This window comes from Neopsephotus bourkii, unplaced genomic scaffold, assembly GCF_033783945.1.
Source record: "Neopsephotus bourkii isolate Nb327-2 ecotype Australia unplaced genomic scaffold, CSIRO-AGI_Nbou_v1 NB_107, whole genome shotgun sequence".
Classification (NCBI taxonomy): domain Eukaryota; kingdom Metazoa; phylum Chordata; class Aves; order Psittaciformes; family Psittacidae; genus Neopsephotus; species Neopsephotus bourkii.
In genome coordinates, this window is record NW_026900624.1 from 1,458,076 (window position 1) to 1,698,428 (window position 240,353).

General features: G+C 42.8%; 9 protein-coding genes and 1 long non-coding RNA gene across 34 annotated transcripts; 5 read left to right on the forward strand and 5 right to left on the reverse strand.

Moving 5' to 3' along the window:
• Window positions 1-10,018: 10,018 nt before the first annotated feature.
• Window positions 10,019-90,527, forward strand: CNOT4 (CCR4-NOT transcription complex subunit 4). Of its 10 annotated transcripts, XM_061357496.1 has the most exons (14): window positions 10,179-10,436; window positions 37,312-37,408; window positions 45,269-45,512; window positions 52,594-52,791; window positions 55,508-55,594; window positions 56,140-56,241; window positions 57,075-57,200; window positions 62,321-62,454; window positions 66,184-66,339; window positions 68,952-69,009; window positions 69,290-69,539; window positions 71,419-71,916; window positions 88,141-88,353; window positions 89,105-90,527. In XM_061357496.1, the coding sequence occupies exons 3-14, from the start codon at window positions 45,339-45,341 to the stop codon at window positions 89,404-89,406; spliced, it is 2,298 nt and encodes a 765-aa protein (XP_061213480.1). In that variant the 5' UTR covers window positions 10,179-10,436; window positions 37,312-37,408; window positions 45,269-45,338; the 3' UTR covers window positions 89,407-90,527. The 10 variants fall into 10 exon arrangements, with proteins under 10 accessions (XP_061213435.1, XP_061213488.1, XP_061213463.1 ...); XM_061357451.1 differs by lacking the exon at window positions 37,312-37,408 and having other exon boundaries at window positions 10,019-10,432; XM_061357470.1 differs by lacking the exon at window positions 37,312-37,408 and having other exon boundaries at window positions 10,021-10,432; window positions 62,321-62,445.
• Window positions 90,528-97,687: 7,160 nt separating this feature from the next.
• On the reverse strand, window positions 97,688-104,875 carry LOC133213864 (uncharacterized). The gene is given in 7 exon segments (XM_061356437.1): window positions 97,688-97,742; window positions 98,125-98,294; window positions 98,392-98,489; window positions 98,555-98,825; window positions 100,165-100,304; window positions 102,785-102,973; window positions 104,698-104,875. Coding segments are annotated over 7 exon segments (1,101 nt in total).
• Window positions 104,876-109,774: 4,899 nt separating this feature from the next.
• LOC133214564 (solute carrier family 23 member 1-like) lies at window positions 109,775-133,312 on the forward strand. The gene is made up of 12 exons (XM_061357529.1): window positions 109,775-112,182; window positions 115,761-115,910; window positions 116,723-116,880; window positions 120,178-120,337; window positions 121,563-121,744; window positions 124,867-124,987; window positions 125,307-125,463; window positions 125,647-125,900; window positions 129,287-129,451; window positions 129,793-129,901; window positions 130,920-131,015; window positions 132,061-133,312. The coding sequence occupies exons 1-12, from the start codon at window positions 112,129-112,131 to the stop codon at window positions 132,327-132,329; spliced, it is 1,875 nt and encodes a 624-aa protein (XP_061213513.1). The 5' UTR covers window positions 109,775-112,128; the 3' UTR covers window positions 132,330-133,312.
• Window positions 133,313-136,358: 3,046 nt separating this feature from the next.
• STRA8 (stimulated by retinoic acid 8) lies at window positions 136,359-151,998 on the reverse strand. 6 transcript variants are annotated; one of them, XM_061357539.1, is made up of 9 exons: window positions 151,861-151,998; window positions 151,113-151,310; window positions 149,311-149,386; window positions 147,601-147,688; window positions 147,046-147,198; window positions 143,737-144,019; window positions 142,410-142,486; window positions 140,569-140,680; window positions 136,359-136,632 (listed from the first exon to the last, which is right to left on the reverse strand). In XM_061357539.1, the coding sequence occupies exons 2-9, from the start codon at window positions 151,302-151,304 to the stop codon at window positions 136,399-136,401; spliced, it is 1,215 nt and encodes a 404-aa protein (XP_061213523.1). In that variant the 5' UTR covers window positions 151,305-151,310; window positions 151,861-151,998; the 3' UTR covers window positions 136,359-136,398. The 6 variants fall into 6 exon arrangements, with proteins under 6 accessions (XP_061213523.1, XP_061213532.1, XP_061213574.1 ...); XM_061357548.1 differs by lacking the exon at window positions 151,861-151,998 and having other exon boundaries at window positions 147,601-147,685; window positions 151,113-151,588; XM_061357569.1 differs by lacking the exons at window positions 136,359-136,632; window positions 151,861-151,998 and adding an exon at window positions 136,844-137,142 and having other exon boundaries at window positions 147,601-147,685; window positions 151,113-151,588.
• A 315-nt stretch (window positions 151,999-152,313) lies between these two features.
• Window positions 152,314-172,561, forward strand: WDR91 (WD repeat domain 91). 3 transcript variants are annotated; one of them, XM_061357606.1, is made up of 15 exons: window positions 152,314-152,476; window positions 154,283-154,462; window positions 155,987-156,193; window positions 157,544-157,627; window positions 160,144-160,268; window positions 162,154-162,331; window positions 162,612-162,767; window positions 164,866-165,065; window positions 165,493-165,643; window positions 167,070-167,164; window positions 167,486-167,654; window positions 168,530-168,638; window positions 170,152-170,264; window positions 171,016-171,213; window positions 172,107-172,561. In XM_061357606.1, exons 1-15 carry the CDS (start codon window positions 152,354-152,356, stop codon window positions 172,269-172,271), a joined length of 2,253 nt encoding a protein of 750 aa, XP_061213590.1. In that variant the 5' UTR covers window positions 152,314-152,353; the 3' UTR covers window positions 172,272-172,561. The 3 variants fall into 3 exon arrangements, with proteins under 3 accessions (XP_061213590.1, XP_061213600.1, XP_061213606.1); XM_061357616.1 differs by lacking the exons at window positions 155,987-156,193; window positions 157,544-157,627; XM_061357622.1 differs by lacking the exons at window positions 152,314-152,476; window positions 154,283-154,462; window positions 155,987-156,193; window positions 157,544-157,627 and adding an exon at window positions 157,651-157,671.
• A 3,420-nt stretch (window positions 172,562-175,981) lies between these two features.
• Window positions 175,982-177,826, reverse strand: LOC133213973 (uncharacterized). The gene is made up of 3 exons (XR_009725942.1): window positions 177,090-177,826; window positions 176,678-176,847; window positions 175,982-176,589 (listed from the first exon to the last, which is right to left on the reverse strand). It is a non-coding gene; the product is annotated as an uncharacterized LOC133213973 (long non-coding RNA).
• Window positions 177,827-177,834: 8 nt separating this feature from the next.
• Window positions 177,835-179,171, forward strand: CYREN (cell cycle regulator of NHEJ). Its single transcript, XM_061356449.1, has 4 exons — window positions 177,835-177,903; window positions 177,994-178,232; window positions 178,323-178,389; window positions 178,745-179,171. Exons 1-4 carry the CDS (start codon window positions 177,835-177,837, stop codon window positions 178,973-178,975), a joined length of 606 nt encoding a protein of 201 aa, XP_061212433.1. The 3' UTR covers window positions 178,976-179,171.
• A 5,979-nt stretch (window positions 179,172-185,150) lies between these two features.
• On the reverse strand, window positions 185,151-207,665 carry AGBL3 (AGBL carboxypeptidase 3). Of its 4 annotated transcripts, none has more exons than XM_061357646.1 (15): window positions 207,556-207,665; window positions 205,041-205,190; window positions 203,415-203,519; window positions 200,894-201,032; window positions 199,585-200,364; window positions 197,918-198,080; window positions 196,327-196,453; window positions 195,768-195,865; window positions 195,531-195,610; window positions 194,382-194,448; window positions 192,094-192,162; window positions 190,727-190,784; window positions 187,620-187,668; window positions 186,294-186,502; window positions 185,151-185,648 (listed from the first exon to the last, which is right to left on the reverse strand). In XM_061357646.1, exons 2-15 carry the CDS (start codon window positions 205,156-205,158, stop codon window positions 185,392-185,394), a joined length of 2,319 nt encoding a protein of 772 aa, XP_061213630.1. In that variant the 5' UTR covers window positions 205,159-205,190; window positions 207,556-207,665; the 3' UTR covers window positions 185,151-185,391. The 4 variants fall into 4 exon arrangements, with proteins under 4 accessions (XP_061213630.1, XP_061213639.1, XP_061213620.1 ...); XM_061357655.1 differs by lacking the exon at window positions 207,556-207,665 and adding an exon at window positions 206,469-206,516; XM_061357636.1 differs by lacking the exon at window positions 207,556-207,665 and having other exon boundaries at window positions 187,620-187,665; window positions 205,041-205,247.
• A 5,577-nt stretch (window positions 207,666-213,242) lies between these two features.
• On the forward strand, window positions 213,243-225,972 carry LOC133214614 (killer cell lectin-like receptor subfamily F member 1). Of its 4 annotated transcripts, none has more exons than XM_061357669.1 (8): window positions 213,243-213,473; window positions 214,670-214,870; window positions 220,881-220,958; window positions 222,102-222,200; window positions 222,941-223,081; window positions 224,061-224,212; window positions 224,890-225,002; window positions 225,653-225,971. In XM_061357669.1, exons 2-8 carry the CDS (start codon window positions 214,789-214,791, stop codon window positions 225,783-225,785), a joined length of 798 nt encoding a protein of 265 aa, XP_061213653.1. In that variant the 5' UTR covers window positions 213,243-213,473; window positions 214,670-214,788; the 3' UTR covers window positions 225,786-225,971. The 4 variants fall into 4 exon arrangements, with proteins under 4 accessions (XP_061213653.1, XP_061213674.1, XP_061213659.1 ...); XM_061357675.1 differs by lacking the exon at window positions 213,243-213,473 and adding an exon at window positions 214,371-214,463; XM_061357690.1 differs by lacking the exon at window positions 220,881-220,958.
• Window positions 225,973-228,307: 2,335 nt separating this feature from the next.
• LOC133214632 (C-type lectin domain family 2 member L-like) lies at window positions 228,308-235,790 on the reverse strand. Of its 3 annotated transcripts, XM_061357716.1 has the most exons (6): window positions 235,552-235,790; window positions 234,344-234,427; window positions 233,714-233,892; window positions 231,836-231,936; window positions 230,164-230,248; window positions 228,308-229,086 (listed from the first exon to the last, which is right to left on the reverse strand). In XM_061357716.1, the coding sequence occupies exons 1-6, from the start codon at window positions 235,601-235,603 to the stop codon at window positions 229,078-229,080; spliced, it is 510 nt and encodes a 169-aa protein (XP_061213700.1). In that variant the 5' UTR covers window positions 235,604-235,790; the 3' UTR covers window positions 228,308-229,077. The 3 variants fall into 3 exon arrangements, with proteins under 3 accessions (XP_061213700.1, XP_061213689.1, XP_061213708.1); XM_061357705.1 differs by having other exon boundaries at window positions 228,308-230,248; window positions 235,552-235,784; XM_061357724.1 differs by lacking the exon at window positions 235,552-235,790 and adding an exon at window positions 234,920-235,406 and having other exon boundaries at window positions 228,308-230,248.
• Window positions 235,791-240,353: the final 4,563 nt, after the last annotated feature.

Sequence of the window (240,353 nt, forward strand, 5' to 3'; positions counted from 1 at the left end):
GCTCAAAATATTAGCCAAGCACCTTTTACAGTTTTGATTGTTCAGTCACATCACCAATTAGAAAGCAATGCCTAATAAAACTCAATTAGGCCATCATGTTCTGCTTTGCATAGAAGTACAACAGAACTATTGTTATTCTTTCAGCAGTTTTACTTCACAATTTGAGACCTGTGCTCTTTGTTTCTGCTCTTTTACTTTTCATTAAAATAGTTATACCTCAATAAATAGATACTGTACCTATTTACCTATTTTTAAATAAAATCCACAGAGGTATTTTCACTTACATTACAAAATTGAGGTAAGCTTGAATTTTAACTAGATCTTGAAGATGAAAAAATAACTCCCTTGTTTTTAATTGAGATCCCCGCTGAGGCAACTTACTGCTTACCTGTCTCACCTGAGGTGAGAACATAAGACTTCACTCTAGTGAGAAAAGGTCTAAGTGTTTCTTCTGATTCCTGTGCCTTTGAAGTAGGCCTGCAATGAGTCAAGGTATATACTGCTCAGAAGAATGAGGAAAGGTATGTACTACTCAGAGGGAAGAAAGTCCAGTGTCTAGATTCCTATCTGCAAAGAGGAGGAGCAAAAACACAAGCAACCAGCAACTTGCTTCCCTCTCATCCTTGATTTTGGCAAAGGCTTTTTACCCAAGTGGGAAGTAGCTTGCTGTCCACCTAATCCTTATGCTCCTACTCTGCCGCTTCTGTGCTTGCGAGTGAAGAAAACGATGGCCCATCACATCAGCTGAATGAATGACTTGCCTTTGAAGGACAATGAAGCTGTCCACATGCTTATGGTTGAACCTACTGTTAGGCATCAACCCTGTGCATCTTACTCCATGGTACATTCCTTACTCTCTTCTCTCAGGAGATTCTTTACTACCTGTTATTCTCCTTAGTCATAGCTGAAGTCTTTTCCAAATTTATTCTGACATAATACAACCAAGAGATGAAACGTGGAAGATTCTGGATACAGCTGGTAGACTATGCTGGGTCCCCACTTTTTTCATAGAATCATAGAATAGTTATGGTTGAAAAGGACCTTAAGATCATCTAGTTCCAAGCCCCCTGCCGTGGGCAGAGACACCTCACACTAAATCAAGTCACCCAAAGCTCTGTCCAACCTGGCCTTGAACACCATCAGGGATGAAGCATTCACAACTTCCATGGGCAGCTCATTTTTGGTTTGGTTTTGTTTTGTTTTTTTGTATCATAAGACTATACCCAGTGTTTTCGACATGGAAATCCTGTGTGGAAAACTTGCAGAATGGAGCTGTCTTACAGAGAAGATGAGTTTTCATTGACCTCAGGAGAAGTTGCAAATGCTCACCTGTTCTGGAAATCAGGCTTCTTTAATAGGATCTCATGTAAATATAAACACCTAAAAATATAAACACCTAAACGTTTTGAAAGTTGTGGCTTTTAGACATTGCACTGTTTTATTTACTAGTTAGGAGAAATAACTGCTAAGCATGGAATAAAACCACAAAAAAACTCAGCATATCCTTCCTTCTCCCCATGTCAATCCAACAACTGTGCAGTACATTTTAAGGCCCAGTATACAGTGATTTTGCATAAAACAAATTACAAGCACTTCAGGCAAGCATGACACAATACAGTATCAGCAGAAGTGCTGATGGCACATCTGTTCTGAAGCTTTCCATGTAAAAATTCATTTTGGTTTCCAATGTATGATACCAATACAAAGAGAATAAGGAGAAGAAAACCAAGTGAAAGTAAGTTAAACGCAGCCTATGGTTTACATTGTTTAGCAAAATATGGCTGCTATCAGAGGAAGAGTTTAAAATAACCTGTTTCAGAATCAGAGGCAATTTATAACTCCTTAAAAAAAGAAAGTGCTAGATTACTAGGGGTAAAATAAACTAGGTCTACCCAGGGATTTAATTCTACTCCTGGCCTGCCAGCTGGAAATTCTGCTATTCATGCAGTAATGTGTCATGATTTCAAACTGTTGCAGGGGAAAACACAGCAAAATTTTAAAATGCAAATGAAAGAATAAAAAAATATATATTAAAATATTAAAATATCTACCATCCTTTAGGTGTCTTGGTTAACCTATAGAATATGGTTGGGATACCAGCCAGGTCTCTCTTCCCCCTGGATATGATCTCTGCCCTCGGTGGTTCTTAGCCCGGCCCTGTCATGGTGGAGGGCACTGGAGGGAAGATGGAGCAGAAGGGGAAAGAACAACACAAGGCACACAGCAGAACCTTCACACTGTAAGCGTCTCAAGCGCAGGCTGTTAAGAAGAGGAAATGTTCTCTATCAGAATATAAGGGCCCAATTTCTCTGTACAACAGCACATCTATGTCATATAGAGTCTCAGTTACGGTGCTGCCTGTATGCAAGACTGATCTTATTATTCTGCGATCTCTCATTTGTCATCATTACAGTTGGGTTCCCACAGCTCCTTGAGGAACATACTCATATTTCTGATTAACAAATGCTTTGACTTTCCTAGTTAACCTATTATTCTCCCTATCTAACCTATAATTTCAAGTTTGTTTCTCTATCAGCATTATTTATAGAGCATAAAATTAGCTGTGGTAGCTCACATTCCTTTGGCAAAAGGAAGTAGATCTGCCTGGAAAACTACAGGATTGCAGCTGGAGCTTGTCTGGTGCAATATATTTACAAGCATCAAAGTTCACCCCAGCACTTAAATGCAGTGTCATACTTTCTTGACAGGTGAGCTCATGTCACACCTGGCCTATGCAGAACACAAGCTCCAATGCCAATAAAGTCAGTGGAAATTCTTGTAATAGTTCCTGTTTATATGGCAGCCATGGAATCAATACGCAGGATGAAGTATTGCAGTTTCTCAAGCCGTGCACTTTTTATTCTGTCTCAGCAAATCCCATATGGCTGAGGCGTTTTTATAAGAATGCGAGCAATTTTGAGCTCTGTGGAAAATGCTGAGTGCTGTCAGATGCAGGCAGAGAAGGGCAGAAGAGGAAAAATACATTCCTTTGAACACACTAACATAGACGGCAATTAAGGGACACAACAACAATGAGCAATCATTCTCTCACATAATGTATGTTGTGCTTTAAAGAGCAGGTGAGGACTCTGAAAACAATAACAAGTAACCTAATGAAGTCCTGTCTACACAGGGATTGTTACTTCAGATATTTCAGGTAAGTTGACTGGAGTGTGTTCACAAAGATTGTTTTAAAGTGGCTGGGCTTTCTTTTTGCATGAATGAAACTCAGGTTTAGCAGCTCACAGCTGTAAGCTACATCAAGCTCATGAGAGGATTCTCTCAATTTTTCAATGATTTTCCCTCACTGTATAACGTGATAAGGTTTATTTGCTGTCTGGCCCGAGTGCCCTCTTCTGTTACAAGATCATCCAGATTAGATATGTTATCACTCTCACTGAATGCTGATGGCTTCCTTTGTAATTCCAGTGTGTGTGTTTCCAGACTCATACATCTAGAGCAGCGCCTCTTTTCCTCCCTTGATATTGTCTCATGGGTTCTGTGTAACTCGTCAAGCCCCAACTCTATGACAGTGCCTCAAATATTAGGATTTGTGAGTATTGGCCAAACTGAATGCAACAGAGAGACATTCCTGAGAAATGAACCACTGCCACCATAAAGCAAAATAACGTTGGCTGGTCTACAAGAGGACAAGGGACATGAATAGAATCTCCAACATTTCTAAATGTCCAGAATAGGATGTGCTGTGAAAGATTTCTCCATGGGAAGTCACTGCTGAACACCATTGTTGTAATCTAGCCAGGTGATTTACCACAGCTGTCAAATGATGTCACTTCAAATAGGGAATTGTAGAGCTGGTTTGAAATGCAAACACTAAGGTTACAAAAATGCTGTTTGAAATCCAGATAGACAGTCAGCTTGAAAATGCTGCAAGGGGAAATATTCCTGTATAATACATGTACTGTAGCTCTGCATCTCTAAACAAGGTAATATCTGGTTGCCAACTCTGGTGGTGGACACAAGCTATATGAACCATAAGCCTCTTTCCACCTATTTGGCACTGCCTTCCCTAGTGCGGTCATTGTGGTGCTCCACAAACAAGAACTCAAATCTTTTGTCCCCACCTCACCCTACTTGACTATGTATCTGCGCTCAGTGCTACTCTTCCTGCCACTCAAATAATGTGGCAGTACTGCATGCGTTAAAAGAGAATACACACTGCAGGGCAGGCATATTTATTGCAACAGCAGATGCAGAAGAAAAGCAGTAGCAAATGTACTTTGGCTCATAGTTTGTTCAGCACTCTTTAGCTCCTTTCACATTTTATGGTATGTATTACCAAAATTAAACATTTCAAAATGCTGAGATTATACGACACTTATAATAAAATTTTTAGCAGTACAAAATTCTTGGATTCAGGCCAATTGCTTTAAAGTCTGTTCCCTTCTGGTGCACGTGACGCTGACCTGTGTGTGTTATAGGAGATCTTAAGGTGAGGACTGTGCTCCATTTTACTATGCAGAGAGCAAAGCAATGCAGCCTTCTTGGTTGCTTATCTGCATGGTGCCTCTTTCATTTCTGCAACTGAATATATTTCAGTACCCTTCTAAGCAATGCTGCATATCGTTCTGATTTATCCATTGCCTTTCTTTGGTAAGACTCTTTCTCATCTTGTGGAAACACACTTCAAGGTTAACATTACTATAGAGGCACACATAGAAGTGCAAATTTGAATCCTGTTACTGTTCACCTTTCATAAGCCCAGGATCTTCTTCCCTCCTTTCCATTCCAGTACCAGCACAGGATTTCTATGGAGAGGAGATGTAGAATAGGACACATCTTATTTTGTTACACACTACTGAGTTCCCTGGGAACATCCACTGCTTAGGGGAGCCCAGACTAGAAAAACATATGGGAATGACATTTCAAAATTGAGGAAAAAACCCCCAACCTATTATCGTTGGTGCTGAATTCAGTGTAGAAATGACAAATACTTGCAAGTTGTCTCTGACAACTGAGGCACCATTATGATGAGGAACATGAGTCTTGCAAACTTCTTGATGCATAAAAGATGTTACAAAAAAAAAAAAAAAAGAAAAAAAGAAAAAGGAGGATAAGAAGAAGCCCAAGGATTCTATGAATGGATTTCAGCACAGGAGCCAGAATGCAAAAAAAGAGCTGGAAGAATGCTTGTGACAACTTGTGTTAACTTTCACTTGAGTGTCTAGATTCAGAGGAGTTTGGGACAAGGAAAACAATGTACAGGAAAATTTGCTATAAATTGTGCATAAGGAACCAGACCTCTGAAGAACATTAGAAGTAGTGGTGGCTTCCTGGAGGTCCCCACTGCATCCTTTCCAGAAAACAGGAGTGATTTTCTGTCTTCATTTGCAAAGATAGGTGCATTTAGCAGATATGGTGCGCTGTGACAGAGTTATGCTGAATAAGTAAAAATTATCATGCAAAAATTGGCAGAGGCATCCCACTAAAATTTTTGTTTTCCCTTAACAACACAAAAACATTAACAAAGATGCAGCTCTTTCATATCTTTAGCTATAATACATGAATTTTTCAGCACTGTATTCTCTCATTTAAGAAAGAGCAGGACAAATCCCTCCTCCTGTTTCTCTGAGCAGTATAGACACCTCCTCATCATGGATTTTGAACAAGACATGATGAACATCTGCCACTTGCAGCAAATATTGATCAGAGTGTTTGTAAGGCTCCTCCACCTGCTGTTCAATTTCCTAACAAAGCCTTTCATTATTATTCTACAGTTACTCAGAACAGTCTTATAGTTCCTTTCTCCAACACATTTGCCCAGAAAAAGGCATCATTAGCCAGAGGAGCAAAAAGATGTCTGGATTTCCCAGAGTGACAAAAGGAATGGATGCATCATTAACATCCATTGCAGTCTGGGGAGCAATTCTTATTTTTGTTGCAGTAAATAAGGCTGAATTTCTAAAAAACCTGTCATCAACTATTATATATCATTCTGCATTAATATCTGTGAACTTCCCATAGTAATCAATGAGGCTTTGCAGAAGCTTGAAAAAATACCTTTTTTTCCTGTTTATGAAACCTGACTTTGAACTGAAATATAGGCACATGTGTCCAGCCACTGCTTCCAGCACAAATCAGGGTCAAGAAGTTTCCAAATCTTGAAGTATTTTCAAAGTGCTTGCTGTACTGGTTGTTTGTTGCTGAATATTCAAACTGCAGTCCGTACAGATGCTTTGCAAAAATTACCATCCTAAAAGTCCCAGCATAATTAATCTTCATCCCAACTAGCCACAGGAATTACTCAATCTCCACCTCCTCTTTTTCTGCCAGTATTGTTACACCACCATTGTGTATCTTTCTAATCCCTTCTCAGAACACTCCACTGTTGATCTCTGTTGTGTTTCCTTCATAAGCTTGCCAGCCGTTTGAGATAGTGGTAGCTTAACACCAGTGGAGTCCTGAAAATAGCTACAGGATAACAGCAGAATCGCAGTAGGTTCCTACATCCCGCACCTGGGTTGGGGCAATCCCAAACACGGGAGAATGGATTCAAAGCAGCCCTGAGGAGAAGGACTTGAGGGTGTTGGCTGATGAAAAGCTCAACATGAATGGCAGTATGTGCTTGCAGCCCAGAAAGCAAACTGTATACTGGGCTGCATCAATAGAAGCATGGCCAGCAGGTTGAGGGAGGTGATTCTCCCCCTCTACTCTGTTCTCATTAAGACCCCACCTGGAGTACTGTGTGCAGTTCTGGTATCTTCAACGCAAGAGGGATGTGGACTTGTTAGAGTGAGTCCAGAGGAAGGTCACAAAGATGGTCACAGGGTTGGAGCACCTCTCTCATGAAGACAGGCCAAGAGAGTTGGGATTGTTCAGCCTGGAGAAGAAAAAGCTGCGAGGAGCCTTTAAGCAGCCTTTCAGTACCTAAAGGGGGTCAACAAGAAATCTGGAGAGGGACATTTTACAAGAGAATGTAGTGACAGCACAAGGGGAAATGGATTTAAACTGAAAGAGGGTAAATTTAGATTACATATTTGGAAGAAGGGTGGTGAGACACTGGCACAGGAGCAACCTGGTCTAGTGGAAGGTGTCACTGCCCATGGCAGGGGGGTTGGAACTAGATGATCTTTGTGGTCCCATCCAACTCAAACCATTCTGTGATTTGTTCCAAGAGGCAGTGGCCATGGAGAATTGCCAGAAAGCACACCTTCCAAGCACACGGTGGTAATCAATGCACAACAGTGAGTATGCAACAAGTCACAGGGAAACAATGATGAATAGATAGTACAGATACACATTTTTGCTCTAGCTAGCACACATTGGTTATTCCCAAGAAAGCGTATTCTAAAAGCTTTTCCTTGTAGATATGGAAACAATTTCTTAGAAACAGTCCTGCTCAGTTATCAGACCTGTTCAAAACAAATGAAAAGCACACATTTCCAGAAGCAAATAAGGTATCAAAATGTGGCTATGTAAGACTAATCTAATGAAAACAATTACAATTATTTAAAGGCAAGAAAATAATTAAATTTAGAGACATATTGAATCTTACGATGTCCAAATGATGGCCTACTGAATTATTCCTACCAGATTAAAGCAAAGGTGGTAGCAGGGCTATGGGTAACCTTCAGTAACACCATCCAATCTTCAGCCATGTAGATTTTTTTCTACTGCTGAAATTTGTGTCCATGCAGGACTCAGCAAAGGGATATGGACAGACTCTTACTAAGGGAAAGACTCCTCAGTACTGGATTAAAAGAAATCACAGAATTCACTTAATAAACAGATTCAACTCTGTCTAAGAATTGCACCTTTTAGATTTATTAATTTTAATCTTTCTTTCCAAGTCAGACTACTTGCTTTTATTCAACAGGAAACATTCCTGGGTATTAGGTGTGTCAACAATTACATTACATATATAAGTTACTAACATAATGGGTACTTCTCAAACCTAATGCTTCATACATAGGTTGATGTGAAAATGTGAAAGGTATTAACTTTTGAAGAAATACATTATTTTATATGTATACATAGTCACCTGAATTTGATTAATATGTAGCTATATATATGAAGTATATGTTACAGTTGAATACATATGCAGAGAACCATGGAATTTCTCACATTTATAGGTGTTTATATTCCCTTGTATGTTTTGTTTTCAAAAGAACGTTGCGTTTGTGTTCATATCTCAAGACTACAGCTGAAAACAGAAGTTATGTTTATGCAGACCTGGGTCTTGCCTACAGTCAGAAGTGGTAAAGTTAATTCACAGAGCTTTCCTGTTGTGGATATATGTATATCAATATAAAATTTAATATGCATAAGGTAGTGTTAACTTGTTTTAGGAAGAAGAATGAACTATGCCAAGACAAGGCACTTTACTGTTAGTAGGATGAGCGTATTGCACTTGGCTGTACTAGTATTACACTTCAATCTAAGACACATAAGTGAAGAAAAAAAACATCATGCCACTAAACAAAGTAATTATGCCAGTGCATTCTGTGATGAAAACCTCTCTTTCCTATCCATTGCTGAAATAAGTAAAATTCTCAGGTGGTTAATTTCCTGGCAAAAGTAGGAATAGCTTGTGCACTGGAGATAAGTGATAATGAAACACCAAGGCTGCCTGTTCGGAGAGCTGAGGATGCCATTGCAAGGAGAGACACTGGACAGCAGTACAGGCAGTGAGTAAAAGTGCTCTTTGTGTTTGTTAGGTGAGACGATGAGGTCCTTTGTGTGGCACTGGGATTACAGGAAAAAGGAAGGGAAAGTTATGGGTTCAGTTTTAACAGGCCCCTGTCCCAGGCTGTCTGCAGTAGAAACAGAAGACAGAAACAATGCGGTTTGTGCAAGTTTCTGACAACACAAAGGCAAAAGAAGAACCAAAAAAAAAAAAAAAAAAAAGCTTTTTGGGCAGGTGAAAGATCTCTACTTCTCTACTTAACAAGGAGGGCAAGAAGTTGCTGCTGTCAAAATTACTTACAACCCCTATGCATGAAAACAGAATTTGCCTGGATTTTGCAAAGGAAGAGAGAAAAAACAGGGAAACACCTCTTTCTGTACCGTTGGGCTCTGTTCCAAATGGGTCATGGACTTGGAAAATTCCAATAATAGTAACAGCAACTTGTTAATCGAAGGAGAAGCACCTCCATGGGAAAGCCATACCTGGGCACAGGGAAGTGCTGGCCAGGTCAGGGGACGTTTTGGCCACCCGAAGCTGGGTCTGGCAGGACAGCAGCACAGTGTCCCAGGAACCAGGGGGACACGGAAGTGGCTTCCAAGCTTTGCACCTTCAGAAACAGATGTCCTCATTAGAGAAGCGATCCTGTCACTTCAAGTCCTCCTGTTTGCAGCCTGTGAGGGTGGAAAAAAATACGGGGGGAAAAAGGGAAGGATAAGTGGGGAGATAGCGTGGGGGTGCCTCCTCGGGGAGCGAGGCTGGCAAAGTTGGGGCCCTGGTAGGAGCGTGACAGCAGACGGCGACCCGGGAAGGGCAGGGCGCAGTCACGCTGTCCCGGCGTGTGAGGGGAAGGAGGCGCTGTGAGAAACTGCTGCCTGTGTTGAGTTTCGTGGGAGCCGAATCCAGCCCTGAGCTAAACGCCGAGGCAGCTGTCCTGGCTGACAGCCGCTTTGCGTGAGGACATTCCCTCTCCGGACGTTATAGCCCATAGCCAAAACGGGCTGAGGGTGGCGCGGGGGAAGACAGACGGGATCGCTTGGACCTGGCGGGGGAAAACAACCCAAAGGAGCATCAGTGAGAGTGGAACATAATAATAACAAAAAAATCTGCCCAGTACTTCAGACCTGCGGAGCTTTAATGGCCAGCAACAGGTGGCTGGCAGTGCGGCGGGTTTAGGGCGCGCTGGGCAGTGCGGCGGCCCTGCCTGGAGAGAGGGGCTGGAGTCCGCGGCCGCATCCGGGCGACGGCGGCAGCAGGAGACCGAACTCCGGCTCGGGACCATACACAGCAGGCACCAACTCCCCCGCGCAACCGGTGCCGGTGCCGCCGCCTACAAGTTCCGTCATGCCGAGCGCCGTCGCGGTCGTTCCTGTCGCGGCTCGCGTTCCATCCTGCCGTTGCTGCCCGCCCACTGTCGGCGGCGCAAGCGCAAGGGGAGGCGGCGTCCGGGGCAAGTCTCCCTAATGTAAGATGGTGGCCGGGCCGGCAGCAGAGCGCCCCGAGCTTGGAGATTACTCGTCTCTCGCGTAAAGGTCGTTGGAGCAGCCACCCAAGCGCCCGGCCGGCCGCCGCCGCAGGTCCCGCCCCAGGAACGTCGCTTCGGTTTTCTCCCCCCCGCTTCTCTCTTTTCTCGCCGCCTCTCTCCTTCCCTCCCCACCCTTCTCCTCCTTTCCCCTAGCCTCCTTTCCCGCACGCTCACCCACCCACCCGCCCGCCCCCGCCGTGCCGGGCAGCGTGAGAGAGAGCCGCGCACACGCACCGCGGGCCGGGCAGGGAGGAGGAAGGCGGGTGAGTGCGAGCTGAAGGCTGGGCTGGGGAAGGAAGGAGGGAGGGAAGAGAGGCGAGGGGGGGGGAAGCCGGGCCGCTGTGACTACGAGAGCGCCGAGGCTTCGCTGGGACGGCGAAGGCCTCAGCCCACCCCCCGGTGCCAGCCCCGGCGGCGGGGGGGACGCGCCGGTCCGCTGCCGTGCGCGGAGGACACCGGGCTGTGTGGGGAGGGCGAGCAGGCGGCTCCTCCCCGGGGGGCGCCGGGGCCGGGGGCTCTCTCCATGCAGCTTCCCGGGGGAGGCTGCGTTTATTTTCTCCCTGCGAGGCGCGGGAAGCCGCTGGGCCGGGCCGGGGGCGCGGGGTGTCGGTGCCCCCGAAGCCGCCCGCTTGTGTCGGGAGAGGCCGGAGCGACTGGGAGCGGGGATCGCGGCGTGATTCACTTAGGATTTGCGTGGAAATTTCCTCTCTCCACTTCTTCCTCCTCCCCGGAGCCAGGCTCCATTTGTTCTTGTGATCTGCACTTGTTTTTTTTTTTACTGAGAGAGGCAAACAGATGGTAAATGGCAGCCTCTTATATTTAGTGTCATTTTGGACAGTCCGTGTAACCTCCCGAGATTTGTGTGTCAGTAAAATAACCGGTACGTAACTTTCCGTCTCCTACTTGCAAAATCCTAGAGGCTCCTTGCATTTTGTGCGTTAGCAGGAGCAAATGACAAGGCTGCATTCAGGCACTCATCCTATTTCCAGTGACGGTCGTACAGCTCTACCTGCCAGTCTGAAAGTAAGCTGCTGCTGCCTTCATCAGCACAGTAAAAGGGGAGGGAAAATACACTAGATAGTTATCTTAAAATGCTTCGTTATTGTACCTGAAAGGATTTAATTGTCCATAGTTTATGTATTTGTGTCAGTATGGTGATATCAAGTACGTAGTTCATAGGGAAACCAATTCTCTTTAGAGCATATGTTAATGCAAGCAATGCCCATCATCTAGTTAAAGCTGTGGAAACTCAAGGCCTGCAGATGTTAGCTTACTTCTGCCCAGAAGTTCTAGAAGTTAATGCTGGCCAATCACATGTTTACTGAGCCTGTACAGATTTTTAACTTGCCGTGTTTTATTTGTGTGTATTTTGTTTTGGCTTTAAAATGCCTTGACTCCAGCATCCTTTTATTTTGACTCCAAGTTCTTGTAAACATGGTGACTGGCAGTAACAGAAGAGAAGCTCAGACCAAATACAAATACGTAGAAGAATAAAATTCCTTCTAGATCTTTTTGCTCCTTAAAAAAAAAAAAAAGGGAAAAGAAGAAAATAAAGTACATATTTGTGAAAAGCAGAGAATAAAATAGCAGTTTGTCTTGAGAGCGTGAATTAGTTTCAGGTGGCCTACAAATACTCCAATATGCTTCTAGTTTCTTAGCATCTAATAATGTAGCAACCTAGTGCATGATCTAAGATCTCTTATACCTTATGCTTTTGGGATTCTGTGATAGAGTTTCCATTTCATAAGCAAGTTGAACACATGCAAGCATTTAGAAATGCTTAGCAGTTGAACTTGGCTGAATTGAAACAAAGTTCATTCTAGGGGAAGGTATTATTTTTGAAAGGGGGAATGCAATGATAAAATCATCTTGGCTTTTAACTTGCATGTTTCTTCAGGTGCCTCTTAATTAGCTTTTTAAATGGATGAGTCTTGGGGGATCCTAACAGCTTGTCCCTTTATAGAAAAAAGGTGGTTAGTGCCTATCAGGAATAGTGCTCTATTAATTTCTTGATACCTTTTCTTCAGAAAGTTTAAGAACAGCTATACGGTACACACTAAATAAAATGCTTGGATTAGTGAAGCTGATGAGAGAATATACACAAGTGCGTGGCTTTTTTGTTTAGTTAGAAGTATTCATTATAAACGGGTATGTGATGTCCTTCATGGCTGTTGTTCAGGAAAGTCAGGATATTCTTTGTGAATGAAATGTTTTGAAATCACTGTCCATGATCTTAAGTGTGGGCCCTGAAGGCTTAACTCTGACAACTATTTCTCAAAATTTTGCTTAACTCTGAAGTAAATGAGATTGTTTCAAACAGACAGTCTTTTGTAAGCACAGGTAACTGCTAAGTGAATGATTGTAGATTGCATCTTAGGCATTAGATGAGTAAATTTGTTGTTCTGTTAAGATGAGGCTGATCTATAGGCCTTACCACATGTTGGAAGGAAATTAATTGCTCAGCAAGACAGCTAGGATCAAGAGTTCTTCAACTTCCACATGGTGAATGGTGTCTCAGGTTGTACAAACCACCTTTTGTCCTTGCTTGCAGCTATGTAGTATTGCTGAAAACTTGAGTAAGTGCATGTGAAAGACTGCATAACTTACCTTTCTTTAATGTCCTGAGTGGTTCAGCTCTTTAAAGATGTTGATGCTTTCTTTGCTTTCCAGTGTAACTTTCTTCTTGCATTGTCCCATTTCTGTTGGATAGAAACAGGGTGAGGAGTCAGAGATCTGTGAATAAACAGGCCCCCATCTCTCTGTGTCCCCCTCTTCTGGTTCTTGGAGATTAGTCCAGGAATTTCTTCATTTCAGGAGACTGGTTAACATTTGTTAACATTTCAGCAACTGTAAACACTTGACAGGCTTGGAAAATGCAGTATAGCAGCAAATAGTGTGGCATGGCTTGAGATGCCCATGGCAGAGGGGTTGGAACTAGATGATCTTGAGGTCCTTTTCAACCCTAACTATTCTATGATTGTATTCTATGATTCTATGCTGCTCAGACCTTGTGGGTCTTCCTATAAGCAAATTGGGAGGGCAGTATAAGTATCTATCAGGAAATATGAATGTAACCTCTGTAAGTAAAAACATGTATGTATTTTTGCGTAAACTATTTAGGTCAGTTAGGTGCATGTTTATATCAAAATGGGTTTTATTATGTTATACCATAAACTTTGCGCTTGGTTTTGTCAGGTGCTATTTTTCTTGCGTGAGTCTGAAAAGGGAATCCTTATAGTTTTCTTAAGAATTGTATCAAAGATTCTGCTAACAGTGAACATTCAGAATACATATTTTTGATTGACTTACTAGACTGGCTACACCAGCTTAATGGAAATAATTATTTTTTAAACTAGTGTTTTTCACATAGTATTAAGATGAAGTAGCTTTTGTGGTGGTATGTGTAGTTTTGGTTTGGTTCTTTTTTTTTCCTTCCCCTTCACTCTTCTGTGAACATGACAACTCCAAGGTATTTCTTGTAAGAATCTATCATTTTAATGGGGCTTACAAGTGTTTCCTAAACACATATGTACAAAATAACACATTCATAAGCTGTCATGCGTGTGCTTTGACAAATTGAGAAAGCCTGAATCCAAAGCCATCAGGAGAATGCAGGCAAAGAGAGTGGCACTCCTCCTCATCACTTTCTGTGTATCCTGAAAGCTATGTACTGTGGTTTTATTCTGGAGCCGAACATGTTAGTGTTAAGTTCATAATGATTAATCAATCGGTTTTGTATTTTATTAGGAACATCAACTGTGGCTGGTTTTCAAACTGGAGAAAGAAAGGGCTGTTGGGGTCAGCATAAGGGTTTGTTTTGTTTTTCTTTTAGTCACCAAGTTAAAAATCAAGGTGGATGTAGACATCAAGCATATGTGCTACTGAACTTGATGGAAATGGAGCTTAGGTCTTGACTGAGGCTTGTGCCCTGAGCAGTGCCGTCTGCTTTTGATCAGGTTCTGGGGTTGGTTTTTTTTTTGCAAGGGAAGAAGGAAAAACTTCAGCTATCTGTGAGTGGTCTTACAATATGCTGTGATCCCAGCATCAGTTTATTCTGTCTTGCAGCTATCTCAAGAAGAATAGAGGCATAATAGGAAATGGGTTCTATTTGACTGCAATACCTGATACAAAGTAACTGTACTTCTAAGTGTCTTGGTTATGGGACTGAGGGTCCCCTACTTCAGCACTGTTCCTTGAACTGTCCCTTCTGGGCTATGGGTGTTTTGCTCATCACAGATTATCAGTCCTCGATTGCTGGAAGGTAACATTGCAATATCTTCTGTTTGGCTGTAAGCATTTATTATTAGCACTAGGAATTTGGGTGGTGATTTTGTTTTTTTTCAGAAGAGATGAAGTGGATAGAGAGAAACTGAAAATGACAGCACGCTTCCCTTTCTTGACATTAAATTTCTTCTAATGAATTTTTCAGATTCTGAACAGAATCTCAGGATCTTTGTAGAAATGACCTAAAAATGTGGTGGGAGTGAGTGTTCTCTGTGGTCTTCAAGCAGTGTTTCATCCCTGGTTTTACTTTGGCACATTTTTAGGCCTTGTTTGTGGTGGACTGCAACTTAATCTTATGTTTCGGACTGCTGAGCTCTAATCTGTTCCTTGCTTCACAGAAGGGGCATTTAGTTTTCCCAATGTGTGTTCTTAAATGGTTTCTTCCATGCAAGATTTGATACAGAGAAGTAGTAACTTAAAGGGTAGCAATCTCTCTCATTGTAGGACAAAATACACTCCATAGGAAGACTCACTACCAGTTTCGCAATTTAATGCAGTGGAAAAGTGAGAAGATGGGCAATTTGTTTCAGGAACACTGAATTCAACAGATGAGCTTTATTTGAAAGGAGGCTACATGTTGTGTTTTGGTTTCAAGTTTCTATGACCAATGTAGATATGATGTGAATCCTGTTTGAACCATGTATGTTAATTTTAAATTGCAAGATCCCCAAGATATTTTTAATTTTTAATCACAAGATTGGTGTATATTAATTTTAAACTGCAAGTGTGAAATATTGCACTTGAAGGTGCAGTAATATTGTTACTTCTAAGCCGATCTATTACATGTTACAATAATACCATTTTTTTAAAAAATGAACAAAATTTGTGTGCAAGAACGGGAGGAAGTAATTCAGTTATGTGTGCTTCAGAGCTGCCTACCTGATGGAGTTTGTTATAGAAGTTTTGATGAAGGTAATGTCCCAGATAGGGCAATGTGTGATAGCTCTGTTCAGAGTTCCCGTTTTGCAATACAGCCTAGAAATTTAGAAAATAGGATGAGGAAAGAAGTACATGGCACAAATCATTAGATGTGTGAAGAAAGTGTTCACCTATCTTTTTCTTCTTTCTCTCCAAATATAATGAGTGATGATAGGTATATGTAGCTACAGCTGTGCCTGTCAAAGACCTAAAACTTCTACATGATCTGTAGAAGTTACCTTGGACTGCTGGATGTTGCAAAAATAGAAGCTACTATCTTTGAATAGCTACTGCTCCATTACGTGTGACTTCTTCCTTTTTTTTTTTTTTTATTATTGAATGAAATCTAGAATTAGTCTTCAGTATCTCATTCATAAAAAAGAAGCGTCCTCTGAGATCTCCTAAATGAGCATACAGTGAAAAGCCTGAGCTTGCTTGGTCAAAATTAGTGTTTATAGGTCAAGTTGAGTGACAGTTAATTTGAATGCATTTCCCCCAATCAGTGTGAACTGTAGGGGCCCCTAAACTCTTGGAGTCATGTTAAAAGCACTGGTCTGAATGAGAGAGGCCCAGCAGCATTAATCCAATTTGTCTTAGTGACTTAATCTTACTGCCATTTATCATATAACTGCTGCTGCTACTCTGAAGGAGCCTGCTTGCATGCACTTCTGTTGGTTGTTTAGTAAGTTGAATCCCTTTGCCTAAGAAGGTAAGCTTTCATTTTACGAAACTTCATCCTAGGTTAAGGGTCAAGGAAGTTGTAACTGAGGATCCACATTTGATAAATTAATTATAGCTTCTTCCCATCTTTGAAAGTTTCTTTGCTAATACTTTCATTTAATAAAACATGTATTTAACATTAATGCTATGGTTTCAGAGTTAGTGGCAGACTGGTTCTGGAACATCAGGTGGTAAGTCTGAACCAAGGATGAACACTGGTTTTCTTTTACATAACTGTTACTGTACGTTGAAAATATGGAGGAACAGCTGGAGAGTTTAAGCAAATACCAGCTTTTATACTCATCAGGCTGTCTTCTGCACATGGGTAGTGTCACCTTCTGTCTGGATTGCAGTTTCATTTTTGTCTTGAATAGTAGTTATACTTGTAAACATGCTTCAAGGTAGGTCTGTTCTCGTGTTCTCACTAGTGTAGTGGCTTTCTACCCTAATTGAGCCCTTTCAGAGCCATTAATTTCTCAATTATTTTGCTCATGGTCTCATTCTGATTTAACCTTGAGGCTCGTGATTCCCTGGGGGTGGAGCAGTGTCATACCTTGTATGAGAACTATTGCTTTGGTTACTACTATATAAATACATAGCACAGTGAAACTTGGTAAGAACCAGCTGTGTTGTGTGACCATATGACTTTCTGACAGTGTTAAGAGAATACGATACCTTAGGCAAAAACTGCTTAGAATTGGTTCTGTAGACAAGAGTACCTTTTTTTTGGAAACCAGTTAAATGCTTTTGAGTTTGGGGATCAAAAAGAGAACTCCATGCAGCCATCTTTCTAAGGAGGCCTTCAGTGGTATGGCTTTTATTTTTTTGAGCTTAGTTATAAAGAAAAAAATCAGGAAAATCAGAAAACAGGCGCTTAGAAGTCAAAAGCTTGTTCTGTCTCTAGTTATTAATACCAGTTACCACAAGTCTTTTAAAATTCTTTGCATGTATGTATATTAAACTATTGAGTAGAGTCAAAGCAAAATTTGTTTTCAAACAAATGTAATTTGGTAGGACAAGGCAAGACAGGCAGGTTCCTTTTGTCACTTGCAGTGCTGTAGTCATCCATGCTTAATAAATAAGCCACTTGCTGGTTGAGAGGAGCAACCAGCTGCTGTTTTCTGCTGTGTTCAGTGTGTGCCAACTCTGAAAGTGTGGTGAAGGTAACTTCCATAGAGGTGCTGTGCAACATCTTTTGACAGTACCATTTTTTTCTGAGACTTACAGGCTCAGGAAAGACCCTAGTGTATGGAAGTACAAGAAAGGAGAAGGATTTGGTGTCACTGGTTTGGTGGTGGTATTTATGTTTGGTTGTTGGCGTTTTTTACTAGCTATAAAGCCAGATATTAGAGCATCCCCTCAAACAGCTGACATCAGCTAGAGCAACTTTAAATCTAATAGCCAGTTCTTCATTTTCTTAAGGCAGTTATTTGAATTTCTTACAGGTTCTGGTTAGTTTGCCTCTCATGTGGGCTTATGCTTCTGTAAAGGATCTGTATTCAGCTGCTCTTGATCAGCAGAAACTTGGAACTGTCCCTGTTAGTACTGAAAAGTCACAGCATTTAAATAATATTCTGGGCAAGTGCATTTGTTGTCAACTTGAATTTCTGTGCTTTTTATAGCATATATTTGTCATAGTCTGACAGATTATTTGTTTGGGGTTTAATTCAGCGCTCCGTACATATCAAATGACTTCATAACATTACCTGCCTGAGTTAATGCAGCTCCATATAGTTGAGGTAGCAGTAGAAGGAATTTATATAAAGCCAGTACTACACATCCTACTGAAGTTTAAAAACTGATGCTCTGCTTTTGAGTATTTTACTAGATTGCTTCTTTTAGAATACTAAATTAGTTTTCCATTTCTGCCCAGCCTTTTTAGAAGATGACCTGGAAAGCTGTTTCCCCAGGATACTTCTTAGTGTTCTCCGTTTCCGTTTCTTCTTTTTTTCCTTGTAAGACAATTGCTTTGTATGCAGCTATCTCTAGAATTTGTTTATGACAGCATATGTTATCTTCAAGCAGTTATACATTCTATTCCCCACTGGGATAAAGGTGCGTCCCTGAATGTGGGTCCTGATCTTTCTCAGCTTTTGCTGTTTAGTAACAGATATATATTTCCCTGAAAAGTAGAAGCAGAAGATTGTAGCTTGTGTACAAGATATGTTGGAATGGGAATTTATGGTGTGAGTGAATATTGCATAAAACAGCTACTTTTCTGGATTTCTGGCAGGCGTGTGGAGGGAATGATAGATCAGTTCTCACATCTTCTGAAGTGTTTCTAGGTTAAGTGTTTGAACTCTGGTTTACTTTTCAAATAAAACAAATTTTTTTTGTAAATACAAAATGGATATCTGCTGTAATACTGCAACATGTTTTGGCCAGTTTTAGACTGGACTATGTGTAAGTGATTATATCTTCTTCTTCTTTAATCTGTGGGTTCTTAAATTTCATGGGTTTTAACCCATTGTTGGACACAACCTTCATTTGAAAGCAGTGATGCAATATTCTTATCTGGAGTCCTTACACTTCTGTATTTAGTTACAATAAACATAAACTTTTGAATAAGCGAAGGTCATCCCTTATTTCTGCCCCAAAGCAATAGAGTTTAGTTCCTTCTAATATAACTTCCACCCTTGGGACAGTCTTGTGATTGTAGTTTCCATGTTCATCTTAGTTTGTGCAGATTTCAGAATTTCTTATCTTTATTTGTCTAATAAAAGTGAAACGTAATCAATAATTTCTGAAATTTGTTGTGTAAAATACTTAGGCTTGTAATTCTGAGCTCTGCTTTGTACTGATTTTTATGATTACAATCTTAATGGCTAAAGAATGCAGAATTAAGTGTAATCTGCCTTATCAGAGGTATGTTTTATAGAAAACTATGCTGTATGCTGAAGTAGTAGAAAGGTTGGGAATGGAGTGGCTACTTCAGAAGTGAATTTCACCCTGTGATTCCTAATATTTCTCCTTTTTGTCCCAGCAGTGTCTTCAAGAAAAAATGTGAGCATGCGGGAGAGATTATGTTCTGTTGTTTTGTTTTCGAGTTCTACATTTATGGGGTGGTGTTTCTCTCTGGCTTGTGGTGTCTCCCCAACTCAAAGTAAAACTCTGAAGTATTCTCTTTAGAAGCAAACAGTAATCCATCACATAGTGTGATTGAATGTGGCTGTGACATGATAGACATTTGTACTATTTTCTGGTGATACAGATGTCTGAATCTTCTTGAAGTGGCATACAGATGTCTGTGAATCTTCTTGAAGTGGCATCCTGTTCTTGTCTGTCACAAGCAGACAATGTCCTAAGCACAGTATTCTTATTTTATGTACTTGCACTGAACTTTGAGTGTTTTTCTTCAGCCAATAGAAGTGGTAGGTCATTGGATTTATTTGGTAGCGCATTTTAATTAGATATACTTTGTGGTTTATCCAGCAGTTTCCTGTTAAAAATATAAATTGCTAAAAGAGATACTTTTATTGTCTTGAATTATGTTACAAAATTCTAGATTTTTGAGAAGGTTCAGCCTTTGCCTTTTTCAGCATAAAACAAGAGATAAACCAGAAGCCCAACTTCCATCTAATTCCTGATAGTGCCACAAATTTGAACGCAGGATGTGTGCTGTATTTGCAATCAACTTTACCTTCCAGGTATACATCAAGAAAGATGAAATGCTTCAGTTGTGCATTTTAATTTTTTTTTCTGTCAGTCTTTGCAGTTACTAGCTAAAGGGATAACGCTTTAGTTGCTTGTGCACTCTTGAAAAATTCTAAGTGTCAGTACCTCATGTAGGTCTTATGTCCCTTTAATGTAGAAATGTATTAGATTTCTATTGCAACTTTACAGTTCCACTGCACCATGTGGAATTACCCACAATACAGCACACTTTTGTATTGTGCAATGGCAGTCTTTAAATTTTAATAAAACTTAAATTTTTGCACCTGATATTTCAAATGTAGGGTTTTTTTTCTGAAGGGGGAAAAAAGGCTGGCACACATCTTGATTACTGCTACAAGGTCTGAATTAAATCTTTGGATACATCTCTTCTTCAGTCCTTCCTCTCTTGTCTCTGGGATTCATTGACTGATAAGTCATGGCATGGATTTTCCAGTAGTTAGGAGTTCCTAATGTTACTTGATTCATCGAAGAGTGCATGTCTCTGTCTGAAGAGCTGATGCTGTCCTGAAGTGTCTTGCCATTAGCCTGATAAATAACTTTGCAGGACTGGATGGAGGATTGGGAAAACTGATGTAGGAACTTTTGCTGTAATTATCAGTAAGGCACTATACCTTACCCGAAATCTACTTCAGATGCTGGAGTTCTTGTGGCTTCTTTGTTAATGTCTTTCACTTTTTAATGGCAACTTAATGATTTAGGCAGCAGCCTTAGTAATGTACTGTTATTCTCCTTCCAGATATATTTCTGATCTATGTATATGCCCTTCCGTTTTGGGCATCTTTCTCCTATGTATCCAAGTGTATGTGTGTTTATATAAGCCTGTAAAACTTCTGCTCTTCTGCACAGGAGATGCTGTCTCTTCAGGGCTGAGGAACTGTAGTGAGCCTAGAAAGGCTATGTACAATTCAGTCAGCTTGTACTAGAACAGGCTTTAGTATGAGATCTTAGTTCCTGCAGTTGAATCTGGGGAAGTGCAGGGATGAAGGTCAAAAGCCACTCTGAATCAAAACTTAACATTATAATAGAAGACCTAAGTCTAGCATACGTGTATGATAAGTGTTTGCTAAAATTGTACTGGTTGTTAGGAAAACGAGTTTTCATCCTGCAGAAGAGAAGGCTTTGGGAAGCAGAGGGAACTAATAATAACCTTCCAGTACCTATGGGCAGGCTATTGAGAGTACTGAGCCGGGATCTTTATAGCAGTGTTTGTGGAAGGCAGGCAAGAGACAGCAGGAGTACATTAAAATAACTGCATTTAAGGTGAATGTGTTTCACCTTGGAGTGGAACAATCACTGGGACAGGAGAAAAGTTAGTCAGTCTCCATCCTTGGATGTTTTGATGCCCAGCTGGATACAGCCCTGAGTAATTTAGACTGATCTTGCTAACCTTGCTTTGAGTAGAAGGTTGACTAGAGAATCCTGGAGATCTTTTCCAACTGGAATTATTCTGTGATTCTGTAGCACACACAAAAAAAACACCTTTATAAAGTTTTCCATGTTGGGGCTTGAAAGTAAGCATCAGTAATGAGTCTGTATTAAAAGCCTTAATGTAGATAATAGGCCTTCAGTGCAAATGCAAGAAAGCTTTTGAACTTAAAGGTGTTCCTTGATGTAAACACCAAAGCTTAGGGGTGCAATACAGAAGATCACTGAATCTCTTGCACTGTCAAAGGATGTTTGTTGTATTCCTGCAGCAGCAGGAATAAAGTTGGGTAAAATTTTCGAAGTGGGAACTTTGCGGTACACTGTCCATGGTACTGCAGGTGCAGGCATTGCCCTTCTGCAGTCTGAGAATGTTCTGGAATCAAAACAGTTCAGTACTGATGTTGCGGTGGGTTGTGTGTGTAGTGGGGTTTTATGGGTGTTTTTCTTCCTTGCTTTCCTGTAAGGTTTTACTTTTTTCCTTTGCGCAAGGTACTTCTGTTCAAAGCTTCAGGAATGGGGACAGCACTGTATGTGACTAAATGCTTGTTCCTGTAGTTGTGTGTCTGCAAAAGGTAGAGATACAGTCTTTACATTTGTTGGCTAAAAAGCACTATTTTACAGGAGGTAATCCAAAATAATTTCTGCAACTTGTAATTGCAACTGTGCTATAATTTGTCTTATGGCAGAACTTGGTCTCAATTTTCTGCTTAAACTAAGACTTGCAGGTAGCTTCCTCGTGGCAGGATTATGAATACTCACAAATGAAAGATAAATTTAGATGTTGAACACTGTTACAGTGGTACACAAGAAATCCGGTCCTAGCATCCTAAACTTATTTTCTTAATCTCTGCACTGTATCTATGGATAGTGTCCTTTGTGCTAGTTATTCTAGATTTTGCTCATATTTTTTCTCAAGATCGTGAATTTTGTTTTGGTAACTAGAAAAGTGTGTCTAAACTCTTTATGTTGGTATTGCTGTTAGAGGAAAGCTGAAGTATGCGTAATTTTTCAGTACCTTTAAAAACAAGATACTGATCAGTAATTCTCATTCTTTGGACTCTTTTATACTGACTTGTGATGGTTTAATGGCATGTTCAAATTAAAATTAATTAGGGATTGATGATCTAATATAGGTGTTTGTAATCTATCCGATAACTTTATAGAATGCTCTAAAGAAAGAGAGTGTGTTTGAGAGAGCTTTTTGTGTGTCCAGTAGTAGTCTTCAGCTCTTTGTCAGTCAAACAAGTTCAGTGTACCTTAAATTTGGCGTGTTGGAACATGAAGGTAGCTCATTCTTCAGGACTCTTTTTTGGCTTCTCCCCACAACTGGTAAGTTAGTGTGGTACAGTGAGGTACTGTGGGTACTGGAGACCCGGTCTCTGACAGGTATAAGAAGGAGTTTACATGTTGTGGTCCTGACCCTGAACTAGATCTAGGTGTCAGCCAAAAGATCAACGTTCAAAAATATTCAGTGACTACTGGAGAAGGAGTGTTCTGCAAACAACATAATTTTGGCATTGTTTTTGAAGAAGAGCAGAGATTATGGACAGGTTCTTCACCTAAATGTGTCAAGTTTTTTCCTTTTCTTGGAAATGTTTAACAGAACAATATCTTTTGTTGTTGCTGTGAGTTGCTGCAGTTTACTTTCTATATCATTTATCAGTGAATTACGTTTGGTACTTTGGCTGTTGCTAGATAAATTGAAAATAACATTTAAATAATAATGCCTTTCTCCACCTAGAAACACAAGTGTAAAGTTTATTTGGAGTAAGGTTTTAGAGGAAGAAATCTACTTACACCATAAACAGTTCTGCATCATAGTCCTTTTATAGACAATTAGTATGAGAGCCATTCTGGAAACTAAAATACCTTTTAAAGGTTGAAAAATGTGCAGAAACAGACCCTGTCTGTTTTGTGGAGAGGAATAAATTCCCAAGCATTTTTCAGTTCATGCATGTCAGGTATTTTTTTTTTCTGTGGAAAGTGTGGTATGATAACAAATTCTAGCAGAACATGACTGTAGCTTCACCTAAATATTTGGCATTATTTACATACCTGTGTAATCGATTTTGCCACCTACACCCCAAATTTGTGTTGAACTGTGAGAAAAGACTAAATGCAAGACTTGTAAATGCCTTTAAATAGGAAACAAATCCTAAAGTTGGAATGTTCAGCAACCATAATGCTGCCTGTTATGGATACCATGTGATGACTTATAATAGATAGTTCAGGGATATTTTTTTTGATCCCTTTCAAACTGATGCAAGATTCTTATTTTACTGCTCAGATACAGTATGCTAAACGCTTTCTTTTTCTCCTATTTGCCTGAAAAGACTCAGATAGTAGGTAACTTATGATGTGTTTTATTCAAAGAGTACCTTAAAGACCTCTTCTACCCCTCCTGGCCCCCCAAGTGTAGCTATTGGTTTCCTCTGTTATACCATAGTTGATCTTAGTCAGTTTACTTTCAAAATGACTACACTTATTCTCTTGCTGGTCACTGAGAAAGCAAGGGAAATGACCATTAATTTTAATACTTATGCATAGCCTGAGGACAATTTTTATATTAATTTCACAAACTTCTCTAATTCTGATGAAAGTTTGGAACACCAGAACATGGGATTGATTGCTAAGTATACTGAAGAGCTTATTTATAACTTACATCAATCAATAATTACTGAATTTTGGAAGTGTCAGATTTTATCATCCTGTCCCCCTGTGGGGGATGCAGAGGTAGTATCTTGTTGGCTGGAGAGATATTATCTTGTGTTAAACCAGTATGCCAGTTTGTTATATGTGTTGGTCTAATAAAAGATACAATCTCAGCCTACAAACCTTGTGGCTGATTTGGAGTGGGATGAATGCAGGAGTGTATGTGAGGCACAAGGATGTGTGTGGCTTTTTCGTCATTGGCAGCCTCAGGACTCCACAGAGGTGTGCAGTGCTAGCAGGAAGACGAGTCTGCTTTCCCTTCATGCTCACTCTAATCTTCTTTTGTGGCTGTTCTTGATCTATGTCCTGCTGTGTAAGAAAAGCTGCTGTGGGCACATGCTTTTGATATCAACACCTCTGTGTTCAGGTGTAACAAAGTGACCTACGACTTGATGTCACAAACCTTAATTCTCCGTAGTGGTATCTTACGCTGTTTTGTCTGAATCTTAATCTGGGGAGAATACTCTATGTGCTCTAGCTTTCTTAGTCTTATGCGTAGCTGTGTGTGTGTCGGGGAATTAAAAGCCCCGGTGGCTATAAATGTCCCTTTGAAAGTATTTAGAACAGTTTTCCTTGAAACTATTTTCATATGAAAGTTATAAAACCAAAATGAATCGAAAGGTGCAGGGGAGAAACAATGTGGATTTTGCACATGGTCAGTTTGGAGCTCTTGCCTTGCAGAGAAGGCAGCTAACCTGGCAGCTGCTGTACTCTCTAACCCTATGGAATGGGGCAGCGGAAAACACGTCAGGCTTTCTTCCTCCTGGGAAAGGATGTTTCTTTTCTGTTATTCTGACTTCGGATTTCTTCGCTGCAGTACTTACTCCACCCAATGAGCATTTCCTTCCAGAGGGTCTGGGAATTGAGTTGCTGACGTTCCAGCAGCAGCAGGAATACTTCATCCTTTTCCAAAGTTTTGTTGTTTGTATGAGAGCAGGGAATTTATCTGACTGATGTTGTAGTGTATATTTGGGAACAGTGACATAGTGCATAGGTTTTAGTAAGCAGACTGGAAGAAAACCAAGGGGGTGTGTGTGTGCAGGTAGTGACCCACAAAACCAAATGTGCCATTTATTCACCCTAACTATTACTTTTTAGCTATTTCTGTTAATGCCTTATGGGCAGTCTGAACTACCTGTGCCTTCCTACGTCCATTATGTTATGAACTAAAACTGTTGATAACGATTTGCCTATCTGATGCACATTACTGATCGCAAGTCTTCTCTATTACAGAAGCTAACAAAAAACACTAACGTGCTTTATGAAGAAAAATGTCCCTTCTTACAAAGCAGATAAAATCTTGTCTGTTGTCTGTTGAGTCAGAGTAGCAAAGGTATTTGTGTGTTCTGTCTGTACGCTACTGTGTGGCTCTGACCCTTGTGCAGATGGGGATTGAAAGAGCTTGTAGTGTGTAGCCCATTCCCTGTGAGGTGGGTACAGTGCTTGTCGGGAAGCAGATAACCTGGGTGCCATGTCCCTGAATAATATGATACCCTACTCCCTCTCCAAGTCTCCAGGAAAGATGCTTCTCTAATTATGCTGTTTACTAGATAAATCTTGAGTTTTTTATTATCTTTTTTTAAAGCCAGGAAGTCAGTGTGGTAACTTAGCATTATTTTGAAAATGGACATTTCTATTAGAGGCAGCGAAACCACTCCACTCTTATGTAGGAACACTAATAGGGGTTTTCTGGTTGCTCTTTAAAACACTTAATTACTATTCAACACCTTGCACATGAAGACTAAACCACACTGTAAAGTTTCTATTATAGGTTCGTAATCATGCACAAGCCCACGCAAAAGTGGCAGTGCAATATGACCCATTGTTTTATTTCTGTGCACACATTTCAAATGGAACTTCTGTGGTTTTAAGGCTAATTTTGGAAGATTCTTTTTCTTATCAAAGTAAGCTTTGTCCATAACTGTTCTCCCAAATATAGCACGTTAGGTACCAGCTAGTGCTGTCTGTCCTGTACTTAATACATACAGTAGCATAAATGTAGCAAGCACATATTTGTATTTCACTCTGGTTCATTACATGGCCTCCTGCTGCCAAGACCCTAGAATTTCTGAACACTGAAACAACAGACTGAGTAGATTATTATTCTTGTTGAACGCAACTGCTGAACTGATTTAGCTTTATTTGCATATTGTAGATACCTTTATTAGTGGGGGTATGTGACTTTTTAGAATAGCCACGTATTTAGCCATTTTCCTGTGTACAATTGGATTTGAGTGATTTCTCTCTAAACTAGAGGCGTCAAATTTTTTGAGAATCAGTTTTGGAATATGTGCAAGTAACACTAGTTATGTCTCAGACCCAAATATCACAAAGTATATGAAGTGGAAAGTCCTAATAAAAAAAGACTGATGTTGTCAGAAGATAGTCGTAAATGGTTGCACTTTGAAAACCGAAGGGCAAGAGTCATTAACAAGACATCCTAAATACATGATCATTGCAGGGGGAAATTATGTTCTGATGCATGCTGGATTCTGGTATCAGGTGTCTCATATGCAAGTCTGGACATGTTGAACAGCTCTGTACAAGGAGCTGCTGTACTTGGCTTGGGCCACTAAAAGAAAGGAAAAGCAAGGGTACAGTTGCCTCTTGATTCTCTCACCTGAATTTGGTTACAGTTGAGATGTGTGTGATAGATACGCTGCTTTTAATATGGGGCTTGTTTGGAATATTTTGCTTATTCAGTTTGCTGTTAGGTGCTAATGACTTTCAGAATAAAATACATGATACTTTTTTAATAAATCCCTGCACCTTGTAATTTTACTTCTTGATGGCCTGCTTTGATACGTTTCTGTATGGGTTCAGCTTCTCTGGAAGGAATGCTAGGAGAGCCTCCCTGAGCCAGTGTTTTGAAAGGGAAAGGACTGCTCTACTAAAAGGCCTATGGTGGATTGCCATCTTAAGAAACTAAGTTGTTCTTTCTGCATTTAATCTTCTAGACCTACTACTTTGAGATTTCTTTTGAATCTCTGTTCCTGACTTTTTATCAAGAGAGGGGCATGATGCTTCTGGCACCGTTTTGTACTTAGGACCTTGGTGATTATCACTGTGCTGGCCGTGAAGAGTCTGACACTGGAACACATCACAATAAACAAAAGTGCTTTAGTTGTCTCTGAGAGTGGAGAAACTTGAAGACAATGAAAGGGTGCAGTAAGAAAATTGTTTCCTAGTTTGCGACGTTAACATCTCTGGCCCCAAATAAAAAACCCTTGCACTGTGACTAGTGGAAGACAGCTTATGCTTCTTCCCAGAGAGTGAGAAAGGGAGGTGATAATCAAGGCAAGGATTTTCAGAGTGAGCTTTTCAGAGAAGTCATGATGGTATACTAGGTTTTTTGCTTGTGACTGTGTTTTGTTTTGGTTTTTTTTTTTTGGTTGTTTTTTTTGGGGGGGGGGGTGGTTTTTTTGTTTGTTTTTTTGTTTTGTTTTGTTTTCCCTAGTTGGTGTTTTGATGCTCCTACAATCCTTTAATCATCCTAGCTTGAATGGTATGAAACCCTAATGCAGTAAGCTACCTTTGCAAATGCAGGGACCTTAACTTTTAGGGAAGGCTGCAAGACTTAACTCATTCAGCTTAATTTGTAGAAAGGTAAGAAATATTTTACAAGTGCACTCAGATTTTACTGAGGTCTAAACATTCATCCTCTTAAGCCTATTTGTGTCACTCTAATACAATTAAGGGATGAGTTGCAAAATTTCTAGGAATGGAACATTCTTGCTAATGTACTGACAGTTGACTGGATATAAGGGCTGTGGCACCTGACACTGGTATGAGATTTCTAATGTAGTTTCAAACATTAGTTGCTTCAACAGCAGCGTAGTCATTCAGTGACCACAGATAATAGGTTCTCATTACAGGCACATATTTTTCCTCCTTTTCTCTTGAAACCTTAGCTCTGTCTTGGGGAGAACCCATGGTGTTTTCATGTGAGGTTGAGTGTTAACTAGTCATTGCAAGCTTCTTGTTAACACCAGCCCTCTGAATTCCCCTTCTGCAAGACAGGCTCTGCAGACATAATGTATGATGCCTGCTTTATGTCTAATGCAGTGGTTGAGCACAGTGGACCTTGTTTAAAAGCAACTGATTCTTCTGTAAAACCAAATGTACAAACAGCCTACAGTTGAGGATTGCCTGACTTGCAAGGTTTAATATTGCTATTTCACAGTATATGTGCATTGTGGGAAGGCAAGGAAAAGACCTCACCTTGATGCCAGGTGCCATTTAGCTGGTGGGGCTAACTGCAGCTTCTTAAAATTAAACCAAAATTCTTGTGTACTGACTTCCCTTGTTGGAGAAATTCTGTGATAGTTCTCTGCAGGGTTTTCTTGTAAATGAAAAGTTTTAAAACACATTAAATTAGTTCTTAGTCATGGTTCTGGTCTCTGATTGGTGGTTTTTCTTCCCAAGGAACTGATTTAAGCTTTTCTCAAATTCCTGTGATTTGACTAGGTTTGTAAAAATGATCAGATGCTTGTGTGCTGGCTGTGTTGATATCATTCTGGAGACTTACTTCAAGCCCCTAGTTGTTACTGTTGTACGTGTGATCATCACCAGAAGAAATGAAGAATTTCTTCATGTGTCTTTACTGTGGTACTGATCTTGCTGGGATGCTTGCACTTGCTGAGGAAATAAGGGCTTTCTCTGGACCTGCTCAGGCTGAACATAATGACTGTTTATGCTTACTGATGGAGGTTAGAGGATGTACTGTGGCTTTTTGATCCATTGTGGAGTCTTCTCTGTGCCTTGGTTCCTAATGATCCGGGTAGTATATTGGCAGCCTTGTTCTTCTCTTCTGCCCACCTATGGGGACAGAATACAGTGAGGACAAGCTTATTCTGGCAGTTAACCATAGGCATCACTGAGATACTTGGCTGTGATTCACTTCACTTTAAGTACAGCATTACTATGAAGTCCAGCCCTAAATTATTGGCAGAAGTGGGTTTGAACTCTTAATCTGGGCAGATACGGGATTAGCTGATTTCCTTCCCAGAAACCTTATCCAAGGCAAAGTGAAAATGTGTGGATTTGAACTCTTTATATTGTCCAGCTAAGAGGGTACAAGCAGAAAATGTTTGAGGGTGATCTTTCTCCACCTAGTGGAAGTCTTGATGTGTTAAGGCTTGTTACCAGGTGATAAACGGGGACCCCTGTGGGGGCTGCTCAGACTGGGTTTATGTAGCCTCCCTTGGTTGTCCCTTTTCATTTCCCACATACCTGTAACTCTGTGCATCTGTGAGCTCTGTGTATTTTGATGCTACTCTTTTTCAGGATTTACTTCAGTCTTTCTTTAGATCAAAACTGTACTCTTGGCTATTGAAAGCCATTTGCTAATGAGAAGGAACAGGATCAGTGTGAAAAACAGTGGAATAGAGTCCTTCTAACCAGAGAATATAAGGCCATGAAATTTACTGACCCTACATGTTTTGCTGTTTTGTTTTTTTTTTTCTTCAGATGGTTAAGATGTCAGTTGTTGCTGCCACTACAGATTACGTATTAAGTTGTAGTACTTTAGGTACTCTGAGCTGCTTGGATACGGTTATTTGAGAGATTGCTGTGTCAAGCAACAGCTTTGTTTATAATATCAAGTAAACAAAAAAAAAATAGTATGGTTGCAAACAGCTTGCTCCAAGTAATATTAGCAGTAGGTAAGTTAGTCTCTTGTGTGAATGCTGATGCTTTGGAGCTGGGTTATAGCTTTTGTGTAGTACTGTTCAAATAATACTACAGAAGCCGCTTTGTACTCTCACTTTACAAATAGAGTAAGCCAATCTCAATATATTTTCTTCCTCTAATTTTTATCACTTGAGAGTCTAGAAAAGCCTTATGGACAGTATCTCAGTGCTATGACTAAGTATTTCTCCGTCATGATATCTGTTATTGGTGGACACAGAAATGATTTTCACCATAGATTTGCTCATTGTGCTTTTTAAAGGCTTGTAACTGAAAGTGTCACTACACAGCAGTGGATTCTGGGAACTTCAGGTAGTACCAATGGTGTGAAAATCAGAGTGATGCAGCTGTGATTCTTCTCATGCAGTATATGCAGATGCAGAGTTGTAACATTAAATTAGCTGCTGACAGCTTTTGTTGATCAAAAGTGGGAATATTTTTCAACAGTTCAACATAATTTCCTGATATACTTCTGCAAAGAGCTGTGAAATTTCATGGTGTAGGTATCTCTTGCCTGGCTAACTGCTGATAACCAGCTTGAGGACTTCTAATGAAGCTAATTCCTTGGCAGTGTATTTTCTGCTTAGTGGTGTTTGAGCTACTCACTTTACACTGTGTCTGCCACCCTGGTCAACTTGGCTGATAATTTTTAAGGTGTTTAAATTCTCTTCTCTGCAACTTTTAGATAGCAAGGAGTTTCACAGTTTGACCTAGCGCACTATTAATTTTGTATGTATATATAAATGATGTAACATATATAAAAGAGTGATTATATTCATATTCTTTGTTTCTTCCGTTCTTGTGTACCCAAAGTACCTTTTTCCCAGTGGGTCAGTTTTGTTCCTTATGATACATTTGGTAAGTCTTGTTATTCCTTCTGTACTTGCTAGTTCTTTCTGCATGTGGGAGAGGGAAACAGAGCTGTTCTGGGTACAGGATGCACGTGCCCTGTAGGCTTCTGCAGTGATGGGTTTTGGTGTTTTGTTTTTTTGTTTTTTTTTTTTTATTGGGGCATCACTGTGCTCACTTAGAAGTCATTTTTTCCTGGCTTGCATCATTTGGTTATTTAGAAACAATATATTTCATACAATTTTATTTCTCTTTAGTCTCATGAGATTTAGATTTTTGTGCCAGTCTTAAATGGCAAGTCCTTTGATATAGTAATTTTTACCCAGTTCATCCTTACTTTCTTTTTGGGATCACTAATAAATAGAATGGCTTATGTCTGTGATATTAGAGAATTGTGTGCAGCTACCATGGTTGACTTCCCTTTTTTCTTCTTTTCAAATTTTTAAAACCAATTTTAACATCTCAACATAGAAGCATAGAATGGTTTGGGCTGGAAGGGACCTTAAAGATGATGAAGTCACAACCCCCTGCTATGGGTAGGAACACCTTCCGCTGGACCAGATTGCTCAAAGCTCTATCCAACTGAACACTGCCAGGATTGGGGCACTTGCAGCTTCTTTGTGCAGCCTGTTCCAATGTCTTACCACCCTTGTAGTGAAGAATTTCTTCCTAATATCTTATCTAAATCTACCTGCTATGTTTCTATGATCTGTGAGAGGATAGATGCTTCTTGGTGGCACCTCAGTTTTTAGAGCTCAGCAGAGCCCTATTAAAAGCCTTTTTGAAATTTAAGGAGAAAACAAGATTGTTCTAGTCCTCATGATCTGAGAGTTTCCTCAAAAAATTATCTGGGAAAGGGGGGAAAGGGATATAACTGTCTCTCCATGAACAGTTGAATATTTTTTTCTTTTTGCTTTCACTGCATGCTAACTCTGTCTCTAACTAGTGTGGTCATTGTATATCATTATGGGCTAAATGTTTAAAGTTACAGGCTTTGCAGTATTTGTTCACACCTGGAGAATCTGATGTGTTTGTATTTATGAATGGATCCTCCTTTGGATGGTTAATATCTGACTAGAAACTGTTACTTTTGGTAGGGCACATTGTATCAATGTACCTCTGATTCTGTAAACCCAATGGGAGGTGAGGCAAAGAAATTCAATATACTTATTTTCAGTGAAATATCCTAATGCTTTTCTTAGCAAAACATTTCCTTCCCATAAAGGACAAGTATGCTAAGTCCCTTTAAAAATGTTTTTATTATCAATTCCCATTCTTAAAAATCTGGTACTGCAGCTACCTGTTATAGGTCAGCTCTGTAAACTCATGAGCAGAAGTTTTGAAGTACGGGCTCAGTAGGCAGGAACTGTGCTCCTCCCCGGCTGCTTGATCAATGTGTATGACTGACCAGACTCTGTAAAAGTAAACCTGCAGATAACTTCTAAACTAATCCTGTAGACATAAGCCCAGTTAACTTAGACAAAATAGCTTTAAAAAGAAATATGCTTTGGAATGTATAGCTCTTTTATATAAAATGTTGAAGAGATCCTGTATCCCACTGAAACTTGGTTAAAAACTGCCTGATCAAGCACTAAGGACACTTTATTTTTATAAATCTGAACTTCTCGTTTGTAGCAAGTAAAGCTTGTATTGACAGAAGTTGTCACATAACAAATTTACAGGTATTGAGGGGAAAACTTTTTTCCAGTTTTTAAGGCCCTGTATTTTAACACATTGGGGCTTTCACAATTCTAATAAATGGAGGCAGGAAATCTTAGTTCTAAACTAGTGCTTAATATATTCAAGATTTTTGTAATATTTGACTGGGAATTGCAATTCATGTGTCAGCATTCTGTGACTGCTGGTTGTCACTGTCTTTCCTAAACTGTGTTTTTTCTTGAAAATGCAACTTCATTAACTTTGGCTTGATGCTCCTAAAGAAAACTCTGGCTGTGTTCTTCCTGTGTTGTGTCAGGAACATTTAAAACCAGGGGATTTGTTTTGATTCCTACCAGCTCCTCTGCTCCAAGCCCCATTTCAAGAAATGACAAAATGTAGTGGCTTATTTTCACATCAGACCTGCATCTGGAAATTCATGTTGTCATGTATTGCAGTTGTCTGCATTACGTCTGCTCTCTGTACAAGTGACCTCTAGACCACAGCATTTTCAAAAAAAGTGATGTACATGAAGAAAAACTACTGCTGAGATATGTTATTTAAAAATAAAGGAAAAAAAATAAAAGAAAAAAAAGAAAAAAGGCTCTTCATCTTGGTTTGACCGTTTGCAACCAGGGACATTAAAAGGCAAAGTACTTGATTCCGATGTGGGAATATTTTAAATGGTATAGTGCAAGAAAAGCTGATAAACCACAAACTCTGTTGGAAGCTGTCACTGCTCCAGCAGTTTTCCCTGCAATCTCTGCTGTAGAGGAATGGCAGCAGCTGTGCTACTGCTCCTACAATGTATCCCTGGGTCCAGAAATACAAAGTGATTTAATAGTTTTAAATTTTAACTTTTACTGTCTCTGTTCCATCCTGACCTTTACAAGAATGCCTTGTGTGGTGATCAGCAGTTGGGTTTTGATCATGTAATCGTTTCTTTCTTACTCTGTTGCTGTTGTCTTTAGTTAAAGCCAAGTATACTTTAGTAGCCGCTGCTGGGGTCCTGCTTATAGGGCTGACCTTGGTGTGGAAATTTCTGTCTTGAGAAGGGAGAGGTAAAGTGTGGTTTCTGCTAGCTTTCCAGGGAAGCAGTTTCAGCTCTGGAGAAGAGGTATCTCTGGAATTCTTTCCATCATTTTCTGACTCTCTTAAATACACAGTGGGCTGCTTTTCCCTTACTAGGTGTGGTTTTTTTGGTTTTTATTTTGTTTTGTTTTTTGTTGGGGTTTTTTTGTTTGTTTGTATTTTGAGACCTATATAAACTTTCAGGAGGGAGGCATGCTTCATGCTGATACTGAATCTGTACCATTCAGACTATTCCAGTTATCACAGTTCAATTTAAATAAGTCCTGTGAAGGCTTCCTTGCTTTGTGGCATCCAGTAGGACACTTAGAATTGTTGGGAATAAAGCTACAACCAGGAAAATCGGAAAATGATATGAGACTTTTGTAAAGCATCCACGTAATTCCAGAGTGAAATGAAGATCAGGAATTATCGTGTCTTTTTTTTTTTTCCCCATAATGTTAGACTTAAAGTACAAGCTACTACTAGAACCTAGGGGAGTCATTAACATAGGTGCTTCACAGTTCCTGAGCAGGGAAGGGATAAAGTAGTAGTTTGTGTTTGACTTGAACAAGAATAAGCAGGCACGTTCAGTCTAGTGCCATATGTGGCTGTTGATTTGTAAATCAATGTGTCATGCTGCATACATCATGCCAGTCCTCTAATCTCTGGCATCAGCTGGCAGTGAGATTTGAGATAGAGTTGTGAGCACTGAGGAGCGTGTGGACTTTGACAAAGCATTTCTGTTCTTCTGAACTCAATGCTTTGCATTATCACTCGATTAACAGAAGCACTCAGGCTGGAATTGCTGCTCATCCAGAACCTATAGATGAGCTGTATAAGACGTTCTCTGTGCAGATTTCTCAGGCTTATTTTGGCACTTCTCTCCCCTCCAATCCAACTCAAAAGTCTTTATTCTTTTATGGGTTGTGGAAGAACCTGGAAGACCTAATACCATTGTTGCTAAGAAAACAATAATTAGGCTGGTATTATGTTCATGTTTGTGTTTAAAATGACTTGAAAAGTGTATAATAGGCCTGTTGCTCTGTAATACTTGGAGGTCAAGTTCTTCTTTTGTTCTCTTTTGAAAATGTTGAACAACTGCAGGAGTTGAAGCCTAGAATAAATACACCTTAATTGAGAAGGTGGGGAGAAAACAAATCAATGTTTAATTTATCATCCATTTTTATGAAGGTTGTTTTAAACATAAACACCTACATAAAGAGCTTTGAGACGTAAGTAAAATGTATTCTTCTCTCAGATATTCTGGTGTCTTAGTTTTATGCTTTCCTAATTTCAAGGATGGAAATGGAGGGTCATTGCTAACATTTAGCTTGATCTCCCATTCCCTAGTCCTGAAGTATATTCAGCTGTGTTATTAAGCTTCAGAATGAATCATTCTTGATTTTATTAATGTGCTGGTAACACAGAAAAAGGGTCACCTCATATATTCACTTACACTCTTTCTGTTAAAAAAGAGCATTTGAAGCAGTTTGTGGAATTAAGAACAATATTCGAGGGGGCTCTTGGCTGGAGGCAAGGCAGATACAGTGTTCAATCCCCCCTGCTTATAGAATCATAGAATAGTTAGGGTTGGAAAGGACCTTAAGATCATCAAGTTCCAACCCCCCTGCCATGGGCAGGAACACCTCACCCTAAACCATATTACCCAAGGCTCTGTCCAGCCCAGCTTTGAACAGTACCAGGGATGGAGCATTCACAGTTTCCCTGGGCAACCCATTCCAGTGCCTCACCACCCTAACAGTAAAGAACTTCCTCCTTATATCCAGTCTAAACTTCCCCTGTTTAAGTTTTAACCCGTTACCCCTTGTCCTATCACTACAGTCCGTAATGAAGAGTCCCTCCTCAGCATCCTTATAGCCCCCCTTCAGATACTGGAAGGCTGCTTTTCTTCTCCAGGCTGAACAGCCCCAACTTATTCAGCCTGTCTTCATACAGGAGGTGCTCCAGCCCCCTCATCATCCTCATGTCTCTCCTCTGGACTTGTTCCAACAGTTCCATGTCCTTTTTATGTTAAGGACACCAGAACTGTACAAAGTACTTCAAGTTAGGTCTCACTCTCACAAGTGAGGTCTCCATTTATACATAAATGAAAAGTGTACTACTTGCCATGTGTGGTTTTTAATACTAGTACGTGGGTAAGATGCTTTTCTGGTTTATCACTGCCATGACAACTTGGCAGTTCATAAGGAAGGGTTAAGGAATTTGAAATGTTCCTGAAATACTCTGCAGGTAGAGACAAGAACCCCTGACCTGTGATCGTCCAGTTTTCCATTTTGTATCTAGTTTTCTATGAGTCACTTTGAGAACTGTTACGGGGTAAAGAAATATGTTCCCTTAAAAACAAAAGCTAATGATGAATTTTTAACAATCAAAGATCCTTGAATTAAAAAATCTGAAGAGAAAAATTTCATCTGGAATGTGCCTTGGCTCCAATGGCATTTTCCTTCGTTACGGTTTCTGTGGAAGATGCAGTTTCTTTAACTACTTCTTCAGGGGCAAATAACAGATAATCCTTTTGCTGTACAGGAAGTTGTTTATCTAGTGGATAATAATTAAATCTCTAGATATCTGTTTGCAGAAGGTTTAACTGATGATTCTTTTTCCTTCATTTTGGTAACAGACATATCCAGCAATTAATAGGAAAACTGGTTACGGGATTTATGCACTGGATAGTGCAGCCTGTGATTACCTGAGTACAGCTGGACAGGTAGGCTAGGACTTCTAAAGATGCTACAGTGGTCTTGTTTGTGCTGTGTCGTGAAAATGCAATTGAGAGGTCTTTTTAATGTAAAAGCTGAGCTGTCTTTTAATGCAAGTTTAAAATATTTATATTCCTCTTTCTGAGCATACTGCATTGATGGTGCTCTGTGCTAGACTGCTTCATTGATGGTAAGACTCCTGTTCTTCAAGCATCTTTTCAGATCAGACCAGTTGTAATAGTAAGTGTTTGTGAACTAATGCAGCTGGAGCAGCAGGTCAAAAATAAGTCCTTCTGGCAAATTATCCATGAGGCCATGGCTGCCAGCAGTATGTTGCAAACTGGGTTATATTCACATATTCAAACAGTCTTTCAACCTCAGTGAGGTGACTTTTACATGTGAGAGTTTCTGCATTGTCTATGGAGCTCTTCAGAATTGAGCTTTTCTTCCTAATTGGATCTGGGAATACTGGCCATTATTAATAAGTATGAAGTCTAGCACAAGTTAGGACAAGAAGTGTGTTATAGAATGGCATGTTCTTACCTCTCTTCAGTGAAGAAACAGCCTGATAAAAATTCCTGTAGCCAGAATGGCTAATGCTGGAGTAAATGCTGGTTTTCACCTCTTCTGGATGAAGGCATCCTAGGAAAATGTAAATAGCTTGAATGGTACCGGGGAGATTGATGAAAAGTGGGAGATGGTGAGAGGGCTGCCTAGGAGAGAGGCAGACAGCTGAGCTGTGTTGTGGGAGAGGGAGGACAACACCCCAACTGCTGTGCAAAGGGAAAGGGTGCCACTGGTGTGGTGACAAGCAGCATGTTGTGGGTTTTGGGTTGTGGTTTGGTTGGGGATTTTTAAAGCTTAAAATTGGTTTGTAGATCATGTCTCTTAAAATAAGTTTTTGTTCAACTCCCACATCAACAATCAGTAACAAGTGTTATAATGTAATTCTTCTACTTAGTGATCTTTGTCACTTAAATTAGCGTTTCCTCTAGTAGTTGTCATATTCAAACTATGAATAAATGATACTAGTACTGACTTTCTAGCATTCATTATACTAGTAGAGCTCACTAGCTGAAGAACTGAAATCTGCTTACTTGCTGACCAACTTTTAAAGGCACAGGCAGGTCATGTCACTTTAATTTGCTAAATGATGTCTTCACTTTCACTAGAGGAACCAATTCTTTTAAAGCAAAAAAAGTTTTTCCCTTTTTGCCCTTGGGAAAGTAAAATGAGAACGTGCCATACTAGTTCTGAAATCTTGAAGGATTTGGAAATACAACCTACCATTAACATTGCTACTTTTAGATAATTGATTTCAAGTTTTGTGAATGTACTGTCTTACATTACAAGCACATCAAAGAGTTTGTATGACTTCTGTATGCTATGCTGGTTTAAAATTCCCTGTAGATTTTTTTCAAAAGATGTTATTAAATACACCATTGATACTAGATTAAGAAACCAGCCCTCAGAAATCAGAGAAACACACTACATACTGAAACACCAACAGCTCAAGTGTGAGTGATACAGACTTTCTGCTGGGTTACTTGGTTTTGTTCTTTTTAAAGCTTTATTTAGTTGAAAATTAGCATACTTAGTAGTTACTGATAGGAAAAAAAGGTAGTTGAAAAGTTAAAATCAGTTGAGGGGAGGGTTAACTTGCAACTTGTCTTAAAATTGATGATTTTAAGTAATTGTAAGTAAAAGGCAGCAGAAGATAAGAAATGCATAGATAAGGTGCTCCAGTGGCACAAAGTCATTGTTCTGGGGGTTGCAACATGGGGTATGCTGAAGCCTAGAGCTGTTCTAACCAGTGTCTCCAAACTTATTCACGATAGCACCAGTGGAACACCTGTGTGTAGGATTTTTAATCTTCAGAGGTAAAAACACTAGATGTTAGAAACATCTGTGAAATACACAGAAGGGGACAGGTCAGTGAGGTCAATCTGCTATTACTCAGCTTCTGTGGCTTGCTGTAGGGAGTTTGAGTAGCTGAACAGTGTTAGTCTGTTATGTTATCATTAAAGAAACTGCTGGGGGACTCTGCACTGGTCCTGAATTGCTTTATTATGTTAGTGACTGCCTTTACAATTAAATATTGTCATATCAAAAAATACTGGAAGCTTTTAATCTCTTAAATCACATGTCTTTTACAAAACACTTTTTACAAAGTACTGTTTCAGCTGTCTGATAGTGCTGCTGTGCTAGAATGTGAGTCTTCTACAATGAAATCAATATGCTAGTCTTCAAATACAGAGGTAACTGGTGTGCCAGGATGTGGAAAGGAGTTTTTAGTGCTAGCAGTGATTTACAGGTTTGCAAGGAAGACAAGTGTGTGTTTGAGTATGTATCACCTTACTAAGGACTAAGCAGAACACAGCATTATGGAAAAATTGAACTCTGCTATGCTAATGTGTAGGTAGCCCAACTGCAGGATCAATATTTTGTAGTGGTGTGCTGTGTGAACTGAATAAAGACTCTCCATTCCCCAGATAGCCTATTTAATAGATGTTGGTGGTTGCTGCATGATTGGCAAGCTGATTTATCTAGATCATCTTTCTGACAGTGACTGGTAACAGATGCTTTCAAGAAAAAGTGCAAGGAATGGAATAGTACCCTTTTTCCTAATAGAGAGAGATTTAGGGAATTCAGGATAGTTCCGATGGAATATATTTCATGTTAAACAGGAGCTGTTCTGGTCTCTGCAACGTTGTTTGACAACAGTGATGTAATTTGCTATATACAGGTCTGTATAGGTGTGGCTGTTTTGTTTCACCTGTTGCTTGAGCATCTCATGTTTGTGTCTCAAGGAGTGGGAATTAATCATGCTGGAATATGTGTATCAGTACCAGACAGTCACTGTCTGTGACTTAGGCTTTTAAAATATTTAAGCTAATAATTGTATAGCCTACTTCTAATTCATTATCCCCATGCCTTTGGCATATCATGTCTATATATAGTGGTGCTGTAGGCACAAAAATGAAATGAGGGCATGCAGAAAGAAAATAAGGAATACTAGCATTCAAGTTCTAATGTGAATTAATGTCAGAAATTAATTTGGACAGTTACAGAGCAATATTATGCTTTTAATTTCATTGAATGAATTGACCTAGATGCTAGGTTAGTGTCATTGTCTTGGATAATTGTAGCCACAGTTTTATGTGCTTGAGGATGACTCTTACTCAGCCTGTTTTGTTTGTAAATAAACTTTAGCACCTTGATCCTGTTCATGATTTGTAAGAAAGTAATTTAGTAAATAATCTCTTACTTGGCATTTATGTGTCACTGATAGTATGTAGCCCTTTATGCATAAAAGCTGAGTGCTGTAACAATAAGCCTACAGTAACTGATTCCTCATTCAGTTTAAATGAGAAAAAAAGCATCTTTTTGTGGTACGTAACTTTTTTTTTTTTCTGCTGCATAACTGTCTTGAAATAGTTTGTGTTCACAGTGAGTTTATAAAGAATTAGTAGCTCCCTTTTCAGTTAGCTGGTGGCATCTCACTTTTTTGGTTTTGTTACTAAGGTGCCTTTAGGGCATTAGGCTGAAGCTTACCTAGTAAATCCTTTAGCTGATTTTTGCACTGTTGCTGAATCTGCTGCCTGAGCAGACACTACTTCTAGGTGCTCATTTCTGTATCTTTACCATGCTGGTGCAAGCTTCTGCTTGGCTGTGTGATGAGCTGGATAGAGGATTGATTTAAGCTAAATATGACCCAGTAAAAATAGTTATGTTTTGGTCTTGTTGGTTCGTTAGTACAGCTGCTTATGCTGGCAGAATTCAAAGTCTGCAGCCATGGGAGCAAGCCTCCTAAGTACCTGCAGGGAGGCTTAGAACAGAGGAATCTCTAGAGACTTCAGTTTTGATGTCTTTCAGCTAAATAACTTGGGGATAACCCTAGTCAGTGTAACACTATTTTTAGAAATACTGAGATGGCTAATTGATTCTTCCTCATATTTCTACATTCGGGACTTTGACTACCTCTCTTGCATTGTTTGTAGTGTGCAGAACGCAGAGTAATAATTATTTCAGAGAGAAGACATGAGAGAAAACAGACTGTGCAGTTACTGGGCATGATTTTTCAATGAGTGCAGTTTGCTTTAAATGTTTAGCACGGTCAGGAAAAAGAAGTAGGAAGTGAACTTTCCCTCTGTCTCAAATGAAAATCAGCTTGGATGAATTCAAGAGCCTGCTTGCTTGCCACTGAAGTGTCTTTGTTCTCAGTAATAGCACCATAAAACTTAAAAAAGCATATCCTGTTTTCAGTACTCCTGCTGTCTCCTGTGTCAGTGTTGCTAACTAGGTGATTGTAAAATAGCACTGTGTTTTGATGTGAGTGAAGGGCTGGTGGGGAAAAAGGGATGACCTTCCTTGTGTAGTGCTCTGAAAAGTGACAGGCAAGTAGACAGGCAAGCAGACAGGTGGCCTGGGGAAGTTCCCTGGGTTTCTAATTTGTGTGGATGACTTAATTAAGACACATCATGCTGTAATGACTAGAACATCCATGATTTGAGACCTGCATGTCTGAACTCCCTTCTGTATGGGTTCTCTGTGGGGCCCCGAATGACAAATATGCTGGATCCCCCTCATTTCTGCATGCTTAAAGTAAAAATGAGCTTTCCTCTGCAGCCTACCTGAGAAGGGTTTTGATACAAACCTTCCAGTGGTAACTGCAGTGCAGTGAAGTGAATACCCTTTCTAACTATCAGAAGCCAAAGGGGATCAAGGTTGCTTTTCTTTCAGCCGCCACTAGCAGGAGGAGGTAATGCAACTGTAGGCCTCAGGCTGCTGTGTGCCTGCCTGGAGGATAGCGCTGTGCTGACACACCTGCTGCTTGCTCCCCTGATTCAAGGAAGGGATAACCTGTTATAGCTGCTGCTTACTGTCTCCTTGTCTTTCTGCTTCCAGCTTGTGTGTGGTATCACCACAGTGGTGAAGTAGGGAAAGAGAAGTGATCCTTCTGCAGGGTGGGAGCAGGTGTTTCAGGGATGGGAGAAGGTGTGGTGTGGCTGCCTGCCCTGTGGCATTAGGGGCAGCATCCTCAGTGTGCTTGTGAGACTTTTTAGGGCTGATGAGTTTCAAAGATACGAGGCCACAAAAAAAAAAAAAAAAAGTAGGAGTTTCTGTTTGCAAAAGTTTAATGAGCCTTTACTAAAGGTCTGGTGCATAGACTCTGACCTGTTTCACTTCAAGTGTCAGGTATGCTTGAACTCTAAGTGAAACATTAGCTAATGTATGTCTGCATTTTTTTTTCCTCCAAGAGGCCATACGTCTCCAAATATTTTCTGGGATGAAAGTCCTTTAATTTTCATGGCTAGATTTTTGACAACTTTTTGGGGAGTTGTTGCAAGTGGAGATGTTCTGGTGTCTGCTCTGGGGAGATGAAGGGGAGTGTGTATTGAATCAAATTGGTACACTTGAAAATAAATGGATAACAAGCTAGTGTTTCCCCTGACCCCCCTATTTTGGTGGCATCTTTTAAAATTAAATAGGGAAAATAAATTACTGGAAGCTAAAACTTGCTCACGTTAATGAAAAGGGAAAGACAACGTCTCCATCTTCAGTGGACTGAAATCACTAGCTATATTAAAAGTAAAATTGTGTTTAGTAGAGAAAGAAAGAGATCGTACAATTCGTGTACCCTTAAATAGTAGGCTTTCTTTCCCAACTGCAAAATTTGGAGGATTTCATCAAGAGAAACAATTGTACAGTGAAGCTGATTAGACACAGCTGTGAAATCCACTAAGTAAGCACTTTTAGAAGTTAATGAAAAATTATCTTTTCATTCTGCATGTGTGTTTGGAAATGAACTTCTTAGTTGGTATGGTGGAAAGGGTAAGACACAAAACTTTATTTCTGTATTTTAGTTATTACCTGTTACAAATACACCACATCTAAAAGATGCTGCTGGACATTTTCCACCTCTGCTCCATCCCTTTGTGCATGAATGTTTTGGCAGAGTCTCCTGTAAACAGGATGTGGAGTTGTCAGGGCCCTGTTTGACTGCAGTTGTCACTGTCTTGGAAAGTGTATGGACACAGCCTGGCTGCTTGTATTGTGTACGTACATGTGCACAACCTTCTTCCTGTTCCTCTTCTGAGATGCCATTAATTTCATCTCTTTGAACTTGATCCCAAAGACTAAATGCTCTGGATTAAACACAGCATGTAATACTGCCTTTTGTTTTTTGCCATTGCTGTGTTACTTTTCTGTGACGTTAGTATTGAATTGTTTGGAATAGCTTTAGAGCTGAGTAATTACTGTGTTTCTTGGTAGTGCTGTATAGGCAGTGCATTAATGATGCCTTACTATGTATGTTATTCTGGGTTTGTAAAAAAACCAAGTGTTGTTCTGATGTAGAGTGGAGACACTCCTGAAATGGAGACACACTTCAGTGAAAAATCTCTAAATGGGATTCTTGAATGGTCTTTTCCCAAGTAAATAAATACTGCCTCTTACTTAGTTTCAAGAAACATGGCACACAGCTGCTCTTTTCTCCTTGTTGTAAAATAACAGGCCATTTGCTGACTGAAGCAAGCTATTGGCATTATTCGTAGCAGCTGCTGTACTCTTAGCGCTAACTTATACAACTCATAAATGTTAATCATGCTGCAGTTTGTCTGCACATCCCAGAGGCGCTAGCTAATATGTCGCACTATTTCAGAAATTCCAAATAGTGACTTCATAATTCAGTAGTTTTACTGTGGTGGCTGAAGTTTCCTCAAAACCGTGCTTTTAACTACAGCTTCACTAGTACTAGTGTGGCTTTTAGATCTGCTTCAGTAGGCCGAGCTGCTGAGCATGTGGTGGAGTACAGTCGAAGGGGATATGCTGTCTGCTTACTGATCTGTTTGGAGATGTGTGACAAAGTCAAACCCAAATCTAAATGGAACAAAATTTGTTCAGTTTATCCTTGCTTCGGCTTAAAGTCGCTTTCATATTGTAGTGGTTTTGCTACTATACAAGTGTGAAAAGTTTACAGGAAATACAAGGGTTGCTGTAGAAATGTGTTGTCTGCATAATAAGTCATTAAATAATGTGCTGTAGCCTTTTAACAGTCCCTCCCACTCTTCAGCCAGTGGGAATGTGTTCTTAAAAACAAGAGAAAGCTCCCAAACAAATCCTTTCCTTTCTTCAGGTCAGATTCTGCTAGTTTTCTCTGAGAAAACACTGTTAAGGTCCCAGGACCTGGTTTTGAGCCTGTCAAAATGATTGTAAGTACAGCACTGTAAAGAAAGCACAGATAATGGAGTAAAAGCTGCCGTGTTACTGTAGATATTTTTTTTTTTAATTGTAATAATTGTGAAGGTCAGGAAGAGGGCAGTGTCATTGCTGCTGCATGCCATACAGAGAAATTATGCTTACTGCATCTAAAATCCATTCTCTCATCCTTACTTTTATATGAACATAAAGTGGAACATTTTTTCTCTAGAGCAGTGGTAGTGTATATTTGCCAGAACTCTTACTTCCTGCTTGGAGGCTATACTCCCTACCAAACTAGTGAAAATTGCAGTTGGTCCAGGATTCTGGTATCAGCCTGTGAACACAGGTTAACCTACCTACAATATGACCATTTCTGGACAAAGCTATATACTTGGCTTGTGTGGGTGCATGCTGTTCCTCTTCAGAGTTCTCTCCTGGCTGCTGTACCTGAAGAGATGTGCAGGTGAGGGACAAGTATTGCAGATTGATGCTAAACAGATCTTATACTTGTAAAGTAGGAGGTCCCAACTTGAGCTGGAAGCCCTTAGGCTTTACAAGATAGACTTTATGTAAGTAAGTATGGTTTAGAGTGTGAAAGATTATGAACAGGTTTGTGGTTGGTTTGTGGTTTGTTTGTGGTTGTTAAAGTATCAAACCAGAGCTATGTAAGGCTAGCCCTACAATATACAGAAGCCTCTGAGTAAGGATTTAATCTCAAAACATTGTCATCTTCAAGTGCAAGAGTAAATGTCACTCTTATTCAAGTAGGTGGATGTGAGAATTTTTCTGGACTTGCTCCTGAAAGCCTGGAGAAAGACTGGGTTGTGTACGATCTGGTAGTTTTTGGCTAGAAATGAAATGGAAAACTCTCTGGGAAAGCGGGGGGGACGCCAGATTGTGTGTGTGTAGTTAAATTGTGATTGTGTGACTGACGTTGTGGGAAAGGCATAATTGTAATAAGAATTTTGGATTTTTTTTTTTTTTTAAACTTACTGTAAAGGAGTTCTGTAGTACATTACAGATAATATGACCATCCAACTGTCAGTTCTAGTCCCACCTTTTACAGTGGGTTTCTTCCTCCTCCTCTCCCCATTTTTCCCCCATCAAAGGTCCACCACTGTTGCCCTTGAATTCCGTCCCATCTATATACATGTTCTCACGAAAAAAAGAAAACCCCTTAAGTGATTGAATAGCTTGGTGACAGCCGTATGTGCCTTGTTTTGAGTCCGAATGTAACTTTCTTGTGCTGCATTCTTAAGCTGACAGAATAGAAGCATACTCAAATGACTGAGTTTGAGAAATAAGTGAAGAAAATGGTGACCTGAATTTTGGTTCTCTTCAAAATTCTGATCCAGAAATACCTTCTTGTGGCTACACCCTTAAGTTAAAACCTAAGGATTTGGGGGGTTTTGGTTTGTTTTTGGTTTTGGGTTTTTGGGGTTTTTTTTGAGGCTTTTTTGAGCCACATGTGTATATTTGGGCTTTGGTGTGAATTGGATGCTGATGAAAAGCATAAATGTAATGAAAGCTTTCTGATGCTGTGTACCTGACAAATCTAGGCTAATGCTGTAGTCCTTAGGCTGATCTTGGAAATCAGTTTCTGAACCAAATAATAAGATGGACAGAGAAATGAATCCTGAGTAAGAAGCCTGCCTTGGTTTTGTTTGGCAATTTTGTAATCCTACTGAAAAGTCTGAATGTATGACTGAAATGTTAGTCCAAATCTCGCATTGTTCCAAGTCTCTGATCAAAAGAATAAATTGGTCTTAATCATCAAGTCCTGCATTCAAGGATTTGACTTTGGATTTGTAGAAGATTTCAAGAAAGCAGTAGTTAAAGGACTTGACAGAACTTAAAAGCAATGCATGGTGTACACTGTTCAGCATTTCTCCACTACTGTACGCTTGCAATCTAAATAGGCTAATGATCTGCTGAAGTGCTTGCCTATCCAGGCAGGGAGATACATCACCAGTACCATCTTTCATGTTACTTGTGTGACTCATAAGTAGGAAGACTCACTTGAATTTCTTAGGGAGTAACTTGCGTGTTAGTAGATAATTTGCATAGGTAGAAGGAAAACGATGAAAAACTGAAATATATGAAAGGTACAAGAGAAAGATTGTCAGAAGCACTAATCATTCTTTTCTATTTTTTTTTTCCTCTTCTCCCCTCTTGCAGACCTTCAAGTGCTGACCTTCACGGTCTATTAAGTTATTATAAACTTTTGCTGCTCTGCGAACATATAAAGATGTCTCGCAGCCCTGATGCTAAGGAAGACCCTGTGGAATGCCCCCTTTGCATGGAGCCTCTAGAAATTGATGACATCAACTTCTTCCCTTGCACCTGTGGCTACCAAATCTGTCGTTTCTGTTGGCATCGTATCCGCACTGATGAGAATGGACTTTGTCCTGCTTGCAGAAAGGTAAATATCCTGGAACAGTGGCTTGTCTTGCACATATCACAAGGCTCTTGCATTGTGTTGGTACCACAGACATCCTTTTCCTTCAGGAAAACACTCATCTAGTGATGGCCTAGATCAAGGGTGAGGTGTTGGATCTTTCAGATTCTATCTGCATGTGTCGGAGCTGTTGCACAACGGCTAGTTTTGGTTTGTTAAATCCAGAACTGGATTAATAGGGGAAGCTGTGGATCAGAACCAAGGCATGCTGATACTGGGAGAACTGCAGAAAACCCCCAAACCTTCAAGTTGAAATGCTCATGCACTGACAGTCTCTTTTCAGGAAGGACAGTGGGGATTCCAGCAGTCGGGTTTGCTGGAGACCAAGGTTCAGCTAAATTATCAGAGCTGTCTGAGGCAAGCTTATAAAGCACCTGATTGTTTTGTTCGTGGCACTGGAGCTTTTAGTCCGTATTTTTCTGGACACTAAACATGTAAAACCTTTGGAAAATATATCCAATGGTGTTAAACTTTTAGCCTAGATTTTTAAATGCTTTAGTCTGTCTAGTATTCTGATGTTGTTGCCAAATGTGTAAAGGTAGTACTTTGAGTCACACTTAATTCCTCCCTTTCTCTTAATTCATGTCTGGCTGGTACTTTGGTTGGCCACAACTATGAAGTTCAGCGTCACTAAGTTGCCTCCTTTTTTCCTTTGAATTATTTTCCTCCTCCTTTTAGTGTTTTGCTTAAACTCATTTTCTGCTTGTCTTCAGTGTTTAATAAAGTTCTTTCTCAATATCGTCTTCTCTTTAGCTCTAATGACTTTCCTTGATTATAACTTTCTTGCCTGGCCTTCCTCTTTTGTAATCACAGCTACTTATGTCCCCTCTTTCTTCTGTTACTTAATTGTGATCCTATCCTTAGTTGATGCCTTTGTTGGCTTCCTGTCTCATATTACAGCTCCCTTTTCAGACTCCAAAGTAATCTTACTTGGTCTCACTATATTTATTCAGTGCCATAGTATTCTATAAGCACTTCCAGTCATATTTCTCACTGCTCTTTTGGGCTTTGGCTACACGAGAGCCGATCTGTGTTTGGAATCCTCTGCAAGCCTAAAGGCATTCCCATAGCAACATATGTTTGTTAACAACTTGTGCAAATTTGCTGCAGTATTTGAGCTGTATGTCTTGCAAAGAAGATCCATCTGTCATCAGCCAGATTAGCCTTCACATGGGATACCTGCTGCAGATGACACATGCTATATACCACTTTTCCTGGTACAAGCAAACTTTACTCTTCTGACACATGAGATTTCTGGAGTTTCCTTGTCTAAGTCATTTCATTTACCTGGATTTATTGCACTAGTTTTTTGCCAGCAACTGTTTGATTCATCTCTGCCTGTTCTTACTGGAAGTTTGTGGAATATATCTAGAAAATCACAGAATCAGCATACTGTTTGCTGCCTTTGGGTATTTGAACTCTTTGAATATGGATACTGCCACAGCTGGACTTTTTAACGTGGAATAATCTGGAGTATGATTGGATATGCAGATACTTTGCTGAACTGGATACAATTTGTTCAGAAAAAATGGTTTGGGAAGGAAAGCTAGAATGAGTGCTACAGTTGGAACAAAGGAGACCTCTTCTTTCGCAATGGACAAAGATATTTTCTTCATTTGTGGACTACAAGATGCTCTTGGGTAGAGTTGAAGCTGTATTGCTGAATTGCAGGAGATTTGCATGGAGGAGATGGAGGAGTACACTCCTCTTGTGGCATAGACAAAGACATTGTGGTGCAGAGACCCTTTCAGGATCTTGGGAATAAATCATTTTGAGCTACACAGTTGATGGCAGCGTCAAATAAGTCTTGAAGAAACCACCTTTTGAAGTGTGCCAGACCTGAACCAGGTATGTGCTTTTATGTGCAGTGTGTCTAAATGGTTCCTAGCTCTGTGTAGTAAGGCTTCTGGGGAAAAGATCTAAGTAGTTTTCTAATTCATATCTACTATGGTGTATATTGGTTGTGACCACTTAAAATACTGAAGTGCAAAAAACAGCAAAGCAACAAGTGCAAGATAATTACTGCAAAATAGACTACGAGCATATGTTACAGCAAAACTGAGTGTTATACACCATTGCATAATAGAAAACTGCTATTTGTGCCAGTGGTATTGAATCCAGTGCAAGTTTTCTAGTGGTTTGATCACTTGTCTGTGGAAAGGAGTGATGAAGAAGTTCCTTATCCACGGATTTTGGTTGAAAGGTTTGGAGGAGATTTTTAGAAGAGTCTGACAAAATTGTTTGGCTATAAATTATAGTGGTGCCAGTGCCATTAGTTTGATAGATCTTAAATGTGCATCATATATATACCACTATTTTCCTACACTTCTCTAATTTACTTGTAACTGTAATTTTTCTGTAACTTTACAGTATTGTGTAAAATTTAAACTATATTTGTATCTATAAACTTAAAAGTTATTATGTAACTTTACAGTAATTTTTCTGTAACTTTACAATTTAACTCTGTAAATTGTAACAAGTTACAATTAACTGTAACTTGTAATTTTTCTGCCAATGATAAAATACTTCTGTGTGCTTAAACTGTTACATAGCTTAACATTCGCATGTGCAGAATATGTTCACAGGATTGCAGTCAATTGAGTTAGCATGTCTAAGTTTTCTCCTGTTAGTAACAGTAGTACACAAACATTTGCTTTGTTTCAATTTTTTGAAAGTAAGATGCTAGTATAATTTAAATTGAGTGCTGGTTGGAAGCTAGTACTCCTTAGTCTTAACACATTAAAAGCTTCCTAAACTTTGTCTGAATCTTCTGAAATAGACTCTGAAATTGTTTCTGTTTAATCCATTAACCACATAAAGTACTTCCTAAAAACCAGAACTGACCTGCTTTGAGTTCCTGGTGCCCTTCAGAACTGTAGGTGTAGTCAATTGTAAGATGCTAAGCAAGCCTTCCTGTTTTTTCCAGTCAATTGATTTCTTAACTGTGAGTGAAATAGCTGCTAACTAGTCAAATTAGGATTAAAGTAATGCAGTTCTCAATAGAGACTTGTGTAGCCAAAAGCTGGTTTACAGGTGACCAGAATGACTTAAAACCAGCGACTTTAATCTTTGCTGTATTTTTTTTTTTCCTTTAAAATTCATCAGGCTAGGTACTGTTTGTCATTCTCAATTGCTTGTGTTGCTTTAATATAGTATAGCTTTCTGATCTTGGTGTCAGTTTTTGCAATTTTAAAATCCAACAATAAAAAAACCCCTAACTCTTTCACATTTCTTAATTGCTTTGCCCTTCCACCAAATAGTACAACTTGATATACAGCTGTTCCTGTGGTGGGGCTTTGCCTTGTTCTCCAATTGGTTTATTTAGTGAGCTTTATTCCTCCTAGCACCTTGTGTTAGACATGGAGAGAAATAAACTGCTATGTTTGTGATCAAGAAACTAACATGTTATAAGCATGTTCTTGTCCATGTTTTTCCTACTCCTCCTTCTGGTCTCAATGCACAGTCTCCAAATGTCAGTTGTTTCTTCTAGTTGTTACACAACTGAGTAGTTTGGTGTAAAAGTTGATACTTAAGAGTATATAGGAAATCACTATTATTCTTGATGTAACTAGTGTGGTGTATACTGTGCATAAACCTTACTGACTTTCTGTGTATTTTTCATTTCAGAACCTATTCGGTAGCAAGGCAACAACTGGGAAATGTTGGTACATCCATTGTGTGGAAGGAATGTGACCCATCTAGGAATGACAAAAGCAAAATGCTTGATAAATCCCAGCTCAGCTTTCAACAATTGGGAAAATGTGGGGGAAAAAGTCTGAAAGAAAACAAAACTTAAATGCCAAGACAAACTTAGTCAGGAAGACTGAGAATTCATCTCTGATTAAAGAAACAAGACTATGGAAGAGACATTCAGACTTTCGATGAAGTTCTTGTAGCACTACCAGCAGCTTGCAGTTAGTGTGAACAAAATCTGGTCATTTTCCACGTAGGCACACCTTGTTCAGGTGACTTCCATGGTTTATGCTGAAGAGGATTTGTATAACTTGAGTGGAGGGTGTCAGCTAAACTTAGTGAATCTCTGATGTTGACATCTCTTAATGTCTTGCATCTGACATAATGCTGATAACACTTGATGTAGCAATTTCAGCTGTTGCAAGAGCTGAGAGCTTCTGGTGCCTGTGGTGGTCTATCCGTATTTTGCAGGGTTGCACAGAGACTAAACGACAGATGAAATGGTACTGTGAGATACACTATCAGTCAATTCACCTTGCTTGGCTTTCAGAGCCAGGTTCTGCCAGCCTTCTCTGCATGCTTTCTGTCTATAGTTGAACGATCATCTGAGTTCATAAACTTCAGCAGCGTGGGAAGCAATCACTCTGAAGATGAAGTCATTTATTGCCCTGCTTGTAGGCTGACCGTATGTCCTTATTTAAAGACAACAGGATTTCTAATACTATCTTTTAGGATTAGCTTCTGGTGGTGCTGGGCTTACTTGCCTTCCTCCTTCAAATGCGCAGTATCTCTTTATTTGTCATCATGCCACACATTAGAGATACATATATGACAATCTATCAGTTCATAGGATTGGGTTTCTGATTTATTCTTGGAATTCGAGAGGTACATGTAGATTCATTTGCAGGTCCTGCAATTTAGGATATCCAGTCATAAGAGTGATAAACGTATATTTGAAACATTTCATATATAATACAGCTCTACAGTATCTAGCAAGAACTTCTCATTATTCTGTTGCTCAAGCAAGTGCTGTTATCCCTGATGGCAAATTAACTGCTCCTATTTCCTAATTGATTGAAATCCTTATTGAGGCAGTCTTGTACTTTCTGCTGAGATGAAGATGTTTCTGTTCCTTGATTCTGAAGTCTAGTCATGTGCTTCTCATCAGTCCTTGTGCTCTCCTGTACAAGTACAAACTATTAGTTTTACTGTGAGCAAATAAACATTATGCTTGAGCTACCTGGGATGTTTCCTGACTAATGTTCAGGACCTGCAGTAGCAAATAGCTGGACAGAGAAGGAACATATTATCTGACTTCTCATTTGAGAATATGCTCTGAATGTGGCTATACTTGGCAAGAAAGAAGCTATTTGGCAATGTCTGCTCTAGTTTTCTTGGACCTTCAGGAGCCTTGTTGAACCTACTGAAAACCATGAATTCATTCCTTCTGCTGTACCAGAGAGCAGCACACTTCCAAACCTTGCCTTGTGTAGTATGGGATGTGGGGAAGGAATTAATCTGTGAAAGGCTGTGTATATACCACATCCCTTGATGTAGGTTGAGCCATTTTGAGTTTGAAATTATATCCACCTTATACTGGTGCACTTGTTTTCTTCCCATTCCTACCTGAACTCAGCTTGAGTGTGATAACTGAATTAGCTCTTTGCCAAGCAGTCTCACTTCCCTAAAGCAGACAAATGTCTATTCTTTATTGTACATGATTTACTAACAGATTTTGAGAAACTCTTAAGTGAAATGCCTTGCAGAAGTATTCTGCATCTCTGAAGTCCTCATGTCTATGTGTTTTAAAACCTAAGGTAATCATTTGCTATAGTCAATCTCAAATGACCCTACTAATAGGTCACTGCTGTTCATCAAGTACATTGTGAAATCTGTACAAGGTGTTCAGTGTTACTTGTGAACAACGTAACTTTTTAAGAATGGTATGGTTTTAGCTGTTCTTCAAGAGTAACATGAGTCTTTGCTGTGCTTTCATGTTAAGGACTTACATACCTCTGGTTACTGCCAAAGTATTTTAAAACTTAAATTCCTTTGTGATACTATAACCGTGTTCCAGAGGAGTTGGTGTTTAACCATGAGATGCCATCTACTGAAGTCAGCTGCAGCATATTTTCAAAAAATGTCTCAACTATAGCATAATGATGCTGAACTTTAAACTCTTTGAAGTGTAAATTGGATCTTCTTTTGTTTGGGGGATGTACTCAGAAAACTGTTGGGTCTGAGCACTTAGTGGATCTTTCAGAAGCCTCGTGGCAAGCATGAGGAATATATGCTTTTAACTTTCAATATACTGGTGAGCTTTAACTTTTTTATCTTAAGTCTTCATCTTAATGCACATCTCCTGTACTCTTTTTTATTACTCCATGTCAGTGTTCAGAAACACTGCTTTTTGTTTTGTATGTATTTTTGCATACTTGCTTCTGTGCTTAGCATTACTTTGTATATAAAGTGTGAAATCCAATTTTTTCAGTCTGAGAAAGCAAGTACAGGTAAGGAATAGGGAATTGCTTTGAGGAGTAACCTGGGGCAGAGGACAGTGCATTATAGACTACAAGACCAGGCTAAAATAGTGCCTTTGTAGCAGTGCTCTGTATGAGTAGAGCAGTCTTGAGGTAACTGAGGACATTTGTACTTCTGGTAGATATTTTTGAGATTCAAATCTACAGTGTTTATGTCTGCGTTTGAGGAGCTATCTGTAGATGATAATCGTGAGGTTAAAAATTCACCCTTGTCAAGGGAAGAAAAAGCCCAGATTTCAAGCTGGTACACAAGCATGGCAAGAATACTATTAAATCAGTATGCAGTAAGTGTATTGAGATCTGTCTCTTCACTAGAAGGTAACCATGTAAAGATTGAGGTGTGGAATGGTGTTACTGTCTTGAACTTGGGCCACTGAAATTACATTTTGATTTCTTTTCCTGTAGTCTAATACACCTAATTATCCAAATCTGTATCAGACAACTAAATATAAAATGAATATGCAGGATATGCCTTCACCCTGCTTACTATGCTATGTTAGTGAAATCTTAAGACGTGTTGGCTGCCATGTTGCAGCTGCTTGTAGTGCTAGCAGACTGACATGCAGCTGGGTTAGAATGTGGCTATTGCCCAAATCATTATTACTCTATCAATAGGAGTATTCTGTGAAAATATGCAAGTTGTTCACCTTTCCCAGAGGGCTGAAAATGCTGCTTCTGTAATGTGGCTGGCCATAACAATCAGAACAGTATAATGGAAGAAAAAAATCTGCATGTTAAAACATTGGAATTAATGATTTTGAAATGTGTTGTTTTGTATGTGGTTTGTTTTTAATGGTGTTTGTTATATTTAGCCATATCCAGAAGATCCAGCAGTGTACAAACCACTCTCCCAGGAAGAGCTGCAAAGGATAAAAAATGAAAAGAAACAGAAACAAAATGAGAGGAAACAGAAGATATCAGAGAATCGCAAACATTTGGCCAGCGTACGGGTTGTACAAAAGAACCTTGTCTTCGTGGTAGGGCTATCTCAGCGCCTAGCAGATCCAGAGGTGAGTCGTTCACACTGGCAGGTCTTTCTCCAAACTTACTGTCAAAAGAGCCATTGCAGTACCATTGTGCCTACCCTTGTCTGTCTTCTGATGGGTATAAAATGAGGCAGCATTGGACAGGTTCAGTGCTTCTGAGGCTTCCTCTCATTAAGGGAACTTACTCAGCTTCCTATTCCAAAATAGCCTTCGTAAGTGTTTGTGTTCGCTTTTGGGAATACAGGTGCTCTATTTTTTTATTTTTTTTTTAAGGAAGTTGTTCTTTGTTTAAAAATTGCTTCTTGTTAAGCTAAAAATAAGTTTAAGAACTTTTCAGGTACTCCTTTTCCTAGGCAGAATCTGCTGGCTCTGTACAGCTGTGTTATGTGCCACATATTCTAAAATGGGAGCTTGGTTGAATTATAAAGAGCAAATATAAAGTGTAGCACAAACCTGTAGGAACATAAGAAAAAAGCCAGTGCCTGAAGTGTAGCTAGGAAAGAGCATAACGGTGGTGTCAATTGCAGGAAGAGTGTTAGTAAGAGGAAGATCCAGGATAGAGTTGGCTTGCTACTCTGCATTATCAAAAAGAAACTTCTGGTTTGGAAGACTGTTTAAAATGTTTTATTTACTTCCATCATCAGTCATCTGCATGTGGCTAATGGAATTAGGGCTAATGAGTAAAAGTACCTTGAATTAGAATATGGAGGGAATGCAGTATAGGGTAAGATAGATAGTAGTCATCAAAACTACTGTGCCAAGTTAAATTCACTTAAGATTGGACTAAATTGTCTGGAGAAATCTCAGCTAGAAGTGGCAGTTTCTGAGGACTTGCAGCTTATGGTCTGTGTTTCGGTAGACTGGGAAAGAACAAAAGTAAAAATCTGCTTTTAGTTGAAGGGGAAAAAAAAAGAAGATATGAAGGGAAGAGAAAAATAGAAGTTAAAGCTAGTCTGGTGTATTAACATTTCAGTTTCTACAAGAATATAGCAACAAGTATGTGCAAGCAATTGTCAACACTGGCTTGTTGCTGTTACTGAAAACTGTGTTCTTTTTCTTTGTCCAAATAGAGGATTTCTGAGAGAAATAATAATATATACAGTTAAATTTTTATTTAGCTGCAGATAATTCCTCACTGGATACATGAAGCTATTAGAAGTGGGTTTATTGGTTTACTGAGGCATGGGGGTCTGGAGTTGTACTAGGTTTGGTGGTAGCAGTATTCTCACTGACATAACCAAAAGATAATGTATCCTTACTGAATATTGCCTATTGCAGCAAGTTGACTTGATTTCCAAGAAACCTAGCTTGAAAGAGAGAAATGGGCTAAAAAAAAAAGTATTCAATACGTTCAGTTTAAGTTTTCCACGTAAGCAGGCAAACAACTCCTCCACAAATAAAGATGACTTGGAAGGGGAAATAAGCTGCTCTTTGCTGATTCTGAATCATTATGATCTGTGGATTGTAATGGAGTACAGGTAGATCCACTTCTGCTGGCATGCTTTTGTAAAAACTGTGAAGGCCACACTGCCATATCTTAATAGGAGTATAATCTGCAAGAGACTTGAAGAAACTCTTCTATGTTACTCAGCATCATCAGTCTCCTCTGCAGTGATGCATGAGGGTGGGTGTAGGATCTGTCAAGAAGGATTTAGATCAGGTGAAGTCAGAAGAAATCAGTGGGTGACTGGTTGTAGTTCTACAGAGTGTTCCAAATGTGATTAATTTTGTTAAATCTTGAGGATGTTGATGCTCACTTGAGAAGGGAGACGAGGTGGTTCAGCAAAGTTCTTGGTTCAGTACAGTTTAACTGTATTCTCCACTGTTACTATGGAAGACAGAGCTGGGGAATCCAGTCTTCTTTTTTTAACCTTTCAGGTTATTGTCTACAGCTAGAAACACCCGTAGTTTATCTAATTTCATGTTAGTTCAGTACTTCTGCACCTCCTTACCTCATGGGGGTAGAAAAACGTCTTTTGGTTGAAAATGTGTCAGATATATTGCCAATTCCATTGACCCAAAGTAATCATTATTCAGTAGAGTTGCATAACAAGCTGGAGATGTTCCTGTTTTGTGCAGGATCCCTAGATGGTGTGTTAGTAATAACTGATGCAGAGAAGGGCAGGAGAGGAGTGGTTTTTTTCTTCAGGAATGTGATATTCACTCATTCATTTCAGCATGATGTTGATTCTGAAATGCTTTTTCTTGCCCCTGGGAAGAGTCATATATTGTCTTCCTGTACTTAGTCTGGTCATCTGAAAACTTGAGGCTATCTTGAGCTGTTTGGTTTGATGTTTCTCTACAGAGTGGGGCCAGTGAGCCAAGATTTAGCATCTTATTCCTAGCTGTTAATATATCTGAATTAAAGTTTAGGGTGGTTATTTATTTTAAAACTGGAATTAATATGATTCTTATTTTTTCCCTGAAATTATAAAATACATGTATTTCTTGCTGAATTGGATTTATTATGTGAGGGTAGGGTTTGGATAATCTAAATACACAAAGATATTTAAAAAATACAACATAAAATGTTGAATATAATTTCTTTACTCCAGTTGCAGCTTATTCTGCATTGCAAGTAACTGTTTTACATTAAAAGACAAAACCACATGCTCTCCTCTTTGTAGAAGAGACCTGTTTTTATTAGTTAAAGGCTTTAGTTGAACATTTAGAGAAGAATAAGTACAGCCCTGTATGAATTAATTTCGCAACATACCACTTTGATTTTCTTTCCTTGTAGGTTTTGAAACGACCAGAATATTTTGGGAAGTTTGGTAAAATACATAAAGTTGTCATTAATAACAGCACATCATATGCAGGCTCACAGGTAAGCCAGAGGCCTTTGTGATTATATTTATTCCTTTAGAAAAAATACACGTGTGCGGAGTGAATCTGGGGCTCCCTATTTCTGATTAAGCCGTAGGTTAAAGAAGTAAAAACAAAACAAAAAAAACAGCATTGCAAAAGTCAAATCATTGTGAAGCTGCTGAGGCACTGTCCAGCCAAACTCTGAAAGTTGGATATAAGATACAGTGTAAAAAGATGGAAAAACTGAGAGACAGGATGAGAACCTTCAGCGAAGCAGCAGTGTGGCATTTATTCACTAATCTGCTTTTCAGGGATAAAATACCTTTATTTTTTAGAACTTTCAGGCAGTATGTTGTTGCGATTTTTTTTTTCTTTTTTATTATTCCCCCCCTTTATGCATCAGATCTAAATTTTTACGAATTCTACCATTTTTGTCAGTTTTTCTGTAAGAACATTTAGCCTTGAGTATACTAGTTTAAGTGAGCTGCTAAAAGGCAGCTTTATTTTCATATCTTTTGGGGGGAGGGAATAAAATAAATATAATATGGTATGTTTTCTTTCTAGGGTCCAAGTGCCAGCGCATATGTAACCTACATCCGGTCAGAAGATGCTCTCAGAGCCATACAGTGCGTCAATAATGTGGTGGTAGACGGCAGAACACTTAAGGTGGTAATATTTTACATTATTACATGTATGTGCTAGGCCACTAATATCAGTGCATAGTATAAAATTTTATTTGTATGGATACGCTTGTGTTGGTGAACGAAAATATCCAGTTTATTGGGATTGTGTTTTGACCTATTTTCCTAGCATTAATCACAATATAGAAGCTCAGTGAGCTTCTAGCAGGCAGTGTTTTAGGGGGTTAGCAGGTTACATCTTAAAACAAAAGTTTGAAACAAAGGAGAAGATGCACCACCACCTCCTTTCCACAGTGACTTTTTTGCCTTATAGCTTAATAGCACAGTGTGAAAACCTATTTGCTTTTACAGAGCATTTCTGTAGTCCAAACATCGCACCTCTCAAGCTCCATAGGAAGTGCGAGTTTTTTTCCTTTTGGTATCTGTGTAAGCAGGTATTCAGGCTGACTGGGTGAAATCAATGGCTGTAGAAAATCATCTAGTTAATATTAATTTCCTGATCCCGCTACAAAACATTAGCCAGTTTCATGTAATGCTAATTCATGACTACTTATTTGACTTCTTGGCATTAGGAATGCAAATACTTACAGAGGCTCTTCATTTGGTGTTTATTTAGATAGGATGAAAATAGAAATACATCCTAATTATCTAATTCTCAAGTATATAGATTTCTCACAAATGGACTTCCTAGTCCATCTGCATAAAAAAAAAAAAAAGCGCTATAGTGGAACTCCAAATCTTGGGAAGGAATTTTTTTTTATTTCCTGAAATACAGCTGTTTCAGGGTTTGCTTTTCTTATGTTGTAAAAGGCAACCATAACTTCAAGTACTTCAGTAATGATTTTTTTTTTCCTTCAGGCATCATTAGGTACAACAAAATATTGCAGTTATTTTCTAAAAAATATGCAATGTCCAAAACCAGACTGTATGTATCTACACGAGCTGGGAGATGAAGCAGCCAGTTTCACAAAAGAAGAAATGCAGGTACGTGTAATGAGTGGGAATCGCATTAAATGTGGCATGTATGTGTATTGCTATATATGATTTATTCAGATATGTGTATAACATAGCCTTCTGCTGAATGTTATGGCAGAGATGAACTTTGAAATCCAGAAAGTAATTAACCAGTTGGATATTGCAAGTTATATTTTTTCATTGTGTGCTGCTTTTAAAGGCTGAAAAGCCTACCTAGGGTTGAAAAGATGGAGTTTGTTCTTGGCAAAGAATTCAGATAACGTCAAGTTAGCTACTTGCCCTTTGTCCATACCAGTGCAAGGCAGCACACTCTTTTAAGTCTCTGTGAAAAAATTAAGGCAGATCTGGGTTTTCCTATAGGTTTTGTGTGTGGCCAGTTACCATGGCTGTGATTTGACCATGCTGTCTTAATTCACATAGCCCTTTTAGCTTGTGAAGGATGTAGAAACTGTGTGCAAATAAAAAACTGAGGTTATATGGTATGTGGGTTGTTCTGTTCTTTATGTGCCCATCCAAATGATGCCCAGCACGTATTTTGTGTTTGATTGCCAGTGCATAATCAATGAACAGCGTCAGAAATCTGTTGGCAGTAACTTCATTATCTCTTCTCAGACCTGTAACAACCAGTTCATAGATTGTTAGTATGAGTTTTTTAGGCTGTGTTTTGTTACCTGACATGACTCTGGTGACCTTCTTGACAAGTTTTTTGGGGCTCTTTTGGAATTCCTCATTCGCAGCAAAGCAGTTTCCTACCCAGAGAGCTCGATAGTATCAGCAAAGAACTTGCTCTTCACTCCTTTCTTATGCATACTTATGATATTTCGTAAAACTGATGCCGTTCATAGTCATCAGTTGCTTCTGCACCCTGAAAGAGTGACCAGTCATACCTTTGCCTTTCTATCCTTGAACCAGCTTCAATCCACACAGGAACCTTCATCCCAGGGCAGCTTCGTGAATAACTTCTAGTGGGAAACGTCGTCAAACAAAAGCTTTTTTGAAAATTTTATGAATCCTCTTTATTTAGGCTTATGGACACTATCATAAAATCCCATCATGTTAGGCAAGTAGAATTCCCCTTTACAGAAGATGTACAGATTGATTCCTGGTAGATGGTGTTCTATCAATGAACTTCTAAGATAGACTTGATAGTCTCAGTGATGGCGGTTGAACTTTAAGCCCATAGTTCACAGGATCTTTTCTACAGCACTTTATAGAAGGCAATGGCAATCTGTAAGTCCTCAGGCCTAATTGCCAGTTACAATTGATAGGCTGCATACCTTGGCCAGGAATTCAATTTCACATAATCATAGAATCACAGAATAGTTAGGGTTGGAAAGGACTTTAAGATCATCAAGTTCCAACCCTCCTGCCATGGGCAGGGACACCTCACACTAAACCATATCACCCAAGGTTCTGTCCAACCTGGCCTTGAACACCGCCAGGGATGGAGCATTCACAACTTCCCTGGGCAGCCCATACCAGTGCCTCACCACCTTCGCAGTAAAGAGCTTCCTCCTTATATCCAATCTAAGCTTCCCCTTGTTTAAGTTTGAACCCATTACCCCATGTCCCATCACTACAGTCCCTAATGAAGAGTCCCTCCCCAGCATCCTTATAGTCCCCCTTCAGATACTGGAAAGCTGCTATGAGGTCTCCACGCAGCCTTTTCTTCTCCAGGCTGAACAGCCCCAACTTTCTCAGCCTGTCTTCATATGGGAGGTGCTCCAGTCCCCTGATCATCCTCGTGGTCCTCCTCTGGACTTGTTCCAACAGTTCCATGTCCTTTTTATGTTGAGGACACCAGAACTGTACACAATACTCCAAGTGAGGTCTCACGAGAGCAGAGTAGAGGGGCAGGATCACCTCCTTTGACCTGCTGGTCATGCTCCTTTTGATGCAACCCAGGATATGGTTGGCTTTCTGGGCTGCAAGTGCACACTGCTGGCTCATGTTAAATTTCTCATCGACCAACACTCCCAAGTCCTCCTCCGCAGGACTGCTCTGAATCTCTTCTCTGCCCAGCCTGTAGCTGTGCCTGGAATTGCTCTGACCCAGGTGTAGGACCTTGCACTTGGCATGGTTAAACTTCATGAGGTTGGCATCAGCCCACCTCACAAGCGTGTCAAGGTCCCTCTGGATGTCATTCCTTCCCTCCAGCGTATCAACCGACCCACACAGCTTGGTGTCATCGGCAAAGTCGCTGAGGGTGCACTCAATCCCCACTGTCCATGTCACTGACAAATACATTGAACAAGACCAGTCCCCACACGGATCCCTGAGGGACACCACTCACTACTGGTCTCCAGCTGGACATTGAGCCATTGACCACAACTCTTTGTGTGCGGCTATCCAGCCAGTTCTTTACCCACCGAGTGGTCCATTCATCAAATTGATGTCTCTCCAATTTAGAGACAAGAATGTCGTGTGGGACAGTGTTGAACATTTTGCCCAAGTCCAGGTAGATGACATCAACTGCTCTACCGCTGTCCATCAGTTCTGTAGCCCCATCATAGAAGGCCACCAAATTGATCAGGCAGGATTTCCCTTAGCGAAGCCATGCTGGCTGTCACCAAGCACCTTGTTGTTTTTCATGTGCCTTAGCATGTCTTCCAGGAGAACCTCTTCCAAGGTTTTGCCAGGCACAGAGGTGAGACTGACTGGTCTGTAATTCCCTGGGTCATCCGTTTTCCCCTTCTTGAAAATGGGGGTTATATTTCCCTTTTTCCAGTTGTCAGGAGCTTCACCTGGCTGCCACGATTTTTCAAATATGATGGACTTAGCAACTTCATTCACCAGCTCCTTCAGGACCCGTGGATGGATTTCAGCAGGTCCCATGGACTTGTGCACATTCAGGTTCTTACAATGGTCTCGAAACAGACCCTATCCTATAGTGGGCCCAAAGTCTTCACTCTCACAGTCCCTGCGTCTGCCTTCCAAGACTTGGGTGGTGTGGTCAGAGCCTTTGCCAGTGAAGACTGGGGCAAAGAAGTCATTCAGAACCTCAGCCTTCTCCACATCCAGGGTAGCCAGTTCTCATGATAGTTTCTGGAGGAGGCCTACGTTGTCCCTAGTCTGTCTTTTATTCACAGTGTACCAACAGAATCCTTTCCTGTTACCTTTCACATCCCTAGCCAAGTTTAATTCTAACTGGGCCTTAGCTTTCCTAACCTGGTCCCTAGCTTCCCGGACAACATCACTGTGTAAGAGTTCCTTTAGAAATCTTGAGTGGATCCTAGTTGATTATGGTGACTTAAATGATTTTTCATTTCTTGTTCCTTGTTATATTTCTTAAACTTTCTTCTTGATTTCTTACTGCTTTTTTGGAAATTGTTGGAAATTACTGAAGAGTGTATGGTGCTTTGTGGAGTTTGCCTTAGTGTCAGTGAATTACACATCTGTTTAATGAGATTGAATGTTCATTGTCACAAACTTTGATTATTTAGAAAAAAATAGAATTGTTAATGGATGAACTTATGTTCTGGGCTCAATAATTGCTGATAAAACTAAACATTGTGACAAACTGAAAACAATGAAAAGAACTCGTAGAACTCCAGGAAGTCTCTGAAAGTGAGGTTGGGAGTTTAGGGTTAGTGTAAGTTGGAAATGCTAAGTTTGGGCTCTGGGTTGCTTGTCATAAATAAAGTGCAATTATTGTAAGCTCCTATATAGGTTTTTAATATTGTGTCTTTCTTACATTTATGTGACAGGTAAGTGAGCTTAGGAGTAGACTGATGTTCAGTCTTTTGCCACTGAAGTCTTAAGCAAGATGAGATATCTAGGCAAGTGTTGCCGTACTCGCTGCTTAATGTTTGCAGTGCAGATCTGTGCATCTGAGCTAGTTGCTTATATTCCATTCATAATGGATGGTGAAAGAAGTGTTTCCAGGGTGCAGTATATAGCGTGAAGTTTGCATTTAGGTGAGCTACACTCTAGAACCACACTTTTTTCTACTGTAAGTAGTAGCTTGGTTGTACTGACAGGGTCGGTTAAGATGATGCATACACTAGATGTTTCAGTGTCTTTTTTTGAGGGTTGTGTAGGTTGACTACCTAGAGACATGTTCAAAATCAGTCAGTAATAGAGAACTGGAGAATGAAGTAGTGAAAAATTTGAGATATTTATAGTGTTTGACTGACTTGGAGTATTTGAATGGGTTACACAGCTGCTTTTCTAAAGGAGCCCATAAGGGAATCTAGTTTCTCATAATTACTGTTTTTTTTTTAATTTTGTCAGCTATTCCTATTATTCATTTTTTTTAAAGCAAATAATGCTTTTAAAGAAAAGTTTTTACTGTACTGCTTTGTATCTTGATTCAGCTCATTACAATACTTAACTTGCAAATAGTAGTTCTTACGTTGGAGTAGTGTTAACAACCTACAGAAAAAGTGGGAATGTTCATCTTGAATTTATTTTAGATACCACTTTAAATGTTGGGGGGAGTGGATCTTGCTGGTTTTGTTTTAGCTATTTAGCCACAGAATGTTACAGATAAACTAGACTGAAAAATACTAAATAACTGAAAGCTGGAAATTGTTCTTATGAATTAACTGAAGGAGTTAAGACTATTTCAATTTTTAAGTTATTAAAAATAATGATTTATCAGTTATTGCTCAGGATATACTCATTGTCATGTGATAGTTCAGACTCGGGCCACCTCAGCAGGTTTTATTGAACTAATATAAAATGACCTCCATTTTGGAACTTCTGGTTTAATAGAGTCTTTGCTTCTTCCCATCTTTTGAAAAGCTTAGTATGCTTGACATATTCAGTGCAGACTGCCTGGGAGATTTAGCTGTTCATGATTTAGAAAGTATAATGTGAAGCTCTTGATTAGAACTGAAGAGCAAATTCTAATAAGGTTGTAACTATTTTTCTGCTTTAGAACTCTCAAAAGAAATTTATAAACTTGTCTAGAAATCCCTTGGATGTATTTACAGGCTGTAAAGTTGTTGAGATTACACCTGCTGAGATTGAGAGTCACTGCTTTGCGTTTGTCAGGATTTACCTGTTCAGTTCTTAAAGCCCAGTTACTTAGCTTTGGGATATAGATACTTAAGTTATATAATTTTGGGATTTTAAATCTTGAAAAAAATATTAAATAAGTACTTTTCACTGTGTTTTTCTCTTAGGCGGGTAAGCACCAGGAATATGAACAGAAACTACTGCAAGAATTATACAAACTAAACCCCAACTTTCTCCAATTATCTACGGGTACAGTTGACAAGAACAAGAACAAAGTGACAGCACTGCAGAGGTATGATGTGTAAGTACTGATGCTGAACTGCCTGGCTGTTTTCTTTCTGGTTATTCCCAAAGAAACCTTTCTTATTCCTGTTGTATCCACTAAGTTGCCCACTGCTTTTTGCACGATAAACTGAGACTGGTTTTGCCTGGGCAGACACACATGCACCGCTTTATTTTAATACAAAGTGAGTGTGAATCTTAGTTAGTAAAGAACTGATTTTCTGCCAAGTGCATTTAGATCAGTAGTTGGGAACAAGGTATTCTTACTCTGAAAGATGGCCTTGTAGTTTATATTAATATAAACACATAATATTCTTTTAAAGACCAGGTGCTAGTTTTCCTGGTATTATGTCATGATGTCGGCTTGTACACTGACAACTGAGATACCTTAGAGTCTTGATACATGTGTTTTATTGTTTTTTACATCATACTTTATAGTGCGGTCCTTACGTTAGGTATAAAGATCTTGGAAACTGAAAGTAAAATCAGTTTCTTTTGTGTAAGAATTGTGAATAAAAAAAAAAATCATTGCTTTCATCTAGCAAACTTCAGTTACATATTTATCTGTTGTAATTGCATATCACTCATTACTGCTTGTTAATATTCTGTTGAAGTAGCCTGTTCAGTATGTTATGAAAAGATTTCTGTCTATATGAGTAAATAGTCATACAAAAATAAATGAAAGCCTGTGGTCATCAGTCCTTATGTGAATTATCCACTCAAATATCGTTTAAGATAAAGTAATAGTGTTAACAATTTCCTACACTCCTTTTTGTAGGATTTTCAAAATGAGATGGGCACAGTGGAATGTAAAAGTTAGATTGCATTTTTCACTCACCTTGGCCTTGTAATCAGGGTTTGTGTTGTGTGCCAGTTTATCCACTACTGATTTTTTTTCAGACAATAATTTGCCACTTAGCAGTGTCACTGTGCTTTAAGCAATCAAAAGTAATGTCAATGGATCTTGAATGAGCAGAATATAATTCTGAGAACTGATATCCCAATTGGCATACTGGGATTATTTTCTTAAACTTCTGGAGGGAAGTATCAAATGCTGTTTGACTGCAAGTGGTTGGGACCTCCAGTTGGATCTTTCTTAAGGACTGTGCCACTTCTTATTTCTTGGGTCACTGGTTCAATATTGACTTGAAAAGTAGTGGGCAGTGAGTAGAGCCAATACACCACTTTCTGCATTTGGGTATTGATTATTTAATGTTAAAAAGTCTGAAATAATGTTCATTTGAAACTTAATTACATCCCAGCAAAACAAATTATAGCAATGAGGAAATAATGCTCTATCTGAAAGGACAGCAAACTTTTAAGCCTTCAGAAAGCAATTATGAATTGGAGCTTGGCCAGTCCGCGGTGCTGACACTTTGGCACTTGTGGGAAAAATGGCAACAAGTGGTCTGGAGTTAATTTCTCTTGTCAGCTGAACAGCATCATCACAAGACAGACTCTGTTTTTTGCTAATGGCTAGGCACCACCTTTTGGGTTGCAAAGTGAATTTCTTCTTGCAGCTGGGGTTTTGAAATGTTTCTTGAAGTCCTGTCTCATCAATACAAAATGTAGCTTGTGAGCTGGTGAATGTGTATTGTTCGCCTTCACAGCTTTCTACCCAGTTGGGATCTTGGTTTTGTCTGATTTATTGATACAATATTAATATTTCTGGCAGTTTGTCAGAGCCTCTGACAGTTTTCTGGTTGTTCTTGTGTTTCTGGAGTACATTCACTTTGGAATTGAACAGAAGTTGAGTTCTAAATAGTAGATGTTTAGTTATAAATATCCAGTTATAGAAAACAGATTTTTAAACTGTGCATAAACGCTTTTTAAAAATTGTTCTAATTTGCAAGGTCCTCCTCGCACCTCCTTTTTTTTTGTTTGTTGGTTTGGTTTTTTTCTTGCTGATGATAGCAGAGGTTAAAATCCCCCAGTGCCACTTTGTGTATGTGGGTATTCATCTCTTTATTGTCACTTGATAGTCATACTGACTGACTGCCCTCTCATACAATTAGATGTATATTCCACGATTAAAACAGATCAAGCTATTTTTCCTCCTTTTTTTGTTCTTCTTTCCCCCCCCATGCCTTTTCTTCTCCTGACCTTTTCCTAAAAAACTGAACTGAATGCTTTCTTATGCTACAGGTGGAAAACACTTGTTAAACGCTGGCTGGTCTTCTAGAAAATAGCATGCAGCTTTGAACATAACTGAATCAAAAAAGCCTATATGCACAAAAAGCCACTCCAAAGCATAAAACAGTTTCTTTACCTTTCTTCTTGGGTGCAAAGCTGATGTATAACTGGCATTTTAAAGTTATTTTTAGTATAGAGATGGCTTTGCAATGCAGTGGACATAAATCTTGATATTTAAAATAAATCTATTAATGGATTGAAAGTCTTATTATATCTGGATTACAGCTCATTTTTTATAAGGGTGACAATATTAAATGACTGGCTCATATGTTTTTATTATTTAGTGTTCAATATCTGATTACCTTCCTATCTCTAACTTATTTCAAATGTGTACAAAGCAAAGATGGGATCTGTAAATCAGGTTAAGGCTCTCATCTGTGTACATACCTTATAGGTATATGAGAGAAGATGGAGGTAGAATAACACAACTTACAAATACTGAGATTTGAGCGTAACTAGTAATATCAATTTTATCTGAACAGGATTAAGAAACATGTTGCTATAATCAGCATTCTGACTGTGAGCTTACTAAATTGTCCTAAAGATGTAGAATAAATGTTGAAACATATAATGAACATATGAATGAAGGGGAGCATCAGGAGGAACATGTGTGTTAAAAACTATTTTTGAAGGCTTCTTCCTTATGCAGAAAGCACTTGGACACTAAAAACAGCATCCTGAAGAAAACTGAAGGCAAAAATTAATATAAAAGAAGTGGAGAACACAAAAGCAAACCTGCCATAGTAAGATTGTAGGGTTAGGTGACACTGACTTTGAATGCATTCAGTTATAGATGATATTCCAGCTCATTTCAGTTTGTATAAAATGTAACTATTTTCAGAAAAAAACTTGGGCTTTGAGTTCATTCTTGAACTTCCTTCAGATCTAATGTGGACTCTGAAATTAAATTTCATTTTGCTTTATAAAAGGAAAGTAATTATGGCTTTAAACTATCAGTTAAGCGAACAGTAACTTGAATGAACAGTGTGTTGGTCTGACTGGTCTCATGGTCTGTAAATAAAGCTGTGGACTCTTGTGTAGGTATAAAACACAAACTTCATCTGTTGTGGCCAGGCTATATAGTGCCTGGAATATAAAATGTTTTCTTGAAGAGTGATTTAGTTCATGATTTGCACAACTTAAATATGTACGGGATAAAGCAAATAATTCTGAATGAGGTGTGAGTAGGTCTGGATACTTAAAGCTGATGAGTTTTTTGGTTTTTGTTTTGTTCTCCCCTCCCCCTCCTCCCCCCCAAATGGACAAGTTTGGACTTCAGCATTGGCAGAGCAGCTGTCTGTTCAGTGAAGAAAACAGAATTCCTCCAGTTTTCTCTCTCCCCTCCCTACCCCAGTAATTCTTTTTTTAAGTCATCACCATTTAAAATCTGAGAAATGATACCCAGAGAAATCTATTCTTATGGATTTTCTGGCACAAGGATTCCTTTTCCCAGTACTTATAATTTTTAGAAACACTTTCTTCATAACTTGAACTCTTCTTTTTTTTTTTTTCTTTTTTTTTTTTTTTCTTTTTTTTTACTCTTGCCTTTTTCCAGACCCAACAGTAATAACAAAGATGCCTGGCCATCATTACAGAGTTCAAGTAAATCAGCCAACGGTTTAACAATGGAACACAGGAAAACGCCTCCTATATTAGAAAATGGCACAGACCCAGAACACATGACTCCAGATGGTGCATACTCAGATTTCGGGTAATTGTGCTGCCTTTTATACTTCAGATAGCTTGCTTTCTCTCTCACTGATTGGTGTGGAGGGAATGATTCTCCAGTCTCTCTCTCTGATTGGAGAACTGGATTCAAATCCTGATCAGGTCATAACAAGTTGGGCTTAGCCTAGCCCATGTCAAAAAGACTGATTGGCAGATTGTACAGGAGAACCCTAACAGGAGGTTAATAAGGGGTGGTACAGGTAAAGGCTGAGGGGGACTGAATAATTGGGGGATCAGCAGCTTATATAGCTTCATGGTCCCAACCAGAGCTAAGCCCTTAATTTCTGTGCAGAAGCTTCCACAAAAGTAACACACTAGTTGCTACAGATCAGGAGGCTTGTTGTTTGGAAAAGCTTCAACAGAAGGAAGCTAAATGTTAGGGCTGATGTCTGTCACCTCTTTACAGAGGTGGGCTGCAGAAACAACTGCAGAGGAAAGGGTTCCCTGATTATTACTGTGTAACAGGAGCAGCAGGGCAGAAGGTTCGTCTGAGGCTTTTGTGCAGAGGAAGTAATCCATCTGCTTGCAACAACTTCCTTATTGCTAACCAATATTATTTCCTCTTTGGTGCCCTCCTCGAATGGAACTGATGTCCTCTTCCATCATAACCATCACTTGTGGGTCCTATGATAGTCTGTAGTCATGCTGTTAGTCATGGACCCCCTTAGGTAGTAGCGATTGGGCTCATTCATAGGTGGGATGGGAAAAAAACAAGGTAAACCCTATATAATAGTGGGTGTTACCAATTAAGTAGCCAATATTGAACCAATGCATTAACACTGAGTACTGTTCAAAGTGGTATCTTATTGTTAGGCTTAATAGCTGCCTCAGTGAGGTTTGATCAGAGATTCTGTAGTTGCATCTCAGAAATAACATGCAACTTCCATATCTTTTATGAAAAGAATGTACCAAATTTAAGTAAAATTTTTGTAGCTGGTAATGAATTGTGTTCATGTCTGAGGAGTGGAGGCCTGCCTTACAATTAAAGGCTCCTTGGTCAGGTTCGAATATAGTAAACCTTTTCAGCACTTAGATTGTTATTAAAAGTTGTCTAACATATAGCTTTTTAAACTGCAGCATTGTGACTTTTCTATCAGCAGCTTTGAGAAAAGAATTTGGCTGGAATATCAGCTTGGCAATCAGAATGATTGTGTAGTGAAGAGTCTACAGCAAATACTTGTGTTATAGGTATTAAGAAATTACTAACCCAGGGCAGTTTGTTCTAAGTAGAAGAACTGTATTCATGCTGCTCTAAGTCTGTACTGGAGTAATGTTTGTTTACAAGTACATTCCTCTGATTTTTATGATCGTAAATACTTCAGCTTCTGTTACCTCTTTTGCTACTCTGACTCAGTGTTCTTTTGCTCAAAAATGGGTTTTATTGACAGGTTACTTTTTACACAGTTTCTTTAGAATGGAGAAGAATTAACTCTGCTGGGTTTGACTAGTTATTCTGGGATGGAGAGAAAACTTATGGAGAGAAGCAACCTTTATGAATTTTTGACCTTGATATTCTCTATACATATTTGAACCTTGCAGCAGCAAGGGGTGTTTGAAAACGAGGTTTAGCTAGAATCTGAAGTCTGCACCCAGTTAAAATAATAACTGTGTATAATTTGTGCTGATACATCATGCCTGTAATTTTACTTGTATTGCATTCTGGCTTCTAAATGGGACTGAAATTCATATTCTTCTGGTCCTTGTTGGTAGGACTGGTGTTTTGGGTTGTGCAGCCCAATGCTTGTGCATCTTCTCTTATGGGTAGATAAAAATGAAAGTACCCTAAAGTTGTAAAGCAGAGATTTTAATCTGAACTGGAACTAATATTTCTCATTATTGTGGTATTTAGCATAATTAAGGCAATGCACAGATGCCTGTCAAAATCTTGAATCCTGAGATGTGCCATTTCAGCCAAGTCATGTTCATTTCTAGTTAATAGCTTTCTCAGGTGGTTTTCTGCTGTGTCTTACCTTTTATTCTCTTTAAGTTTGTTGGGAATTTTCGATGCTATATCTTTCCTGCATTTTTTGCCCTTTGTCATCTCAAAACTCAGTTTTCTTACCTTGGAACTAATTTCTGCTAGTTAAAGCTCAACGGCTGGAGGGAAGATTAACTTGCCATCAGAACTAAGTAGTTAATTTAATCTTTTACCTTTCCCCAGAGTTATTTAAGACTTGTATGGGAACTGACAACTTAAGTATTCGGAAAACAAATTTGTTCCCAAATTTCTTTCCCATAGTAGCATAAATGGAACTGAATGTTACGGAGTAGTGCCATAGTACAAGAGTTTTGGTTTTTTGAATGGCATAGCAATACTATGAGCATGTTTAAAACTTTCCTTTTGTTCCTTAACAGGACAGTCAACAAGCAGAGTGGAGAGTGGTGGGAAGAAGTGTGCCAGTATATGGCAAATGTTTGAAATGTTTATTATATTAAAAAAAGTCTCAAGTGGGCATTTTCCCTTCTTTATTCCTCCTATTTAATTTCACTTCATTTTTGTTTCAAGGCTTTTTTACCACTATAAAAGCAAATATTAATTTTTAAAATTAAATACTTGAATGTCTTATTGTCTCTTTTCCCTTCCCACTTTTGCAGCCCTATCGACAAACCTTCAGATTCACTCAGTATAGGAAATGGTGACAGCTCCCAGCAGGTGAGACATTAAGATAAATGCTGTAAAAGTAAGGATTAAGTTTGAGGCCTTAGTGCAACTTGTAGTTGTAGAAGCCAGTACTTTCTGAAGTGTATCATAATTTTAAACAGAAGTAAAAAATGCTACTGCTAAGTCAATTTTTATGTTTGATCGTGTACTGAGTTATAGATTATCTCTTAACTGAATTACAGATTGAGGAAATATTTCAACTGTATTAGTGAAGAATATTTTATATATAAGCACTCATATCCTAATTGTTTCTCTTCTCTCTTGCCTGTAGATAACAAATAGTGATACACCTTCACCACCGCCTGGTTTAACAAAACCCAATCCAGTCATACCCATCAGTTCATCTAATCACAGTGCACGGTCCCCTTTTGAAGGGGCTGTAACAGAATCACAGTCACTCTTCTCTGACAACTTTCGGCACCCTAACCCTATCCCTAGTGGGCTTCCTCCATTCCCCAGCTCTCCACAGACTTCAAATGACTGGCCCACAGCACCAGAACCACAGAGCCTCTTCACATCAGGTTTGTACACAGGTTACATGGCTGGGTATTGCTTGCTTTTGCAACTTATTTCTAAAACTATGTAGAACCAAAAATTCTAGGACTTCCTCCATACTGTTTTTTTTCATTTCATGAATGATTAAAATTTGTTTCTTAACTACAAACGAATTGCACTGGCGTATGGGTTACTTCTAAAAGAAACTTCACAGAGTTTTCCAGCTGCATGGCTAAGTATTCAGAATGCTTATTTTAGTTTCCTTCAGCCATGTGCCTATCTAAATAATTGGAAGTGATATGCATGCTTAATATTTAATGTTACAGGGTTTTACTGAGAGTGAGGAAAATGTGGTGTCATGATATGTTGGTTTAATAATTTGTTATAATCTGTAATTCTGACATCAGAAGCTGCACAGTAGAATTCAGAATTTTCTTTAGTATTCTGCATAGTTGTCTGAAGGTGCCTAATCTTCTGCTTTCTGAAGTGAGATTGTATACGTTCAGAAAATACAAAAATCTGATTAATTACATCAACTGAAAGGTAGTTTTCTATGAAACATCACTTCATATGAATGAAACATATCTTTAGTTGTATTTATATAGTCTTGGTAATTAAGTGCTCAAATTATAAATCTGAGGGAATTGTTAGAAAATTAAATGAAACAATATTAGTAGTAGAATGCACATCAATAACAAATAGAATGTTAATGGTACTTTAGGACATGGTTGGTTTACTTAGTGATTAGTTTTAATGTTTCTCTGACTTCTGAATGTTGTAGTCCTGTTTGTAAATGTATTTATTACAAGGAAATTATCTACTGCTAAGGTAGTGTACACACCAATTTTATGAGGATTAAGTTAGCAGTGAGAGATAATTTCCAGGTAGTAGAGATATTGTTTGTTTCATAATTAATATAAAACGTATAGCTGCTATTTAAATAAGAATACAAAGGACAAGTTTTTGTCTGTCTGGAAACTCGTATTTATTGTCATGAGGTTTAGACAAAATAGAATCATAGATTTCTTAGAGCATGCTGAGCTTATTTTGAACTACTTGAGGCAGCAGGCCAGATTCCCTACCAGCAGAGGGAGCTGATGTTGTGAGTGATAATACTTTGTATTCATAAGCTTGCTTTACCACGGTTTTGAGGAAAAATACTACGAAACTAGACCCAGCCTTCACTGAACCTGAATAAGAGACTTAAACAGTATAATAAAACGAAGTAGTAATTGAAATGCAGGGAAATTCTGGTAACCCCTTATTGCAACACTGCCTCAAAATATTTAATAATATCTTGTGATATAGTTCTTTCTGTTTTGTCAGTTCTTACCTGCTCAAGAATTTGGTTGGTTTTTATTGGGAGACAGTGGGGGGGGGGGGGGGTGGGTGGTTTTTTTGTTGTTTTTTCTTAACTACTGCTCAGATGTTACCCTTTTGAGAAGGAGCATCACTCCACCTTTCTTGCAGAGCAGGGGTGAAGCACACCATTAATACTGTAAACAAAATACTGAACTGAATAGCTACCTTATTTAAACTTCACTTGGTCACATTTCCATTAAGTAATATGTGTGTAAAGAACATTCTAAGCAAGTGATGTCTCTTCCTAATTGGTGCTATTGCTGAAAATACTTGCTGGGTAAGGCTTCTCTGTAGTTTAGGAACAGAGCAATTCTGCAGCAAAAATACTAATTTCTAGCTCTACCATTTCACCCTAAGTAGAAATCTGACAGTTTGATGTCAAAATGGCATTCTAAGCTGATGAATAAGGTGTCTTTGGGGAATATGTAAAGAACTATTATATAAAGATAACTGGCAACTTAGATTCAGATAAGTGAGGCTGAAATTTTTGTATGCGTAGTTACTAATTCTTGTTCTAACTCCTGTTCCTCTTTTCTCTGACAGAAACTATACCAGTATCATCCTCCACAGACTGGCAAGCAGCTTTTGGGTTTGGTTCCTCCAAACAGCAAGAGGACGACTTAGGGTTTGACCCCTTTGACATCACCCGCAAAGCCTTAGCAGACCTGATTGAGAAGGAACTGTCAGTCCAAGACCAACCTTCCCTCTCCCCCACATCTCTTCAGAACCCTACCCCACACACTACAACTGCCAAAGGGCCAGGCTCTGGATTTCTGCATCCTGCTGCACCCACAAATGCCAACTCTCTCAGTAGCACCTTTCCAGTCATGCCACAGAGGTTCCCACAGTTTCAACAGCATCGAGCAGTTTACAACTCCTTCAGTTTTCCAGGCCAAGCAGCTCGCTATCCTTGGATGGCCTTCCCACGCAATAGCATCATGCACTTGAACCACACAGCAAATCCCACCTCAAATAGTAATTTCTTGGACTTGAGTCTCCCACCACAACACAGCACAGGTCTGGGAGGGATCCCTATATCAGGTAGGTGAATCGGGACAGCCATGAAAATGACTTAATGCTTTCAGCTTCTTTGAGCTAGGACAGGAAAAGGGAATAGCCAGCTGCAAGTGGTAGAGTGGTATCTCTTGACTATCGTGCTAGGTTTATGAACTGAGGGAGGAATATTGTTTTAAATAGACCCTTTCCGTTAAAAAAAAAAAATAATAATCTGGATATTTAGCCTTGTAATATTGAGCTTTATAAGGAAGGTGGAGTATTGTGTGCCCTCTTAATTTTGTGCCAAAGCAGACTGGTATTTTGGTTCTTGCCAGACTGGCTTTCTTTAAGAGTAGGCCCTGGAAGTGCATTGTTACTTCCATGTTGATATGCAGGTGCTGACCAGAGTTCTTGAAACTGTGCGAAAAAACTGTAATGCTGGTACTTTGTGCCAGATGTCTTGGCTGGGTTGTTCCCTCTTGTGCATAACCAAATGGCTGCACAATAAAATATTCAGTGCTCTTCATTTCTGTACTTCAGACGGTCTTAATATTATGCTAATCTTTCACTGAATGGATGCTTGCAATGTGTGTATGAGGATTCATCCTGATTGTGAGGACTGTGGTGCTGGAGGAGGATAAATGTGCAGTCAGGCCAGTTCAGGCTGCACTGAATGGATTGATGGCTCTTGTGGCAAACATTACAACTTAAAGCTAATTGTAACAATAACTGTGATTAAAAGTTCACTTCTGGAGTTTGAAATCCTTCCATGCTTCCAATTTAGCCTGGCAAAAACAGGTTTCTCTTTTCTTAACATGTGGGGAAAAAAGAATGCATTAAATGTATAATGAACTGCAGGTAGAAAGTCTCTGCAAACTCTTGGTAGCCTTGAGATGGAGAGAACTACTTCTTGAGATGTTGCCAGTGTAGTTTTCCTTCAATGGGTTTTGAGAAGTACTAGCTGTACTATAAGAAAATGACCTAGACAAAGTCACTGTATTTTTTAGGGACTGTAGTGATAGGACAAGGGGTAATGGGTTAAAACTTAAACAGGGGAAGTTTAGATTGGATATAAGGAGGAAATTCTTTCCTGTTAGGGTGGTGAGGCACTGGAATAGGTTGCCCAGGAGGTTGTGAATGCTCCATCCCTGGCAGTGTTCAAGGCCAGGTTGGACGAGGCCTTGGGTGATACGGTTTAGAGTGAGGTGTCCCTGCCCATGGCAGGGGGGTTGGAACTTGATGATCTTAAAGTCCTTTCCAACCCTAACTATTCTATGATTCTATGTGTTATTTCGATGCTCTAATACAAGAGCTAACTTTGGCTGTTACTTTCCTGTACTTATCCTCTTTGAAGGCTTGTTGTAGGCACAGTACTGCTGTAGGATCCTTAGGCTTACGCATAGCATAAACATTTGGTCCAGACTACAAATGCATGTAGCTCAGAATTCTTTATACTGGCAGTGGCAAAGTTTTTAGGCTAAAATGACTGATAACAGTTACACTGGAGGAAAAGGAAACAAAATTAAAGGAAAATTAATTATTTATGATGTGGAATCAAAAATGCACCATCTGTAACACTGCAAGTTATTGCTTGCTTAGCCCTAAACCATATACAACTTCCAGCATTGCAAAACATCAAGTTTCAACTTTCCGACCCAGTTCTAAAAATTGCTAGTTTGAGGGGCCAGTAACAAAATGATCTTCTGGGCTATGGGGAGCAGAAATATCCTTTTGTGTTGAAAAAGATCAACAGAAGGTAGTGTTTGTAGTAAAGGTTGATTCTAGGTTTGCAAAATATGCTTTAAATTCCATTAATTGTCTTTGGCCGTTTGAAAGTGAGTGTGTGTTTGTGGAGGAGTCGTAGGTCCTTGGTGTATGGCTTCTCCTATGTTTTAAGGCAAAAGAGTTGATATTTAAGTATATGCTTTTTTTTTTGTATGCAACTGCTCAAACCAATTAATCTCAGAATATTTTTGGCAGATGCAGTACTAAAACCAGAAAATAAACATCAGCTGTAGTCTCTATGGAAAGTTCCTTTGAGTTGGTCTTAATATCCTGTTATAGAAAACATAGCTAGTTGCCTGGTTGACAATCAGATAGTAGCAGTTGCTGCAGTGCAAATGCTTGTCAGCTGATCTACATGTCAGCTTGATATATCTTCTTGTCAGAAATCAGTTCTGGTTTTGTTTGCTGGACTGTGGATTTGTATTACTTGCATGGTATTTAGTACTTACGGTTTTCTTTAGTGATCTAAGTGCTTCAGAAGTACAGCTAATTTCAAAGTCAGGAGATGTTCTCAAAAATCTTTGTGTGCTGACTTAAATAGCTTCCAATTTATTGATTATTCTGTCTTTTCAAATCCATATCTAGTGTACAGGTGTCTCGATTAATTCATTTTATGTTGTGTTGTGTTTTTTTAAGAATATTTCCTGTTCTTTATGCTTGTTTTTAATCTATCAGTAGCTGGTATATAATTACAGAATTTTCCTGGTTTCGTCAGTTGATTTACAGATTCAGCTGTCTGGTGGGGTTTTGGGAGGAGAGTAGTGTACAAGTACAGAGAAATCATGTTGATAGGACATTATTACACTGATTTATAACAGACTCTACCTGACCTGCTAGAAAGGCAGTGCATATCACAATAGCCGTTTAGCAATAGAGAGAGATTAGCTGTAGTATACGTGAAGCTCCTTTTTGTTAGCTCTTTTGTTAGTCTGTATTAGGGTATTTCAAAAACTGTCATCAACTCGGTTGTTCTGTATGTAGCAGTGAAAGAAACCTAGTGCAGGTGAAACTTCACATTCTGTCTTCTAGCAGAGACCCTCAACTGCTATTGAAGTTGAATGTTTTAGGGTCTTTGATCACAATTTTTTGCAGATCTATAAATTCCTAAACTGGATAATAGTGGACTATTTATTCAAAACAACATTAATTTATTCTATGCATTTTCTCACTCTACTTAAGCAATCGTTTTAAACTTCTCTACTTCATTTATGTGAAATTAAGCAGACCTATATACTTCATACGAAGCTATTATACTACTTTTTAGGCTTTCTAAATCCAGTTTTAGTTGATTTCACAAAGTGTATTTGTGGCTTGGAAGCTTGTATGAAGAAAATTACATCTTTTAAACTGCTGCATTGACTTTAGGTAGGCATTAATATTCACATGAATTTAAAATGCTCATGTGTGACATGTTAAATATAATGTTCTAAAGCTACCTTTTCGTCGAGAATCAAAGCTGTGTGATTTTCATAACCCCACAGTTTGAGGTAGGGTTGTTTTGTGGCATGTACCAGATTTAAATGGACACAAGCTCTACCTATATACTATATTTTAGTTTTGTAAAGCTCTTGTTTAAGAATAATTTATGTGGAATTTGGTATCCTATTTCTCAGAGTAAGTAGTACTTATTAAACTCATTCAGCAGTTACCAGTGAAATAACACAATGACACATGATTGACTTAATAATTTTATTATGCATATACTTGAAATGTGTCACATTCATCAGGCATACATTTGTCCCCAGTCCATATTTAAATGAACTTTTTGATTGACTGATTCTCAAACTAGCGTTTTGTGAACTATAGCAGATGTTACTTGTTCCCATTGTAAGGGACAATTTAGGCTTGTTGCTGTTCTCTGGTGTGGGATGGATTAGATGATTTGCTGTGTAATTGTAACTGTGTAACTGTGCTTTAGGAGAAGAGTTCAGCAGCTTATTCATGGACAGCATGAGTGTTGCTAAAAGCAGTCTTAACCCTAGCTTGTGTGCAAGCTATCCTAAGAAAAAAGGATGTTGCCTATCCTTTATTCTGCAGATAGGAAAGATCCACTGACAGAAGTGTGGGTGGGTACATGCCTTTATTTTTATGTTACTTTAGGATAAGAGGAAACTCTTTGTAATTTGATAGCTAACATGCTGTCATCTTTGCTACCCTACTACCCAGTGGTGTGTTCTGAAATAATAGGTATAGTATTGGATCATAAAGTAGGTACAAGTTTAATAGTGTGTTTTGAGGTATATGCTTATTAAATTATATACATGCGTATTAGTAATGGAAAAATAGAAATATATAGTTTGATTTATTAAGAACAAATTCACACAGTTAAAGGTATGAGAAGAAGCTGTAAATGGTTAATTTGCCTTTCCCATCAGTTCTGTGCAAGGTGAAGTACTTGACATTTTGAAACTTGCTGTTACTTCATTTATTAATCTCTTAAATAACCTGAACATAATTCCAATTGAGGAAAAAAATAATTGTAAGAACTTAGTTCAATAATGGGATGGTTTGAAATTTGAACTCTTACAAGAGTAATGTTATACAATATTGTGTGTCTATTTTACCCACGTAAGTCATTGAAACCACTTGAGCTGGAAGAGATCCAAAAAGATTGAGCCCAACTTGTGACTTCACACAAGGCAGCCTAAAAATTAAACCATACCTCTCAGAGCATTGTCCAAATGCTTCTGGAACACAGGCAATTTACGTATACCATGCATATATTAGAACTATGAAAGGATATAGTCAAATGGACGCAGAGACAGATAGGAAGTACAAAGAATTAAACCCTGTTCAGATTGGGACTGTTCTTGAAACTTCAAAACAGGAGGCTTGAATGTCCTAAGTCTTCATAGTCGAATATAATTGACAAATCAAAATTCTGTTCTCTTGATCTTTTGATATTGTGGCTTACATCTCTTGAATATGCACAGCCTAATTGATGGAATTATGTGTACCTATTTATTGTCTCAATCTCATCTTTAAGTTTACAATTGTATTAACTTTTGAGTGCCATCCAACAGTCTTTGTGATAGTGGTGTTGCATTCCTTATCAAGACTCCCATTAGCATGCACATTTTTAAGTCTTGCCTGCATTTAGGTTGTGAAGCAACAGCAGGTAGCAGGGAGGGCAAAGCAGTGGAGGTTGTATTAAGAAGGTCCACAGCCTTACTGCTTATTTTAAGTCCTGAGCTCTTCCATATCGGAACAACTTACGGTGTTATATCTTGTCTGGCTTTTTACTTTCTGGCCTCTGTGCCCCCAGCTATTAAATTTGTCTTGAACATCAAATCTTTTCTTGCTTAATGCTACCTTTTGGATAACTTTTTAGTAAAAGAAGGGAAGGTCCCTATATGTTGTCTATTATCGTATTGTTTAAAAGATTTTATTCAGACCACAGAGAAGGGTGGGATACCAGAATTAGTGTTGACATGCTCTGTTCTCAAAACATAACCACATTTCCATTTGGGGCGCACACTTCTTATTTGACCTTTGTTCTTTTGACTTTGTCTCCTCTCTCTGGGTTGATTCTTAATAGTTGATTCTGTCTCCTGAGCAAAGGAAAACATGGCTGGTTTTATATAGTCATGGACAAGAAAAATTGAATTTGCAGCTGACACTCTTCTGTGGTCTCAAGATAATAATTTGGTATGCGGTTTGGAGAGGAGTTCTGTTTCTTCTACTTTGCCTTTTTGAAAGAGCCCATGTGGTATGGCTGTTGAATTCAGCATGCTGTAAAATTTAAAACTTCAGATGCTGTGTACAAAACGCATTTAATCCCATGCCCTAGCAACTGCCAGTGTGACTTAAACAGTTTTGCCTCACATCCCTTTATATGGATGCAGTGGTTGAAAGAACGTTTTGCTACACTTTTTCTCTTGACCTAACAATATGTGGAAGGTTTGACACAGGTTTTAAGTACTGATGGCCTTACTTTAACAATTAAGAGATGCATTAGTCCATTAACTTTCTCTCTTAATCCCTGTTAGTCATTTTAGATGTTTGGCTTTCTGACAGCAGCTGGGCAGAAAGCATGGCAGCTGAATGTCATATTTTCTGTGCCGTTGGTTAGATCTGTGGCTTCCCATAGCTGAAGGCATTCTCTGATTAGGTATAAGTATTAAAAATACAAAGTCTGGTGAAAATCTTGGCTGATAACAACTATTAGTTGGAGGTGCTGTGTGTGTCACCTCCAAAGGCTTGTATCTTTCCACAGTGCAGAGCAGCTCCTCTCAGTAGTGGATGTGTTACCCTGATTATCAAGGTCATTCCTCATTTGAAAATAAAGGCCTGAACACTGATTTGAAATGGTAAAATAAAAAGAATTGTTTGTAAACAACCCTCAGCTGTTAACCAGTGTTGCTTTTACTGACCCTTGCGTAGACCCTGTGTATCCTGTTTTCCTCAGCAAAAATAACTGTTCCTAGTGCAGTTTTTGCCACTGATCATTTTGTTCTTAGCAGTCCTTTCACCCAGTCCGTCCCATTTCTTTCCATGGAGGTTCTTGGGCCTCCACAACCCTTCTCTAGGAGGTGCTTTGTGTCTGTGTGTATCCCCCACACACAAAATGAATTTTCCATTTATTTCCCATCATAACTAATTTTGTTTCACTGGAGAAGAGAAGCACAATATGGAACAAATTTGATTTGAAAATGAACTATTGGCTTGCTTGCTTCCGTTGCTCTGGAGGTGTTTTTTTAATGCACCTAGGTGCTGCCAGGTTTCAAATGAAGTAAGCAGCATTTTGGATTAATCTCAAGTACTAAATCAGTGTCAAGATTGAAATCACACTGTTTGAAATCTGCTATGGATGTTCCTTGTTGTACCTCTGGTGTCTTATCCCTTAACTCCCATATACTAGTTACATTTCCTACTAAGACCTCCCTTCCTTAGCATAATCTTGTCACAGTCTCTGGGAGAACTTCATCCAGAGCACCTGTACTTTTAAGTCCTGCTGCTTCTTCATTTGTTCCAACATCTCACCTCACATACCCACCCTCCCCTCCTAGTGCCTTTTCAGTGTTAATGTTGCAATTGCTTGTAAAAGCTGTGGATTTTTTTTCTTGTTATTATATAGGAAATACTGTTTAAAATAAAGCTTGACATATAAGTATGTGTGCCTCATCTCCAGGAGCTTGGTTTTAAGGTCTTAAGTATTTCTTAATCCTTGATTGTAAGACTAGGCATGGCAGTGAAAAATAGGCATCCTTTTTGAGTAGTAAGATGCCTGTTTTAAAATGTGTAATTTTATTTTGGAAGATGAAAATGTGATAAAAATGCAAAGAAAAAGGTGGGGGGAAAATCTGCTTTTTTGGCTGCAGTACATCAGAGGAATGACTAATCACTTTAACACTGCTAGACTTGAAATAAACGCGTTGTTCGCTGACATAGGTGGCCTGAGTGGCTGACCTAATTTGCATTCTGGACCATCAGTCCTGACAATTTTTTGGGTAACTCCCAGAAATGGGGGAAACAAGTATACAGGAGGTATTTCACATCAAATTCCTTGACTGTGTGTGTCCGTAGTAGTGTCGTCAAATGAGCTTCAGCTGCACTAGATACTGGACCTTTGTGTTTTAGGGATGGAAGACTGTATTTATTCCTTTCAGAACAAGAAGTTTTCCTTCCTCTTTAGGGCTGGTTCACCAAAAGTTAGAAAAAGCTGTTTTGTTTCACAGATAACCTGTAAGATCTTGGGACTGCTCTGCAGTGGTGTTAAAAGGCAGCTCTGTTGGCTGATGTAGTATGTGTCTCCTCCAGTAGCAGATGCTCAGTTTAAGGGTGCTGTGTTCTATTCAGTGCTTTTCTAAACTACAGACTGGCACTTCAAAATGCACAGTAAACCACCAGCATGAGTTAAAAGATGTAATTGTCTTAGTGATTTTAAAAACCTGGCATTTTTCCTTGTAAGCCTGGAAATTAGTATACTTGGCAGTGCCACCTGTTAGTGGCAGTGTTTGACAAGAGGCTGTGCCTTGGGCACGGATCTGAAACCTCAGTTCCTTCTAAGTCAAGTCCATCTCACAAAATACCAATTATGACTGGTGAACTTGTAGCAGAAAGCACAGACAGTTCATCTGCTTTCTGCAGAAACATATTTTGAAATGCACCAACTTGAAGAATCATTGAGAAAGGGCAAACAGTCTTTTTAGAAATTGTACTGGGGAGGAGTGTAAATGAAATATCCTGAAGGGATAGCAGCAATTGAAAAAGCAGCTTTACAAAAAGTGTTCCTCCTTCAGCAATACCAAATCACATTTGAGAAGGTGGGGGGGGGGGAATAAAGAAATGCTTTGCTGTCTCTTGGTTCCTTCTACATCACAACCTCATTAGAACTTTAGCTTGTTCCCAAAGGAACTACTTTAAAAACCTCATGTATTTAAAAAGTAGGTCACCTCTACTGGAAGACAGTATTTAGTAATCAGAATTAATTTCATATCATGGAAGGTTTTTCTTCTCAGCTCTATCTAATCTTTCCACAGAATGATTGAAGTATCTACAAATGTACATTAGCCTTAATTGTTTGTTACAGCTCTGGAAAAAATAATTTAGCATTTCTCAGAGTATGCATTTGCTGTGCTAATGCTGGTCTTACAGCTTGGATTGGAGAGTTGGTTTTGGCGACTCTTGGAATCTAGAACCTTCATAACTAGAAAAGCTTTTGCTAATGATCTATACAGCTTGAGGATCTGATTCCCCCCCAATTCTAGTTATTGCATTTGCCACAGGGCAAATTCCATGTATTTTATTCTTATTCATGCATATATCTATAAATATACCCACAAGTACACTTGTACACCCAGGATTTTCACGTCAGGTCAAAGTACTGGTTTTTGTTGACAGACAGGGTGTCCTGGGTTCAGCAGTAGCAGTCATTTTTCTCCTACTGCTACTACAGAACCCAGGACACAGGGCATCCTGGTGATGTTAAATCATGGTGCAGGATCTGAGGGTAAGCAGCAGGTATACATGGGTTAAATGAACATTTTTTCTCAGATTAATAGAAATGCATGTTTTTTCTAAGCTTTTTAATCAAACTGTTCTGTCTGTAGGTTTCAGTATCTTAAATCTTTGTATGTTCAGTTTAGGTTTATGTTAATACTGAAGATTATCAGTGGTAAGAGCTGGCTTTTTTCTTATGGGGTGCTTTTTTTTTTGCTTGGATGAAAAGCATCTTGCTAGCTCACACGAAAAAGAGGCTATTGACTAAGGTGGAATCATTACAGAATATATTGTCTTTTTTGTATGCAGGACAGTGAGCCCCAACTAGATTGAAGTCCTGCAATTGACCACTATGCGTTTTTAGCAATAAATGATTAAAAAGTCAGTAATAAAAAGTGGGATACTGCGGAAACACTGGATATGAAGTCAAGCATGTTTTTCAAAGCAAGTTGGAGTCTCAATTTTAAGTTTATTTAGAGCTTAAAATTGGGTGGCTGGATGCTATAACTATGTATTAGATTTGGTCTCATGAGTCATGGTAAGTATGAGTAAATCACAAGAACTCTCTGGAATACTTAATGTAAAATTGCTTTTCTCAAGCCTACTAAAATCCTGATACTGTACATATAAGCAAATATGAATCTTCCTGTTGAATATCTTAAGACGAGATATCCCCTCACTGATGTTGTAGAAGGGATTTCCCCTGGAAAGAATCTAAATTTTTGGACTCTTTACACTTAGTCACAGACAGCTTAAAAGTTATGCTTTCAGATCATCAGCAAAAAGGAAAATGATTGAGAAAAAATTACTTTCCCTTTGAAGTGTATACTTTAGAATTCAGTATATTCCTCTTCTACTTGCTAATTTGGCTTACTGGCATGTTACATTGCACTTCTTTTATTTTGAATTAAAAATAGTGCTTTTTTGTTTACATGGCTGTCTTTCAAATTGAGCAATCTGACAATGGAAATCAATATGGAATCAAGATAAAAGCTGCTTTATGTGCACTGTTTTAAGCTGAGGGGAGACGTGTGTCTCTTGACTAACAATTTTGTAGGTGTGTGGTTGTACATACACATGTGAATATATGTATGTACACCTCTTGTTTCACCAGCTCTTAGAGCTGAAAACTGTAAGTCTTCCATGTGAAATCCACATTGTGGTATGACACTTAGAAAGCTGTTTTCATCGATTGCCAAGTTGCTTCCTGCGTGTCAGAAATGTTAGTAAGGCTTTTAAATGTTCCCTGCAAGCAGCTTTATCTGCCAGTGCTTCTGTCACTTGATATCTCCCTAATACAAAGTGGTTATTTGTATTCCTGATGGGCAGCCCTGCTATTTATGCTGTTTAAATGAAGATAGATTCAGTTTTCTTTAATCTGCCAGTGACATTCTCAGGCCTCTGTGAATGGGTGAAACTCCATCATTTGGTTTAAGCATTGTGGGATTCCTAGAAATTACAAGCACACAGAATCAGTGAAGTCTCACAGATGTCACTGCAAAGGTTATGTTTTTCTGGTGGCCCCATTTGTTTCTAATCCTGTTGAAAGACTGCTGGTGAACTCCTTCTATTAGTCTTTTCCCCTCTTCCCCCCCCCCTCATTCCCCCCCCCCCCCCCCCTTTTCCCCCTCCCCAGCTGAACTTCGGCATCCTGATTGTCTTACCAAGGCTTCAAAACTGTTACTGTACAGTGTCTTTGAAGATTTCACACAGGCCTTCTTACAAGCAGGTCATTGCAATAGGCAGTCTATTACAGAATACTCCTTGGTAGCCTCTTCAGTCTGTGCGGTCAGGTACATGATGCTGATAATTGAGTTTATTTTTATTTCACATGTTGATTTTCCTCTGAATTTCTTTTGCTTATTTGAAGCTTTTCTGTAGTGCTCTTTTGTGCCTTTGTCACACACATGGCATACTGGTAGGTTCTTAAAGAAATAAATAATTGCAACCTACATTTGCAGGACTGCTTGTTTTTCTGTGGAACTAGGATATTTAGGACTCTTGGCATAAAGGTATTTAAGGATTTTACACAATTAGTACAAAAACAGGCTCTTGTAATAGCTTGGAATATAATTTTGGCAGGGCAAAGAAATACGCTTGGTTTACGCTTAATGAGGTGGTCTTGCGATCTTTGCTATTAGTTGTATTTGTTTAAGTGTGTACTGCATGAATTTTAATATGGTTTTGACCATAGACTTGTATCAGAATTGGGGCAATAATTTGAAATGGTCTAGTCTTTGCAGGGCATTTGTTTTACTGTGCTTGTCTTCCATCAAGTAAACTGTAAGACATGCTGTCCCATTACCCTCAGTGTAAAAGGTCAAGTGCATCAAAATCACAAATATAGTGCAGCCAAATCTGAAACGCTTCTGGGTTTGCATTTGTCAGAATTTATGAAGTCAGGGAACAGCCTGTGTCAGAACAGCTGACACTAGTGCAGACATCTTCTAGGGTATTTAGTGTGTACAGCAGAACAGTGTTTCTTGCTTGGCCATCATCTTCTCTGCTGTCTCTCCACCAGAAAAAAACCACTCCTGATTTGAAGGAATGATGTTAAGGTGTTACAGGTACTGAAGTAACACTGCCAGACTGGTAGGATGTCATGACTGGATGATGATTTTATTTAAAAATTCACTAAATAACCAGGTTTTATACATGTGAATGTTCAGGCTTCTCAATCATATTCCATTTTGAGCTAACTTTAAGTATTTTTTTAATTTAAATTGGGTGGGCAAGTTTGTGATAAAGTTTTTTCCCCTTCCTTTTGCTCACTTTAAGATAGTGGTTGGCTTCGAAAATTTTACATACAAGTATTTCATATTGGCATACTGCCTCAGACACATGAAAAAGTTCAGTGCTGGACCTGTGGGATCTGTTCACCTCTGTAAACACAAATTTCTGCTAGACCAGAGAGGATTATGAAATGCACAGCAAGGAAAGACTGGAGAACGGGATGTGTATTCAGGCATATTTTTCATGTGGGTAGTGGTGCTTTCGGTGATGCTTCATCAGATTATTCTCTCCTCTCAGAGACAGAGCTGGGGCATGGGGAAAGAAATCTCCGATTTATCTTGGTGTGTAAAATCTTCTCACTGAAGTCAACTGGGTTTTAACTTGTTTTCTTCTGTGTTTTCCTACTGTCTGTGGGCATGCTGCTTTAAAGTAGGATGAGTCTGTGGAAGGAGACAGTATTTCCACTTCTTGAGAGGGAGACAGTGGTGTATTGGTTCTCACGCCCCTGTGTTACGGCATCCAACAGAGAAGTCTTTTAGCTACTCTAAAAATTACTCCCTTTAACCAATTAAATTTAGAATTAGGGAAAGATAATAAGCAAATGCCCTTTTAATAGATCTTTTTTAACTACAGGACTGGCTTCATGGGGAAGTATAATTTTAATTAACAGAAAAGATAATCTAGCTGAGGGAAGGAGGGGGTGGTGTGTATGAGTTTGAGTTTGGTTCTCCTTGTCCTGGCCTTTGAAGTGTTCAGGGCTGGATGGGATAGGGTTCCGAACAGCCTGATCTAGTGGAAGATGTCCCTAAACATGGCAGGGGAGCTGGATGAGATGACCTTTAAAGGCCTCATCTAACCCAGACCATTCTGTGGTCTTCTGAAGATACTTGTTTTCTTTAGATGGTGGAGCTAACCCTTGACTCTGGGGTGGACTTGTATTTTCACTTAAGCTCTTGTTTAAAACTTGTCAGACTCCAGCAAAGACATGCTCATTTAATTGTTTGGTTTGGGTACAGGTATGTGGTGCCTGGAGATGGCTCACGTACTTGGGGTTGCATCGGGAGTTTTTCTAATTGGGTGTTTTACCTATCACAGCAGTAACTGAGGCTTCAAAGGGCAATGCAGGGAATGTCATAAAGCCTTGCGTTCTCCACTGATCCCATCTACTTTAACACCTTAATGCATTTTAATTCCTTACCAGATCCCATATTACAAGAATAATTTAATTGCAGCTTAGGGGCTGGGAGTCTGACAAAGCTGTGAACTTTGGTCATGTTTGAGGCCATTTGTTTCTTTACCATGTGCATTTGTTAGCCAAGCTGGAAAACCCTGTTAGAGACACCCGAGTAATATTTTTCTTGCTTTTCCTTTGGTGCTAGAGGGCAGTGTTTTTATCAGAGCTTGCCTTTCAGCCCTGCAAACCCAGCTGCTGGGAAAGATGATAAATCTGTGGGAATTTTCTGGTTTGTCACTTTTGTACCCAGGAGCACAAGACTTTAATAAGTAACTTCCTTATTGCTAGCAAAAAAACCATGGATGTCTGTGGCTCCAGCTGAATTTTGTACTGACAGTTGAGATAAAGACATTCTTCCTCAGTTTCTTCTAACTTTCTTTTGTTCTATGTGAGGGTACACAGCAGTGGTGCACCATGCCTGTCACACAGATTAATGTCTCCTCACCGAACAATGCCAGCCTTTTCTGTGTCCATGAAAATCTTGTATCAAAACTGCTTGTTATCTTTCTGGACTCTTACGTATGCTGTATTATGTCTATTTTTAAATGGAGAATAACATGACAAAAATACATGTATTTTCTTAGCCCCAGGTGGCCTAATGTCCTACTAGATTTTTTTTCTTGTTCCATTCCTTGGGAAATGTTGCTGGCTTTGTCTTTCTTAGACTTCCTCAATGATGTTTCGCAGGTGTGTAGTTTACCACATGTTTATTTACTTGCCCATGAACTTTGAGGAGGGCATATTAGTGGTTAGTAATGTCCATGATTAAGATCACTATGATCTTGCAGAGCTCACAGGTATTGCAGTGAGTATGCTCACTAATGCATGCTTCTAATAAGCATCTTGTGTATGCGTTTTGCAGAAACAAGTAATTAAACTGAAATGTATTTATTTGCACAAGCTGTTGGAAGCAGCTGTGAGAAAATAAAGTAGAAACTTAAGGGTGTACCATGCAGAATCTGTTGCAGTTATTTCTGTGATCATGAGCTGGCTACTTCTGTTCTAAAACATGAATTAAGAAATGTCTCAAATAGGCTTATGGATGTACCAGGAGGGCTGTGAGCGGATACCTATTGAGGATAATTCTGGCTAATGCTTTTTGAAATTTTGATTATTTTTTTTTTAACCCTAGGAGCATAGGTTTGAATGAAAAAATATACTGCACCAAACTCTAAAACTGTTTATTGTGTGCATTAGTATTGCAAAGAAGACAGTGGGAGCTCTGGAGGGAACCGGAAGTATATACTTGATTCACAGTGGGAGAAATGAATGTAGGAGTCAAACCAGTTGTATGCACTATGGATAAGTGCTGCATGAACCCAGAACAAATTGCTGATAAGACTGGTGGTTTTTTTCACCGTAAGTGCCTTGTATGCCCCATGAGCACGTTGCTGCACACAGTGTGTGGATAGTCACACTTAAGTCTGGCCACTTGATTGTGTCTGTGTGCTAAAGTGCTACTAAAAATCTGATCCTAAGTTACTTGCTTGAGGCAGAGTTGCAGTTCTGTCACTGCTACTTTTTCTCCTGTAGCACTTCAAAATTTTATCTTTAGATATATCATGGTGCATGTTGTAATAGGCAGGCTTTGGGGTTTATTTCCACTACCTGAGTTTTGATCCGTCTCTTGTTTGTTTATGGGAATGCTTAGGAATTGTCTGTTTCCCCCACGGAGGTACTTCATCCTGTAACCTCTGATGAAGAGTGATTCCCCAGCTTCAGTCAGTGCATGGCGATGACAGCAGCCAGCTGTAAACCTTCCAAAGTCTGTGGTCAGATGTATTCTGCAAACTTGCCCAGGCACAGAACATGACTTTAGTATGCTGGCAGCATTTGTGCTGTTATCCTTGTCTAGGCTCCCTGCACAGTATCAGTCTGGCCATAGGTGTTCTAGGTGTTTGTCAGCTGCTGTCCTGCTTGCTATGTGGGGACATTTATGCTTGAAGGTTGGATGCTTGCACTAAAACAACTGCATTAGGTATGCATAGGGTTAGAAATGAATGCATTGCTCCAACAATCATCACAGGCAAAGTGGATATAGCAGATTTGCGTAGTAATTTGTTTTGAAGTTCAGTGGGTTACATGGACTGGGGTATGACTGAGCTGTGATCAGTGATTTAAGTTGCTTGCTGCAATTCTGTACAGAAGCAGAATCTTATATAAATCTTACTCTAAAAATTATCTGGCCTGGGGAAGGAGAGTTCTACATGAAAGCAGAGGCTTTCAAGAACTTGCTTCTCATCCCCTCTAGTTACAAAAAGGTAGTTGCTCAAAACATCAGTTTTTTCTGAGCATTCAGCTTTGCAGAAATTGCCAAGGGAGGTTTTCATAGCAAGTGAAACTTTCTTCACCCCCCAACATAGAGTTGCAAGTTAGTGATATCCTCTAGTTTTTCATGAAGGCCTAAGTCTCTTCTGTCGTTGATGAAGTAACAACATTGTGCAAGTAACTCACTGTAAGACTTCTTATTGACATCAAGGTCATTTCTTCAATTTGGACAGGCAGAGATAGTTAAAATAAAACTATATTTTAGGATTTTGTTAAGGAGAGTGTGCTGCCGATGTACTGCCCAGCACTTTCTTTTAAAATGTATCTGACTACAAGTTAATTAAGTCACTTTCTGTATTGGCTGATAAATACTGGGATGCTCTTGCCTGGTTTGTTTTGCTTTAATATACCTAAAAGAGATGGATCTTAGAACCTGGTGGTCTGTTCTAGGTAGAATGGTTTAACATCTGTGTTTAGGGATCACTTGCTGTAGCGCTAATAGCCGTGTTATCCTGTTGTCCTATTTCACTGCATGCCCTGAAGCATCCATGCGAATAGTTGAGACTTGTCTGTTTTGGTGTCCAGCTGGTTTGCCTCCCAAAGTTTTGAGGCTGTTGCTGTGTTGGGACTTATTCCTGAAGGTCTCTAAAGAATTTTCACTACTGTTCTTCAACTGCAAGAGGAAATTGCACTCCCTCCGACTTCATGAGAACCTAATTACCATTTCCTTCGGAAGAACATCTGTAGGGCTGTGAATGAGCAAGCTGTAACAAAACAAAAAACTTCTGTGATATTCCTCCACTTCCCTGGTTCCTCATGTTCGGTTTCTATTGCAAAGCCCTACCTAGCCTTTCTTCATTTTGATACACTTCAAAGAAAACAACCCTTTCAAGCCTGCTGCCTGTTAATGAAGCAGCCAAATTGGGTTGTCTAGCTTGCAACGAGAAGTATCCTCATAGAGGATCTGGTAGATTTTCCCCTATTAGTAATAGAGGGAGAACCACTGTGGCCTTGATAATTTGAGTCTCTGACCTGAAAAAAAAAAAGAGAAAGGGGGAAGTACGAACTGGGGGAGGAGTTAAATCTTTCTCCCACTCCCTTATACCTGGTTTAAAACCTGCCAGCCCCTCTGAATAATTCATCAATCCCACAAGCATTGACCCTAGTTTTTGGACAGGGGAAGTATTACATGCTTAGCATAAAAAGTAAAATGAAAATCCCATACCCCACCAAAGAAGGACATCTGTTTCTAACTTCAGCTTTTTATTTTTTTATCTTTCATTTTTTTTTGTTGGTAAATCTCCCAGACAACAGCAGTTCTGTAGAGAGTTTAAATATGAAGGAATGGCAGGACGGGCTAAGGGCACTTCTACCGAACATTAACATCAACTTTGGTGGACTGCCCAATGCTTCTTCCCCCTCCAACGCCAACCACAGTGTACCAACGTCCAACACTGCCACCACCGACAGCCTGAATTGGGACAGCCCTGGCAGCTGGATGGACCCCGCAATCATCACAGGTAACCGTTTCTCACTCCTTCAGCTCCGCTGGCAAACCATCAAATGGGTATTTGGCACAAACTGATTTAACATCTGGAAAAAAGAACAAGTCAGTATGCGGTGGTCTCTTCCAGCTTCCATCCACAAAACCTCAAGGGTCCAGGAATTTTTGTGGAACTGCTAGGTATAACTTTGCAATGCATGCCCGGGACCTTTGCAGGCAGTCAGGTGGATCAACACTTATCTATAGGGTCAATCTGTAGGTGTCCCTTCTGTTGAGTGGCATGTCCGGTATGTGCGCCGCTGGTCCTGAGGCACTGAAGGCATTCACTGGACTTTGTTATTTAAAAAGGGACATACTCCACTTGTTTATAAAGCTCTCTTTTATAAGGCTGTCTGGTTGTGTTTCCCTGTTAGAGAGGCTGAAGCATGATTCAGGCAGGCAGATTAGGAGGTGAAGCCTGCAGCGTACTGATAGTTTGGTGTGGTAAGGTCACGTCAACAGGGATGCAGCTCTTGCAAAGGATGTTTGATAGAAAAATGTGTGGTTATGAGGTGCTCTGAGGGGGAACTTTTTCCTGTCTGGATTTAATGTTAAATGTTTTGCGGGCAGGGTAATTATATATAATAATGTAAAATGCATTTGCTGTACAAACTAATCATGTTTTCTCACTGTTGCTGTTTGTTAGGTCAAATTGACCTCCTTCATGCTCAGCTTATTGCTTCTGCTCTGACTTGCTTGTATCCCTGTTTTTTTTCTTCTTTTCATAGGTATCCCAGCTTCCACAGGAAACAGTTTAGACACCCTTCAAGATGACAATCCTCCACATTGGCTAAAATCTCTTCAGGCCCTCACAGAGGTGGACGGCCCCAGTGCAGCACCATCACAGACACACCACAGTAACCCCTTCGGCACACAGATCCCTCTGCACAGAGCCAGTTGGAATCCCTACTCTCCTCCTTCAAACCCCACCAGCTTCCATTCCCCACCTCCAGGCTTTCAGACAGCCTTCAGACCCCCCAGTAAAACCCCCACAGATCTACTACAGAGCTCAGCGCTGGATCGTCATTAGGAAAGGAGGAAGAATTAAAACAAGAAAACCCAAAACGTTAGAAATGCAGGAAGTGTCCCACCCTGACTCCTCCCCATGCCCACCTACTGTTTCCTGTCATATCTTTCTTTCTGAAGAATCCAGTTCCTGATCAAGCTTCCCCCCCCAAATGCAATGCCATCACAGGGTCATGACTGTATCTTTTTTTGTTAAGTTTCTGCTGAGCCAGTGTTTGAAATACACTGTTTGAAATATTTCTAACCATTCTAAGGGAAAAAAAAAAGAGAGAGAGAGAGCAATCAAAATGCAGTCTCAGTGCTTACGGAGAATAGTACTGTCTTATGTCTTTTGCATATGAGTATTTCTGCCTAGTGGAAAAGTGTCAGTCTGCAGTAGGGGAAAAATGCAATGCAGAATCAAATGCAGAGACATGAAAAGGGTATTTCATTTAAGTGACGTTACTGAACATGTGGGGCAAGCAGTGGCCTAGCATTTATTTTGCATTCAGTGTGGCACTACACAGGGAAATTGCTGTGTTGGGGTTTGGTTTGTTTTTTTGGTTTTTTTTTTTGAGAAAGGGATTTTATTGTGTCAGTCAGTTTGACATGAAGTGTGTTGGAAGACAGAACACTTGTAGCAACTGGCATGTTGCTAAAGAGTGGCTTAAAGAGGGGAGAATAAGATTTTTCTTTAATTTTGGCTTTAGATTTAAAGTAAACCTTAATGTTTTAAAAGTATTCACAGATTTAATACCTAGCATATACATAATATAAGCAGCTGAAACACGAGTGATATTTACTTCAGTCTTTCTGTCTCCTCTGTTTAGTCTCTCTTTCTTTTTTTTTTTTTTTTTTTTTTTTTTTTAATAAAAAAAAGATCCACCTGATTGGGGCACTCTGGGATAGCACTGCATTGGGGCCACATGATCACCATCAGGAGCAACCTCTGACCTCCTCTGCCTGCAGCTTTTACTTAACCCTGTAGTTTCTGGACGTTTGTGCAGTATTGAAAAGACAGGAAAAAAAAGAAACAGATAAATAAACATGGTTATAACCTGACGCTAAAACTAAAACCAAGGAAATGTACCTCTTTCTTCAGAATTAAAACTAAAATCTTAAATAAAACAGAAAACTTGATGATGACTTTGCGTTTGCTTTTCATTTTTTTAAATTGGAGTTTTTAATTCCTGCATCTGGTAAAACTGTGTGTCATTGCATGGGGAGTTATTTCCTGTTCATCTAGACTGGAGATACTTTTTTCATGGGAATACTGCTCTGCATGATGACTTCTGTACCGAAGGGTAGAAAAAGCGTACGGTCTTTACATTTTTAAAGGGATTGTTGTCTTCACTCATGGCAGTAGCTAGAGGCTGTGTGTTTCTAACCTTTATTGGTGGTATCTGTTTAGATGTGAAGCATGAAACCTTGTTTGTATGTTCTGATTTAAATGCCATTGCACTTGGGACAGATAGCATGCAATAACGTGTTTGAAGGTGTGGCAGAGAATTCTAGCTATGACTTCAGTTTCCGTCATCACCCTCACTGTAAGGTGTAAAATATTGTCACTGCACAGCAGGAGATGATGAAATCTTAAGGTACAGAAGGCCTCCAACAAGCCCTTGTGCTTCCAGCCAGATGTATTTAAAACCAGCAGCCTTGTGATTGGGGTGCTGCCAATGATGGAGCTCATGAGGATGGCAGAGAGCCTGAAATCCTAGAGATACCTGTGCAGAAGGATTTCTCATTTGGTATCAGCTGTATAGTTCTGCCTGGCTCCCCTCCTAAGCATTTGCTGCTTGCAGGGGAAAGGATGGGAATTCCCACTGTGGAACTTTGGGCACCTAATGAGCGTGGGGGGCACTGGCCTTTCACAGTCCAGGGAGTGGGAGCAAGTCCTGAATCAATCACTGGAGAGGGGAACCAGGCATGGAATCTGCATAAAATTACTCTAAATGTCCTGCTTTGTTAAAACATTACTTGTTGGCAGTTACCTGCTTTTGCTCTTCTCTTACCCGTGTTGATGTTTAGTACTGTATTTGCTGTCTATTTAAGGAACTGCATGTACTGTTTCTGGACAGGCATGGTTGCTGCAGATCAGCGGTCAGTGTGCTCTGGTTACCTGGGGGAATGCACACACCCATTGATGCTGGCATTCCCCTGCAAAGCAGACAACAGTTTTGCCACTCAGTCAGCCCTTGCTCAGTCCCCCACTCTTAACTGTTGGTGGTGGAAGGAGAAGTGCTGCAGACTTGGGACATCCTCTCTAGTGGCAGTGGCTGCTGCTGCCCCTGCCACTGGGGATGCAAACCAGCAGGAACAGTCTGCTGGATGTGCTGGTGAAGTTGTAAGGGGCTTTCCTTTTTTTTTCTCTTCTTCCTCACTTGTTAGACACGGGCATTTTTTGACCTTTTACATTTCCATTTTAGAAGGGTCCCCTTCCCAACCCTGAAAATAAGTCAGCCTCCCAAAGCAGCTATAATTGTTTCCTGTGTGTCACAGCAATTCCTGAAGCTTACTGGGTTTTGGTTTGTCTCTGTCACAGTTTAGGATGTGTTGAGGGAAACCTGTGTCCATGGCTTGCTACTGCTAGAGAACAAGCTTCGTCTGCTCGAGAGAGCCATACAAGAGCTTGTGTGGTTATCCTGCTTACAAACTCTTAGCCTTCAGCCCAAGGTTTACAGCTAGAGTGATTTTTCTCTTTGTGGTGCTGCCCTCCCTAAGAGACTTCTTTGTGGGTAACATTGGTGTTATTAAAATGCATCAGTTCCTGTTGTGTGGGGATGCAGCTTCTGCCTCCCTTACCTTAATTTTATCTACTCTTCGATGATAATTCCTGCGTGTCCCCCTTCCCCAATGGCAAAACAACCTGGCAATTCACTGTTCGACCATGTGGAGATCAGTTAGTTTCTCTTGAGGTTTCTGTTGTTGATGGACTTTTCCTGTGACAAAAGATTCTGTACAGGAGCAGCTGCTGAAAGGAGCATACTTGTGTCTTCTTTGTCCATGCAATTGTCTCAGTGTATGGTCTGTTGCTATTTTATATATTAGACTCTTGTAGCTCTTAAGCAAAGAGCAGTCATTGACTAAGAGGTTGGTGTCCTAGGACTAGCACCACGTTTGGTAGATGGTGTCTGGTACAGATGAAATTGGAGAAGGAGAATGAACCATACTCTTCCAAAACAGACATGAATATGTATTGAACCATGATTTACTATTATTTATTATTCATTGTTAGCCATGAACATCTTGGTACAACAAGCTGTGTTGCATTTTCAAAGAATCATTAATTCAAATGTAGTAATTTGCGGGGCAGCAGTGCTGGATTGCTCCTAAGGGTTCCTGGGTGCTGCCGTTTTTGGTTTTGTTTTATTTTTCTTTTCCTTTTTAGTATGTAATAAGGGAACAGTCGTCTTCTGAATTACAGCTTCTAGGTAAGGTGAAGAGCCCTGCATAAATTCCCTTTTCTTCCTTTTATAACTCCCATTTCCTCCTTGCGAGTAAAACATGAGCAGGTATGTGCCCTTAGAAGTGTAGTGTCTAGATAGAACTGCCTTAACCATACTCAAAACACCATTGCCAATTTCCACGATAGTTTTTAATCATGAAATCGAGTTTGTATTCTAGTTCCTGAACTTCAAACTGTTGTTTTCCTTCCCCTTCCTTGTAGACTCTGTTGTCCAAAAATTTTGTTTTGCTTTTGTTTTTCTAAGATGCTTGTTTAATGATAGGCATTCAAGATGTTGGATTGTAAGAAAAATGTGATGCATTTAGGTTGTCTTGTGGGATGTGGCTTGCTTTTGTTTTGGGTTTGGTTTTTTTTTTGCCTGGGACTGATTCCTTCTGGTGAAAACTATAGTGCTGGAATAAAAACTTACTGCTCATAACTGAGGTGTGTTGAGAAACACTAAGAGGCAGCATGATGGTTGAAGTGTTAGGGGACCAGCCCTGCTTGAAGGGATTGTAGGTACTTGTTAACATCTTAAGGGGAATGAACTCTTCTCCAGTCCAGCTACCAGTGGTGTGTATTTTTACCAGAGACAAAGCAAATAATGTGAAGTGCTTGTTGACTTGAATCCATGCATTAAGAATACTTGCTGCTCTACATATTGCAGCAGCATGTGCCTATATGGCTAGCTATAGGAGTGCCTTCCACTTCACTGATTATCATTTGTTCTAGCTACATGTGGATGCACTAACTGTAAGAACTTGCGTGCCTTCCTCTTCACCCAAACCCCAGCATCTTTCTCCTTACTCTGGGACATTCTGCTGATGGGAAACAGCTCTCAGGTCTTCCTCTGTTTATGGCTGTGACTGTAAACAAAGCTCCTAAAGAGGAAGAAGGTGAAGTATTATTGTAGCGTTGGGTTACAGTTGTAAGAAATGGTGTAGCCTCATTATGCTCTGGTCTATGTGAAAGATCACTGTATATGAGCAGGATCTTCTTGTCCTTCTGGGGTTTGCCTTTGGCCTAAGCTTATGTGGTAAAGGGAAGGCTCCTGAGGTGGAAATGGTCAAATGAAGTTCCTGCCATGTAAGTACAGGGAGCTAGGGTGACTTGCAGGGATGCAGGAGTCTGAACTGCTGCACTGTGAAGGTTTGAGGTGGGTTGGGTGATCCTGGCAGCAACGGATGTGTTACCAGCTTTGTTCTTTGTTGATGAAGACCACATGTTTAGGGTGGTCTGATGCAGTGAGACTAGGTGTGGAAGTAATTTGAACAGAGGTTGGTTGTATCAGGAAATCCATATAGAAAGGTCGTTAATGTAAAGCTGATGGAATAGTGATCTGCCTGACCCATGGTAGTCACGAGGAGCCCATCTCCTGCAGCACATTTGAGGTGGAGTGTTTCAGTGGGATACAGTCATGGCACATTTACTGTTGCTTTCCCCTGTGGATCCTGTTAGACTGCTCTTTATCTCCCCCAGTCCTCAGACTTACAAATTTGCCAAATACGTCTTCTATTTCAGAGATGCCTGGGGAGAGGCTGGAACTTGCTCAGCTTGCTCTCTTCTTTCTACCAGCACAGTGGCACTCAAAATGGTAGTCTAGAAAGCTTATACTGGTGGGTGGCTGTTCAAGTTCGCAGTTAGTGTCTTTTTGGAGTTTCATGGCTTTAGCATTTGAATGTTACAAGTCTCAGCATTAACCTTGTCCGTATCTGTAGAGTGGGTCTGAAACCCCTTCTGTTAGTGGCCACAGTCCTAGGAGGGTGCTATGTTAAACTTCAGTGAAGAATGTAAAGCTGTCAACCAGCTCTTTCTGGTTGAGTTTGAGGGGCTCAGTGAGGTTTCCTGTGTGGAGTCTGAAGTTTAAAATCCCCAAATCCTGGTTTTTATGAAGAACTGAGAGTGCTTTCTCTTTGTTCAGACGCTGAGCAGAAAGTGACTGTAAGATTTGCCTGGAACAGAATCTGCAATGAGCTGACCTTGCAGCTATCTCTGTCCCTCTTCAAATGGTTTCCTCTGGTTCTAGATCCCACCTTTCTGTTGGATATTGCATGCATACAATTTAAATAAGAAATAAGTAGAAATGCGATATGTGATGTGTTGCATAATTGGATATTGCATTTGATGTTGTATAAAACATTACAACTAAACTTCTTGGAGCTTCAGCTTCCCTCTAGGGAAGCCAGCCTCTGAGGCAGCTGGAAACCCCCTTCCCTCTCCTGGAGAAGATGAGTTTCTCTGGTGGTCTGCAGGGGGGGAGCCGGTGGGGAGAGCAGCACCTCCTGTACTGCTCTGGTGAAGAACAGTAGAGTCAATGGTGGCTCTTAATGGGAATTGCTGAGTAACATAGAATGTGCGGGATATAAACTTGTGAGGTTGTTTTCTTCCTGTTTACAAATTACTGACAGCTTCTACATGGTTACCTTCCTTCTCCTTCCTCTTCGGCAGACAAACACAAACAGTGCTGCTTGGTGCTTTCCTAATGGTGCCTTCCCAGGCTGAACCTGAGTGTGGCTCTTCACAGCCTTCACTCTGCTCTTTGACAGGCTGGTCCAAGGGGAGAAGGAGCTAAGGGTGACATAGGGAAACTGTGGTAGAGTTGGGCTTCCTGCCCTTAACCCACCTTTCTGCTGTTGGTTTCAGCCTCCAGCAAGCTTGAGATGACTTCTGAGGAAGACCTGGGTGTGCTCCTCCCTGCTGAAGGAACATGGCTATATCTGACAAGGTTGTTTTGAGTTGACAGCTGGCACTGTGTGTAAAGCCATGGTGTCAGGTGTTCTGTGGAAAATGGTCACTTTTTGTTACGGTATTTCAAAATCAGCACCTTTCTGGACATGTTTGGTGAAGACTTTTGTGTTTAAAGTGTGTGTCGTTTCAGTTTGCAGTGAGGGCAGGTGTCAGCCTCATCTCAGGTAGCAAAAAAAAATCCCACTTTTGGTTCTAAAGCTTCACTCTAATTCTGTGTCCCAGATGTGGGGTTATTTTTTTCCAATAAAAAATCTCCTTGGAAAGAGGGGAAATCATAGCGAGGTTTTATTTATTCCTTAAAGCATGACAAGGGAGAGGAACAGAGAAGGAAAAGTCTCATTCCCATCTTCATCACTTTCCCTTTGTTTTTTCCCTGATTTTGTCTGTTTAGACAAAAGACAGCTTTTTTCTACGTGAACAAGACATTGGGCAGTGCTATTCCCAGGGCCGATCCTGGGATGAATTCCTGGCCATGAAACCTGTTTTGGTGAGACAAGTGGAACAGTGGTTTGTGGGTATGGCACAGATGTACTGTGAGAGCCATAGGGCTTGTGTCTGAATCCATGGCTGGCGTCTCTGGGTGCAGAGCACCATTCCCACAGGTTGTCTGAGCAGTCTCGTGAGCAGCTGGGAGGGCACCAAAGAACATCTTACCTTGAAGCAGGATTATTCCCCTCCCTGCGTGTTAGACTTGGCTGGAAAAAGAGGGAGGACAGAAAGGTAAGGATAGGACATGAGCTGAAGGGAAGCGCAGAGCAGGTCCTGGTTTTCCTGTCCTTTCTACAACTTCAGTTGTCTTAGGAGAATGCAAGGTTTTTCCTTCTCGTGGTGCTGTTGTGGTAAACGGCTGCTGTGGGCATCGCTGTCTTTTGCTAGGAATCTGTAAAAGCTTTGCCATCTGCTCCCTCCCCCTTGAAACCGAGCCCCCAGTCCAGACTTCCCACAGATTGCTGATGTGAAAAAAAAGACATAGGAGGTGGAATGGGGAGAGCTTCCTTTATTATTATTAGAAATAGAAAAAACAATGTCTCTAGCCCTTTTTCTGGGGAGAAGTGGCAGTGGTTACCACATGTCCACTACTAGTAGGTTTTGCCTTATCACAAGAATGTACTACCTTGTGTCTTCTAAGGCTTTTCTTCCTTGAAACGTGATGCAAATGTGGATAGAAATGTAGTTGGCAGACAAACTCGCCTTTGTAGCAGGTTTGAGTATCACAGTTTGGATGGCAGGTGATGCTGGGGTGCACATCCTGGGTGCTCGTTCTCATTCGCTGCCCCATGTACGCAGCAGCTCCTGGGGCTGCTGGCACCTCTTCTAACAGTGTAATACCTGCAGAGGTACGAGCAGCATCTCTGTGCACACATGATGCCGTGTTACTCGACAAGTCCCGTGTGCCCACACTGTGTCAGTTGTGCTACACAGGCAGAGGTCTGTCCTGTGGTGCAAATGGCGGCTGAGCTGTCCTGAAGCTCCTTGGCCAGGCTCTGCATGTGCGGCCTGGACCATGCTCCTCTATTTCCACCCAGGAATTCCTGGACAGAAATAAGAGTGTTATTGTTTTCTAAATGCAAATGATGGCACTTAGGCTAGCGCTTCGGGTGCTGCTGTAGGTCTAATACACCTGATGTGAATTTTTGATGCAGGGGAGAAGGGATAAAAACCTTCAAGTTTTGGTGGTTGCTTTTTTGTTTCCTTGCGTTTTGGTTGTTTTGGGGCTTTTGTCTTTGTTTTGGTTTTAATACTTCCTTTTCCCCTTCAGATGTGCTGGGTCATAGAACTCGCAGAATGGTTTGGGTTGGAACGGACCTTAAAGCTCATCCAGTTCTAACCCCCTGCCATGGACAGGCAGGGACAGCTTCCACTAGACCAGGTTGCTCCAAGCCCCATCCAACCTGGCCTTGAACACTGCCAGGGGTGAGGCAGCCACAACTTCCAGATAAATTCGTATTTTCATCTTGACTGGCTCTCTCTGCGCACTTGTGACTGCCTCCTGCAAGTCTAAGATTGTCTCTGTAGAAATAGGAGGATATGGTGAGTTCTGAACAGCAAAAATCCCCCACTTTTAAATCTCAGCCTACATTCAAGTGCAGTGAGTTGTAAATGCTTCCAATTATGCAATGACATTGATTCCTTGTGCCTGGTATCTGGCTGTCTTCACTTCCAGCCTTTGAAAGAGCCGGAAACAGAAAATCAGGCCCTTGTGTTTAAAACCTGAAAGTCTGCACATGCTCAGCCTGTGGGTTAAGCTGGAGCTGCTCAGGCTTGGCTTTATACATCTCACATCTTAATAATGAATTCAGAAGCTTGTCCCAGGCACTCTTGTTTGAGATGTGCATTTCTGGACATGTGGGAAATAGAAGGATTATATAAAAAAAGCCTTTCAACATAACACATCAAATTTTCTCCATTTGAAAATCCAGGTGCAGGAACTGGCTCTTATGGGATTTTTCCCTGAGCTCTGCAGAGTTCCAAGGAATCAATGGTGTTAAAAGAAAAAAAGGGAACAAAAAAAAAAGGTCAAACAGCAGTTTGAATTTTCAAACCGACCTCCCAAACTTGTTGAAGAGCTGGTGTTCCTCGAGGCTTCTGTGGTAGAGGGGCAGCAGGCCCCTGGGCCCGTGGGCCTGGCTGGGCAGGATGCTGTGGTGTGGCTGGCTGGGCAGGGCGCTGCTGGATGACACCAGCTGGGGCAGGACCTGCGCTGCTGGGTGCCAGCTCTGCAGGGGCAGCTTCAACAGGCTTTCAGGGCTGCTGGCAAAGGCAAGAGGGAGAGGTGAAAGGGGGCTGCAGCGTTGCAGGGAGCCCGCAGCCTACCCAGGCGATTCTGAGGCAGGGCAAAGGGGAACCCCGATCCTCTGGTTCAACGCCCCCCTTGAAAAGAGCGTATGCAAGGGTTTCATTGCAGTTAGGTGCTAGGTGGGGAGCGCATAAGAGGGTGAGGCAGGGGAGTGACTGCCCAAGCGATGTGGGCTTTTACATCTGGCCACTCCTGCCTCCAGGGAGACTGGGAGCAGCCCTTGGCCCCCGTGTGAGGAGCTGGGGGGCAGTACCAGCACCAGGGCTGAGCAGTACCTTTGGAAAGCCAGGTTATTGCAGCCTGCCAGTGCCCCTGGGAACACAGAGCTGGAAAGGGCTGAAAGGTGGTAATCGCGCCGGTGGTAGTGTTTCAGTCTCCCAAAAGCCTTCCTTGCCCTATCAGGAGTGGAGTGATCATGTCTCCATCTTCCTCTGGCTTTCCTCCTGTGCTGCTGCTGCCTGCAAGGTGGAGAGAGAGAGATGCAGATGCTTTCTTTACTCATCGGAGGCCGGTTGTTTTCATTTACACCCCCAGGCAGATTTGGCATGTTTGCATCCTAAACCAAAGTTGTTATCCCATGATTTTGACCTCCTTTCTCTGCTCCCAGAGGAAAGCACCAAAACTGCTTCAGCCCTGCAAAAAAAGGGTGCTGGTGCAGACTGGGGAAGAGCAGGACAGTGGGGGGAGGTCTGGCTGGTGCCTGCTGGGAGATTGAGGCGTTGTCTCTTGCAGGGTTTTTTACTCATTGTTCTTTTGCAATTACAATAATGAGTTAGGCTCTCAGTTAAAGCCACATCCCCAGGTAGGCTCCTGCATGGTACCTTTTGCTGCCATCAGTTGTTCAGGACACAATCATTGGCAAAAACAAGGGATCCCCCTGGACCTGAGGGTGGGAAAACAGGGCAGTGCTGCTGCTCTGTGAGAATGGTCCAGGCTGATGGCCCTGCTCCCCACCTGCTTCTCTCCCAGTGCTTCCCAGGGGAGGATGCTCCTTACTTAGAATCATAGAATAGTTAGGGTTGGAAAGGACCTTAAGATCATCAAGTTCCAACGCCCCTGCCATGGGTAGGACCACCTCACACTAAACCATATCACCCAAGACTTTGTCCAACCTGGCCTTGGACACTGCCAGGGATGGAGCATTCACACCTTCCCTGGGCAACCCATTCCAGTGCTTCACCACCCTTACAGTCAAGAACTTCTTCCTTATATCCAATCTAAACTTCCCCTGTTTAAGTTTTAACCCATCACCCCTTGTCCTATCACTATAGTCCCTCCCCAGCATCCCTATATGCCCCCTTCAGATACTGGAAGGCTGCTATGAGGTCTCCACGCAGCCTTCTGTTCTCCAGGCTGAACAGCCCCAACTTTCTCAGCTTGTCTTCATACGGGAGGTGCTCCAGCCCCCTGATCATCCTCGTGGCCCTACTCTAGACTTGTTCCAACAGTTCCATGTCCTTTTTATGTTGAGGACACCAGAACTGTACACAAAATTTCCCCGCCTTGGGCTGTGCACACAACGTGGCAGGGCTGTTCCCACTCACTATCCACTCTGTGTCTGTTCCCTTCCTCTGTTCTGGAGAGCTTTTTGTCGCTCACCAAGCTAACAGCATCCCTTGCAGGACACCTCTCTGCAATCACCCACCACATCCCTCATCCCTTTGGCCACTATCCCTTCCAAGACCCATCTTCCCCATCACTGCCAAACGCGCCATCGCTTTGGAGCCATGACCGTGATAAACTGCGGCTGGTTTCGGACATGACCCCCCCCTGTTGCCCCGCCTCCGTACTCACCCCGCTCGCCTCCTCCTCGCCCTGTCCCGCCAGCAGCAGATGGCGAAGGAGATGGACAGCACCAGGATAACAGCTCCGCTGAGCAGCGATGCGGCCACTGCAGCGCGGGAGCCAGTGCCTGAGGGCTGCAGGGCGGCTGCGGGGAGAGATCAGGATGGGCCCATGGGAGAAGGGCTTAAGCGGGCATTGCGCATCCACCCGCACCGGCCCCGCTCCCCCTTATAATTACACTTCAGGGCATTGTTTTTAGGAAGAAGTGTTTAAAGACAGCTCCATACACACAAAAGTTAATGGGGGGAATCCCCAAAATCACATCGAGTTAGTATTTTCTTTGGGTAATTGAAGTGAAATAGTCACATGGGAGAGAAAATGTGAAATGTTGGATGTAGTTTGGGTGAAGCACGAAGGAAGGAGAAATGAAACACAATGAAAAAGAAATGGTGATAGCCTTGCTGTTGGTTGTTTTTTCTAATGGAATGTGTATTTTTGGTTGTCTATTGCGTGGAGAGGGGGGTAGGGAAAAAGTTGAAAGAGAGAAATAAAATGGAGAAGGGGAAGGGTGTGGAAAAGGGGAAAAAAAGGGGAAAAGGGGAAAAGTGGGGAAAAGAGTAAAAAGAGTGGAAAGGGGAAAAGTAGAAAAGGGAAGAAAAGTGAAGAAAAAAAGGCAAAAAGTTAAAAGGGAACAAAAGTGGAAAATTGGGGGGAAAGCAGGGAAGTATTAAGGAAACATGAGTATTTGACAGAAAAATGGGCTTGTGACGTTTAAAAGAAATGATAAATTGGAAACTTTGGTGAGTGTAATCATAGAATCATAGAAAGGTTTGGGTTGGAAGGGGTCTAGAAGTTCATCCAGTTCCCACCTCCTGCCACAGGGGGACACCTTCCACTAGACCAGGTTGCTCCAAGCCCCATCCAACCTGGCCTTGAGCACTGCTTCTCTGGGCAACCTGTGCCAGAATTTCCTTGGATGGTGTATGGGCCACCCAAGTGTGTGACCCGTACCTGCTGTAAGACCAGTGTTGGAAAGAGCAGATGAATTACATCCTGATCAAACCATAAAGGAAGCCTAAATGGTGTTTGCATTGCCAGTGTCTAAACTTAAGGAAGTGGCTCCCATCCCAAGAGCAAAATAATATGGAAGAGTTCACTAATGTCTGCAAACACTACAGGTTTTGGTTTTCAAAGTAAAAAAATACATGAACAATCCCCAAGCTTACAATCCTTGCAAAATAACCAAACTAAGACATCTGAAACTACAGATTTGCTTTTTGTTTTAAGGAGAAAAAGTGTATAGGGATTTTCCCCTTAAAGCTGTCTTAAAAGCCTTCTATTCTGGGGAACCCAGGGTGTGATTTAACGTTTGGAGGGTTTTTTGGTTCCCCCAAGTTGTTTCTGCATTCAGTAGTGCACAAACTGCAGCCTCTGTTTAGGGCTGAGAAGGCAAATATTGCTGCTGAGCGTTTCGCTGCAGAAGCATCTGTAACTCATTGCAACAAAGTTCATTGCTTTTATTTTGCAATGCTTAGTTTATGAACGACAGACAGTGACTGATTGCGTATCAGCAGGTTTTACAGCTTGGAACTGAGATGAATTGCTTTATTTCTGTTCTCATCTTTAAAGGGCAAGCTGCCTGTTCGAGTGCTTCTGAGCGGAAGCACCTGTGCGGATGTCCCATGGTTGAAGCACTTTGGTTTCTAATTTTGAGATGCTCCCTGTTTAAAATGGATTTGCATGTTTTGAGCAAATGATAGAGATGATATTTCTTGAGCAAGTGAGAGAGAAGCAGCAAAAGGTAGACTTTTTCCATTTCCAACTCTTAGCCAGCTCTTGCACCACAGGTTTGCCTGGCAGCTGTTCCTGAAAGAGTCCCAGGTCTGATTCCCAGCATGAGCAATAAATGCAATTCACGCATAAGCTATGTAGCATTTACAACTGAGGTGTTTTTGCTTGTGCTGCAAAAATACATACCTTTCCTGGGGGCAGTTTTCCTGATGTTATTTAATGTGTGCACACAGTACGCAGTGTGTGAGAGAAAGCTTTTAAAGCAATAAGCTTTGGTCCGTCAACGTTAAGCAGTTTGTTCTCAATGAGCTGGTACCACGACAAATGTGAGGGCCATTTGCAACGGAGATTTGTTCTGCATGTGCTTTCATAAACAGAATGTGCTGGGTTAATTCAAAGTCCAGCTTTCCTCCTGTTGAAAGTTTTAGCTGTGCCCTGTAGTACCCGGAATCAGGTATCAGCTGGTACCAGGTACCAGCTCAGTGCTGCCTGTGCCAGTTACTGGGAATGAGAGGGAGCCTGATCACTTGCTGTGCTGTTGCCTTGGAATTCCCTCTTTGGTAGCCCCTCAGCGTATGCAGCCCATGAAGCGCTGCTGCAGGGACCCTGCTGAATCACAACACATCACCCGTGTTGACAACCACTGAACGGGACAAGCTGGACCTCTGCTGTCCCCTTTCAGGGTGGCAGGAGCACCCCAGCTCCTCCTCCTGCCCTCACTGGCTTGGCCAGAGCGAGGACACCCCTGTGTGAGGTCCTGTGCCTCCCCTCCAGCGTTAGTGATGGGGTGATGATCACATGCACCCCCCTGAGACCCTGTGAGCAGCTCCTTACCCTGACACCGGGGCGGAGGGTGGCTCCAGGAAGAAGCGCTGTCCCGGCGGAGGCAGGACAGCCTCTGGCTGCCCACCAGCTGGTACCCATCCTGGCACCAGTACACAAGCACCGAACCCAGGGAGACACCCGAGCCTCTGTCCACGTAGTAGAATCCATAGTGTGGTGGGATGAGTGCTGCACATGGTGCTGGGGAGAAGGGAGGACGTTAAGTGCAGGTGATGACAAAGCTCCTGCTGGTGATGCTCCTGAAAATGCTTCTGTACCCTGTGTCACTCCTGCAGGTCCTGCAAGTCTCTAATTTATTTATTATGTGTGTGTAATCCTAAAGGAAAGATGTAGGGAAGTCTGGTGGCTTTATCTGGAAAACAAGTCTTCTAGTTGCAAACTCTGCAATGTGAGCAGCTACTGAACAGAAGTGGGACTGGAAAGGTACAGGATGGGGAGAGTGTGTGGGGAGCAACTCTTAGGAGGGAAAGGAAGAGGACAGGCAATTTTTAAATACCCCAGTATTCTGGGAGAATATTGTTGGCTGGAACTCAAAGCAATGAAATACTGCTCTGTGCTGTAGGAAGATACTTTTTCCATCCCAGCCTTTGTTTTTTTCCTAATTTGTTACCCACAGCTATTCGGAGCTACTCAGTTATCCTGCTTGGGTCATCCTTTCTGCACTGCACCCTTTGTATCTTTGGTGCTGTTTGTTTCTCCTAGTATCTGGCAAGAGCCAGGGGTGAGACAGACTCCAAAAGGGATGCCAATCTGACTGTGTGCTTGCAGAAAATCCCTGGATATACTAACACATGCCAAGAAAATGTGGGTGAGTACATTCTCGTGTTAACAGGTATCACAGGTACCAATAACCTGAATTAAAGGAAAATACTCTGATTAGCTCTAGTTAAACTAAGCTTAGGACTTGCAGGCAGAAATGTGCTTTATCTAGCTTAGAGGGAACTTAAGAGGGAAATTCTGAGTGCAGCAGTAAAGCTGATGTGTGAGAGAGGTTTGTTCTGCCTCTGTGTTTGTTGAGTCAATGTAGGCTTCTCTTCCAGAGGGGCTGACAAGAAACAGGCCAGGTTGAGTAACATAAGACTTTCTCTAGGTTAGCAATGCTGTTAACAGGTAGTGGAGATGTCTATATGAGTAAATTCAGCAGTGCCAAGGAGGCTACCCAGATGCCTGGACTGGATCTGTTGCACAGTTAAACTGTCTGACACTGGATAGCACCTTACCCAACAATTCCTTGCTGTTGTTTAAACATAGGGTGGTCCAGGGACTATTCCCAACAAGCATTTTGGAAATTACATGTAATTCATAAAGGTTTAGGAAGGTGAAGGGTTCAGTAGTATGGCATGAGCGGCTCTGTGCCTCTGTCTGCACTGGGCAGGTGGTCATTCCACAGCAGCCCCAGTGCCATGTCCCACTTGCTGGGAAGCAGTGTGGGCTCTGCTCTAGCAAGTGCATTAAGAAAAAAATAATCACCCCAAGCACTTGAGATCATCTGTGCTTCTAAAGAATATCCATCCTCATTTCTACCCAGGGGTCCCAGCTCATCTTTTGGGGACAAGCATGTGTTCAGTGTGCCCATGCCCTGGGCAGGGAGCTGGTCCATCATGATACATATAGAGGTTAACACGGAGGAGGAGTTTACTCTCCAAGGAAGACAGTCGAGTGTTAAATTTTCTCCCTGTGCCCAGCGACTTTTCCTCTGACATGATACACCTCTCACAGACTACAGAAGCTGCTGTGGCCATGGGGACCACACAAAGCCCTGCAGCCCCCTCAGTGTGCCTCCACGCCCACCAGGAGAAGCACCACAATGCCATCATCAACACATCCCCCGCCTTTCACCCTGTCTGCCTGCACAGTGAGGCAGCCTGGCAGAGGGAGAGATGGGCGATCACTCACTCGAGTACCTGAGATGTTGCTGTGCAAGTAGGTCCCGTTGGCAGTGTCTTGGGGCAGCCCCTTTCTGATGTGTCCTGCCCCGGGTGAGGCAGTCCCGGGCCCAGCAGCATCACTCCAGGCGAAGCCCAGGCAGCTCCAGGGCAGCAGGCAAAGGGCGATGCATTTTCTGAGCCTTTGTCCCATCATGATTTGAGGAAATGTAGCATCATCGGGTGCCCCGCAGTCCAGAGTGCCTGCAATTTCCCCTTTGCTTCTGAGCAGGAGCCAGCTGGGCTCTTAGGGCATTAAGCCTTGAGTGGCAAAGCTAGCAGCTGCCTTTCCCCCAGGGCTTGCTTCTTCTCTGTGTCGGCACAAACCCCACATCCCTTCTCCTGGCACTGCCAGCCCTGCTCTGGCTGCTTGGCTGAGAAGCTCTGCAGGAAAACCAGGCATGGGAAGCCGAGTGAGAATCAGCAAGTGCTTGGAATCCGCCTTTTACAGATCCGTCCTGCAGCGACTGGCTTTCACCATCTCCCCGGCTGCTGCAGCTTCAAGCCGGGCACCCTCCTCCTCCTCTATCTGCCAAAATACACATTCAGGCTCGCTGCTGAGACCCTCTCATGCTCACCTTCCCTTCTGCCAGAGCCTAGGGCTGGTTTTCTGTAAACAGCAGTAGGGTGGGATGAAAGCTGTAGGAATCAAAAAGGTTTCATAGCAGCAACTCTGCCAGCTTTGCCACCGTGGGAGCCACAGAGAAATCGGTTTTCTTTTTCCTTGGGGTTCCCTCTGTCCAGCATCTCTCTGCTTGTCTCTTCAGACCCTGATGTTTTATAATGTATTATAGGTAGAGGTGCTGTGGTAGCGACCACCTCTTGCCTCCTGGGCTGTAGACTGCTCTTACCTGCACCTATCTGGCTAGTTCCTGTGTGCACCCAGGAAGAGGCAAGGTGCCCTATGTTGCGCAAGCCTTTGAGACCAAGATGCTTTGGAGCAGGCAGTGCCTCTGTGCTGAAGCCAATGGCCAGTCCACTGCCTGCTTGATGAGCAGTGCTTTGTGGTGGTTCTTGGAGCATCCCCTCCTAAGGCTATCTTCTCCCCTCCTTGCACCCCCTGGAGCTCCCTTCACCCTGTGGGTCTCTTTTACCCCTCTTGAAAAGCCAGAGGCAGCTCAGCAGTGCTTCAGCCCTCCTTGCACTTGCAGAGATGTTTTTTGTCGCTTCCATGGGCCTTTGGACCTGAGAATGCCTTAATTCTCTCTGTCTGTCCGTGTGCCTCTCAGACACTCCCTTTTGGTTTTGGCTGTGCTGGTACCTCTCTGGGCTTCTCTCCAGGGGATTTACTTGTTATCCCAGGAAAACCTGTTTCAACCTTCCGTACAGTCTTGCTCAGAAATTAATTTCTTCTCCTCTCTGGTTAATCCTTCTTAAACAGTGAGATTTCCTTGGCTTCCCTTGGAGAGTGGGCCAAGGAGGGAGGCTCCTCCCCAGCTCTGTGAATATTGCTGTTGTTTTCCCTTCCCCTTCTGACTGCAGGGATTTTGCTGTTTGTGCAGCGAAGGTAAGCTCTGAGGCAGGCTGAGCTGTGTGCGAGTGTGACCCTGACAGCCAAGGAGCTGGCCTTGGGGCATGCCCTGGGTGCAAGTACAGCCATCTCCTGGCAGCGAGGAGCTGGGGTGCAGGCAACCCTATGGGCACTGAGGATCCACCCATCTGGTCACATGGGACCAACCCTGAACTGGCTCCTCTGCTGAGATGAGACTGGTGCCCATATAACTCCTGCTGGGTTTAAGAGCTGGCCTTACCACTGCTGGTGGCTGGAGGACAGTGGGAAGAGCCAAAGGCAGTGCTCTGTCCCCCTCCCCACTGCTGCATGTGTCCCGATGCTAAATAGCTGTGGACCAAGCACGTGCTGCAAGCATGGCCTTCAGCACAGGGCCAGCGGTGGTTAAGTCTTGTCATATGTGCCGGGAAATGAACGGGATCAGCAAAACCCTGGGGACGCAATAACTGTGCTTGAGCTTGTGCTCAAAATGCTGAGTAGATGACATGGATTATTCATTTGCTAATGCTCTTAAGAGATTTTCTTGGGGCTGAGGGAGACAAAGGGGCTTATTATTGCAAAATCAATATCCTGCCAGGGTGAGATTTCAGCTCTGTTTCCTGCTCCCTGCTTTCTGGTGGTGGCTGTCTGTGCGGACCTGGGGAGCCGGGCACCGAGCTGTGTGTGCAAGGAGTGACCATGGGCTCAGGAAAGAAGCAGTCCATATCCCAGCTCAACAAGGCCTTTCCTTGCAGGGAAGGCAAGGAGGAAGGGGTAGCTAGCAGGGGAGTTGGTGTGCCCAAGGGGCTGGAGCTGTTCCAGCTCCCAGATCTTGGCTGGCGGCTTCCACTTCCCCAGCACATCACCTGTGGGTACCTTGTCCCCACCCCTGTGCTCTGCTTCCCCTCATGCTGGTGTGCCTGGCCAGAGAAGGCAGTATCCCCCTTCCTCTGGCACAGGCAGCCAAACAGAGGTGTATGGACATAAACATGGGACCATGGCACTATCAAGATTCCTGTTAAACCCCTTGTAGATGTTTTTTTCCATCCTGGCCAGGCCTACACCCTCATACCATTCTCCTGGTTTTGGCACAGCCCGTGTCAGCTCTGCAGTTTTGTGCAGCTTTGACACCAAAAACACAAGCCCCAAAGAACAAGCCCTTTTCTTGCCTCGCGTGATGTGAGGCTGTCTGCAGGAGAGTCCCTGGAGGAGCACAGATAGTTGAGGTGCAAGGGTAATCAGAGAAGGCTACATGGCATTCTGCCTTGTGGGATTTGGATCACAGTGTGCCCCATGGTTTGGCATGTGGAGGGGCTGGGCACTGTGGGCAGGATCAGCCCTGCATGGAGAAGCACTCATTCCCTGGGACTGATATGGTCACCTGGCAGCAGTGGGACCCAGGACCTGTACTCGGGGGGGGGGGGCTGTGGTGAGATTGGATGAGCAGACAAGAGGAAAGAAGAAGGGACTGGGTCAGGGGACACTTGCTGGGAGAGCTGGGTGACTGCAGGAGTCTTGCCAGAAAAGAGCTGGGGAAGCTTTATTCTGCAGCCACTTGCTGCTGTTGCATACATGGGGAGCTGCCAACCAGAATGTAGATGTATGCCTCAGTGCCTCATCTGCCTTTTGTATCTCAGGTCCTTTGGAGGAGTAAAGGCAACTGAGAGATGGGGGGGGGGGGGGTAGGTGAAGTACATGGGTAATTCTCCATCCAGAACTCTGTACTCGGCTTCTTTCTGTGCTGTAGAGATCCTGGTAAAAAAACAGAAAGCAAGTATCCCTGACGGTTTAAGGGCATTTACTTTGGTCATGTTTATTCCCTTGTTGCATTTTAATCAAACAGTCTTGCAGGCAGACTTTGTTGTATACCTCAAGTCCATTGTACTGTGTTGCATTGGTTGCATTTAAATAAGGAGATCCTGTCTCTCATGGGAAGTAGTGTTTGCACAGGCCAAGACTAAAAGCATGGGGCTCACCTAGGTCCGCTCGTGAGCAGTGCAGAACTCTGCAGAAGCCAAATCTCTGCTATTGAATGTGCAAGTACTAATTTCAAGTCAGTGACCACAGATGATCCTCTCTACTTGCATAAGGTTCTGCAGACAGAAGGACATAGAGTTACTGCCTAAATTACTCATTGCAAGTCACTTGCTTAGCTCTCTTGCTAGTCCATCCTTCATGCAAGGCAACCAGGGCTAGCTCTGTGGAAACGAATCACTCTCCAGAAAGCTGATTCCAGGGTGTTTAGGTGCAAGGTCTTTGTGTCATGCTGTTTCTATACCACATACATACACACTACACAGTTCTGAGTTGCCTCTAAACCCACCTTTCCGCAGCTCCAGTAACTGAGGCTCAGTGCCACAGCTTTGCAGGAGCACTGCGGATGGACCTGACCTCCCAGCAAAGGCCTTGATGTGACTCACCGAGTCTGCACCTCCCTGGGTTATGTGTGCACAGCCCCCATGAAGGAACTCCTCTCACTCAACTTTAGAAATCTCCATCTGTGCCGGTCACTCTTGGTTGTTTCATCGCAAGAATAAGGACTTGCTTTATCCAGCCCATGTGGGACTCCTATTTCAAGATGCACTGGAATTTTTAAGAGGTGCCCCCTGACTGCAAAGGCAGCTCGTGTAGCAGTGCCTGCCCTGCAGATGGGTGAAGTTGCTGGGAGGACCCTCAGACACCGAACTTGCCTGTACCCACTGGCAGCGGATGAATCTGCCAGCATGTGCAGATTTGTCACTATGCAGATTTCGGGGGGGGCTGCGCTTGGCAGGCCCTTGCCACACTTACATCAACCAGTAGGGCCTTGGAAGTTTGGTGTGCTGGTGTCATTCCAGCTGCGATTAGGTGGGGACATCTAAGGAGTGCAAGAAGCTCCGTGGTCATGGAGGCATGACCAGGGACAGTTCAGGTTTGCATCTCAGGGTGGCATTGTAAGCTGATCCAGTGTGAAAGACACCCTTAAAAAGGCTTTGAGTTTCAGCATAAGAGAGAAAATGACCCCGAAAGGAGAGTCAGGATACAGATGGACCAGGCTCCCCTTGTGGTTACAGGAGACTTGGGATCGAGTCTGAAGATTTTTACTTGGCCGCCCATGTCCCCAGCCTTTTCCATGATTAGCTGCTATTCACACTTCGTTGGTTGCTTCTGCCCCCAGGGGCATAAACTGGGACAGCCTCTACTGACAGGAGCTGGCTACATAGCTTGACTGATAGCAGGAGATAGGCCAGACACAGGAGTCTAAAGAGAATCTGTACTGGGTATATGTGTGTGTATGTTTTCTTTCCTAACACATCGTGAATGACTTGGGCAGGTGGATACCTGCCCATTTATTCCTAAAAGCCATTCATACAATGATTAGGCTGTCATAAATAACCAGTAAATGACAGTATTACCACTTATGCATGCGTTCTGCTAACTGAATAATTCCTTCTCCTGAAAAATCTCATAGTTTGGTTATTTATTGCTAATGATATACACATGCATATGATGTACACATGCATATGACGTACACATACATTTGCGTGCACCCAGAGACTTCCTACTTGCTTTGCTTGTTTCCAAAGGCAGGATATTCCAGGCACAGGCATTTCACATGGACTCCAGAAACTTCTACTTTGACATGTACATTGTGCTATTTCATAACCTCCTTCTAGATTCCAGATTACAGCATTAACCTTTTGTTGGCCACAGGCTGGTGCTGTTGAACTCTTCATTCCTAACAGGCGTACTCTGATGTCCAGGCTTTTGGATATGTAGGACTTATTTCCTGTGTTTTTCATGAAAACCCGCAGTCTCTTGGTACTCTTAAAGTGGATTTTTTGCACCACAGACTTTCTCAGAATGGAAAAATTACTTTTACCCAGCTTTTTTGAGGAAAGGGATTATCATTATTACTGGCTTCTTTTTGGTTTGTGTTTTTTTAGTTTGTTGATTCGGTTTGTATTCTTATCTTCCTGTTCACTTAATGCTCTGGGCAGTTGCACATGCCTTGCTAGATGACACAGGCATTGCTATGCACTTTCACCTTCGGGTTACACAAGTTTATACAACCAAAGAGAAGAAACCCTCATTATTGAATGATTAGGTCTCATCTGAAAATAAGGGCATGGCAGGTGTGAGGAGTCACTGAATGGGTGCTGGCCTGAAATTAGGAGGTGCAGAACTTTTTTGAAGGGTGGTCTCATAAAAGTCTACTGGGAAGACAGACTAGCCCCAGAGGAATGTTGAGGGTGGTTTGGTGATTCATGCAGTGGAGTAGCATCAGTGGAAGATACCAGAATATCAGACAGACTCAGGTGACTGCTTGGAGAACTGCACTGTATCCATCCAGAAATGCAAACAAGAATGTACCTTCAAAAAAGGAATGGAAAAATTCAGTACTCCTTTCCTTTGAGCCTTGCAATGGTGCATCCATACTGGTATTGCCATCCTCACTAGTATTGCTTAATGGACACTGCCAGTATATACAATCAAACAGTAAATATACAATGAAACACAACCAGACAGTGCATTGGATAGCAAAAGATTAGCAAGTTTGGACAACAGGGTGGGGTGGTTGTGCTGCTCCCTCTGTGCTGGGAATTGGTAGAGTTGAAGGTGAAAGTTGTAGTTTGACCAGGAAAAGAGTTCTTATTTAGAGCTTGCAGGAAAAAAAAAAGTGGCCTTGTGCCAAGATCAGTGCAGCTGGAAATGCACTTCCTACAGTTAAAAATACAGGGAGATTCCTATATAATGGGACTTCAGAGAGGAGATCTGGCAAAACGGTGAACATCTATTCATTTTGATGCCTTAAAAGTTAGCTGCCCAGCAGCTCTTCGCTTCGCTGATGGTGTTTAGGGCGAGGTTGTCTCATCCTATAATGTAGTCCTGGTCTGACATCTGAGAATACCAAAGCTCTACAGGAAAAACAGGGACCAGAGTTTATTTCAGTTACACCACTTCCTACGTGGAAATCAGGAGATGTTCCCAAAGGGCGGTCACTGCGTGTAGGCGATAGCATGCCTCTCTCCACAGGAGCTCTCTGCAGCTGGTCTGGGAAGTTTACTGCCTCAGGAAGCCAACAAATTAAACAGATACTTAATCTGAAGAGGGCTGGGCTGGGGTGGCCAGAAGAGCTTGATGGAATATTAACACCATTTGCTACTTACTGAGAGCAGGGTAACTGTGCTTTGAGCCATGGATGATCACCATTCAGCTAGGAACCTTAGCTGAGTGGAGATAATCGTATGACCTGAAGTATTCCTTTTACAATCTTACTACTTTTTTACCTCCCTGGTGTCATGTTCTGATGATGTGATTATTGGTTGCTGGGTTAAATAGGTTCCCAGTAAAATCCCGATTCTTTTCATATGGTAATAGGATTATCATACAAGATGAAGGTATTTGCACCTAAGACAAAATACACAGTAGTTTACATGCAGAATAAGTGCAACCATCTAGAAACTGCATTTTCTAAAGATCAGCACAAAGCTCTTGAAACAGGCCCAACCCAAACGGAAAATACAAGGTGCTGTTGAATCAATAATGAAGCAACAAGTTTCAAGGCTGTGCCAGGAAAACAGGGAAATGTCTCTCCCTTCACATCCTTACCTATGGAGGAAGATTTTTTTCTGCCATCAGTTACTGATTCACTCAGTCCAGGGAAGGGCTGCTTTCCAGTTTGGTTTGAATGCCGGTCCTCTAATCAGCTGGAGAAAAGGAGTCGCTTATATAAGCCAAAGGAAAGGAAATGCTTCTGTGATACAGATCACATGAAGAGCTAGGACTGAGCACTGGTTGTCTCCCGAAGTCCAGTTTCTGCACCTTCTCACCCTGTTTCTTTAGGGCTGAGCTGACTGGGAGAAGTGGCAATTTAGGAGGCTTTCCTTTTCTTACTAGTCTTTCTTTTTCAAGGCAGTTGGTGAAGGCAAGTGGAAGACATGACCCCCTCCTCAGACAAAGAGCTCAACGGGCTAGACAACCCCAGCTTCATGGTGAGTTTGCTTATCTCTGACGGGTAATTCTTGCATTCACAGGTATGAGACCTGCAAAAGGAGGAGAAAGGAAAAGCCAGGGGCTTTTCTGACTGGCTGCAAAGATGCTGATGTATTGTAAACCTCTGTCTCAACTCCTTTATCAACAGGAATCGAAGGAATGATTTCCCCACTACAGCCTGCTGCTGTGGACTCAGCATAGTGCCTGCCCTATAGTGCTTTTTAAGCTTTTTTTTTCTTTCTTATTTCTGAAATGGTATCCTAGATGAATGGCAACACACTTGTATCTGTACTGAAAAGCAAGGGGGCTTGTGGCACCTTGTGGCTGTGTCCCTGGGGAGAGCACTTTGCATAATAATTAGTGAAATTGCAATAGAAATTTAGCCTAGTGAAGAATGTGTTTATTTTCTGTGTGTCTTCTGCCTATTTCTAATGGGATGAATTGTCAGAGGGATGGGTGAAAAAGGGATTTGGGAGTCACTGGGAGAAAGCATGCTGTAGAATTACAGCAGGGTAGTAAATGCTGTAAATGATGTGTCAGTTCAGGGGCATGCAGTGCCCTGGAAATGCTGCAGGCTATTACAGCCATAGGGCAAGGGCCTGAGGCACAGCAGCCCCCTCCCTTCCTATCCCACAGCAGAGGTCATCTCCATTAGAATTTGAAAGAGCTGCCTATGTTCTGACAGCAGGTGTGAAGGAGTGAGGTCCTGCAACCATCTTCCTACCTTGGTACAGAGCACCCATCTTGGAGGACCTTGGAGGAGGCATTTAACTTCCCGGTGTGCAAAGTGCCCCATTTCTTGGCTAGCTCTTGCTGAGCTTGCTGTAGCAGTGGAGGTGGGAGTGCTCTGGCAGCTCTGGGCAGAGCCTCTGGGAGGTGCTCAGGGAAAGTAAGAGGTCTTCTTTTGGTACTGGTAACAGGGTTTCTGTTTCTACCTGTTCTGATGTAATACAGATAAGGATCGTGACTCCCTCTGGTTTGAATCACCCCAGAGAAGGTAGAAGACAGAGGTCTTTAACCTGTGGTTCAAGCAGTTCAGTATCTGACTGCCTTACGGATGTGCTTATTTAAGATGCTGTTGAGGGCCCTTATGCTATGACTGGAGCCTGAGATACATGGAGGTGTCCTGGTCCCCTGGGTTGATGGGAGTATCTGGGCTGAAAACCACCAGCAGCAGTTCCTCTTCTCTGCTCCAGAATGCTCCTGTCTTGTCCTTCTCCAGCATCTCAGCATCACAGACTGGCTGAGGTTGGAAGGGATCTCTGGAGGTCAGCTCTTTCAACCCCTTTGCTCAAGCAGGGCTATCTAGAGCCAGTTGCCCAGGACTGTGTCTAGACAGTTAAATATCTGTAAGGATAAAGAATCCACAACCTCTCTGAGCAACCTATGCAGTACTTGGTCACCCTCACAGTGAAAAAGTATTTCCTCATGTTAAGATAGGACCTCCTGTGTTTCATTTTGAGCCCGTTGCCTCCAGTCCTGTCTGATCCTGTTATCTCCACTCCATCCGTCTCCCACTGAACCCTGCTCACTCTCTCCCTTTCAGCTCCTGGGGTGATTCAGGCCTTCATGTGGTGATCATGTGGGGCTACTACTGGCACAGGCTCTGCCTCTCTGGAGTATGCCTCCTGGTTAACATGGGAAAAGTTGCAATGCAAGGAAAGGAGCTTACTGCTGTCTGCCTAGCTTAGGATTCATCTACCCATGGTGTTATTCAGGAGTAGCTGTCCCCAGATGACTCCATGCATGGGCAGCCTGAAGTACCTTGTTGTACATTTGTTAATCCATGGTTCAGGCTCTCCTGTTCTGAAGTGAAAATGTCTCCACAGGGAGTTATTCAGGAATGCCTCTTGCTCTCGAAGTTCATGCCTGAGTTCAGTTTGAATTAACTCTGCCGTCACCTATCTATTTTGAAGTACCTATAATGCTCCCAGCCTACCTAGGCTGGATATATACAAAGGTAATATAAATAAATAAAAGGTATTACATAGCGTTATTTCAACAGCCTGGTCTAAAATGGGACTTTGGAGACTCAGCTATGAGAATGGAAACCTGGAATACTCAGGCAAATGATAAAGTCCTTAAGGATTAATCTGCCCCACCTGCAATATTTATGACAGAATGTAGCATTAATTTTACATCCCTATTCCCTGACCTTATCGTTAGCTGTTTGCCCCTACTGGTAGGCAGGCCATGAACATTACTGCAGCTACCTTGCTTTGCTGAGCATTTCAGTGTCTTCAGCTTCCAGCAGGACTTGGATGATAAAAAAACCCCAGAAGTCTGATGCTGACAAACTGGTTGAGCTTCTCTTGACAACAGGTTTCTGTCCCTGACTGAGCAGGGCATCCCAGCCCAGAAAAACCCTCTGCTGCCAGGGTGCCGAGGACTCACTGGCTGGAGAAGGGTTGGTGAAACAAATGGCTTGGGATCTGAATTAGCTTTTGCATTTGGCTCAAAACATGGTGGCTTCCCAGTCAGCCTCCTTCCATTACGTGCGTGTGTGCAGGGATGTGCATGTCTCTGTGTGTGCACATGGGGTGTCCATGTGCACAGGCAACGTGTGTGTGTGCATGTGTATGCACAGGGGTCAGGGTGGGTTGGGAGGAGTGGACAACTAGGGGCATTTACATAGCTTAAAAGCTGTGGCAACTGAAGCAAAGCAGTATTTTGCTTTCCTTGGCAAAAAACATGTCTTTGTATAAATAAACTGTACAGGGCGTACAGCTCTCTGGGGAGCCCTGGGGCTTCTGGGAGGAGGTTCAAGTCTTCCTGGGGAGCTATTTCAGACCCTGCCACTTCCCTGAGGCTCCAGGTCCCCATGCTGCTTCCTGGTCCCCAATGCTGCTCCTGCCCTGGGTCATCCTTCTGAGTGCCATTCCCCACAGCATGTGGTTGAGCTGGGGCAGCACCCCAGTAGCCCTGCTTTCAGCCAGCTCCTTTGAACTGGGCACCAGTACTCCTCATCCACTGGTGTCCCTGTGTTTTACCGGGTTCCTCTGTAGGGGTGAGGTTTCCTAGTAGACAAAGGGCAGTTGTGTTCATCGAGGCAGAACATTTGTAAGGGTGAGTGTAAGGAGGTTGGAAAGAGAAGACTTAAGAAGAAATGAAATGTAAAACATGCTTCTACTCTGTATTAGTTGTGACCAAGTTGCTTTACCATACTTTATCAAAAGGCACTGTTTGGGTGGGACAGCCAGGATGGGCAGAACCTATGGGACAGTGCAGCTTTCACTGATTAACCCATTCCACACTCTTCCTTGCTTCTGATTGCAGTTTCTCCATCCTTAGCTAGATGTTAATGATTCCAGCGCACTTTCTCCAGTTGTCCCTCCAAGGCTGAGACACCCTCTAATGTTTCTTCTGGTCTGAACAGACATGTGCATATAAAAATTTTCCATACGTGTTTGTAACTCTCTTTTAATTTCCCCCTTTGCTCTTCCTTTTGATCCTGGCATTGTTGAAAGCTACATATGAGACATTCCTGCAAGACATGGAGCATGGCCACAAGAGAGGTGGCTGCTGGGTGCCTGCAAGGACAGGCTGTGGCTAATGAAGGGTTTCTCCTATTGTCCAGGGTGAAGATGGGAAGCACTACTGCTCCTCACTGGATCGTGCTGCCCGGGGCCCAGAGGAAGGCAGGGACATGGGCCATGGTGGCATCAAGCTTGCCTACACTGTCATGGATGTGCCCCCCTGGTACCTCTGCATCCTGCTGGGCATTCAGGTGTGATGGGGGGGCAGGGGGAGGCTGGGACTGGATAAGAGTTTAATGGCTCTTCAGCTGGTTGTTTATGAGGGTGAAACCTGAATTTGGAAGTGCTTTACCATCACGGGGCATGGCTGGAGCTTTGAGGCTGGATCTTGTGAGCTCAAGTCCCTTCTCCTTACAGTGCTCCTGTAAGAACTGATAACTAAGGTTAATATTTAAAGCAAAAATAACTTTAAAACATAATTTCCAGTAATTAACTGAAGGTCATTGTAAAAATATGTCTGTGACTCTTCTGAAAAACGCAATGCCTGATTTTTCCATTTTTTGGCATTCGTTTTTCATGGTTATCCGTAACTGCACTGGGTGAGAAAAGCAAAGAATTGGTAGGACCAATTCGCCAACTTCTTATGTCATCCTTTGTGGTGCAAATGAGATGGGCTGAAACATTTGCATTCACTTTGCCTGATCTCTCTCTCCCTCTACCTTGGGATGTCCCCATCTTCCTGTAAGAGAGCCACAGACAGCTTTGTCTGCAGGTGCTCTGGATAAACTGGTTGTGCCTGACAGTAGTCTGTGGAGTCCAGAGCACTGCAAAAGCTCTTTGGGCACGGAAAGAGGGAGAAGTTTGTGGGGGTGTATTGCAGTTCTTGTAGGTGCTTTGGAACAGCACCTAACAGAGCATTCAAGTTGCCAGAAAAAGAAAATGGGCAGTACTAGTATATCCCAAACACAAATCTGTGCACTATTAGATTTCTCTCAACACCACAGTGTTAATATACAGCCAGTTGTGTGTCCTTTTTCACCCAGTCTTTCTCTATGGCTCCTAGCATTTCCTGACAGCCCTGGGAGGTCTCATAGCCATCCCGCTGATCCTCTCCAAAGAGCTTTGCCTCCAGCATGACCTCCTCACCCAGAGCCACCTGATCAGCACCATCTTCTTTGTCTCAGGGATTTGCACCCTGCTGCAGGTCCTCTTTGGAGTCAGGTAGGCCAAATGCAAGGAATGGGATACATGGCAGAATGGCTTGTAGATGCAGAGTTTTTGTAGAATGCCTGTGTAATTACTGCATGCACAGCACCAGCTTGGTTTAGGGTGAGGGTCATTTTGTACTCCTGGGCAATCAGGGCACATACCAAAGCATCCTGAAATCGCTGTACATTAATAGCTATTCACTTTTCTGACTTTTACATCTCCTGGTACTTCGTGCACCTTTTGTTGGGTTTATACAATTCTCTCGTGTAAAAAATAAAGTACTGACACATGCAGTAAACAGTATCTGCTTGCTTCTTACGCCAGGGATCCTCCAGCTGAGGCAGGACTCTTCTGATCTGGGCCTGGGATCAAGATCACAGATCCCACAGGAAACTGTAGGGAAAAGGCTAACTGGGAGAAAACTGGTTAAAACTCTTCTACCATCAAATCACTGGTCAACTGCCAGCTCCACATGTTTTTATTCCTCCTGTTTCTTCCCCCATCTCTGTCTGTCTTAAGAAGTCGCTGTGGGCAGACTTCTACCCAGAGGGTGCTCTGCTTCTCCTACATTGCTAAAGGACTAGTGGAGGAGGACGGACATCCTGGCCATGAAAAAGAGAGAATCTGGTTCTTCACAGTTGTGTTAAAGTCAGGCTGGGGTACATGACCATGGCTGTGGCTGCTGGTGCGATTCAGGCTGAAGTCCTCCCAGGCACCCCCAGATGCCTCAGTGAATACCTGAGAGCTGCGATGTCCTCTGCTTGCTGTTAGCTGAGGATGAAGGAGTAACAGGGATCCTTTCCTGTAGCTGAGTGGCTAAATGAGGAACAGCAGATCCACTTAAGTGGTAAGGAGCTGTTCCCATAGAATAAGCTTGAATGGCTTTTGCTGTGCTGAGGATGCAATTGCCGTGTTGCTAGCCCCAAGTGTAAGGCGTGAGGGCATTCCTGATGGGAAGGTGGGATTCAGCCTGCAGTTTGGCTGGAGGCAAACCAAGCCTGAGGAGGCAGTGAGAAGCAGATTTCTTTTTTTTTCTCCTTTTTCTGTTTTCTGAAACCCCGCAGTAGTTGTTGGCAACCATAAGTCACCAACAAGACAGCCAGAAAAATGGTGAATAATGAGCTGGAGGAGAGGCTTTTTACTGGAAAATACCCATGCCACTCTCTGAGGCTCTGGGGAGCCCGCAGCTGAGTGCTCTGCCCAGTTGTCAGTGCCCACATTTAAAAAAAGACTAATTCAGAGGATAGGAGGTAAGGAGATGGTCTCTTATTGTGGCATGGGAGGCTGTTTGTGTTACAGAGGCTGGCCTGGTTAGCGTGGTGAAGGGGTGGCTCAGAGGGGTACAGCTGCTGCCTGCTACTAGTGTGGGAGAGAAATGGGGGTCATTGGGCAGGGACAAACCATTCTGGCTAAAAGACATTGTTGGCACATGAATGAATGGATGGGAACTGGCCACGAAGATGAGGAGGTTCCCACCAAGACCAAGCATGGCTCAGAAGCAGCCCTCCAGAAGCAATAGCCAAGGAAAAAGCCTGACTTGCTGCAACCTGCAGCTCAGTCATGTTACACAGCATGAAAAAGCAGTGATGGGTCACAGACAGTAACTGGAGATACTATTCAAGAGGGTCCTGAGGGAAGACATATGTCACTTGCAATTATGGCGAGCCCCCCTTAGCAGATTCTTGGACATCATGTAGTGATTATCAGATCACATTTCCTTCCCTAAACCTGCATCTTTTCCTCTTGCAAACCTCATGGGAAAGAGCTTAGTGTGCCCTGTTTGCCTTGCTTTGGCACCCCAGTTTCCTCTGAGCACAACCATTGCCAGCACTGTCTGTGAAATAGCTTGAGGGCCAACGCAGCGGGAGCTATAAATCTATTGTTAATTCAACAGTGGCAGCACTGGGCCTTCTCTGTTTCCTTTTGTTTGACTTTTTGCCTTCCCAAGCAAAATCCTTTGAAGGCTGCAACATATTTGGCCAAATGCCATAAATAAGTAACTCCACAGATGACTGATATTCAAATACCACTTACTGGCAATGCTTTGACAGTGCTTCGATTGTGCATGGGATGAGTAATTGCAGTGGTATAAATATTTGCTTTAGGTGATGGAGACATGATGCTGTTACAGCTATGCCAGCTCCTATTTTCCAGTGCTTTTCAGAGAATGGTCGAAATGCTTCTGTTTCAGGGGAATCCATGCCGTGCACTCACCTGGCTTTCTGCCCTGCTGCTTTTCTGAGCAGGAGCCATGAGACCTCCCGGTGCAAGGAGGGGTTGCTCTGGGGACTGCTTCCTTCCTAAACAGAGGGAGCAGAAGCACCTCAAAAGTTTCCTTTGACTGGTTCAGAGCTGCTGTGCCAGCCTACACCCTCAGGCAGCTTTGGCTTTTCCAAGCGTGCTAGAGAAAAGCCAGAACAACTTGCACTGAGATGAGGACTTAATGCCTGTGGGAGTCTGAAGAACCAGTCAGACCTTTTAGGTCTCTTTCTCCATTTCTCCATGCATGGAAAGAGGCTGGCGTAGCTCACAGGAGCATTGGCTCTGCAGTAAAAGCCAGTGTTGAGAGCCTCTGGACGTGCAAGTTCTTTGCTAGCCTGAGGGATTTGCAGAGTGAGGGTTACTCTAAGCCAGGAGGCACACGTGGTGTGGGGAAAGCCAAGGTCTCACCCAACCAGCATGCTCAGACTCATCCATGCAGGTTTCCTTGGCAGTGTCAGTGGAAACGAGGCAGAGGAATTAGCTTTCAAACCCAGTGTACTAAAAGCCAGGTCACATTTTCTACCGCCCTCAGGTTGTGATGCTGGAAGTAGCCAGTGCATGTCCTTGTGTTCATGAGCAGGTTGTGAAGAAAACTGAGACAGCTGAAGGGGACGGAGGAAGAAGCTAGGAATTAGCAAGATTTGGGCTTAGATCAATGCTGAGCTCACCATCTTCAGAGCCTCACCATCTTCCTTTTCCCCTCCTCCAGCTTTTTACTTTTGTTGTTGTTCTACTCTGTGCAGCTCCACGGTCTCATCTTACCTTAACAGGGCTACTTTTTCGTTAATGCAGGGCAGCAGAGTTTGACTACAGCACTGATGTGCCCCTCCATCACTAACCCTGAGCTCTAACCCCCCAGGTCATTGCTCTTGATGGCAGCAATTCCCACCCATGGTCAGTGATAGAGAACTGCCAGAGTATTTCAAAATACACTGCCAGAGGCCATGGGCGGACTGCTTTTTTAGGTTATTCTGCTTTCTCTGTCCCCTAGGGAGCTGGGTTTCTTGCATTCTCACTCATCATCTTTTGCCTCTGCTCTCCTTCCAGGTTGCCTATTATTCAAGGAGGAACTTTTGCATTCCTGACCCCCACCCTGGCCATGCTGTCTCTCCCCAAGTGGAAGTGCCCTTCTTGGACACAGAATGCCAGCCTGGTGAATGCCTCTTCACCAGAGTTCATTGAAGTCTGGCAGACGCGGATGCGAGAAGTACATTACGTTTTCAGTGTCACCTACTCTGTATCAGGGCTGTTTGCTTTCAGAAAAGTGCCTGACCATGTCAGGGCCATCACTTCTGGAGATCCCTCTATCCCTGGTACACACTGGCCCTTCACCCAGTTGCAGCTTCCTAAGTGTCTATTGCCTCGCTAAAAAGCAGGTGCTTCACTGCTGCTAAACAGGGGGACCTACAGGCCTCAGATGATTGATTTATGATGCCTGCAAAGTCTCCAGTGGTCCAGACAGATCCATTCTCCATGAAGCATGGTTAGCCTTGAGGAAGAAAAGAAGGCAAGATGCTTCCAAGGAAGGGACCCTGTCTAAGCATGGAAAATAGTAAAAAGAAATGCAGAACTTACTGTAAATATTAAGGAGAAGTGTATCCTTAAGTAGTCAGAAAAGATAAGGAAGGGTCAGGGATCTCACTGCCTCATTCTGTGTCTGTTGCCTTATGAGCCTAAGTGACTAAATTTGCTTCTGTTGATCCATTCACTGGGTGCTTTGCAAAGCTCTTGGGAAGCATTCAGAGCTCCAAAGGACCTTTACCCCAGCCCCTGTGTTCCTCTTCAACTTGAAGGCAGGGGAGGGAAGTGCTCAGCACCACAGAGAACCCAGCCTGGCTTTATCACCAAATCTGTGAAGGCAGGGAGCAGCCTCACCCCTCTGTCCCCTGCATGGAGCTGATGTGTACAAGCAGCATTTCAGGAAGTAATTGCTGGCTACTTAGCAGTGACTGTCAAACATGGGAAAGTTCAGGGTGATGAATGTGTCCCCTGAGGGAAACTGATACTCAGAACAAAACAGAGGCCATAAAGATCCACCTGCCCTACCAGGGTGCTGAAGTGCCTGAAGCCCTTCCCAGATGGGAGATGAGTGGAGATTATGGCCCTGCTCCTGTTTTCAGGGCAAGAGCTTTTCCCTTGTGTTTTGGGGGAACTGGGAGAAACTGTGTAGGGAAGCTGATGCATGCTTGCTTGGCCCAGGAGGACAGAGAGAAGGGAGTCCCTGGCACAAAATGAGTCCTGGAGAGGACTAAATCCATCAGCCGAGAGGGAGTTGGTGTGCTGGTACTTTGGGGGTCCTTTCCCACACATGATGCTCAGCCAGGCTTTGCTGTAGTCAGTGGGAGGCCTCTGAGCCTGGCTCTCACACTGGATTTGTGTGATGCAGCTGGAGCCCCTTTCAGCCTCTGCTCTCTCCCTCCCTTTTATTCCAGTTGCAAGGAGCTATCATTGTAGCTTCCTGCTTCCAAATCTTCGTTGGATTTTCTGGCCTGATTGGATTCCTGATGAGGTTCATCGGCCCCCTGACAATCGCGCCCACCATCACCTTGGTTGCACTTCCTCTCTTTGAGTCGGCTGGCGACGAGGCTGGGCAGCACTGGGGCATAGCGTTCATGTAAGTCTGACTTCCCCATGCACAAGCTGAGCGCACACAAACCGCTTACCTCTAATGTGAAACCAAATGTCACAGTCTAGCAGGGTTCCTCTGGGTTCAAGGATTATTCACTGAGCACTAACACACAGTGGCCTTGTGCAAGGCAGCACCGTGGGAAAGCAGTGGAATCTAGCAGGAGGTTGGAGCCCTCAGCAACAAAGCAAACCCTAAAAATGAGTTAAAAAATCTGGTTTTTTTGTGACAACCCAAAGTTTCTTCATAGGTCATTAGAGAAACAAGCCTTTCCAGGGGGCAGCCTCTGGCACAGTTGTTTGCGCACACTGTTTAAAACCCCCATTTTTTAAGTTAAAAATGCATTCCTAAAATGACAAAGTTGAGCACCCAGAGTTAGGTATTCCTCGAGTTAAAATAGCTTTTTGCATTGGTTTCACATGTCCAGGAGGAATCATTTTCTTCACAGGGTGCTCCAGAAATGTCTGCCCATGTGGCTTTGTGGCAGTGAGTGCTCTCTCAGGGGTATTTGTGTGCGTGCCATTGGGCATCAGTGTACAAGTGTGCTTGGTGGCAGAATTCCCATGGTATTTCAGGAATTAATTTAAGAAGTAGAAATCCCACTGCACGGTTCCCCTGAAGATTCGGTACTTTCAGATCCCTAATGCAGATCTGGTACCTTCAGATCCCTAATGCAGACTTCAGCTTGAGATAACATGCAGCAGGAGTAGGTCATTACCCTCCCTATGGCCTCCCATCAGTTTGTGAGCACTTTCAGATCTGCCTTTGGGACTCAAGGGGCAGGCTTGACTGCAGCCCCACAAGGCAGCTTGCTGGTCTGGGGACCTGCTCCAGTCCACTTCCCTCTCCTTCTTTTCTCCCTGAACTTGCCCTCCCAGACCCCAAAACCACCTCCCTTCTCCACCCCCAGTTCCTCACTTAACTGCTGTCTTCCACCAGCACCCTGTACAATCCCAAACCCTGTCTCCAACACAACCCTGCCTCCAGGCCTATTTCCCTGCTCTCAGCCTAGGTCACCCTTTCTGTCTGGTTCATTTCTGTCCCATCTTCTACCTGTGCCAGTCCTAGTCCTGACTTTCCTGGCTCAGGTGCCTTAGCTCCAGCTTGATCATTACGCTCTGAACCATCTCTGTGCCCTGTTTTGCTGCCTTCTCCATGCTCCATGGGTGTCATTAGGGAAAGAGGAAGGGCGATAATGGAGAAAGTAGAAGACATGAGCCATGTGGTCTCAGCACTGCTGTTCAGCCCCACCCCATCCCAAAGCCCCCATGACGGGTGATCTCCACTGTTGCCTCAAGAAAGTGATGCAGAGTGTGCTCACTTGCTCCCTGTGATGGTGCATAAACAGTTCACCACTGGGCAGGGCCTGGATGTATTCAGAAGGCTCAGAATCTTTAGGGGCTGCAAATGCTAATGCCTGAGATGTCTCTGCTGACTGCTTGGGACCTGGGATGAGTGATCACTGTTACAGGCTGAGCATACCTGAACACGTTTTGGTTCAAATAGAGCCCAAAGAGCAAGTTCTACTAAACCTCAATTTTTTGCTCCAGCTCATAAAAAGACCCTGCTACAGCTAAAGGCAAAAAGACCTTCTCAATGCAGGCTATGTACTGTCTGTTTCCTGAGCATCACTCCTTCAAAAAGGTTTGGGATATATTTTTTTCCAGAAACAGCCTGAGGCTGATGTTTTCCATGGAAATTTTCATCCTGAATGGATAAAGTTAAGTAGAATTAAAAGCAGCTGAAAATAGTGTTTGTTAATGGAATGTGCCAGGCAACCTGAATAATAAGCAGTGACACCTACCCGAGATAGACGAGGGCTCTGCAGTGATTCATAAGGCTGTGAGCACCTTCGTCAATGCAAATGCACTGATGCATTCTGTCTGGCCTCTGTAGCTTTAGAAACCATGAATGGAAACCAGTTTCTCCTCAGACTTTCTGCCTCCAGTCATTCAGTTGTGATTGATAGATAACCTTTGGCTGTATGTTGTGGTGTGTCTCTGCAGAGAGGTGAGGTTAGTGTTTCCTTTGCACTGCTGGTATCCTGCCTGCACATAAATATTGGACCTATACCTCATCGCTTTTTCACACATGGAAAGGTACCGGTTTTCCCTGAAGTGTCAGTGCACTTCAGCTGATGCAGTTGACTTCTCACCAAATCCTACCTGGATTAACTCATTCAATGTATACAATTTAGACTTGTTATAAAAAAAATGAAGAGCCCTTCAGAGGCCTGGTTAACATAAGGTCTTTTACCAATTCAGCAATCAAAGTGAGGTGCCCAAGTCCCTGCCCCCTCACTGCATGTGGCAGCCTCCAGCTTCTTCTGGTTGCCCTTTCTGAGGGGCAGGCACTTGGGGGGCAGACAGGGCTTGCTATGAGAGACCCAGCTGTGCTGCTGCTCGCAGGAGATGTGTCCTACACAAGAGATGGGAGAGGAGCTGCGCCTCATGGGTGATTCCACCAGAATGAGCCCCAGGTGCTGCTATGGGCACACAGGAGAACCCCTGACTCGGGCAGACCAGAGGTCCACGCTCTCCTCTTCTTGGCTGGCTGGGAGGGTTCTGTGGGTGCCACGTGCAGCCCCACAGTCCTACCATTTTTTTTTCTTTGAAAACAGGAACTTGCACAGCAAAATCGGATCCTCTTTCTTTTACTCCATGCAGCTCAAGTCTTCTTTCCACTTGGACAGCAGTATAGGTAAACCTGAAATCAGGAAACCAATACATCCTGCATTTCCACTACATCTGGATTACACAGGTCAGGGAAAGTTTCCTACAAAGCCTGCCTGGACCTTGCATGTCTCTCAGGGCCTTCTTTTACTAAAGCAGCATCCTTAAATTTCCTGCAACTGTGTCATACTCATTGATGCACTAACCGGGGGTCAGTCTTGAAACAAAGTGTGTGGGGGGAAATACTTGCAAATGCAGAGGCGCTTGTTCCACCTCAGGCTTGCTGAAGTGGGGGGCCACTCTCTAGTGCTGAGAGCCTGGTTTTTCTTTGGTCCTCTGGAAGCCTGGTTCCTCGGGTAACAGGTCTTCAGTTATTGTGGGCACGGGTGGGCAGCTGGGCACCCACTTTGTTAATGATCTGGTTTACCCTCCTTCTAGGACTATTTCTTTCATAGTTCTGTTCTCTCAGTACCTGAAAGACGTCCCTGTGCCACTGCCATCTTACCAGGGAGGCATGAAGTGCCACCTCTCCCCTGTCTACCTCTTCCAGATCTTCCCGGTACGTAGGGGGTCCCAGGGATGTGGCAGCAGCCCTCACCTGCTCCAGGCTGCCTTGGCTCTTTCCACTCACATCCAGCCAAACTGGTGCTTCCCAGACCACCCTATCCAGTGAGGGGGCAGCGGGGAAGAAGGTGCCCATGGCCCTCACCATCAGGAGGGAGGGAAGAAGGGAGAATCACCAGGACCCACTGCAATCCCTCTGCTTTCATTCCATGTGCAGGGGAAAGGGTTGGGTGGGGAGACACCTTTTCCACTTCAACCATGCTAGAGACGCTACCATACCCTAACCAGACCCCGCTGCTGCATGTGATGGGCAGGTGCTGATGGGGCTGTCCTTGAGCTGGCTGCTCTGCTACGTGCTGACGGTGACCAACGTCCTCCCTGCAGACCCCACTGCCTATGGCCACCTGGCCCGGACGGACATCCGTGGGGATGTTTTATCCCAGGCTCCCTGGTTTCGGCTGCCTTACCCAGGTACCACTGTTCTGCCTTTCCTCATCCTGCCACGCTGCTCCCTGCTCTGGCTTTCACCCCCGCTTATGGCTAGCAGGGGGAGAGTAAATGCCAAAAAGCAGGCAAACACCCACAAGCATCCCTGCTGTTCTCCTGCAATAGATTTCAGGACAAATCAACCTGAACCGAGCTCTTTACTTGCAGGCCAGTGGGGAATGCCAACAGTCAGCCTGGCTGGAATATTTGGCGTCTTAGCTGGGGTGATTTCCTCCATGCTGGAGTCTGTGGGAGATTACTATGCCTGTGCTCGCCTGGCCGGGGCCCCGCCACCACCAAAGCACGCCATCAGCCGTGGCATCGGGGTAGAAGGCATCGGCTGCCTCCTGGCTGGTGCCTGGGGGACAGGGAACGGCACCACCTCATACAGCGAGAACGTGGGGGCCCTGGGCATCACCAAGGTGAGCCTCACCACAGCGGGGTGGCTCCTGGAGGTTTACCCCAGGGGTGTCTGTACAAAGGGGTGGTGCACATGGGTATGTGCTGGACTTGGGGTGTGATCTTAGCCCACCTTCTGCAAGGCATGCTGGAGGATGTGCCTTGGCACATTGGTGACCAGCTCAGCAGCACTGTGAAGAACCTAACAGAGGTGGCCGGTCCTGCTTTTTCTCTGCTTATTGTCTGTGCCTGGGATGACTGCACACTGCTGTTATTCATGGCACGTGGCTTAGCTGAGACTAAAGAGAGCTTGTGCTAACCTGAAAATGAGAAGAAAGGGGAAGGGAAATGGAAAGAGAAGGGAAGGGAAAGGGAAAGCTTTAATAGGACTTCAAATTCCGGTTTTTAGAACACAAGGATGCCAATCATGTGAAAGGTAGACTATTTCTTTGGAATTGTAAAATGTGATGGCAAAGCGTTATGTTTTTACCTTTCCATAAAGTTTTGTGAATCCCTTGAGTACCTTATTGCTTTTATAAGGGTAAGAAATTTCAAGAGATAAGCTTGACAATCAGATCATAGATTTTCACTAAGCTTTGCAGCCAGGGGATGGGTACATCCAGCAGCCAACTGGAGACCATTTTTAAACCATTGTCAAATAAACAATGTCTTGTCAGCAGAGCTGTGAGTCAGTAAATGAATGCAGACTTTGATTTATGGCTCCCACTCTGTAATATTACTGATTTCACTGGATTTTATAAACCTCACTCACAATAACCATTTTTCAGAGTGAAATGTTAGTGTTTGACCAAGATGGCTGCTTCCAGCAAAAAGGGCCGTCTGCTTGGAGTCCAGTTTAGCCTGTCACCACATGTATCTTGTCCCTGTGAAAACTGAGGATGCTGACAATATACCTGTGCCCATCCTTTCTTTCACAAGGGACTGTAGTGATACACAAGGGGTGTAAGGGGTTTAAACTTAAACAGGGGAAGTTCAGGTTAGATAATAAGAAGTTCTTCACTGTGAGGGTGGTGAGGCACTGGAACAGGCTGCCTAACAAAGTAGTGACTGCGCCACCCCTGGCAGTGTTCAAGGCCAGGTTGGGCAGAGCCTTGTGTGACATGGTCTAGGGTGAAGTGTCCAAGCTCATGGCAGGGGGGGTTGGAATTAGATGAGCTTTAAGGGCCTTTCCAGCCAAACCCATTCTGATTCTGTGACTCTATAACATACAGTTTGCTGCATACATTGTGCGTATGGGATGTAGCACAGTGCAGAAGTGCCCAGACTCATAATTACCAAATTATAGGACATGTTCTCCCATGTACTTCAAGTCCTCCAGGCGGACTTGCCATCCTTGCTGATTTAGGAGAGATGTTTCCCTTAGATCCCACTCCTGTTCACTGTGCTCACACAGTGTTGTGTGCAGTGGGTAAACAGAGCAGAAAATAGTCTTGTTTCAGTCAGCCTTAAATCCGTGTAAAGACTCTGGCTGGAATCGGTGGGGGTGCCGAGACCACAATGCAGATTTAATTTTATTAAAAAAAACATGGGAAACACATTTTTCCCTAAGAAATGGAAACACAAGGGCCTTGTTTCCCTGTTTAACAGAGGTGTCCAGCACCACCTGAAGAATCTTTGGAGGTTTCAGATATCCACAGGATCTGTCAGATAAGGCAAGGCGAAGCTGCTGGAAGCTGCAAAGATGCAGCAACTTAAATGGTATCAAAGACCTACATTTAAGCTGCTTGATCAAGCCCAGCATGCCAGTAAAAAGAGGATTTCCTAGAAAAAGAGGATTTTCAGGAGAGGTAAAGACCTCACAATCACCATGTAGATAGCAGGGAACTGGGCAGTTTCTTCAGTCTTAAGAAAGAGAAATGATTTTCATGTTTTCCTGACATAATTGAAACAAACTCTAAACTAGAGGCTTTAGCGCACATGCTCACACTTGTGGTATCAGTGGATTAGGTAATTTGCCTTCAAGGCCAATTCCATATACTGGGTAATTTGACATTTTGGCAAATTAAGAATCTGAAGCTTCATTCTAATCTTGGAACAAATAGATCTGTTGGCTTATATTAAGTCACAGTTTTGATGGTAATGGTGTACCAAGGTTTTAAGCCAAGGAATATAAAAAGCCCACCTGAAGGCAGTGAATGATTTTATTTTGAAGCTCCCTACCAAATCTTTTTCATTTATCTTTCACAATCAAGTAAGACTTAAAACATTTAAAAGGACATGTTTAAGAATACTTAAAAAGAAACAGAATTAGTTACTAAGAATGTTTTTTGTTTAAAGCATTCACAAAAAGCCCTGCCTGTAAATGTGACGTTCTTCAGGTATTTAAAGGGAGGGATTAAAATATTTAATTGAATTATAAAATGTTTGCAGAGTAATTGAATTATAAAATGTTTGCAGAGGATTACAGAGTTCCCTGCCTAAGACACAAATGTTGTAAATCTTAGCATGATTCTTTAAGCTGTCCAAGTTTTGGTGTGGCAAGGCATATCTCAACTTGAAAGCCTCATAAATACTGCTGCTCTTCTTTTCAGTTTCCATAGTATGTAGAGGTCTCTTTCATCCCTTTGTTTGGCAGATACTCTTTTTTTTCCCCCCCTATTTGCATGCTCTAACAGATCTGAATGGAAGGCATGGCTTGGTGCTTCATGCCGTCTTTGTTGGAGTGCCCAACCCAGAAAAGGCCACCCTGGCTCTTTCTAGGGGGAAAAAGTGAGAGTAAAAATGGTTTTACTGAAGCAATGGGTGAGAAGAGATAGGGACAGACCAAGATACTTCCCTGTTTCTGATTAGCCATTTGTTGACCATGAATGGATGTATCAGATCCCAGAGTTTGGCACTGGAGCAGCCAGCCAGCTCTGCTCTCCCAAATCTTGGTCTACAGGGATCGGTGTGGGACACCTCATTGAAAGCCATTTTTAGGTAGCAACCCAGACACTGGTGGAAGGATTGTCCAGTGGATTGACTGAGTGGTTGCAGCGCTGTGGGTATGCCAAGACATTTCTAGGCTTGAGTGAGAGCAAAGCAGTGTGTGGGGATTAGTGCGCTCTTAATGTAATAATACTCTTTTTGTTTAAGAGCAAACCGTTAAAGTCATGACAACAGTAGGAATGAGGATAACACCATGTAAATAGGTGTGGATCCATGACTGCTCTCAGAGTGCCTTTCATGATGCAAATTTAATACTGCACCAATACAGGTGCTTCCCATGCAGTGTGAAAATCCCAGCTCACCGGTGGCTGCATCTGAACCTGTGACTGAATGTGCCATTGAGTGCTTCATCCAGAGGTGAAACCCCTGCCCGGCAGGCTGGAGCTGGAGCCTGCCATCCCTCACCTCTCTGTGCCAGTCAGCGTGTGACTGCCTTTGCCTCCTCTTCCTCTCGCCCCAGGTAGGGAGTCGAATGGTGATCATTGCCGGTGCCTGCACCATGCTCCTCAGCGGCATCTCTGGGAAAGTCGGGGCAATGCTTGCCAGCATACCCACACCCGTGATCGGAGGCATGTTCCTTGTGATGTTTGGAGTTATCACAGCAGTGGGGATTTCCAATTTGCAGGTAATGGCTGTGCAAGTGCCACTGCTTCCCTAGGGAAGGGGACTTCTGTTTCAAGTCAGGTTATTACCAGGCTGAATCAGATGCAAACATCTGCATTGGCAGTTCCTTGGGAGAAGATGAGGGGATGTTCCAGAGGGGCTAAATCACAGAGGGTTCCCCAGTCAGATCAGGGTTTGCCGGCACCGATGGGAGCAGGATCACCAACACCCCAGCAGCAAAAGGGCTGCTGCCCATGTCCGCTCCTGCAGGCACTGTTTACATCCAAGCATGTCTCATAAACATGACAGTAATCCACAGGCTTGGGTAATTCCAGACGTAATGTACACAATTTCTCTATGCAGTACACTGATATGAACTCCTCGCGAAACATCTTTATCTTTGGATTTTCTGTATTTGCTGGCCTCACGGTTCCCAACTGGGCAAACAAAAATAGTACGCTGCTGGAAACAGGTAAGAAGCAACATCAGAACCATTTCCTGTAGCATAAAACTGAAGCAAAGGCTGATCCATAGAAAGCTTATAAAACGCACTTTTTCCTGATAAACCCCTGCCACATGCATTGACTGTTGCCTGTTTCTTTCTGGGAGTGCTGCTCTTGTCCTTTGCTCTGATGCACAGCTCTGGTGCAGAAATCTCTGGTCTCGATCAGTGACTGCACCTCACCAGATTCCTTTTGTGCTAAGAATGGCAGAGTGCTTCCCTGGGACATGTTCCCAGGATGGAGCAAGAGAATACGCCAGGGCTGAATTTTGATCAGCATCTCAATGAATGAGGCTTCCTCATGGGCTCATATACAATAGCACTTTGTATTTCCAAAATGCCCAAATTCCATCAAGTTCACTTTATTGAAATTTCCAGTGCTCCAACACTTACCCCTTCACTGTGTCTTGTGTGACTAATGTGTTCATCATAAAGGCTGTAGTGTCCTCTGTTAAGGTGTATCTGGCATGCTCAGTGGGCTGTTGAAAGAGCTGGGCTCACAAATCCCTCACTGTGTAGGTGGTCTAACAGTGCCACTGGGCTTTGCTCGTCTATTAGCCCTCACAGAGAAACATTACACCTGGTTAATTCATGGTGAAATCACATGCTAAATATGCCTGTGTTTTAATGGGAACTGAAGCTTGTGCTTTTGTAGGAAACTGCTTGGTGTTATGTTGTGGAGGTGCAGAGTGAATTTGGAGCAGAAGGCAGCTTCTTCTGGGCCAGTGGTGTGGTCTGCACTGTTAGGCTCTTAATATGTTCATGAGTTACCTCCTGCCCACTGGCAGCTGGGTCAGTGGATAATTACACAGAAGAAAACTGTAGGTTTGGAACTGGCAGTGAGATCAATCTCTCTTGCATTGCCAAATCTTAAGCTCTGCTTTGGGATCTGCAGGTCTAAACAAGCATGCAGCTTGCAGCCTCTTAGCACTGGGTATGTTGCTGGTCAAACATGCGTCTCTGCACCAAAGCTTTGGTTTTTTACTAGGAATCATCCAGCTGGACCAGGTGATCCAGGTGCTTCTCACCACTGGCATGTTCGTAGGTGGACTCCTGGGGTTTATCCTTGACAACACCATTCCAGGTAGGATTTGCTGAAATGACCTAAGCTACTAGTTTGTGCCTGCCCTAAGGTTTGTTTCCTAGCATATTTTGTCTTCATGACTACTGCTCTATGGGCAGGAGTTGTGCTATCAGCCATGAAACACCATGTGACTAACTCCTCCCAGAGAGGGGTGAGAAACAGCAGACATCACTGAAATGGTATCTGGATGGAAAACAGCAGATTATAAAACAACTAACTCATTTTTTCAGGAACAACCTAGTCTGAGAGAAAGATTTATTTGGGAAAAATGTCTTTTAGTGAAAATGCCAGCCTAGGGCCATTTTGCTAGTTGAAAGGAGAGAGAAAGGCAACCAGAAGTGGAAAGCCCAAACGTGTGCCTCCTTATGTTTGCTGCTAAAACTGAGGCTTGAACTGCTGCTACAGCAGTGGAAAGCAGGAGGAAAGGCTGGTGACCAAAGATAGGATGTAGCACCTGCAGCTGGTCCAAACAGCCAGGAAAGAGCCTTTGATTTTCATTGAGCCTGAGGAGGGATGGCTTAAGAACAGGAGAGGAAGCCATCTTTTCTGCTACAGAAAAAGAGCAAGAAGGACACTCCGTTAACCAACTGCTTCTACTGTCTCAGGCTCCTTGGAAAGTGAATCTCCTTCTGTCTCATTACTTTTCTTGTAGCCCTTGATCTTCAGCTCCTCCAGGCAGGACTTACAGGTGTGCTCACTCCCATTACCCAAGAGGGACTCAGCTGTTTCAACAGCTACAGGCACTTGCAGTTCCTTGGCTCGGGTAAACACCTGTGACAGGCTACTAATTGCCAGCTAAACCTTATTCCTCTATTCTACAGTATCTGGGCGGTTAACATTCAGCTTTGCTTTCCTAGCACTGTATGAATCCCCCTTTGAACAGTTCTGTTAGTGAGTTTTGGAGCTAGAAGGGTTTAAGTGCAAGGGATCTGTGTGTTGTGCTGGGTCTGCCAGGCTTTCGGAAGTGGGTGTGAGGCACTCAGGGTAGTGCTGTGCTCAAACACCTGCTGTTTTAAACACAACATTCTTGATTTTGCTGTTGCAGGAACACAGGAGGAGCGAGGGCTCCTGGCATGGAAGCATAGCCACAAGGGAGAGGCAGACATCTCTCAGCTCATTTCCAAGGTGTATGATCTTCCATTTGGCATAGGCACCAAATACTGCGCTGTCTCTTGGTTTCGGTATCTCCCTGCTTGCCCCAAAAGGCTACCTGGTGGCAAGAGAATGGACGAACTGAAGGCTGCCGAACAGGAAAGCAGTGTTAGAGCAAGTTCAGAAAGAGACTCTGAGCTAGGTGCTGATACAAGGATATAAGCACCTTCCTGTCTCGGAAGCTGAGGCCTGAAAAGGATGTCTGCAGCCCACATCATTTGAACTTGAGCTGTCAGCTGTCAGAGGCTGGTGCAGGAGAATGATAATGCCTTTCTCTTCCCAGCTGTGCACCCTGCACCTCCAGGGAGTAATTTTTCTCCTCTCTGCTCCTGCCTGCCCACCTCTAGGAAGAACATATCCCTTCTTCAGGGAACACCAAAGCCCAAGAAATGCTTGGAAAAGATGTTCAGTTTCCTTCCTTGCACTGAACCTTGGGGACCCCAAGGAGCAGCTGTTTAGCTGAAGCAGAGCTCTTGCTGTCCTCTGTCCTGGCTGCCCAAGGAACCACAGAAGATATCCCTGGTGTGGGCCCTGTACCACTCTCAGGCATCCCTAGGGCTGAGGCTAAATCCCCACCACCTTAAAGATCTGTAATGGCAATGCCCACCTCTCGGCTTGTGCTTTACACTCATCCTGGCCAAGGGGAAGGAGTGGGCACCTTTAGGTCATGATTATTCTCATTTCATATTCCCATAAAGTCAGTCAAAGGAATGCGGTTGTAAGAGAGGCGTCTAAGGTTAATGGGCTTGATTGTCTTCTGAACATGCCTCTCCTATCTTTGACTGCAGAGGGAATCTAGAGACCTTCTGTCCTTGATCTAACAAAAACCCAGCTTCACTGCAGTGAATCCCTGAGCAGTCTCAGGGAAGCCAGCTTCCCCAGAGCACCAAACCCTGCAAAGATGAAGGAGACAATTCTTCTGCTCACAGTGAGATGCATCCCTGTTACTGCTATGTCCTGTGTCCCCTCCACTGTACTTGTTTGGTCTGGTGATTGTGCAGTGACAACGACTTCTCTGGAAAACAGTTTGCAGATTCTTGTTCCTGTCCACTGTCAGCAGAAACAGCCTTAACCTATATGGCCATGTCCAATGCAGTTGCATGCAGTGCTGGTTGCTGGTGGTGTGTAATAACATTACTGTAGTATGAGCTTGTTTCCAGTGCTGAGATTTATACTTAGTTGGGTTTTTTTGGAAAATGAATGAAATGTACAGTGTAATGGTATTTCTTAGGGTGATCACCATAGTGAGTGGCTGATGGCATTCACAGAATCAGTGTATAAGGGACCTTTGGAGGTTATCTGGGTCAGCCCCTGCCCAGAGCTGGTCCTGTTAGACCAGGTTGCAGAGGACTGTGTCCAGTTGAGCTATGGGTGGAGAGCCACAGCCTCTTCGGGCAGCCTGTTCCAGTGTCTGACCACCCCTATGGTGAAAAGTGTTTTCCCTCATGTCTACCTGGAATTTCTAATGCTTCACTTTGTCTGTTGTCTCTTGTCCTATCACTGTTCTTCTCTGAGGAAAGTCTGACCCCATCTTCTCTGTACCCCCCACTCAACAGCTGAAGGCCATGATATGATGTCCCCTTTGCCCTCTTGGCTCAAGACTGAACAAAACCTGGGTAGCTTAATTGAAAAGCTTTAATTCCTCATGCTTATTACAGTCCTGTTCTTTAGTCCCATCCTGCAGCTGTAGCAGTATGTGGCTTATTTTACCAGTAAGGGATATATTGGGTTTTTTTTTTTTGCTTTGGGAGTGAATGAAGTCTGAACAGATCAATTGTATGAGACTGGGATCCAAAAGGAGGAAAGATTATGGTACAAATAGTTTGCTGATACGGGCAGGTTGCAGTGCCTCTGTTGAAGATTGTGGTTGTTATGCCTTTGGGAGAAAAAATAATTTGCACATTTAAATATAATCTGATCCCTCCCCATCATCACAGATTTTACAGAGATGACTAGTCCCAGGCATCTCAACTCTGGCATCTGCATCCTCCACAACCTTGACTACATCTCTAGGCTTATTTAGAGCCAGCCTGTTCTCCCAGAGATCTAGCAAACAAACCCATGGTATTACTCATCATCACTCACAAATTTACTTGTGCTGCAGCACGTGTCAAAGCAAGTTGTTACTCTACCTCAGCCTGTTCCTGTGTCCTGTACTGAACCTGCCAGGCTGCTGCTGGCCAGACCTGGCACACACTGGAGGAGTGGTTTTGATGGGAACAGGATACACAGCTAATGACCAAGGTAAACAAGCCACACCAGCAGGGCCAAAACCTGCTGTACTGTATGGCCTTCAGGTGCTCCATCTGCCATGTGAGACCTTTTCCTTCAGTGCTGCAGCTGGGATCCCCACATGGAAAAAGTGAGGTGGCAAGCACACATGGGGAACCCTTAGTAATTACTGGCTCTGTGTCAGCTCTGTGGAGGCTGCAGCTATATCTTTTTACTTCTCCTCCTCAAGACATGTTAGGATTCTGGCAAGTGCCAGAGGTTTATATTTGCTTTAGCTCTGTTCAAAAAACCCCAAACTATTGCCCCAGGTTTTCCTACAAATGTAAGTCTTGATTTGGCTTCTAGTTCCCCATGCCGAAGATGGAGAACATTGCTCATCTGTTACGTTGTCACCCTTCACTCCCAGCCTACTGCCATGTCTGTGTGTCCCCATCTATATTTGGCTTGCGAGCTCCCTAGAGTAGAGCTGGGTGCGACTTCACAGCTCCTGGCATGAGAAACCCCAGTTCCCAGAGGAGGGGATTACCCTAGCACATCCTACAGCCCAAGAGGCACAGACAGCTCTGTGTGGGTGGGTGGGTATGCTGGTCTGGGACAGCCATATCTGCTGTTGTTAAGGCTTAGAAGGCAGTTTTTCAGAAGCTGTTTATGTCCCTATTTCAAGCTCAGGCTTCTGAATGTCCTTTAACATCCTCCCTTTGGTGTGTTTGTTGTAAATATATAAAATATCCTTTTATTTGCCTCAGGAGGACATTTCCAAATGTTAAAATGAAGTAGGCAGTGGTTAGGCTGCAGGGCCACCACTCCTTCCAGCTGCATGTGGCCACTTGAGGTTTGGAAACAGCTTTGGCTTTGCACTGCAACGACACAGCTTCTGTTTATTTGCTACTTAATGGAAATAAATGAAAATCAGGGTATCCTCAAATGTGAAAGTGAACACTTGAGTGCTGTTCTGGACTGCTTTGAGAACAGCCAGCTACCTGTTGACTCTACTACCCTTTGGGCTACTGTTGAATCCTAAGCACAGCAAGACTTCCTAATTTTAACCAGGAGTGGGGTCACCCTGCTTGCAGCTGTGCAGAGAGGCAGACAGCCAACTGGGGAGTCGCAGCACATGCTCCTGCTGTTCTGGCTGAGGAGACCTGGTGATGTGTATTTGTTCATACCAAAGTGCACTGGCTCTAGAACAGCTAATCAGAGGCTCATTTTCACACGTTTCTCATAAAAAGATGGGACCTGGGCAGCAGGACTGCCCTGTGTTGTGAATGCCCCATCCCTGGCAGTGGTCAAGGCCAGGCTGGGTGGGGCTTTCAGCAACCTGGTCTAGTGGAAGGTGTCCCTGCCTGTGGCAGAGAGGTTAGAATTAGATGATCCTTAAGGTCCCTTCCAATTCTAACCATTCTAAGATTCTATGTTGTGCTGAATGTGCTGTAAAGTGAGGGGCTGCTGTGCTGCATGCAGCAATAACGCGCTCAAGAATTAAGGCTGCTTCCCTGCCAAGGCAGAGCAGCCCTCCCACACACCAGGGCAGAACAGCTATTGTCTGTGTAGTGTTGGCTCTGCAGGAGAGGATGTACAGGCCTGCACTCTTGTAAACTATGATCATGCAACAGGAGGGACCAAAGTAATAAGTTCTTCATCTTCTTAATGTCACGTACCTCCACAAAGCCTGCTACCTTTTGGAGGAGTTATTATTTTCACATTACCTGAATACACCTGTTGTTTCGCATTACTGTTCAGGCCAGCCTTAGCCTAAAATTCTGCTAGTGAAGCATGTGTAACGATCAAAGGAATGCATCTCCATAGTGTACGGTATCCATTTAAAACTGCCTCCCCTAGTACCTGGCAGGCTGAAAGCCATTTGAAAATGAAATATTCTATTCTCTAGCTTCTGTCCTGAATTGGCCTTCAAAAGGGGGGAATGAATGGCTAATAAAGGTTGTTAACCCTTGAACATAGTTCTGAGATATAAAGGATTTTATTCATCTTCACAGCATTTTTAATTCTGAGACACTATCTGAGCAGCATTACTCATCAAAGAATGAAACATGACAGAGGAGCACAGGGCTGATCGCTCAGCTTTACACACTTTGCAAAAGTAAATAAACCAGTGTATTATTGTGCCTGCCCTGGCCAGGTGATTTGGAAATGGGTAGTCACTGCTGCTGTCCTTAAAAAGAGATGCAAGAGCCTCATCTCTGTGAGGCAATGCCTCTCTCCTTGTCAGCCCAAGCTGAAAAACGGCACCAGAATAGTAATCACTGCAAGGGTGCAGGCACTTTGTGATTTTTGCAGGTTGCAGATTGAGACCTGCATCCTATGAGGGTGAGTAGCCTAATGTGACCTCTCTGCAGCTCTTTCACAGCTTATGCTAGTCACTTAACTGTACATGGCTCAGTTTACCTGTGAAGTGAGATTAAGCATTAAAAAGCAATAGACAAAAGTATTTCTTAACATTTTATAAGTATCTAAAACCTGTAACAAAGGTATAAATTACTCAACCGATACACCAAGAAGCACTGATGAGGGAACGGGAAATTAACCAGAACAAACCACTTTAACACAGCGTTTCCACACTCTGCTCAGAGAGGTGCTTCACTGAAAAGAGATGCAGTCTCTTGGTGTACCCAGAAATGCTTGGCAAAACATTAGCAAACAGAGAAACTGTTTAGAAATCTTCGTCATCGAAGGTCTCGGTGCACCTCAGCATAACAGTCTCATAATCAAACTGAAGATCTTCTTCCTGAAACCCCCCCCAAAGTCAAGCAGGGTTAAAACTCCAGGAGTTGACTGAGTTTCAAATATACAGTGGGTTGGTCAAGTGCTGACATGTGCCAGCTGATGTGTCATGAGCCTTCCTCTGAGTCAGCAACCAGCACTTGCCAGGTGCCTGAGGTGCCAGATAAAGAATGGCTCAAATCTTCAACCAATTTCTTTTTAAACTCACAGGGCTCCACCCTGTGGCTATCAATGTAATTCAGATAACTGGGCCTGAGTGTGGTAGCAAGTGGGTCACATAACAGGCTCTGAAGATAGGAGAGCTTCCTTGTGAGCCCTTAATTTCTACTGACTTCAGGCTTTTAGTAACAGGAAATAGTTTTGTCTTTCACCAGCTTACAGAGAGAAAGTGGCTCTTGAGAAATACATAAGTGTAGGAGATAAAAGGATTCATGCCTGCATTCCATCTAATCCACCTTCTGCACTGATGCAAAACTCCTCAGGGCAAAACTACTTTTTAAAAATAGGTGCTATTTAAAAAAGAATAGCGTAAGGAGCACTAAATCCACCTTGCTTTTTAAGTGTTTCACCTAAAAATCTGTAGTTTTAACAGAAATTGGGCCTTTGAAGAAGCAAAAGCCCTCAGTGCCATTTAGAAAAAGACTCTCAGATTTTTACTTAGATACTGTAAAACCTTTGGACCTCAATCTAAACTAATTCTTTACTACTTTTGCTGCTGAACATCTCTTATGTGACCTTAAGACAACAGCTCTTGAAAAATGACAAGACGGCTTTAATCTCACACTCAGAAATATTTCTGTACCATCTATGATGGAAGTATGCTCCTGTTCTCATTTTTGGGTCACTATCCTTTTAATAGCCCTCCCCATCCTTGTCCAAATGATTTACTCTCTCCTCTTGTGCAAAAGTCTTTCTCAAGCATTTTATACCAATGGGGTGCATGCCCTTGGCAGCCTTGAGATCCAGGACAGCAGCTTAAGAAAGGCTGTGCTCAGTGGATCTGAGATTACAAAATCCTGAATATACACAACGCAACAGTAATGCTTTGTACCTGGACAGTTATCCAGAAATGGCATAACATAGCACTGGCATATGCTGAGCAGCAATAAAACCCATCACCTCATCAGCTCTGCAGATGAAAGGAGACCATAAGCTGTCTTCTGTATTTCAGTTAGGTGCAAACTGCATGCCTTGCCTTGGTACTGGACCTCCTACCCACCTCTATGTCTTCTACAAAGTGTGTGCACAGTGCACCAATAATCCTTGGGATAATTTATCTCAGCAGTGCCCAGACTCCTGGGCTAGTGTAGCACTAGCACAGGTTCTGCATCAAGGGAGGGGGTTCAGTGGGCAGGAAGAGCTCCTTTCCCTGTCAAGTCCAGGAGTCTCTGATGCTCCAAGCAGCCCAATTTCTGGGGTAATGCATGTAGCCTATACTGAGCTGTCTGCAGCTGCTTGGGTTAGTTATCTATACAACCACTTCCATAACTGCCTCAATTTGTTTGTTTGAGATGGAGCTGAATTTCTGCTCTCAAAACAAAAATAATCTTGTCTTTTTTTTTTTTTGCCTCTTGGTGCAATTTGCTGTACTGCAGTTCTCTGAACCAAAACAGACTCTGACCTTCTTATTATCAGCACTCCCTAGCCTTGATTTCTGCTCACACACCCTTTTTATTGTCTTATCACAGACAACTCGAAGTTTCTTCTTAAAAGAAATGCACACATCCTTTTGTTTCCTTTTGGATTCAGAGAGCTCAGTCAACTGCCAATCTGCAGTACTTAAGCTTCTTTTCCTGCTTGTCTTCCCATTACTCATATTTTCCTAGTCTTATTTCAAATGTCCCTCTTCAAAGCTTGAAAGGGATACTATCTCTTATACCACCTCATCTGGGAGCTGTGGGAAGGACTTGGGCTCATACATAACAATGAAGCACCAAGCAGAAGGACAAAATGGAACCACTCAATGCTGCCAGGAATGACATTCACAAAAGCAATTTAAAACTGGAAAATATTGTATCTTTGTTTTATAGGCCTGCACAGTTCGTGGTCATTTACATAAATATGGAAGAGCTCTTCTCTGACCCAGAACATATTTATTCTATGTAATAAGGCTGTGTAGATCAGTGCTTGGTCTCTGACAAAGGCCAGGAGTAGATGTTGAGGCAAAAAGTCCAAGAACTGTGCATGCAGTGTGTTCGGTTCCACAATATATGCTCCAACATTATGGCAGACTGTGCTGTGAGGACCTTCTGAGCTGGAAATTGTATCTGGACCTTCAGATTTAGTAATTGTCAATGGATTGATGCCCAGGAGTTAAATCTGGTAATTTTCATGTGCAAGTGTTTTTTAATGTTGGGTTGTTTTTTTCTTTTTTAATTTCATGGAGTGTTTTTTAGTTACTCTCGTGTTAGACACAATGAATAATCGTTTTGGGTACCAAATCCACACCATTTCAGATCAAAATTCTCTCACAGTACATGTCAGTCTTTTTTGTGGAAAAGTCCTGCTTAGTTGCTCCTCTTTAATGCCTTTTGGTGTGCGTGCTGCCACTCTCTGAGCTTCCTTTAGTGCTACTGTCTCCCTAAGATGGGGGGAATCAAGTGGCATGCAGCAGTTCCTACGTGCTTAGTGGTGCATCACTAGTTTCTGCTTAGTTTTCTGTCCCAGTTACCCCTCATCAGAAACACTCTACTTCCTTCAAAGGAGCATCTGCTCAAGTAACAGAGACTGGGTGGAATATAGATGTGATGGAAAATAGCAAGAGTGGCTACAGTGGAGGCACAATTGACTCTGAATCCAAACAAGCAACTCTGGCTGAGGTATATCTCCCTTTCGCTACTCCACCCATGTGCAAGCTCTGAGCCACCTCCTTGGGAGGAGGGCAAGAATGCAAACACCACGACTTCTGGCTCAGGGAACCTGCAACTGTAATGCTGAGGTTAAGAGGCAGCTCAGCAGCTGTTTATTAGCTCTTTCAAGAACATGAATATCCTACTCCTAAGGCCTGCCAGTGGATGGCTCAGCCTAGGGAACCTGGCACCCAGACAAGCAGAAGGTGGTCCTACTGAGCTCAGAATGGAGTGGCTGGGTGTTAATGGAGAACTGCAAAGTCAGCTTTGCCTGCTCAGATGAGATCACTCAAGCTTTTCCAAAACGAACTTTCATGAAAACAATTAAAAAAAGAAAAAGGAGAGATCCTCACGTAATTTGCCATTTTGAATAATCTCTAAGCACTATCAACACCTCACACTTTGCCTCTTACAAAGGCAATCCTACTGACCTTTTGAAATGGCACATCTGAAGTGAGAGACCCAAGTTGTCATTTGTAATGATTCTGGACAATATGATCAGAAGCACAGAAAACAGAAGTCCTTTTTTGACAATGACAGAAACATACTGTTTCTATAAGAAATCCTGTGGCAAAGCTTACCTGGCAAAACTGTGTATCAGCAAAGAAGAGTTTTTTTAGGAAGTCAGTGATCTGCAGATAGAGCATGTGCTGATCCTTTGGATTTTCGTAAGTGCAGCTTGCAAATGCTGAACTGAAAATGGAACCAGACAATACATTCAACTTTCCATTCCTTCATTTCTCCTCCTACTTTAGCTCTTCCATATTTTTACTTTGTCTTCTACATATTTTTCTTATAAATTAAAAAAATATTCAAATTGTTTTCAAGATGATTCTGATATTAAATACAACAGCCAAGCAAGACAGGGAAGAGTGGAAGTAGACGTACTGTTGAGAAACTTTCTAACAAATGCAAGGAAAATATGTAAGAAAAGAGAACAGCAACAGAAGAAACCAGAATCACAACAAATAGATCCACGTAACAGCTTTAGTAGCATTGTGTTAGGGAGACGAATCTATCCATTATAACAGAGAGCAACAATGGTTATTTGTTGGTGTGGTTTTTTTAGGGCTGTTTAGAGGAACAGCTTTGACTTCTTTTGTGAAGTTTTTGAGTGAATGCAGTAACGTGTGGTCATGAAATGACATATTAGCTATCACTGGCAGGTTTGTATTCAGGTAACAGGTACTTCTGTCAAAAAAGCTATGAATTTTGTTCCTCTCCTCTATATCCTCCCTGGAATTTTACAAAGTTCTGCCATCATGTCTCTGTCTAGAATTACAAGGCACAGAGTGATAGGGAAGGAAGAGGGTAAATGTTGACTACTGAAATACTAATCTAATTTGGGACCTAAAACAGATTGCAAAGATGATGGCAATACACTGCAATATTAAGAAATAGTTAATCTTATTTTAAAATCAAACAACAATTGTGATCTAATAAATGTTATTTAATAGATATGTATTTCTTAAGCCCTATTATATATTCAGGCATATTCTGATCAACAGCCAAAACAGCCTTTTTTCCATTCATTCTGCTCTGGAAGCGCAAGGTGGAATGGTGGTAAAAGAGATTCACACTAAAGAACTCCAAATATGGAAAAATAAGTAGGAAAAGGGATTAAAAAAATGCCAAACCAAAACAAAACCAAACCCAGAATAAAAACACTATTTGCAAAAAGAAACAATCCTAATGAAGTAGCAAGAATGCATAAAGATGAGTTTTAATGTGATTTTTCTCTTCAGGAAAGCACCCTTTTCTTCCTTTGGTCTGAAAAATCAAAGGCAGTGCCAGCTCTGCATCTGACATGTTCTCTTTTAGGTAACTCATCTGACCTGTAGAGGAAAAAAATGTTTCTATTTAACAGGTCTTGTATTTCTTTCATGTAACTACTCAGGTCAACCACACTTTAGCTTGATCACTTCCTTGTGATTAAATTGGGGTACTTGAAAAAGGTAAGGGAGACAATGTTAGAAAATTATCTTTTTTGTCTCATTAAATGTGGGTAGAGTTTATGATTAGCTGATTTATCCAGGGAATGCCTTATAGTCCTCCTAGACCTGGTAAGTGAGAGAGAGAAAAGGAAAGCATTACAAATACTGTAATTTGAAAAGATGGAAAGCTATGCAGAGTAGTGAAGAAAATCAGAAGGACCGTAGTTACTTTGAAGTGATGGGGTGTTCTTAGTAAGTGATTCTTACTAATTCTGTCATAAATGCCTATTAATCATTTCACTTATGCACCTTAAGAGACAGTATTATTATGAGCACAATTGCTGGAGGCTGCTATTGTAACCATTTACTAAAAATCAAGCACAAAAAGAGAAGCTAGGCTATTGCCTTACTATGCAGACAACTTGCCATGGAGAATTGATAGTGGGCTACTAACTTTGTCTAGCAAAAGGGGTGAGTTTGCAATTTACCTCTGGCTAGACGTTCCCTGAGTCTCACTTCTGTCAAGGAAACCAGCAGCAACTTCAAACGCATCTTCCAACATTACCTATCGGGGAAACACTTCAGATGTCAACATATCCAGCCACCTACAAGTTCTATCTAGTATATAATTTTTTAAAATGAAGCTTTTAAAAGCATGATATTCTTTCTTTCCTTTTACAAGTATGCTTACGGCTAGAGTAAACCAAGAGGGTTTTGTGAAGACAGGATTAATAGGGAATAACTGTATCTCATGACTAGGAACATAAGGTTAGTACATTCCCTTCAGCCTGTGTTTCAACTTCTAGGAATTAGACTTAACATTACATCTCTCAAAAATCAGTAAAAACCATTAATTGTATCAGTGCTTTAGAGACTTGACCATGGGCTGCTGCTTCTGTCTGGAGACCTCAGTCTCCCCAAATCTCATTCCAGTGTGTGTGACATGGCTTGCAAAGGAACTTAGATGCTCCCTGCAACAGACTGATAAACTCATTAGTTTACTCTGCCATAATGCAGTTCGTACATTTTCTGTGCCAGAAAGTACTGTACATGCAACACTCCCATGACATTTCCTAAGGAAGTCAGCAATATAAGTTGTGTCATGTGCCTCAAAAAGAACTTGTCAATACCATTTACTTACATGCTAAAGGTGGACATCTGCAGCTAATAAAATTACACGTCTTTGAGCAGCTAGTTGCTTTAGTAATCAGTGCTCCAGGAACAGTTTACAAAGAGTTGGCTGTTATTTCATCTCTTTTTAACAAATACCCCGGCCTACTCAGTCACTGAGTTCTTGGCTCTGCAGAGGTGCATGACACAGGCAGTCATTAGCCCTGTACCACTGGAACTTTCTCTTTGCTACTAAGTGCTTTGATGAAAAAAAGCCACACAACCCAAAACACAGCAGGCCTTGGCAAACTGGGTATTCCTTCTGTATTTAGATCATCTGTGCTCCTTGGAGAGTTTGCAGAGAACAGTAACTGTGTAATCCTTGTCCTTGCTTCCTACCCCTGGAGCAAGTTAGAGTAAATTTAACTGTTACTTAGCACAAAAACTGCAGGTCACTGGAGACTATCAGCATTACTACCACTGCACTCCTATAGCTTGCCAAGGAGACAATTCTCTCTTTTACCAAGAGAGAATTTAGTGCAGGCATTTACTCAACGACTACTTATTGTCTTCACTTTTCACATTCAAGTGGTCTTGGGAAAGCTCAATTGCAACTACTGTATGTTAACAATTAAAAGCTGCAGAGTCAATTAGCATCTGAAAGCTTGGAGTTTCAGAGGCAGATGTATGTTACTGAACACTTACTTCCTCTCGTGTGGAGACTGAGGAATCACTGGCTTCCTCACTGTTACCTCGACTGTCCCTCACACTACCTTCAGTGCATGCAGGCTCCTGACAAGCAGCCTTAGGATCCATGAGGAAATCTCTCTGGCTACAGTACTGCAAGATGCTGTCTCTCCTGTCTTCTGAAAGCTCTTGCCAGAGGTGGAAAACAGCCGTGGATACCTCAGAAAGAGGCACCTCCTCAGTGCAAACAATTCCATGCTCTATCAGTAGGTCCACTGTGTGCTTATAAAAACACAGGTATCTGCAATGAATGGAAAGTGAGCATCTCTTAAAAGCAGGCTATGATGCAGCCATTTACTACAATTCAGCAGGAGCCTGGGGAGTAGCTCTGATTCGTAACTACTTCACTCGCTCTCCCCCTAAGACTTCATACAATTACTGCAGGTTGCCCAACACTGTTTGAAGATCTTAGCAACTCTTTGCCGAGGTTTCATCTGCGAGAGGCAGGTTCTAGCCACAGTCCAAGCAAAGCTGCCTCACAGCAGAAGCTCCAGGCACTGCACACTGTACTTGTTGCACAGGCAAACCTCATTCTGGCACTTCATAAATTTTGAGTTACTTGCCTTTATATCTGAGGATTTTACATTGTAATTCACTTTTTATACTTTTAGTGGCATTGCACTACACTTAGCCTTGGCTGAGGCCATATCCTGATGTACTAGGTACTATAAATACAGGTAGAAAGAGACTACCCCAGGCCTGGATGCTCTAACTTAAATAAGCATAGGAGCTCAATTTCCTCTGTTTTATATCTGAAGAAACACATCCTTAAGACTGACTTCTGTGCAGTCTGTAGTGAAATTTGTAATGGAACATATGTGCCATAATTTCAACCCTGTTACTAATCTCAGAATGAGCCCACTTTTTAGCACTGTGTGGCACAGTGAACTAGGGATAATAATATCTACTTTGGAAAGGTTATTTTATGTTAATTAAATGCTTAGAGCCTCTCAGATGAAAATAACAAGATTGAAAGAGTACAAACCAAGAGTTCTATAAACAGCAGTCACTAAGTTTGGGCTCAAAATGATTCCTTGAAGATGTCCCAGATGAGCACATTTCCTGATTAACTGAACAGTATTGCATGAGAGAAAATAACTCAGAAGAGTTCAGTCTCTTTTCTTTACTCATTTTCCTTTCTTTTCTCATTTTCTCCTCTCCTCATAGTTGTTCCAGCAAACCAATATCGAAAAATCTTAAGATTCTGCACACAAGCATAAACATATTCAAACTCCAGTTTCCACACTCTGGAGTATTTTCCTTCATTGCTGGAGACAAAATAACATAAGGAGAATAAGCACTGTCTCACTACAGATTCTGTATGTCCAGCTCCAAACAAAGGATCTGGAGTTTCTCAAACAGAAGAATATGAATGGTCATTAGAATGCTTTGCCAAAGAAATTAAGCTTGAACCATGACTCAACTATTTCCTTCCTGGCTGGAAGGATACAACAACATTTTGCACTGGACAGGGTACCCTACCAATGTAGCTCCTGTTGCTGGATGGGGGGGGGGAAACCAGTTGAAACTCAAAGTATTTCTGATGCTGTCCAAATAATATGGTTATGCAGTCATCAAAAGGCTGTTACTTTCTTTGGTGAAGAGTCCCTATTGTTTTATGCCTGTTGTAAAAGACCATTTTTTGAGAAGAATTAGCTATGAACCAACTGTGGTCTGCCATATGAGTGTAGGATAACTGCCAGAGTCCATACAATACAGGCCCTGGTCTACCTCGTCAGTGAAGAAGCTGTTTATGGCTATGTCGTGCATGCTTTCATGAAGTAGAGCTTACTTCCCCCAGAAAATCTTGAGTCAGCACATTTCAAGGTCTTGTAAATGATACCTTACCACAGCAGAAACAGGAGTGGGAGGCTGGTGCCATCTCCTGGCACAACTGAAGCCTCACTTTGATGAAAAACCCAGTGATCCAAGGGAATTTTATAAATAAGCACTGGCTCAAAGGAAAAGAGAAGGAACCGCGGAAGTTTTTACGTGGAAGAGGATGCCAGGCGCACCTGTGGATTCTCCTGCACTGCATATTCTTAACTCTGAAATGGTCAGGGTGAAACTGACTCTGCTTGATGGTACAGGATAGATTAGATACCCATCTGTTTCTCAAATCTTTACAACTAAATTATCATTTATGCTTTTGGAAAGCATCCATGACCTGTAAGTACCTCCTTGTGCTGTCTGACAGCAAGAGGAAGAATGTGATGAATAATGTACTCAGTCTTAAGATACCAATAACTCCGAAATAAACCCAGTAATTTTACCATTTCAACTAGAGACTAAAATACATGGATCACTGACACAAGAACAGTGGTCTTTGATTTTTAGGTCCTGCATCAGGCACTTAGGAGCTGATTATAAAGGAGGTTACAGGCTTGCACCCACTAGCTAGAAGTCTGACACACATAGGTGTTTAGGTTCCCCTTCTCCCCCCTGCCATGTTGCAGACATTCTGAAGAGGGCTTTCTGACATCTTTCAGACCACCACTATTTTGCAGCCCGCAGGCTGAGAACTACGTGATCTTCCCTAACTGGATCCAGCCTTGTATCCTGCTCTGATCCCACAAAAAAGTACTGCAAGCTGTCAGGAGCTAAAGGTCTATTTCTGTGAGGGGCAATAGTGTTCCAGCTCCTCATAACAATGCTATTACAGGCAGAATAAACATCACTGTGGGGGAAAGTGTCTGCCTACCTCTGGTTCCTGCACCTCCCCAGAACACATACAGCGAGACATACAGCAATTCTTATATTCCTAAAATCTAGCCCTGTTGCAGAGATACAACTTGATAGTGGTACTGATGCCACAAATACACACGGACATGTACCTACATAAAGCACTCTGGATGAATAATCTCCTATTCCATCTGAGCTTGCCTACTGAACCACTTTTGTTAGCAGGTCTGTTGCATCTGACCCTGCAAGCAGTATGGACACTGGTAAAACATGGCCATGCATGGACTGACATATTTAAAAGAATTTTTTTTCCCTTTCTCAAGGATGTGTGGAAAATCCCCAGGGATTTCCCGAGGCCTGGAGAGCTGGGGGCTGCTATGATGCTGGGAGTGCACTGACATGCAAGTTGCAGCTAAGGGACTTAGGAGGTGCTCAGGTTCATCACCAGCAGGGTTAAAATTGCTGGCATAAAGCTTCTGCAAAGCAGACACAAGTTCCAGTAGGGCTGCATGAAGAGCAGCAACTAGATGCACAGTGCTATTTCAAACAACTTAAAAAACTGAAGTTAACACGGGATGCATCTACCGTTCAAATTCCACCAGATCAGGGGATGAAGTGTCTGAAGACTGGATCAATTCTGACTTCCTATCCTCTTCCAGTGTTGGCTTTTCATGTTCTTGAATCAAATACCAGACAGAAGAGTCACTCTCACTTACAGCTTCAGAGGATGATGCAGTGCTGGAAAGAACACAAGAATACACAGAATAAAAAGCCACATGAACAACTTATGAATTGAATTAATAAGATCCTTGTCATGCACACTCCCGAGTGAAGGGCCATTCTTCCCAAGCCAGCCTTCTCCTCCTCTTTTTGTTTGCAGGCAAACAAGAAGTCCTTGCTGGAGATCAGCTACATAGGAGGGAAGGAAATACAAGCACTGACTAGAAATGAGACCAACAACATGCTTAGAGTGTTTTTTCACAGCACAGATATTACAGGGGTCCAGGTGAAATCTCTTTACCTCACACTGAAAGGCCTCTGCTTGGAAATATAGCAAGAATGACAAAGAGGTTCAGAGATGCTGGGATGAAAATAATTGCAAAGTATTATCATCTTTCTTTGATTAGTATAAGCCCTTACCTGTGATTGCTGAAGTGCCTCTTGACATATTCCTCCCTGACTTCCTCCAAGCTGGATGGATTCCCATCCTCCAGACTGAAGGATTCTGTTGTCAGCAGAAAAGTTACTGTCACATCAGTGGCACTCTAGGCGTCCCTCTCACCCTCAGCCCCAAACAAACAGAATAATTTCAACAACTGGTTCTTCACAAGCCAGAGCTTTTCATAAGGCAAAAATGATGTAAAAGGAGAAACTTCTGCCTCTTCTACAATGTAATTACCATTGGGGGGGGGGGGGGGTATTATTATTGAGGAACTTTGAATCGATACCTTCTTCCTAATCTTGGTCTGATAGACCTGATGGTGAAAACAACCATGTCCAGGCAAGTACTAGTCAATACAGTATTCACAAGCAGTATGAATTGTACTTATATGCAAGTAAATGCAAGGGGAAGTTTACCTCCAAACTCTTCTCAACCAGCCTCACTGCTTGTGATCCCTTCAATTTTATAAAATAATACAAGTCTGTGTTGGCTAGGACCTTAAATGTCATCTGGTTCTAACCCCCTGCCATGAGCAGGGACATCTTCCACCACACCAGGTTGCTCAAAGACCCATCCAACCTGGCCTTGAACACTGCCAGGGATGGGGCAGCCACAGCTTCTCTGGGCAACCTATGCCAGTGCCTCACCACCGTAACAGTACAGAATTTCTTCCTAATATCTAATATAAACCTACCCCCTTTCAGTTTAAATCCATTCCCCCTTGTCCTGTCACTACATGTCCTTGTAAAAAGTTTGTCTCCAGATTTCCTGTAGGCCCCCTTTATGTATTAGAAGACTGTTATAAGGTCTCCCCTGAGCCTTCTCCAAACTGAACTCTTTCAGCCTCTCTTCATAGGAGAGGTTTACTCTGTCAAACTACTCCCTCTACCTATGGCTGACTTCCCCAGTCCTACTTGCTGCCACTGAGGGCAGTAGCCAGCATCAGAGAACAGAAGGCATGCTGGCAAGGGTGTGAAGTTCCAAAGTGGGAGCTGCCTCAGCTGCTGACAGCACACGCTAGTCTGGTGTGATGCATGCTGTCACAAGTGATAATGGAAGAGTGCATGAAGATGACCCATCACGCTGAAAAAAAATAAAAATGCAGCGTCTCTCTTACCCATTTCTATAAGAGGTTCTTAATTAGAGGCTTCTGTTTCCTATTCTAGGAAATCCTCAAAAGCTTCTCTGTCGTCCCCCCCCGGCCTTTACCTCACCCAGAGCCTGCTGTTCTGAAGTTTAAGTCCTGGCTGGGCTCAACTTGGACTGTGCCATGTTGCTGCAGCTGTGAGGAGCACACACGCTCCTGCAGCCTCTCAGTGGGAGCCCAAGCATGCAGCCTGGGGACCCATGCCAGCCCCAAACCTGCCAGGGGTGAACTGGCAGAAGGGTGACAAGGGCACTCTGCCTGAACTACTTGCTCTCACGGGTTAGCAGGAATTACTTGTTTCCTTCCTTCACCTAGGCTGAGGAGGGGGTAGGAACAACTGATAGTCAGAGGGGGATTTCTGAGGTGCAGTGCTTAGTGAGTCAATACACTTTTTGCTATCCCCTGCTTACTGCTACAACTAAAGCCACAGTTTAATGTTTTAATGGGCTCAGTCTGTACCTATCTGTCTCTATTTAACAAATAAATTAACAAAACCAGTCCAGGCACTCTGTCCACAGCAAATTCAGTTGCATGCAGTTACCTTTCATCTTCAGCAAAAAACCCAAGGTTTGCTCCAGCTTCTGGATAGATTTCTTAGCCTTACGCAAAACCTGATACTAAACATAAGAAGAAATGAGAACTGATTGCTCTCTGCTCTGACTAGATTCATGTTTTAACATGCCTTGGTTGCTTTCTTCACTTTTCCTTCATTTTGACCTTCAGTTATATCAATGAAACAACTGTGTTTTTTCACAAGCAACTGTCATGCATATGAACAGGGAAAAGAACTAATACCAGAGCAAACTTAAAATATAGGATATAAATATATATTATGCAATACAAACACATAACACCTAGTTACATAGACATTTGTTACTTAACTCTGACCTTCTTTCCTCAGCGAATGGCCTTGTTTGGCTCATTCTCTTCTTGGAGCATGTCCAGAAATACCATGCTGTGAAGTCTTGCTGGATATCTACCAACTTCAGGCACGACTTTACTAATCATTTCCCATGAGAATTTTGCTAGGAGAAGCCTTTGCCCTGTTGTAGTCTCAGCTACACTTACATAAACTGGAATAACTTCAGTTTGCTGCACATCATTCCATCGTTTATAGAAAACACAGCTGAGAAAATGTGGCAAATACATTTAAACATATGCAGCTCAAAAATATTTCAAGATTTATGTGATTGGTGACACGATCCACAATCGCCATAGGCAGGGCGAATATCTTGTAGAGTTTTCACACGGGCAATTTTAGCCAGACACTAACCACTGGGATTACAAGTGAATGTCTGTGTTTAGGCTTTCACAGATACTGAGCCTCCTTGGCCTCCAAGTGTCACACAAGGGGCACATGATAGTACAAAAATGCAATTTCAAGAATTGATGTGAAGATAGACTAGACAAAATACGTATCTGTTTAGACCTGGCTTCTGAGATAATGGTGATTTCAGCTTAACTTGCATCTTGTTCAGAACATGGCGAACTGAACTCTTACCTCAACCTGCATGAGAGTTAAGGGGCTCAGCAGGCACAAGCCCCAGATAGCAGTATTTTGCATGTTCAGAGCCTCAAAACCATTTACAAGGACAATTCCCCTCCTAAGCAATCATTACGCTCTCCCATTTTACAAACTGGAAAACTGAAAGTAACCGATCTTACTAAATGAAGTGGTGGTGGAGTTGAGGATAAAAAGGACTCCCTGTGTTTATCCCTCTGCCTTGAGAATGGTAATATCTGTCTTTCCAGTAGCATTTTGGGGTCAATTTTATCTTTATAAACAATTTTGTTTTAAGGAAATAGTTTTGGAGGTTTTGGTTTGTTGGGTTTGGTTTTTTTTGGTTTTAGTTTAGTAGAGACCAATAAACAGTACTGGTGGTGGTTTTTTCCTGACTTTTTACAGTGTGTTGAACACAGAGCGCACCTTCATAAGGCTGAATGAATTACTCCCTCCCCTACAACTTATTCTCTTAATCCTTACAACACACTATTCTGACTTCACAGCAAAATGACTTCACAGCAAAAAGATAACTTCATCATGGGATCCCTTGGTTTGTTTACAAAATATAAAGAAGCCGCAAAGCTACAAAGAAGCTGCAAAAACCCTCTGAGAAAAGTGTAGATAGGGCCCATGATAAATCCATGATCCGTAAGTGAGCAATTTTCTTACACTGACTTGCCTGCTTTAAAGTAAATGCAATCGAGGAAAGCTGCACACAGTGAAATTACACACAGACTGGCATCCATAAAGATACAGTGGCCATCCTAAGGACGCTGGTTAAATTTAAACACACCCACGTATAACAAGCACTGCACAACGAAACAGTCACTGCTGCGCACCTTTGACGCTGAACTGCCTGACCGGGACAAAACAGCTTCCCGCAAGCCGCTGAAGAGGTTTGCCAGTGTAGCCCGGTGGCGTGCCTGTGATGAGCGCCACTTGGCCACGTGAGGCTCTGCCTCTTGGAGTTGTCTCAGGGGACTGGGATTCACTCTGGCATGCGTCTTCCTACAGCCTTCAGCTGTCTCCATCAAAAGCTGCAATGCAACACTTATTTATATTGAATAAATATGTAAGTAAGTGAAGAAAAAGAAACCTTAAAGCCTGCATAGTGGACTGACAAAAAAGGCAAGCTTGGGTGACTGAAAGGAGCACTCCAGCTCATTTTTCCACAGGAAATAATGGAGTTTGAAATCTTCTCTTTGCCTGAGGGATATCACCTCTAAGTACTGACTAAGGCCTAACCTATGGGTAATGATAAACAGTGGGGCATGAAACCATAGCCAAGACAAGCCTCCCACCTCCTGCACCCTTCCCCACATGGCTATCTGGGGCTCAGCTTCCCATTGTGCTGAGGCTCCTCAGGCCCACCAATGGCAAAGATAGACTTCTCCACGCCAGAATTCTTTCTCCAATTAACTGTGACATCCGAGCAGGCATTGATACGAAATGCACACGTGTGAGAAGCTGAGATACATGCCCACCCGGGCCCGCTGCAGCCACCCCTCCGGCCTCACAGAGCCCAAATCGCCCACCTTGGGAAGCCCTTCCTAGCACTGGACCAGTGCTCCCTGCCCCATTACCGACTGCAAGCACGGGCTAGAGGTAAAAACGTCTGCCCCTGCTGTTTCTTCCGCATCCGGGAGGGAAAATGCCTGCCCGGATAAGCCCCTGCGGGAAACCGCCGGAAGCTTCCGTGGATCGACCGATCGAACGATCGATCGATCCTGCCCTGCCGGCTCGGCTCGGCTTCGGCCCGACCCCCTCGCATGTTCGCCTCTCCCCTGCCCATCCGCGCCCAGCAACTCGAGCCGCACGTGGCAGAGGGCCAATCGGAACGCAGTAGGAGCTCGCCGGCAGCCAATAAGGAGGCGAAGAAAACGCGGGCTTTACGTGCTGGCTGTGAGGGGGCAACTACGAGGCGGGTTTGTCGTGCGCATGTGCAGCTGCGTGGACTACAAGCTCCGTCGTGCCTCGCGCTGCATAGGCGCAACAAGGCACGCTGGGAGCTGTAGTTCCCCTGGCGTTGGGCTGGGCTCTTCCTTCCCCGCCCGTCTGCGGGCGGTGTCCTGGGGTTCCCATGGCGGCGGCAGCGGAGCGGACTGACGAGCTGGTGCGGGAGTATTTGCTGTTCCGCGGCTTCACTGCCGCCCTCAAGCAGCTGGATGCGGAGATCAAAGCGGACCGGGAGAAGGGCTTCCGGGTGAGCGGCGTCCGTTTTCCCTCTGCCAGGCGCGGGTGGCTGCCGAGGAGGGCGCGGTATCCGGACAGGCCCCGGGGAACCCTCCGCGTACCCGCTCCCGGGGCTGGGTGGGTTGATCGGGCCGGGCGGGAGTGGGAAAACTCCCGGAGTCCCCGCGCTCCTCCGCAGAAGCTGCTTGCCTCAGGGTCGCCCCCGCCTGGGCTGGGAGGGGCAAGGCAGGGCGCTGGAGCCTGGTGGGCAGCGCAAGCGGGAGCCCCCTCATCCCGGTGGCAGGGGCCGCCGCCCGGCCTCGTCGCCGTTTTTGTTGGCGCAGCCTCCTGGTTGCGCGGCTTCAGCCGGTGGAAGGCTCTCCTCCTGCTTGGTTCTGAAGCGGCGTTAGCGCAGGGCAGCGGCGGTGGACCGTGGGCTCCATCCCCCTCGCCTGCCCTCGCGGGCGGTAGTCGTGGTTCCCGGCCAGCTTGCCCCCGCGCTGGCCGTGTCTGCTCGGCCCGCCCTAAACTGTCCACGGACCTTGTGTCTGACCTGTGAACCACCAGCGGATTTTCAGCTTCGTCCCGAGATGAAAGGGGCAGGGAGATGTGTGTAGGAGAGGGCAGTGGCAGGCGGATGTCGCTTTGCCTGGGTCTGTTCTCAGTCATGAGTTTTTTTTATCCAGCGGGTGTGCAGGTCTGCTCCTTAAGTTGGATATCTGAAGCACTAGCTGACGTGCTGGATGGGTGGAAACTGGCGCGGGATTTGCCACCCTCAAAAATACAGTTTCAGTCCGATGTGCAAGCGTCTTGTTCTGTAGCAGCAGTTCTGGGCCCTGTATGTAGTGTTATGAATATTCAGATTTTTCTTTTAACTAGGACTGCAGCCAGTATATTTCATTATTCATAAAGTATGTGCTTTTATTTTTAGAGCACCAGCACTTTGCTAACGTTTAGAGGTCAGCAAGCATTTGATTTAGTTGGAATGATATCAAACAAAATAGGACCACTGGGGTCACAGACTGTCGTTTCCTTTATCTGTAGGAAGCCGCAGAGGCTAGATGATGTCCTAACATATTAAGTGATGAGGGAGAAGCAAACCACATAGTAAACAACTTTGGTAGTTGAATTTTGTATAGGGTGCAGATGTTTTTTTCTGATGCCTTCCTTGGCCATCAGAAGATCACTGAACAAAAAAAATCAGTTCCTACACCACCATTCTGCCTTACTCATATGCAGAGATGATTTTCAAAGAAGCATGAGGACAAAGAGATATCTGTTGCAGACTGCAACTAATGCAGACTTGTTAGTAGATGATATTATTAAAGATTATATTAAAGATAAAGGTACTTAAAAGATTCCAGTACAATGGACCTTCCTCTTTCTGTTGGCTAAATACATCTTTTTCAGTCTAAAAGTAATAAGATTTTCCACATGTTGCACTTGAATTTTCAACACTTAATCACATTATTCCTGTTTCTTCATTATCAACTGACTTCTTTTAAAAGAAGAGGAAAGTTTTGCTTGCTTGCAAAAAAACCCCATCAGCTGTGTTTAACAAAATGTGATTTTTTTTTTTTGGTCAAAAATCTGTTTGGCTATGTTCTTTCATGTTTCTTCTTTTTTTCTTTTTTTTATTTGTAAAGGTGCTCCAGAGTGGAAGAATGCTGTTGCCAAATGCAGAGTGTTTCAAGGGTTAGGGGAATAGCTAATGCATAATTGCTGAAGTGTAATATTATTTGTGTGGTTAAAGCTTCTCAGCATTAAGTTACAGAAAATCTCTTGTGCTGGAAGAGCCCTCATGTGACTGCAGTCTCCCTTGTTTTGCCCTCTTTAGGTGGATAAGATAGTGGACCAGCTGCAGCAGTTTGTTCAGAGCTATGATCTGGCAGCCTTGCGGGATTACTGGAGTTATCTGGACCGACGTCTTTTCTGCCGTTTGGAAGATGTGTACAGGCCAACAGTGAACAAGCTGAAAACCAGCTTATTCCGATACTACCTTGTCCATACTGTTCAGGTACTACTTGTTTTTTTAGGCTTTGTTTTAAACAAAGATCCTGATGTATGAAATCAGAGCAATAAAATACCCTTGTGAGCCTCTGGCAGGCCTGGTGGGCAAGGGGCAAGCAACTCATGTATCATACATCAGGAGTATAGTAACAAGTTTAGTGAAGACTCACATGACAGCCTTGTCAGGATAAAGGAAGCTTCATCAAGATACACTTGGATATGAAAGTAGGTCCCCCTCAGACAGGTTGGCTGTACTGCTAACTCAGTCCTGCTCAGCCTCTGTTAATAAATTATATACCAGGAGATACCACAAGGTTCGCAAACGCCTCCCTGTGGGACATTGCTATGAGAACAGAGGAGGACAGGAACAGTGCTCAAAGCAATCTTCATAAGTTAAAGAAACAGACAGGAAAAAGAAGTCCCAAGCACCTGTATGTAGGTAGGAGTAGTCAATTGCTCTGATGCACAATGAGGAACGATTTAGCAGGCAGCGGTAGTGCAGGGGATTGACAGGCAGGATTGTCTGTTCCTTCCACTGTAACCTGCTGGCAGGACTCAGCTGGTCAACACCAAGAGGGTAAAAGGGCCAGAATTAAAAAAAAATGTCTACTCGCACCTCCATGGGAGCTCAGAACCAACGTCTATTTACGATTGTATTTGCTGTCACTGTCTGCTGTCTTGTGATACTTTTGGTTCTATATTGACTCTCATTTATATATGGATCCTGTAATTATTCAATCTTTGTCTAGCATTGAAGTTGGAGTTTTAGTTTATAAGAGAGAGGAGAAGTGGGCTTCAAATCTGTACAAGACAATTTGTAAGAGAAAATGAGTGCTTCTTCTGTTTGTTTGTTTGCTTTGAATCAAACAGAAAATAATGAGCTTAAAAGGGAGCAAAGATTATCCTGTTGAAAATCCAGGGAAGTGAATGGAATATACTACACAGAGTGGGCTTTGGCAAACAGAACAGATGAATACCTATAAGGAATTCATGTTCCATTTCTTGCAATTTAGAATTGAAGTTTCCTCCTTGTTTCCATTTTCTGACTGAAAATCTTTAATGCTGGGTGTTGGCGGAGGTGTCAATCTAATGCGCATTTCTGGAAATGTGCTTTTTCGTGTATTGTTTTGCCATGTGCTTACACAAAGGTGTGACTGTCCTGTCTGAATAATGTAGCTTGAAAAGGTTTCCATCTAATACATCTGCTGCTTTGGTCCTGTATGCAAATGCTCATGTCTGACATCAGCGCACAAACTGCATTGGTTAGCTGGAAATCAGTATAATTAGTTTGATTTGCCCATAAGCAAGACTGTGGTGACTAGAAAAAAGGTTGGATTAAGTGCATTTGCGAGCTTCTCCTACTGTGTTTGACATTCTTCTATTCCCTGATGAATCTGTTATCTCTAACCACTTGCTTTGTTGGGTGGTGATAGTATTTATTACTGTGTTTATAACACAGAGCAATCATTCCTAGAACCCATTTGATGGCATTAATGGAAGCATGAGCCCTGTTCTTCTTGCTGTGTTTCAGACCGGCCGCAATGACAAGGCGCAGGAGTTTTTCCTCAAGCAGGCCTCTGAGCTCCAGAACCAGGCAGAGTGGAAGGATTGGTTTGTCCTGCCCTTCCTCCCGGCTCCAGACTCCAACCCCACATTCGCCACCTATTTCTCCCGCCAGTGGGCAGATACGTTTATCGTTTCTCTGCACAACTTCCTGAGCGTCTTATTTCAGTGCATGCATATCCTTTTCTGCAACTGAGAGTTAAATCTCCCTTGCCTTGGTGTTATGCTCACCATTAACAGTGGTGCCAAGAATATAGTATTACAGAACTTGCTGCTTTCAGGTTATTGTCTAGAACCAAGACTTAATAGGAAGCTGGTGTTTACCAGAGGATGTTGAAATGCTTATTGTTCAGTTATCTGATGATATGTTATATTCCCTGGGCATAAATAATTGTCGTTGTTGCTAGCGCTGAACTCATCCCTATGTTAGTGACTAGAAATCTTGTGCACATCTTGTTCTGAAACACTTTTTCTGTTTTGCTTGGCATAGTACAAACCAGGCATGCAACCTTAGGTCATAGTCCACAACTTAGCTAGTAGCTCCTATTAGACCCTATCACCCGAGTGATAGCTCGCTATAATAGGGTAGTTCAGTGTTGGCAGAAATAACAGGTTTTGTCTCACACTACAGAGTTCTGACCTTGTTTGTTGTCTGATTGGTGGGTTTGTGCTGCAGCTAGAGTACAGCTCATCTTCAACTGTTTCTTCAGTATATAGTAACGCCGTAATATAACCTGTTGTGTCCTCCACTTCTGGTATGTAAAAAGGAAGAATCTAAAAATCCTTGTAAAGCCTGTGTGAAATAGTGTTCTGGTTTGGGCTGGGATAGGTAATTTTCTTCCCCGTAGCTGGTGCAGTGCTGTGTTTTGGCTTTAGTCTGGGAACAGTGCTGATAACGTACTGATGTTTTAGTTGTTGCCAAGTAGTCTTACCCTGATCAAGGACTTTTCAGAAGTCTGTCAGTCCTTGCCAGTGAGGAGGGGCACGAAAAGCTATTGAGGGAGCAGAGACAGGGTACCTAACCTGACCTAGCCACAGGAGTATTCCATACCCCAGCACATCATGCCCAGTATATAACCTGTGGGGAATTAGAAGGATTGTCGTTTGGGGATGAGCTGGGCATTAGTCAGTGGGTGGTAAGCAGTTGTATCATGCATCACTTTTTTCCTTGGGTTTTATTCCTCTCTCTTTCCTATTATAGTATTTTATTAATATATTTTATTTCAGTTATTAAACTGCTCTTACCTCAATCCATAAGTTTACCTTTTTCTGATTCTCCTCCCCATCCTGCTGCAAAGGGGGTGGGGGAATGAGCAAGCAGCTGCCTGGAGTTAAACTATGGCTAATGGTTTCGCTTAGGTAACTACACTGTTACTAGTCTAATGGCCTTGCACATACTTCCTGCTAGTAATATGGACTAGTTACCTTTGCCATTTTACAGGCAAATGGCAGTATGGAGTGCTGGCTTGTAGAATTAAGCCAGATGCATGCAAGCTTTTGCCTGGATTTTCTTTAACATTCCTCACCAGTTCCAGTCATTTTGAACTTTGAAGCTGAATGTCTTAGGAGCAGTCTTGTACAAGAAGAAAATGAATCCTTGCGGCATAAGGTCAGAACTGAAGTCACTCTTTTAGCTGCTGACTGCATGAGGCTGTGAGTTTTGTAAAATTGGTTCCATCCGTTCAAGATAGTTGCAATTAAGGGCACCTATTCCAGGAAGGTTCTATAAGGCATTTGTTATTTTGGCTTATCTTTCAGCTGTGTCCAGTAAACTTAGAGTTGCCTGTTTAGGGTATTACTGTCCCTTCACTGGAGGTGACTGTCCCTCTCCCTGTAATATCTGATAGGTGGCTAGATAATGTTCAAGCTCCTTTCCTGCTACACTACAAAGACAAGACAAGGTGAAACTAGTAGCAAGTTAGGAGCATATATGGCTGACTTTGCATGGAAACTTGTGAATAGCATTGAGTCACTTTCAGATTTTAGCTGATGGAGCAGTAGGAACTGGCAATAACTTCTGGCAAAGAGGCAGAACTGTTTCTTCTGAATAGCCAGTTCACTGTGGTTGACATGCAGTTTAGATCAGCTAATGATAACATTGTAAATGCCTGTTTTCCAGCTCAAGACCTTGCGGTAAATCATGAGAAGGGCTGACCAGTTCAGACAAAATGTTGCCCATCTCCGTGTCTTGTTTTTGGCAGTATCATCAGTAGATGCTTAAACAGACTGTATGAATATGTAACATGTGTTGTTCCTTTGCCAGTGTAATTTCCTGTTAAAGAGATTTGTGAAATCTGCAGTTCAAAAGCTTTATAAGCCATAGATCACATGTGGATGACAGTGTGTAAGTGGGAAGCCTTATTCATGCGAGGAGGACTTTTAGTTCCACTTCCTCAAACATACCAACTAAAAACTTGCTCTGTATAAATACTTCAGTAAGTTTTGTGCTTTACTTCCTGTGTTATAAAACACTGTGTTGTATGTTGTGCTTCCTGTTTCAGCTGTTCCGGTAGTTGATCAGGACTGTTCATTTGTCCTAAAAATGTTGAAGTAAAAGAGAATAATTGATTTCTAAATAGAGACACTTTTTGTGAAAGAAAAACGAGGTTTGTTGCTGTAAACTGTATGGATTCAGTGTTTCAGGCAAATTTTGGTAGGAAGGTTCTGCAAAGACGGTCAGTAAATAGGGACAGCAGGATAAGGTATGTTTTGAAATCGAGCTCTTTTATTTCTTTGGGTTTTTTTTATTTATTCTGTACTTTTAGTTAAACTAAAGCTGGTTTTGGTGTTTTTTTTTTTTGTTTTGTTTTGCTTTGTTTTTGTTTTGTTTCATATGCTTATTGATATAATTTACAGACTGGGTAAGTGTTCTCTGACAAATAGTAGAGGTAAAACTAGACTTTTTGGGGAATTGATCAGGTCAGAAAAGGAAGAGGCTACCTATAGAATCATAGAATGGTTAGGGTTGGAAAGAGCCCTTCAGATACTGGAAGGCTGCTATGAGGTCTCCAAGCGGCCTTGTCTTCTCCAGGCTGAACAACCTCAACTTTCTCAGCCTGTCTTCATATGGGAGGTGCTTCAGCCACCCTCATGACCTTCCTCTGGACTTGCTCCAGCAGCTCCATGTCCTTCTTACGTTCGTAGAATCATAGAATAGTTAGGGTTGGAAAGGACCTTAAGATCATCAAGTTCCAACCCCCCTGCCACGGGCAGGGACACCTCACACTAAACCATCTCACCCAAGGTTCGTCCAACCTGGCCTTGATGTTGAGGACATCAGCACTGCACACAGTGCTCCAAGTAGGGGTTTAAATAAAAAGTGGTGTGAATAAATTTTGAATTTGATGCTAGTTGCAATTAAGTAGTGATTCTGAGTTCACTGTTGAAACAACACAAATAGAGGAATAACAAGCTGAATTCTGAAGCTCCTTTTCCTTGTAATTTCTTTCCTTAAATACTATGATGAAAGGAAAATGAAGAATAACATCTGAAAAACAAATTCATGGAAATAGAAAAGCCTAAGGAACTGTTAATGTGAGCAAGAGTCACAGGCATAAAAAGATCTGTCCTGAGGTTCCTTTCTGCTAAGGGGGGAGGGGGGGGAAGAAAAGAAGCTCTTCCCCTTAATGAGGTAAATCTCACTGTCAAGCTTGGGAGGGAGTTGGGCAGTGTGCAGAGCTGGATTTCAGGGTGACCTGATGGCACTGGCTTCAGTACGCTCTGCCACCTCATCGAACCCTCAGCTGTGGGAAGATTACCTTCTAGGCTCAGTGCCCATACATCACTACTGCCAGTCACATGCATTGCCCTGGCCTTGAAATGCCTGCACTGTGTGGCTGATCAGCTTTGCTGTAGCTGGCTCTTGCTTCTTAGCACCATTAATGTCCCTACTGCAGCAGTTCAAGGAGAAGAGTGAAGGGTTTTAAGTGGGTTCTAGTTTCATGTGTGTAAAATACTGACTGTTTTGACTACTTGGACTAATGTGGTGCTCAGCTAGTCAGAACAACTTTCTTCTGTCCACATCCTTCTAGGGTTGTTGAAATAAAAGCAGCAAACAGCCTCAGCAAGTGGGAAGGGTGAATCTCAGTGACCCTCTGTTTACTTGTCTCTCTTGTCTTGTTGTAGCTGTTTGCTTTGCAGGCTGAATCCTCCCGCATGAAGAAAGAGGAAGTGGAGGTGGAGCAAGCAGTCATGCATCACAAGTTGCCTGCATATGTGGCCAACATGGATCGACTAGGGGACTCTGAGCTGTGAGTGCCTGCAAGGGACAGGCTCTGCTGCTTTTAATGGGTTAGGGAGGACCCTGAAGGGTAATTTCCTTGTTTCCTGCCCTGTGAATCAATGCAGAAAGGCATCCAAGTAGAAATTCTGGTGACCTAAGTGGTTTAATGGGAGAATTCATGATGGGCATCTCGCACCATTTGGGAGAGAGATTTTTGCCAATCAGTAATAGCCCAAGCACACATGGAAGTGATTCTGCTCTGTTCTCAGCAGCAAGGTGGTCTGGGCAGCCAGGGTACTGATAGCAGTGCAATACCCAGCTGTACTGCTCAAATAAAGTGGATTGTCTCTTTACTCTTATTTATGCTAGTGCCTGCAGAGCAGTAGGTGAGTGTCCTATGTTGTTCTGTAGCCACTGTTACTGTATAACCCAGAGGGATCATTGTTATAGAGATGCTTTCTTACTTTTGCAAAGTCAAGGAAAAAGGAGCTTCTCTTCTGTGAGGCTCAGAATTCTTCATAGACTTGCTGCAGTTAAAATGTGTTCTATAGCTGCATCTTCTGTATTCCTGTATGTGGAAATTAGGCAACATACACAGAGATACAGCTGGTTTAATTGTTTCTTTTTGCCCCATTATGCAGTCATGCAAAGCAGGTCTGGGAGTCTGAATTCATTGTGTTAGAGATTTATTTTTTTTCTTGCTTTAAAAGGATCTGAAAGCAAATGTATCTATCTCAGCACAAGGTATTAATAAATGTCAGGGCATTGACTTTCTCATGTTCTACTTCTATTCAGATGGGAGGGGGATTGAGCAAATTGATCTGCTGACAAGGACAAATGAAAGTTTTAGCAGGGACCACACACAAAGTTTTAATTTTAGTGTAAAAATTGTCTGATTAAATAGACCTAAGTGTCTGGTGAACGATTTAGATAACTGCTCTGCACTTTCTGCATGGGACAGGATACAGAGTCTGAGACTATTCTTGTTTTGTTTAACCTCTTAAGTGGAAAACCCTGATGTTCATCTGCACACATGGGGGAGAGTGACATGGAGGAATGGAGGATGGGATCATTTATTCCCATATTCATATTTTCCCATTTGTGTTGGAAAAACTTGTCAAAGAAGTGGCAATTTTTTTGTGTGCAACTTGTCTGTTAGTCTGGGGGCTAGTTCTGGTTGCTTTTTCCATGTCTGCTCAACCCAACTTTGGTAGAAATGTTCCTTCCTAGAAGAGAGAATAGACACAGTGAAGATGATGGTATTCCACTTCTCCTGCGTGCTGCTCTGCTCCAAAGGAGCTGTAGCAGAGTGAGGTCAGACAATTATGTTCTGGGAAGCAGCTGCTGCTCTTAGTGTTGTGGGCTGAGCAGGGAGGTGTGTGTAATCACAGAAATGGGCTTAAATTTCTTGTTCTCTTTGGGTCCAGTTTTTGAGATACTGAGGGCCTGTGCTTTACAATTGCTGAACATGACTTGCTAAATATCTGAGGGTATTCAGTGAAACAATGAATACTGAATGCCCCTCAAAGTAGGGCTGTGTTACACTTTGAATTGGGAATCACAGCTGAATAGGTTCTTTGGAAATCTGGATTCCTCTGCCTTTCCTTTGAGATCTTTCTAAGCTCACCAGATGGAGTGGAAGGAATTTGAGGTGCCCCTTTAAGCCTGCAATCTCAATGGCATCTCTGAGAAGTGAGCTTTGGTTACAGTAATTCTCATGTTCTGCTCCAGGCACCAAGAGGGTGTTTTAAAATAGTGTTTTAATGCATCAGCTTGGAAAGGAACATCTGTCCTCCAGTGGGTCAAACAGCTGGCACTTGTTGGGTGGTCTTTGAGGTTGTCTGGCTACACTTTCATATTCTGTTTGGTGTTTTTGTTTGGCTTGTGTTTTATTTATCTTTATTTTTTATTAGCGATATGACCTGCAGTCAGAGGGGTACTGCACATTCTCTCCAGTCCCGGGGAGGCTTTCTGTCCTCTTTTCTTTCCCAAAGTAAAAAGAGCCCTTCCAGACCAGCCCATCCAAGTGGGGCTTCTCCAACACAGACCAGCAGTATGCTGCTAGGAAAGAAAGAATCAACAAACCATCAGGTAATTCTCAACTGGGTTTGTTGAAAGGTGCTTAGTGTCCAAGGAGGTAACTTGCAGCACAGCACTGTTCCAAGCTTTTGTGTGCACCTGAAAAAAAAGAAATACCCTTTCCTTCCTTGGGAATGTGTGGTGGGTTTGAATGCAGCTCAAACACAGCTGCTGTTGTCTGGGAGGCTTCTGGAGCCCTTGCAGATGCTTGGTTTCTTTGCCTCCCCTTTTGCTCTTTGCTTTGCAGCCTAGCAGAAGTGTAACTTGGCCAAATTGTTCCTCTGCCTTCCAGAGTGCCAAAGGAAAAGAAGGAGCAGTGAGCACTAAGGACGGGAAGAGCCATTTCAGTGGCTTAGCAGGTGAATCAAGTTCCCTGCAGCAGCGGCAGAAACGTCTGCAAGAGCATGGGAAGGAAAGGAAGGAACTTCTGTCAAAAGGAACCTTCCAGGTACTGGGCAACACTGTAAGGTTGGGAGGCAGAGGGCTGGTAGTTCTGTGATTTGTTATGCTAACTGGTAAAACAAGTGCAAGTGTTCCTGTTTAGCTTCTGAATTGCTACTCAGATCTAACTGTATCACAGGTTAATGTGTAGTTAATCAACTCCTTCTGCATTCGGTTTACTTCTGTGTCCCTGGAAGGGAATCAGTATTGACATTTCAGATGGAAGAAGAGTTGTCTTTTCCCATGATACTCTCAACAGGCTGGTCCTGGGGAGGGTATATTTCATTTACCTGAATGGTTATGTTCAAATATCTTGTTATAATCCCCATTCCATTAACCAAGCAGTGGACTTGGCTCACCCATCCTGCCCAAGTAAGTTCTCTCCCAGTTTGTGAAGGCTCTGCATAGGACAGATAAAAATTGATAGAAAGTTTTCCTGGGTAGGAGAAAAATGCCACCAGCAGCAAAGTTCGCTTTTCTGAGGTTTTTGCACTGTATATTGCAGTTTTGCCTGGGGGTGTGCCCTGCTTTCTAATCAAATAAAATAATAAACTGTCTTGGAATTTAATCATGAAATAATAAAACCGTGTCTTGGATTTTAAACACTGAAGGTCAACAGACTGCTACCGTTCACATGTGTGTTTTCTGGCTTTCAGAAGCTATGTGGTCAAAGGATACAGAGCACAGGAGGAATGATGGCAACATCTTAGTCATGTTTACTTTGGCTGTATGAGACACTGTGCCTTGAGGGAGAGCCAGTGATGAAGGACTGTTGCCTACTGGCCATATGTGTGGCTTTTCTGTAGTGGGGGGGGGGAGTGGTGCTTTAGAGAGGAGATGTTACTTCACCACTAAGCGTTCAAAGTTACGAGAGAACCTTTTGATTGATGTCTCATCTAAAACATTTTAATTAAACAGTGGTTGGAAAACTGCAAAGCCTGGTTTCCCAATAAGTATTCGTTGGCTTCCCTATTTTTGTGATGTTCCAGGTTAAGACAGTGTTTTTGTGGCTTTGTAAAAGCTGCTTCTGGTACTCTTGGGGAAGCTGATCCTGTTCAGCTTTCTGTTGTGCTCAGCACACGTGAGCAGAAAGGAAACTGAGAGGCAGCACTGTTTCTTTCACATGAGTCCTATTCATCGGTTATCTTCTCACATTGACTAACACAGAGAGGGGCATTCTTATTTCCCAGTTTTTTCCAGCTTTGTGACTTTGCTTGATTTGATTATTCAGTGTGTGACCCTGAATCATGTTGCTCAAGATGTGAAGCTACTGTAAATTAAGGCAAGGATGTATTAGGGAACAGGGATTCAAAACCATCAATACTAACACCATTTTGGGGCACTTCATCTTCAGAAGATGGTTTAGCAGAGGAATGCTTACGGATGTGTTACTGGCTTATGTGCTGTATCTGTTTCTTGGTCAGCTTCTGGTAGTAAAGGAAGATAAGCTGCTTTCAAACACTGTACTGCAGTACAGATTTCGTCTAGTTCATATACCTTCACTTTCCAAAATTCCTTTTATGCTGTCTGCCCTGTCAAATTGGGGTTTAGCTTTTGGCCTTGAGTCTGCCATTGTCCTCAGTAAGTTGGCTGCAGTTGTTGCCTCACTGTGCACAAATTCAGTCTCTGGCAGATGAGGATAATCCATCCACTGGGGTTTACTATCCATCAAGAGTTTTTGTGCAGATTACTGAACTGCAAATTATACCAACCTAACTTACACTGCTGAATGCAAGAATTCCTAGAAATATGTTGATTTCTTTGTAAATCTGTCCCTGATGGCATCAAAATGGGCCTCTGGTACCAGCTGATGTATGCCAAAGTGATGTTGTGGTTCGTTTTAAAGTGTATGGCTGGGAACATGGAGGGGGATATAAGGGAGTCTACAACCAAGGAAGCCATATTAAATGGTGCAGTTGTGCAACACACACCATCATTGTGCTCAGAAAGGTCCCTGGCAGAATGTGTGTTGAGCTGAGAGTGCTTCTTTTCCAGTGTAGCTTTTTGTTGGTTTTTTTTTTCTCTCAGCAGGCTGGGGTGGCTGAAGAGCTTGATCTGGAGGTGCTGCTGCTTCCTTGTATTTCACACAGGATTTCTTCCTTCAGGGCCAAAGTGCTGAGAAGAAAACAGATATTAGCACAGCTGAGATGGAGCCATGTTCAGAGCTGCATGCAGAGCAAACAGAGACTTCAGCCAAAATGCTTGCCAGCAATGCAGAGGCTGTGGGTGTCCGGCAGGAGCAGCCTTTCATCGTTCTGAGCCAGGAGGAGTATGGGGAGCACCATTCATCCATCATGTACTGCAGGTAATGGGCTGGCAGAAGCAGCCTCTCGTAGAAGGCTCTGTAGAGGCCATTCGGCCTCTTTCCCAGCCTCTGTTCTGTCCAGCACATTGTGCATGTACTCTTGGTTGTAGGGCAGTAAAGTTGGCGTGAATGATAATAGCCTCTAGGTTGTGCAGTGAGAATGGACAAAGATTTTTGTGACTGAGAGATGCCAGCCAGGAAGAAACTCCCTGGGAAAGCAAGGTGATACTGCTTAAGGGCATTATACTTTACATGTGGAGCTTGGTGCACTTCATTGTGGAAGGGGCAGGAAGTGGTGCAAGGAAGTTCTGATTCCTGCAGAAGGAATTGGTGTGTGGCCAGGAGAGGAAGGATTACTGGGGCATATATTCACATCTAAGAATTTTAGGGAGAGAAAAAAATCCAATTGGTTTCCTTCTGCCCATAGGGTTGATTGTTCTGGACGGCGGGTGGCCAGCTTGGATGTGGATGGGGTCATCAAAGTGTGGTCTTTTAACCCCATAATGCAAACTAAAGCTTCATCCATTTCCAAATCTCCATTGCTGTCTCTGGAATGGGCAACCAAGCGTGATCGGCTGGTGAGTAGTTTGCGTGTAGAGGCTTGAAAAACATGTCAGATGATTTGAGGCTGTGTTGCTGCCCACTAACTTCTACATAGTTGCATTGTGGATAAGCTCAGGGCAACAGCTAGTTTCCACTTAGTGGGACATGGGGTACTGAAGTCTAAGAAAACTAGAGTGAGGAGTGTACTCTGTGCATTGAGCAAGGAGTTCACTGGTTGCCTCTGAGACAGAAGTTCTGAAGTTGCAGTGTGAGTACAGTGGCAGATTAGAAGCAGCTCCTTTAAGAGAAGTGCCTATCTTCAGGCAGAGGAGGCAGCCACTTGGCAGGCGGAGACAGCCTGGGGCAACGGCCCATGGGAACCCTGCAGCAGGGATCTGTGGGGCTTTATTCACTCACAGCCTGGGCCAAAAGTAGAGTAGGGAGGAGCACGGGTGTGGTGTGCAGGTGTGAAAAGGGCTTTGTGGCCAGTTTTATACTGGTGCCTTATGAATTGAGGGTTGCTGTGTGCATAAGGAGCTCAGGGCTTTTTTAAATAAGACAGTTTAAATGTTTCCTACAGCATTTTATTTTTTCTAGTTCTCTTAGTAGAGAGGAGCCTTAAATTATATGCATTCTTCTGAGTCTTGGAGCTGTTGCTAGTGTTTCATGAGCTCCCTTGGTGAAGAGACAGGGCTGTGTGCGAAGGCAGGCCTGCAACCAGGGGAATATTGCACACATTCTGGCACTGACAATCTGTTGCTACAAAACCAAATAATGCCACCTGTGAAGAGCTGGTGCTATAGCTTGTCTTTCTGTTCTTTTGCTCTTAGAGAGGAAGTTGTCCATGCAGTTGGTTTGATGTTTCTTCTGCTTTGTGGAGTTTATTCCCTGCTTGCCAATAAATTCTTTTTTCTGAAATTTATGGGGATTTTGCAGCAAACCAGACTCTCAGTTAAGAAGGATCTGGCTTATTTAGTTTCCTATGGTAATGCATCCCTCCATGGTTTTACTTTTGATTTAAATTGTAGCACCACTCATAAAGCATGTGTGAGCCCTTCTGGATGACTGAATTCTCCGCTCTATGAAAGGAGGTGGCTTCTGCTAGTTTCCTCTTAAGTTGTTAATTCTGTGTTACTCTTTCTTTGCTCCCCTAGATATTGAGACTCCATGTAAGTCTGGCATCCTATAATGTCGAGCCATAGTCTAGAAAGTAGCTTTTAGTCTACCCTTTTGCCTATTGGATCTTTTTCTTGCTGGAAAGCAGTGCTTTTACTTTGACTTCTGTGGCTTTAGGGTAGTTTTACTCAGCATGATATGCAGAGGAAGACAGGATGTGCCCTAATGGAGTGTTGTTTAGTCTGAATGCACAAATAGGAAAAAAAAAAAGTGATGTTGATTGTTGGACAGTGTCATTGTACTGTTCACTCACATTCCTTTCATCTCCTCCTTGCTGGTTTCAAGCTATTGCTTGGCAGTGGGGTTGGGACGGTTCGTCTTTATGACACAGAAGCAAAGAAGAACCTCTGTGAAATCAGCATTGATGAAGACATGCCCAGGTAACTCTGGAATACTGCTTTTTATATATAAATATAAATAATATAAATATAAATATTGCTGGTTTTGACTGTGAAAAGGTAGGTGAAGTCTCAGTGTTCCCACTGCTTTCCTGCAACTGGAGGACTGTAACCTTCGTCCAGAGGGCAGTCCCTGTCTGAGCAACATAAAACTGCTTAGTTAAATGGGAAATGCACAAAGTCAGTCTAAACATTCGAATTCTGCCCTCCTGTACAATGCACCCTGTCTGGGAGAGCTTGTAGTTGAGTGTTGTGCTTGAGGCAGCTGCTGGAAAGGCAATTCAGATGTTTGCTGTGTTTCAGGATCCTCTCGCTTGCCTGCAGCCCAAGTGGTGCCTCATTTGTGTGTTCTGCAGCAGCCCAGAGCCCCATCTCCCACATGGACTTCTCAGCAGTCAGCTCTGGGGGTAAAAGCGTGAACCAAGTTGCTGGGAAGCTGCTACTGTGGGACACCAAAACGATGAAGCAGCAGGTACTTGCTTTCCTGTCTCAGACTGCTTGCTTAGCGTGAATGTCTTCTGTTTCAGTGTGTAGGAGCTCTCTTTCTAAATTATGCTGACTTTCTTTTCAGTCCTCTTCTTTTAGCCCCCTTCAAGCTTTCCCCTCTGTCACATATAGGAGAAAAATGAATAGTGTAAGCAGCTTTTGGATTTGGGTAGAGGTTTTTGTTTTCTTGGTCTGTTGTTTTTCGGGGCATTATGCTGTTGTTTTTGTGTTTTGTTTGTTGTGTTTGTGTTTGTTTTTGGTTTGGGGTTTTTTTTTGGGGGGGGTGGTGGTGTTGCTTTGTGGTTTTTTTTGTGGACTATGCTACCTGCATAGTTTATGACTGAAAATGTCCCAAGTGGAGTGAATGATTCTTTGCTCAGGTTTTCTCCAGTTGAGCTATATTGAAGGGTTTTCTTTGCTATTTCCCCTGCCCTCCCTGCTTTTGCGGGAAGTGCTTCGTTCAGAGGTTTCATCTTGTGTTATCTTCTCCATTGTTTCAATTTAAATGGGTCAGATTCCGGCAGGGAATCCTCATTCTACTCCTCACCTTTTCTCTTAAGAAATGCTGTCCCTGACGTGTAGAAGAAAGCAACATACTCAGGCTAATGCCTGCCAGAAGCTGGGTTTGCAGCCTTGAGGCCATGGCCAGGAAAGCTGTGGCTTGGCTTACATGAATTGTCGGGTTAGTGTCACAATAAAATGCAGCTGCTAGCCTTAAAGCGTATAATCATGAGAGGTAAAAGGTTCCAGACTGGAGGAGTTCTTGCTGCTAGATATAGTCTTTCCTACCTCCCCTGGAGATCAGCTCCTCAGCACCCCAGAGCTCCATTACTCAGCATTAATGCAGACTTTCCCTTCCAGCTGCAGTTCTCTCTGGAGCCTGAGCCCATTGCTATTAACTGCACAGCTTTCAACCACAATGGCAACCTGCTGGTCACCGGTGCTGCAGATGGGATTGTTCGTCTTTTTGGTATGGTGGAAAAGGCCCTGGGGATGTTGGTTGACAGGCAGCTGAACATGAGCCAGCTTGTGTCCAGGAGGCCAAGAAGGCCAGTGGCATCCTGGCCTGTATCAGCACTGCTGTGGCCAGCAGGGCCAGGGCAGTGATCATATCCCTGTACTCAGCACTGGTGAGGTCACACCTTGAACACTGTGTTCAGTTCTGGGCCCCACTGCAAAAGAGATGTTGAGGTGCTGGAGCGGGTCCAGAGAAGGGCAATGAATCTGGTGAAGGCCCTGCAGCACAAGTCTGATGAGGAATGGCTGAGGGAACTGGGATTGTTTAGTCTGGAGAAGAGAAGGCTCAGGAGGGACCTCACCGCTCTCTACAGCTACCTGAAAGGAGGATGTAGTGAGGTGGGGGTTGCTCTTTGCTTCCAAGTAACAAGTAATAGGATGAAGGGAAGAGGACAAGCAGTGCCAAGGGAGGTTTAGATTGGATATTAAGAAAAATTTCTTCACCAAAAGGGTCATCAAGCATTGGAACAGGCTGCCCAGGGAACTGGAGTTGCTGTCCCTGGAGGTATTTAAAGGATGTGTAGATGTGGTTAGGGACATGTTTTAGTGCTGGACTTGGCAGTCCTGGGGTAACAGCTGGATTTGATGATCTTTAAAGGTCACTTCTAACCTAAATGACGCTGTGAAATTGGGCAGTAAGGTACCCCCTTGGTGTCCCTAGCTGGCTGCTCCTAACACCCTTCTTCTGCCAGCAGGGAGGCAGCTGTGGAACATGCTTGAACACCAAGGTGGAAGCTGTTTTCTCTCCACAATAGCTCTTGGGAGGGAATTGTAATAAACCTTTTTCCGGGCAGTAGTGGCTGGTGACCTTGGTAGTGCTGCTGGATCTGTTGCTTCCCTCCTGCTGAGGAGGAGACTTGACTTGGCCTGGAGCCATGTGGTCTTGGGTGTGCCATGTAGCAGTACCACTGCTAGAGGCTGAGTCTTGAGGAAAGGAATTAATGTGTGACCTTCTAGTTGAAGGCAAGGGTTTCCCATCTGTCCTTCCCTGAGCAATTTCTGTTTCTCAGGTTTTGTCCTCTTCAGCCTGTCCTTGTAGTAAAGGCAGTTTGGGCCTGCCTCTTCTATGAATGTGAATGAGGGATCTGCTTTTGGCCCGGTTGCTGAGCTGGAGGCTGCAGGCCCGTGTTTGGGAGGACAGAGCTGGCAGCAGCTGTGAGGGTGGAGAAGGGGGGGAGAAGAATAAAGGTGCCAGTGGGGCTTAGATGCAGAATGCCTTCAGTTGACAGTGAGCAGCCCTGTAAAGTTAGGGGAAGAGGTGCCTAATTACAAGCAATGATTTTTTTGTGGTCAGTGTAAAAGCCACATGCAGGAGGATAAGCACAGGGTGCTAGGATTGTCTCTTGGGCTCCCCCAGACTAGTTTAGAGGGCTGGGGCAGAGACCTCATAAACATAAAGGACTTCCCTCTCTTCAGTTCAGTTCTGTGTGAGTATGAGTTGTGTTCAGTACTGGCTCTCCCCTCAGATATGCAGCAGCATGAGTGCGCCATGAGCTGGAAGGCACACGATGGGGAAGTCTACTCTGTTGAGTTCAGCTGTGATGAGAACACAGTCTACAGCATAGGCGAGGATGGCAAGGTAGGCTCTGGGTGACCTTCTACTGCTCAGCTGACGGAGATACCTTCTGGAGTCTTCTCCATGTGGTGGGGATAGCAGTAAAAATAGCCTCAGAATCTGGGGATCTGCGTGCTGCTGACTGTAGTCTCAGGTGTGCAGCACCATCCTGCTCCGTGCAGTTTCTGTAGAGAGAGTGGCTGGAAAGTGTATTAACAGCTGGAGCTGCCTCAGACCTTGTCTGCAAATCCTGCTATTGGTAACATCCCCTTCGTAGGGAATCCATGTAAAGGTGACCTTTCTGTGCCCCTGATATCACCACATTGCAGATCTGGGGATTCACCAAGGAGCAGATATTTGACCACTTTGTATAAATTTCCTTGTCAGCAGCTCCCTTATAGTTGCTTCCAATAAAAGGCTTCAATTTCTGCAGTTCCACAGTCTCGAGAGGTAGAGATGTGGCTCAGGGAGGGATCCACCTGCCTGAAGGTGGGGCTGGTGAGAGTTAAGTGAATTCCCACTAGGATCCTGCATGCAATGTGGAAGGACACATAGGCAGCAGTGCTAGTGGAAGGTAGAGCCTATGTTTGCCTGGACAGTAGGCACTCTGCAGCCTTTGCGGCTTGTGTTTTATAAATACTCACTTAGATACGCACGTCAAAATGCCATATTCTGTTTGTGAGGAATAGCCAGTTACCTTAAGAGGAATGGCCCCTCTGCTTTCATCCCAATCAGTGTAACTGTGGGCTTTTGTAATCTCTTTTTGTCATTCTAGTTTATTCAGTGGAATATTCACAGAAGTGGCTTGAAGGTGTCTGAGTACCATCTTCCCACCGAAGCTACGGGTCCTTTTGTTCTGTCTGGGTACAGTGGCTACAAGCAAGTCCAGTTCCCACGAGGAAGGCTTTTTGCTTTTGACTCTGAGGGCAACTATATGTTGACGTGTTCCTCTACTGGGGGAGTAATTTTTAAAGTAAGTCTGAGAAGTGGTGGGGAATGCTCTTACGCATCCATACAAGCTCTTGTTAGAAGGCTGCAACGCCAGCAGCTAGAGGTTCTTGAGCAGCACGTACCCATCCCGGCTCTGTGAAAGTTGCTGCTCAGTTTGATGTGGTGTTTAGCAAGTGTTTGAGCCCCCTGTACTTGTTTGGCTTTCTGTATGTAGGCAGAGTATGGATGCTGCATGTTCTTCAGCTTAGCTGCAGCCGTTTTCCTTGGTGCCCAGGTGCCTAGGATGAAGTTTTGGGTTGTTTTTTTTTTTTTTTAGCATATTAGTACCTGCCAGTTCATTGCAAAATTTGTGATTGTTGGCTGATGCTTATCTTTAATCTGCCTTGTGTGCTTGCTACTACTATGTTAGTCCCAGCCTGATTATCTGCTCTTAGTGTACACTGAAATTAAGGGTAAGGCTGAATGGTTCCAAGTATCCAAATTTCTGTGCCACCGCAAGAGGTGGTTACTGACTGCAGCCCCCTTGTCTGATTCTTTAGTCATTACAGTGAGTATAAGACACTGCAAGGCAAATTAGAATTTTTACTTTGCATCTGGGGCATTCAGAGCACCTATACTAACATGAGTTATAGCTTAGGCCTATGTGCTCCTCATCAGTTTGTGCTCTTAGACTGCCTTGCTCAATTCCTGCAGCTCAGCCGATGTCAGGAGCTGAGAACACAGCTTCTGTCATGAGACTGGAAATCTAATTCTGCATGTGTGCTACATACATCTCAACTTCTCTCTGATTTGTGGCTTAATTACGTATGCTGATAAGGATGTGGAGTCTGTAGCACACTTTGGCTTCTCCTGTTGGTGCACTGCCCCTGCTGAAGAAGCTTGCCTCCTTAAAATCTTATGTTTTCCTTCTTTTAGTTAAATGGTGAGGAAAAGGTTCTGGAGAGCTGCCTTTCCCTGGGAGGACACAGAGCTCCCGTTGTCACAGTGGATTGGAGCACGGCCATGGACTGTGGGACCTGCCTCACTGCCTCTATGGATGGGAAGATTAAATTAACAACCTTACTGGCTCAAAAGTCTTAACCTGGATAGTGCTGAAGGGAAAGAGCAACGGCCTTGACGGAAGCAGTGTTAACTCCACAGGAACAAACTGCATGGGAGAGAGAGGGCAACACGGTCCTTCTTCTCGTTGTACCTTTTGTCTCTTGACAAACATTAAATACATTTGCCAAACCACTGTGCAACAGAGTGCTGATATGGGACCAAATCAGTGGCAGCACTGAAAAATGCAGTCTCCACTGACCCATTATAGCAGCTGTGATCCCTCCATTGGGGAATCTTGAGTAGCACGTGGCTAGAAGGCTTGGTGTCTGCAACGGTTGCTGCCATCTTTCTGCCTGGCAGTGCTGGATACAGTCTACAGTTGTTATGTCTGTTGCCAGATATAGTTACAGCTAAGAGGAGGTCAGACTTGGGCAAAAGGTTTGTGAAAAAAGCAGGCAGGAGGTCTGTCCAAATAAGACTGGGCCTGCATGAATGTATGGATCGGTATGAGATGTCTGGATCAGCGGAGACATCTGTGCGTTAAAAACACAGCGTCATGGAGGCTGGAAGTGGCCTCATCTTGTCTGGCCCTTCCCTGGCCTGCCCAAAGCAGAGTCGGGCAGGGCAGGTCATGCAGGGCCATCTCCAGTCTGGAGCATCTCCAAGCAGGGAGACTCCACAACCTCTCTGTGGCACAAATGTAAGTCACCAGCAGACCGAGCTGGGTCCTTCAGCCCATGGGCTCAGGAGGCCCACTGGGGTGTAGGCAGAGGCCTTCAGGCCCCGCCTGAGCTGCAGCATCCCTGTCTTCAGGTTCACTTTCACCTGAAGACGGAGTCCCTGTCCTTAGCTCTATCTTGGCTGTGCCTGTGCCTGGCCATGGCCCTCGCTGTTCCAGAAACCGGCTTGCAGGCTGCCTTCCCTGCCTGCCCTCGGCCTTCCTGTGGGCCTGCTTGGCCATCGCTGACCAGCAGCATCTGACCCTGCTTGCCACTGTTACCATAAAAGTCGATGGGAGAAACTCTCTAAGACTCAGCTTGGAGTTTCAGAAAGCAGGCGTTTTTTATTGCAGTGCTGGGCGCGCACACGCATCATTTTGCAAAGGTGAGCACACCCTTTACTTGCCAGCAGCAGCTGTGTATTTAGCATACTCATGCATATTCATAGCATTTCCAGGAACTAATTATAATATTTACATTCTAATTATGCATATGCTTTCTTGCTGAGTGGGGGTCTCTGGTGATCACTGATAATCTTCCTCACTGTGTTTACTGAATGACCTCAGTGCTTGTGCACGCTTGCAAGGTCCTAGTGCCAAGTTAGCAGTTTATATGTCCTTGCTTCTGTTCTGTTCCAGTGCCAATCTGCTGTCTTGGAACACTAGCATCCTTGGTCTCACTTACTGTCTCCTTAGTTGTTACCAGTCCTGTGATGTTCCTTCCCTTGTCAGCTGAACATTCTTTTCTCTCTACGTGTTAGTAAGTTAGAGCATTGTGGTCTAGTCTACGTTAAAAGACACACACACTGTTGTTAGTTTAAACTTTAAGCCTACACCATCACTGGGCCTGAACCCCAACACAGCCTGGCCTGACCTTCTGGCTTACCCTCAGAGCTGTTGTCTCACCAGGCACTTGTTTGTGGGTCTGGGCCCTTGGCTGCTCACCCTGGGACTGCCCTGGCCCTCCTGCTGGGTAGGCCAAAGCTGGCCCTGCTGTGCTGGCCATAGGACCTCCTTTGGCTCCCTACCTCTGAGGCAGCAGCATGCCTATGCTAGTTACTGTGGTCTCTCACCAGAGGAAAGGTTTTTCTTTAGGCTGAAGTGGGATTCCCCCTGCTCCAGCCTGTGCCCATTTCTTCACACCTTTCCCCTCAGTGGGCTCTAAATCTGCAAGATCCTCATGGGATCTGCAAAGCTTCTGATAACATGGCAGATGCTTTTCCTCATGGGATTATATCTTTAGATCACTCTTGAGGGTGGCCAGCAGGCCGAAGGAGGTGCTTCTCTCTTTCTGCTCTGCTCTGAGATGACATCTGGAGGACTGCATCCAGCTCTGGGGTCCCCAGCATAAGGAAAACATGCATCTCTTAAAGCACGTGCAGAGGAGGGCCCTGGAAGTGGTCATAGGGCTGGAACATCTCTCCTGTGAAGAAAGGCTGAGAGATCTGGGGTTATTCAGCCTGTGGAAAAACAGGATCTAGGGAGACCTTACTGCAGCCTTTCAAAGCAGATGGAGAGAGCCTTTTTACAAGGCCTGCAGTGACAAGACAAAGGGCAAAGGTTTTAAACTAGAAGAGGGTACGTTTGAATTGGACATGAAGAAATTTTTTGCAGTAAGGGTGGTGGGACACTGGAACAGATTACCCAGAGAACTTGTGGGATGCCCCATCCCTGGAAGTGTTCAGAGTCAGCTTGAATGGGACATTGAGCAACCTCTTTATCCAGCCCTACTGCTTCAAAATGGGAATGAAATGAGGTCCAAAATGCAATTGAGGTCCAGACACAAACACCTCCTTTCAACAGCACTCCAAAAAGAACTCGGAAGCAAGGACAACATTCCTTAAACTGACAGGCTCTCTCTTGGTTATTTGCATCAGTCTCTAACAGAATCACCTCTTTTTCCCCTGGACAGCCAGTCTGAGTCGAAGTCAAAGCATACTTCTTTAACTGAAGCTGTTCTCCCTCCAATAAGGAGAACTGAGGTAGAGTACAGGAACACAGTGGGAAAAGGAATCTACAGAAAAACTGCATCGTCACACCACATTGCAGCACTGGGGCTAGAGAAGTGTGACAGCTGCTACAGGCAGTACATATCCAACAGAAAGTAAAGTACTTCATTCTTAGAGAAGAAATCAGAATCTTCCTTGTTCTCCGCTCCAACCACTGGCAAGACTCCTACAGAGAAGGTAAGAAGCACAGGGCTGCTCTGAGTGCTTATTTCACTCTGCCTTCCCCACCTGCTTCTTGACAGAGAAGATTTCAAAGAGAACCCTTTAGATCTCAAGGAATTATCATTGCTCTGCTGTCCTGCAAGGGACCCTGTTTCTGCTGTGCACCCATTTGCATTGGGAAGCAGCACGCCAGTTGACTCCAAGCTCTGTGGGGATTAACTACATTGTACAGGTGTTGTTTTGTGACAGTCCTGGCAGAAGATCCGTTGGGCACCAGTGAGAGACCCTTTTCAGATCTGCTTCATAAGCAGAACTGAACACCGAATGAAAATCCCCAAACAGACGAGAAAAGGGGAAATTAAAACATGTTCCAGGCCAAGGCTGCCATGCCAAGTGGTGTACTAGCGCAACATTAATACTGTGCCAGAAGCTTGGAGGCAAGGAATGGACATCTTGTTTTGCTACAGCAATCCTCAGACATGCTTTATTCCTAAAGGGGTTTCTACTCCACAGGGGTTTTGCCCAGGCACCCTACTCTCCTGCTTTCCATCGATACAGGCTGACTGAAGGGCCAGGGGGATAAGAAATGAAGTTGAGATTCTCAGAGAGATCGATGGGGGGAAGTTTTCCTCAACTTGAAATACACTCTTGACACGGTAAGAGATGCCTCAGAGGGACATCGCTGAGCCCAGCTTCAACAGAGGTCTCAAGGCCTCATGAAACCCTGGTGATGTTACTAAAAAGGGCCGTACATCAGTATGGACATTCCCAGAATGCAGCTGCTCTAATTAGAATGTAAAATACGCAGGATTTAAACACCTTCTGGAATGCATTGTTGCTGTGTAGCCCGCGCTGTCTATACAAAAAGGATCAGCACCATGCCGATGAAGAGTCTGTATTATATTCAAATCCCCAACCATAACAGCAATCATAAGAGCAGTCCTAAAGGGTCCAAGAGATGACAGGAAATACATCAGCTTCTGTGGACATCGCATTGCCATTACTTCAGTTCCTCTTTGCTCCCCAATTAATTTCCCCTCTCCTACAGGCAGAGCGAAAGCACAGCCAAATACGTGGAAGCGTTGGAGAATTCAGGTCGGTGGGACCTCAGGAGGTCTCCAGGCCAACCCTGTGCCCAGAGCAGGTTCAGGGCATATGTGCATGTGTGTGGCAGTGCTTTCTTGCAGTCCTCAGTGCGGAAACCATCCCCTGAGGTAAGAGAGCAGCCAAGTGCAGGTCACACAGAAGGAGCTCCTCCAAGCAGCTCCTGGTACTTTTTCAAAGATAATTTCTATTCCTCCCACCAAACCAACTTGGACAGTGCTAAGGAGTTCCACATGCACTCCTGACAAACCCTTTACCTTTCACTCTTAAAACGAGCATTTACGTCAGCTCCTTCCTGAAGCAGCAACTCAACTATCTCTTCGCAGTGCATACAGACTGCCTCAGCAAGTGGAGTTTGTCCAAGCTGAAAGTAGACATCACCTCCGTTAGATTAACACAGAAAAGTCAAACAAGTTTGGGGAAGAGGAGCCTTACCCAAAGTCCAAGATTACCTCATTCACAGCATCAGTATGGGCATTGTGCTCCAGTAACAGCTCCACTAGACATTTACTCTTTACTGAGGTAGCCAGGTGAAGGGCAGTGTTGCCAACAAAATCTCTGAGGTCAGTTCAGGCACCGAGCTCCAGCAGAGTAGCTACACAGTCTTCGTGCTTGAGCTCTACTGCCTGGAAACAAGACAGAAAGGAGGAATGACTACCAACAGCGACGTTTTTCTGTCAGAACTCTGGCACCTTCCCAACACTGGAAAGTACAAGCATCTTCAAAGATCAGGCAACATATGCCCCTTCCCTGCTGACTGCAACATACCTGTTTTATGTAGGCCTACATAAAGAATCGTGCAAGGTATGCATCACTCAGTGCACAAGTGAATAGCCGAATAAACAACAGCAGAACATATTCCACCTGCTCTCATCAGCGGCGTTTTCTTGTCTTTGTCACAAGGATCGAGGTGGCACTGATTTCCTGCCAGAAACCGAATGACATCTGCATGCCCATTCTCACAAGCAAGATGCAGAGGTGTCCTAGAAATTAAACATGCTCTGTTAACACAGACACACAGCTGAAGATCTTGTTTCAGGCTGTGGTACCCACCACACAGGCCAACAAGCCTCAGCCGGCAAAACAAAACAAAGGCCGAAAGGAAGCTTCCTCATTGCCCAACAGGTGGCAGCGGTTGCATGCCCAAAGCCTGGGGCTGGCTAGGAAAAATCCACAAGGTGTCTGTTGTGTCAGGAGACGTTTTCTCAGCTGTGTGCATGAACTCACACAGACTCCTGTGCCCAGGCACTGATCCCTGCCTGCAGCAGGACTGCCTGGCCACCCAGCGCAGCAGAGACCACGTCTTGGCAGCCTGGAGTCTGAGGTGTCTACGTAAGGCTATGGAGTCTGTGTAAGCCCCTGGGCTTTCCCCCTATCAGTCCCGTGCTGGAAGTGTCCCAGAGACAGTGGGAGTGAGGTTTCTAATAGCAGTAGGAAGGCTGTGCCGTGTCTGTCTGCAAATCTATGCCCTGCCCAAGCAAGCCGCTCAGCCTGGCAACAGAGGAGGATCCGTCTCTGCTTGGATGAACGCCTTCTGAGCTCCACAGAAAACTGACTAGTGGGACAGACGATGCTCGAGGTTCCTGCTAAGCTGGTATTCTATGATTCCATGACCAGGCTTGCAGAGCAGGGCAGGCACGGCGGGGCGAAGCATCTGCCACCTCCCGTTCCAGCTTGGGCAGGCCTTCGGTAAGGCCAGCCCTGTGGAGGCGGTCCCCTTCCTCTGGTGCTTGCGACCCAGCGTGGCGGGCTCTGATGGCTCTTCCAGCCAGGGAGGGTGGAGGCTTCGCTGCCGGCACTGCCCGCCCGTTACCGCTTTTCGTGCCGGGGCGAGCTGTGCCTCTGCCGGGAGCGCGCTCTACCCGTTGAGGCTCCCGCGCCGGGCATGGCGAAGGCGGGCCCGCGGCAGCGGGTCCTCCCAGCCTGGATGGGGACGGCAGGTGACGATGGGCCTGCCGTGGCCCCCGTCCCCGCGGGCCGGCGGCGGAAGGCGGCGGCAAGGCCCAGGTAGCGACGCTGCCCCTGGGGCTGGGGGCACGGGGGACCAGGACAGTGCCAGTCCCGCGCTAAGTGTCTCCCTCCCCATGCGGCGCCCAGGGCGGCAGTGGTGCACTGCATGAACGAGGCGGAGCTGGTTAACGCGGCCCTCGCGGTCCTGGCCGAGGTGAGCCCTGACCCCCGACCTAGCACCGCGTCCCTGGCCCTGGCCCTGGCCCTAGCAGGGTACGGGCAGGAAGCGCTGCCGCCCGCAGCTCCCGGGAGGGCCCTCTCCAGGAGGCGGAGCTGGGAACGCTGCTGAGCACCGCCCGGGTTTCCCGGGGACCTCCCTCCGTTTCTCGGAGGTCGGCCGGGGCCTGCCCGGTGCTCCTGTCCGGCGGCGCCGTGAGACAAACCCAGCGCCCCCCGAGGCCCGGCGAGGGGTGTCCCGCGGGGTGCTGGGCTGCCCTCACCCCCACCTCTTGGGGGCTCCCGGGGTGAAGCCGCCCACAGCCGGGTCTGTTTGTTTTCCTTTTCGTCAGAAGCTACAGCGCGAGGAAGAGGAAAAGGCCTGGTCCCGGAGTGAGGAGGAGCTGGAGCTCCAGCCAACGTCAGGCGAGGCTCCTGGAAACACAGCCAGCACGGGGGGAGGCAGCGACCGCAGTCCAGCTCTCCCATCCCCTCCTGACGCTGGTGCTGATGCGGAGAGGACAGGCTGGGAGGACTCTCAGGATGATGTTCTGAAATATGTCAGGGAGATCTTTTTCAGCTGACGCTGTCCCCTCTGTGGCTGCCCAGCAGCAAAGGGGACAGTGAGGAGGCTGTCCCCTCCCACAGCAGGGAGGATAGTGGGAGGAGGGCGTGGAGTGGGCTGTGTATCTGCTGTGTTGGTGGCCTATGGAGCTGGTAGGATGGCTCAGCATCCTCTTCCCTGCCTGAAAGGGGGATGAATAAACCACATGAGGCTGGCACAGGTGCGATAACCTTTATTTAAATGAAGAATCGGTCCAACCAGCATCCCCAACCACATCCCCCACACCAAGACTGCAGCAGGAGGGAAAACGGACCCTCATGTCGCTGAAGGGGATGGGGGAGAAGCAGGTGCTTCTTTGTGTAAGGTTGCAGACAGGGCATAGAGCAGTGCTGTGCACCACTGTGGCAGAGAGACCCCATGCAATGGTCTGGCTATGGTGGCCCAGCTGGGGCACTGCAACCCAGACTTTGCCGGCCTTTGCCCTGCTCCCCAAGCACACCCTTTCGTGGGCTTGTGTTGGTCTGAGCTTTGTGGTGGTGTGCCCTCATACAGAACCAGTTCTGGAGTCTCAAAGGTTGCTGCAGTGCTGGGCTCAGCCCTGCAGTATCACTGGGGACAAACCTGGGGCTCTGCACCAAGATCCTCTGCTTCCTCATGGAAACCCTCCTCGTTAGGGTTAGGGCTCTGTTCAGCAAGTTGTTAAGCTGCCCCTCTGAGTGCGCTGCTGCTGCTGCAGGGGTTGGGTGTGAGCCACTTCACCCTAATTGAACTAGAGTCACTCCAGTTTCTGTTCCACGAGGCGAAGCACAGGTGCTCCTATTGAAGAGGGCCGTTTCCTATGTATGTCTGGGGATGACACTGCTGTGATGTCAGTGTGAAACCCACAGCTCCTGAGGTCACAATTCCGCACAGGCATCCCTGGTCAGTCCAGGAGGTGGAGGAGGAGCAGTGTCTTTGGACAACTCCAAGAAGGGAACCTGTTTGCTTTTCTGCCTGATTGTACTTAATGCGAGATCGAGCCGGGGGCTCTGTCCACTGTGTGCTTGTTCTGGTCTGTCCCCTCCACTGCTGTCTGGCTTGGCCAGAAGTGATCACCTTGTTCCTGTGCTCCAGGTCAAGCAGTGTGTGTTACACGCTGCTGTTCCTGGGAAGCTGCTGTGCTGTGTGGTGTGTGTTGGTGTGTGCTGCGGGCTTGCTGCGGGACTGCTGCCCAGGGCCGTGTGTCAGAGCGTGGCTGAACATGGGCCTTTGGACTAGGGATCAAATTCCTGCCACTGGCTAAAGCTACAGTGGGAGTTCTGTTTTAAACCAGGTTATCAACAGCTCTTGCATGTTCTTCACTGTCAAATCTCCATGAGTAGGGTGTTCTGTCAAACAGCTTTGACATGAGTATGTGTGTGCTTGGCCCAGCTGAGGTACATGGTGGCGGTGAGTGTGTGGAGCTGTAGCAGAGCCTGAGTCCCAAGCAGTGCCAGGAAGCCCCCAGTGAAGTCCCAGGGGTGAATCCACTGCAAGCTTTGGAAAAGAAACATACCCAGCCATCCAGACAGGGTTGTCGTCTGGATGATGAGTACGATGAGGATCATCTTCCAGCCTTCTTTTTCCTCTGTGCACTTTGCATGTGCGAAAAATATGGGGTAGAAGATGCTGAGGACCAGGCAGGTACCCACAGAAACCCTGGCTAGCACCAGTCCTGGTAGGCTGATGCCCATCCCCTGCAGATGCTTGTAGTCCAGGCACTGCAGCTCCTGGACTGTCTCATTCCACAGGCAGAAGCTGTGAAAGCCAATACATTTGTCAGGGAGGTTGATCAGGTTTGGAGGCAGCCTGGCTGAGAAGCCGGGGATGAACAGGAAAAAGCAGTGTCCAGCTGGGGCTTTTCCCAAGCTTCTGCAGACCCTCTGCCTCTATGTGAGAGTCTGTGGCTCTGCCTCAAAGGTGCGAGAAAAGGGAACCCAATGCACAGCGCAGCAAGAACCAGCATGGGTTCAGCTCCTTGTTTCTGGGCAGGCATCGCTGGAGGTACAGGGCTTTTCCCATGGGAGAGCTCTGTTTCTCAGTCTCCCAGGAAACTGAGGCTCCACATGCATGGCTTAGAAGTTCCCCGGGGTATGTGTGTGCGAGACGGGGCTCGTAGGGACCCCCTGTGCTGATGGAACTGCACAGCCCTTCCCTTCGCTGGCTTGTAGGTGGGTGAACACCTTCCCAGGCTGGGGCTGTGCCTTCTCCTCAGCACACGGCTGGCCAAGTGCCCGGGCAAAGGCAGCAGGAGAGGGAGGCCGAACATGCAGGTCCGGCACAGGACCTGGTCTCTGTGCAGGGACAAACGTCCCTGTGGAGCTGCTGGACCCTACTGCAGTGAACAGCCTGAATGCAAAGGGGTGAGGGAATATGCATTTTCTCTTGCACTGAAAAGCCAGGAGACGGGCTTTCCTGCATACCCCAAGCCTGGATGCTCTGGGAGTAGCACTATGCGAGAGCAGTGGGAAGGGAAGGCGGCTTTGGACTTGGCACCTTTCCTGCAAGCCACCCGCTCTGCGCCAGGATCCATTTTTCCCCCTCAGGCAGGATCAGCTGCAGGGAGGGAGAGGGGAAGACCGCCTGTGAAAAAAGGCTGCTGACAAGCTAAGGATTGCTGGCACACAGCCCAGAGTGCCTGCCCAGAAATGTCCCACAGCTGGGGAAGGGCCTGCTGCCTCCCAGACATGGGGACCTGCAGCACCACTTCTCCTGGCAGCTCCCACCAGCAGCAGCAGCATTAGAAAGGGGGGGATGCAGTGGAGGATACTTACGGGCTGCCCATCCGCCTGGGTGCGGGGCCAAACACACTGGGGAGAGACGAGGTGCCCCCCTGGTGAGCAGAGCAGGTCTGTGGCTGCTGCCAGGTCCCATGTCAGCTGGGCTCTGAGCAGTGCCCCTGTTGTGCCACAGGCAGCTGCCCCTGCTTTCAGTTTTGGTTTTGAAGGCCATGAATCCTCATGCAGAGCTCCTCCCTGATACTGCGTCATCTAAATAGGAGGTGTGTGGTGGAGAGTGATGTGTGTGGAACACCCTGCCATGAAGCTGTTCACAGAGTCCCCCCTAGTAATTCCACATTTAGGCATGGCCTGGAAGCTTCCAGGTAGTACATGAGTTGTGAGCTTGTAATACTTGCACTCATACCCAAGGGCACAAGGTAGGCGAAAGGAATACATGAGGAAGCCCTGAGAGAAACTCTGCTTAAAGCTGGCAGGCAGCTGGTGGTGGGCAGGTGCCTTCCTAACTGGCCTGTGTGTGTGTGGAATAATTTTAGCACGGAAAAGGATCTGGATCAACTCAGATGGCTTAGGCAGGGGTTATGATGGGAGAAATGGGGACAAAAGGCTTGCAGCAGGAAGCTTGGCAGGACAGAGCTGCTGAGCTGAAAGTGGTGAATGGTGGGGACACAGAAGGAAGCCTTGTGGCTGAACACGGCCATCATCTAACACTGGGGCTGCTGGCTGGAAACTGCGGGATGAGCAGAGACCAGAGATGTCAGCTCTGTTGCAGTGAACCATCCACAGGCAGGAGGCATGTTTGGGCTCTCCAGAGGGGAGGTCACACAGTTTGGTCTCACGCCACTCACTTTTCTGTAACTCAGGAAGAAAAAGGGTGTATGATTTGGGTCTGGTGATCAGCCAGCTCCTCAGCTGACCTCAGACTGCAGGGGAGGCTGCTGTTTTGCTGCCACAGGTGGAAGGCCTTCAGGCACATCCTCACTTTGCTCTGGGGTCCTGTTTGCTGGGGTATTCAGGATGGCTGCCACAGTCGGCCTGCTCTGTCATGCCACAGCACTTCTCCCTAGAGCCACTGTCCTCCTGAGGGGTGGCTGATCCCCTCCCCATCTCCTGCACTTCAGCCTTCATGAGTGTGACAGATGGCCACTCATGCTGGTTTAGCATTTGCACACATCTCCATCTCTGCAGCCTGCCCTGCTCTGCTCAGGGCAATAAATGCACCAGTTGGGAATGCTACTTTTGGAATGTGTCATCTTTCTGACCAAAGCTGGTTGCCTGATTGTGCACCTATGGTAAAAGTGCTCCTTAGTGCTCCCCAAGGAGCTCTGTGTCTCCTCCCCTGCAGGGTCTCAATCTCTGCTGGTTGTAATGCCTCCTGGGATGCCACGCTGCCAGCAGGGAAATACCCAGTCAAAGTCCAGCTCAAGGCTTGCCCTTGGTCCCAGCTGGCCTTCTTACTCTGGAGGCCTCCTTCCACACCTTTGGCGGTCTCTCTGGCTGGTAGCTCACTCGCCTTCTCCCCTTTGGGTAGGGAAGATTGTGCATGAAGGCTGGGCAAGATGCAATCCTCCTTCCTAGGGACATTTTACAGGTGTGCCTTGGGTGCCCCTTTGGCTTCAGGTGCCCAATGTCTACCTGCTGATGGAGCTGCTGAAGAGGTAGCTGTGATAGCTGTGATGTTGGGTATGCAGGGGCATGATCATCAACGTGTCTTATGGATAAAGAATGGGAAGGCAGAGGAGATAGAGAGCAGGACTTCTACACGGTGCCGTGAAAGCAAACACAGCAACATTGTCAGCAGTTGTAGTAATATTAGCAATCCTAAGCAAAGCATGAGATGAGCTGGGAATTTCAAAAGTGTTTTGCTTATTTTAGCCTACTATTTTAAAAGTAAGCTACTACACATACTTCCAAAAAGTTGGTTATGACACTGGCCCTCATTCCTGAGGGAATACCCACAGAACTCTGTTCCGTCTAGTTGCTCAGATACCTTCTCAGCTATAGGTAGTACTGCCCCACAGCACCAAACTTTTTGAGGTTCCTGTGGGAATCCCTAAGCTGGTGAGGAGAAATCATAGAATGACAAATATTTTTTGTTTTTCTCTCATCTGTAACCTGCTGACAACCAAAAATAAATCTCAGTGAAACAAAACCAACTCTATGCTTTTCTTCCTATAGCTGTCATGAGAAGGTTGCTGGCAACCCGAAAGCAGGAGTTCAAGGCAGGACAAAGCTAAATGTCTTTGTGCTGTCTGCACCTGTGCTACACTTAGTAGTCCATGAGACTGAACCCTAGCCCTACAGGGTATCAGTTGCGAGGCTCTCAGAATTCATTCCCTAGGACTGGTGACTGGCTAACTCCAGCCTCTCTCTTTATAGGTGCCCTTCCTCACCACACGTGTATCCAGTTCTATCCCTGATAGAAGACTGACCCAGCCATCTCTGGGAGGCCTTGTAATAATGACTTTGTGCCTATGTGTCTGATTTTGTCTTTGTCCCTGAATTTCTCTTGCTGTGGTGTGGCATGGTTTTCCCTCGTCTCTTCAACAGCACACAACAGATACGTATGTGTGGGATATTTCCTTCCAGTAACCCGGGGTAATAAAACAGTCCTGCCTGATACTGCACGCATTGTCTGTGCTTCCCTTTGCATTTGAAAAAAGGTCTAGGTCTGGTCTTTGTGGAAAACTAAGACTTGCCAATTGGTGCCTGTTGTGGTGTCTGTACTTGTTTTAAACAGCATAGTCTTCATCTTTTCTCCCCAATGTCTGTACAATGCTATACACGTTAAGAAGATGCAAACTATCTAGGTATATTACTGTAATGAATAAAATATTTCCCAGGTATGTAAGAACACATGAATGGTATATTGGTTTTAGACTAAGGGGCCATCTATCACAGCACCCTACCTCCAAGTTGACTGCATCGATTTCCATGGGAAAGCAGGCACAGAATAAACATATCCAATACTTTTCCCAAGCATCCTCCTAGACTCTCACTGTTTTCAGCTGAGGACATTTCTGAAGCCAATATATGTATATTCAAAACTCCCAGTGGTCGGTCTATAAGGCATATGCTCACCTGAATCCATGTATGTTTTTTGCATCCATGACACCCTTTAGCAAAGAGTTTCACAGACTTGACTATCTGTGCACAGATTTTATGTCAAATTTTGAGTGTAACGTATTTGGTTTGTTGGTGAAAGGTTGAATGATTTTTGCAGCTTATAACTTGAGTTTTTTTACTCTGACCAAGGAATGGTGGCTTCAGCTGCTTGGTGAATAAGCCCTCTACGTGAGAATCCCAGGAAACTTCCAAACAGAGTGAAGAAGGGAAAATAATAAAAAATAAAAGGAAAAAAGCAGCAGGAGGGAATTTGGTTCTTCACGTAGCTCTTCCTGGAAGTGGAATCTGCACCAAAAAAACAGTAGGTATTGCTTAAGAAAAATTATACTTTATTTTCAGAGACTCCCTACTAAACTGGTTTAGAATGTGGGATACTTCCTCATGTGTAAGAGAAATTTCATGTATACGTTAGCCAGTGTGTGTGAACTTATTTATTTTTTTAAAGAGCAAGAATGATTTTGATTTCTGCAGGTATCTACCCCCTTGCTGGTAGAATCATAATCCACAACCAAGGTCTTGGGAATTGTTTAAGCGCATCAGATACATGACACTTTCATGTTTCTTCATTGGCGAAAGAACTGGAGCTCATGAATATATGCTGGTATTTTGCAGCGTGTTGTCTGTTCTTTTCTTCAGGCGGTAATGGCAGAGGGAACTGCAGTTTGTCTTGTCCCTGGCAGAATTTACTCTTCCCAAAATATACATCCTGTCTTGCTGTCTTGGTTTTCTGGAGCCTTCTGTTTTTTGAGGGGAGCCTCTCCTTCATTTTCCTTTCTCCCTTTTTTGAATCGCTCTTTGCACAATCATGACCTGAGCCAAAAAGGACAAAAAAAAGCAAATCCATATCAACTACTCCAGGGACACTAGTTAGTAAATAAGTACATGGCTTTAGTTTCCGTCACAGGAAACTGTGGTATTATGGCAGAAACATTTCCTTTAAGAAAGGAGAGCCACAGCATGATTGATTCAAAATCTAGTCCTAAAATGTGGGAACTTCAGCCATAGGAACAGGACCTGTTTTTATTGCTGCAGTGATACAATAGTCTATTGACCCTTCTCTGAAAAGGTTAATCCCAACACTTCCCAGGATCAGACTGTACATCCTTTTATGGCATGCTGATACATAAGAAAAGATATGAACCAATGGCTAGAGCCTTTACCACCAGTAACTGCAGAAGGATAGTGCAGGGTCAGAGGCATCACCCTTTGCCATTAAGTTGAGATTTTCCAAGCTCTTTTCCCTTAGCAGTTTACAAAGAGGTTAATGAGTTTCTGGACTTCCAGTGTCTCAGCTGGGAAGCTCCATGAAACCAGCTCTGGCATCTGCCACAGTGTAGGAGTTTTCCAGCACTGCTAATGTACTGCTACCATCTGCCTTACATCTTTCAGAAACCCACCAAACAAAACTCAATCCTGTTCTTTGGTGTATTTCTAATAGAACAATAATGGAGAAACCTGTTAAAGATTGAAATGTCTTCTCTGCAGGCTTGGAGATACTTTTGCCCTTCTGTTTCTTCATCTTCTGGGAGAACAGATTAAAGCTGGATGAATGGAAATTTTCTCTTGTGGACAGGATTGTATTATGGCACACACTTTTTCCTGCCTCCTGAGGCACAGATGTTTTTTCATGATTTCCTTTAGCATTATGGGTGTGATTCTTGGATCTATAACACACAGAGGTCAGGCCAGAAAATATTTTATCTCAACACAAATTCATGACAATACATACATAAAAGAACAGAAAATCCTGACAGGTAAAATTCCTGCCACTTTAGTCTGAGCATTTCCTTAGAATCGTATAATAAATAAATAAACAAACAAATAAATAGTGATTTACTATATTTCAAGCTACACAGAACCACAATGCCATCACATTGTTTTAAGGACACTAGTGCCAATATCATGTAGCCACTATAACACTATCCCTTCTGAGTCAGCAGGAAGTACCCATCACAGAAGCAGCAGCAGGTTACTTTTCCATCACAGAAGTAAAAAGTGGTGTTTGTGGCAGGATCTGCTGCAATCTAACTGGCTGGCTAACTCCACTTTGCTGTTACCCAACAACAGCCAGTTGTGCACTCAGCAAGACACAGGATGTTGTATGCCATCAGTAGGTGGATGCTTATGAAAGTAATCCACACTGATAGTGTTACTGCCATGGGGCCTCACACATCCATCAGTGTACAACCTTCATTGTTCTTCACCAAAGCACCAGAATGCAGAAGTGAAGGGAATGCACTAGCAATGAGCTATGCACCAGCACCATGACAATACTGTGATTTTAAGATATCCAACCATTCTAAACTAGTAACTGTCTGTTTTGGACTGTCTATGCTACCTAGCCTGACTTGGTCTTTATTTTCTCACCTCTGCCCTGTTTCTTAGTAGACATGTGGCCCTATCTTTTCCCTCCCTCCCAAGGCAGTGGCAATCATCCCTTCCTCCAGAAAAGACCCAAATCACTGCCTGTGTGCCAGTGCGCAGCAAACAGGGGAAAAGGAGCTCCAGCTATGTGCTGAAGGAGTGTGTCTGGTGTTCTAGATGAGACGGAGGAAAGAGGATTCTCTGCTTCTCTAATGTCACCTTCCACTGCAGTCTCAACCATGGCATGAAGTGGCCAAGGACAACTGTCTAGTTTATGAATGAAAACCAATGAAGCACAATGTCAGAGGAGCATAAAAAGGAGGAGAATAAATCTGGAAAGAAATCAGCCTGGGTTCATTTTCTCACTCCTGCTTTGTGAGAAATGCTAGAAACCTGTAAAATAGAACAGTATCCTACCTGAGATCCTCTCCTACTTGTGTGGCAGAGGCTGCAACTGGCAATTCTACTGTGAAAAGTGGGGAAAAAAAAAAAAAAGAGAAGTAAAACACTGAAAGTGCCCATCAAATGTTTAAAAACAAAACAAAACACAATGAAACATCCAAATTTTGTTTTGGCCAGGTCAGACTCAATAACTGGCTGAGGCTCATACAGTAAGCGGAGTTATAGTAAGCAGACACTGCTGGAGATCAAGCCATTTACCCAGATGAGTAATTGTGGGGATTAAGTCTTTCTTCATATTTAGCAGACCATAACTCATATGCCCACCTCCCCTTCTTTATCTATTGCCTAACAAAGGCTATCTGGGGATAAAGACACTACATTGCTCCCACTGAAATTGCTCCACTATACACAGAACTGGGTAACAGGAAGTAGAGGTGCCAAAGGCAACATGACTATTTGGTGTTGGTAGTCATGCAACTCTGCTGTTTGCGTTCCTAGTGTCTGCTCCAAGGAAAGCACGTTTGATATTCAAATGACACTGGGCTAGAGTCATAATAGACAGCTCCAGAGCATGAATACTATGTCAAACCCCACCGGTCAAGCAAGGTGGGAGTGGGAGCAAAGAAGAGCTGGCTAGCGCTCACTGTGCTGGTGCTCACTGGTGGCTGACTGGGTAAGAACAAGGTGCCCTAGGGCACCTTCAGACACAAGTATTGACAGCATTTTATAGCTCCTTTTATTCTAAGTGAAGAGGTGCTTTATACAGTTAAGCCTGAATTTTATTAGTAATACTTGACCCAGTTGGCCAAAATGAAGTAGGGAGGGAAAAACACAGGGAAACCTTCCAGTTATATTTACATAGGTTTAAAAGATACATTAAGAACACAGAATTCCCTCAATCTATGAATCCAGTCCTTGCTTATCTGGGGCACGAAGCCTATCACGAACCTTTCTACGAACACTATCACAAACCATACATTCATCTGTTAGCTTTCCAGCTGCCCTGACATTTTGGAGTTCTCTGTGTGTGGTTTAGGCTTTCGTATTGTTTCTGTTAGGTTCTATAAGACAAAACCAAAGTAGTCATAAGGCAGAATAGCTCTGGGTGTGAAAAACAAGACAGGAATTCAGAACCAAGCACACAGTCGTTACTAAAACATACCACTACAGCATGACACTGTTAGATTTTCAGCAGCTGGAATGTGAAAATCATATGAATAAGGATCATCCTGAGAATAAGTAATATGTTCTTACCTTCCTCTGTTTAACTGATCTGTGATAGCTCGCTATGAATCCATAAATCCCTCTTGTATATAAACCCACAAATATTAGGGATGACTTTTAATATTTCTCAACCTGTCCTCACTGAGGATTTTTATATCTCTGCTCATGAAAATAACAGCTGAAATACTGTACTGTATAATTTGCTTGCATGACATCTGGAAAAGATTTTAAAGCTCTTATTTCATAAGAAGATCCTCTTTTTTTTTTCCTTTTGTAGTTCTTGGGACTATTTCATGAAGCTTGTTCAGCTGTGTAGGAAAGGTCAGAATTGAAGAGAAATGTGCTCTCAGCTTTGCAAACTTTTGGCAATAATATAAGCTGTAAGAATTTTTAAATAGTGACACGATGCTGTAATTAACACTGCTCACAGGTGTCTGTTAGAATAAATAAAAACAATGGCAGAAATCAACTTGTGACACTGAAGTGAGGAAAGGCAGCTTTGTATTCAGGACATTTCTACTTCACTCTTTTCCTCACAGATTAACTTGTTGGCTTTGTAAGCTTGACAGTGGGCTGTTTCCTATGGCTTTCTGGGTATCTGCAAAGCCACAAGGTTTGACACTAAGCATAACAATTTCCGTTGTTTTTCAGTACTCTGTCCACATCAATGTTTTGAATTAAATCCCTAACACTCTACCAAACCGTACCCTTAAACTTCTGAATTCAATAAACTTTATGATCCTGTAAGAAGCCCATGCTGTCATCTGTCTGATGAAAATCAGATTTTTCAGGCCTGAAAGAACCACAGATTATTTCATAATTTGCTTCACCTACCATGAAAAATAGGCTAGTGATCTCATTCAGCCTTCTGTGACCCCTGTTGTAGACTGTGTGTTTGACTGAAGCAAGACAGAAAACTCACTACCTCTGGAGTTTTCGGACTCAATGCCAAACCACAAATCTCATTTCTAATGCAAATTTGTCTCATCAGCTGCAGTCACAGCTTCTCATGCTTTCTTTTTCATCAGCTGAGGATCTCTCTGCTACTTTGAGCTACTCTTCTGAAGGATGTTGTTATATATTAGGGGACAACTTTCATTCCATGAAGTCTCATTTCATCATAAAGTGACTGAACTCTCGTAAGTGTCTTGACTTGAGGTTGTCTCTGGTTCTTAAATACTTCCATTATTATTTTTTTTTTAATCTTAAAAATAATGCTAACATCAGAAGCAGTTAAAGGAATTCAGTATTAGTCTCAGAGAAGTTCTACGGAGAAGTCAAGATAGCTTTTCCCTCCTATTTTCACGTAGGTAAGAACCATATTTGTCCTTGTGGTATATGAACAGAACTCATGTTACGCTACTTGTTCACTTTGACATCTAAATCTTCCCCAGCTTTCCTAGCTTGCAATGACACAAGTCCTCCAGATCTGTTTCCTTAGCCTCCACATTTGCTTCTTTCATTTATCTGTACTGAAACCAAAAAGTTCCATAGGATTTGTTCTGCCCTGTTTGATGAAAGTTTTCTTCTCTAGTTTCTCTGGACCAGATGAGCCCATTATCACATATAATGTATGTATGGTACCGTAGGTACCGGTATGTACCATACTGCCAATAGGAGCAAATATTTTATTCACATCCCTGGAACTTGCCTTGGGTTCAGTTTTCTCCAGAGAGACTGTTCCAGTCAGTAAAGCGGAGGGTAAGAATGCGATGAAGACAGTTTAAACTGAAGAAAAATGAGGTTTTCTAAATGCTGAGACTGGGTGAAATCCCAGCCAAAGAACTCTGTACTTATCTTTTCGGAACATACTCTTTACTGAGGTTTGAGATTATAGAGAAAAATTGACTTATTGGGATTTGAAGGATTAAACAAACATACAATCATACAATGTTTACCTTTTTTCACTGGGTCAAAGACCTGAAATACCTTATGTTGAGTTTCAATGCCTTGAGTCTGTGAAACAGAAAAGAAACATGAATGAATAATTAGTATTATTTAGTTTCAAAAGGCTGACAAAAAGGTATTATCAGTCAGCCACTTTCTGGCTTGCTCAATGAGTGTACGCTAGGTTACGACAGGGGAAGTTTGGTAAGGGTTCAATAACTAGTGGGAAAAGAGTTAACACGTAAAGGCTGGGCTCTTTCTTTTTCTTTCCTTTTCCCTTTCTCTTCTCTTTTTTTTCCTTTTTCCTTCCCTTCCTTTCCCTCTCGTTCTTTCTCTTTTTCTTTCTTTTCTTTTTTCCTTTTCTCTTTTTTCTCTCTTTTCTGTTTTTTTTTCTTTCTTTTCTCTCTTTCTCTCCTTCCACACACCACCACCAGCACTACACAACCCCAGCAGAAGGCAAGCTAAGCATTCGGTATTTGGCTCAATTTTCAAAAGCTCAGAGAAGTCAGCAACTTGTGTTCACTTTGCAAGTTGTTGGATGCTCAGCATTATAAAAAACAGTTAAATTCCTTTTCATGAAGTAGGAACATAACATCAGACTACATTATTTTCATCTATGATTTTTAAGTGTGTGTCAGCTACAGCGAGGCTCACATTGTTGAAATAGTTATGTAGGACACCAAACAATAATAATAGAGAAGTGAAGTTTTAAAAAAGATTAGATCTTATATCAACTGTTCAATGACCCTTTGGTAAACTTAATTCTATGGTGGTTGCTAGGGAGGCTAATGCTGAGTATCAAATCACACACTCTGACTGGTAGGAGGAGCATGACACAGGTTCACAAACATTGCCAGCACAAGTATTTCAGAGCCTGGGCTTGGTAATGATCCCAAAGTTAATTAAAACATCAGCATTTCCTGTATCCCTAAAATGTTTTGTGACCTTTCCCTTTCTCTTCACAGCACTATACTGAACTGGAAAACAAAACAGAAAATACTTCAATGGACTTGGCAAAAAACTTGTTCAGTGAAACTGGAAGTGAAACAGGTCCAGCTGAGAAGTGAAGTGATAGTAGTTTTGCAGACTGAAGAAGAGCTGGTATCATCTCCAGCTCCAAGGCATATTCTTTAACAGAAAGATCTAAATGTGTTGAATAATGTATAATTTTACCATTTTTTCCTGCCCCAGACTTGTTGTGTTGATACTTCATTCACAGATAAAATAGAAAAGAAAAAGCAATGGGCATTCTAGGTCAGCACCTTTTGGTGACAATACTGTTTGCCTAAAGTTATAGTGATCGAATTAAGTTGTCATGTATCAGTCTCTAGTTAGAAGAAGAGCACAACATTTTTCTGCAGGGATGAAAAATACTCACATTTTTGCTTTCATGACTTCTGTCCTTAGCAGTGCTGTGAAAATGTTCTCCTGATGCTTTATTTTTTTTCTGCACAGAAAATAGTATGTAACCATTTTGATTCATAGGGGAATATTATAGTTACAATGAAAAAAAACCCCAAAACAAACCAGTTGTAAATAAACATGATAATCAGAATGCCAGAAGGAACCCATGTGAGCAAGCTGCTTCAGACTGAATTCCTTATGCTGTTCAGCAAATATTTATGAACCTGGACACAAACATATCATATTGACAAGGGACCTCACTTCCTACTCAATGGCTTGTTTTAGTCTGGGAACCTGGACAGCCATGCTTTCTTGGTAGTATTAATTGCCACCAATCTTTTTCCGAAGTTGCGGCTTCTGAAAAGATGCATAAAATGCAAAAAGGCTGGGTAGACCTATTGAACCAATGAAAGCCTTAATAAAGGAGCTAGCATTATAATGTTCATGCATATAAAAATAATAATACCCATAAAACTACTAATGCGACTTCATCTTTCCAAACAACAGTTTGCTTTCTTTAGGCAACAATAACAGTGCTCCTGTTTCACATGAGGGCCATAGTTTTCTAGGTTGAACACCAGTAAAGTGCTGTTGAGGGCTACTTACAACTCCAGCATGAATTTCCAGCAAAAAACCCCAAACTGTATCTGTGATATCCCTTGTTATTCACCTTTTGCAAATGCCTTTAAGAAATTCCATCAAGAACAACAACAAAAATTTTGGTAAGACTTTTGATCTAATAACCTCAGTTAGTCACTGAAGTGGATCCACATGGGGCAAGAGTGCTCTAATTCACTGTGTGAGAGATGCACAAATGCAATTCATACAATTTCATTGCACGACAGATGTCTTTGCCTATGTTTCGCACAGAAATTATAGAACAAGACCTAGTGAAGTTCAACCTAATGAATAGTTTTGCAATGTATATTTGTGTTTACAGGTATTGGCAGTATAGGAATCAGGCTCTTAAGTGGCCAAAACTGGGTTCAGTCCTGACCATACTCATCCTCTCCTATGACAGGGGCTTGATGGGATGGGCTTTGTACCCAGAGGAATCTCTATTGGAGAAGACTTCCTCTCATAGTTTATTAAATTAGTGATTAATTCAAAAAACACAATAAATTTTAAAATAGAGAGGTTCAAGTAAGCTCCTAAAGCTGTGGTTTCACATACTGCTGAGATCTTCTAAGGGCTTCCTGCTACTGAAGGAGAAAGTCTCTTTTCCTTTGTTCTTTGTCCTGCCTGGTCCCCCCTGCCCCACCCCACCAACTTTGCTACTTTAGTCCCTGCTTCTGGCCTCCATCCCTTAAACTAGTTCTGATACTCAAAAAACATCTTGTGTGATCTAACTCATTAACACAGCAGAAAACCATCCCGTTTTTTTTCCCGTGGTTGTTTCAGTCACTTTAGTTTTACACACTATCAGTATACAGTCCTTGTACTAGTTTCCCCTTTTACTGTTGTTTATTTACTGTATTTATGCCACAAACAGGAAGCAACGATTTACAGGAACTATTATTGTTGGCTAACATTCACCGACAAACTTTCTGAAAGTATTTACTCACAAGAAGTTTGTTTTGCTTATCTACAGGAAACATCTTGAGTAATAATATGGTAATCTCAGGCACCAAAGAAACAAACACCAAGTAAGGGAGGACAAAAAACATGTTTCAACCCATTCTTTTCAGCCAAACAAGTAAATGCAGGTTTCAGGAAAATAAAATGTCTCATTGCCCTCCAGTGAAAGCACTCTGTTAAATCTGGGGCTACATTTGCCTATAAGCTTAGATGTAGACAATGGAACAGTTTGATGCTGACAGCACTTAGCGCAAGTGTGATGACCTGCCTGCATACATGAGAGAACACAACTCCTGAACACTCTGAACTGGGTATCTACAAAGAATGGCTGACACAGGGTACATGGGCACGGTAGTTCTTGTGCTTAAAGCTGGTGCCCTCCTACACACTCTGACCCTCTATCTGCTTACTTAGCTGCACTGCAGAACCAGACAGGTAGAAAGCCACCTTCTTTTGAAACAAAGCCACCACTATCAGGACAATCTAGGTTGAGCTATCATGAAAATTAATACTATTGTTCCGCACTGTTCATTTGGACTGTGGACTCTACTGATTTGTTAATGACTATTCTGAGTGACTTAACACTAATGTTCTTTGAAACAGAGCCTGTTAAACTGTAGTGATTCTTTCCCAAGTGGCATTCAGGACAGAGATGTAAACAGACAAGAAAAAGTCATAGCATACCTTAGTACCTAGTTTTAGCTGGTGTGCATAAAGATCACAGGAGTCTGGGCTGTCAGAAGTTTGGCTGCTGTGAAAGATAAGCATTGTTTTGTTTAATTTCCAAATTTGGTGACTGCAAACAGTAGTTTGCACCATTCATTCCAACCATTAGCATGTGTTTTCTACAGTAACCCTAGCTGCAGAGATGCCTGTCTTCCACATCCACATTTTAATTTTACAGACCTACAGTTAACCTGCAAGAAGTGAGCATCATCGTCTTAGAAAATGCTTGGTTACTGAAAGAGATCTGCTGTACCCAGAGGACACCTCCTGCTTCTACCTAGGTTTAGTTCTGCTTCACACACCTTCTCCCTCCCCTCCTAAATCATCCCATAGAACATTATCTTCTTTGTTCCCAGAAAGTCTTCTCCTAGTTCTATGTGTCTCTTTTGCAGTTCAGGACCAGTTGTTGTGGTCTGTGAAGCTCAGCTCTTGATTTCTATACTTTGGGCACCTCAAGTTTGATGAGATAGATCCAGCCTATTAATGTTCTTCCAAAAAAAAGAAATGTATTAAAGTTTTATTCCCTAATAAATGACCATAGGGTCACAGCTGTTCATAGTAAATACCCACCCCTTACAAATCACCTGCACAACTGATCTTGCGGTTACTCAGAGTCATCACTGGCACAGGAGGAGCAGACCATGTTTAACAGGGGTATAATCTGGTCAGTGCAGGGATTCTTGCACTGTTATCAGTTACCCTGAACTTAACCCCTTTGCATAAATGGAATCAGACTAGTTATCTTCCATGCTTAATTAAATTAGGTTTACACAAAACCAAATAATATACCTTACATTAGATTGCTCTGCAAAATGTAAGGCTGAAAAAAAGCGTATTGATTTAAATGATGCAATAGACCAAGCTCTGTATCAATGCAGTTTCATTTTGCTTCAAGAAGGCCACCTGGGGTAGATAGAGAGATCTGCTTCCAATGAACTGGTTATTAAGGTTTGGCTATAAGATTTGTATGCAATTTATTAAGGAGTGTTAAATTAAGGACTGTGACTATTAAAAGTCTAATTTTAGTAACACTTCTAACATTTACTCTGGTACTCTTTATAAGATTCAGAGAACATATAATAAATGGTGATATATCTGAATAGTTACCTGGAATCCAAGTCTAGTGCATCAGAATTCAGGACCTTGGAGCTCAGCCTGGCTTGCTGCTTCATTACACTTTCATGTTCCTCAGGCACAGATAATAATAAGAAACATAAAATTTTAGTTCACTGTTTTAAGAAAGCCATTATCAAATTGATTATTATTATAACCCTATAGAGTATTATGTTTTGTCACAGTAGGATGAACTGAGGCAGGAGAAAAGTCATAGGGGGATTTTCTTACCTCCTTATTATGAACACAGTAGTTCAAGAGGGCATCACAGAAATGCTGTCCTATTGACTCCAAGTCTTTCACATCGAAATGAGTGCTTTGTCTGCAGCCTGCAGCATCAACAGGAGCAAGACAGAAATCAAAATGTCAGCAATCCTGCTGACAGCTAGGTAACTGTGATATTTCAGGGTGGTGTCTGACTGCAAATTCACTGACAGATGCTAGACAGGTCTATAACTGTAGACAGGTCTATAACTGTTGTAGTTTTATACAAATGGTATTACAGATCATTATTCTGCCTTTGTGAACAAATCTATCCACTCAGCGGGGGTAATGCATAATTAGCTGATTCCCTAATCCAAAATTCCTAAAAATACAACTGGCTTAGTTCCATCTTTTAATTTGCCATCCACTAACATTGTTTCATGATACATATGCAATAATGCTACTGGTGACAGAACATCAAAAAAGGGAAAAAAACATGAAAAAACACATTTTTTTCCATGAATAAAACAGAAGTAAAGGTCTTGTTTGATTATACCGACTAAATAGCTACAGGGAATTGTCTTACCCAGCTTAGAGCCACAGATAGAGGCTTCCAAAGTGTAGCTGTTGTTGATGCCCATCTTCCACATCACCACTCGGCCTGTGCCTTCTTTGCTTCTTTGTACTCTGAAACTGCAGTCTGGAAATGAGAACTTAAAGACAGGTACAGCATTAGCCATTGAAGTAAACAGAAAAATGCAATAATTAAATTTTAATCCTGCAAGGTTTTTTAAAAAATTTATCTACCAGGCAAACAAATGTGAGTTTTCATTCTGCTTGAATATTGCACAACATACCCCAGAAGATCATAGAATCATAGAATGGTTTCTGCTAGAAAGGACCTTAAGATCATCCAGTTCCAACCTCCCTGCCACAGCCTTACCCTAGACCATGTCATCCAAGGCTCTGTCTAACCTGGCCTTGAACACTGCCAGGGATGGAGCATTTGCCGCTTCTTTGGGCAACCCATCCAGTGCCTCACCACCCTCACAGTAAAGAATTTCCTCTTTACATCTAACCTAAACTTCCCCTGTATAAGTTTGAACCCATTACCCCTTGTCCTAGCACTACAGTTCTTAATGAATTGAGTCCCTCCTCAGCATCCTTGTAGGCTCTCTTCAGATACTGGAAGGCTGCTATGAGGTCTCCATGCAGCCTTCTCTTCTCCAGGCTGAACAGCCCCAATTTTCTCAGCCTGTCTTTACTGGTATAATAGAAATGCAGGTGAAATAACAGTCCTTTGATTAGATTTCTGAAACATCTAAATGTAATTTTTAATGTGGCTGTACTTACTGTTTCTAAATGTTTGGACATACAGACAGCTGACCAGCTGAGTTACCACAAATCCTGTTACGTACCAGCATGTATATTTACTAAAAAGTTAGAATAGCTCTTCTCTCATGATTTAATACATCAACAGTTTGATGCAATCAATCTGAAGCTCACAACCACCTCATTATTGATATCTGAAGAAAACAGCATTAGCTATAAGTATGCAATGACATCTAGTAGTTCAGTTTGTGTGCTGTTTTATATCTGAGCCTTTGCAACCTTTCTTGTCCAAAAGCAGCTTACTGTAGTCAGATTTTGACAGATAATGATGTTTTCCAAAAACCATGATTTCCTACTAAACTTCCCCTCAATTGAAATACCTTACACAGTGTTATTTTGACACATTTTTCAACAGAAGTTTTCAAAAGGATTAATACGGAAAAACATTTTATCTTCTTTAGTTTCTTATTTACTTACTAATTTGGTTTTAATTCTAAAATATATTTTAGAAATATATAAATACTCAATATTTAATGGTAGATTTTGACGTATTAAAGCAATGTTGCTTTGACGTTCTGGTTTGGGGTGGGTTTTTTTTCATTCTTTAAAAAAAAAGTCTTTACAAAATGCTAACTTTATGTCTCAGTTCAGCATGATACATTTTTAAGTGCTGGAATTTCAAAGAAGTTAAAACTTCATACTCCAACTATTTCTAGTTTTAGCCAATTGAAGATTATTTCACTAGGTGAAATATGAACTTTTATTAAATGTGATATCTTAAAAAATTAGGGATCTCAGGTGGTGCTTGAATTTTGAGGCAAGATTCTAGCCAGACTTTTGCTCACCTTATCTGGGCAGCTCTTGCTCAGCAGGAGTGGGAAGACACGTGGATGCACATATGGTGCTTTCGCCCGGGGCCTTCTCTCACAACCATACATGAAGACATTTTGTTTCCTATTGTGACCGTGGATGTCACAATACATAAAAACATCACGTTCCCCCATCACTCTGTAATACAGGACAACAGAGAATAGTGGTTTGGCTTTTTTTCTCCTCCATCTCAGAAACTAGTCTGAGCTAGTATGTTATACTGAAGCTCACTTGTAACCTAAAGAACAGGAAATCAATACAAGTCCCATATTCTGAGCTCTAACTTAAACCTTCAGTGTTGCTAGATTAGAGCCAAACTACTGTTTCTTCTGAAAAAACCCACTTGTCACTGCACAGATGTAAGATATAAATGTATGCATCATCAGCCTTTGTCCATGTGTTTGTTCTTACTCCCATGCTCAGTAATATACATTCAGCTCTTTAGACGTATACATGATCATATTGTACAACTGAAATCTACTATTCTTATCTGCTGCTCTTTCAGTATTGTACATGTGGAATGATAAATGCTATACTATTATGAGACTGAATGACTACTCCTTCCTTTATCAAACCAGAGACATCAATTTTTTTTATGTGCTAAGAGTCTGCAATATATTCTTAACTACTGAAAAAAAAAATTCAGGTAGACACATTGGGATTTAGCAATCCATACCCCCAGTGCCCAATTTGTGCTGCAGCAGAGCTCTCCAGGGAAGATGGGATGGCACAACACTGTGTCACCTGGAGCGTTACTCTAGGCAGGAGCTGGAAATCCATGGTGAAACTAAGAAGGAAGCAGTAATAAACATGTCTGTTGCAGCTGACAGTAGCTGAATATGAGGCTAAAGGTCAGCAGCACTTCAGCAGACACTATTAATGTTGATTATGGGGCACTCACAAGTGCACGCTTTCTCCATATAGCAAGACAGAGAGAGGAATTGTTGTGGAGAGGCCCAGTGCTCATTCCCTGAAAGCTAGGGACCTACATGCCGAAACAATCATTTGGAAGAACACAGATCTTACTTTAAATATGCTGTAACTAGATGAAAAAAGTCCTGTTTGTATTAATTTGTTACAGAAGTTAAACCAGAGGGCTTTAGTTTACTAGCTGAAGGTTTAGTTTAATAACCAAAGGTTTAGTTTTATAGCCAGAGTATCAATGTCCCTGTAATTGTAAATCTACATAAGAAATCAAATGTATTTGTAGCAAAACATACAGCAAACCTGGCAATCTTTGCTGTCAAATAGACATCTGGGATCTATTCTGAACCTAACTTAATTCTGTGACATGGTTTTATGTGATAAAAAAAAGAAAATTAAAGACATAATGAATTTGATAAGTAAGTTTTGGCAGAGGATAGTGGAAACATACTGAAAATGTTTGGACAAAACCTCTTATTTTGGAGATAAAACTTATTACCAGGAATTGAGAAAATATGTTAAAGGAAAATCTGTACGATACTGAAGGAAAAAATAACCCACTCTGAAATGCAACTGAAGGTAAACAAAACAGAAAGGTTGGAGTACGGGGCAAAGATGTAAAAAAAACCAAAACAATAGGGACACAGAGAAGTCACAGTAACAAAGAGACAGCAGAAAGGTAAATCATCTATTCTAAAGGGAAAGAAAATGAGGTTACCTTTTGATCATTTTTCTGGTATACCAGATGGAAGGATAAAATTTCTTCGTGTTAGATTTGTATTTGCGGTTCAAGTCCTGACCTGTTAAAGAGCAGCGGTGATTTCCCACAATCACACCGTCTGGATTCAACATGGGTACTACTTTGAAGACAAAATTGTCCCGCAGGAGTTGAGCTTTGCCTGAATCGCCGAGAATGTAATCCAGAAAGCCCTTCATTATCCAAGAACTGTTAGTTTCTCCTGGATGCACTCTTGCAGTTAGTATCACAGCCTTTCTTTTGGTGTCCTTGTCACTTTTAGATGGGTTGGTGATAGTTAAAGCATACACTGTGTTTCCTGCCAGTGAATGGCACAAGACATGAATCTTGCAGAATTTGGATTTCACTGGATCTTTAGAGATGGCCACCAGGTACTCCTGCAGGTTGGAGTAGGTGTAAGGATAGCAATGGGCAAAGTAGCAGGTGTCTTGGTCATAAGGGAATTGGAATGTCCAAGTGAGTGAGAAATACTGACATCCATCTTGGCCCACATGGGTTTTATAATACTTGATATCATTTCCAGTCCTTCGCCAGCCAACCTTGTGTTCCTTAGCATCAGCTTCTGAGTACAACAGTGGCCGCAAGCCACGTTTATATAGGCTGTTCCGCTTGGTAAAGTTGACAATAGTGAAACGATATGGCATCCCTGCCTGCGTATTCCTTACTTGGAAGTAGTACCACTGTGTGTGTCTGCTTGTGTAGAGGTCAGTGCGCAGGGTCAGCTGGTACTCAAATTCATTGCTCGTGGGCAGAAAGAAGACAAAGAGTTGTGATGCTGGTTAGTAATGTAGCATGATGCAGTGTCAAATAATGTGGACTGCCATGAAAAAGCACTCTGCAGTGAATCACATGTGAGTCAAATTTACACTGTCATGAATCAAAGTCTATGTAGCTGCCAGGAAAAGATGCCTAATTGCACCAAGTGTGTCAATAATGCAACTGCTGCCTTCATTAGGACTTCTAATAATAATTAGGACTTCTAAAAACATTCTCTACACTATGCTTTAAGAGGAAGTGCTTAAGAAAAGGTGTCGAGTTTGTGTGGGTGATTTATCACCTATAGAAAACATTCAGTGCTATGGAATGGCTATCAGACCATTTCAAGTGAAGGCTACCTGAAACTACTTTTGAAGCTTATTTAACTAAAGTAAGAACAATTTACAAAACCAGAGTCACACATCCTACCCAGACACTGATACCAGTCTGCTGATAATAACAACACTGATAATAACTACATTGTAATAAAGGACAAAAAAAATCAGAAACTTACACTTTGACCACCTTCTGCAAATTCCCACTCTCAAACCGTGCTTCGAAGATCAGTGTGTTATCCCCTTCCTGAGGGAGGATCTGCTTCATGGGGTGGAGATCTTTCACTTGAGAATACAGAAAGCAGGAGGTTTTGTCAGCTAGGGGAAGGAGCAGAACAGATGTTTTTGAGTCTGAGTAATTTCAAGAAATACCTGCATCCTTCTGAAAATTCCTTCTAGCAACAGACAACTGCAACTTCAAAGGTGAACTCCGACACTTGGGTTAGGGCCAGCTCAGGGTAAAGGAGCTGAAAAGTGAAGGTATTCCAAGCTGAAACAATGTACTCTGTGTTTCAGACTGCTGATATCAAACCATATGTTTATCTGCCAGAAGTGTCCCTAATTCATAACTTTCTAACTGGCAAAATGAAGGATTTTTACTGGCAGTGGGGCACTGAGAGGCTTTTGTATTTTCAGCTCCTTGATTCTTGCTTCTCTCTATCTCCTTACAGCTGGATCCACCTAAGGAGAAACTGTTGCCTTACCATGCTGCCAAGTAAGGGGGACTGACCTTGTACCATAAAGCAGGATCAGAGCTGTACAGCAGTCCCTGTTCAGATCAGAGCTGTGTTTGCTGTTGCTTGTCTGAGGCTGTGGTAGAGATTTATTCTGCAGCAGAATTATTCTCTCCTGTAGTCTTACTAAAGTTCTGACAGTACTTACAGTACAGTGAAAGTCAAGATTCCTATATGTCATTCTTTTTATTCTTTGAATCACTGTTGCCATATACAAAAGATATACGAATATGCAAAAGATACATAAATATCTTTTGTACATGGCAACAGTGATTCAAGTAATATAGCCATATTCAGTGTATTGCTCTCCATGACTGAAGTTAACTAGAGACCCACAGGTGTCTTCATTATAGAAGGGCTGTTAACTTTGCTAGCTGGGATACCTACTTGAATAATTACTTTCTGTTTAACTGAAATTCCACTCACAGTTTCTCTATCCTTCCCTTCCTCTTCAAGCTCTTCCTTATCATCAAGGAAGAAAAATGTTTCAGTAGTTAATCCAGTAAAACTGTTTCTGGAAACACAGACTCATAGAATGGTTAGGGTTGGAAGGGACATTAAAGCTCATCCAGTTCCAACCCCCTGACATGAGCAGGGATACCTTCCCACTAGACCAAGTCTTGCTCCAAGCCCCACCCAACCTGGCCTTGAACACTGCCGGGGATGGGGTACCTACAGCTTCTCTGGGCAGCCTGTTACAGTGGATTAGTCATCTGTAACAGCCACATTTTATAGAATGAAATGCATGCGTAAAACCTGAGACCTCTATCATGGTATTTTATGTAAGCTTCATTAACGAAGTCTGGGAATCATTATACCAAAATACACACTTTGCTGGAGAGTTGTACAGGGCAGAATAAGAATCACTTCCAGTTGCCTGTCTATAAAAGTCCAAGTTGGTAAAAAAGGTCATGGAAAGCTGCATTTTTAAAGAACAGCAACTAAAGGACCATGACAGAAATTACTGTCCTTGTCTGCAAAAATGTGGGGAGCTGGAAGTCATGGTGTTCCTCCACATCTTATTCCTTGCAATAAATTAGCAGGTCGAGTGCAGAGGACAGAGGTTCCTTCCTCATCACACAGTATGTACCAGTTTTCTTGGCCACCAAATGTAGCAACCTACTAGTGACAGGTAATACAGCCACACTGCATAAATAGCTAATTTAGCTAATTTCTAAATAAACACAGTGTCAAAAGTATCAATGCTTTTCAGTCTATTGCAAGCTTTTACTAACTGTGTTGACCTCAAGAAAGATACCAGCTCCCCTTCAGTATTGTGCTTCTGAAAATTTTATGGCCACATCTAGTTACCCTAGGATTGCAAAACTGTTATCATCCTTTCTATGTAGGAGTTGCTCAGTTCCAAGTTCTCCAAGTCATCTGTACCAACTTAGCAAACACATGAAAGAATAACTAACTCTGATAATCAACTGGTGATGATGGAATAAGGCAACTAACTCCTTTCAATTCTGTCTGATTAATCCCTGCGAGGCTTACCCAGTCTGGTCAGATTTTGTTTATGTCTTGGCAAAACCACTATAAGCAAACAGGATAACAAAATATTTTCCCAACACAGTCTTTAGTGTTGATCCTGCAGTTACACAGCTCTCATCTTTTTCACTTTCTCTTTTGCTTGTTATCTTTCTCCACTCCTATTTTCATAACAAACTAATTTCAGGCTGCTTTGTAGTGTTGTTATTCACTGAGAACAACTGTTTGAGCTGAGCTGGACTTCTAAGATAATTAACAGCATGAACCAAACTTATGGATGACAAACCAGCTGTGTAACTATGTAACTCACTTCCTTTGCTATCTATAGGAAAAATAAATTTATTTCACAGTGCTTTAAAATAAGAGTTGAAAATCATATTGATTTCATCAGGCTTTAAATCAGGTTCACAAAGGAGATCAAAGCAAGTGCTTTGTCTGCCTACAGCAGACAATAAGTTTCCCAGAGTGTTCCCACCTTCTTCTAGATAAATCACAGTGCCTTTGTCAGGAGTTTGGCGTGATGGCATCATCTCCAAACCTGTTGTAGTGTACAATGGCTCAGGGTTAGGGGGTATCCAATCTAAAAAAAGAAGAGAGACACAAAAAGATTACAAGCAGAAAGACTGTATGAGTCTTCATAATATGAAGGACATCAAAAAGCAGTTAATCATATTTATACCAGTTGCACACAAACAAATAGGAAAGCCCCCTTTTGAACCTAATTTTTTGCACCTGTGAACAAATCTTCACTGTAACTCTAAATAAAAATACACACTGATCTGTGCAAGGACCAACTTTTGCTGTACAAACTTGCCTCTTCCCTGTACAGCTTGCTTACTACAGATGAGACTGATAACGGTGAACATTACACAGCATTGGTATGGTACTGTTAGGAAAGCAGATGCCTCAACTACAAAGTCACTGACTGCTGATGACACTGACAGCAGATGCTGCATGGTTATAATGCAGTGTCCCCATGTAACTCACATGGCATCTACCTGGCATTGTCAAATATCTTTTGAACACTGATTCATTCTGACAGTAGGCCTTTTCTCACTGTAATACTCACAGCAGTCCTGTCCCATTCCATTCAAGACACTGTGATCTAGTTTCAAAGGCAAAAGAATCAGGGCACAGCTGTTTCCATCCCATTTCTGCATTTCCATTTCTACTGATTACTTCCAAACTGCAATTGGTTGTATCTAAAAGCACAGGGGCTGCTCAAGTCTTCACTGTCCCAAAACAGGCTTGCTGTATGTACAGACTGCATAAAAGCAGTTATTAGCTTATGTTCATATTTTACTGTATTACCCTGCAATACAGTACTGATGTTGCTCATAACAGCATATAAGATTAGTAAGAGTTTGAATTTGTAAGACCTCAGGATTCAGGCTTGTTGAGTTTGCTCTGTCTGAACTTTTCTTTACCTGCCTGCAGCTTTGTTTCACTTAATTTAGCTGTGACAGCAATTTTTTTAATTGACCAGGTATGTATGGCTAATTTGATTTATTTTTTTTTTACTTTTGCATGGTACAACCATAGGCTTATACAGACAGCAGTAACAAGGAGTTGTTTTGTGTAGAAATGCAGACCTAGAGCTGGACAAAATTTGCTTTAGGGGCAACAAAGAGAACAAGGAAATAACATCTTACATACGTAAAGAACACTGTATATGGTAAATTCAGACGTAACATAGAGATGCAGACTGATGAGGAAAGACAAAGGTGTAAGACTGAGCATGCAAACATAAATGATCCCAGAGTTGTCTGGATCCTAGAATAAGGAAGAAGATATTTCTCCCAGAAAAAGACCCCAGAGGCTGACAGTTCTGAACAAATAGCTTCTTGCTTCCACCCAAAGGAAACCTTTACAATGAAACTGCTGGCCACAGGAACAGAAGGAGCAGTGAAAAGAAAGCCAGAAGGGTGTGAGTGAAGCATACATACAGCATTTTAAACTACATTATTATTTTTCTCTGTAGCAATCAGATCTGGACTAATAATGATTTGTTTTTTAAGATTTCACTTAAACCGACAATAAATGCTTGGTGTGCTTCCTCTTTGCCCATATACAAGATTTTAAGCATAACACAATAACTTACCAATATGCTCAATTCTGTCTCTGATGACTTCACATTGGTGTGGCCAGTACACTAGAGAAAACTGGCTGGCAGTTGACAAGTTACCCAGATTCTGAGGCACCCCAGGTTGCGGTACCATTGCCTCCGAGTCAGATGGTGACAGAATCAGTTCTGCCATTGGAAAAAGATGAGCACAAACAGAATCGATAAGAAAATCTATAAGAAGAGAACCCTCATATCAGTTTCTCTTGCTCTTCCAAGTGGAAACAGGCTGCAGAGATTATCTACATGAAAAATAACTAAGCATGACACAATAAAATTACATTGCACTAAAATGGAAATATAATGCTCCATCCTATCATTATGCTCCATATCTTAAAATCACACAGAATTTAAAAATAGTGTTGAATGAACAGTTAATTCATTAAACCACAAAGCACATCAAGCATCCAACTACAGCAGGGAATAGCTTACTTGGGTTCTTATAGAAAATGTTGGCACCTTTTATTATTACTGCTTTATTACTAGTGTGTTATGGTAATGCTTACAATCTCAATGCCTGAGTCAAAATCTGTACTGTGCAATATTATACAAATAACAAACAAAGCTTATTCCTACAAAACTTATTACACAGCATGTATGTAACAAGATAGTACTGGCTAGCACAACAGGAGAGGTAACAATCTGATGCTATCAAATTCTGTAAAGCATCAGAGACATTTGGAGGAGGTGGAGGATTATTTTGCTTGTCAGTGAGAAATTTCTGAAAATTGTGAGAAGCCACTTGAACGAAAACATGATAGGCAGAGAAAAACCTCTGGAAAAAATCTAGTAATCAGATGATTAGGACTGAGGTATTGTGCAGTGACCTCAGCACTGACTGAAGTTAGTAACTTTTCTTTGTCATAGGTATGAAAAGATCCCTTTTCAAAGCATTCCCTGTCCTTCCTTCTGCTTATAGTAGGCCAAATGATAAGAGTTTGGTTCCATGGCAAGTTTTCTGTATTTGCTTTGGGTCTGAATCACATACCAGCACCCATAAGATCTATGTTACCAGAAAAAAAAAAATTCTCATCAGCTTTAGACCTAGTTTCTATATCCAAATCTCCTCACAATAAACAAAGGAATGTTGTAAGCAAAAGAGCTTCACCTGAAAGATCTGGTTTAGATGGCATCATGTGTGAAAAGTAAAGAAAAACCCAGGCCTATTTTTAAACTCCAGTGGATACCTAACTCAAACGGGTATCTGGCTGCTATAATGCAAATCAGTAACTGGTGATCAAGGGCATGCTGCAAGATAGAACTAAGATAATTACTCACCTAAGATCCATAAAGTGTGACTAGACCTACCTCCAGATTTGTTTAGAGCTTGATAGTTACGTGAAAACTCGTATCTTCCTCCTTCCCCTTCCTTGCACCCTGTTGGGGGATAACTGAAAGGCTCTCAACCTGTAAGAACAGCACATTGCTGACTGTCGTCTGTCACAAGTGAGCTAGGGGACTAAAAAAAAATAATAAAATACTAAAATAAAATCAGAAGTTCACAGTAGGACAGCGTGCAATTGCCTACTGTCAAAGAGAACAGCTGCCTCTGTTTTATTTTGGCTTATGGTCAGAGTAAGAATTAGGCCAAATCTACATGGTCATTATTCCTGTCCACTGCTCAAGGACTTCTGGACCCTTCCCCTTGTCCTCTTTTGTTTCCCCAGTGCATCTCTCATGCAGCAGCAGTATCTCCACTGTTGTGTGAAAAGCTAAAGCAGCAAACTGACATAAGAAAAAAAATGTTTGTTTATCAGCTGCATTAATTAACCCTCTGATCCCACTCATCAAGCAAGCCTGAGAGTAGGAGAGGCGAACGAAACCAACAGCTACAATAGCCCTTCTGGTGGCAGCTGAGATACATGTCACTAATACCCGAAAGCAATAATGAATACATGAACTTGATGCTGGGGAACTGAGGCATGACACTTGGCAAAACCTGAAAAAGCACACCTCTGCAGCCAAAGTGTGTGGGAGCCACGAAAAGCAATCAGCTACCCTGTGTTAGATTTGAAGCACATTGGCAAGGCAGCACTGAAACAGCAGTGCTTGTCCCCTTCGCTGCACGTAACAGAACTTTTATGTCCCGGGTTTTCAATCTAGTCCCCCTTCATAAATACTGTATTCAATCAAGAGCCAAATTTCCCTCTTGAAATATGAATGCTGGTAACATCAAATGCATTTCACAGCTAGTAAAAATACTATTTACTGCTCCAATGTACATTCATCATTATTTGCAAACGTAATACGGGGTACCTAAAAGCCTACTAGTCCACCACCTGACCGGGAGTTTGATTTTTATGTATACGATATACAGCAAGGTCCCCAAATTTAGTTTACAGCTAAACGTGCTCTGCGATGCATTCCGGGTGCTTATAGAAACCGTCTGTTACCTGAGCTGCTTACTGATTTTCTCATAAGATGCAGCTGGTTCTAATTACAGCTAACTTATCACAACCTGGGACCACCTCAAAGGGGGACCAATGGGACTTACTAAGCTGCTTTCTTGCCGGAGAGGCTCTCCCGAGTCCGTCCCGCTGCCCGCCGCCGCCGAGGTGCTCTGACAGCAGAACGGGGCATACCGGGGAGGTAGCGGTTCCGCCGTGAGCCCTGCCTCCAAGGGATGGCCACGTCCCCCCCCTCCCCAGCAGCAGATACCTGCCGCGGCCGTGCAGAGCGCGCAGGGCAAGCGCACAACCGCTCGCCCCGCTCTCGCGAGAGGTCAGCGCGGGCCCGGCGGAGCGCCGTATATGGGCCGGGTGAAGCGGCGAGCGGAGCCGGCGTCGTGGTGTTACGAGAACGGAATCAAGCAAGTTGGAAAAGGCCTTTAAGATCATCAAGTCCAGCCGTTCCCCCAGCACTGCCAAGTCCACCACTAAACCATGTCATCAAAGGCCTCGTGTACATGGGTTTTGAATGCTTCCAGGGATGGTGATTCCACCACTTTGGAAGCCTGTTCGAAGGAAAATGCAGGAAGCACCTACATACATGGTGCTAAAGGTGACGGGCTGTGTCACTGAATTGCTTTTTAAGATGCTGTAAGAATACATATCCTGAATAAGGTCCCACTGATGCCAGCTTCACACCCAACAGCCACCTGCACCAAGGTTATCCCAGCTTTACACTGATGCAAATGAAGTGAGAACTTACACTCTGCATTTCAAAAGCTGTGCCGGTCATTATGACCTTTGTCAATAATTTATTTTGATACAAACAGAAGGCGAAGAGGGATGTAGGTCTCATATACTTGCAAGTGAAAAGCTCCCTTACTGAATTCCTGGGAAGGGGCTGTTTGAGAGAGGAGGAGGAGGTATAAGACAGTTTGGAGCTCTTGGCTGCTGTAATGTGAATGTTCCCTCTGGGACTCTGAGGAAAAGAAGGTAACCAAGAACTGTCTTGAATAAATTGCACTTGAGTACAACTACAGATTTTGTTTTGTGTTTGTCTAGGATGAACTAAGCTATTTTCTGTTACCATGTAATCTTCTTCTTTTTTTAAGGCATTTTGATCACCATTTATATTCTGGGGTTTAAGATGTTTCCTTCCATTGGAAAAAAATATGTGCACTTAAAATTTATACAGCATATTATGAAAAATATAAAAGGCATGGAGTCTTAATGGATTCCTGGCTAGTCCTGAACAAAAACTTCTGTAAAGACTAAAGCACAGTGTCCAGTTCCCACAGAATCACTCAGTTGAAAGCTGAGAACAAATCCCTTAGCTTCATGCAAGTGGATCCCAGGACGAACAAGCGCTGGTGCTCTACAGAGCTGTAACTGAAAGAATTACCTTTTGAAACTTGAAATTATGTGGCTCAGAAAAATTCGTTCATGATTGTGTTTCTGCCTCCTAGGGAACAATGTAGTTGTCGCACACTTGTAGTTGTAAAGAAATGACGCTAGAGAGCACTGCAAGTTTTGTGGAGGGAAGTGCTCGTTGTGGTCTCATTTAAATGTTACGAGAAGTGAGCTGAAAAAAACATAGTAAGTTAAGAGCTTGAGAGCACCAAAAGGGAGCTCCCAGTCTGATGTTGGCTATATGCCTCCGTGCTCCTTTAAATTACCAGAGGGGACGAAAATTATTACAGAATCATAAAACCATCAAATAAATAGGACCTCTGGAAACCCTCTTCCTTTTTTTTTTTTTTTTTTTTTTACTGGTGCAGTCCTGCCTGTATGAACTTATTTTTCTTTGCCTTAGGGGCAAGCAGCCTATTCACTGCACAGCATGTTTTATTGCATGGAATATGGTGTTGCTTTTCCATGTCTGGATATCTAGACACTTTTCTGGGGACTGGTATTGTAGGCGTAACACTATTATGTATTATATATATGTCTCTATACTTTTATACTCTGCAAGTATATGATGCATTAATAATGAGCCTGGCCTACTGAACAGGGTGCTGTGCTAAGTGACAGGAATGCTGAGCAATCTTCCAGCCTCTGCCACTGGCCTACTGAGTGATCTGGGGCAAGTCCTTTTACTTTTGCCTTTCTAACTGTGTCCTGGCAAGAGTGACATGCCCTTCTTTGCTAAGTGCTCTCACACCTACAGGTTAAAATGCTGCTCGAGAGATAACTTTATAATACATGAGGGTAAGACACAGGGTAGAGATGAAGGAAAGCAAGCTATGCCTGTGTGGCAGAATAGAGGACATCATGGAAGGCCAAACAAGCAGACTTCACGCTGTAAGTCCACATTGTGCAGTGCTGCACTTTGCTGTAGGGGCAAATCCAGCACCATGCATTACAGTCTGTTGGTATTGAACCAGGATGTGCTCACTTAACCACTGGGCTGTGGTCATGCCAGGGTGATCTACAACTGTAACAGCACCTCTGCTGTGTCTCACCTTGCAAAGACATCCTCTGTTGTCCAAACCACTAGATGCTGTTGTGCAGATGTATGGTCTACAGGGAGATACACCACTTTTTTCCCCACCAGTCACTCTCTAAGTCACAGATACAGGGTTCCAGAAGATCTTACAACATGCCATTCCAGAATATACATTACAACGTCACCAAGAACATGCTACCTATGGATGTGGTTCCAGCAGACTCACTGCTTCAGTCCTTTGAAGAAAAACTAAGTATGTGAGAGTGAAAGAAAGGAGAGAAGGCAATCTGGCAGTGTGCTGGAAGGGGTGTTCACTAGCTCCTTCCTGATATGCTGTCACCAAACTGCTTAGGACACTGAAACATGCTCACTCCAATACTGCTTAGCATTGAAAAATGCATCCAAGGGAATCCATGACACTCAGAAAAATAATCTACACAGCAACATCTTTGAGTATTAACCTGAAATTCAAAAAGAGTTGACATGCCCTAAAACCACCCAAAACCCTGCATAGGGATGAAACCCATTTCACAGGCTTCCAACCTTGTTTGCTTCCTACCTACTCCAAGACCCACATGCTGAACATAAAGCTACTGGCATGGAAATTCATGGGTTTGCTGTTTAGATGACATTTTTTTTTGCTGCAGTGTGAAATAACAATGCATGGTCTTTCATTTATGGCAGGAAGTGTCTTTGGTTGTAGCCTTAGCTCTGATCATGGCTGTCTTCTGGGTGCCTCATTGTACACACAGGCTTTTCTGTGACATAGGGTTTAGAACTGAAACCCATTGTGGATATCAACTCATGGCATTCACTCAGTTTAGCTTGGAAGTCTGTGTTGCAGCTCAGCCTTTGAGAAGTGGAAAGGTCCATTTTGTTGTCAGAGCAACAGTTCAAGTTCTTTAAAATGTGCACCCTGAGGCTGCTGGAGCCCTGTGCTGAGCTGCCTATTCTGTGGCCGAAGGTGCTGAATTCTACTTTGCAGCCCACATTGCTGTTACCAGTCTACTTTTGCCCTTGCATGCAATGAAGGACACACTGTCACACCCACAGAAGGGGTGTCATCTTCAGCTGTTATCGCATTTACTCTCTGCAGAACTGGAACTGGTAACTGTGCCATCACAAGAACATTACTAAGCAACGTTAACATGATGGTTACAAGCGGAGAGTCTATGTGCAATCAGGAGCACATGTCAAGATGGGGAAGAATGTGAGCTTGCATTCACTTGCCTACCTCAACAGAGCCAGTGTAACTCCAGACTGCCAAACTCTAAATGATGTACACAGGACTCCTACACAACAACCCCACCATCTTTCCTTGCAGATGCTGCAAGGAAGTCTGAACTGCCTCTCCCTGCTCCTGCAAACAGTCTAAAAGCTCAAGGCTATAAAATCACTCTCCCCTTCCCTGACATGTGGCTGACATACACAGCAATCCCTGCTGCTTTACTGGCCTCAGCAGCATTTGTGTACTGTAAGCTAAGCCTGTTAATCAGGTGGCTGGAACAAAAGAAGTTGAGGCAAGGCTCTACCTGGTGAAGGCTCTATCTGGTGAAACGAGAAGACACAAGGTGATGGTGGGTCCTGGGATGAGTTAAGCCACGTGGATGCCCAACCCAGATTACAGCTTGTAAAGAAGCATTTTGATATTCGGATGATGTTTTTCCACAGGAGTAACAAACCAAAAAGACTGTGACAAGATGACAGAGGGTAATGACAAGGCTGAAACAGGCTGTGCTTCTAAAGCTTTTATTCTGCAAAATACAACAGTAGACAGCAGTGCGTTGTCACAAACAAAACATTTGTTCAGAGGCTGGAGATGTTCATGTGATAAAAGTGCACCTGTGACACCGTCTAAACAAACCAGAAGTACTCAGTTTAGATGAATTTACAAGAACACCGATTTATTTTAAGATGTAATGGCACATAGTGAAAGTGGCTTGCTTTATAAAATCTAACGGTTGCCTGTTAGCTTGTCTGCAGCATTCTGTTAGAGAGAAGAAGCTTACAGAGAAATCAAATGCAGTCTTTTTGCAGAGGGGCACAGCAAAAGAACAAGAAGCAAGGGGTACAAGTTGTAGCCCAGGGACTGTGACCAGGCAGAAGAAAAAAACTTGCAGCATATGCCCAGGGAGGCCATGGGATCTGCGTCCACATTGATTTCTAAAACCTGCCTGTACAAAACTATGAGCAACTTGATGTATCTGTGGAATCAGCCCTGCTTTGAGCAGGGGTTGAACTAGAGGCCTCCAGATGTCCCTTCCTTCCTCCCCGGATGACTCCATGAACCTGAATATGCATGCTGGCAACACTGCTTAGCCTTGGATACCTGACTTGTTCATGCCCAGACTCACGGGCAGGAAAAAAGGGGCTTTCTATTGTCTTTATGAGCAGTGGGTCATTTTGCTAACAAATATCTCCTAGTTCTGCTGTGGTCTTTTGCTACAACAGCCTGGATTTTTTCTTCTTAAAGTACTGTTGGCACTGAGAGATCAGTGGGTCAGACCTGATGACCCACATCTGGGTATTTAGCAATAAAGCTAGAATTTAAGTGGAAAGCAAAGAAAATAAAATACTTACAGAGCTAAAATCAAAAGAAAAAACTTATAAAATGAAAATTCTGTAGTAGTGCAATATCCATTTTAAAAGTAAGGAAAAAAATCATAGTTTTACAGTATGATATAAAGAATTCAAGAAAAATGCTTCACAAAGGCTTCTAATCATGTGTTCTTTATAGAAACTAAAATTATCCTGCCTTTTTGTGATCGGTCCTAACAATGAGCACATCATGTATACTTAAAATCTAAACTGAGAAACTCTTACGGCTATTTTGTAAGTTTCCTCTGAAAAATAACTGTGCGCATTTGTAATTTTCTTTAGGCAAGTGAGAATCTGCAAGGTCACAAATGATGTAATTGCCTTGTCTGCACTGCACTTACTGAGATTGCTCTTTTGTCTGAAAATGTGTTTTTTAGAGGAGAGAGGAGAGGAAAAGAGAGGAGAGACACATTCCCTTAAAACAGAAACACTATTTTTTCCACTGGTTCAGAAAGACCCATGCTTACACCAACTATACATGACTACATCTTGATGATTTTGAATAATTTAGGAGAGACTGATGTGAGAAAAGACTGCTTAGGTGTATATGCAGTGACAGCAAGAGAGAATGAGAGTCCAAGCAACCTGTTCAGCCATCTAGCTCTTGGACTAAAATTTAAAAAACAAAGAACCCCAAGAAAAATTAAAAAGGAAAGTGGGTTTTGTTTTGGGGTTGGGTGTTTTGGGGGTATTTTTTTGTTTTGTTTGCTTTTATTTGTTTTGTGTGTGTGTGTGTCTGTGTGTTGTTTTTTTTTCTCCATTTCAGAGCCTAAATATCCTGCTGTAAAGGATGGTGAGAAGTTCAGGGGGAGCAATGGAAACTGATTCAATCAGAAGACAAAAGCTCCGTTTCATGTTAGGACCAGTGACACGGCTGGTGTGTAGGTTGCCATGAAGCAAACCTTATCAGTATCCAGTTAACAGTATCCACATCTGCATACTGATCACTTTGTGGCTGATGGTAAAGGAACAAAAATTTAGGTACGTTGCATATAAATTGTACCTGAGTGGCACTTCTGAGTAATCTGTTCCATGATTGTCAAAGGCTCTTTTTTTTCCCCCCTTAAACCTTTTGTTTCTGCATTTAACACTGTTACCAGTGCTGAAAGTAGGAAGGAAAAGATTAGTAACATCACAAAACCAAACATTTTTTTTTGTTCGAATCTAGAGCATTGAAGGCCCATTGTATGTAACAGAAAACGTGAGTAGGCTGTATCACAGAACAAACATTATTTTCAGTTGACCCATGTAGGTTTGTAGAGCCTATCTGCATCGAAATCTAAAGGAATTTTCTAGGTGGGAATAAAGCACAAAACCAGTAATGTAGCTCTTAGCAGTGAAAGTCTGGACTGTGCATGCACAGGGCTCCATGTCTATGTGTTCTGAAATGCGGTTTTAGGTTTTAGAAGGGCTTAAGTTTTAATTAAAATCTGTGGGGGTTTTTTTGCTGTTTTTTTTTGTTTGCTTGTTTTTTCCAAACATAGAAGACAAAACCACTGCCAGGAAAATAACCTGCAGCAAACACATGGATCATGAACAAGGAGTTAAAGGCAACTCAGGCTTTCTGCCTGTCGAGTTTCTGAGTCAAGCAGGGGATAGCTCAATCAAGCTAGGAAGAGTGGCTCTAGTCTGGTCGTAACTACTCTTACACTAAAGTTTTGAAACAAAATTAGTTTTAATTTGATTTTAAATTAAATTTTATGCATCATTAATATAGTCCAAATTTAGTTGTTAAACCATTATAGCACTTGTTGGATAGAGCAGGTATGAATTTGAGTTACATTTTTGTAGCTTTAACCATGGTTGCAGTTACATTAGCCCCAAAACATGGTGTACTGATATATATCTTGTTTAGCTTCCTTTTAGGTGAATAGGCTATGTAAGGTCATGCACACAAGCATAATACATCCACAACACAGATTGTACTGCTTCAGCTTTTCTTGTGAGAACCAGCAAAGCTTTTGTACCTGTGTAAGTCTGGGTTTGGATATTCTTTAGAAACTTGGCTCTGCTTTGGCCAAAAAGATGTTTTTTATATTAATAAAAAGGTTGGGTTTTAATCTTCATTTTCTCCTGTATTCTGAAGGGCAAGAAATCACACAAGAGACAGAATGGTGTCAATAGACTTTGAAAGTGTGTTGAAAGATGTAACTTCCTTCCTTTTATCTGTTTCTCAGCCTTCCTCAGAGTCATAGCAAAGTGTCTGTACACTTCTGGAGTCAGGCAAACCTAATACAGGATGCAACCTACTATATTAAACCAGCTCTTTCCATAAGACAGAGGGACTTACTCATCAATGGCAGGTGATATCACATATGCAGACGTGGCAATGCTACCGAGGGAAAGACCACACATTCCTTCTCAGACATCAGTTCCAGGTAAAATACCTAATCAGCTCTTGTGCACACACTGTCTTCTCTTGAGTGCTCTCTCTTTCTCTCTTTTTAATTTTTAAAATTATCTCTGGGTAATATTAGAAGAATGCTATAAGATGCTGCATGCAAAATGGTGGAAATTCGCAAGTGGTGGAAGAGATTCTCATGAGATACCAATTGGCAAAGCTACTCCTCAGTCACTATTGCTACGGAGTAGTGTCTTGGGTCTGGCCAGTATTTTAAGTAACAGTATGCAAAACAGAAACTGGATATTTTTGAATAATGAGCATAATTTCTCTCCTTTTTTTTTTTTTTTTTAAATTAGATCTATGCTTTTTATGATGTCTTAATGGAAAAGGAGTAGAACATTATCTAGTAAATCAGAAAGCTAATGGCAGTGCAGTCACTATCACTGAAGGAAGTACTGAATGATTCCTAAAATCCTCCTGCTCTTCCTCTTTAATTTTCCAGCAGTGATTTTCCTAAAACCACATTATCAGTCTGTGATCACTTCATATATTTGTAAAAAACTACAAAGGACTAAATCAATATTCAGGGAAAAGAGATGATTTAAAAAACTACTTTGGTTTTTTAAGAGCTAAGATTTCCACTACTTGGAAAAAAGAAATTCATTCATGAAAGCATTTTGTCAAAATTCTGGATCACAGCTAATATGAATAACATCTTCTCACTATAAGCATTTAATTACTTAAACAATATTGTGTGATGAGCATTTTTAGAAGATGTTCTACTTACAATGTAGATTAATAGTGATGATGGTGTTCTGAATGCATGTACTTTTTAGTGCAAGGTGTCCCTGCCCATGGCAGGGGGTTGGAACTGGATGATCTTAAGGTCCTTTCCAACTCTAACTATTCTATGATTCTGTGATTCTACCATAGAATATGGTTCCATATGATTCTTCCCCCGATCAAAATGATGGGGGGAGAGGGGGGAAAATTTTATTTTTACAAGACATGTATCTAAAAAATATAAGTTAACTTAATTATATACCTAACATAAAGTACTACCTTAGGCTGTATGTTTATGCATCCATGGATGTTGTTTGTACTCCCGTAACCTGTACATCACAAACCACAGAGGGTTTGCCTAGAATTTCACCCAGTTTCTAAGAAGACATCAAATCTTGATTTGAAGACATCAAAGTATGTCCCTTGATCATGCTGTCTGAAGGAAAAGCTTCAATTTAAATAGGGTAGGCTTTAATTTCCCATTCAAGTTCTCATTAACATCTAGATAGTTCTTGTTAAGACTTTGTCAGATAGCTTTTGGCACTCAGTATATTCTCACATGAAGTTACTGGTCACAGTAATAAAGTAATTTCTTAGTGTCCTTTTGCTTTCAAGTCTTTCATTCTAGCTTTCTGAAGTTTTTCTGGTCATTCTCCAGTGTTTCCATCTCCTACCAAAATATGGGCACTAGAGATGCACGCAGTATTTCCACAAGTCTCAGTTACGCTGTCTCAGTTACACAGAGACAAAAATACCTTAAATGATCCATCCTCCACTGTTTATAATGCCTGGTGTCTCCTTGCCCTTTCTCTCTCCCCACCTTTGTCTGCTTATACTAAAACACAGTTTGTTTGACGGGGCTTGAACTTACAGGGCTATTATTATGGCTGGCTTATTTTTTTTATTGTTTGTTAACCTTCCTGTTATTTTGGATTTTGTTAGCAATTATTTTTCTACTTTGACACAAATGGAAAAAGCACCAAATAGTATCAAGCAATATTGGACTTAATAGAAGCATAGAACATGCTAGAAATACCTCCCTGATGACAATTCTTTCTCTGTCTTCATCATTAACATATATTAATATGACTTTCATCATTATTAAAACAGACAAGAACTTGAGCCATATTATCATGCTTTAAAAATGCAAACGAACAATTCCAGTTCCTTGATGTTTTAAAACTTTGACTGAAATTCACACATAGTCATCCAGGTGGTGAGTGTTCTTTTATTACAAGAAATTCTTGTGAAAGAAAAGAGTAACTTTCAGGAAGAAAGGGAAAAAATGGATTTTTCCTACAGAATAAGTTCTGTAATTTTTAAATACTTGGTATGAAATTCAGGAAACAATCCTGAAATGTGATGGACATGTTGAGCAATATTTATAAAACAGACTTAAGCTCAGTGTAAGTACAGCAGTGGTTAGTGTTAAGATTCCCCACTGCGTAGTAATGACTCCCTGAGATGCCCTGCAGTTCTTTACAGCTAAAGGAGGAGAGTCTGGGATCCTAGCATGGTGAGCAATGAACTGCCCAAAGTGGCTGCATAATAGGATAGAGCAATGACAAAAGGTGCTGCTTGGTTAACCATTTCTGGGAGTTAGATCCTTCCCTACAAGCTAGAAGGAGCTCTCTCCTACATTGGCTGGGCTCAAAGCTGCTTCAAACAGGACAGCATCCACATGCCAAACACAGTTACAGCATGTCGCACTGTTCATGAAGAGGTTTCGATGCATCCTCCTTTGGAGCAGGAATTTGATTCTCAAAGTGAGGATTCTCAGCTCCAAGGTGGGAGCTGTGGCAAGCATCACACGCTCTCCCTTTGGCACTGTCTCTGTGACACATTGAAATGCCTGCTGGAGAATGGCTCATACCCACATCCCTCCCTTTGCCAGATTTTTTGCTGGTGTTGCTCTTGGCCAGGGATGTCTGCCTTTCTTGCAAAAAAAAGAAGCGGCTTCAAGATGAGCATGAGGGAAAGCAGCGCACAGTGGTAAAACTGTCACCATGGAGGAGGGAGGGCTGCATTTAATCAGCACTGCAAATTCAGCAGGTGAATGCTCTGAGTAGCAGATTCCCAGACTTTAGGCAAGACTTTAAATCACAAGGCTATCGGAAAGTAGAACATGCCCAACTCCTCCTGGCTGCATTTTGTGCAAGTTTCAGAATGTTAGGTTGTAAATTGCATACTGGAGTAGATACCAAAACTATGAGTGGGGAGCACAGGTAATTTACCTTGCTAACATATAGCTTCTGTTAAGATCTGGTACACATGAAAGGTAAACATGAGGGAACCTGAATTTCTGCCAAGGTTTCTAGCAGTTGAATAGGTGTTTTAAATATGTAAAATTTGGATTTGAGAATAAAAGTCTCTTTATAGATCATATTTTCTGTTTTTCCTTATCCATGTGAGAGGGATTTGGTTTGTTCAAGTTACAGAGTTTCTTGGAGTTCTCCCAAATACCGTTCTTATCTCAAAATCTATTCAATGTATTTTCATGGAATCATAGAATCAACTAGGTTGGAAAAGATCTTTAAGATCATCAAGTTTTGTGAGGATACAGAAAAAGATATAAAAATCACTGGTGGCATAATTGCAGAACATGCATAGGTTCACAACATAATGCCAAGGAAAGCTTACTCATTGAAATCTATAGAGTGGGAAACCTGTGTTAAATAATGTTTAACACAATGTAGCACTAAAAAACGTCTGCAGCTCCAAGTTTCTGGCTGCACCCAGAAAAGGGGTCAAAATGGAGTTGTTGTGATCGTGTTCAGATGGGAAGATTGACACCAGATTGTTGCACAACCAGTTGGACTTCAGCTGTGAGTCAGGTGCTCTGAATGACAAGGACAAGGTGATTTTTGGATGCTCTACTAGAGTAGGTTGATGAGGAGTTAGTATGTGGTACTATCTGTGAACATGCTTTGGTGGGCTAGCAAGTGCTTCAAAACAGATGTTCAAAAGTAGAAAAGTGTTACAAAAATGCAAACAAAGATAATTACAGCCTGGAAACCCATCTTCTAAGGAAAGACTCAAGTTCCTAGTTTACTCAAGAATAATTTGAGAGTTACTTCATTATGATTCGTAAATGATTACCTATATGACCTTTCCTCTAGCAGAAAAACAAACCAAGAAGGGTTCAACTCCATTCTCAAAGTAGCCCACGAATAGTTGTAGGCTGATATTAGTTCTCCCCTTAGCTTCTTGTTCCCCTCCCTACCCTCTTCAGCCCGTCCAGGCATTGACCAGGCTTGCTCTCTGCTGGATCCCCTCCAGTTTCCCCCAGGTCCCCCCTGAATGGAGTGGACCACATCTGGACACAATGTTCCAGGTGTGGCTGCAGCAGGAGCAAGTGGAGCAGCACAGGAACTTCCCCTCCTTTGCAAACCAGAGGTCTCTTAACTCAGCCCCTCTGGTGGCTTGCATGATCTGTAATGATGAGGATGCGTTGTGGGCCCACACTCAACCTGCTGTCCAGTGAAACCCAAGAGCCTGGTGTCTGTAAAGCCTGACACTCCTGAGTGGCTGACCTGCCAGAAGCACTCCCTATCTGCACATTCACCACACAGAACCTTCCAGTAAACAGAGATGTCTTTCTGCACTTGAAAATTTGCATACAGAAATGAAGTGAAATTTCAGTATAAGGAAGTGACAGGCCAGGTTGGATGAGGCCTTGGGTGATACGGTTTAGTGCGAGGTGTCCCTGCCTGTGGCAGGGGGGTTGGAACTTGATGATCTTAAGGTCTTTTCCAACCCTAACTATTCTATGATTCTATGATCCCCATCTAATACCAGGGCTACTTGTTGCTAAACTAGGTAAGGGAGCATAAGCATCCGGTAAAATCAAGTTTATGTGGTATTTTAAAAATGCTGCCTTCTGAGGACTTGACATTCAGATGGCCATGTGCCAACACACACCATGACAGAAGTAATCCTTTTTTTTCAATATTCAGTTCATGTGGATAATAATTCCTTTTTCCTACAGTCTGGGAGATATTCTTTAAAGGAATGGATCTTTATTTGAGAGAGAAAATACTTAGGAGCAGATTTTCTGAAGTACATATTTTAGAAGTGTCTCCATTTACAAGGCTCGTGCACTGAAAAGTTTGAAAGTCCTGACTGTTGCCTGAAAAATATTTGCACTCTAAGAAGAAAAACTTTTATAAACATTTCTTTTTGAGAGCAGTTATTTATCCATGCAGTTCAATAGAACTTACACATTTTCTGCAATTCATTGAACTAATAAATTGCAATAAAGCAAGCAGCGAAGTGTACTAGGTCAGGTTCTCTAAAGCACAGAACAGCTTACCTGTATGAATAAATCTTATTTGCCTCAGGTGCTCAGTATTTCTCTTACTGCAAAACCTCAACACACTTCAGTAATTCTCATATCAAAACCTACCTCATTTAACATAAGACCCTCTTCTTCCAAGTTTTTTCCTGATCAGTGAGATTTTATACAACACAAATTGCTTTGTTTGTTTTAAAAGCTCCAGTGATCACAAACTAAGACTGTAGCATGAAGCTTATTCTTGATTCAGATTGGTAAAATTTCACCATTTATGAAATCGAGATCAGTCTACCAAAGGTCCAAATACCATCCATAAAACCAGGGAGTAGCTCTACAAAATACCCCAATAAAACAGAATTTTAAATGTTTTCATAAAGAATCTAACTCACACCATGCTGTTTTAATGCCTTTTTTGTTGTTGCTTTGGCAATGTGCACCTGGAAATGGATATCTTCAACCACCAAATCCCTTCCTCTGCTATTACAGGCATCACATAATATCCCAGCATAAACATTCACAAGTCAGGAATGCCCCCAAGAGTCACCTTGCTGCAGAAACATTTCTCTTGAGTGGCAGTTTTCCTTTAGGGATCTCCCTGGTCCACAAAGGGGTTAAGTCCCTATGATAACTCCTGAGGTGGCTTAGCAACAACGGAATATTTGTGATGCCTAGTACCCAGGTCTTACCCATCTTTTAGTCTGTCTGCCTGCCTCCTGGTCCAGCCATACAGGACACAAGTAGTTCAAGCAAAGATTACGGAGGAGGCTTTTAGTTGCTTCCTGGCAGCAGCAGGAAATGATCAGTCATCATCTCAACTCATGTTTCTTAAAAGAAAAAGCTGAACTAGCAGCTATGGAAACACATGCCCCTTTTTATGCAGACTAGGTCTTCTGTGTAATTCTTTACTGTTTCTCCAGTTAATGGCTTGTATAACCACAAATGTCAGCATTTCCCTACTCCTTAACAGGAAACATGATCACATATGCTGAACTGCGCGTGAAGACGAAACCCAAAAGGAGCAGCAGATCAGAGACTTCCGCTTCTGGTAGTGTGCTATTTTGTTTGGCCGTTGGTTACTAACTATAGATGTAATCTTTCCTATTACCCAACAGTAAAAGTTGTTATCAAAGAGTCTTTACATACAATCTCTCAATAAAGAACTTATTTATCACTTAATAAGATTTCTTTTTTCTTTTCCTGTTTTCTCAGATAATACATTTTCCCTGTAAAAATAATACTGAAAGAGATTTTTAAAATAATTTAAAAAAATGCCTTTGTGCCCTACATTGAAAATTTAGCAAAGGAAAGTAAAATTCCACAGATTTTAGGAACCCTGCTGTTAAGTTTCTCCGCAGGAACAGTAACAGGGACACCTTTGGCTTTAGAAGTAGTGTAATACCCAGCCCTCCATGTGCAGTTAGTGTGCTGATGGACTGTCAGCCTCCCTGTATTGAAGGTCATGTTCCAGGCAAGGTCAGGCCCCCAGAAAGCTGCAAGGAAACATTACAAAACATATCTCAGGCAGCCAGAGAGTGGGGGAGTTGCCTGTCTATCTCATGCAGGCAACGTCAGGAAAACAGCAGTTACGAAAGTGCAACTCTGTGGCTTGTGGAAATAGCACCTTGACCCCAAATTTCCTCAGGTTCTGCCTCTTCCTGAGTGATTCACTCTCACCAGTTGATGAGTGTCAAACAGCTGGAGAGATGCTTGTCAGATCTGTGCTATGTCAGATCACTGTGCTATGGTGTCAGTATGGGTTTTTTTGTCTTTTCTGTGAATTCAGGTAAGTTAGCTTTCAGGCATGTTAACACAAGAGAGTGCAGCCAGAGAGGAGCAATATACCACAGACCATCCCTGATACTTTCCCTGAATTGCTCTGCAGGGTCTTGCCAGGTGTGGGTGGGTCGGTGGCAGAAGGCAATGCCTGAGCAAATTACCTCAAAGGAGAGAGAGTGAATTCTTAAGAGTGATTGATTGAAAATCACTTGCTCTGTCTGACCAAAGGATCTTTCAGCTTCACTTGCATGTATGTAAAATGGATGCAAATTCTTAATGAGTAAAATGTCCCTGCATGCTTGCAAGCGGCAGACTGACCTCTCTATTGCTTCCACGTAAGAAACTCACATAGATAAAGGCAGTGTTAACAGCGCAAAGACCTAAAGCTGCTTTTCTTCCCACCTCCCTCCAGGCTGGCGACACAGGCGCTCAGCCTGGTTCTACGTGGCACTGATCCTGGGAGCCCTTGTGCTTGTCCTGCTAGGTGTCATAGCTGTACTAGCCAAGCAATGTGAGTAAATCCTTTGTCTCTTCATTGCATACATGGTGAAACCTCAAAGGCAGAGCCACACCAAAAGAGAAATTCCCTTAGTGAAAGGTGTCAAGTTATACACAAATGCAGGAAAATAAATGTGGCTTTCTATTTGCTACCTGTTGTTTAACATATGTTGTGCAGCTGAGGTGGAGTTGCTGCAGTCTACCTGGTCGTCAGTGATGCTGAAAAGTGTAGGTGGTTTCAAATCATTATGACAATCAAAACATTTGCACTTCCTGACTTAGAAGTTAAAACTTGTATCTATAATGCTACTTTGAGACCACTTTGCTTAATTTCTTTGTAGGTTTGAACAAATGAAATAAAAACCAGACTTCAGATAATTTCATTTAATCAGACTTCCCTGGTAGTAGTAATATCATAATCCATAGCATGCTCCAGTTTTACAAGAACTGTTCCAGAGGGATAAAAGTTTGGAAAACTTCAGAAAACACGCTCTTTCCAACTGTCCCTAAAATCTCACCAAAATATTGTGTATTCTTTATGTAATGACAAACTTACTTTCTTTTTCTATACCGTTCATATTATTCAGCAGCTTCACCCTTTGCCAGGGTATGGCAGTATACACAGTATACACAGAGTATGCTTATAACTGAGTGTGTTACCCCCCAGTGTATATGTACATACACATATCCTCATATTCACACAGTAAATTTTCTTGACCCTGTTGTTAACCATAATCTCTTTTTTTGTTCAAGTTTTGAAGTGCAGAGCAAGCAGATCAGAAAGTTTGTCCCATATTGGTGTAAATAGCACTGGCAATCACACCTCCTCAGAGAAGACTGTCTTGGCAGTGCTCCTGAAATGGCTCATGGAGGAACTGTGTGAAGATGGACAGGGTGAGGAAAGTTAGTCCTTCACCAGCACAGAGATGTGTTGGGTGCACAATTCTGTTGTCTCTGTTCCTATTTCTCTGACAGTCTGCAGGTTTTGGCGACTCAGTGATTCTACCCAGGGAACATGGCATTCCTGCACAGAAGTGATGACAGGATCTGAATTAACAGTTTATGACAATAGTTCTGATCCTCTTTTGGTATAAATAGTTTCCAGTACTTTCTTTAAATTCATTACTGCCAGGAGCTTCTGTCAGAAATGCTGTATCTTGTAGCTCCTCCCACTGTTCGGGAAAACACTTTCCAGACAACAATTGTTTGCAATAAGCGGGAGGTCATTTCCTAACCTCTTGCAAGCATCAGGAAGGGGAAGAATTTGTGATCTTTCTATTGTGGGTCTATTATTTGCTATCAAATACTAACCCTGTTCTAAGAACTGATTGTAACTGTGTTTTGTAAACATTAAAGGAAATATGGGGGATGTTCCTTCCAAATGCTGTGTGTGACATGGGAAGTAGACCTGCGAACAGCAGTGTTCCCCTTCTGGAACACAGTTCCTTCCCCAGTTCCATGGACACAGTTTGGATAAGCACCTGTGCTTTCTGGTCACATGATGTGTCAAATCCACACACTCCGCATCACATCACACAGTGCCTCCTCACAGGGACTGCATGCGGGGATATGAAAAGTCAGCCTTCTATGTACTCCTTGATGATGCTCTCCACCGGGCAGGTGCCCAGGGAGGTGGAGAGCCCAGTGATGTGCAGTGGGAGTACAGAAGCACATAGCACCATGGCAAGGGAGTGGGAGTTTGAGCAGAGGAATGGCACTGGAGCCTTCAAATCTCTCTCTACACCCAGTGAACATAAGCTTGGGAGTGGGGACAGGCTGCTTTCATGCCACCCAGGCACATGAACATAAAATGCTACAAGGTAAATGGAACAAGTCACTCTGTGAGCTAACTGTTCCCTTTCTCCGCTCACAGGAAGAACATGTGAGCTGTGTCCTCCTGGGTGGCAACTGCACAGGAGCAGATGTTACTACTTCTCCGAGGAGGCTGTAAGCTGGGATGATAGCCAGAAAAACTGTCTGGCCAGGAAATCCCAGCTTCTTGTTATTGAAGATGAAATTGAAATGGTGAGTCTTTCAGCAGCCCTAAAATTGTGCAATGGGTATCTGCCTTAGCCAAACACTTCACCAAGTGAACACAGCCCAAATGTCAGGTGTATATGCAGCCAAGTTAAGAGCCCCATCAAATGCAAAGCATCTGACTCTCCACAGGAGCTTGTTTCTAGAGTGTCAAGAGAGGCTGAAGAGGAGAGGCAGAAGAGATGCAGGTGTAGAAACCAGAGTACTTTTGACCTGGGGGAGGAAATGGTGGGAAATTCCCACCCATTTCCATTACTTGGCTCTGGGAAGAGAGGTCTGATTCAACCACTAAATGAGAATACAAACAGCCAGACTTCGCATTTTCCTTTGAGAAAAGCAGCTGAATGGCCCTTCTGAGAAACTCAGAATTCCCTGAGGAACACGTCTCACCCTAAAGCCCAGGCTTTGCAACCTGGCTCATCAGGGTGAGGAGCATCACTGAGGGGTTTTTTGAAGCTAGTTAACCTGAGCGCCAACTGGAATTAAAACTGTGGCTGGTCACATGCATATGGGCCATTGTAATGGGCTGCTTTGCCACAGCTGGATTCCTGCCATTGCTCTCCATGTGAAGGACTACATGAAAAGCTGTGCATGAGACAGGATAGTGACTTGGGCACAGCAGAAACGCTCTACTGTTGGGTAATATGCTTCTGCTTGTTCCACAGGAATTCATAGACAATAAAGAGAAAGATACCAAATATATCTGGATTGGCTTGAAGATTCCAGACATGAAGAAACAATGGAGTTCAGTTGAGGATCCTGGAGTAAAAGAAAACAGGTCATAATTTGTGTGTGTGTGCTGTCTTTGGCAGTAGCAAAAGTATAGTACTTTGCATAGAAATTCAACTCTGAATCCAAGCTAATTTCCCAAAGCACAGATCTAGTCCTACAGCGTCAGGCACCTATTCAGGGCCTATTTCACCGCCAGTTCCAGGTTGTCTGGTTCCTGCTGGGCATCTTTGGAAACATCCATTTTTTGCCTGCAAGACCAACCACAATCACAATTCATGTATGTATGAATGTAGAGGGACATTAACACACACTTCTCCCACTGATATCACTATCAACAGACTCACTGACTTCACAGACCATATACTGACCACCTCTGTTGAAAGTGATGCCTGTCACATAGCATGGGTGCTAGGATCTGTGCAGCAGTTCTCTTACCATTACAGTTCATCATCATGGCTGCATATGGAGCCTTTATCCTTCTTACACTAATTTTCCTGAGCTTACATCCCTTAGCAGCCTGCAGTCATCTCTGCTGTGGGTGCTCATCCCACCTACACATGGCTGTTGAGGAAATGGGCTTCAGTAGGTTACAGACTGGGTGCCACACAAACTCCTACTCAGAATATCATCAACATTTTTATTCAGTACTGAATTTAAAGCTGACAACTCACTGCATTCCTTTCGTTCTCTCACCAGGAAAGCTATAAATAGAATTGAGACTGACAAGAATTGTGCTGTTTACAGAAGAAAAAACATGATTCAAGTAGATAACTGCCAGACTTTAAAGAAGTGGATCTGTAAGAAGAATGCAACTTTGTTGGTGCTTTGAGGCAAACCATAGAACCACAGAATAGTTAGGGTTGGAAAGGACCTTAAAATCTTCTAGTTCCAACCCCCAATCATCAGACAACAGAGAGAGCTTTCTCTCAGAAGACCTGTTTTACTGATAAAACAACATGTGATGTAAATAATTTTAAGAGACTTCCACAGAAATCTGTATTTTGCTGTTCTGTGATCCCTAAGACTTTGTTTGGATGCAAACAGGGAACTTGGACACTGCCAGGTGCCTGGGTGAAGGTCATGCAACAGGACTGCACATCAGCATGTCTGGATTTGGGGGTGCTGAGCCTTCTCACAGCCAGCCATTGGCAGCAGTTGCCTCTAGGAAAAGGCAAGGGAGAAGAGGTACTTGTGAAGATGAGCACTGTGCGCCTGAACCGTGTGATGTGCAAGAAATCAGAAGCTGAATTCTTACTCATTTCCTAGAATTTATGCAATAATTTCAGGGCCAGTCAATGGGAGATTCTAAATTTCCAGAGTTTTACTATAATTTCATGTACTTTTTACCTTAACCATATGCGGTTAGTTGTGTTTGGAGGAAACAGAACAAAACAAAACCTAACGTTAAAATCCAAGGTGCAACTCTACCACAACTGCACAGACTGGAATTAGAGTGTTTGTTAGCAATGAGAGAAACAAGTCCAACATGTCTTTTGAAATTTAAAGCATTTATCTCATCTTTGCTATGATACACACAATTAAAGGCAGCTGCAGTTTCCCAGGCACGTTGTCTCATACCTGCACTACATGTGTAGTGTCCCTGTGGAGGGATGTGATTAATGTCTGGCAACTTGTGATGAGTAACCAACCTATATGGTTGCACATGAGCTCTTGGTATAAAGTACTATGGCTTTTGCATGCAAATGACTGTAGCTATGGAACAAAATGAGCGATACGGTAAGACCTAGACTGATACCTCTCCATCTGCACACATTGATGGGTAACACCGCACTTAACAGAGGTGCTAAGACAGAGATCCTAGGAAGGTAGTAGGCATGCATAAGTGAGAGTTAAAAGGGCATAAGAGATCTTCAGTGAAAGAGATACAAATCACATGACACAGTCTGCTGTGTTCCACTGGCACAGCACAGTGGGTCTTTGTTACTTTGGGGCTACAGATTGAAAAGTACAGTATCTTCAGGGTGGCTGACTTCTTTTCAAATAAATAGACAACACAGAATTCCTCCCTCCAGAATGCAGCATCACTGGCTAAAGACTCATTTGAAAAACTGGTTTTCTCATGTTAAAAAAAAAGTGAAAAATCCCCCAAATTCAGTGCAGCATGTGTTTGGGGAAGAGGAGTGGTTTGTTTATTCTAAACAGAGAAGCAAAGGCAAGGGAAGAGCCTGAAATGAGTAAGATATATCTATCTACAGTATACGTATCTGTCTATATGTATTTTTATATAGATACATTCCAATTGAGGAAATACACCTTCAGGGTACTTAAAGCATATCCTTCGTCATGCACTGGAGACAACCACTGAATTGCTGGTTTTATGGCAGATGTTTCTTGAGCCATGCTGAATTAACAAGAAAAACTTAAAACTCCCGAGCTGCCTTCTTTCTAATCAGTTTTGGTGTTTAGGTTTTAACAGTATTCATGAAATGTCTAGTATTTGAGCAATCTCTGTTACCAACATAATTAAACATGGTTTTGCAGGGCCTTAGGAAGCTCTTACTGACATTTTAAACAGTCATTAAGTCTTAAGTAATTCCACCAATTAAAAAAGAAGAAATGGTCACTGAAGTACTTCATCAAACCCTACTCTGAGTAAAGTTAGATCATTAGTTCTTGACCCTTCATTTCTTAGCATGACAGACTTTGGATACTGAAGAAGATGCTAACTGCAGCCCTTAAGATTACAACAGAGCTTTCATTATAACCTACTGTGCTCACAGTTGCTCCAAAACCTCTTTTAAGAACCAAAATTTCCCTTTTTTTTGGACTCTACCCATAGACAACACTGATGGGAAAGAAATGCAAAAGTGATGTTATTTTGTAGTTAAAGGCAACATTCAGGTAAATCAGTTCGTTAAGAAAGGCGAAGACACAACACAGTACATGAATACTCCTTATCCTTTACAATTTCCACTGATTCTGTGAAATGTACCTCTAGTATGCCTCTAATGCAAGTATTTAGAAAACCTTACAAGACCAAATGTGGAAAATTCCACGTTTCCCTCCAATGTTACTGTACTTTGTGTGTTTCTCTATGTACATTTCAGCAGTTTCCACAGGAGTACTTCAGCATTTCAGTTACATGCTTTTGTTAAAAGTCTGACACATTCTGAAACATGAAACTGTTAGAAGTGTTAGAAAGTAAAATGCTCTCTTCTTTGGGTGAAATGTCTTGTCTCCTGTTAACGCCAACATTATGATTGAAGATCTTGTCATATTCAAAACCTGAACATTTTTGCTTTAGTCTGGTGATTTTCTTTTCCCCCATATGGTACCTGAGCTAAAAAATTACTGTTAATGGCACCATACTAAGACACAAACCACTGTAACTCAGAGGCTCTGTAAAGATATTTAGTAAGTACCTTTTCAGGACTATTGCACATACCATGTCCTTCAGAGCTAGTTAAGTTAAAAAGATTGCAGAGTAACACCTCCCCAACTAGTTACATATAAATTAACACATAGATTATTAGGCTGTTCAGACCATAGAGTACTGTTACTGTGCTTATAAAGAATATAAACATTTATAAAAAGGGTAGTTCAGCAAAATTAGTGCTCAGATATAAATAACCATAGTAAAGTCAGTTGTTAACAATAATCATACTGCACGGTCCTGTTACAGCAAGGTCCCATTGCCAAGAAAATAACAAAGCCATAAACAAAATGCTGAACAAAAGTAGACAGAAATTAAATCTGCATAAAAACACAGTGAAGGCAAAATTAATGACAAACAGGACAAGAAAACCCAGCGAACAAACACACATCAAATACGCTGTCAAACATGGTGCAGTTTTACATTCTCAGCAACTGGGAAGGCACAATGAGCTTCCCTTCTCTGGAACTACAGTGCACTCTAGTGGCTACTCCAAAAATTGCTCCACTTGCTCCTTCGAGAAGTCCCACAGATCCCATAGTCCTCTCCATAGCACCCAAATCACAAGAAAAACAATTTTCCAGACTTTATGACGATCAAGGAAGCTCTTTTGCCCTGCCTTACACGTGAATTTCCTATTTTTCCTTCTCTAGATATCCGATAGGAGTAGTCCTTCCAGGAAAACCAGCTGCTTTGCTTCCTCTGGGTCAGAGGGCACTTCAAATCTTCAGGTTACCTGCTAGACATGAGTGGACAGGGTTCAGCGGGATTGTGCCTCAGTTCCTTTAGGGCTCATAGCAATTCAACAGCATGGGATGTTGCTGCTGAAAACAATATGCACACAGAAGAGAACACTTGCTGTCCTTCCAGAAAACAGACTGTCCACCCTCAGACTCAGACAGGCACAGGCCATGAGGAAGCCGTGGAGGAACATCCTTTTCTCTTAATTTTCTTATTCATCCTTTGCTGTTAATTCTGTTATTCTCTACTCATGACTTCGCCTATTTGCACTGAAGACTATAGCTAACTTTACAACATTAATGCCTGCAGCTTCACTATTACTGTTTCAACTCAAACTCCTTCACCATCCGTGCAGATGCTCAGGTGAATACTCTTATCCTGACTTTTCTTTTTGCTGTGGGAAGGAGAACATCAGGTGTGGTGCAGCTACATAAATCCCACAATGTTAATACTGTCAAGCTAATTTAGCAAGATCAATGTAAAACAACATTAACAAAACACAATATAATGCAGAGTCACACAAGATGCACCTCATCAAACTGGGAGAGCAGAATCTGCAATGATCCTGTCCAAACCAAAAGTGCTCATTTCTGCATCACCCTGTATCTGACAGGCACTGGCAGAATTTCAGGCAGACCCAAGCTTCACAACCCATCCCTGCACACAGAGGTTGGCTAAGGAAAAAGCAGAACAAACACCTCCAACTGCACACCAAAAAGGAAAAGAGCAGCTGCTCCTGATCCTACAAGAGAACAGTTAATGGAAGAAATACTGATAACACATCAAAAGGCACCTACAGGATGAGTGGTAGCTAGAAAAATGGGGCAATGAGATGGCTTATCGAGACGCTGAAGCCTTTTAAATGGTTATGTTTAAACAACAGAGGCTTCCTCCATGGGTGCAGAATTCTGGCTACCAGAAAAACCATTCACCTCCAGGCAGGAGCTGAGATGTGTTCCCAGGTCCCAGAGTACAGATATAGTCTGTGTAGGCATCACATCAGAGCACCAAATGTCAGGTGTGGCGGCTTCATCCACCTTTATCGTGATAAGCCAATATTCAAACTACAGACCCACTTCCTGGTTAAATAACATCCAGAGGCCGAGACTCCTTTGGATTCAAGATAGGCACAGCTTCCAGAGCCTTTTACTTCAATCCTGTATGAGAGAATGAAAGACAATTACTTTGACACCCACTATCAAATAATGCCATAAAGCAAAGAGAACTTCAGGATCACAGGTTCTCTTTGTACAAAGCCTGATTTACTATAGTCAAGGCATCACAGGATGGTAGTTTGTGCTTTGAAGAGAACACCACTAAGGTCATCTTTTTCTAATGGGGCCTGGCCACCAGAATACAAAATCTAGGACTTGCAGTACTACCCCACCTTGTCTAGTGGTTGCTTAATATCAAATATGCCCATATTGTGGAGACTGGAATTCAGGTCTGCCCTTCTCAAGGACGCTGTGCTATCAAGACTGGCTGCACCTTTGACACCTACATCCTTTTATACAGCTGAAACATCACAATAGAAGCTGGGAAACAAATGCTTCTCTCATTTCCCTCTCCTCAAAACTGAAAACATTGTACTATGGTTAAGAGGGCAATGGAAAACAGGAAGCAAGCTTCAATTTCCACGCTGTAGGTGCCCCTGTATAAGGGGTAAGGGTCTTCTTCGCCAACTCTGTTCTCAAACCAAGTGTGACAGTATTCTGTGAATAGTGCAACCAAACTATTGTGGTCTCTGGAAAAGCCAAGGGACAAACCCCGCCAGTGTTAACATGACAGCAGCAGCAACTGAGCTTAGACATTAAAATGTTTGCCTTTCTAGAGATGGAAGGGGCATTCTGAGGCAAGCACAGAAGCAGAAGTCTAAGAATGTGAACTTCATCACTGAAAATGAAAGCCTCAGTGGATGTCTGTATCACAGGCAGGGGATAAGCAAGAGTAGAAAAGGCTACAGTTTTCAACTTGAGATGCCTAGGTGTTGCTCACATCTCACATTAAATGTGTAAGGTCTTTATCAGATCAAGCCCTCAAGTCTTGGAAATGGCCTGAATACAGTCACATAGCACTAGTCATGTCACAAACTTAAAAGTATTTAAATTTTCCACTTTTTAAGTTAATTTCAGTCTTTTGAAATCTCAATGCTTATTACTGCCACCGGTAATTCTACCATCTCCTGCCAGCAGCTGCCCAGGACAAGAAGCAGCAGTCTCTGAGAAGATGGGACAGCCACTGGGAGGAGGAGCAAACCTCCCACACCTGCCATTGGTGGGATAGAAGACAAGGCCATGACCACAGAGCAGCTCATGCAACGTAAATTCACAGCTTCACCTTTCCTTCCGGCAGCCTTTTCTGTAGACACATCTACAGGAAGCAGGAAAACATCTTAAGCCTCCCAAATAATTGGCTATAAACCTCGTGCAGGTTGCATGTAGGTTTGCACTTTTGCAAAATGTATTCTATAATGAGGAATTTGTATTACTGTAAATCCTCCTCCTCATCACTTTGCTATCTTGGTGGTTCCTTTGTTGCTTCTGAACCTGGCATCACAAATCTAGATTCTAACTTTCATTTGGTATAGTTTTAACAATGCTAAGTGAAATCTTTTTTGTATTCCATGCTCTCTCCATAGTCATCCCTTCAACATCACTACAGTTCTTTCTTTCAAGGATTTAGTTATCCTTCCTTATTCCCCTATAATCTAGTATCACCAGCAAAACCCCTCAACATCGACTTACAGTGTAGTGTCTAATGCTTTCCCATCTACCCAAAAGAACTCTTCATTTCTTTTGTAGAGTCCAATCCAGGGGTCTTGCTTTGTTATCTTCATCATAAAACTCTGTAGAAATAAACCCGTATGAGAATAGTTTTGCATGTTCAGTGCAGTTATCAAAACACAGTCTCTGACCCAGGGCTCGAAAGCAAAATGATGATCCTGCCTTTCTCCTGGAAGAAACAATAATAAAAATTAAATCTACAAGGTACTGCAGCATCTGGATCTTGTGTGATGCACATGACTGAAAGAATTTTTGGCCAATGAGAAACTTAACGTGAGCCGGCTTCAGTGTGCCCTTGCAGCCCAGAAAGCCAACCATATCCTAGGCTGCATCAAAAGGAGTGTGACCTGCCAAAGGTCGAAGGAGGTGATCCTGCCCCTGTACTCTGCTCTTGTGAGACCTCACCTGGAGTATTGTGTACAGTTCTGGTGTCCTCAACATAGAAAGGACATGGAACTGTTGGAACAAGTCCAGAGGAGGGCCACGAAGATGGTCAGGGGACTGGAGCACCTCCCATGTGAAGACAGGCTGAGAAAGTTGGGGCTGCTCAGCCTGGAGAAGAAAAGGCTGCGTGGAGACCTCATAGCAGCCTTACAGTATCTGAAGGGGGGCTATAAGGATGCTGGGGAGGAACTCTTTATCAGTGACCATAGTGATAGGACAAGGGGTAATGGGTTCAAACTTAAACAGGGGAAGTTTAGATTGGATATAAGGAAGTTCTTTACTGTGAGGGTGGTGAGGCACTGGAAGAAGTTGCCCAGGGAAGTTGTGAATGCTCCATCCCTGACAGTGTTCAAGGCCAGGTTGGATGGAGCCTTGGGTGACATGGTTTAGTGTGAGGTGTCCCTGCCCATGGCAGGGAGACTGGAGCTTGATTATATTAAGGTCCTTTCCAACCCAAACTATTATATGATTCTATGATTCCAACTTACAACTGATCAGATATCAAATGAATTGAAACAGGATCCCTGTAGCACTCAGATACTGTAGTGACAGAAATGCCAGCTAAGAGAATGCAATATGCTTCTGAATATTCAGAACTCCTGTGGAACTGCAAATGCATTATTTTAGTGTCTCTCCACAAGAAAGCTTTCAAAGAACAATGAACACCTTTGCAGCTAATGCATTTCTCCATTGCTGACATGTCTTCATCATACTGAGTTTTTATTATCAGCCAGCTTTAGGAAGACATTGTAGAGATGAGATAAGGAAGATCCTTGCTCCAGTGTGTGCGGCAGAACTGACATCTGCACCCAATGCCCTATACTGGTGTCTGTGATAGGCCTGACTGACCTAAGGAGAGGCTGCTTAAAGACATCAAGGTCTGTAACAGATAGGGAAGAATACATTCTCTTAGGTCTTTGTGCTAGGTGAAATCTTTCCTAATATGGCAGTATAATACAGAAACAGATGCTCCAACCTGTAGTAACTGTCTCCTAATTCCAAAGGTCAAGGCTAACATAACTACAAACTCGGCTGTCATTAACCTATCTAGCTAAGAAAGAACAGTTACCTAATTAAGATGACACCCAACAACGTTTACCCTGATAGTTACCTTCAATGTGAGTACTTACAGCTGTGAGCAGCCCCAAATTTAACTCGGGCATTAACCCTCAGGCATTTTCTAAAACTCAACTGCTACAACCTGATGTTTGCTGTGTGCAGGGAAAGGAGGCATGCAGCTTTCTGCATGCTGTGACACGTCACGGTCTCTGCATCACCTTCAAACGGTTCAGCCTAAGAGGCTGGAAGAACACACTGGTTCATTGTGCAACTCCCTAGATGTGAGACGGGGTGAAACCAGGACTCCTCCTCCCTTCCCCCCTTTTGTTTCCTTACCAGTTCCTGATGATTTTCTATCACCAAGAGGGAAGCATTGTGCAAAGAGCAAAAGCTCTGACTGGAGTTCCAGCTGGCTTCACTCTCAGAGATGTAGTAACATTTTCTCTGGAAATACAGCCAATCTGATGGACAGAGTTCCAGGGAAGGACAGATGGGAAAATCTGAAGAACGGTTTACTGCAAAAAGACATAAACCAGTCTACCTATTTCTTACAACTGGAGAAGGTTTCTGACTGCATCATCTAAAATCATCCACATCTAATTGTAGCATTATTACTTCTGCCCAGCAGAAACAATTACTGCAAACTAATTATATACCCTGCCTCCTGCACCCCTATGGTTGCTGACATACTTTTAAAGTGATGATCAGAGGTGGGCTGGTAGAAGTATCCAAGGAAGTGGTAGAAACGTACCCTCCAAGGACTCTCCTACAACTTAGGTATTTCTGACAACTATAGCTTCTGCAAGGGTTGCACCTGCCCACAACTTTAAACAGTCTATCACAAGACATCTGTTTAAGTTTGAGATGAGGCAAGTTCTCAATAAACCTTCTGAGGCTCTGGAAACCTAAAATTCTGGTAATTGCTAAGGCTAATTATATTTTCTTTTAAATGATTTACGCACTTACCAAACTGAATACACAAAATCAAAATGACAGCAGCAGCAAGGACTCCAGCAACACCTTGCCATAACCGGATATTTGAGAACAGACCTGAAAAGAGAAACGTCAGGAATTACAACCAAAACCAAAACTGAAACCAAACCACAACCAGCTGACAGGGGAGCAGAGCCCAGGACCCATGATGTTATTCCCCCAAAAATCACTCTCTGTGGAGAGCCAGCCAGGAGCAGAGCTAGAGACTAGAAACTGTGTGGCATTTAGAGTCTCATCATGAAGCTAGTTAGCTAACATGAACTCTGAATTACTTTTCATTACCTCGCCCAGCCCTTAACCTAATAGCGAGGTAGTTTCTGACACTCAAAAAGTATTGGAAAAGAAAGCAGCAAGCATGGAACAAAAATATGAACAGTAAGTCTGAGGTTAACCTGATGCCTAAATATGGCATAGATAAGAGAAATAAGTTGTCAGCTGCAGAGTCATAAACTTCTCCTGAGGAACAACATCCAGCTTTTCAGAGTCGTCTTCCCATCTCCCTTCCAGGAGCCAGCGGTCTGGGTTTGGAGGTGGGAAGAACTCACCAACTTGCCACTGCCGTGTCCTGCATCCACCCTGGTAAGCAATAGCAGGGGATGAGGCGCCCCAGCGAGGCTGCAAAGGGAGGGAGGGTCCCTCCTACTGGTGCCCACTCCGCTGCCAGCACAGGGCAGCCTCCCCTCTCTGTGAAGAGGCACAGCACACAGAGGAGGTTATCTAGCCTCACGCACCGGGTTAACCCCACGGGATGCTGGCACGGGGCTGATTCCCGGCCAGCCCCCGCGCACACCGCAGTCCGCTCCGTGCCCGGCACCTCCGGGCATTTTTGGGGAGGGTCTCGCAGCGCGGAGCCCAGCTCCTTCTAGGGTTCCGCCCGCCCAGGGCTGCCCCGGAGGGCCGGCGCCGCTGCACGACGGGACCTCCACCGGATAAGCCCCTCGGAGCCGGGCAGGCACCGGACGGGGGGGCGTTTCCAGAGGCCCGGAGGCTCCCGGGAGGCCGCAGGGCAGCAGCCGGGCGGAGCGGGCAGTGCTCCGCGGCTGCACGGCCACTTAAGTCCCCCGTCGGCTGCGCCCCTCTCGGCCCCTCTCTCCGGTAGGGGCTGCCGGCTGCTCGCCCTGCTGCTGGCATGGGAGCCCCCGCGGCGTCCACCCCGGCCCCTCTCCCTTTTGCCCCTTCACCTTTGCGCCATCCCGGCCCCCGCGCCCGGGAGGCTCTGCCCTCGTGTCCCATGGATGCGGCGCTGGGGCCCCACCGGTGGGGAAATCACGGGGCCGGAACTGGAGGAGAGCCCGGGGTCGGGAGACGCTGCGGCCAGCGGCCGGGATCCGCTTCCTCGGCTCCGGTTCCGTATCCGTCAAGAGGGTTAGCGCACAGTACGGGCGGTTTGCCTGCTGTGTTATACACAGTAACTGGTTTACGTACAACAGAACCAGAGGAACACGGCTCTCTTCCAGTCTCAAGTCTGTGGGAGGCCGATGAGGATTCAGTGATGTTTTATCCAAAACTGGCATTCATCTGTACCTGAGGAGAAAACCTTAAATAGAAAGCCATGAGAATGAAGGGTTATACTTTATGCTTTCACTGCGGTCTCCAATTACTTTGATTGTCAAGGATTTTTAGCAAGAGTCAGTTGCTGAAAATGATGTCCGAAGTGTTTATATTTACAGGTAATAAAGAACAACATAAACTTCATACTTCCATAAGTATGAACAGATTTGCAGTTTATTTTAGCCTTTGTCTGCAGCAGATGTTCGTTTAAGCAATGGACTGGGAGAGACGGACAGGCCAGCCTGCCTGGGATGGCACTTGAGAAGAAATAGGAGGAAGCGTGAAAAAGAATCCCAAAGACACGTATGAACAAGGCTTACAGCACAGTGACTTCAGGGAAGTTAGGGAACTGAATATTCCTGGGAGAGGGAGAATGGGAGAGGGAAGAGCTGATGGGTCCAGAGAGCAAGGGCTGTAGACACTTCAAAAAGGCTTGTGAGACCCCAGTCCAGAGGGACAGAGAATGAGAGTGGGGGTGGAATTAGGGCAGCGGGAGGTTCAAGACCTGTTTCATACAGAGCAGGTTTTGCATACAAAGAGATAGTGGAATGCAAATGTATGCATAGCTGTTATTCTAAGAACGGGTTATTCAGCACTCATTCACTCTGAAGAAGTGGTTTGCTCTCTTGCCACTCAATCCTGCTTGCCACTGAGGTGAAAAATAACTGTGGCTTACAACCACAGATCATTCACAAGCACTGTGTGCATGCTTACTCACCCACAAATACAGGAAATGTGTTTGACAGTTGTAGACATTCTCCAGGCTGACCAAAAACAACAACAAAAAAAGAGAACCTGTAACATACTCAATTGTGAATCATCTGTTGTTCTGAAACCCCAGGTATGTGTAAGTGAGACACTCAACCTTTACTTTCCCTGACCAGTTTGGCTAAGACATCTCCAGTCTGAAGAAGAGTAAGGAGCAGGCTCTCACCACCTTGGCTGGGGGGGTGGTGGGGTGTGCTGCTGCTGAACTGCAATAGACTAGTTGAGTATATGTGTGGAGTGTTCAGGCTGGTGTTGGAGGAGAGTTCATCCTCATACCCAAGCAGAATGCAGTGTACAGACTGAGTGCAAGAGGGATGCTTGTCTGGCTCTCCATTCTTGTACCTTACCAGCTTGAGGCTGGGCTGCTGGCTCTCCATTCTTGTACCTTACCAGCTGGAGGCGTATGGGCCTCTGCAAAGGTAAGTCTGCAAATTCCTCTGCACAGCCGTCTCGCACAGACCTCACAGAGGCTGTTGGGGTGCTGAGGATAGCTGATTGGGAAAGGAATATGTTTATTCTTGCGGGAAAAAAAATGTCTTCCTTAAGGCAGTGCAAGGGCTGTGTATTTATTTACATGCAGATTTGGTTTTGTGGAATGTTCCCATGTTTTATAAAATGAAGATTGAAAAAGAATATATGGATTTCCTAAAGGCATAAGATAAAAATGCCCTGCAAACTGAATTAGTGGAGAATTGCTTTAAAATATTGCCATGTTGTAGGGGGAAATACAAACATGCTAAGTAAAAAGCGTGGTATTTTACAAAATCCATTGTTTTCCCTGGAAGAAAGCAACAGCTTCTGCAATACTAGAGGGACTGACTGAGAAAGTTACAGTTGGATTCTGCGGTGCCACCTCCTGCTCACTGCTACCACAATCTTTGATTGCCTCTTACTACCCACTAACATGCTACCCCTACCTTTTCTCAAGATCTGAATGCAAGCTATGAACACTAAAATTAACTGTTACAGTGAGACTGCAAGGAGAAATCACTGCATGTCAGAAATGTGGAGGCAGAGTATCCGCATAGGAAACTGCGCTCTGGCCACAGTCGCGTACTGCAGCAACACCTGAGTTCAACTGCCACTGAACAGCTCCCACGCTAGTGGCAGTCTCCCTGTGATTGCACGGAGTGAAATATGGTGGACTAATTTACAGTGCTTTTGGCTGGTTTCATCTCTGTCTCCCCCTGCCTGTCCCAGTTTGTGGAAAGACTATTAGTGAATTCCAAGTCTGTAGTCAGACCTTGAGGCATTTGTATCCCAGGCGAGACATTGACTTCTGGTATCTCAGGGTGCTTTGGAAACTCTTGTAAAGTCTATGTATATCAGACAAGTGTTAGTTTCTTAAGGTCCCACTGAATTGGGCCAATCCATTTATTAGAAAAGGAGCTGAATTAGTGTGTTTCTTCTTGCATTGTTTTTAAAGCTTGTAACTCTTGGTTGATCTATTGACAAGTACCTTTCATGCAGCTAAAAGAAAAGCTGATTTGTTATGTTTGTTGTTACTGTACTTCATCAAAGCCTCCTGATCTCAATATGCCTCTGTACCATAGAAATGCTACCAGTAAATAAGGAGGAAGATGCTGAAAGACTTGGGTTTGCTTACTGTTCCTGAACTTTATTTCTCATTAGCCTTGTGTTCAGTTGAACAAAAATACATTTCTTTCTTAATAGTTATAACATTTTTACTGTTCAAGTGCCTATAACTTTTTGAGGCGATATAGTTTCAGAATGGCATTGAGAGGTTCCTGCAGTTCCCAAAGTGAAATCATTAGCCTGCAAAGACAACTGCATTTGCTTATCTTTAAGTTGCAAACATTTCTGCTGTATAACATGAAACTAATCAGATAAGTAAAAATAATATGGGAAATATCCATGTTTTAGGCAATAAAATGAAAGAAAAAGGTGAAGGATGAATGTAGCAGAAATAATGTTAGGTGGCTTATGGGACATCATATGTGCTTAGTAGTTTTGAACATAAAAAGTCTTCTTTAGAAAGTGTTTAACAGAGGTATTAGCAGATTGTATTTACTGCAGAGGTTAAGTTAGTATTTGTGAAGTAATAAGCACTTTATGAAGTGCCAGGTTGAGAATACTGCATTGGACAGCTAGGTCTTCTACACCAGAAAGGCTCAGTCATTCATCTGCAGAAGTCTTGAATACCATTATTTGGAATAGGAGGCACAAGAGAAAGGAATCCAGCTATGTTATGAGCCATGTTTGTATTTTTGGTGATGCTGTTATTCACTAGGATTGTTATTTACTGGTTTATAGCACTTGTAGTACAAGACATAGCCTCCATCTTCAAGGACTCAAAATCTTAATGGAAGAAAAAGCATCACAACATTATAATGTTATGAAAACGATTAACACTAGTAAGCTGAATAACCCAGATAAGAATATAAAAATAAGCATGACAGGAAATTACAGTTGAAAACTCAGATGATATAAAGAAGCTTATTTGGCTTAATCTACAGAACCTTGTGGACTGGCCATCAGTACCGATTAGTAGCTGTACTTTCTGTAAATGTTATCTTCCAGGAACGTGCAGAATTTGTTTTAAATACTAAGTGATTCACCATAGAGCAAACATCACGTTTAACCCTATGAAAGTCCCTCACCATTTGAAGCCTTTGCAGAAACCAAAAAAAGGTCTAAAAAAGTCCAGTTGTAGATTTTGCCAGTTGAGTTTGGTGTCATCACGTCTCCTGTATGGGTAGCAAGCAGCAGAGTGTCTGCAGACTGTTCATCTGCCCCAGGAAGCTCTTAGAGGCCAGAACTGAAATGAGATCATGCCGCTACATCATCACCCAGAGACCTCCATTGCTTCTACTAATATGTCCCTTGTCGACCAAAGAGGAGAAGAAAGAAGCTCGTGCAGCGTTCACCTGTGACTTCTGAATTGGTGAGTCATCCTCTTGTCAGAGCTACTTGACTCCTGTTCAGCATCCTGTGCACTTATCTCATGGCTGCAGCCGACAGAGCCGGGCACCTTCCATCAAAGGCATGAATAACATTTGGACTGCTCAGAAAGAGTTCTTCTCCTAATCTGTGTCAGTTTAATGGCTTTTATTCTCTGCTGTTTTACCCTACAATTTTACCATTGCCTGCTGTAGTGCTGAAGGTAGTGTAGCAAGAAGTACTGTCCTCCCTGGTGGACCAAAGCAAGGGAAGCATGTTGTATGAGAAATGCAGTGAAAGACCTGCATGGGGTGATGGGTCTGCAGAAGACATCAGACTGCCTCATGGTGTGAGGAGTACATGCTAAAGAGGAAACCAAAACATCACTGATTTTCTATGAGTACTGGAATATTGTCAGTGCTATCCTTTGTGTATTCTATAAGCCTGCTTGCTCTTTTGACAGCAGATCTATGTCGGCAGTTCATCATCGCTGAACTGTCCATTTGACAGCAAAGTCCTTTTCTTCTTTTGTTGCATTTATCATTTAGAGCCATATTGTTTTTTTCACTTTAACCTCAAAGAAATTCAAGACTAAAGTGTCTGCAGCCCAGATGTTTATGGTCTAAATATCAAAGGAAAAAAAGTCCTTTATCTACTCAAGTAGCTACACTTATGCACAGCCATGAGGAGCCACCACAAAGAAAAGCTAGGGGGAAAAAGTGTAAAATACAGAGTGGTCAGAAGTCAGACATACAGCAGAGGG

Excerpts from the sequence above, each read along its gene's own strand:
- WDR91 (XM_061357606.1), top strand. The coding sequence starts at position 152,354 with ATGGCGGCGGCAGCGGAGCGGACTGACGAGCTGGTGCGGGAGTATTTG. Across the intron at positions 157,628-160,143 it reads ATGAATCCTTGCGGCATAAG|CTGTTTGCTTTGCAGGCTGA; the intron begins GTCAGAACTGAA and ends GTCTTGTTGTAG. Across the intron at positions 165,066-165,492 it reads TCATCCATCATGTACTGCAG|GGTTGATTGTTCTGGACGGC; the intron begins GTAATGGGCTGG and ends TTCTGCCCATAG.
- LOC133214564 (XM_061357529.1), top strand. The coding sequence starts at position 112,129 with ATGACCCCCTCCTCAGACAAAGAGCTCAACGGGCTAGACAACCCCAGC. Across the intron at positions 120,338-121,562 it reads GGCAGACGCGGATGCGAGAA|TTGCAAGGAGCTATCATTGT; the intron begins GTACATTACGTT and ends CTTTTATTCCAG. Across the intron at positions 124,988-125,306 it reads ACCTCTTCCAGATCTTCCCG|GTGCTGATGGGGCTGTCCTT; the intron begins GTACGTAGGGGG and ends TGTGATGGGCAG.
- CYREN (XM_061356449.1), top strand. The coding sequence starts at position 177,835 with ATGACCAGGCTTGCAGAGCAGGGCAGGCACGGCGGGGCGAAGCATCTG. Across the intron at positions 177,904-177,993 it reads CACCTCCCGTTCCAGCTTGG|CCAGGGAGGGTGGAGGCTTC; the intron begins GCAGGCCTTCGG and ends TGGCTCTTCCAG. Across the intron at positions 178,390-178,744 it reads CCCTCGCGGTCCTGGCCGAG|AAGCTACAGCGCGAGGAAGA; the intron begins GTGAGCCCTGAC and ends CCTTTTCGTCAG.
- STRA8 (XM_061357539.1), bottom strand. The coding sequence starts at position 151,304 with ATGGAGACAGCTGAAGGCTGTAGGAAGACGCATGCCAGAGTGAATCCC. Across the intron at positions 142,487-143,736 it reads CAGTCTCCACACGAGAGGAA|GTAATGTTGGAAGATGCGTT; the intron begins GTAAGTGTTCAG and ends TTTCCCCGATAG. Across the intron at positions 136,633-140,568 it reads CTGATACACAGTTTTGCCAG|CTTGGGCTGACAAGGAGAGA; the intron begins GTAAGCTTTGCC and ends GCCGTTTTTCAG.
- AGBL3 (XM_061357631.1), bottom strand. The coding sequence starts at position 205,197 with ATGGCAGAACTGATTCTGTCACCATCTGACTCGGAGGCAATGGTACCG. Across the intron at positions 196,454-197,917 it reads GCAAGAGCTGCCCAGATAAG|TTCTCATTTCCAGACTGCAG; the intron begins GTGAGCAAAAGT and ends CCTGTCTTTAAG. Across the intron at positions 192,163-194,381 it reads AGCTAAAACTAGGTACTAAG|AAAAAAAATAAAGCATCAGG; the intron begins GTATGCTATGAC and ends TTTTCTGTGCAG.
- LOC133214632 (XM_061357705.1), bottom strand. The coding sequence starts at position 235,603 with ATGGGACACGAGGGCAGAGCCTCCCGGGCGCGGGGGCCGGGATGGCGC. Across the intron at positions 234,428-235,551 it reads GGGGCCGGGATGGCGCAAAG|GTCTGTTCTCAAATATCCGG; the intron begins GTGAAGGGGCAA and ends TTCTCTTTTCAG. Across the intron at positions 231,937-233,713 it reads TAGAAAATCATCAGGAACTG|AGTTTTATGATGAAGATAAC; the intron begins GTAAGGAAACAA and ends TTATTTCTACAG.
- CNOT4 (XM_061357451.1), top strand. The coding sequence starts at position 45,339 with ATGTCTCGCAGCCCTGATGCTAAGGAAGACCCTGTGGAATGCCCCCTT. Across the intron at positions 57,201-62,320 it reads TCACAAAAGAAGAAATGCAG|GCGGGTAAGCACCAGGAATA; the intron begins GTACGTGTAATG and ends TTTTTCTCTTAG. Across the intron at positions 69,540-71,418 it reads ACAGAGCCTCTTCACATCAG|AAACTATACCAGTATCATCC; the intron begins GTTTGTACACAG and ends TTTCTCTGACAG.
- LOC133214614 (XM_061357669.1), top strand. The coding sequence starts at position 214,789 with ATGGCAGGTGATATCACATATGCAGACGTGGCAATGCTACCGAGGGAA. Across the intron at positions 220,959-222,101 it reads ATCAGAGACTTCCGCTTCTG|GCTGGCGACACAGGCGCTCA; the intron begins GTAGTGTGCTAT and ends ACCTCCCTCCAG. Across the intron at positions 223,082-224,060 it reads ACTGTGTGAAGATGGACAGG|GAAGAACATGTGAGCTGTGT; the intron begins GTGAGGAAAGTT and ends CTCCGCTCACAG.